The sequence below is a fragment of the Schistocerca americana genome, chromosome 7, assembly GCF_021461395.2.
Source record: "Schistocerca americana isolate TAMUIC-IGC-003095 chromosome 7, iqSchAmer2.1, whole genome shotgun sequence".
Taxonomy (NCBI): Eukaryota; Metazoa; Arthropoda; class Insecta; order Orthoptera; family Acrididae; genus Schistocerca; species Schistocerca americana.
Window position 1 is genome coordinate 637694643 of NC_060125.1, and position 288358 is coordinate 637983000.

Here is a 288358-nt window from a genome sequence, read left to right on the forward strand (position 1 = left end):
TGGGAGTGAGGGATGCAGTAAAGAACGATTAGTGGATCGGAAATGTGATTGTCGTATCCCAAAAGAAAATCCTTTCGTTTCCATAGAAACGTTACTCGATTTAGAAGGAAATGTCTTAGAACACATAGTACTCGTATTTCATAGCGACGCAATTTCCGTGTGAATTCGTCAATGTGTGGGAGTGAGTGATTCAGTAAAGAACGATTAGTGGATCGGAAGTGTGATTGTCGTATCCCAAAAGAAAATCCTGTCGTTTCCATAGAAACGTTACTCGATTTAGAAGGAAATGTCTTAGAACACAGAGTACTCGTATTTCATAGCGACGGAATTTCCGTGTGAATTCGTCAATGTTTGGGAGTGAGGGATGCAATAAAGAACGATTAGTGGATCGGAAATGAGATTGTCGTATCCCAAAAGAAAATCCTGTCGTTTCCATAGAAACGTTACTCGATTTAGAAGGAAATGTCTTAGAACACAGAGTACTCGTATTTCATAGCGACGGAATTTCCGTGTGAATTCGTCAATGTTTGGGAGTGAGGGATGCAGTAAAGAACGATTAGTGGATCGGAAATGAGATTGTCGTATCCCAAAAGAAAATCCTTTCGTTTCCATAGAAACGTTACTCGATTTAGAAGGGAATGTCTTAGGACACATAGTCCTCGTATTTCATAGCGACGCAATTTCCGTGAGAATTCGTCAATGTTTGGGAGTGAGGGATGCAGTAAAGAACGATTAGTGGATCGGAAATGTGATTGTCGTATCCCAAAAGAAAATCCTGTCGTTTCCATAGAAACGTTACTCGATTTAGAAGGAAATGTCTTAGAACATAGTACTCGTATTTCATAGCGACGCAATTTCCGTGTGAATTCGTCAACGTTTGGGAGTGAGGGATGCAGTAAAGAAGGATTAATGGATCGGAAATGAGATTGTCGTATCCCAAAAGAAAATCCTGTCGTTTCCATAGAAACGTTACTCGATTTAGAAGGAAATGTCTTAGAACACATAGTACTCGTATTTCATAGCGACCCAATTTCCGTGTGAATTCGTCAATGTTTGGGAGTGAGGGATGCAGTAAAGAAGGATTAGTGGATCGGAAATGAGATTGTAGTATCCCAAAAGAAAATCCTGTCGTTTCCATAGAAACGTTACACGATTTAGAAGGAAATGTCTTAGAACACATAGTACTCGTATTTCATAGCGACGGAATTTCCGTGTGAATTCGTCAATGTTTGGGAGTGAGGGATGCAGTAAAGAAGGATTAGTGGATCGGAAATGAGATTGTCGTAACACAAAAGAAAATCCTGTCGTTTCCATAGAAACGTTACTCGATTTAGAAGGAAATGTCTTAGAACACATAGTACTCGTACTTCATAGCGACAAAATTTCCGTGTGATTTCGTCAATGTTTGGGAGTGAGGGATGCAGTAAAGAAGGATTAGTGGATCGGAAATGTGATTGTCGTATTCCAAAAGAAAATCCTGTCGTTTCCATAGAAACGTTACACGATTTAGAAGGAGAAGTCATAGAACCCATAGTACTCGTACTTCATAGCGACAAAATTTCCGTGTGATTTCGTCAATGTTTGGGAGTGAGGGATGCAGTAAAGAAGGATTAGTGGATCGGAAATGTGATTGTCGTATTCCAAAAGAAAATCCTGTCGTTTCCATAGAAACGTTACACTATTTAGAAGGAGTAGTCATAGAACCCATAGTACTCGTATTTCATAGCGACGCAATTTCCGTGTGAATTCGTCAATGTTTGGGAGTGAGGGATGCAGTAAAGAAGGATTAGTGGATCGGAAATGAGATTGTCGTAACACAAAAGAAAATCCTGTCGTTTCCATAGAAACGTTACTCGATTTAGAAGGAAATGTCTTAGAACACATAGTACTCGTACTTCATAGCGACAAAATTTCCGTGTGATTTCGTCAATGTTTGGGAGTGAGGGATGCAGTAAAAGGGGATTGGTGGATCGGAAATGAGATTGTCGTATCCCAAAAGAAAATCCTGTCGTTTCCATAGAAACGTTACTCGATTTAAAAGGAAATGTCTTAGAACACATAGTACTCGTACTTCATAGCGACAAAATTTCCGTGTGATTTCGTCAATGTTTGGGAGTGAGGGATGCAGTAAAGAAGGATTAGTGGATCGGAAATGAGATTGTCGTAACACAAAAGAAAATCCTGTCGTTTCCATAGAAACGTTACTCGATTTAGAAGGAAATGTCTTAGAACACATAGTACTCGTACTTCATAGCGACAAAATTTCCGTGTGATTTCGTCAATGTTTGGGAGTGAGGGATGCAGTAAAGAAGGATTAGTGGATCGGAAATGTGATTGTCGTATTCCAAAAGAAAATCCTGTCGTTTCCATAGAAACGTTACACGATTTAGAAGGAGAAGTCATAGAACCCATAGTACTCGTACTTCATAGCGACAAAATTTCCGTGTGATTTCGTCAATGTTTGGGAGTGAGGGATGCAGTAAAGAAGGATTAGTGGATCGGAAATGTGATTGTCGTATTCCAAAAGAAAATCCTGTCGTTTCCGTAGAAACGTTGCACTATTTAGAAGGAGTAGTCATAGAACCCATAGTACTCGTATTTCATAGCGACGCAATTTCCGTGCGAATTCGTCAATGTTTGGGAGTGAGGGATGCAGTAAAGAAGGATTAGTGGATCGGAAATGAGATTGTCGTATTCCAAAAGAAAATCCTGTCGTTTCCATAGAAACGTTACACGATTTAGAAGGAGAAGTCATAGAACCCATAGTACTCGTACTTCATAGCGACAAAATTTCCGTGTGATTTCGTCAATGTTTGGGAGTGAGGGATGCAGTAAAGAAGGATTAGTGGATCGGAAATGAGATTGTCGTATTCCAAAAGAAAATCCTGTCGTTTCCATAGAAACGTTACACGATTTAGAAGGAGAAGTCATAGAACCCATAGTACTCGTACTTCATAGCGACAAAATTTCCGTGTGATTTCGTCAATGTTTGGGAGTGAGGGATGCAGTAAAGAAGGATTAGTGGACCGGAAATGTGATTGTCGTATTCCAAAAGAAAATCCTGTCGTTTCCATAGAAACGTTACACTATTTAGAAGGAGTAGTCATAGAACCCATAGTACTCGTATTTCATAGCGACGCAATTTCCGTGTGAATTCGTCAATGTTTGGGAGTGAGGGATGCAGTAAAGAAGGATTAGTGGATCGGAAATGAGATTGTCGTATTCCAAAAGAAAATCCTGTCGTTTCCATAGAAACGTTACACGATTTAGAAGGAGAAGTCATAGAACCCATAGTACTCGTACTTCATAGCGACAAAATTTCCGTGTGATTTCGTCAATGTTTGGGAGTGAGGGATGCAGTAAAGTAGGATTAGTGGATCGGAAATGTGATTGTCGTATTCCAAAAGAAAATCCTGTCGTTTCCGTAGAAACGTTACACTATTTAGAAGGAGTAGTCATAGAACCCATAGTACTCGTATTTCATAGCGACGCAATTTCCGTGTGAATTCGTCAATGTTTGGGAGTGAGGGATGCAGTAAAGAAGGATTAGTGGATCGGAAATGAGATTGTCGTAACACAAAAGAAAATCCTGTCGTTTCCATAGAAACGTTACTCGATTTAGAAGGAAATGTCTTAGAACACATAGTACTCGTACTTCATAGCGACAAAATTTCCGTGTGATTTCGTCAATGTTTGGGAGTGAGGGATGCAGTAAAGAAGGATTGGTGGATCGGAAATGAGATTGTCGTATCCCAAAAGAAAATCCTGTCGTTTCCATAGAAACCTTACTCGATTTAGAAGGAAATGTCTTAGAACACATAGTACTCGTACTTCATAGCGACAAAATTTCCGTGTGATTTCGTCAATGTTTGGGAGTGAGGGATGCAGTAAAGAAGGATTAGTGGATCGGAAATGAGATTGTCGTAACACAAAAGAAAATCCTGTCGTTTGCATAGAAACGTTACTCGATTTAGAAGGAAATGTCTTAGAACACATAGTACTCGTACTTCGTAGCGACAAAATTTCTGTGTGATTTCGTCAATGTTTGGGAGTGAGGGATGCAGTAAAGAAGGATTAGTGGATCGGAAATGTGATTGTCGTATTCCAAAAGAAAATCCTGTCGTTTCCATAGAAACGTTACACGATTTAGAAGGAGAAGTCATAGAACCCATAGTACTCGTACTTCATAGCGACAAAATTTCCGTGTGATTTCGTCAATGTTTGGGAGTGAGGGATGCAGTAAAGAAGGATTAGTGGATCGGAAATGTGATTGTCGTATTCCAAAAGAAAATCCTGTCGTTTCCGTAGAAACGTTACACTATTTAGAAGGAGTAGTCATAGAAACCATAGTACTCGTATTTCATAGCGACGCAATTTCCGTGTGAATTCGTCAATGTTTGGGAGTGAGGGATGCAGTAAAGAAGGATTAGTGGATCGGAAATGAGATTGTCGTAACACAAAAGAAAATCCTGTCGTTTCCATAGAAACGTTACACGATTTAGAAGGAATTGTCTTAGAACACATAGTACTCGTACTTCATCGCGACTGAATTTCCCTGTGATTTCGTCAATGTTTGGGAGTGAGGGATGCAGTAAAGAAGGATTAGTGGATGGGAAATGTGATTGTCGTATTCCAAAAGAAAATCCTGTCGTTTCCGTAGAAACGTTACACTATTTAGAAGGAGTAGTCATAGAAACCATAGTACTCGAATTTCATAGCGACGCAATTTCCGTGTGAATTCGTCAATGTTTGGGAGTGAGGGATGCAGTAAAGAAGGATTAGTGGATCGGAAATGAGATTGTCGTAACACAAAAGAAAATCCTGTCGTTTCCATAGAAACGTTACTCGATTTAGAAGGAAATGTCTTAGAACACATAGTACTCGTACTTCATAGCGACAAAATTTCCGTGTGATTTCGTCAATGTTTGGGAGTGAGGGATGCAGTAAAGAAGGATTGGTGGATCGGAAATGAGATTGTCGTATCCCAAAAGAAAATCCTGTCGTTTCCATAGAAACGTTACTCGATTTAGAAGGAAATGTCTTAGAACACATAGTACTCGTACTTCATAGCGACAAAATTTCTGTGTGATTTCGTCAATGTTTGGGAGTGAGGGATGCAGTAAAGAAGGATTAGTGGATCGGAAATGAGATTGTCGTAACACAAAAGAAAATCCTGTCGTTTCCATAGAAACGTTACACGATTTAGAAGGAATTGTCTTAGAACACATAGTACTCGTACTTCATCGCGACTGAATTTCCCTGTGATTTCGTCAATGTTTGGGAGTGAGGGATGCAGTAAAGAAGGATTAGTGGATCGGAAATGTGATTGTCGTATTCCAAAAGAAAATCCTGTCGTTTCCGTAGAAACGTTACACTATTTAGAAGGAGTAGTCATAGAAACCATAGTACTCGTATTTCATAGCGACGCAATTTCCGTGTGAATTCGTCAATGTTTGGGAGTGAGGGATGCAGTAAAGAAGGATTAGTGGATCGGAAATGAGATTGTCGTAACACAAAAGAAAATCCTGTCGTTTCCATAGAAACGTTACACGATTTAGAAGGAATTGTCTTAGAACACATAGTACTCGTACTTCATCGCGACTGAATTTCCCTGTGATTTCGTCAATGTTTGGGAGTGAGGGATGCAGTAAAGTAGGATTAGTGGATCGGAAATGTGATTGTCGTATTCCAAAAGAAAATCCTGTCGTTTCCGTAGAAACGTTACACTATTTAGAAGGAGTAGTCATAGAACCCATAGTACTCGTATTTCATAGCGACGCAATTTCCGTGTGAATTCGTCAATGTTTGGGAGTGAGGGATGCAGTAAAGAAGGATTAGTGGATCGGAAATGAGATTGTCGTAACACAAAAGAAAATCCTGTCGTTTCCATAGAAACGTTACTCGATTTAGAAGGAAATGTCTTAGAACACATAGTACTCGTACTTCATAGCGACAAAATTTCCGTGTGATTTCGTCAATGTTTGGGAGTGAGGGATGCAGTAAAGAAGGATTGGTGGATCGGAAATGAGATTGTCGTATCCCAAAAGAAAATCCTGTCGTTTCCATAGAAACCTTACTCGATTTAGAAGGAAATGTCTTAGAACACATAGTACTCGTACTTCATAGCGACAAAATTTCCGTGTGATTTCGTCAATGTTTGGGAGTGAGGGATGCAGTAAAGAAGGATTAGTGGATCGGAAATGAGATTGTCGTAACACAAAAGAAAATCCTGTCGTTTCCATAGAAACGTTACTCGATTTAGAAGGAAATGTCTTAGAACACATAGTACTCGTACTTCATAGCGACAAAATTTCTGTGTGATTTCGTCAATGTTTGGGAGTGAGGGATGCAGTAAAGAAGGATTAGTGGATCGGAAATGTGATTGTCGTATTCCAAAAGAAAATCCTGTCGTTTCCATAGAAACGTTACACGATTTAGAAGGAGAAGTCATAGAACCCATAGTACTCGTACTTCATAGCGACAAAATTTCCGTGTGATTTCGTCAATGTTTGGGAGTGAGGGATGCAGTAAAGAAGGATTAGTGGATCGGAAATGTGATTGTCGTATTCCAAAAGAAAATCCTGTCGTTTCCGTAGAAACGTTACACTATTTAGAAGGAGTAGTCATAGAACCCATAGTACTCGAATTTCATAGCGACGCAATTTCCGTGTGAATTCGTCAATGTTTGGGAGTGAGGGATGCAGTAAAGAAGGATTAGTGGATCGGAAATGAGATTGTCGTAACACAAAAGAAAATCCTGTCGTTTCCATAGAAACGTTACACGATTTAGAAGGAATTGTCTTAGAACACATAGTACTCGTACTTCATCGCGACTGAATTTCCCTGTGATTTCGTCAATGTTTGGGAGTGAGGGATGCAGTAAAGAAGGATTAGTGGATCGGAAATGTGATTGTCGTATTCCAAAAGAAAATCCTGTCGTTTCCGTTGAAACGTTACACTATTTAGAAGGAGTAGTCATAGAAACCATAGTACTCGTATTTCATAGCGACGCAATTTCCGTGTGAATTCGTCAATGTTTGGGAGTGAGGGATGCAGTAAAAAAGGAATAGTGGATCGGAAATGAGATTGTCGTAACACAAAAGAAAATCCTGTCGTTTCCATAGAAACGTTACACGATTTAGAAGGAATTGTCTTAGAACACATAGTACTCGTACTTCATCGCGACTGAATTTCCCTGTGATTTCGTCAATGTTTGGGAGTGAGGGATGCAGTAAAGAAGGATTAGTGGATCGGAAATGTGATTGTCGTATTCCAAAAGAAAATCCTGTCGTTTCCGTAGAAACGTTACACTATTTAGAAGGAGTAGTCATAGAAACCATAGTACTCGTATTTCATAGCGACGCAATTTCCGTGTGAATTCGTCAATGTTTGGGAGTGAGGGATGCAGTAAAGAAGGATTAGTGGATCGGAAATGAGATTGTCGTATTCCAAAAGAAAATCCTGTCGTTTCCATAGAAACGTTACTTGATTTAGAAGGAATTGTCTTAGAACACATAGTACTCGTACTTCATCGCGACTGAATTTCCCTGTGATTTCGTCAATGTTTGGGAGTGAGGGATGCAGTAAAGAAGGATTAGTGGATCGGAAATGTGATTGTCGTATTAAAAAAAAAAATCCTGTCGTTTCCGTAGAAACGTTACACTATTTAGAAGGAGTAGTCATAGAACCCATAGTACTCGTATATCATAGCGACGCAATTTCCGTGTGAATTCGTCAATGTTTGGGAGTGAGGGATGCAGTAAAGAAGGATTAGTGGATCGGAAATGAGATTGTCGTATTCCAAAAGAAAATCCTGTCGTTTCCATAGAAACGTTACTTGATTTAGAAGGAATTGTCTTAGAACACATAGTACTCGTACTTCATCGCGACTGAATTTCCCTGTGATTTCGTCAATGTTTGGGAGTGAGGGATGCAGTAAAGAAGGATTAGTGGATCGGAAATGTGATTGTCGTATTAAAAAAAAAAATCCTGTCGTTTCCGTAGAAACGTTACACTATTTAGAAGGAGTAGTCATAGAAACCATAGTACTCGTATTTCATAGCGACGCAATTTCCGTGTGAATTCGTCAATGTTTGGGAGTGAGGGATGCAGTAAAGAAGGATTAGTGGATCGGAAATGAGATTGTCGTATTCCAAAAGAAAATCCTGTCGTTTCCATAGAAACGTTACTTGATTTAGAAGGAATTGTCTTAGAACACATAGTACTCGTACTTCATCGCGACTGAATTTCCCTGTGATTTCGTCAATGTTTGGGAGTGAGGGATGCAGTAAAGAAGGATTAGTGGATCGGAAATGTGATTGTCGTATTCCAAAAGAAAATCCTGTCGTTTCCGTAGAAACGTTACACTATTTAGAAGGAGTAGTCATAGAAACCATAGTACTCGTATATCATAGCGACGCAATTTCCGTGTGAATTCGTCAATGTTTGGGAGTGAGGGATGCAGTAAAGAAGGATTAGTGGATCGGAAATGAGATTTTCGTATTCCAAAAGAAAATCCTGTCGTTTCCATAGAAACGTTACACGATTTAGGAGGAATTGTCTTAGAACACATAGTACTCGTACTTCATCGCGACTGAATTTCCCTGTGATTTCGTCAATGTTTGGGAGTGAGGGATGCAGTAAAGAAGGATTAGTGGATCGGAAATGTGATTGTCGTATTAAAAAAAAAAATCCTGTCGTTTCCGTAGAAACGTTACACTATTTAGAAGGAATTGTCTTAGAACACATAGTACTCGTACTTCATAGCGACAAAATTTCCGTGTGATTTCGTCAATGTTTGGGAGTGAGTGATGCAGTAAAGAAGGATTAGTGGATCGGAAATGAGATTGTCGTAACACAAAAGAAAATCCTGTCGTTTCCATAGAAACGTTACACGATTTAGAAGGAATTGTCTTAGAACACATAGTACTCGTACTTCATCGCGACTGAATTTCCGTGTGATTTCGTCAATGTTTGGGAGTGAGGGATGCAGTAAAGAAGGATTAGTGGATCGGAAATGAGATTGTCGTATTCCAAAAGAAAATCCTGTCGTTTCCATAGAAACGTTACACTATTTAGAAGGAGTAGTCATAGAACCCATAGTACTCGTATTTCATAGCGACGCAATTTCCGTGTGAATTCGTCAATGTTTGGGAGTGAGGGATGCAGTAAAGAAGGATTAGTGGATCGGAAATGAGATTGACGTAACACAAAAGAAAATCCTGTCGTTTCCATAGAAACGTTACTCGATTTAGAAGGAAATGTCTTAGAACACATAGTACTCGTATTGCATAGCGACGGATTTTCCGTGTGAATACTAAAATGTTTGGGAGTGAGTGATGCAGTAAAGAAGGATTAGTGGATCGGAAATGTGATTGTCGTATCCCAAAAAAAAATTCCTGTCGTTTCCATAGAAACGTTGTTCGATTTAGAAGGAAATGTCTTAGAACACATAGTACTCGTATTTCATAGCGACGCAATTTCCGTGTGAATTCGTCAATGTTTGGGAGTGAGGGATGCAGTAAAGAACGATTAGTGGATCGGAAATGTGACTGTCGTATCCCAAAAGAAAATCCTGTCGTTTCCATAGAAACGTTACTCGATTTAGAAGGAAATGTCTTAGAACACATAGTACTCGTATTTCAAAGCGACGCAATTTCCGTGTGAATTCGTCAATGTTTTGGAGTGAGGGATGCAGTAAAGAAGGATTAATGGATCGGAAATGTGATTGTCGTATCCCAAAAGAAAATCCTGTCGTTTCCATAGAGACGTTACTCGATTTAGAAGGAAATGTCTTATAACACATAGTACTCGTATTTCATAGCGACGCAATTTCCGTGTGAATTCGTCAATGTTTGGGAGTGAGGGATGCAGTAAAGAAGGATTAGTGGATCGGAAATGTGATTGTCGCATCCCAAAAGAAAATCCTGTCGTTTCCATAGAAACGTTACTCGATTTAGAAGGAAATGTATTAGAACACATAGTACTCGTATTTCATAGCGACGCAATTTCCGTGTGAATTCGTCAATGTTTGGGAGTGAGGGATGCAGTAAAGAACGATTAGTGGATCGGAAATGTGAATGTCGTATCCCAAAAGAAAATCCTGTCGTTTCCGTAGAAACGTTACTGGAATTAGAAGAAAATTCTTATAACACATAGTACTCGTATATCATAGCGACGGAATTTCCGTGTGAATTCGACAATGTGTGGGAGTGAGGGATGCAGTAAAGAAGGATTAGTGGATCGGAAATGAGATTGTCGTATCCCAAAAGAAAATCCTGTCGTTTCCATAGAAACGTTACTCGATTTAGAAGGAAATGTCTTAGAAGACATAGTACTCGTATTTCATAGCGACGGAATTTCCGTGTGAATTCGTCAATGTTTGGGAGTGAGGGATGCAGTAAAGAAGGATTAGTGGATCGGAAATGAGATTGTCGCAACACAAAAGAAAATCCTGTCGTTTCCATAGAAACGTTACTCGATTTAGAAGGAAATGTCTTAGAACACATAGTACTCGTATTTCATAGCGACGCAATTTCCGTGTGAATTCGTCAATGTGTGGGAGTGAGGGATGCAGTAAAGAAGGATTAGTGGATCAGAAATGAGATTGTCGTATCCCAAAAGAAAATCCTGTCGTTTTCATAGAAACGTTACTCGATTTAGATGGAAATGTCTTAGAACACATAGTACTCGTATTTCATAGCGACGGAATTTCCGTGTGAATTCGTCAATGTTTGGGAGTGAGAGATGCAGTAAAGAAGGATTAGTGGATCGGAAATGTGATTGTCGTATCCCAAAAGAAAATCCTGTCGTTTCCATAGAAACGTTGCTCGATTTAGAAGGAAATGTCTTAGAACACATAGTACTCGTATTTCATAGCGACGCAATTTCCGTGTGAATTCGTCAATGCGTGGGAGTAAGGGATGCAGTAAAGAAGGATTAGTGGATCGGAAATGTGATTGTCGTATCCCAAAAGAAAATCCTGTCGTTTCCATAGAAACGTTACTCGATTTAGAAGGAGAAGTCATAGAACCCATAGTACCAGTATTTGATGGCGACGCAATTTCCGTGTCAATGTTTGGGAGTGAGGGATGCAGTAAAGAAGGATTAGTGGATCGGAAATGTGATTGTCGTATGCCAAAAGAAAATCCTTTCGTTTCCATAGTAACGTTACACGATTTAGAAGGAGAAGTCATAGAACCCATAGTACTCGTATTTCATAGCGACGCAATTTCCGTGTGAATTCGTCAATGTTTGGGAGTGAGGGATGCAGTAAAGAAGGATTGGTGGATCGGAACTGAGATTGTCGTATCCCAAAAGAAAATCCTGTCGTTTCCATAGAAACGTAACTCGATTTAGAAGGAAATGTCTTAGAACACAAAGTACTCGTATATCATAGCGAAGCAATTTCCGTGTGAGTTCGTCAATGTGTGGGAGTGAGGGATGCAGTAAAGAAGGATTAGTGGATCGGAAATGTGATTGTCGTATCCCAAAAGAAAATCCTGTCGTTTCCATAGAAACGTTACTCGATTTACAAGGAAATGTCTTAGAACAGATATTACTCGTATTTCATAGCGACGCAATTTCCGTGTGAATTCTTCAATGTGTGGGAGTGAGGGATGCAGTAAAGAAGGATTAGTGGATCGGAAATGAGATTGTCGTATCCCAAAAGAAAATACTGTCGTTTCCATAGAAACGTTACTCGATTTAGAAGGAAATGTCTTAGAAAACATAATACTCGTATTTTGTAGCGACTGAATTTCCGTGTGAATTCTTCAATGTGTGGGAGTGAGGGATGCTGTAAAGAAGGATTAGTGGATCGGAAATGAGATTGTCGTATCCCAAAAGAAAATACTGTCGTTTCCATAGAAACGTTACTCGATTTACAAGGAAATGTCTTAGAACACATAATACTCATATTTTGTAGCGACGGAATTTCCGTGTGAATTCTTCAATGTGTGGGAGTGAGGGATGCAGTAAAGAAGGATTAGTGGATCGGAAATGAGATTGTCGTATCCCAAAAGAAAATACTGTCGTTTCCATAGAAACGTTACTCGATTTAGAAGGAAATGTCTTAGAGCACATAATACTCGTATTTTGTAGCGACGGAATTTCCGTGTGAATTCTTCAATGTGTGGGAGTGAGGGATGCAGTAAAGAAGGATTAGTGGATCGGAAATGTGATTGTCGTATCCCAAAAGAAAATCCTGTCGTTTCCATAGAAACGTTACTCGATTTACAAGGAAATGTCTTAGAACACAAAGTACTCGTATTTCATAGCGAAGCAATTTCCGTGTGTGTTCGTCAATGTGTGGGAGTGAGGGATGCAGTAAAGAAGGATTAGTGGATCGGAAATGTGATTGTCGTATCCCAAAAGAAAATCCTGTCGTTTCCATGGAAACGTTACTCGATTTACAAGGAAATCTCTTAGAACAGATATTACTCGTATTTCATAGCGACGCAATTTCCGTGTGAATTCTTCAATGTGTGGGAGTGAGGGATGCAGTAAAGAAGGATTGGTGGATCGGAAATGAGATTGTCGTATCCCAAAAGAAAATCCTGTCGTTTCCATAGAAACGTAACTCGATTTAGAAGGAAATGTCTTAGAACACAAAGTACTCGTATTTCATAGCGAAGCAATTTCCGTGTGAATTCTTCAATGTGTGGGAGTGAGGGATGCAGTAAAGAAGGATTAGTGGATCGGAAATGAGAGTGTCGTATCCCAAAAGAAAATACTGTCGTTTCCATAGAAACGTTACTCGATTTACAAGGAAATGTCTTAGAAAACATAATACTCGTATTTTGTAGCGACGGAATTTCCGTGTGAATTCTTCAATGTGTGGGAGAGAGGGATGCAGTAAAGAAGGATTAGTGGATCGGAAATGTGATTGTCGTTTCCCAAAAGAAAATCCTGTCGTTTCCATAGAAACGTTACTCGATTTACAAGGAAATGTCTTAGAACAGATATTACTCGTATTTCATAGCGACGCAATTTCCGTGTGAATTCTTCAATGTGTGGGAGTGAGGGATGCAGGAAAGAAGGATTAGTGGATCGGAAATGAGATTGTCGTATCCCAAAAGAAAATACTGTCGTTTCCATAGAAACGTTACTCGATTTAGAAGGAAATGTCTTAGAGCACATAATACTCGTACTTCGTAGCGACGGAATTTCCGTGTGAATTCGTCAATGTGTGGGAGTGAGGGATGCAGTAAAGAAGGATTAGTGGATCGGAAATGTGATTGTCGTATCCCAAAAGAAAATCCTGTCGTTTCCATAGAAACGTTACTCGATTTACAAAGAAATGTCTTAGAACACATAGTACTCGTATTTCATAGCGACGCAATTTCCGTGTGAATTCTTCAATGTGTGGGAGTGAGGGATGCTGTAAAGAAGGATTAGTGGATCGGAAATGAGATTGTCGTATCCCAAAAGAAAATCCTGTCGTTTCCATAGAAACGTTACTCGATTTAGAAGGAAATGTCTTAGAACACTTAGTACTCGAATTTCATAGCGACGCAATTTCCGTGTGAATTCGTCAATGTTTGGGAGTGAGGGATGCAGTAAAGAAGGATTAGTGGATCGGAAATGAGATTGTCGTATCCCAAAAGAAAATCCTGTCGTTTCCATAGAAACGTTACTCGATTTACAAGGAAATGTCTTAGAACAGATATTACTCGTATTTCATAGCGACGCAATTTCCGTGTGAATTCTTCAATGTGTGGGAGTGAGGGATGCAGTAAAGAAGGATTAGTGGATCGGAAATGAGATTGTCGTATCCCAAAAGAAAATACTATCGTTTCCATAGAAACGTTACTCGATTTAGAAGGAAATGTCTTAGAGCACATAATACTCGTACTTCGTAGCGACGGAATTTCCGTGTGAGTTCGTCAATGTGTGGGAGTGAGGGATGCAGTAAAGAACGATTAGTGGATCGGAAATGTGATTGTCGTATCCCAAAAGAAAATCCTGTCGTTTCCATAGAAACGTTACTCGATTTACAAAGAAATGTCTTAGAACACATAGTACTCGTATTTCATAGCGACGCAATTTCCGTGTGAATTCTTCAATGTGTGGGAGTGAGGGATGCTGTAAAGAAGGATTAGTGGATCGGAAATGAGATTGTCGTATCCCAAAAGAAAATCCTGTCGTTTCCATAGAAACGTTACTCGATTTAGAAGGAAATGTCTTAGAACACATAATACTCGTATTTTGTAGCGACGGAATTTCCGTGTGAATTCGTCAATGTGTGGGAGTGAGGGATGCAGTAAAGAAAGATTAGTGGATCGGAAAAGTGATTGTCGTATCCCAAAGGAAAATCCTGTCGTTTCCATAGAAACGTTACTCGATTTAGAAGAAAATGTCTTAGAACACATAGTACTCGAATTTCATAGCGACGCAATTTCCGTGTGAATTCGTCAATGTTTGGGAGTGAGGGATGCAGTAAAGAAGGATTAGTGGATCGGAAATGAGATTGTCGTATCCCAAAGGAAAATCCTGTCGTTTCCATAGAAACGTTACTCGATTTTCAAGGAAATGTCTTAAAACAGATATTACTCGTATTTCATAGCGACGCAATTTCCGTGTGAATTCTTCAATGTGTGGGAGTGAGGGATGCAGTAAAGGAGGATTAGTGGATCGGAAATGAGATTGTCGTATCCCAAAAGAAAATACTGTCGTTTCCATAGAAACGTTACTCGATTTACAAAGAAATGTCTTAGAACACATAGTACTCGTATTTCATAGCGACGCAATTTCCGTGTGAATTCTTTATGTGTGGGAGTGAGGGATGCTGTAAAGAAGGATTAGTGGATCGGAAATGAGATTGTCGTATCCCAAAAGAAAATCCTGTCGTTTCCATAGAAACGTTACTCGATTTAGATGGAAATGTCTTAGAACACATAGTACTCGAATTTCATAGCGACGCAATTTCCGTGTGAATTCGTCAATGTTTGGGAGTGAGGGATGCAGTAAAGAAGGATTAGTGGATCGGAAATGAGATTGTCGTATCCCAAAAGAAAATCCTGTCGTTTCCATAGAAACGTTTCTCGATTTACAAGGAAATGTCTTAGAACAGATATTACTCGTATTTCATAGCGACGCAATTTCCGTGTGAATTCTTCAATGTGTGGGAGTGAGGGATGCAGTAAAGAAGGATTAGTGGATCGGAAATGAGATTGTCGTATGCCAAAAGAAAATCCTTTCGTTTCCATAGTAACGTTACACGATTTAGAAGGAGAAGTCATAGAACCCATAGTACTCGTATTTCATAGCGACGCAATTTCCGTGTGAATTCGTCAATGTTTGGGAGTGAGGGATGCAGTAAAGAAGGATTGGTGGATCGGAACTGAGATTGTCGTATCCCAAAAGAAAATCCTGTCGTTTCCATAGAAACGTAACTCGATTTAGAAGGAAATGTCTTAGAACACAAAGTACTCGTATATCATAGCGAAGCAATTTCCGTGTGAGTTCGTCAATGTGTGGGAGTGAGGGATGCAGTAAAGAAGGATTAGTGGATCGGAAACGCGATTGTCGTATCCCAAAAGAAAATCCTGTCGTTTCCATAGAAACGTTACTCGATTTATAAGGAAATGTCTTAGAACAGATATTACTCGTATTTCATAGCGACGCAATTTCCGTGTGAATTCTTCAATGTGTGGGGGTGAGGGATGCAGTAAAGAAGGATTAGTGGATCGGAAATGAGATTGTCGTATCCCAAAAGAAAATACTGTCGTTTCCATAGAAACGTTACTCGATTTAGAAGGAAATGTGTTAGAAAACATAATACTCGTATTTTGTAGCGACAGAATTTCCGTGTGAATTCTTCAATGTGTGGGAGTGAGGGATGCTGTAAAGAAGGATTAGTGGATCGGAAATGAGATTGTCGTATCCCAAAAGAAAATACTGTCGTTTCCATAGAAACGTTACTCGATTTACAAGGAAATGTCTTAGAACACATAATACTCGTATTTTGTAGCGACGGAATTTCCGTGTGAATTCTTCAATGTGTGGGAGTGAGGGATGCAGTAAAGAAGGATTAGTGGATCGGAAATGAGATTGTCGTATCCCAAAAGAAAATACTGTCGTTTCCATAGAAACGTTACTCGATTTAGAAGGAAATGTCTTAGAGCACATAATACTCGTATTTTGTAGCGACGGAATTTCCGTGTGAATTCTTCAATGTGTGGGAGTGAGGGATGCAGTAAAGAAGGATTAGTGGATCGGAAATGTGATTGTCGTATCCCAAAAGAAAATCCTGTCGTTTCCATAGAAACGTTACTCGATTTACAAGGAAATGTCTTAGAACACAAAGTACTCGTATTTCATAGCGAAGCAATTTCCGTGTGAGTTCGTCAATGTGTGGGAGTGAGGGATGCAGTAAAGAAGGATTAGTGGATCGGAAATGTGATTGTCGTATCCCAAAAGAAAATCCTGTCGTTTCCATAGAAACGTTACTCGATTTACAAGGAAATGTCTTAGAACAGATATTACTCGTATTTCACAGCGACGCAATTTCCGTGTGAATTCTTCAATGTGTGGGAGTGAGGGATGCAGTAAAGAAGGATTGGTGGATCGGAAATGAGATTGTCGTATCCCAAAAGAAAATCCTGTCGTTTCCATAGAAACGTAACTCGATTTAGAAGGAAATGTCTTAGAACACAAAGTACTCGTATTTCATAGCGAAGCAATTTCCGTGTGAGTTCGTCAATGTGTGGGAGTGAGGGATGCAGTAAAGAAGGATTAGTGGATCGGAAATGTGATTGTCGTATCCCAAAAGAAAATCCTGTCGTTTCCATAGAAACGTTACTCGATTTACAAGGAAATGTCTTAGAACAGATATTACTCGTATTTCATAGCGACGCAATTTCCGTGTGAATTCTTCAATGTGTGGGAGTGAGGGATGCAGTAAAGAAGGATTAGTGGATCGGAAATGAGATTGTCGTATCCCAAAAGAAAATACTGTCGTTTCCATAGAAACGTTACTCGATTTACAAGGAAATGTCTTAGAAAACATAATACTCGTATTTTGTAGCGACGGAATTTCCGTGTGAATTCTTCAATGTGTGGGAGTGAGGGATGCAGTAAAGAAGGATTAGTGGATCGGAAATGTGATTGTCGTATCCCAAAAGAAAATCCTGTCGTTTCCATAGAAACGTTACTCGATTTACAAGGAAATGTCTTAGAACAGATATTACTCGTATTTCATAGCGACGCAATTTCCGTGTGAATTCTTCAATGTGTGGGAGTGAGGGATGCAGTAAAGAAGGATTAGTGGATCGGAAATGAGATTGTCGTATCCCAAAAGAAAATACTGTCGTTTCCATAGAAACGTTACTCGATTTAGAAGGAAATGTCTTAGAGCACATAATACTCGTACTTCGTAGCGGCGGAATTTCCGTGTGAATTCGTCAATGTGTGGGAGTGAGGGATGCATTAAAGAAGGATTAGTGGATCGGAAATGAGATTGTCGTATCCCAAAAGAAAATCCTGTCGTTTCCATAGAAACGTTACTCGATTTACAAGGAAATGTCTTAGAACAGATATTACTCGTATTTCATAGCGACGCAATTTCCGTGTGAATTCTTCAATGTGTGGGAGTGAGGGATGCAGTAAAGAAGGATTAGTGGATCGGAAATGAGATTGTCGTATCCCAAAAGAAAATACTGTCGTTTCCATAGAAACGTTACTCGATTTAGAAGGAAATGTCTTAGAGCACATAATACTCGTACTTCGTAGCGACGGAATTTCCGTGTGAGTTCGTCAATGTGTGGGAGTGAGGGATGCAGTAAAGAAGGATTAGTGGATCGGAAATGTGATTGCCGTATCCCAAAAGAAAATCCTGTCGTTTCCATAGAAACGTTACTCGATTTACAAAGAAATGTCTTAGAACACATAGTACTCGTATTTCATAGCGACGCAATTTCCGTGTGAATTCTTCAATGTGTGGGAGTGAGGGATGCTGTAAAGAAGGATTAGTGGATCGGAAATGAGATTGTCGTATCCCAAAAGAAAATCCTGTCGTTTCCATAGAAACGTTACTCGATTTAGAAGGAAATGTCTTAGAACACATAATACTCGTATTTTGTAGCGACGGAATTTCCGTGTGAATTCGTCAATGTGTGGGAGTGAGGGATGCAGTAAAGAAAGATTAGTGGATCGGAAAAGTGATTGTCGTATCCCAAAGGAAAATCCTGTCGTTTCCATAGAAACGTTACTCGATTTAGAAGAAAATGTCTTAGAACACATAGTACTCGAATTTCATAGCGACGCAATTTCCGTGTGAATTCGTCAATGTTTGGGAGTGAGGGATGCAGTAAAGAAGGATTAGTGGATCGGAAATGAGATTGTCGTATCCCAAAAGAAAATCCTGTCGTTTCCATAGAAACGTTACTCGATTTTCAAGGAAATGTCTTAAAACAGATATTACTCGTATTTCATAGCGACGCAATTTCCGTGTGAATTCTTCAATGTGTGGGAGTGAGGGATGCAGTAAAGGAGGATTAGTGGATCGGAAATGAGATTGTCGTATCCCAAAAGAAAATACTGTTGTTTCCATAGAAACGTTACTCGATTTAGAAGGAAATGTCTTAGAACACATAATACACGTATTTCGTAGCGACGGAATTTCCGTGTGAATTCGTCAATGTGTGGGAGTGAGGGATGCAGTAAAGAAGGATTAGTGGATCGGAAATGAGATTGTCGTATCCCAAAAGAAAATCCTGTCGTTTCCATAGAAACGTTACTCGATTTAGAAGGAAATGTCTTAGAATACATAGTACTCGTATTTCATACCGACGCAATTTCCGTGTGAATGCGTCAATGTGTGGGAGTGAGGGATGCAGTAAAGAAGGATTAGTGGATCGGAAATGTGATTGTCGTATCCCAAAAGAAAATCCTGTCGTTTCAATAGAAACGTTACTCGATTTAGAAGGAAATGTCTTAGAACACATAGTACTCGTATTTCATAGCGACGCAATTACCGTGTGAATTCGGCAATGTGTGGGAGTGAGGGATGCAGTAAAGAAGGATTAGTGGATCGGAAATGAGATTGTCGTATCCCAAGAGAAAATCCTGTCGTTTCCATAGAAACGTTACTCGATTTAGAAGGAAATGTCTTACAACACATAGTACTCGTATTTCATACCGACACAATTTCCGTGTGAATTCGTCAATGTGTGGGAGTGAGGGATGCAGTAAAGAAGGATTAGTGGATCGGAAATGTGATTGTCGTATCCCAAAAGAAAATCCTGTCGTTTATATAGAAACGTTACTCGATTTAGAAGGAAATGTCTTAGAACACATAGTACTCGTATTTCATAGCGACGCAATTTCCGTGTGAATTCTTCAATGTGTGGGAGTGAGGGATGCTGTAAAGAAGGATTAGGGGATCGGAAATGAGATTGTCGTATCCCAAAAGAAAATCCTGTCGTTTCCATAGAAACGTTACTCGATTTAGAAGGAAATGTCTTAGAGCACATAATACTCGTACTTCGTAGCGACGGAATTTCCGTATGAATTCGTCAATGTGTGGGAGTGAGGGATGCAGTAAAGAAGGATTAGTGGATCGGAAATGTGATTGTCGTATCCCAAAAGAAAATCCTGTCGTTTCCATAGAAACGTTACTCGATTTACAAGGAAATGTCTTAGAACACATAGTACTCGTATTTCATAGCGACGCAATTTCCGTGTGAATTCTTCAATGTGTGGGAGTGAGGGATGCTGTAAAGAAGGATTAGGGGATCGGAAATGAGATTGTCGTATCCCAAAAGAAAATCCTGTCGTTTCCATAGAAACGTTACTCGATTTAGAAGGAAATGTCTTACAACACATAGTACTCGTATTTCATACCGACACAATTTCCGTGTGAATTCGTCAATGTGTGGGAGTGAGGGATGCAGTAAAGAAGGATTAGTGGATCGGAAATGTGATTGTCGTATCCCAAAAGAAAATCCTGTCGTTTATATAGAAACGTTACTCGATTTAGAAGGAAATGTCTTAGAACACATAGTACTCGTATTTCATAGCGACGCAATTTCCGTGTGAATTCTTCAATGTGTGGGAGTGAGGGATGCAGTAAAGGAGGATTAGTGGATCGGAAATGAGATTGTCGTATCCCAAAAGAAAATACTGTCGTTTCCATAGAAACGTTACTCGATTTAGAAGGAAATGTCTTAGAGCACATAATACTCGTACTTCGTAGCGACGGAATTTCCGTATGAATTCGTCAATGTGTGGGAGTGAGGGATGCAGTAAAGAAGGATTAGTGGATCGGAAATGTGATTGTCGTATCCCAAAAGAAAATCCTGTCGTTTCCATAGAAACGTTACTCGATTTACAAGGAAATGTCTTAGAACACATAGTACTCGTATTTCATAGCGACGCAATTTCCGTGTGAATTCTTCAATGTGTGGGAGTGAGGGATGCTGTAAAGAAGGATTAGGGGATCGGAAATGAGATTGTCGTATCCCAAAAGAAAATCCTGTCGTTTCCATAGAAACGTTACTCGATTTAGAAGGAAATGTCTAAGAGCACATAATACTCGTACTTCGTAGCGACGGAATTTCCGTGTGAATTCGTCAATGTGTGGGAGTGAGGGATGCAGTAAAGAAGGATTAGTGGATCGGAAATGTGATTGTCGTATCCCAAAAGAAAATCCTGTCGTTTCCATAGAAACGTTACTCGATTTACAAGGAAATGTCTTAGAACACATAGTACTCGTATTTCATAGCGACGCAATTTCCGTGTGAATTCTTCAATGTGTGGGAGTGAGGGATGCTGTAAAGAAGGATTAGTGGATCGGAAATGAGATTGTCGTATCCCAAAAGAAAATCCTGTCATTTCCATAGAAACGTTACTCGATTTAGAAAAAAATGTCTTAGAACACATAATACTCGTATTTTGTAGCGACGGAATTTCCGTGTGAATTCGTCAATGTGTGGGAGTGAGGGATGCAGTAAAGAAAGATTAGTGGATCGGAAATGTGATTGTCGTATCCCAAAGGAAAATCCTGTCGTTTCCATAGAAACGTTACTCGATTTAGAAGGAAATGTCTTAGAACACATAGTACTCGAATTTCATAGCGACGCAATTTCGTGTGAATTCGTCAATGTTTGGGAGTGAGGGATGCAGTAAAGAAGGATTAGTGGATCGGAAATGAGATTGTCGTATCCCAAAAGAAAATCCTGTCGTTTCCATAGAAACGTTACTCGATTTAGAAGGAAATGTCTTAGAACACATAGTACTCGTATTTCATAGCGAAGCATTTTCCGTGTGAATTCGTCAATGTGTGGGAGAGAGGGATGCAGTAAAGAAGGATTAGTGGATCGGAAATGTGATTGTCGTATCCCAAAAGAAAATCCCGTCGTTTCCATAGAAACGTTACTCGATTTCCAAGGAAATGTCTTAGAACAGATATTACTCGTATTTCATAGCGAAGCAATTTCCGTGTGGATTCTTCAATGTGTGGGAGTGAGGGATGCAGTAAAGATGGATTAGTGATTCGGAAATGAGATTGTCGTATCCCAAAAGAAAATACTGTCGTTTCCATAGAAACGTTACTCGATTTTGAAGGAAATGTCTTAGAACACGTAATACTCGTATTTCGTAGCGACGGAATTTCCGTGTGAATTCGTCAATGTGTGGGAGTGAGGGATGCAGTAAAGAAGGATTAGTGGATCGGAAATGAGATTGTCGTATCCCAAAAGAAAATCCTGCCGTTTCCATAGAAACGTTACTCGATTTAGAAGGAAATGTCTTAGAACACAAAGTACTTGTATTTCATAGCGAAGCAATTTCCGTGTGAATTCGTCAATGTTTGGGAGTGAGGGATGCAGTAAAGAAGGATTAGTGGATCGGAAATGTGATTGTCGTACCCCAAAAGAAAATCCTGTCGTTTCCATAGAAACGTTACTCGATTTAGAAGGAAATGTCTTAGAACACATAGTACTCGTATTTCATAGCGACGCAATTTCCGTGTGAATTCGTCAATGTGTGGGAGTGAGGGATGCAGTAAAGAAGGATTAGTGGATCGGAAATGTGATTGTCGTATCCCAAAAGAAAATCCTGTCGTTTCCATAGAAAAGTTACTCGATTTGCAAGGAAATGTCTTAGAACACATAGTACTCGTATTTCATAGCGACGCAATTTCCGTGTGAATTCTTCAATGTGTGGGAGTGAGGGATGTTGTAAAGAAGGATTAGTGGATCGGAAATGAGATTGTCGTATCCCAAAAGAAAATCCTGTCGTTTCCATAGAAACGTTACTCGATTTAGAAGGAAATGTCTTAGAACACATAGTACTCGAATTTCATAGCGACGCAATTTCCGTGTGAATTCGTCAATGTTTGGGAGTGGGGGATGCAGTAAAGAAGGTTTAGTGGATCGGAAATGAGATTGTCGTATCCCAAAAGAAAATCCTGTCGTTTCCATAGAAACGTTACTCGATTTAGAAGGAAATGTCTTAGAACACATAGTACTCGTATTTCATAGCGAAGCATTTTCCGTGTGAATTCGTCAATGTGTGGGAGAGAGGGATGCAGTAAAGAAGGATTAGTGGATCGGAAATGTGATTGTCGTATCCCAAAAGAAAATCCTGTCGTTTCCATAGAAACGTTACTCGATTTTCAAGGAAATGTCTTAGAACAGATATTACTCGTATTTCATAGCGACGCAATTTCCGTGTGAATTCTTCAATGTGTGGGAGTGAGGGATGCAGTAAAGAAGGATTAGTTGATCGGAAATGTGATTGTCGTATCCCAAAAGAAAATCCTGTCGTTTCAATAGAAACATTACTCGATTTAGAAGGAAATGTCTTAGAACACATATTACTCGTATTTCATAGCGACGCAATAACCGTGTGAATTCGGCAATGTGTGGGAGTGAGGGATGCTGTAAAGAAGGATTAGTGGATCGGAAATGAGATTGTCGTATCCCAAAAGAAAATCCTATCGTTTCCATAGAAACGTTACTCGATTTAGAAGGAAATGTCTTAGAATACATAGTACTCGTATTTCATACCGACGCAATTTCCGTGTGAATGCGTCAATGTGTGGGAGTGAGGGATGCAGTAAAGAAGGATTAGTGGATCGGAAATGTGATTGTCGTATCCCAAAAGAAAATCCTGTCGTTTCAATAGAAACGTTACTCGATTTAGAAGGAAATGTCTTAGAACACATAGTACTCGTATTTCATAGCGACGCAATTACCGTGTGAATTCGGCAATGTGTGGGAGTGAGGGATGCAGTAAAGAAGGATTAGTGGATCGGAAATGAGATTGTCGTATCCCAAAAGAAAATCCTGTCGTTTCCATAGAAACGTTACTCGATTTAGAAGGAAATGTCTTACAACACATAGTACTCGTATTTCATACCGACACAATTTCCGTGTGAATTCGTCAATGTGTGGGAGTGAGGGATGCAGTAAAGAAGGATTAGTGGATCGGAAATGTGATTGTCGTATCCAAAAAGAAAATCCTGTCGTTTGTATAGAAACGTTACTCGATTTAGAAGGAAATGTCTTAGAGCACATAATACTCGTACTTCGTAGCGACGGAATTTCCGTATGAATTCGTCAATGTGTGGGAGTGAGGGATGCAGTAAAGAAGGATTAGTGGATCGGAAATGTGATTGTCGTATCCCAAAAGAAAATCCTGTCGTTTCCATAGAAACGTTACTCGATTTACAAGGAAATGTCTTAGAACACATAGTACTCGTATTTCATAGCGACGCAATTTCCGTGTGAATTCTTCAATGTGTGGGAGTGAGGGATGCTGTAAAGAAGGATTAGGGGATCGGAAATGAGATTGTCGTATCCCAAAAGAAAATCCTGTCGTTTCCATAGAAACGTTACTCGATTTAGAAGGAAATGTCTTAGAATACATAGTACTCGTATTTCATACCGACGCAATTTCCGTGTGAATGCGTCAATGTGTGGGAGTGAGGGATGCAGTAAAGAAGGATTAGTGGATCGGAAATGTGATTGTCGTATCCCAAAAGAAAATCCTGTCGTTTCAATAGAAACGTTACTCGATTTAGAAGGAGATGTCTTAGAACACATAGTACTCGTATTTCATAGCGACGCAATTACCGTGTGAATTCGGCAATGTGTGGGAGTGAGGGATGCAGTAAAGAAGGATTAGTGGATCGGAAATGAGATTGCCGTATCCCAAAAGAAAATCCTGTCGTTTCCATAGAAACGTTACTCGATTTAGAAGGAAATGTCTTACAACACATAGTACTCGTATTTCATACCGACACAATTTCCGTGTGAATTCGTCAATGTGTGGGAGTGAGGGATGCAGTAAAGAAGGATTAGTGGATCGGAAATGAGATTGTCGTATCCCAAAAGAAAATCCTGTCGTTTCCATAGAAACGTTACTCGATTTAGAAGGAAATGTCTTACAACACATAGTACTCGTATTTCATACCGACACAATTTCCGTGTGAATTCGTCAATGTGTGGGAGTGAGGGATGCAGTAAAGAAGGATTAGTGGATCGGAAATGTGATTGTCGTATCCCAAAAGAAAATCCTGTCGTTTCCATAGAAACGTTACTCGATTTAGAAGGAAATGTCTTAGAACACGTAATACTCGTATTTCGTAGCGACGGAATTTCCGTGTGAATTCGTCAATGTGTGGGAGTGAGGGATGCAGTAAAGAAGGATTAGTGGATCGGAAATGAGATTGTCGTATCCCAAAAGAAAATCCTGCCGTTTCCATAGAAACGTTACTCGATTTAGAAGGAAATGTCTTAGAACACAAAGTATTTGTATTTCATAGCGAAGCAATTTCCGTGTGAATTCGACAATGTTTGGGAGTGAGGGATGCAGTAAAGAAGGATTAGTGGATCGGAAATGTGATTGTCGTATCCCAAAAGAAAATCCTGTCGTTTCCATAGAAACGTTACTCGATTTACAAGGAAATGTCTTAGAACACATAGTACTCGTATTTCATAGCGACGCAATTTCCGTGTGAATTCTTCAATGTGTGGGAGTGAGGGATGCTGTAAAGAAGGATTAGGGGATCGGAAATGAGATTGTCGTATCCCAAAAGAAAATCCTGTCGTTTCCATAGAAACGTTACTCGATTTAGAAGGAAATGTCTTAGAGCACATAATACTCGTACTTCGTAGCGACGGAATTTCCGTGTGAATTCGTCAATGTGTGGGAGTGAGGGATGCAGTAAAGAAGGATTAGTGGATCGGAAATGTGATTGTCGTATCCCAAAAGAAAATTCTGTCGTTTCCATAGAAACGTTACTCGATTTACAAGGAAATGTCTTAGAACACATAGTACTCGTATTTCATAGCGACGCAATTTCCGTGTGAATTCTTCAATGTGTGGGAGTGAGGGATGCTGTAAAGAAGGATTAGTGGATCGGAAATGAGATTGTCGTATCCCAAAGGAAAATCCTGTCATTTCCATAGAAACGTTACTCGATTTAGAAGGAAATGTCTTAGAACACATAATACTCGTATTTTGTAGCGACGGAATTTCCGTGTGAATTCGTCAATGTGTGGGAGTGAGGGATGCAGTAAAGAAAGATTAGTGGATCGGAAATGTGATTGTCGTATCCCAAAGGAAAATCCTGTCGTTTCCATAGAAACGTTACTCGATTTAGAAGGAAATGTCTTAGAACACATAGTACTCGAATTTCATAGCGACGCAATTTCGTGTGAATTCGTCAATGTTTGGGAGTGAGGGATGCAGTAAAGAAGGATTAGTGGATCGGAAATGAGATTGTCGTATCCCAAAAGAAAATCCTGTCGTTTCCATAGAAACGATACTCGATTTAGAAGGAAATGTCTTAGAACACATAGTACTCGTATTTCATAGCGGAGCATTTTCCGTGTGAATTCGTCAATGTGTGGGAGAGAGGGATGCAGTAAAGAAGGATTAGTGGATCGGAAATGTGATTGTCGTATCCCAAAAGAAAATCCCGTCGTTTAAATAGAAACGTTACTCGATTTCCAAGGAAATGTCTTAGAACAGATATTACTCGTATTTCATAGCGACGCAATTTCCGTGTGGATTCTTCAATGTGTGGGAGTGAGGGATGCAGTAAAGATGGATTAGTGATTCGGAAATGAGATTGTCGTATCCCAAATGAAAATACTGTCGTTTCCATAGAAACGTTACTCGATTTAGAAGGAAATGTCTTAGAACACGTAATACTCGTATTTCGTAGCGACGGAATTTCCGTGTGAATTCGTCAATGTGTGGGAGTGAGGGATGCAGTAAAGAAGGATTAGTGGATCGGAAATGAGATTGTCGTATCCCAAAAGAAAATCCTGCCGTTTCCATAGAAACGTTCCTCGATTTAGAAGGAAATGTCTTAGAACACAAAGTATTTGTATTTCATAGCGAAGCAATTTCCGTGTGAATTCGTCAATGTTTGGGAGTGAGGGATGCAGTAAAGAAGGATTAGTGGATCGGAAATGTGATTGTCGTACCCCAAAAGAAAATCCTGTCGTTTCCATAGAAACGTTACTCGATTTAGAAGGAAATGTCTTAGAACACATAGTACTCGTATTTCATAGCGACGCAATTTCCGTGTGAATTCGTCAATGTGTGGGAGTGAGGGATGCAGTAAAGAAGGATTAGTGGATCGGAAATGTGATTGTCGTATCCCAAAAGAAAATCCTGTCGTTTCCATAGAAACGTTACTCGATTTGCAAGGAAATGTCTTAGAACACATAGTACTCGTATTTCATAGCGACGCAATTTCCGTGTGAATTCTTCAATGTGTGGGAGTGAGGGATGCTGTAAAGAAGGATTAGTGGATCGGAAATGAGATTGTCGTATCCCAAAAGAAAATCCTGTCGTTTCCATAGAAACGTTACTCGATTTAGAAGGAAATGTCTTAGAACACATAGTACTCGAATTTCATAGCGACGCAATTTCCGTGTGAATTCGTCAATGTTTGGGAGTGGGGGATGCAGTAAAGAAGGATTAGTGGATCGGAAATGAGATTGTCGTATCCCAAAAGAAAATCCTGTCGTTTCCACAGAAACGTTACTCGATTTAGAAGGAAATGTCTTAGAACACATAGTAATCGTATTTCATAGCGACGGAATTTCCGTGTGAATTCGTCAATGTGTGGGAGTGAGGGATGCAGTAAAGAACGATTAGTGGATCGGAAATGTGATTGTCGTATCCCAAAAGAAAATCCTGTCGTTTCCATAGAAACGTTACTCGATTTACAAGGAAATGTCTTAGAACACATAGTACTCGTATTTCATAGCGACGCAATTTCCGTGTGAATTCTTCAATGTGTGGGAGTGAGATATGCAGTAAAGAAGGATTAGTGGATCGGTAATGAGATTGTCGTATCCCAAAAGAAAATCCTGTCGTTTCCATAGAAGCGTTACTCGATTTAGTAGGAAATGTCTTAGAACACATAATACTCGTATTTCGTAGCGACGGAATTTCAGTGTGAATTCGTCAATGTGTGGGAGTGAGGGATGCAGTAAAGAAGGATTAGTGGATCAGAAAAGTGATTGTCGTATCCCAAAAGAAAATCCTGTCGTTTCCATAGAAACGTTACTCGATTTAGAAGGAAATGTCTTAGAACACATAGTACTCGTATTTCATAGAGACGCAATTTCCGTGTGAATTCGTCAATGTGTGGGAGTGAGGGATGCAGTAAAGAAGGATTAGTGGATCGGAAATGAGATTGTCGTATCCCAAAAGAAAATCCTGTCGTTTCCATAGAAGCGTTACTCGATTTAGTATGAAATGTCTTAGAACACATAATACTCGTATTTCGTAGGGACGGAATTTCAGTGTGAATTCGTCAATGTGTGGGAGTGAGGGATGCAGTAAAGAAGGATTAGTGGATCAGAAAAGTGATTGTCGTATCCCAAAAGAAAATCCTGTCGTTTCCATAGAAACGTTACTCGATTTAGAAGGAAATGTCTTAGAACACATAGTACTCGTATTTCATAGCGACGCAATTTCCGTGTGAATTCGTCAATGTGTGGGAGTGATGGATGCAGTAAAGAAGGATTAGTGGATCGGAAATGAGATTGTCGTATCCCAAAAGAAAATACTGTCGTTTCCATAGAAACGTTACTCGATTTAGAAGGAAATGTCTTAGAACACATAATACTCGTATTTCATAGCGACGCAATTTCCGTGTGAATTCGTCAATGTGTGGGAGTGAGGGATGCAGTAAAGAAGGATTAGTGGATTGGAAATGTGATTGTCGTATCCCAAAAGAAAATCCTGTCGTTTCCATAGAAACGTTACTCGATTTAGAAGGAAATGTCTTAGAACACATAATACTCGTATTTCGTAGCGACGGAATTTCCGTGTGAATTCGTCAATGTGTGGGAGTGAGGGATGCAGTAAAGAAGGATTAGTGGATCGGAAATGTGATTTTCGTATCCCAAAAGAAAAACCTGTCGTTTCCATAGAAACGTTACTCGATTTAGACGGAAATGTCTTAGAGCACATAATACTCGTACTTCGTAGCGACGCAATATCCGTATGAATTCGTCAATGTGTGGCAGTGAGGGATGTAGTAAAGAAGGATTAGTGGATCGGAAATGAGATTGTCGTATCCCAAAAGGAAATCCTGTCGTTTCCATAGAAACGTTACTCGATTTAGAAGGAAATGTCTTAGAACACATAGTACTCGTATTTCATAGCGAAGCTATTTCCGTGTGAATTCGTCAATGTGTGGGAGTGAGGGATGCAGTAAAGAAGGATTAGTGGATCGGAAATGTGATAGTCGTATCCCAAAAGAAAATCCTGTCGTTTCCATAGAAACGTTACTCGATTTAGAGGGAAATGTCATAGAACACATAGTACTCGTGTTTCATAGCGAAGCAATTTCCGTGTGAATTCGTCAATGTTTGGGAGTGAGGGATGCAGTAACGAAGGATTAGTGGATCGGAAATGAGATTGTCGGATCCCAAAAGAAAATCCTGTCGTTTCCATAGAAACGTTACTCGATTTAGAAGGAAATGTCTTAGAACACATAGTACTCGTATTTCATAGCGACGCAATTTCCGTGTGAATTCGTCAATGTGTAGGAGTGAGGGATGCAGTAAAGAAGGATTAGTGGATCGGAAATGTGATTGTAGTAACCCAAAAGAAAATCCTGTCGTTTCCATACAAACGTTACTCGATTTAGAAGGAAATGTCTTAGAACACATAGTACTCGTATATCATACCGACGCAATTTCCGTGTGAATTCGTCAATGTGTGTTAGTGAGGGATGCAGTAAAGAAGGATTAGTGGATCGGAAATGTGATTGTCGTATCCCAAAAGAAAATCCTGTCGTTTCAATAGAAACGTTACTCGATTTAGAAGGAAATGTCTTGAAACACATAGTACTCGTATTTCATAGCGACGCAATAACCGTGTGTTTTCGTCAATGTGTGGGAGTGAGGGATGCAGTAAAGAAGGATTAGTGGATCGGAAATGAGATTGTCGTATCCCAAAAGAAAATCCTGCCGTTTCCATAGAAACGTTACTCGATTTAGAAGGAAATGTCTTAGAACACAAAGTACTTGTATTTCATAGCGAAGCAATTTCCGTGTGAATTCGTCAATGTTTGGGAGTGAGGGATGCAGTAAAGAAGGATTAGTGGATCGGAAATGTGATTGTCGTACCCCAAAAGAAAATCCTGTCGTTTCCATAGAAACGTTACTCGATTTAGAAGGAAATGTCTTAGAACACATAGTACTCGTATTTCATAGCGACGCAATTTCCGTGTGAATTCGTCAATGTGTGGGAGTGAGGGATGCAGTAAAGAAGGATTAGTGGATCGGAAATGTGATTGTCGTATCCCAAAAGAAAATCCTGTCGTTTCCATAGAAACGTTACTTGATTTGCAAGGAAATGTCTTAGAACACATAGTACTCGTATTTCATAGCGACGCAATTTCCGTGTGAATTCTTCAATGTGTGGGAGTGAGGGATGCTGTAAAGAAGGATTAGTGGATCGGAAATGAGATTGTCGTATCCCAAAAGAAAATCCTGTCGTTTCCATAGAAACGTTACTCGATTTAGAAGGAAATGTCTTAGAACACATAGTACTCGAATTTCATAGCGACGCAATTTCCGTGTGAATTCGTCAATGTTTGGGAGTGGGGGATGCAGTAAAGAAGGATTAGTGGATCGGAAATGAGATTGTCGTATCCCAAAAGAAAATCCTGTCGTTTCCATAGAAACGTTACTCGATTTAGAAGGAAATGTCTTAGAGCACATAATACTCGTACTTCGTAGCGACGGAATTTCCGTGTGAATTCGTCAATGTGTGGGAGTGAGGGATGCAGTAAAGAAGGATTAGTGGATCGGAAATGTGATTGTCGTATCCCAAAAGAAAATCCTGTCGTTTCCATAGAAACGTTACTCGATTTGCAAGGAAATGTCTTAGAACACATAGTACTCGTATTTCATAGCGACGCAATTTCCGTGTGAATTCTTCAATGTGTGGGAGTGAGGGATGCTGTAAAGAAGGATTAGTGGATCGGAAATGAGATTGTCGTATCCCAAAAGAAAATCCTGTCGTTTCCATAGAAACGTTACTCGATTTAGAAGGAAATGTCTTAGAACACATAGTACTCGAATTTCATAGCGACGCAATTTCCGTGTGAATTCGTCAATGTTTGGGAGTGGGGGATGCAGTAAAGAAGGATTAGTGGATCGGAAATGAGATTGTCGTATCCCAAAAGAAAATCCTGTCGTTTCCATAGAAACGTTACTCGATTTAGAAGGAAATGTCTTAGAGCACATAATACTCGTACTTCGTAGCGACGGAATTTCCGTGTGAATTCGTCAATGTGTGGGAGTGAGGGATGCAGTAAAGAAGGATTAGTGGATCGGAAATGTGATTGTCGTATCCCAAAAGAAAATCCTGTCGTTTCCATAGAAACGTTACTCGATTTGCAAGGAAATGTCTTAGAACACATAGTACTCGTATTTCATAGCGACGCAATTTCCGTGTGAATTCGTCAATGTGTGGGAGTGAGGGATGCAGTAAAGAAGGATTAGTGGATCGGAATTGTGATTGTCGTATCCCAAAAGAAAATCCTGTCGTGTCCATAGAAACGTTACTCGATTTGCAAGGAAATGTCTTAGAACACATAGTACTCGTATTTCATAGCGACGCAATAACCGTGTGTTTTCGTCAATGTGTGGGAGTGAGGGATGCTGTAAAGAAGGATTAGTGGATCGGAAATGAGATTGTCGTATCCCAAAAGAAAATCCTGTCGTTTCCATAGAAACGTTACTCGATTTAGAAGGAAATGTCTTAGAACACATAGTACTCGAATTTCATAGCGACGCAATTTCCGTGTGAATTCGTCAATGTTTGGGAGTGGGGGATGCAGTAAAGAAGGATTAGTGGATCGGAAATGAGATTGTCGTATCCCAAAAGAAAATCCTGTCGTTTCCATAGAAACGTTACTCGATTTAGAAGGAAATGTCTTAGAACACATAGTACTCGAATTTCATAGCGACGCAATTTCCGTGTGAATTCGTCAATGTTTGGGAGTGGGGGATGCAGTAAAGAAGGATTAGTGGATCGGAAATGAGATTGTCGTATCCCAAAAGAAAATCCTGTCGTTTCCATAGAAACGTTACTCGATTTAGAAGGAAATGTCTTAGAGCACATAATACTCGTACTTCGTAGCGACGGAATTTCCGTGTGAATTCGTCAATGTGTGGGAGTGAGGGATGCAGTAAAGAAGGATTAGTGGATCGGAAATGTGATTGTCGTATCCCAAAAGAAAATCCTGTCGTTTCCATAGAAACGTTACTCGATTTGCAAGGAAATGTCTTAGAACACATAGTACTCGTATTTCATAGCGACGCAATTTCCGTGTGAATTCTTCAATGTGTGGGAGTGAGGGATGCTGTAAAGAAGGATTAGTGGATCGGAAATGAGATTGTCGTATCCCAAAAGAAAATCCTGTCGTTTCCATAGAAACGTTACTCGATTTAGAAGGAAATGTCTTAGAACACATAGTACTCGAATTTCATAGCGACGCAATTTCCGTGTGAATTCGTCAATGTTTGGGAGTGGGGGATGCAGTAAAGAAAGATTAGTGGATCGGAAATGAGATTGTCGTATCCCAAAAGAAAATCCTGTCGTTTCCATAGAAACGTTACTCGATTTAGAAGGAAATGTCTTAGAGCACATAATACTCGTACTTCGTAGCGACGGAATTTCCGTGTGAATTCGTCAATGTGTGGGAGTGAGGGATGCAGTAAAGAAGGATTAGTGGATCGGAAATGTGATTGTCGTATCCCAAAAGAAAATCCTGTCGTTTCCATAGAAACGTTACTCGATTTGCAAGGAAATGTCTTAGAACACATAGTACTCGTATTTCATAGCGACGCAATTTCCGTGTGAATTCGTCAATGTGTGGGAGTGAGGGATGCAGTAAAGAAGGATTAGTGGATCGGAAATGTGATTGTCGTATCCCAAAAGAAAATCCTGTCGTTTCCATAGAAACGTTACTCGATTTGCAAGGAAATGTCTTAGAACTCATAGTACTCGTATTTCATAGCGACGCAATAACCGTGTGTTTTCGTCAATGTGTGGGAGTGAGGGATGCTGTAAAGAAGGATTAGTGGATCGGAAATGAGATTGTCGTATCCCAAAAGAAAATCCTGTCGTTTCCATAGAAACGTTACTCGATTTAGAAGGAAATGTCTTAGAACACATAGTACTCGAATTTCATAGCGACGCAATTTCCGTGTGAATTCGTCAATGTTTGGGAGTGGGGGATGCAGTAAAGAAGGATTAGTGGATCGGAAATGAGATTGTCGTATCCCAAAAGAAAATCCTGTCATTTCCATAGAAACGTTACTCGATTTAGAAGGAAATGTCTTAGAACACATAATACTCGTATTTTGTAGCGACGGAATTTCCGTGTGAATTCGTCAATGTGTGGGAGTGAGGGATGCAGTAAAGAAAGATTAGTGGATCGGAAATGTGATTGTCGTATCCCAAAGGAAATTCCTGTCGTTTCCATAGAAACGTTACTCGATTTAGAAGGAAATGTCTTAGAACACATAGTACTCGAATTTCATAGCGACGCAATTTCGTGTGAATTCGTCAATGTTTGGGAGTGAGGGATGCAGTAAAGAAGGATTAGTAGATCGGAAATGAGATTGTCGTATCCCAAAAGAAAGTCCTGTCGTTTCCATAGAAACGATACTCGATTTAGAAGGAAATGTCTTAGAACACATAGTACTCGTATTTCATAGCGAAGCATTTTCCGTGTGAATTCGTCAATGTGTGGGAGAGAGGGATGCAGTAAAGAAGGATTAGTGGATCGGAAATGTGATTGTCGTATCCCAAAAGAAAATCCCGTCGTTTCCATAGAAACGTTACTCGATTTCCAAGGAAATGTCTTAGAACAGATATTACTCGTATTTCATAGCGACGCAATTTCCGTGTGGATTCTTCAATGTGTGGGAGTGAGGGATGCAGTAAAGATGGATTAGTGATTCGGAAATGAGATTGTCGTATCCCAAAAGAAAATACTGTCGTTTCCATAGAAACGTTACTCGATTTAGAAGGAAATGTCTTAGAACACGTAATACTCGTATTTCGTAGCGACGGAATTTCCGTGTGAATTCGTCAATGTGTGGGAGTGAGGGATGCAGTAAAGAAGGATTAGTGGATCGGAAATGAGATTGTCGTATCCCAAAAGAAAATCCTGCCGTTTCCATAGAAACGTTACTCGATTTAGAAGGAAATGTCTTAGAACACAAAGTACTTGTATTTCATAGCGAAGCAATTTCCGTGTGAATTCGTCAATGTTTGGGAGTGAGGGATGCAGTAAAGAAGGATTAGTGGATCGGAAATGTGATTGTCGTACCCCAAAAGAAAATCCTGTCGTTTCCATAGAAACGTTACTCGATTTAGAAGGAAATGTCTTAGAACACATAGTACTCGTATTTCATAGCGACGCAATTTCCGTGTGAATTCGTCAATGTGTGGGAGTGAGGGATGCAGTAAAGAAGGATTAGTGGATCGGAAATGTGATTGTCGTATCCCAAAAGAAAATCCTGTCGTTTCCATAGAAACGTTACTCGATTTGCAAGGAAATGTCTTAGAACACATAGTACTCGTATTTCATAGCGACGCAATTTCCGTGTGAATTCTTCAATGTGTGGGAGTGAGGGATGCTGTAAAGAAGGATTAGTGGATCGGAAATGAGATTGTCGTATCCCAAAAGAAAATCCTGTCGTTTCCATAGAAACGTTACTCGATTTAGAAGGAAATGTCTTAGAACACATAGTACTCGAATTTCATAGCGACGCAATTTCCGTGTGAATTCGTCAATGTTTGGGAGTGGGGGATGCAGTAAAGAAGGATTAGTGGATCGGAAATGAGATTGTCGTATCCCAAAAGAAAATCCTGTCGTTTCCATAGAAACGTTACTCGATTTAGAAGGAAATGTCTTAGAACACATAGTACTCGTATTTCATAGCGAAGCATTTTCCGTGTGAATTCGTCAATGTGTGGGAGAGAGGGATGCAGTAAAGAAGGATTAGTGGATCGGAAATGTGATTGTCGTATCCCAAAAGAAAATCCTGTCGTTTCCATAGAAACGTTACTCGATTTTCAAGGAAATGTCTTAGAACAGATATTACTCGTATTTCATAGCGACGCAATTTCCGTGTGAATTCTTCAATGTGTGGGAGTGAGGGATGCAGTAAAGAAGGATTAGTGGATCGGAAATGTGATTGTCGTATCCCAAAAGAAAATCCTGTCGTTTCAATAGAAACGTTACTCGATTTAGAAGGAAATGTCTTAGAACACATAGTACTCGTATTTCATAGCGACGCAATAACCGTGTGAATTCGGCAATGTGTGGGAGTGAGGGATGCTGTAAAGAAGGATTAGTGGATCGGAAATGAGATTGTCGTATCCCAAAAGAAAATCCTATCGTTTCCATAGAAACGTTACTCGATTTAGAAGGAAATGTCTTAGAACACATAGTACTCGTATTTCATACCGACACAATTTCCGTGTGAATTCGTCAATGTGTGGGAGTGAGGGATGCAGTAAAGAAGGATTAGTGGATCGGAAATGTGATTGTCGTATCCCAAAAGAAAATCCTGTCGTTTCCATAGAAACGTTACTCGATTTAGAAGGAAATGTCTTAGAACACATAGTAATCGTATTTCATAGCGACGGAATTTCCGTGTGAATTCGTCAATGTGTGGGAGTGAGGGATGCAGTAAAGAAGGATTAGTGGATCGGAAATGTGATTGTCGTATCCCAAAAGAAAATCCTGTCGTTTCCATAGAAACGTTACTCGATTTACAAGGAAATGTCTTAGAACACATAGTACTCGTATTTCATAGCGACGCAATTTCCGTGTGAATTCTTCAATGTGTGGGAGTGAGATATGCAGTAAAGAAGGATTAGTGGATCGGTAATGAGATTGTCGTATCCCAAAAGAAAATCCTGTCGTTTCCATAGAAGCGTTACTCGATTTAGTAGGAAATGTCTTAGAACACATAATACTCGTATTTCGTAGCGACGGAATTTCAGTGTGAATTCGTCAATGTGTGGGAGTGAGGGATGCAGTAAAGAAGGATTAGTGGATCAGAAAAGTGATTGTCGTATCCCAAAAGAAAATCCTGTCGTTTCCATAGAAACGTTACTCGATTTAGAAGGAAATGTCTTAGAACACATAGTACTCGTATTTCATAGAGACGCAATTTCCGTGTGAATTCGTCAATGTGTGGGAGTGAGGGATGCAGTAAAGAAGGATTAGTGGATCGGAAATGAGATTGTCGTATCCCAAAAGAAAATCCTGTCGTTTCCATAGAAGCGTTACTCGATTTAGTATGAAATGTCTTAGAACACATAATACTCGTATTTCGTAGGGACGGAATTTCAGTGTGAATTCGTCAATGTGTGGGAGTGAGGGATGCAGTAAAGAAGGATTAGTGGATCAGAAAAGTGATTGTCGTATCCCAAAAGAAAATCCTGTCGTTTCCATAGAAACGTTACTCGATTTAGAAGGAAATGTCTTAGAACACATAGTACTCGTATTTCATAGAGACGCAATTTCCGTGTGAATTCGTCAATGTGTGGGAGTGAGGGATGCAGTAAAGAAGGATTAGTGGATCGGAAATGTGATTGTCGTATCCCAAAAGAAAATCCTGTCGTTTCAATAGAAACGTTACTCGATTTAGAAGGAAATGTCTTGAAACACATAGTACTCGTATTTCATAGCGACGCAATAACCATGTGTTTTCGTCAATGTGTGGGAGTGAGGGATGCAGTAAAGAAGGATTAGTGGATCGGAAATGAGATTGTCGTATCCCAAAAGAAAATCCTGCCGTTTCCATAGAAACGTTACTCGATTTAGAAGGAAATGTCTTAGAACACAAAGTACTTGTATTTCATAGCGAAGCAATTTCCGTGTGAATTCGTCAATGTTTGGGAGTGAGGGATGCAGTAAAGAAGGATTAGTGGATCGGAAATGTGATTGTCGTACCCCAGAAGAAAATCCTGTCGTTTCCATAGAAACGTTACTCGATTTAGAAGGAAATGTCTTAGAACACATAGTACTCGTATTTCATAGCGACGCAATTTCCGTGTGAATTCGTCAATGTGTGGGAGTGAGGGATGCAGTAAAGAAGGATTAGTGGATCGGAAATGTGATTGTCGTATCCCAAAAGAAAATCCTGTCGTTTCCATAGAAACGTTACTCGATTTGCAAGGAAATGTCTTAGAACACATAGTACTCGTATTTCATAGCGACGCAATTTCCGTATGAATTCGTCAATGTGTGGGAGTGAGGGATGCAGTAAAGAAGGATTAGTGGATCGGAAATGAGATTGTCGTATCCCAAAAGAAAATCCTGTCGTTTCCATAGAAACGTTACTCGATTTAGAAGGAAATGTCTTAGAACACATAGTACTCGAATTTCATAGCGACGCAATTTCCGTGTGAATTCGTCAATGTTTGGGAGTGGGGGATGCAGTAAAGAAGGATTAGTGGATCGGAAATGAGATTGTCGTATCCCAAAAGAAAATCCTGTCGTTTCCATAGAAACGTTACTCGATTTAGAAGGAAATGTCTTAGAGCACATAATACTCGTACTTCGTAGCGACGGAATTTCCGTGTGAATTCGTCAATGTGTGGGAGTGAGGGATGCAGTAAAGAAGGATTAGTGGATCGGAAATGTGATTGTCGTATCCCAAAAGAAAATCCTGTCGTTTCCATAGAAACGTTACTCGATTTACAAGGAAATGTCTTAGAACACATAGTACTCGTATTTCATAGCGACGCAATTTCCGTGTGAATTCTTCAATGTGTGGGAGTGAGGGATGCTGTAAAGAAGGATTAGTGGATCGGAAATGAGATTGTCGTATCCCAAAAGAAAATCCTGTCATTTCCATAGAAACGTTACTCGATTTAGAAGGAAATGTCTTAGAACACATAATACTCGTATTTTGTAGCGACGGAATTTCCGTGTGAATTCGTCAATGTGTGGGAGTGAGGGATGCAGTAAAGAAAGATTAGTGGATCGGAAATGTGATTGTCGTATCCCAAAGGAAAATCCTGTCGTTTCCATAGAAACGTTACTCGATTTAGAAGGAAATGTCTTAGAACACATAGTACTCGAATTTCATAGCGACGCAATTTCGTGTGAATTCGTCAATGTTTGGGAGTGAGGGATGCAGTAAAGAAGGATTAGTGGATCGGAAATGAGATTGTCGTATCCCAAAAGAAAATCCTGTCGTTTCCATAGAAACGATACTCGATTTAGAAGGAAATGTCTTAGAACACATAGTACTCGTATTTCATAGCGGAGCATTTTCCGTGTGAATTCGTCAATGTGTGGGAGAGAGGGATGCAGTAAAGAAGGATTAGTGGATCGGAAATGTGATTGTCGTATCCCAAAAGAAAATCCCGTCGTTTCCATAGAAACGTTACTCGATTTCCAAGGAAATGTCTTAGAACAGATATTACTCGTATTTCATAGCGACGCAATTTCCGTGTGGATTCTTCAATGTGTGGGAGTGAGGGATGCAGTAAAGATGGATTAGTGATTCGGAAATGAGATTGTCGTATCCCAAAAGAAAATACTGTCGTTTCCATAGAAACGTTACTCGATTTAGAAGGAAATGTCTTAGAACACGTAATACTCGTATTTCGTAGCGACGGAATTTCCGTGTGAATTCGTCAATGTGTGGGAGTGAGGGATGCAGTAAAGAAGGATTAGTGGATCGGAAATGAGATTGTCGTATCCCAAAAGAAAATCCTGCCGTTTCCATAGAAACGTTACTCGATTTAGAAGGAAATGTCTTAGAACACAAAGTACTTGTATTTCATAGCGAAGCAATTTCCGTGTGAATTCGTCAATGTTTGGGAGTGAGGGATGCAGTAAAGAAGGATTAGTGGATCGGAAATGTGATTGTCGTACCCCAAAAGAAAATCCTGTCGTTTCCATAGAAACGTTACTCGATTTAGAAGGAAATGTCTTAGAACACATAGTACTCGTATTTCATAGCGACGCAATTTCCGTGTGAATTCGTCAATGTGTGGGAGTGAGGGATGCAGTAAAGAAGGATTAGTGGATCGGAAATGTGATTGTCGTATCCCAAAAGAAAATCCTGTCGTTTCCATAGAAACGTTACTCGATTTGCAAGGAAATGTCTTAGAACACATAGTACTCGTATTTCATAGCGACGCAATTTCCGTGTGAATTCTTCAATGTGTGGGAGTGAGGGATGCTGTAAAGAAGGATTAGGGGATCGGAAATGAGATTGTCGTATCCCAAAAGAAAATCCTGTCGTTTCCATAGAAACGTTACTCGATTTAGAAGGAAATGTCTTAGAACACATAGTACTCGAATTTCATAGCGACGCAATTTCCGGGTGAATTCGTCAATGTTTGGGAGTGGGGGATGCAGTAAAGAAGGATTAGTGGATCGGAAATGAGATTGTCGTATCCCAAAAGAAAATCCTGTCGTTTCCATAGAAACGTTACTCGATTTAGAAGGAAATGTCTTAGAACACATAGTACTCGTATTTCATAGCGACGCAATTTCCGTGTGAATTCGTCAATGTGTGGGAGAGAGGGATGCAGTAAAGAAGGATTAGTGGATCGGAAATGTGATTGTCGTATCCCAAAAGAAAATCCTGTCGTTTCCATAGAAACGTTACTCGATTTTCAAGGAAATGTCTTAGAACAGATATTACTCGTATTTCATAGCGACGCAATTTCCGTGTGAATTCTTCAATGTGTGGGAGTGAGGGATGCAGTAAAGAAGGATAAGTGGATCGGAAATGTGATTGTCGTATCCCAAAAGAAAATCCTGTCGTTTCAATAGAAACGTTACTCGATTTAGAAGGAAATGTCTTAGAACACATAGTACTCGTATTTCATAGCGACGCAATAACCGTGTGAATTCGGCAATGTGTGGGAGTGAGGGATGCTGTAAAGAAGGATTAGTGGATCGGAAATGAGATTGTCGTATCCCAAAAGAAAATCCTATCGTTTCCATAGAAACGTTACTCGATTTAGAAGGAAATGTCTTAGAACACATAGTACTCGTATTTCATACCGACACAATTTCCGTGTGAATTCGTCAATGTGTGGGAGTGAGGGATGCAGTAAAGAAGGATTAGTGGATCGGAAATGTGATTGTCGTATCCCAAAAGAAAATCCTGTCGTTTCCATAGAAACGTTACTCGATTTAGAAGGAAATGTCTTAGAACACATAGTAATCGTATTTCATAGCGACGGAATTTCCGTGTGAATTCGTCAATGTGTGGGAGTGAGGGATGCAGTAAAGAAGGATTAGTGGATCGGAAATGTGATTGTCGTATCCCAAAAGAAAATCCTGTCGTTTCCATAGAAACGTTACTCGATTTACAAGGAAATGTCTTAGAACACATAGTACTCGTATTTCATAGCGACGCAATTTCCGTGTGAATTCTTCAATGTGTGGGAGTGAGATATGCAGTAAAGAAGGATTAGTGGATCGGTAATGAGATTGTTGTATCCCAAAAGAAAATCCTGTCGTTTCCATAGAAGCGTTACTCGATTTAGTAGGAAATGTCTTAGAACACATAATACTCGTATTTCGTAGCGACGGAATTTCAGTGTGAATTCGTCAATGTGTGGGAGTGAGGGATGCAGTAAAGAAGGATTAGTGGATCAGAAAAGTGATTGTCGTATCCCAAAAGAAAATCCTGTCGTTTCCATAGAAACGTTACTCGATTTAGAAGGAAATGTCTTAGAACACATAGTACTCGTATTTCATAGAGACGCAATTTCCGTGTGAATTCGTCAATGTGTGGGAGTGAGGGATGCAGTAAAGAAGGATTAGTGGATCGGAAATGAGATTGTCGTATCCCAAAAGAAAATCCTGTCGTTTCCATAGAAGCGTTACTCGATTTAGTATGAAATGTCTTAGAACACATAATACTCGTATTTCGTAGGGACGGAATTTCAGTGTGAATTCGTCAATGTGTGGGAGTGAGGGATGCAGTAAAGAAGGATTAGTGGATCAGAAAAGTGATTGTCGTATCCCAAAAGAAAATCCTGTCGTTTCCATAGAAACGTTACTCGATTTAGAAGGAAATGTCTTAGAACACATAGTACTCGTATTTCATAGCGACGCAATTTCCGTGTGAATTCGTCAATGTGTAAGAGTGATGGATGCAGTAAAGAAGGATTAGTGGATCGGAAATGAGATTGTCGTATCCCAAAAGAAAATACTGTCGTTTCCATAGAAACGTTACTCGATTTAGAAGGAAATGTCTTAGAACACATAATACTCGTATTTCATAGCGACGCAATTTCCGTGTGAATTCGTCAATGTGTGGGAGTGAGGGATGCAGTAAAGAAGGATTAGTGGATTGGAAATGTGATTGTCGTATCCCAAAAGAAAATCCTGTCGTTTCCATAGAAACGTTACTCGATTTAGAAGGAAATGTCTTAGAACACATAATACTCGTATTTCGTAGCGACGGAATTTCCGTGTGAATTCGTCAATGTGTGGGAGTGAGGGATGCAGTAAAGAAGGATTAGTGGATCGGAAATGTGATTTTCGTATCCCAAAAGAAAAACCTGTCGTTTCCATAGAAACGTTACTCGATTTAGAAGGAAATGTCTTAGAGCACATAATACTCGTACTTCGTAGCGACGCAATATCCGTATGAATTCGTCAATGTGTGGCAGTGAGGGATGTAGTAAAGAAGGATTAGTGGATCGGAAATGAGATTGTCGTATCCCAAAAGAAAATCCTGTCGTTTCCATAGAAACGTTACTCGATTTAGAAGGAAATGTCTTAGAACACATAGTACTCGTATTTCATAGCGAAGCTATTTCCGTGTGAATTCGTCAATGTGTGGGAGTGAGGGATGCAGTAAAGAAGGATTAGTGGATCGGAAATGTGATAGTCGTATCCCAAAAGAAAATCCTGTCGTTTCCATAGAAACGTTACTCGATTTAGAGGGAAATGTCATAGAACACATAGTACTCGTGTTTCATAGCGAAGCAATTTCCGTGTGAATTCGTCAATGTTTGGGAGTGAGGGATGCAGTAACGAAGGATTAGTGGATCGGAAATGAGATTGTCGGATCCCAAAAGAAAATCCTGTCGTTTCCATAGAAACGTTACTCGATTTAGAAGGAAATGTCTTAGAACACATAGTACTCGTATTTCATAGCGACGCAATTTCCGTGTGAATTCGTCAATGTGTAGGAGTGAGGGATGCAGTAAAGAAGGATTAGTGGATCGGAAATGTGATTGTAGTAACCCAAAAGAAAATCCTGTCGTTTCCATACAAACGTTACTCGATTTAGAAGGAAATGTCTTAGAACACATAGTACTCGTATTTCATACCGACGCAATTTCCGTGTGAATTCGTCAATGTGTGTTAGTGAGGGATGCAGTAAAGAAGGATTAGTGGATCGGAAATGTGATTGTCGTATCCCAAAAGAAAATCCTGTCGTTTCAATAGAAACGTTACTCGATTTAGAAGGAAATGTCTTGAAACACATAGTACTCGTATTTCATAGCGACGCAATAACCGTGTGTTTTCGTCAACGTGTGGGAGTGAGGGATGCAGTAAAGAAGGATTAGTGGATCGGAAATGAGATTGTCGTATCCCAAAAGAAAATCCTGTCGTTTCCATAGAAACATTACTCGATTTACAAGGAAATGTCTTAGAACACATAGTACTCGTATTTCATAGCGACGCAATATCCGTGTGAATTCTTCAATGTGTGGGAGTGGGGGATGCAGTAAAGAAGGATTAGTGGATCGGTAATGAGATTGTCGTATCCCAAAAGAAAATCCTGTCGTTTCCATTGAAGCGTTACTCGATTTAGAAGGAAATGTCTTAGAACACATAATGCTCGTATTTCGTAGCGACGGAATTTCCGTGTGAATTCGTCAATGTGTGGGAGTGAGGGATGCAGTAAGGAAGGATTGGTGGATCAGAAAAGTGATTGTCGTATCCCAAAAGAAAATCCTGTCGTTTCCATAGACACGTTACTCGATTTAGAAGGAAATGTCTTAGAACACATAATACTCGTATTTCGTAGCGACGGAATTTCCGTGTGAATTCGTCAATGTGTGGGAGTGAGGGATGCAGTAAAGAAGGATTAGTGGATCGGAAACGTGATTTTCGTATCCCAAAAGAAAATCCTGTAGTTTCCATAGAAACGTTACTCGATTTAGAAGGAAATGTCTTAGAACACATAGTACTCGTATTTCATAGCGACGCAATAACCGTGTGTTTTCGTCAATGTGTGGGAGTGAGGGATGCAGTAAAGAAGGATTAGTGGATCGGAAATGTGATAGTCGTATCCCAAAAGAAAATCCTGTCGTTTCCATAGAAACGTTGCTCGATTTAGAAGGAAATGTCTTAGAACACATAGTACTCGTATTTCATAGCGAAGCAATTTCCGTGTGAATTCGTCAATGTGTGGGAGTGAGGGATGCAGTAAAGAAGGATTAGTGGATCGGAAATGTGATAGTCGTATCCCAAAAGAAAATCCTGTCGTTTCCATAGAAACGTTACTCGATTTAGAAGGAAATGTCTTAGAACACATAGTACTCGTATTTAATAGCGACGCAATTTCAGTGTGAAGTCGTCAAGTTTGGGAGTGAGAGATGCAGTAAAGAAGGATTAGTGGATCGGAAATGAGATTGTCGTATCCCAAAAGAAAATCCTGTCGTTTCCATAGAAACGTTACTCGATTTAGAAGGAAATGTCTTAGAACACATAGTACTCGTATTTCAAAGCGACGGAATTTCCGTGTGAATTCGTCAATGTGTGGGAGTGAGGGATGCAGTAAAGAAGGATTAGTGGATCGGAAATGAGATTGTCGTATCCCAAAGGAAAATCCTGTCGTTTCCATAGAAACGTTACTCGATTTAGAAGGAAATGTCTTAGAACACATAGTACTCGTATTTCATAGCGAAGCAATTTCCGTGTGAATTCGTCAATGTGTGGGAGTGAGGGATGCAGTAAAGAAGGATTAGTGGATCGAAAATGTGATAGTCGTATCCCAAAAGAAAATCCTGTCGTTTCCATAGAAACGTTACTCGATTTAGAAGGAAATGTCTTAGAACACATAGTACTCGTATTTCATAGCGAAGCAATTTCCGTGTGAATTCGTCAATGTGTGGGAGTGAGGGATGCAGTAAAGAAGGATTAGTGGATCGGTAATGTGATAGTCGTATCCCAAAAGAAAATCCTGTCGTATCCATAGAAACGTTACTCGATTTAGAAGGAAATGTCTTAGAACACATAGTACTCGTATTTCATAGCGACGCAATTTCAGTGTGAAGTCGTCAAGTTTGGGAGTGAGAGATGCAGTAAAGAAGGATTAGTGGATCGGAAATGAGATTGTCGTATCCCAAAAGAAAATCCTGTCGTTTCCATAGAAACGTTACTCAATTTACAAGGAAATGTCTTAGAACACATAGTACTCGTATTTCATAGCGACGCTATATCCGTGTGAATTCTTCAATGTGTGGGAGTGGGGGATGCAGTAAAGAAGGATTAGTGGATCGGTAATGAGATTGTCGTATCCCAAAAGAAAATCCTGTCGTTTCCATAGAAGCGTTACTCGATTTAGAAGGAAATGTCTTAGAACACATAATACTCGTACTTCGTAGCGACGGAATTTCCGTGTGAATTCGTCAATGTGTGGGAGTGAGGGATGCAGTAAAGAAGGATTGGTGGATCAGAAAAGTGATTGTCGTATCCCAAAAGAAAATCCTGTCGTTTCCATAAACACGTCACTCGATTTAGAAGGAAATGTCTTAGAACACATAATACTCGTATTTCGTAGCGACCGAATTTCCGTGTGAATTCGTCAATGTGTGGGAGTGAGGGATGCAGTAAAGAAGGATTAGTGGATCGGAAATGTGATTTTCGTATCCCAAAAGAAAATCCTGTAGTTTCCATAGAAACGTTACTCGATTTAGAAGGCAATGTCTTAGAACACATAGTACTCGTATTTCATAGCGACGCAATTCCCGTGTGAATTCGTCAATGTGTGGCAGTGAGGGATGCAGTAAAGAAGGATTAGTGGATCGGAAATAAGACTGTCGTATCCCAAAAGAAAATCCTGTCGTTTCCATAGAAACGTTACTCGATTTAGAAGGAAATGTCTTAGAACACATAGTACTCGTATTTCATAGCGAAGCAATTTCCGTGTGAATTCGTCAATGTGTGGGAGTGAGGGATGCAGTAAAGAAGGATTAGTGGATCGGAAATGTGATAGTCGTATCCCAAAAGAAAATCCTGTCGTTTCCATAGAAACGTTACTCGATTTAGAAGGAAATGTCTTAGAACACATAGTACTCGTATTTCATAGCGAAGCAATTTCCGTGTGAATTCGTCAATGAGTGGGAGTGAGGGATGCAGTAAAGAAGGATTAGTGGATCGGAAATGTGATAGTCGTATCCCAAAAGAAAATCCTGTCGTTTCCATAAACACGTCACTCGATTTAGAAGGAAATGTCTTAGAACACATAATACTCGTACTTCGTAGCGACGGAATTTCCGTGTGAATTCGTCAATGTGTGGGAGTGAGGGATGCAGTAAAGAAGGATTGGTGGATCAGAAAAGTGATTGTCGTATCCCAAAAGAAAATCCTGTCGTTTCCATAAACACGTCACTCGATTTAGAAGGAAATGTCTTAGAACACATAATACTCGTATTTCGTAGCGACCGAATTTCCGTGTGAATTCGTCAATGTGTGGGAGTGAGGGATGCAGCAAAGAAGGATTAGTGGATCGGAAATGTGATTTTCGTATCCCAAAAGAAAATCCTGTAGTTTCCATAGAAACGTTACTCGATTTAGAAGGCAATGTCTTAGAACACATAGTACTCGTATTTCATAGCGACGCAATTCCCGTGTGAATTCGTCAATGTGTGGCAGTGAGGGATGCAGTAAAGAAGGATTAGTGGATCGGAAATAAGACTGTCGTATCCCAAAAGAAAATCCTGTCGTTTCCATAGAAACGTTACTCGATTTAGAAGGAAATGTCTTAGAACACATAGTACTCGTATTTCATAGCGAAGCAATTTCCGTGTGAATTCGTCAATGTGTGGGAGTGAGGGATGCAGTAAAGAAGGATTAGTGGATCGGAAATGTGATAGTCGTATCCCAAAAGAAAATCCTGTCGTTTCCATAGAAACGTTACTCGATTTAGAAGGAAATGTCTTAGAACACATAGTACTCGTATTTCATAGCGAAGCAATTTCCGTGTGAATTCGTCAATGAGTGGGAGTGAGGGATGCAGTAAAGAAGGATTAGTGGATCGGAAATGTGATAGTCGTATCCCAAAAGAAAATCCTGTCGTTTCCATAGAAACGTTACTCGATTTAGAAGGAAATGTCTTAGAACACATAGTACTCGTATTTCATAGCGACGCAATTACAGTGTGAAGTCGTCAAGTTTGGGAGTGAGAGATGCAGTAAAGAAGGATTAGTGGATCGGAAATGAGATTGTCGTATCCCAAAAGAAAATCCTGTCGATTCCATAGAAACGTTACTCGATTTAGAAGGAAATGTCTTAGAACACACAGTACTCGTATTTCATAGCGACGCAATTTCCGTGTGAATTCGTCAATGTGTGGGTGTGAGGGATGCAGTAAAGAAGGATTAGTGGATCGGAATTGCGATTGTCGTATCCCAAAAGAAATTCCTGTCGTTTCCATAGAAACGTTACTCGATTTAGAAGGAAATGTCTTAGAACACATAGTACTCGTATTTCATAGCGACGCAATTTCCGTGTGAATTCGTCAATGTTAGGGAGTGAGGGATGCAATAAAGAAGGATTAGTGGATCGGAAATGAGATTGTCGTATCCCGAGAGATAATCCTATCGTTTCCATAGAAACGTTACTCGATTTAGAAGGAAATGTCATAGAACTTATAGTACTCGTATTTCATAGCGACGCAATTTACGTGTGAATTCGTGAACGTGTGGGAGTGAGGGATGCAGTAAAGAAGGATTAGTGGATCGGAAATGAGATTGTCGTATCCCAAAAGAAAATCCTGTCGTTTCCATAGAAACGTTACTCGATTTAGATGGAAATGTCTTATAACACATAGTACTCGTATATCATAGCGACGGAATTTCAGTGAGAATTCGTCAATGTGTGGTAGTGAGGGATGCAGTAAAGAAGGATTAGTGGATCGGAAATGTGATTGTCGTATCCCAAAAGAAAATCCTGTCGTTTCCATAGAAACGGTACTCGATTTAGAAGGAAATGTCTTAGAACACATAGTACTCGTATTTCATAGCGACGCAATTTCCGTGTGAATTCGTCAATGTGTGGGAGTGAGGGATGCAGTAAACAAGGATTAGTGGATCGGAAATGTGATTGTCGTATCCCAAAAGAAAATCATGTCGTTTACATAGAAACGTTACTCGATTTAGAAGAAAATGTCTTACAACACATAGTACTCGTATTTCATAGCGACGCAATTTCCGTGTGAATTCGTCAATGTGTGGGAGTGAGGGATGCAGTAAAGAAGGATTAGTGGATCGGAAATGTGATTGTCGTATCCCAAAAGAAAATCCTGTCGTTTCCATAGAAACGTTACTCGATTTAGAAGGAAATGTCTTAGAACACATAGTACTCGTATTTCATAGCGACGGAATTTCCGTGTGAATTCGTCAATGTGTGGGAGTGAGGGATGCAGTAAAGAAGGATTAGTGGATCGGAAATGTGATTGTCGTATCCCAGAAGAAAATCCTGTCGTTTCCATAGAAACGTTACTCGATTTAGAAGGAAATGTCTTAGAACATATAGTACTCGTATTTCATAGAGACGGAATTTCCGTGTGAATTCGCAGTGTGTGGGAGTGAGGGATGCAGTAAAGAAGGATTAGTGGATCGGAAATGAGATTGTCGTATCCCAAAAGAAAGTCCTGTCGTTTCCATAGAAACGTTACTCGATTTAGAAGGAAATGTCTTAGAACACATAGTACTCGTATTTCATAGCGACGCAATTTCCGTGTGAATTCGTCAATGTGTAGGAGTGAGGGATGCAGTAAAGAAGGATTAGTGGATCGGAAATGTGATCGTCGTAACCCAAAAGAAAATCCTGTCGTTTCCATACAAACGTTACTCGATTTAGAAGGAAATGTCTTAGAACACATAGTACTCGTATTTCATACCGACGCAATTTCCGTGTGAATTCGTCAATGTGTGGGAGTGAGGGATGCAGTAAAGAAGGATTAGTGGATCGGAAATGTGATTGTCGTATCCCAAAAGAAAATCCTGTCGTTTCAATAGAAACGTTACTCGATTTAGAAGGAAATGTCTTAGAACACATAGTACTCGTATTTCATAGCGACGCAATAACCGTGTGAATTCGTCAATGTGTGGGAGTGAGGGATGCAGTAAAGAAGGATTAGTGGATCGGAAATGAGATTGTCGTATCCCAAAAGAAAATCCTGTCGTTTCCATAGAAACGTTACTCGATTTAGAAGGAAATGTCTTAGAACACGTAGTACTCGTATTTCATAGCGAAGCAATTTCCGTGTGAATTCGTCAATGTGTGGGAGTGAGGGATGCAGTAAAGAAGGATTAGTGGATCGAAAATGTGATAGTCGTATCCCAAAAGAAAATCCTGTCGTTTCCATAGAAACGTTAATCGATTTAGAAGGAAATGTCTTAGAACACATAGTACTCGTATTTCACAGCGAAGCAATTTCCGTGTGAATTCGTCAAAGTGTGTTAGTGGGGATGCAGTAAAGATGGATTAGTGGATCGGAAATGTGAGAGACGTATCCCAAAAGAAAATCCTGTCGTTTCCATAGAAACGTTACTCGATTTAGAAGGAAATGTCTTAGAACACATAGTACTCGTATTTCATAGCGACGCAATTTCCGTGTGAATTCGTCAATGTGTAGGAGTGAGGGATGCAGTAAAGAAGGATTAGTGGATCGGAAATGTGATTGTCGTTACCCAAAAGAAAATCCTGTCGTTTCCATAGAAACGTTACTCGATTTAGAAGGAAATGTCTTAGAACACATAGTACTCGTATTTCATAGCGACGCAATTTCCGTGTGAATTCGTCAATGTTTGGGAGTGAGGGATGAAGTAAAGAAGGATTAGTGGATCGGAAATGAGATTGTCGTATCCCAAAAGAAAATCCTGTCGTTTCCATAGAAACCTTACTCGATTTAGAAGGAAATGTCTTAGAACACATAGTACTCGTATTTCATAGCGACGCAATTTCCGTGTGAATTCGTCAATGTGTGGGAGTGAGGGATGCAGTAAAGAAGGATTAGTGTATCGGAAATGTGATTGTCGTATCCCAAATGAAAATCCTGTCGTTTCCATAGAAACGTTACTCGATTTACAAGGAAATGTCTTAGAACACATAGTACTCGTATTTCATAGCGACGCAATTTCCGTGTGAATTCGTCAATGTGTGGGAGTGAGGGATGCAGTAAAGAACGATTAGTGGATCGGAAATGTGATTGTCGTATCCCAAATGAAAATCCTGTCGTTTCCATAGAAACGTTACTCGATTTACAAGGAAATGTCTTAGAACACATAGTACTCGTATTTCATAGCGACGCAATTTCCGTGTGAATTCTTCAATGTGTGGGAGTGAGGGATGCAGTAAAGAAGGATTAGTGGATCGGTAACGAGATTGTCGTATCCCAAAAGAAAATCCTGTCGTTTCCATAGAAGCGTTACTCGATTTAGAAGGAAATGTCTTAGAACACATAATACTCGTATTTCGTAGCGACGGAATTTCCGTGTGAATTCGTCAATGTGTGGGAGTGAGGGATGCAGTAAAGAAGGATTGGTGGATCAGAAAAGTGATTGTCGTACCCCAAATGAAAATCCTGTCGTTTCCATAGAAACGTTACTCGATTTAGAAGGAAATGTCTTAGAACACATAATACTCGTATTTCGTAGCGACGGAATTTCCGTGTGAATTCGTCAATGTGTGGGAGTGAGGGATGCAGTAAAGAAGGATTAGTGGATCGGAAATGTGTTTGTCGTATCCCAAAAGAAAATCCTGTCGTTTCCATAGAAACGTTACTCGATTTAGAAGGAAATATCTTAGAACACATAGTACTCGTATTTCATAGCGACGGAATTTCCGTGTGAATTCGTCAATGTGTGGGTGTGAGGGATGCAGTAAAGAAGGATTAGTGGATCGGAAATGTGATTGTCGTATCCCAAAAGAAAATCCTGTCGTTTCCATAGAAACGTTACTCGATTTAGAAGGAAATGTCTTAGAACATAAAGTACTCGAATTTCATAGAGACGGAATTTCCGTGTGAATTCGTCAGTGTGTGGGAGTGAGGGATGCAGTAAAGAAGGATTAGTGGATCGGAAATGAGATTGTCGTATCCCAAAAGAAAGTCCTGTCGTTTCCATAGAAACGTTACTCGATTTAGAAGGAAATGTCTTAGAACACATAGTACTCGTATTTCATAGCGACGCAATTTCCGTGTGAATTCGTCAATGTGTAGGAGTGAGGGATGCAGTCAAGAAGGATTAGTGGATCGGAAATGTGATTATAGTAACCCAAAAGAAAATCCTGTCGTTTCCATAGAAACGTTACTCGATTTAGAAGGAAATGTCTTAGAACACATAGTACTCGTATTTCATACCGACGCAATTTCCGTGTGAATTCGTCAATGTGTGGGAGTGAGGGATGCAGTAAAGAAGGATTAGTGGATCGGAAATGTGATTGTCGTATCCCAAAAGAAAATCCTGTCGTTTCAATAGAAACGTTACTCGATTTTGAAGGTAATGTCTTAGAACACATAGTACTCGTATTTCATAGCGACGCAATAACCGTGTGAATTCGTCAATGTGTGGGAGTGAGGGATGCAGTAAAGAAGGATTAGTGGATCGGAAATGAGATTGTCGTATCCCAAAAGAAAATCCTGTCGTTTCCATAGAAACGTTACTCGATTTAGAAGGAAATGTCTTAGAACACATAGTACTCGTATTTCATAGCGACGCAATTTCCGTGTGAATTCGTCAATGTTTGGGAGTGAGGGATGCAGTAAAGAGGGATTAGTGGATCGGAAATGTGATTTTCGTATCCCAAAAGAAAATCCTGTCGTTTCCATAGAAACGTTACTAGATTTAGAAGGAAATGTCTTAGAACACATAGTACTCGTATTTCATAGCGACGCAATTTCCGTGTGAATTCGTCAATGTGTGGCAGTGAGGGATACAGTAAAGAAGGATTAGTGGATCGGAAATGTGATTGTCGTATCCCAAAAGAAAATCCTGTCGTTTCCATAGAAAAGTTACTCGATTTAGAAGGAAATGTCTTAGAACACATAGTACTCGTATTTCATAGCGAAGCAATTTCCGTGTGAATTCGTCAATGTGTGGGAGTGAGGGATGCAGTAAAGAAGGATTAGTGGATCGGAAATGTGATAGTCGTATCCCAAAAGAAAATCCTGTCGTTTCCATAGAAACGTTAATCGATTTAGAAGGAAATGTCATAGAACACATAGTTCTCGTATTTCATAGCGAAGCAATTTCCGTGTGAATTCGTCAATGTGTGGGAGTGAGGGATGCAGTAAAGAAGGATTAGTGGATCGGAAATGTGAGAGACGTATCCCAAAAGAAAATCCTGTCGTTTCCATAGAAACGTTACTCGATTTAGAAGGAAATGTCTTAGAACACATAGTACTCGTATTTCATAGCGACGCAATTTCCGTGTGAATTCGTCAATGTGTAGGAGTGAGGGATGCAGTAAAGAAGGATTAGTGGATCGGAAATGTGATTGTCGTTACCCAAAAGAAAATCCTGTCGTTTCCATAGAAACGTTACTCGATTTAGAAGGAAATGTCTTAGAACACATAGTACTCGTATTTCATAGCGACGCAATTTCCGTGTGAATTCGTCAATGTTTGGGAGTGAGGGATGAAGTAAAGAAGGATTAGTGGATCGGAAATGAGATTGTCGTATCCCAAAAGAAAATCCTGTCGTTTCCATAGAAACGTTACTCGATTTAGAAGGAAATGTCTTAGAACACATAGTACTCGTATTTCATAGCGACGCAATTTCCGTGTGAATTCGTCAATGTGTGGGAGTGAGGGATGCAGTAAAGAAGGATTAGTGTATCGGAAATGTGATTGTCGTATCCCAAATGAAAATCCTGTCGTTTTCATAGAAACGTTACTCGATATACAAGGAAATGTCTTAGAACACATAGTACTCGTATTTCATAGCGACGCAATTTCCGTGTGAATTCTTCAATGTGTGGGAGTGAGGGATGCAGTAAAGAAGGATTAGTGGATCGGTAATGAGATTGTCGTATCCCAAAAGAAAATCCTGTCGTTTCCATAGAAGCGTTACTCGATTTAGAAGGAAATGTCTTAGAACACATAATACTCGTATTTCGTAACGACGGAATTTCCGTGCGAATTCGTCAATGTGTGGGAGTGAGGGATGCAGTAAAGAAGGATTAGTGGATCGGAAATGTGATTGTCGTATCCCAAAAGAAAATCCTGTCGTTTCCATAGAAACGTTACTCGATTTAGAAGGAAATGTCTTAGAACATATAGTACTCGTATTTCATAGACACGGAATTTCCGTGTGAATTCGTCAGTGTGTGGGAGTGAGGGATGCAGTAAAGAAGGATTAGTGGATCGGAAATGAGATTGTCGTATCCCAAAAGAAAGTCCTGTCGTTTCCATAGAATCGTTACTCGATTTAGAAGGAAATGTCTTAGAACACATAGTACTCGTATTTCATAGCGACGCAATTTCCGTGTGAATTCGTCAATGTGTAGGAGTGAGGGATGCAGTAAAGAAGGATTAGTGGATCGGAAATGTGATTGTCGTAACCGAAAAGAAAATCCTGTCGTTTCCATACAAACGTTACTCGATTTAGAAGGAAATGTCTTAGAACACATAGTACTCGTATTTCATACCGACGCAATTTCCGTGTGAATTCGTCAATGTGTGGGAGTGAGGGATGCAGTAAAGAAGGATTAGTGGATCGGAAATGTGATGGTCGTATCCCAAAAGAAAATCCTGTCGTTTCAATAGAAACGTTACTCGATTTAGAAGGAAATGTCTTAGAACACATAGTACTCGTATTTCATAGCGACGCAATAACCGTGTGAATTCGTCAATGTGTGGGAGTGAGGGATGCAGTAAAGAAGGATTAGTGGATCGGAAATGAGATTGTCGTATCCCAAAAGAAAATCCTGTCGTTTCCATAGAAACGTTACTCGATTTAGAAGGAAATGTCTTAGAACACATAGTACTCGTATTTCATAGCGACGCAATTTCCGTGTGAATTCGTCAATGTTTGGGAGTGAGGGATGAAGTAAAGAAGGATTAGTGGATGGGAAATGAGATTGTCGTATCCCAAAAGAAAATCCTGTCGTTTCCATAGAAACGTTACTCGATTTAGAAGGAAATGTCTTAGAACACATAGTACTCGTATTTCATAGCGACGCAATTTCCGTGTGAATTCGTCAATGTGTGGGAGTGAGGGATGCAGTAAAGTAGGATTAGTGTATCGGAAATGTGATTGTCGTATCCCAAATGAAAATCCTGTCGTTTCCATTGAAACGTTACTCGATTTACAAGGAAATGTCTTAGAACACATAGTACTCGTATTTCATAGCGACGCAATTTCCGTGTGAATTCTTCAATGTGTGGGAGTGAGGGATGCAGTAAAGAAGGATTAGTGGATCGGTAATGAGATTGTCGTATCCCAAAAGAAAATCCTGTCGTTTCCATAGAAGCGTTACTCGATTTAGAAGGAAATGTCTTAGAACACATAATACTCGTATTTCGTAGCGACGGAATTTCCGTGTGAATTCGTCAATGTGTGGCAGTGAGGGATACAGCAAAGAAGGATTAGTGGATCGGAAATGAGATTGTCGTATCCCAAAAGAAAATCCTGTCGTTTCCATAGAAGCGTTACTCGATTTAGAAGGAAATGTCTTAGAACACATAATACTCGTATTTCGTAGCGACGGAATTTCCGTGTGAATTCGTCAATGTGTGGGAGTGAGGGATGCAGTAAAGAAGGATTGGTGGATCAGAAAAGTGATTGTCGTATCCCAAATGAAAATCCGGTCGTTTCCATAGAAACGTTACTCGATTTAGAAGGAAATGTCTTAGAACACATAGTACTCGTATTTCATAGCGACGCAATTTCCGTGTGAATTCGTCAATGTGTGGCAGTGAGGGATACAGCAAAGAAGGATTAGTGGATCGGAAATGAGATTGTCGTATCCCAAAAGAAAATCCTGTCGTTTCCATAGAAACGTTACTCGATTTAGAAGGAAATGTCTTAGAACACATAGTACTCGTATTTCATAGCGAAGCAATTTCCGTGTGAATTCGTCAATGTGTGGGAGTGAGGGATGCAGTAAAGAAGGATTAGTGGATCGGAAATGTGATAGTCGTATCCCAAAAGAAAATCCTGTCGTTTCCATAGAAACGTTAATCGATTTAGAAGGAAATGTCTTAGAACACATAGTACTCGTATTTCATAGCGAAGCAATTTCCGTGTGAATTCGTCAATGTGTGTGAGTGAGGGATGCAGTAAAGATGGATTAGTGGATCGGAAATGTGAGAGACGTATCCCAAAAGAAAATCCTGTCGTTTCCATAGAAACGTTACTCGATTTAGAAGGAAATGTCTTAGAACACATAGTACTCGAATTTCATAGCGACGCAATTTCCGTGTGAATTCGTCAATGTGTAGGAGTGAGGGATGCAGTAAAGAAGGATTAGTGGATCGGAAATGTGATTGTCGTTACCCAAAAGAAAATCCTGTCGTTTCCATAGAAACGTTACTCGATTTAGAAGGAAATGTCTTAGAACACATAGTACTCGTATTTCATAGCGACGCAATTTCCGTGTGAATTCGTCGATGTTTGGGAGTGAGGGATGAAGTAAAGAAGGATAAGTGGATCGGAAATGAGATTGTCGTATCCCAAAAGAAAATCCTGTCGTTTCCATAGAAACGTTACTCGATTTAGAAGGAAATGTCTTAGAACACATAGTACTCGTATTTCGTAGCGACGCAATTTCCGTGTGAATTCGTCAATGTGTGGGAGTGAGGGATGCAGTAAAGAAGGATTAGTGTATCGGAAATGTGATTGTCGTATCCCAAATGAAAATCCTGTCGTTTCCATAGAAACGTTACTCGATTTACAAGGAAATGTCTTAGAACACATAGTACTCGTATTTCATAGCGACGCAATTTCCGTGTGAATTCTTCAATGTGTGGGAGTGAGGGATGCAGTAAAGAAGGATTAGTGGATCGGTAATGAGATTGTCGTATCCCAAAAGAAAATCCTGTCGTTTCCATAGAAGCGTTACTCGATTTAGAAGGAAATGTCTTAGAACACATAATACTCGTATTTCGTAGCGACGGAATTTCCGTGTGAATTCGTCAATGTGTGGGAGTGAGGGATGCAGTAAAGAAGGATTGGTGGATCAGAAAAGTGATTGTCGTATCCCAAAAGAAAATCCTGTCGTTTCCATAGAAACGTTACTCGATTTAGAACGAAATGTCTTAGAACACATAATACTCGTATTTCGTAGCGACGGAATTTTCGTGTGAATTCGTCAATGTGTGGGAGTGAGGGATGCAGTAAAGAGGGATTAGTGGATCGGAAATGTGATTTTCGTATCCCAAAAGAAAATCCTGTCGTTTCCATAGAAACGTTACTTGATTTAGAAGGAAATGTCTTAGAACACATAGTACTCGTATTTCATAGCGACGCAATTTCCGTGTGAATTCGTCAATGTGTGGCAGTGAGGGATACAGTAAAGAAGGATTAGTGGATCGGAAATGAGATTGTCGTATCCCAAAAGAAAATCCTGTCGTTTCCATAGAAACGTTACTCGATTTAGAAGGAAATGTCTTAGAACACATAGTACTCGTATTTCATAGCGAAGCAATTTCCGTGTGAATTCGTCAATGTGTGGGAGTGAGGGATGCAGTAAAGAAGGATTAGTGGATCGGAAATGTGATAGTCGTATCCCAAAAGAAAATCCTGTCGTTTCCATAGAAACGTTAATCGATTTAGAAGGAAATGTCTTAGAACACATAGTACTCGTATTTCATAGCGAAGCCATTTCCGTGTGAATTCGTCAATGTGTGGGAGTGAGGGATGCAGTAAAGAAGGATTAGTGGATCGGAAATGTGAGAGTCGTATCCCAAAAGAAAATCCTGTCGTTTCCATAGAAACGTTACTCGATTTAGAAGGAAATGTCTTAGAACACATAGTACTCGTATTTCATAGCGACGCAATTTCCGTGTGAATTCGTCAATGTGTAGGAGTGAGGGATGCAGTAAAGAAGGATTAGTGGATCGGAAATGTGATTGTCGTTACCCAAAAGAAAATCCTGTCGTTTCCATAGAAACGTTACTCGATTTAGAAGGAAATGTCTTAGAACACATAGTACTCGTATTTCATAGCGACGCAATTTCAGTGTGAAGTCGTCAATGTTTGGGAGTGAGAGATGCAGTAAAGAAGGATTAGTGGAACGGAAATGAGATTGTCGTATCCCAAAAGAAAATCCTGTCGTTTCCATAGAGACGTTACTCGATTTAGAAGGAAATGTCTTAGAACACATAGTACTCGTATTTCAAACCGACGGAATTTCCGTGTGAATTCGTCAATGTGTGGGAGTGAGGGATGCAGTAAAGAAGGATTAGTGGATCGGAAATGTGATTGTCGTATCCCAAAAGAAAATCCTGTCGTTTCCATAGAAACGTTACTCGATTTAGAAGGAAATGTCTTAGAACACATAGTACTCGTACTTCATAGCGACGGAATTTCCGTGTGAATTCGTCAATGTGTGGGAGTGAGGGATGCAGTAAAGAAGGATTAGTGGATCGGAAATGAGATTGTCATATCCCAAAAGAAAATCCTGTCGCTTCCATAGAAACGTTACTCGATTTAGAAGGAAATGTCTTAGAACACATAGTACTCGTATTTATAGCGATGCAATTTCCGTGTGAAATCGTCAATGTGTGGGAGTGAGGAATGCAATAGAGAAGGATTAGTGGATCGAAAATGTGATTGTCGTATCCCAAAAGAAAATCCTGTCGTTTCCATAGAAACGTTACTCGATTTAGAAGGAAATGTCTTAGAACACATAGTACTCGTATTTCATAGCGACGGAATTTCCGTGTGAATTCGTCAATGTTTGGGAGTGAGGGATGCAGTAAAGAAGGATTAGTGGATTGGAAATGAGATTGTCGTATCGCAAAAGAAAATCCTGTCGTTTCCATAGAAACGTTACTCGATTTAGAAGGAAATGTCTTAGAACACATAGTACTCGTAATTCATAGCGACGCAATTTCCGTGTGAATTCGTCAATGCGTGGGAGTGAGGGATGCAGTACAGAAGGATTAGTGGATCGGAGATGTGATTGTCGTATCCCAAAAGAAAATCCTGTCGTTTCCATAGAAACGTTACTCGATTTAGAAGGAAATGTCTCAGAACACATAGTACTCGTATTCCATAGCGACGCAATATCCGTGTGAATTCGTCAATGTTTGGGAGTGAGGGTTGCAGTAAAGAAGGATTAGTGGATCGGAAATGAGATTGTCGTATCCCAAAAGAAAATCCTGTCGTTTCCATAGAAACGTTACTCGATTTAGAAGGAAATGTCTTAGAACACATAGTACTCGTATTTCATAGCGACGCAATTTCCGTGTGAATTCGTCAATGTGTGGGTGTGAGGGATGCAGTAAAGAAGGATTAGTGGATCGGAATTGCGACTGTCGTATCCCGAAAGAAATTCCTGTCGTTTCCATAGAAACGTTACTCGATTTAGAAGGAAATGTCTTAGAACACATAGTACTCGTATTTCATAGCGACGGAATTTCCGTGTGAATTCGTCAATGTTAGGGAGTGAGGGATGCAATAAAGAAGGATTAGTGGATCGGAAATGAGATTGTCGTATCCCGAAAGATAATCCTAACGTTTCCATAGAAACGTTACTCGATTTAGAAGGAAATGTCTTAGAACACATAGTACTCGTATTTCGTAGCGACGGAATTTCCGTGTGAATTCGTCAATGTGTGGGAGTGAGGGATGCAGTAAAGAAGGATTGGTGGATCAGAAAAGTGATTGTCGTATCCCAAATGAAAATCCGGTCGTTTCCATAGAAACGTTACTCGATTTAGAAGGAAATGTCTTAGAACACATAGTACTCGTATTTCATAGCGACGCAATTTCCGTGTGAATACGTCAATGTGTGGCAGTGAGGGATACAGTAAAGAAGGATTAGTGGATCGGAAATGAGATTGTCGTATCCCAAAAGAAAATCCTGTCGTTTCCATAGAAACGTTACTCGATTTAGAAGGAAATGTCTTAGAACACATAGTACTCGTATTTCATAGCGAAGCAATTTCCGTGTGAATTCGTCAATGTGTGGGAGTGAGGGATGCAGTAAAGAAGGATTAGTGGATCGGAAATGTGATAGTCATATCCCAAAAGAAAATCCTGTCGTTTCCATAGAAACGTTACTCGATTTAGAAGGAAATGTCTTAGAACACATAGTACTCGTATTTCATAGCGAAGCAATTTCCGTGTGAATTCGTCAATGTGTGTGAGTGAGGGATGCAGTAAAGATGGATTAGTGGATCGGAAATGTGAGAGACGTATCCCAAAAGAAAATCCTGTCGTTTCCATAGAAACGTTACTCGATTTAGAAGGAAATGTCTTAGAACACATAGTACTCGAATTTCATAGCGACGCAATTTCCGTGTGAATTCGTCAATGTGTAGGAGTGAGGGATGCAGTAAAGAAGGATTAGTGGATCGGAAATGTGATTGTCGTTACCCAAAAGAAAATCCTGTCGTTTCCATAGAAACGTTACTCGATTTAGAAGGAAATGTCTTAGAACACATAGTACTCGTATTTCATAGCGACGCAATTTCCGTGTGAATTCGTCAATGTTTGGGAGTGAGGGATGAAGTAAAGAAGGATAAGTGGATCGGAAATGAGATTGTCGTATCCCAAAAGAAAATCCTGTCGTTTCCATAGAAACGTTACTCGATTTAGAAGGAAATGTCTTAGAACACATAGTACTCGTATTTCATAGCGACGCAATTTCCGTGTGAATTCGTCAATGTGTGGGAGTGAGGGATGCAGTAAAGAAGGATTAGTGTATCAGAAATGTGATTGTCGTATCCCAAATGAAAATCCTGTCGTTTCCATAGAAACGTTACTCGATTTACAAGGAAATGTCTTAGAACACATAGTACTCGTATTTCATAGCGACGCAATTTCCGGGTGAATTCTTCAATGTGTGGGAGTGAGGGATGCAGTAAAGAAGGATTAGTGGATCGGTAATGAGATTGTCGTATCCCAAAAGAAAATCCTGTCGTTTCCATAGAAGCGTTACTCGATTTAGAAGGAAATGTCTTAGAACACATAATACTCGTATTTCGTAGCGACGGAATTTCCGTGTGAATTCGTCAATGTGTGGGAGTGAGGGATGCAGTAAAGAAGGATTGGTGGATCAGAAAAGTGATTGTCGTATCCCAAAAGAAAATCCTGTCGTTTCCGTAGAAACGTTACTCAATTTAGAACGAAATGTCTTAGAACACATAATACTCGTATTTCGTAGCGACGGAATTTCCGTGTGAATTCGTCAATGTGTGGGAGTGAGGGATGCAGTAAAGAGGGATTAGTGGATCGGAAATGTGATTTTCGTATCCCAAAAGAAAATCCTGTCGTTTCCATAGAAACGTTACTCGATTTAGAAGGAAATGTCTTAGAACACATAGTACTCGTATTTCATAGCGACGCAATTTCCGTGTGAATTCGTCAATGTGTGGCAGTGAGGGATACAGTAAAGAAGGATTAGTGGATCGGAAATGAGATTGTCGTATCCCAAAAGAAAATCCTGTCGTTTCCATAGAAACGTTACTCGATTTAGAAGGAAATGTCTTAGAACACATAGTACTCGTATTTCATAGCGAAGCAATTTCCGTGTGAATTCGTCAATGTGTGGGAGTGGGGGATGCAGTAAAGAAGGATTAGTGGATCGGAAATGTGATAGTCGTATCCCAAAAGAAAATCCTGTCGTTTCCATAGAAACGTTAATCGATTTAGAAGGAAATGTCTTAGAACACATAGTACTCGTATTTCATAGCGAAGCAATTTCCGTGTGAATTCGTCAATGTGTGGGAGTGAGGGATGCAGTAAAGAAGGATTAGTGGATCGGAAATGTGAGAGTCGTATCACAAAAGAAAATCCTGTCGTTTCCATAGAAACGTTACTCGATTTAGAAGGAAATGTCTTAGAACACATAGTACTCGTATTTCATAGCGACGCAATTTCCGTGTGAATTCGTCAATGTGTAAGAGTGAGGGATGCAGTAAAGAAGGATTAGTGGATCGGAAATGTGATTGTCGTTACCCAAAAGAAAATCCTGTCGTTTCCATAGAAACGTTACTCGATTTAGAAGGAAATGTCTTAGAACACATAGTACTCGTATTTCATAGCGACGCAATTTCAGTGTGAAGTCGTCAATGTTTGGGAGTGAGAGATGCAGTAAACAAGGATTAGTGGATCGGAAATGAGATTGTCGTATCCCAAAAGAAAATCCTGTCGTTTCCATAGAGACGTTACTCGATTTAGAAGGAAATGTCTTAGAACACATAGTACTCGTATTTCAAACTGACGGAATTTCCGTGTGAATTCGTCAATGTGTGGGAGTGAGGGATGCAGTAAAGAAGGATTAGTGGATCGGAAATGTGATTGTCGTATCCCAAAAGAAAATCCTGTCGTTTCCATAGAAACGTTACTCGATTTAGAAGGAAATGTCTTAGAACACATAGTACTCGTACTTCATAGCGACGGAATTTCCGTGTGAATTCGTCAATGTGTGGGAGTGAGGGATGCAGTAAAGAAGGATTAGTGGATCGGAAATGAGATTGTCATATCCCAAAAGAAAATCCTGTCGCTTCCATAGAAACGTTACTCGATTTAGAAGGAAATGTCTTAGAACACATAGTACTCGTATTTCATAGCGACGCAATTTCCGTGTGAATTCGTCAATGTGTGGGTGTGAGGGATGCAGTAAAGAAGGATTAGTGGATCGGAATTGCGATTGTCGTATCCCAAAAGAAATTCCTGTCGTTTCCATAGAAACGTTACTCGATTTAGAAGGAAATGTCTTAGAACACATAGTACTCGTATTTCATAGCGACGGAATTTCCGTGTGAATTCGTCAATGTTAGGGAGTGAGGGATGCAATAAAGAAGGATTAGTGGATCGGAAAAGAGATTGTCGTATCCCGAAAGATAATCCTAACGTTTCCATAGAAACGTTACTCGATTTAGAAGGAAATGTCATAGAACACATAGTACTCGTATTTCATAGCGACGCAATTTACGTGTGAATTCGTGAATGTGTGGGAGTGAGGGATGCAGTAAAGAAGGATTAGTGGATCGGAAATGAGATTGTCGTATCCCAAAAGAAAATCCTGTCGTTTCCATAGAAACGTTACTCGATTTAGATGGAAATGTCTTAGAACACATAGTACTCGTATATCATAGCGACGGAATTTCCGTGAGAATTCGTCAATGTGTGGGAGTGAGGGATGCAGTAAACAAGGATTAGTGGATCGGAAATGTGATTGTCGTATCCCAAAAGAAAATCCTGTCGTTTCCATAGAAACGTTACTCGATTTAGAAGGAAATGTCTTAGAACACATAGTACTCGTATTTCATAGCGACGCAATTTCCGTGTGAATTCGTCAATGTGTGGGAGTGAGGGATGCAGTAAACAAGGATTAGTGGATCGGAAATGTGATAGTCGTATCCCAAAAGAAAATCATGTCGTTTCCATAGAAACGTTACTCGATTTAGAAGAAAATGTCTTACAACACATAGTACTCGTATTTCATAGCGACGCAATTTCCGTGTGAATTCGTCAATGCGTGGGAGTGAGGGATGCAGTAAAGAAAGATTAGTGGATCGGAAATGTGATTGTCGTATCCCAAAAGAAAATCCTGTCGTTTCCATAGAAACGTTACTCGATTTAGAAGGAAATGTCTTAGAACACATAGTACTCGTATTTCATAGCGACGCAATTTCCGTGTGAATTCGTCAATGTGTAGGAGTGAGGGATGCAGTAAAGAAGGATTAGTGGATCGGAAATGTGATTGTCGTAACCGAAAAGAAAATCCTGTCGTTTCCATACAAACGTTACTCGATTTAGAAGGAAATGTCTTAGAACACATAGTACTCGTATTTCATACCGACGCAATTTCCGTGTGAATTCGTCAATGTGTGGGAGTGAGGGATGCAGTAAAGAAGGATTAGTGGATCGGAAATGTGATTGTCGTATCCCAAAAGAAAATCCTGTCGTTTCAATAGAAACGTTACTCGATTTAGAAGGAAATGTCTTAGAACACATAGTACTCGTATTTCATGGCGACGCAATAACCGTGTGAATTCGTCAATGTGTGGGAGTGAGGGATGCAGTAAAGAAGGATTAGTGGATCGGAAATGAGATTGTCGTATCCCAAAAGAAAATCCTGTCGTTTCCATAGAAACGTTACTCGATTTAGAAGGAAATGTCTTAGAACACATAGTACTCGTATTTCATAGCGACGGAATTTCCGTGTGAATTCGTCAATGTGTGGGAGTGAGGGATGCAGTAAACAAGGATTAGTGGATCGGAAATGTGAGAGTCGTATCCCAAAAGAAAATCCTGTCGTTTCAATAGAAACGTTACTCGATTTAGAAGGAAATGTCTTAGAACACATAGTACTCGTATTTCATGGCGACGCAATAACCGTGTGAATTCGTCAATGTGTGGGAGTGAGGGATGCAGTAAAGAAGGATTAGTGGATCGGAAATGAGATTGTCGTATCCCAAAAGAAAATCCTGTCGTTTCAATAGAAACGTTACTCGATTTAGAAGGAAATGTCTTAGAACACATAGTACTCGTATTTCATACCGACGCAATTTCCGTGTGAATTCGTCAATGTGTGGGAGTGAGGGATGCAGTAAAGAAGGATTAGTGGATCGGAAATGTGATTGTCGTATCCCAAAAGAAAATCCTGTCGTTTCAATAGAAACGTTACTCGATTTAGAAGGAAATGTCTTAGAACACATAGTACTCGTATTTCATGGCGACGCAATAACCGTGTGAATTCGTCAATGTGTGGGAGTGAGGGATGCAGTAAAGAAGGATTAGTGGATCGGAAATGAGATATTCGTATCCCAAAAGAAAATCCTGTCGTTTCCATAGAAACGTTACTCGATTTAGAAGGAAATGTCTTAGAACACATAGTACTCGTACTTCATAGCGACGGAATTTCCGTGTGAATTCGTCAATGTGTGGGAGTGAGGGATGCAGTAAAGAAGGATTAGTGGATCGGAAATGAGATTGTCGTATCCCAAAAGAAAATCCTGTCGTTTCCATAGAAACGTTACTCGATTTAGAAGGAAATGTCTTAGAACACATAGTACTCGTATTTCATAGCGAAGCAATTTCCGTGTGAATTCGTCAATGTGTGGGAGTGAGGGATGCAGTAAAGAAGGATTAGTGGATCGGAAATGTGATAGTCGTATCCCAAAAGAAAATCCTGTCGTTTCCATAGAAACGTTAACCGATTTAGAAGGAAATGTCTTAGAACACATAGTACTCGTATTTCATAGCGAAGCAATTTCCGTGTGAATTCGTCAATGTGTGGGAGTGAGGGATGCAGTAAAGAAGGATTAGTGGATCGGAAATGTGAGAGTCGTATCCCAAAAGAAAATCCTGTCGTTTCCATAGAAACGTTACTCGATTTAGAAGGAAATGTCTTAGAACACATAGTACTCGTATTTCATAGCGACGCAATTTCCGTGTGAATTCGTCAATGTGTAGGAGTGAGGGATGCAGTAAAGAAGGATTAGTGGATCGGAAAGGTGATTGTCGTTACCCAAAAGAAAATCCTGTCGTTTCCATAGAAACGTTACTCGATTTAGAAGGAAATGTCTTAGAACACATAGTACTCGTATTTCATAGCGACGCAATTTCAGTGTGAAGTCGTCAATGTTTGGGAGTGAGAGATGCAGTAAAGAAGGATTAGTGGATCGGAAATGAGATTGTCGTATCCCAAAAGAAAATCCTGTCGTTTCCATAGAAACGTTACTCGATTTAGAAGGAAATGTCTTAGAACACATAGTACTCGTATTTCATAGCGACGCAATTTCCGTGTGAATTCGTCAATGTGTGGGAGTGAGGGATGCAGTAAACAAGGATTAGTGGATCGGAAATGTGATAGTCGTATCCCAAAAGAAAATCATGTCGTTTCCATAGAAACGTTACTCGATTTAGAAGAAAATGTCTTACAACACATAGTACTCGTATTTCATAGCGACGCGATTTCCGTGTGAATTCGTCAATGCGTGGGAGTGAGGGATGCAGTAAAGAAGGATTAGTGGATCGGAAATGTGATTGTCGTATCCCAAAAGAAAATCCTGTCGTTTCAATAGAAACGTTACTCGATTTAGAAGGAAATGTCTTAGAACACATAGTACTCGTATTTCATAGCGACGCAATTTCCGTGTGAATTCGTCAATGTGTGGGAGTGAGGGATGCAGTAAAGAAGGATTAGTGGATAGGAAATGTGATTGTCGTATCCCAAAAGAAAATCCTGTCGTTTCAATAGAAACGTTACTCGATTTAGAAGGAAATGTCTTAGAACACATAGTACTCGTATTTCATGGCGACGCAATAACCGTGTGAATTCGTCAATGTGTGGGTGTGAGGGATGCAGTAAAGAAGGATTAGTGGATCGGAAATGAGATTGTCGTATCCCAAAAGAAAATCCTGTCGTTTCCATAGAAACGTTACTCGATTTAGAAGAAAATGTCTTACAACACATAGTACTCGTATTTCATAGCGACGCAATTTCCGTGTGAATTCGTCAATGCGTGGGAGTGAGGGATGCAGTAAAGAAGGATTAGTGGATCGGAAATGTGATTGTCGTATCCCAAAAGAAAATCCTGTCGTTTCAATAGAAACGTTACTCGATTTAGAAGGAAATGTCTTAGAACACATAGTACTCGTATTTCATGGCGACGCAATAACCGTGTGAATTCGTCAATGTGTGGGAGTGAGGGATGCAGTAAAGAAGGATTAGTGGATCGGAAATGAGATTGTCGTATCCCAAAAGAAAATCCTGTCGTTTCAATAGAAACGTTACTCGATTTAGAAGGAAATGTCTTAGAACACATAGTACTCGTATTTCATACCGACGCAATTTCCGTGTGAATTCGTCAATGTGTAGGAGTGAGGGATGCAGTAAAGAAGGATTAGTGGATCGGAAAGGTGATTGTCGTTACCCAAAAGAAAATCCTGTCGTTTCAATAGAAACGTTACTCGATTTAGAAGGAAATGTCTTAGAACACATAGTACTCGTACTTCATAGCGACGGAATTTCCGTGTGAATTCGTCAATGTGTGGGAGTGAGGGATGCAGTAAAGAAGGATTAGTGGATCGGAAATGAGATTGTCGTATCCCAAAAGAAAATCCTGTCGTTTCCATAGAAACGTTACTCGATTTAGAAGGAAATGTCTTAGAACACATAGTACTCGTATTTCATAGCGAAGCAATTTCCGTGTGAATTCGTCAATGTGTGGGAGTGAGGGATGCAGTAAAGAAGGATTAGTGGATCGGAAATGTGATAGTCGTATCCCAAAAGAAAATCCTGTCGTTTCCATAGAAACGTTAATCGATTTAGAAGGAAATGTCTTAGAACACATAGTACTCGTATTTCATAGCGAAGCAATTTCCGTGTGAATTCGTCAATGTGTGGGAGTGAGGGATGCAGTAAAGAAGGATTAGTGGATCGGAAATGTGAGAGTCGTATCCCAAAAGAAAATCCTGTCGTTTCCATAGAAACGTTACTCGATTTAGAAGGAAATGTCTTAGAACACATAGTACTCGTATTTCATAGCGACGCAATTTCCGTGTGAATTCGTCAATGTGTAGGAGTGAGGGATGCAGTAAAGAAGGATTAGTGGATCGGAAAGGTGATTGTCGTTACCCAAAAGAAAATCCTGTCGTTTCCATAGAAACGTTACTCGATTTAGAAGGAAATGTCTTAGAACACATAGTACTCGTATTTCATAGCGACGCAATTTCAGTGTGAAGTCGTCAATGTTTGGGAGTGAGAGATGCAGTAAAGAAGGATTAGTGGATCGGAAATGAGATTGTCGTATCCCAAAAGAAAATCCTGTCGTTTCCATAGAAACGTTACTCGATTTAGAAGGAAATGTCTTAGAACACATAGTACTCGTATTTCATAGCGACGCAATTTCCGTGTGAATTCGTCAATGTGTGGGAGTGAGGGATGCAGTAAACAAGGATTAGTGGATCGGAAATGTGATAGTCGTATCCCAAAAGAAAATCATGTCGTTTCCATAGAAACGTTACTCGATTTAGAAGAAAATGTCTTACAACACATAGTACTCGTATTTCATAGCGACGCGATTTCCGTGTGAATTCGTCAATGCGTGGGAGTGAGGGATGCAGTAAAGAAGGATTAGTGGATCGGAAATGTGATTGTCGTATCCCAAAAGAAAATCCTGTCGTTTCCATAGAAACGTTACTCGATTTAGAAGGAAATGTCTTAGAACACATAGTACTCGTATTTCATACCGACGCAATTTCCGTGTGAATTCGTCAATGTATGGGAGTGAGGGATGCAGTAAAGAAGGATTAGTGGATCGGAAATGTGATTGTAGTATCTCAAAAGAAAATCCTGTCGTTTCAATAGAAACGTTACTCGATTTAGAAGGAAATGTCTTAGAACACATAGTACTCCTATTTCATGGCGACGCAATAGCCGTGTGAATTCGTCAATGTGTGGGAGTGAGGGATGCAGTAAAGAAGGATTAGTGGATCGGAAATGAGATTGTCGTATCCCAAAAGAAAATCCTGTCGTTTCCATAGAAACGTTACTCGATTTAGAAGGAAATGTCTTAGAACACATAGTACTCGTATTTCATAGCGAAGCAATTTCCGTGTGAATTCGTCAATGTGTGGGAGTGAGGGATGCAGTAAAGAAGGATTAGTGGATCGGAAATGTGAGAGTCGTATCCCAAAAGAAAATCCTGTCGTTTCCATAGAAACGTTACTCGATTTAGAAGGAAATGTCTTAGAACACATAGTACTCGTATTTCATAGCGACGCAATTTCCGTGTGAATTCGTCAATGTGTAGGAGTGAGGGATGCAGTAAAGAAGGATTAGTGGATCGGAAAGGTGATTGTCGTTACCCAAAAGAAAATCCTGTCGTTTCCATAGAAACGTTACTCGATTTAGAAGGAAATGTCTTAGAACACATAGTACTCGTATTTCATAGCGACGCAATTTCAGTGTGAAGTCGTCAATGTTTGGGAGTGAGAGATGCAGTAAAGAAGGATTAGTGGATCGGAAATGAGATTGTCGTATCCCAAAAGAAAATCCTGTCGTTTCCATAGAAACGTTACTCGATTTAGAAGGAAATGTCTTAGAACACATAGTACTCGTACTTCATAGCGACGGAATTTCCGTGTGAATTCGTCAATGTGTGGGAGTGAGGGATGCAGTAAAGAAGGATTAGTGGATCGGATATGTGAGAGTCGTATCCCAAAAGAAAATCATGTCGTTTCAATAGAAACGTTACTCGATTTAGAAGGAAATGTCTTAGAACACATAGTACTCGTATTTCATGGCGACGCAATAGCCGTGTGAATTCGTCAATGTGTGGGAGTGAGGGATGCAGTAAAGAAGGATTAGTGGATCGGAAATGAGATTGTCGTATCCCAAAAGAAAATCCTGTCGTTTCCATAGAAACGTTACTCGATTTAGAAGGAAATGTCTTAGAACACATAGTACTCGTATTTCATAGCGAAGCAATTTCCGTGTGAATTCGTCAATGTGTGGGAGTGAGGGATGCAGTAAAGAAGGATTAGTGGATCGGAAATGTGATAGTCGTATCCCAAAAGAAAATCCTGTCGTTTCCATAGAAACGTTAATCGATTTAGAAGGAAATGTCTTAGAACACATAGTACTCGTATTTCATGGCGACGCAATAACCGTGTGAATTCGTCAATGTTTGGGAGTGAGAGATGCAGTAAAGAAGGATTAGTGGATCGGAAATGAGATTGTCGTATCCCAAAAGAAAATCCTGTCGTTTCCATAGAAACGTTACTCGATTTAGAAGGAAATGTCTTAGAACACATAGTACTCGTACTTCATAGCGACGGAATTTCCGTGTGAATTCGTCAATGTGTGGGAGTGAGGGATGCAGTAAAGAAGGATTAGTGGATCGGAAATGTGAGAGTCGTATCCCAAAAGAAAATCCTGTCGTTTCCATAGAAACGTTACTCGATTTAGAAGGAAATGTCTTAGAACACATAGTACTCGTATTTCATAGCGACGCAATTTCCGTGTGAATTCGTCAATGTGTAGGAGTGAGGGATGCAGTAAAGAAGGATTAGTGGATCGGAAATGTGAGAGTCGTATCCCAAAAGAAAATCCTGTCGTTTCCATAGAAACGTTACTCGATTTAGAAGGAAATGTCTTAGAACACATAGTACTCGTACTTCATAGCGACGCAATTTCCGTGTGAATTCGTCAATGTGTGGGAGTGAGGGATGCAGTAAAGAAGGATTAGTGGATCGGAAATGAGATTGTCGTATCCCAAAAGAAAATCCTGTCGTTTCCATAGAAACGTTACTCGATTTAGAAGGAAATGTCTTAGAACACATAGTACTCGTATTTCATAGCGAAGCAATTTCCGTGTGAATTCGTCAATGTGTGGGAGTGAGGGATGCAGTAAAGAAGGATTAGTGGATCGGAAATGTGAGAGTCGTATCCCAAAAGAAAATCCTGTCGTTTCCATAGAAACGTTACTCGATTTAGAAGGAAATGTCTTAGAACACATAGTACTCGTATTTCATAGCGACGCAATTTCCGTGTGAATTCGTCAATGTGTAGGAGTGAGGGATGCAGTAAAGAAGGATTAGTGGATCGGAAAGGTGATTGTCGTTACCCAAAAGAAAATCCTGTCGTTTCCATAGAAACGTTACTCGATTTAGAAGGAAATGTCTTAGAACACATAGTACTCGTATTTCATAGCGACGCAATTTCAGTGTGAAGTCGTCAATGTTTGGGAGTGAGAGATGCAGTAAAGAAGGATTAGTGGATCGGAAATGAGATTGTCGTATCCCAAAAGAAAATCCTGTCGTTTCAATAGAAACGTTACTCGATTTAGAAGGAAATGTCTTAGAACACATAGTACTCGTATTTCATGGCGACGCAATAGCCGTGTGAATTCGTCAATGTGTGGGAGTGAGGGATGCAGTAAAGAAGGATTAGTGGATCGGAAATGAGATTGTCGTATCCCAAAAGAAAATCCTGTCGTTTCCATAGAAACGTTACTCGATTTAGAAGGAAATGTCTTAGAACACATAGTACTCGTATTTCATAGCGAAGCAATTTCCGTGTGAATTCGTCAATGTGTGGGAGTGAGGGATGCAGTAAAGAAGGATTAGTGGATCGGAAATGTGATAGTCGTATCCCAAAAGAAAATCCTGTCGTTTCCATAGAAACGTTAATCGATTTAGAAGGAAATGTCTTAGAACACATAGTACTCGTATTTCATGGCGACGCAATAACCGTGTGAATTCGTCAATGTTTGGGAGTGAGAGATGCAGTAAAGAAGGATTAGTGGATCGGAAATGAGATTGTCGTATCCCAAAAGAAAATCCTGTCGTTTCCATAGAAACGTTACTCGATTTAGAAGGAAATGTCTTAGAACACATAGTACTCGTACTTCATAGCGACGGAATTTCCGTGTGAATTCGTCAATGTGTGGGAGTGAGGGATGCAGTAAAGAAGGATTAGTGGATCGGAAATGTGAGAGTCGTATCCCAAAAGAAAATCCTGTCGTTTCCATAGAAACGTTACTCGATTTAGAAGGAAATGTCTTAGAACACATAGTACTCGTATTTCATAGCGACGCAATTTCCGTGTGAATTCGTCAATGTGTAGGAGTGAGGGATGCAGTAAAGAAGGATTAGTGGATCGGAAATGTGAGAGTCGTATCCCAAAAGAAAATCCTGTCGTTTCCATAGAAACGTTACTCGATTTAGAAGGAAATGTCTTAGAACACATAGTACTCGTACTTCATAGCGACGCAATTTCCGTGTGAATTCGTCAATGTGTGGGAGTGAGGGATGCAGTAAAGAAGGATTAGTGGATCGGAAATGAGATTGTCGTATCCCAAAAGAAAATCCTGTCGTTTCCATAGAAACGTTACTCGATTTAGAAGGAAATGTCTTAGAACACATAGTACTCGTATTTCATAGCGAAGCAATTTCCGTGTGAATTCGTCAATGTGTGGGAGTGAGGGATGCAGTAAAGAAGGATTAGTGGATCGGAAATGTGAGAGTCGTATCCCAAAAGAAAATCCTGTCGTTTCCATAGAAACGTTACTCGATTTAGAAGGAAATGTCTTAGAACACATAGTACTCGTATTTCATAGCGACGCAATTTCCGTGTGAATTCGTCAATGTGTAGGAGTGAGGGATGCAGTAAAGAAGGATTAGTGGATCGGAAAGGTGATTGTCGTTACCCAAAAGAAAATCCTGTCGTTTCCATAGAAACGTTACTCGATTTAGAAGGAAATGTCTTAGAACACATAGTACTCGTATTTCATAGCGACGCAATTTCAGTGTGAAGTCGTCAATGTTTGGGAGTGAGAGATGCAGTAAAGAAGGATTAGTGGATCGGAAATGAGATTGTCGTATCCCAAAAGAAAATCCTGTCGTTTCCATAGAAACGTTACTCGATTTAGAAGGAAATGTCTTAGAACACATAGTACTCGTACTTCATAGCGACGGAATTTCCGTGTGAATTCGTCAATGTGTGGGAGTGAGGGATGCAGTAAAGAAGGATTAGTGGATCGGATATGTGAGAGTCGTATCCCAAAAGAAAATCATGTCGTTTCAATAGAAACGTTACTCGATTTAGAAGGAAATGTCTTAGAACACATAGTACTCGTATTTCATGGCGACGCAATAGCCGTGTGAATTCGTCAATGTGTGGGAGTGAGGGATGCAGTAAAGAAGGATTAGTGGATCGGAAATGAGATTGTCGTATCCCAAAAGAAAATCCTGTCGTTTCCATAGAAACGTTACTCGATTTAGAAGGAAATGTCTTAGAACACATAGTACTCGTATTTCATAGCGAAGCAATTTCCGTGTGAATTCGTCAATGTGTGGGAGTGAGGGATGCAGTAAAGAAGGATTAGTGGATCGGAAATGTGATAGTCGTATCCCAAAAGAAAATCCTGTCGTTTCCATAGAAACGTTAATCGATTTAGAAGGAAATGTCTTAGAACACATAGTACTCGTATTTCATGGCGACGCAATAACCGTGTGAATTCGTCAATGTTTGGGAGTGAGAGATGCAGTAAAGAAGGATTAGTGGATCGGAAATGAGATTGTCGTATCCCAAAAGAAAATCCTGTCGTTTCCATAGAAACGTTACTCGATTTAGAAGGAAATGTCTTAGAACACATAGTACTCGTATTTAATACCGACGCAATAACCGTGTGAATTCGTCAATGTTTGGGAGTGAGAGATGCAGTAAAGAAGGATTAGTGGATCGGAAATGAGATTGTCGTATCCCAAAAGAAAATCCTGTCGTTTCCATAGAAACGTTACTCGATTTAGAAGGAAATGTCTTAGAACACATAGTACTCGTATTTCATAGCGAAGCAATTTCCGTGTGAATTCGTCAATGTGTGGGAGTGAGGGATGCAGTAAAGAAGGATTAGTGGATCGGAAATGTGATAGTCGTATCCCAAAAGAAAATCCTGTCGTTTCCATAGAAACGTTAATCGATTTAGAAGGAAATGTCTTAGAACACATAGTACTCGTACTTCATAGCGAAGCAATTTCCGTGTGAATTCGTCAATGTGTGGGAGTGAGGGATGCAGTAAAGAAGGATTAGTGGATCGGAAATGTGATAGTCGTATCCCAAAAGAAAATCCTGTCGTTTCCATAGAAACGTTAATCGATTTAGAAGGAAATGTCTTAGAACACATAGTACTCGTATTTCATGGCGACGCAATAACCGTGTGAATTCGTCAATGTTTGGGAGTGAGAGATGCAGTAAAGAAGGATTAGTAGATCGGAAATGAGATTGTCGTATCCCAAAAGAAAATCCTGTCGTTTCCATAGAAACGTTACTCGATTTAGAAGGAAATGTCTTAGAACACATAGTACTCGTACTTCATAGCGACGGAATTTCCGTGTGAATTCGTCAATGTGTGGGAGTGAGGGATGCAGTAAAGAAGGATTAGTGGATCGGAAATGAGATTGTCGTATCCCAAAAGAAAATCCTGTCGTTTCCATAGAAACGTTACTCGATTTAGAAGGAAATGTCTTAGAACACATAGTACTCGTATTTCATAGCGAAGCAATTTCCGTGTGAATTCGTCAATGTGTGGGAGTGAGGGATGCAGTAAAGAAGGATTAGTGGATCGGAAATGTGAGAGTCGTATCCCAAAAGAAAATCCTGTCGTTTCAATAGAAACGTTACTCGATTTAGAAGGAAATGTCTTAGAACACATAGTACTCGTATTTCATGGCGACGCAATAACCGTGTGAATTCGTCAATGTTTGGGAGTGAGAGATGCAGTAAAGAAGGATTAGTGGATCGGAAATGAGATTGTCGTATCCCAAAAGAAAATCCTGTCGTTTCCATAGAAACGTTACTCGATTTAGAAGGAAATGTCTTAGAACACATAGTACTCGTACTTCATAGCGACGGAATTTCCGTGTGAATTCGTCAATGTGTGGGAGTGAGGGATGCAGTAAAGAAGGATTAGTGGATCGGAAATGAGATTGTCGTATCCCAAAAGAAAATCCTGTCGTTTCCATAGAAACGTTACTCGATTTAGAAGGAAATGTCTTAGAACACATAGTACTCGTACTTCATAGCGACGGAATTTCCGTGTGAATTCGTCAATGTGTGGGAGTGAGGGATGCAGTAAAGAAGGATTAGTGGATCGGAAATGAGATTGTCGTATCCCAAAAGAAAATCCTGTCGTTTCCATAGAAACGTTACTCGATTTAGAAGGAAATGTCTTAGAACACATAGTACTCGTATTTCATGGCGACGCAATAACCGTGTGAATTCGTCAATGTTTGGGAGTGAGAGATGCAGTAAAGAAGGATTAGTGGATCGGAAATGAGATTGTCGTATCCCAAAAGAAAATCCTGTCGTTTCCATAGAAACGTTACTCGATTTAGAAGGAAATGTCTTAGAACACATAGTACTCGTATTTCATAGCGAAGCAATTTCCGTGTGAATTCGTCAATGTGTGGGAGTGAGGGATGCAGTAAAGAAGGATTAGTGGATCGGAAATGTGATAGTCGTATCCCAAAAGAAAATCCTGTCGTTCCCATAGAAACGTTAATCGATTTAGAAGGAAATGTCTTAGAACACATAGTACTCGTATTTCATGGCGACGCAATAACCGTGTGAATTCGTCAATGTTTGGGAGTGAGAGATGCAGTAAAGAAGGATTAGTGGATCGGAAATGAGATTGTCGTATCCCAAAAGAAAATCCTGTCGTTTCCATAGAAACGTTACTCGATTTAGAAGGAAATGTCTTAGAACACATAGTACTCGTACTTCATAGCGACGGAATTTCCGTGTGAATTCGTCAATGTGTGGGAGTGAGGGATGCAGTAAAGAAGGATTAGTGGATCGGAAATGAGATTGTCGTATCCCAAAAGAAAATCCTGTCGTTTCCATAGAAACGTTACTCGATTTAGAAGGAAATGTCTTAGAACACATAGTACTCGTATTTCATAGCGAAGCAATTTCCGTGTGAATTCGTCAATGTGTGGGAGTGAGGGATGCAGTAAAGAAGGATTAGTGGATCGGAAATGTGAGAGTCGTATCCCAAAAGAAAATCCTGTCGTTTCAATAGAAACGTTACTCGATTTAGAAGGAAATGTCTTAGAACACATAGTACTCGTATTTCATGGCGACGCAATAACCGTGTGAATTCGTCAATGTTTGGGAGTGAGAGATGCAGTAAAGAAGGATTAGTGGATCGGAAATGAGATTGTCGTATCCCAAAAGAAAATCCTGTCGTTTCCATAGAAACGTTACTCGATTTAGAAGGAAATGTCTTAGAACACATAGTACTCGTACTTCATAGCGACGGAATTTCCGTGTGAATTCGTCAATGTGTGGGAGTGAGGGATGCAGTAAAGAAGGATTAGTGGATCGGAAATGAGATTGTCGTATCCCAAAAGAAAATCCTGTCGTTTCCATAGAAACGTTACTCGATTTAGAAGGAAATGTCTTAGAACACATAGTACTCGTACTTCATAGCGACGGAATTTCCGTGTGAATTCGTCAATGTGTGGGAGTGAGGGATGCAGTAAAGAAGGATTAGTGGATCGGAAATGAGATTGTCGTATCCCAAAAGAAAATCCTGTCGTTTCCATAGAAACGTTACTCGATTTAGAAGGAAATGTCTTAGAACACATAGTACTCGTATTTCATAGCGAAGCAATTTCCGTGTGAATTCGTCAATGTGTGGGAGTGAGGGATGCAGTAAAGAAGGATTAGTGGATCGGAAATGTGATAGTCGTATCCCAAAAGAAAATCCTGTCGTTTCCATAGAAACGTTAATCGATTTAGAAGGAAATGTCTTAGAACACATAGTACTCGTATTTCATAGCGAAGCAATTTCCGTGTGAATTCGTCAATGTGTGGGAGTGAGGGATGCAGTAAAGAAGGATTAGTGGATCGGAAATGTGAGAGTCGTATCCCAAAAGAAAATCCTGTCGTTTCCATAGAAACGTTACTCGATTTAGAAGGAAATGTCTTAGAACACATAGTACTCGTATTTCATAGCGACGCAATTTCCGTGTGAATTCGTCAATGTGTAGGAGTGAGGGATGCAGTAAAGAAGGATTAGTGGATCGGAAAGGTGATTGTCGTTACCCAAAAGAAAATCCTGTCGTTTCCATAGAAACGTTACTCGATTTAGAAGGAAATGTCTTAGAACACATAGTACTCGTATTTCATAGCGACGCAATTTCAGTGTGAAGTCGTCAATGTTTGGGAGTGAGAGATGCAGTAAAGAAGGATTAGTGGATCGGAAATGAGATTGTCGTATCCCAAAAGAAAATCCTGTCGTTTCCATAGAAACGTTACTCGATTTAGAAGGAAATGTCTTAGAACACATAGTACTCGTATTTCATAGCGACGCAATTTCCGTGTGAAATCGTCAATGTGTGGGAGTGAGGAATGCAATAAAGAAGGATTAGTGGATCGGAAATGTGATTGTCGTATCCCAAAAGAAAATCCTGTCGTTTCCATAGAAACGTTACTCGATTTAGAAGGAAATGTCTTAGAACACATAGTACTCGTATTTCATAGCGAAGCAATTTCCGTGTGAATTCGTCAATGTGTGGGAGTGAGGGATGCAGTAAAGAAGGATTAGTGGATCGGAAATGTGATAGTCGTATCCCAAAAGAAAATCCTGTCGTTTCCATAGAAACGTTACTCGATTTAGAAGGAAATGTCTTAGAACACATAGTACTCGTATTTCATACCGAAGCAATTTCCGTGTGAATTCGTCAATGTGTGGGAGTGAGGGATGCAGTAAAGAAGGATTAGTGGATCGGAAATGTGATAGTCGTATCCCAAAAGAAAATCCTGTCGTTTCCATAGAAACGTTACTCGATTTAGAAGGAAATGTCTTAGAACACATAGTACTCGTATTTCATAGCGACGCAATTTCAGTGTGAAGTCGTCAATGTTTGGGAGTGAGAGATGCAGTAAAGAAGGATTAGTGGATCGGAAATGAGATTGTCGTATCCCAAAAGAAAATCCTGTCGTTTCCATAGAAACGTTACTCGATTTAGAAGGAAATGTCTTAGAACACATAGTACTCGTATTTCATAGCGACGCAATTTCCGTGTGAAATCGTCAATGTGTGGGAGTGAGGAATGCAATAAAGAAGGATTAGTGGATCGGAAATGTGATTGTCGTATCCCAAAAGAAAATCCTGTCGTTTCCATAGAAACGTTACTCGATTTAGAAGGAAATGTCTTAGAACACATAGTACTCGTATTTCATAGCGAAGCAATTTCCGTGTGAATTCGTCAATGTGTGGGAGTGAGGGATGCAGTAAAGAAGGATTAGTGGATCGGAAGTGTGATAGTCGTTTCCCAAAAGAAAATCCTGTCGTTTCCATAGAAACGTTACTCGATTTAGAAGGAAATGTCTTAGAACACATAGTACTCGTATTTCATACCGAAGCAATTTCGGTGTGAATTCGTCAATGTGTGGGAGTGAGGGATGCAGTAAAGAAGGATTAGTGGATCGGAAATGTGATAGTCGTATCCCAAAAGAAAATCCTGTCGTTTCCATAGAAACGTTACTCGATTTAGAAGGAAATGTCTTAGAACACATAGTACTCGTATTTCATAGCGACGCAATTTCCGTGTGAATTCGTCAATGTGTAGGAGTGAGGGATGCAGTAAAGAAGGATTAGTGGATCGGAAAGGTGATTGTCGTTACCCAAAAGAAAATCCTGTCGTTTCCATAGAAACGTTACTCGATTTAGAAGGAAATGTCTTAGAACACATAGTACTCGTATTTCATAGCGACGCAATTTCAGTGTGAAGTCGTCAATGTTTGGGAGTGAGAGATGCAGTAAAGAAGGATTAGTGGATCGGAAATGAGATTGTCGTATCCCAAAAGAAAATCCTGTCGTTTCCATAGAAACGTTACTCGATTTAGAAGGAAATGTCTTAGAACACATAGTACTCGTACTTCATAGCGACGGAATTTCCGTGTGAATTCGTCAATGTGTGGGAGTGAGGGATGCAGTAAAGAAGGATTAGTGGATCGGAAATGAGATTGTCATATCCCAAAAGAAAATCCTGTCGCTTCCATAGAAACGTTACTCGATTTAGAAGGAAATGTCTTAGAACACATAGTACTCGTATTTCATAGCGAAGCAATTTCCGTGTGAATTCGTCAATGTGTGGGAGTGAGGAATGCAATAAAGAAGGATTAGTTTATCGGAAATGTGATTGTCGTATCCCAAAAGAAAATCCTGTCGTTTCCATAGAAACGTTACTCGATTTAGAAGGAAATGTCTTAGAACACATAGTACTCGTATTTCATAGCGACGCAATTTCCGTGTGAATTCGTCAATGTTTGGGAGTGAGGGATGCAGTAAAGAAGGATTAGTGGATTGGAAATGAGATTGTCGTATCCCAAAAGAAAATCCTGTCGTTTCCATAGAAACGTTACTCGATTTAGAAGGAAATGTCTTAGAACACATAGTACTCGTAATTCATAGCGACGCAATTTCCGTGTGAATTCGTCAATGCGTGGGAGTGAGGGATGCAGTAAAGAAGGATTAGTGGATCGGAAATGTGATTGTCGTATCCCAAAAGAAAATCCTGTCGTTTCCATAGAAACGTTACTCGATTTAGAAGGAAATGTCTCAGAACACATAGTAATCGTATTCCATAGCGACGCAATATCCGTGTGAATTCGTCAATGTTTGGGAGTGAGGGTTGCAGTAAAGAAGGATTAGTGGATCGGAAATGAGATTGTCGTATCCCAAAAGAAAATCCTGTCGTTTCCATAGAAACGTTACTCGATTTAGAAGGAAATGTCTTAGAACACATAGTACTCGTATTTCATAGCGACGCAATTTCCGTGTGAATTCGTCAATGTGTGGGTGTGAGGGATGCAGTAAAGAAGGATTAGTGGATCGGAATTGCGATTGTCGTATCCCAAAAGAAATTCCTGTCGTTTCCATAGAAACGTTACTCGATTTAGAAGGAAATGTCTTAGAACACATAGTACTCGTATTTCATAGCGACGGAATTTCCGTGTGAATTCGTCAATGTTAGGGAGTGAGGGATGCAATAAAGAAGGATTAGTGGATCGGAAATGAGATTGTCGTATCCCGAAAGATAATCCTAACGTTTCCATAGAAACGTTACTCGATTTAGAAGGAAATGTCATAGAACACATAGTACTCGTATTTCATAGCGACGCAATTTACGTGTGAATTCGTGAATGTGTGGGAGTGAGGGATGCAGTAAAGAAGGATTAGTGGATCGGAAATGAGATTGTCGTATCCCAAAAGAAAATCCTGTCGTTTCCATAGAAACGTTACTCGATTTAGATGGAAATGTCTTAGAACACATAGTACTCGTATATCATAGCGACGGAATTTCCGTGAGAATTCGTCAATGTGTGGTAGTGAGGGATGCAGTAAACAAGGATTAGTGGATCGGAAATGTGATTGTCGTATCCCAAAAGAAAATCCTGTCGTTTCCATAGAAACGTTACTCGACTTAGAAGGAAATGTCTTAGAACACATAGTACTCGTATTTCATAGCGACGCAATTTCCGTGTGAATTCGTCAATGTGTGGGATTGAGGGATGCAGTAAAGAAGGATTAGTGGATCGGAAATGTGATTGTCGTTACTCGATTTAGAAGGAAATGTCTTAGAACACATAGTACTCGTATTTCATAGCGACGCAATTTCAGTGTGAAGTCGTCAATGTTTGGGAGTGAGAGATGCAATAAAGAAGGATTAGTGGATCGGAAATGAGATTGTCGTATCCCAAAAGAAAATCCTGTCGTTTCCATAGAAACGTTACTCGATTTAGAAGGAAATGTCTTAGAACACATAGTACTCGTATTTCATAGCGAAGCAATTTCCGTGTGAATTCGTCAATGTGTGGGAGTGAGGAATGCAATAAAGAAGGATTAGTGGATCGGAAATGAGATTGTCATATCCCAAAAGAAAATCCTGTCGCTTCCATAGAAACGTTACTCGATTTAGAAGGAAATGTCTTAGAACACATAGTACTCGTATTTCATAGCGAAGCAATTTCCGTGTGAATTCGTCAATGTTTGGGAGTGAGGGATGCAGTAAAGAAGGATTAGTGGATCGGAAATGAGATTGTCGTATCCCAAAAGAAAATCCTGTCGTTTCCATAGAAACGTTACTCGATTTAGAAGGAAATGTCTTAGAACACATAGTACTCGTACTTCATAGCGACGGAATTTCCGTGTGAATTCGTCAATGTGTGGGAGTGAGGGATGCAGTAAAGAAGGATTAGTGGATCGGAAATGAGATTGTCATATCCCAAAAGAAAATCCTGTCGCTTCCATAGAAACGTTACTCGATTTAGAAGGAAATGTCTTAGAACACATAGTACTCGTATTTCATAGCGAAGCAATTTCCGTGTGAATTCGTCAATGTGTGGGAGTGAGGAATGCAATAAAGAAGGATTAGTGGATCGGAAATGTGATTGTCGTATCCCAAAAGAAAATCCTGTCGTTTCCATAGAAACGTTACTCGATTTAGAAGGAAATGTCTTAGAACACATAGTACTCGTATTTCATAGCGAAGCAATTTCCGTGTGAATTCGTCAATGTGTGGGAGTGAGGAATGCAATAAAGAAGGATTAGTGGATCGGAAATGTGATTGTCGTATCCCAAAAGAAAATCCTGTCGTTTCCATAGAAACGTTACTCGATTTAGAAGGAAATGTCTTAGAACACATAGTACTCGTACTTCATAGCGACGGAATTTCCGTGTGAATTCGTCAATGTGTGGGAGTGAGGGATGCAGTAAAGAAGGATTAGTGGATCGGAAATGAGATTGTCATATCCCAAAAGAAAATCCTGTCGCTTCCATAGAAACGTTACTCGATTTAGAAGGAAATGTCTTAGAACACATAGTACTCGTATTTCATAGCGAAGCAATTTCCGTGTGAATTCGTCAATGTGTGGGAGTGAGGAATGCAATAAAGAAGGATTAGTGGATCGGAAATGTGATTGTCGTATCCCAAAAGAAAATCCTGTCGTTTCCATAGAAACGTTACTCGATTTAGAAGGAAATGTCTTAGAACACATAGTACTCGTATTTCATAGCGACGGAATTTCCGTGTGAATTCGTCAATGTGTGGGAGTGAGGGATGCAGTAAAGAAGGATTAGTGGATCGGAAATGAGATTGTCATATCCCAAAAGAAAATCCTGTCGCTTCCATAGAAACGTTACTCGATTTAGAAGGAAATGTCTTAGAACACATAGTACTCGTATTTCATAGCGACGGAATTTCCGTGTGAATTCGTCAATGTGTGGGAGTGAGGGATGCAGTAAAGAAGGATTAGTGGATCGGAAATGAGATTGTCATATCGCAAAAGAAAATCCTGTCGCTTCCATAGAAACGTTACTCGATTTAGAAGGAAATGTCTTAGAACACATAGTACTCGTATTTCATAGCGAAGCAATTTCCGTGTGAATTCGTCAATGTTTGGGAGTGAGGGATGCAGTAAAGAAGGATTAGTGGATCGGAAATGAGATTGTCGTATCCCAAAAGAAAATCCTGTCGTTTCCATAGAAACGTTACTCGATTTAGAAGGAAATGTCTTAGAACACATAGTACTCGTACTTCATAGCGACGGAATTTCCGTGTGAATTCGTCAATGTGTGGGAGTGAGGGATACAGTAAAGAAGGATTAGTGGATCGGAAATGAGATTGTCATATCCCAAAAGAAAATCCTGTCGCTTCCATAGAAACGTTACTCGATTTAGAAGGAAATGTCTTAGAACACATAGTACTCGTATTTCATAGCGAAGCAATTTCCGTGTGAATTCGTCAATGTGTGGGAGTGAGGAATGCAATAAAGAAGGATTAGTGGATCGGAAATGTGATTGTTGTATCCCAAAAGAAAATCCTGTCGTTTCCATAGAAACGTTACTCGATTTAGAAGGAAATGTCTTAGAACACATAGTACTCGTATTTCATAGCGAAGCAATTTCCGTGTGAATTCGTCAATGTTTGGGAGTGAGGGATGCAGTAAAGAAGGATTAGTGGATCGGAAATGAGATTGTCGTATCCCAAAAGAAAATCCTGTCGTTTCCATAGAAACGTTACTCGATTTAGAAGGAAATGTCTTAGAACACATAGTACTCGTAATTCATAGCGACGCAATTTCCGTGTGAATTCGTCAAAGCGTGGGAGTGAGGGATGCAGTAAAGAAGGATTAGTGGATCGGAAATGTGATTGTCGTATCCCAAAAGAAAATCCTGTCGCTTCCATAGAAACGTTACTCGATTTAGAAGGAAATGTCTTAGAACACATAGTACTCGTATTTCATAGCGAAGCAATTTCCGTGTGAATTCGTCAATGCGTGGGAGTGAGGGATGCAGTAAAGAAGGATTAGTGGATCGGAAATGTGATTGTCGTATCCCAAAAGAAAATCCTGTCGTTTCCATAGAAACGTTACTCGATTTAGAAGGAAATGTCTTAGAACACATAGTACTCGTATTTCATAGCGAAGCAATTTCCGTGTGAATTCGTCAATGTTTGGGAGTGAGGGATGCAGTAAAGAAGGATTAGTGGATCGGAAATGAGATTGTCGTATCCCAAAAGAAAATCCTGTCGCTTCCATAGAAACGTTACTCGATTTAGAAGGAAATGTCTTAGAACACATAGTACTCGTATTTCATAGCGAAGCAATTTCCGTGTGAATTCGTCAATGTGTGGGAGTGAGGAATGCAATAAAGAAGGATTAGTGGATCGGAAATGTGATTGTCGTATCCCAAAAGAAAATCCTGTCGTTTCCATAGAAACGTTACTCGATTTAGAAGGAAATGTCTTAGAACACATAGTACTCGTATGTCATAGCGAAGCAATTTCCGTGTGAATTCGTCAATGTTTGGGAGTGAGGGATGCAGTAAAGAAGGATTAGTGGATCGGAAATGAGATTGTCGTATCCCAAAAGAAAATCCTGTCGTTTCCATAGAAACGTTACTCGATTTAGAAGGAAATGTCTTAGAACACATAGTACTCGTATTTCATAGCGAAGCAATTTCCGTGTGAATTCGTCAATGTTTGGGAGTGAGGGATGCAGTAAAGAAGGATTAGTGGATCGGAAATGAGATTGTCGTATCCCAAAAGAAAATCCTGTCGTTTCCATAGAAACGTTACTCGATTTAGAAGGAAATGTCTTAGAACACATAGTACTCGTATTTCATAGCGAAGCAATTTCCGTGTGAATTCGTCAATGTTTGGGAGTGAGGGATGCAGTAAAGAAGGATTAGTGGATCGGAAATGAGATTGTCGTATCCCAAAAGAAAATCCTGTCGCTTCCATAGAAGCGTTACTCGATTTAGAAGGAAATGTCTTAGAACACATAGTACTCGTATTTCATAGCGAAGCAATTTCCGTGTGAATTCGTCAATGTGTGGGAGTGAGGGATGCAGTAAAGAAGGATTAGTGGATCGGAAATGAGATTGTCATATCCCAAAAGAAAATCCTGTCGCTTCCATAGAAACGTTACTCGATTTAGAAGGAAATGTCTTAGAACACATAGTACTCGTATTTCATAGCGAAGCAATTTCCGTGTGAATTCGTCAATGTGTGGGAGTGAGGAATGCAATAAAGAAGGATTAGTGGATCGGAAATGTGATTGTCGTATCCCAAAAGAAAATCCTGTCGTTTCCATAGAAAAGTTACTCGATTTAGAAGGAAATGTCTTAGAACACATAGTACTCGTATTTCATAGCGACGCAATTTCCGTGTGAATTCGTCAATGTTTGGGAGTGAGGGATGCAGTAAAGAAGGATTAGTGGATTGGAAATGAGATTGTCGTATCCCAAAAGAAAATCCTGTCGTTTCCATAGAAACGTTACTCGATTTAGAAGGAAATGTCTTAGAACACATAGTACTCGTAATTCATAGCGACGCAATTTCCGTGTGAATTCGTCAATGCGTGGGAGTGAGGGATGCAGTAAAGAAGGATTAGTGGATCGGAAATGTGATTGTCGTATCCCAAAAGAAAATCCTGTCGTTTCCATAGAAACGTTACTCGATTTAGAAGGAAATGTCTCAGAACACATAGTAATCGTATTCCATAGCGACGCAATATCCGTGTGAATTCGTCAATGTTTGGGAGTGAGGGTTGCAGTAAAGAAGGATTAGTGGATCGGAAATGAGATTGTCGTATCCCAAAAGAAAATCCTGTCGTTTCCATAGAAACGTTACTCGATTTAGAAGGAAATGTCTTAGAACACATAGTACTCGTATTTCATAGCGACGCAATTTCCGTGTGAATTCGTCAATGTGTGGGTGTGAGGGATGCAGTAAAGAAGGATTAGTGGATCGGAATTGCGATTGTCGTATCCCAAAAGAAATTCCTGTCGTTTCCATAGAAACGTTACTCGATTTAGAAGGAAATGTCTTAGAACACATAGTACTCGTATTTCATAGCGACGGAATTTCCGTGTGAATTCGTCAATGTTAGGGAGTGAGGGATGCAATAAAGAAGGATTAGTGGATCGGAAATGAGATTGTCGTATCCCGAAAGATAATCCTAACGTTTCCATAGAAACGTTACTCGATTTAGAAGGAAATGTCATAGAACACATAGTACTCGTATTTCATAGCGACGCAATTTACGTGTGAATTCGTGAATGTGTGGGAGTGAGGGATGCAGTAAAGAAGGATTAGTGGATCGGAAATGAGATTGTCGTATCCCAAAAGAAAATCCTGTCGTTTCCATAGAAACGTTACTCGATTTAGATGGAAATGTCTTAGAACACATAGTACTCGTATATCATAGCGACGGAATTTCCGTGAGAATTCGTCAATGTGTGGTAGTGAGGGATGCAGTAAACAAGGATTAGTGGATCGGAAATGTGATTGTCGTATCCCAAAAGAAAATCCTGTCGTTTCCATAGAAACGTTACTCGACTTAGAAGGAAATGTCTTAGAACACATAGTACTCGTATTTCATAGCGACGCAATTTCCGTGTGAATTCGTCAATGTGTGGGAGTGAGGGATGCAGTAAACAAGGATTAGTGGATCGGAAATGTGATAGTCGTATCCCAAAAGAAAATCATGTCGTTTCCATAGAAACGTTACTCGATTTAGAAGGAAATGTCTTAGAACACATAGTACTCATATTTCATAGCGACGCATTTTCCGTGTGAATTCGTCAATGTGTGGGAGTGAGGGATGCAGTAAAGAAGGATTAGTGGATCGGAAATGTCATTGTCGTATCCCAAAAGAAAATCCTGTCGTTTCCATAGAAACGTTACTCGATTTAGAACGAAATGTCTTAGAACACATAGTACTCGTATTTCATAGCGACGGAATTTCCGTGTGAATTCGTCAATGTGTGGGAGTGAGGGATGCAGTAAAGAAGCATTAGTGGATCGGAAATGTGATTGTCGTATCCCAAAAGAAAATCCTGTCATTTCCATAGAAACGTTACTCGATTTAGAAGGAAATGTCTTAGAACATATAGTACTCGTATTTCATAGAGACGGAATTTCCGTGTGAATTCGTCAGTGTGTGGGAGTGAGGGATGCAGTAAAGAAGGATTAGTGGATCGGAAATAAGATTGTAGTATCCCAAAAGAAAGTCCTTTCGTTTCCATAGAAACGTTACCCGATTTAGAAGGAAATGTCTTAGAACACATAGTACTCGTATTGCATAGCGACGCAATTTCCGTGTGAATTCGTCAATGTGTAGGAGTGAGGGATGCAGTAAAGAAGGATTAGTGGATCGGAAATGTGATTGTCGTAACCCAAAAGAAAATCCTGTCGTTTCCATACAAACGTTACTCGATTTAGAAGGAAATGTCTTAGAACAAATAGTACTCGTATTTCATACCGACGCAATTTCCGTGTGAATTCGTCAATGTGTGGGAGTGAGGTATGCAGTAAAGAAGGATTAGTGGATCGGAAATGTGATTGTCGTATCCCAAAAGAAAATCCTGTCGTTTCAATAGAAACGTTACTCGATTTAGAAGGAAATGTCTTAGAACACATAGTACTCGTATTTCATAGCGACGCAATAACCGTGTGAATTCGTCAATGTGTGGGAGTGAGGGATGCAGTAAAGAAGGATTAGTGGATCGGAAATGAGATTGTCGTATCCCAAAAGAAAATCCTGTCGTTTCCATAGAAACGTTACTCGATTTAGAAGGAAATGTCTTAGAACACATAGTACTCGTATTTCATAGCGACGCAATTCCCGTGTGAATTCGTCAATGTTTGGGAGTGAGGGATGAAGTAAAGAAGGATTAGTGGATCGGAAATGAGATTGTCGTATCCCAAAAGAAAATCCTGTCGTTTCCATAGAAACGTTACTCGATTTAGAAGGAAATGTCTTAGAACACATAGTACTCGTATTTCATAGCGACGCAATTTCCGTGTGAATTCGTCAATGTGTGGGAGTGAGGGATGCAGTAAAGAAGGATTAGTGGATCGGAAATGTGATTGTCGTATCCCAAATGTAAATCCTGTCGTTTCCATAGAAACGTTACTCGATTTACAAGGAAATGTCTTAGAACACATAGTACTCGTATTTCATAGCGACGCAATTTCCGTGTGAATTCTTCAATGTGTGGGAGTGAGGGATGCAGTAAAGAAGGATTAGTGGATCGGTATTGAGATTGTCGTATCCCAAATGAAAATCCTGTCGTTTCCATAGAAGCGTTACTCGATTTAGAAGGAAATGTCTTAGAACACATAATACTCGTATTTCGTAGCGACGGAATTTCCGTGTGAATTCGTCAATGTGTGGGAGTGAGGGATGCAGTAAAGAAGGATTGGTGGATCAGAAAAGTGATTGTCGTATCCCAAAAGAAAATCCTGTCGTTTCTATAGAAACGTTACTCGGTTTAGAAGGAAATGTCTTAGAACACATAATACTCGTATTTCGTAGCGACGGAATTTCCGTGTGAATTCGTCAATGTGTGGGAGTGAGGGATGCAGTAAAGAGGGATTAGTGGATCGGAAATGTGATTTTCGTATCCCAAAAGAAAATCCTGTCGTTTCCATAGAAACGTTACTCGATTTAGAAGGAAATGTCTTAGAACACATAGTACTCGTATTTCATAGCGACGCAATTTCCGTGTGAATTCGTCAATGTGTGGGAGTGAGGGATGCAGTAAAGAAGGATTAGTGGATCGGAAATGTGATTGTCGTATCCCAAAAGAAAATCCTGTCGTTTCCATAGAAACGTTACTCGATTTAGAAGGAAATGTCTTAGAACACATAGTACTCGTATTTCAAAGCGACGGAATTTCCGTGTGAATTCGTCAATGTGTGGGAGTGAGGGATGCAGTAAAGAAGGATTAGTGGATCGGAAATGTGATTGTCGTATCCCAAAAGAAAATCCTGTCGTTTCCATAGAAACGTTACTCGATTTAGAAGGAAATGTCTTAGAACACATAGTACTCGTACTTCATAGCGACGGAATTTCCGTGTGAATTCGTCAATGTGTGGGAGTGAGGGATGCAGTAAAGAAGGATTAGTGGATCGGAAATGAGATTGTCATATCCCAAAAGAAGATCCTGTCGTTTCCATAGAAACATTACTCGATTTAGAAGGAAATGTCTTAGAACACATAGTACTCGTATTTCATAGCGACGCAATTTCCGTGTGAATTCGTCAATGTGTGGGAGTGAGGGATGCAGTAAAGAAGGATTAGTGGATCGGAAATGTGATTGTCGTATTCCAAAAGAAAATCCTGTCGTTTCCATAGAAACATTACTCGATTTAGAAGGAAATGTCTCAGAACACATAGTACTCGTATTTCATAGCGAAGCAATTTCCGTGTGAAATCGTCAATGCGTGGGAGTGAGGGATGCAGTAAAGAAGGATTAGTGGATCGGAAATGTGATTGTCGTATCCCAAAAGAAAATCCTGTCGTTTCCATAGAAACGTTACTCGATTTAGAAGGAAATGTCTTAGAACACATAGTACTCGTATTTCATAGCGACGCAATTTCCGTGTGAATTCGTCAATGTTTGGGAGTGAGGGATGCAGTAAAGTAGGATTAGTGGATTGGAAATGAGATTGTCGTATCCCAAAAGAAAATCCTGTCGTTTCCACAGAAACGTTACTCGATTTAGAAGGAAATGTCTTAGAACACATAGTACTCGTAATTCATAGCGACGCAATTTCCGTGTGAATTCGTCAATGCGTGGGAGTGAGGGATACAGTAAAGAAGGATTAGTGGATCGGAAATGTGATTGTCGTATCCCAAAAGAAAATCCTGTCGTTTCCATAGAAACGTTACTCGATTTAGATGGAAATGTCTTAGAACACATAGTACTCGTATTCCATAGCGACGCAATATCCGTGTGAATTCGTCAATGTTTGGGAGTGAGGGTTGCAGTAAAGAAGGATTAGTGGATCGGAAATGAGATTGTCGTATCCCAAAAGAAAATCCTGTCGTTTCCATAGAAACGTTACTCGATTTAGAAGAAAATGTCTTAGAACACATAGTACTCGTATTTCATAGCGACGCAATTTCCGTGTGAATTCGCCAATGTGTGGGTGTGAGGGATGCAGTAAAGAAGGATTAGTGGATCGGAATTGCGATTCTCGTATCCCAAAAGAAATTCCTGTCGTTTCCATAGAAACGTTACTCGATTTAGAAGGAAATGTCTTAGAACACATAGTACTCGTATTTCATAGCGACGCAATTTCCGTGTGAATTCGTCAATGTTAGGGAGTGAGGGATGCAATAAAGAAGGATTAGTGGATCGGAAATGAGATTGTCGTATCCCGAAAGATAATCCTATCGTTTCCATAGAAACGTTACTCGATTTAGAAGGAAATGTCATAGAACACATAGTACTCGTATTTCATAGCGACGCAATTTACGTGTGAATTCGTCAATGTGTGGGAGTGAGGGATGCAGTAAAGAAGGATTAGTGGATCGGAAATGTGATTGTCGTTACCCAAAAGAAAATCCTGTCGTTTCCATAGAAACGTTACTCGATTTAGAAGGAAATGTCTTAGAACACATAGTACTCGTATTTCATGGCGACGCAATTTCAGTGTGAAGTCGTCAATGTTTGGGAGTGAGAGATGCAGTAAAGAAGGATTAGTGGATCGGAAATGAGATTGTCGTATCCCAAAAGAAAATCCTGTCGTTTCCATAGAAACGTTACTCGATTTAGAAGGAAATGTCTTAGAACACATAGTACTCGTATTTCAAAGCGACGGAATATCCGTGTGAATTCGTCAATGTGTGGGAGTGAGGGATGCAGTAAAGAAGGATTAGTGGATCGGAAATGTGATTGTCGTATCCCAAAAGAAAATCCTGTCGTTTCCATAGAAACGTTACTCGATTTAGAAGGAAATGTCTTAGAACACATAGTACTCGTACTTCATAGCGACGGAATTTCCGTGTGAATTCGTCAATGTGTGGGAGTGAGGGATGCAGTAAAGAAGGATTAGTGGATCGGAAATGAGATTGTCATATCCCAAAAGAAAATCCTGTCGTTTCCATAGAAACGTAACTCGATTTAGAAGGAAATGTCTTAGAACACATAGTACTCATATTTCATAGCGACGCAATTTCCGTGTGAATTCGTCAATGTGTGGGAGTGAGGGATGCAGTAAAGAAGGATTAGTGGATCGGAAATGTGATTGTCGTATTCCAAAAGAAAATCCTGTCGTTTCCATAGAAACGTTACTCGATTTAGAAGGAAATGTCTTAGAACACATAGTACTCGTATTTCATAGCGAAGCAATTTCCGTGTGAAATCGTCAATGTGTGGGAGTGAGGGATGCAGTAAAGAAGGATTAGTGGATCGGAAATGTGATTGTCGTATCCCAAAAGAAAATCCTGTCGTTTCCATAGAAACGTTACTCGATTTAGAAGGAAATGTCTTAGAACACATAGTACTCGTATTTCATAGCGACGCAATTTCCGTGTGAATTCGTCTATGTGTGGCAGTGAGGGATGCAGTAAAGAAGGATTAGTGGATCGGAAATGAGATTGTCGTATCCCAAAAGAAAATCCTGTCGTTTCCATAGAAACGTTACTCGATTTAGAAGGAAATGTCTTAGAACACATAGTACTCGTATTTCATAGCGAAGCAATTTCCGTGTGAATTCGTCAATGTGTGGGAGTGAGGGATGCAGTAAAGAAGGATTAGTGGATCGCAAATGTGATAGTCGTATCCCAAAAGAAAATCCTGTCGTTTCCATAGAAACGTTACTCGATTTAGAAGGAAATGTCTTAGAACACATAGTACTCGTATTTCATAGCGAAGCAATTTCCCTGTGAATTCGTCAATGTTTGGGAGTGAGGGATGCAGTGAAGAAGGATTAGTGGATCGGAAATGAGATTGTCGGATCCCAAAAGAAAATCCTGTCGTTTCCATAGAAACGTTACTCGATTTAGAAGGAAATGTCTTAGAACACATAGTACTCGTATTTCATAGCGACGCAATTTCCGTGTGAATTCGTCAATGTGTAGGAGTGAGGGATGCAGTAAAGAAGGATTAGTGGATCGGAAATGTGATTGTCGTATCCCAAAAGAAAATCCTGTCGTTTCCATAGAAACGTTACTCGATTTAGAAGGAAATGTCTTAGAACACATAGTACTCGTATTTCATAGCGACGCTATTTCAGTGTGAAGTCGTCAATGTTTGGGAGTGAGAGATGCAGTAAAGAAGGATTAGTGGATCGGAAATGAGATTGTCGTATCCCAAAAGAAAATCCTGTCGTTTCCATAGAAACGTTACTCGATTTAGAAGGAAATGTCTTAGAACACATAGTACTCGTATTTCAAAGCGACGGAATTTCCGTGTGAATTCGTCAATGTGTGGGAGTGAGGGATGCAGTAAAGAAGGATTAGTGGATCGGAAATGTTATTGTCGTATCCCTAAAGAAAATCCTGTCGTTTCCATAGAAACGTTACTCGATTTAGAAGGAAATGTCATAGAACACATAGTACTCGTACTTCCTAGCGACGCAATTTCCGTGTGAATTCGTCAATGTGTGGGAGTCAGGGATGCAGTAAAGAAGGATTAGTGGATCGGAAATGAGATTGTCGTATCCCAAAAGAAAATCCTGTCGTTTCCATAGAAACGTTACTCGATTTAGAAAGAAATGTCTTAGGACACATAGTACTCGTATTTCATAGCGACGCAATTTCCGTGTGAATTCGTCAATGTTTGGGAGTGAGGGATGCAGTAAAGAAGGATTAGTGGATCGGAAATGTGATTGTCGTATCCCAAAAGAAAATCCTGTCGTTTCCATAGAAACGTTACTCGATTTAGAAGGAAATGTCTTAGAACACATAGTACTCGTATTTCATAGCGAAGCAATTTCCGTGTGAAATCGTCAATGTGTGGGAGTGAGGGATGCAGCAAAGAAGGATTAGTGGATCGGAAATGTGATTGTCATATCCCAAAAGAAAATCCTGTCGTTTCCATAGAAACGTTACTCGATTTAGAAGGAAATGTCTTAGAACACATAGTACTCGTATGTCATAGCGACGCAATTTCCTTGTGAATTCGTCAATGTTTGGGAGTGAGGGATGCAGTAAAGAAGGATTAGTGGATTGGAAATGAGATTGTCGTATCCCAAAAGAAAATCCTGTCGTTTCCATAGAAACGTTACTCGATTTAGAAGGAAATGTCTTAGAACACATAGTACTCGTATTTCATAGCGACGCAATTTCCGTGTGAATTCGTCAATGCGTGGGAGTGAGGGATGCAGTAAAGAAGGATTAGTGGATCGGAAATGTGATTGTCGTATCCCAAAAGAAAATCCTGTCGTTTCCATAGAAACGTTACTCGATTTAGAAGGAAATGTCTTAGAACACATAGTACTCGTATTTCATAGCGACTCAATGTCCGTGTGAATTCGTCAATGTTTGGGAGTGGGGGATGCAGTAAAGAAGGATTAGTGGATCGGAAATGAGATTGTCGTATCCCAAAAGAAAATCCTGTCGTCTCCATAGAAACGTTACTCGATTTAGAAGGAAATGTCTTAGAACACATAGTACTCGTATTTCATAGCGAAGCAATTTCCGTGTGAATTCGTCAATGTGTGGGAGTGAGGGATGCAGTAAAGAAGGATTAGTGGATCGGAAATGTGATTGTCGTATCCCAAAAGAAAATCCTGTCGTTTCCATAGAAACGTTAGTCGATTTACAAGGAAATGTCTTAGAACACATAGTACTCGTATTTCATAGCGACGCATTTTCCATGTGAATTCGTCAATGTGTGGGAGTGAGGGATGCAGTAAAGAAGGATTAGTGGATCGGAAATGTCATTGTCGTATCCCAAAAGAAAATCCTGTCGTTTCCATAGAAACGTTACTCGATTTAGAAGGAAATGTCTTAGAACACATAGTACTCGTATTTCATAGCGACGCAATTTCCGTGTGAATTCGTTAATGTGTGGGAGTGAGGGATACAGTAAAAAAGGATTAGTGGATCGGAAATGTGATTGTCGTATCCCAAAAGAAAATCCTGTCGTTTCCATAGAAACGTTACTCGATTTACAAGGAAATGTCTTAGAACACATAGTACTCGTATTTCATAGCGACGCAATTTCCATGTGAATTCTTCAATGTGTGGGAGTGAGGGATGCAGTAAAGAAGGATTAGTGGATTGGAAATGAGATTGTCGTATCCCAAAAGAAAATCCTGTCGTTTCCATAGAAACGTTACTCGATTTAGAAGGAAATGTCTTAGAACACATAATACTCGTATTTCGTAGCGACGGAATTTCCGTGTGAATTCGTCAATGTGTGGGAGTGAGGGATGCAGTAAAGAAGGATTAGTGGATCGGAAATGTGATTGTCGTATGCCAAAAGAAAATCCTGTCGTTTCCATAGAAACGTTACTCGATTTAGAAGGAAATGTCTTAGAACACATAGTACTCGTATTTCATAGCGACGCAATTTCCGTGTGAATTCGTCAATGTGTGGCAGTGAGGGATGCAGTAAAGAAGGATTAGTGGATCGCAAATGAGATTGTCGTATCCCAAAAGAAAATCCTGTCGTTTCCATAGAAACGTTACTCGATTTAGAAGGAAATGTCTTAGAACACGTAGTACTCTTATTTCATAGCGAAGCAATTTCCGTGTGAATTCGTCAATGTGTGGGAGTGAGGGATGCAGTAAAGAAGGATTAGTGGATCGCAAATGTGATAGTCGTATCCCAAAAGAAAATCCTGTCGTTTCCATAGAAACGTTACTCGATTTAGAAGGAAATGTCTTAGAACACATAGTACTCGTATTTCATAGCGAAGCAATTTCCGTGTGAATTCGTCAATGTTTGGGAGTGAGGGATGCAGTAAAGAAGGATTAGTGGATCGGAAATGAGATTGTCGGATCCCAAAAGAAAATCCTGTCGTTTCCATAGAAACGTTACTCGATTTAGAAGGAAATGTCTTAGAACACATAGTACTCGTATTTCATAGCGACGCAATTTCCGTGTGAATTCGTCAATGTGTAGGAGTGAGGGATGCAGTAAAGAAGGATTAGTGGATCGGAAATGTGATTGTCGTATCCCAAAAGAAAATCCTGTCGTTTCCATAGAAACGTTACTCGATTTAGAAGGAAATGTCTTAGAACACATAGTACTCGTATTTCATAGCGACGCAATTTCAGTGTGAAGTCGTCAGTGTTTGGGAGTGAGAGATGCAGTAAAGAAGGATTAGGGGATCGGAAATGAGATTGTCGTATCCCAAAAGAAAATCCTGTCGTTTCCTTAGAAACGTTACTCTATTTAGAAGGAAATGTCTTAGAACACATAGTACTCGTATTTCAAAGCGACGGAATTTCCGTGTGAATTCGTCAATGTGTGGGAGTGAGGGATGCAGTAAAGTAGGATTAGTGGATCGGAAATGTGATTGTCGTATCCCAAAAGAAAATCCTGTCGTTTCCATAGAAACGTTACTCGATTTAGAAGGAAATGTCATAGAACACATAGTACTCGTACTTCATAGCGACGCAATTTCCGTGTGAATTCGTCAATGTGTGGGAGTCAGGGATGCAGTAAAGAAGGATTAGTGGATCGGAAATGAGATTGTCGTATCCCAAAAGAAAATCCTGTCGTTTCCATAGAAACGTTACTCGATTTAGAAAGAAATGTCTTAGAACACATAGTACTCGTATTTCATAGCGACGCAATTTCCGTGTGAATTCGTCAATGTGTGGGAGTGAGGGATGCAGTAAAGAAGGATTAGTGGATCGGAAATGTGATTGTCGTATCCCAAAAGAAAATCCTGTCGTTTCCATAGAAACGTTACTCGATTTAGAAGGAAATGTCTTAGAACACATAGTACTCGTATTTCATAGCGAAGCAATTTCCGTGTGAAATCGTCAATGTGTGGGAGTGAGGGATGCAGCAAAGAAGGATTAGTGGATCGGAAATGTGATTGTCGTATCCCAAAAGAAAATCCTGTCATTTCCATAGAAACGTTACTCGATTTAGAAGGAAATGTCTTAGAACACATAGTACTCGTATGTCATAGCGACGCAATTTCCTTGTGAATTCGTCAATGTTTGGGAGTGAGGGATGCAGTAAAGAAGGATTAGTGGATTGGAAATGAGATTGTCGTATCCCAAAAGAAAATCCTGTCGTTTCCATAGAAACGTTACTCGATTTAGAAGGAAATGTCTTAGAACACATAGTAATCGTATTTCATAGCGACGCAATTTCCGTGTGAATTCGTCAATGCGTGGGAGTGAGGGATGCAGTAAAGAAGGATTAGTGGATCTTAAATGTGATTGTCGTATCCCAAAAGAAAATCCTGTCGTTTCCATAGAAACGTTACTCGATTTAGAAGGAAATGTCTTAGAACACATAGTACTCGTATTTCATAGCGACTCAATGTCCGTGTGAATTCGTCAATGTTTGGGAGTGGGGGATGCAGTAAAGAAGGATTAGTGGATCGGAAATGAGATCGTCGTATCCCAAAAGAAAATCCTGTCGTTTCCATAGAAACGTTACTCGATTTAGAAGGAAATGTCTTAGAACACATAGTACTCGTATTTCATAGCGAAGCAATTTCCGTGTGAATTCGTCAATGTATGGGAGTGAGGGATGCAGTAAAGAAGGATTAGTGGATCGGAAATGTGATTGTCGTATCCCAAAAGAAAATCCTGTCGTTTCCATAGAAATGTTACTCGATTTACAAGGAAATGTCTTAGAACACATAGTACTCGTATTTCATAGCGACGCAATTTCCGTGTGAATTCTTCAATGTGTGGGAGTGAGGGATGCAGTAAAGAAGGATTAGTGGATTGGAAATGAGATTGTCGTATCCCAAAAGAAAATCCTGTCGTTTCCATAGAAACGTTACTCGATTTAGAAGGAAATGTCTTAGAACACATAATACTCGTATTTCGTAGCGACGGAATTTCCGTGTGAATTCGTCAATGTGTGGGAGGGAGGGATGCAGTAAAGAAGGATTAGTGGATCGCAAATGTGATTTTCGTATCCCAAAAGAAAATCCTGTCGTTTCCATAGAAACGTTACTCGATTTAGAAGGAAATGTCTTATAACACATAGTACTCGTATTTCATAGCGACGCAATTTCCGTGTGAATTCGTCAATGTGTGGCAGTGAGGGATGCAGTAAAGAAGGATTAGTGGATCGGAAATGAGATTGTCGTATCCCAAAAGAAAATCCTGTCGTTTCCATAGAAACGTTACTCGATTTAGAAGGAAATGTCTTAGAACACATGGTACTCGTATTTCATAGCGAAGCAATTTCCGTGTGAATACGTCAATGTGTGGGAGTGAGGGATACAGTAAAGAAGGATTAGTGGATCGGAAATGAGATAGTCGTATCCCAAAAGAAAATCCTGTCGTTTCCATAGAAACGTTACTCGATTTAGAAGGAAATGTCTTAGAACACATAGTACTCGTATTTCATAGCGAAGCAATTTCCGTGTGATTTCGTCAATGTTTGGGAGTGAGGGATGCCGTAAAGAAGGATTAGTGGATCGGAAATGAGATTGTCGGATCAAAAAAGAAAATCCTGGCGTTTCCATAGAAACGTTACTCGATTTAGAAGGAAATGTCTTAGAACACATAGTACTCGTATTTCATAGCGACGCAATTTCCGTGTGAATTCGTCAATGTGTAGGAGTGAGGGATGCAGTAAAGAAGGATTAGTGGATCGGAAATGTGATTGTCGTATCCCAAAAGAAAATCCTGTCGTTTCCATAGAAACGTTACTCGATTTAGAAGGAAATGTCTTAGAACACATAGTACTCGTATTTCATAGCGACGCAATTTCAGTGTGAAGTCGTCAATGTTTGGGAGTGAGAGATGCAGTAAAGAAGGATTAGTGGATCAGAAATGAGATTGTCGTATCCCAAAAGAAAATCCTGTCGTCTCCATAGAAACGTTACTCGTTTTAGAAGGAAATGTCTTAGAACACATAGTACTCGTATTTCATAGCGACGGAATTTCCGTGTGAATTCGTCAATGTGTGGGAGTGAGGGATGCAGTAAAAAAGGATTAGTGGATCGGAAATGTGATTGTCGTATCCCAAAAGAAAATCCTGTCGTTTCCATAGAAACGTTACTCGATTTAGAAGGAAATGTCTTAGAACACATAGTACTCGTATTTCAAAGCGACGGAATTTCCGTGTGAATTCGTCAATGTGTGGGAGTGAGGGATGCAGTAAAAAAGGATTAGTGGATCGGAAATGTGATTGTCGTATCCCAAAAGAAAATCCTGTCGTTTCCATAGAAACGTTACTCGATTTAGAAGGAAATGTCTTAGAACACATAGTACTCGTACTTCATAGCGACGCAATTTCCGTGTGAATTCGTCAATGTGTGGGAGTCAGGGATGCAGTAAAGAAGGATTAGTGGATCGGAAATGAGATTGTCGTATCCCAAAAGAAAATCCTGTCGTTTCCATAGAAACGTTACTCGATTTAGAAGGAAAAGTCTTAGAACACGTAGTACTCGTATTTCATAGCGACGCAATTTCCGTGTGAATTCGTCAATGTGTGGGAGTGAGGGATGCAGTAAAGAAGGATTAGTGGATCGAAAATGTGATTGTCGTATCCCAAAAGTAAATCCTGTCGTTTCCATAGAAACGTTACTCGATTTAGAAGGAAATGTCTTAGAACACATAGTACTCGTATTTCATAGCGAAGCAATTTCCGTGTGAAATCGTCAATGTGTAGGAGTGAGGGATGCAGTAAAGAAGGATTAGTGGATCGGAAATGTGATTGTCGTATCCCAAAAGAAAATCCTGTCGTTTCCATAGAAACGTTACTCGATTTAGAAGGAAATGTCTTAGAACACATAGTACTCGTATTTCATAGCGACGCAATTTCCGTGTGAATTCGTCAATGTTTGGGAGTGAGGGATTCAGTAAAGAAGGATTAGCGGATTGGAAATGAGATTGTCGTATCCCAAAAGAAAATCCTGTCGTTTCCATAGAAACGTTAATCGATTTAGAAGGAAATGTCTTAGAACACATAGTACTCGTATTTCATAGCGACGCAATTTCCGTGTGAATTCGTCAATGCGTGGGAGTGAGGGATGCAGTAAAATAGGATTAGTGGATCGGAAATGTGATTGTCGTATCCCAAAAGAAAATCCTGTCGTTTCCATAGAAACGTTACTCGATTTAGAAGGAAATGTCTTAGAACACATAGTACTCGTATTTCATAGCGACGCAATTTCCGTGTGAATTCGTCAATGTTTGGGAGTGAGGGATGCAGTAAAGAAGGATTAGTGGATCGGAAATGAGATTGTCGAATCCCAAACGAAAATCCTGTCGTTTCCATAGAAACGTTACTCGATTTAGAAGAAATGTCTTAGAACACATAGTACTCGTATTTCATAGCGACGGAATTTCCGTGTGAATTCGTCAATGTGTGGGTGTGAGGGATGCAGTAAAGAAGGATTAGTGGATCGGAAATGCGATTGTCGTATCCCAAAAGAAATTCCTGTCGTTTCCATAGAAACGTTACTCGATTTAGAAGGAAATGTCTTAGAACACATAGAACTCGTATTTCATAGCGACGCAATTTCCGTCTGAATTCGTCAATGTTAGGGAGTGAGGGATGCAATAAAGAAGGATTAGTGGATCGGAAATGTGATTGTCGTATCCCCAAAGAAAATCCTGTCGTTTCCATAGAAACGTTACTCGATTTAGAAGGAAATGTCTTAGAACACATAGTACTCGTATTTCATAGCGACGCAATTTCCGTGTGAATTCGTCAATGTGTGGGAGTGAGGGATGCAGTAAAGAAGGATTAGTGGATCGGAAAATGTGATTGTCGTATCCCAAAAGAAAATCCTGTCGTTTCCATAGAAACGTTACTCGATTTAGAGGGAAATGTCTTAGAACACATAGAACTCGTATTTCATAGCGACGCAATTTCCGTCTGAATTCGTCAATGTTAGGGAGTGAGGGATGCAGTAAAGAAGGATTAGTGGATCGGAAATGTGATTGTCGTATCCCAAAAGAAAATCCTGTCGTTTCCATAGAAACGTTACTCGATTTAGAAGGAAATGTCTTAGAACACATAGTACTCGTATTTCATAGCGACGCAATTTCCGTGTGAATTCGTCAATGTGTGGGAGTGAGGGATGCAGTAAAGAAGGATTAGTGGATCGGAAAATGTGATTGTCGTATCCCAAAAGAAAATCCTGTCGTTTCCATAGAAACGTTACTCGATTTAGAAGGAAATGTCTTAGAACACATAGTACTCGTATTTCATAGCGACGCAATTTCCGTGTGAATTCGTCAATGTTTGGGAGTGAGGGAAGCAGTAAAGAAGGATTTTGTGGATCGGAAATGTGATTGTCGTATCCCAAAAGAAAATCCTGTCGCTTCCATAGAAACGTTACTCTGATTTAAAACGAAATGTCTTAGAACACATAGCACTCGTATTTCATAGGGACGCAATTTTAATGTGAATTCGTCAATATGTGGTAGTGAGGGATGCAGTAAAGAAGGATTAGTGGATCGGAAATGAGATTGTCGTATCCCAAAGGAAAATCCTGTCGTTTCCATAGATACGTTACTCGATTTAGAAGGAAATGTCTTAGAACACATAGTACTCGTATTTCATAGCGACGGAATTTCCGTGTGAATTCGGCAATGTTTGGGAGTGAAGGATGCAGTAAAGAAGGATTAGTGGATCGGAAATGTGATTGTCGTATCCCAAAATAAAATCCTGTCGTTTCCATAGAAGCGTTACTCGATTTAGAAGGAAATGTCTTAGAACACATAGTACACGTATTTCATGGCGACGCAATTTCCGTGTGAGTTCGTCAATGTGTGGGCGTGAGGGATGCAGTAAAGAAGGATTAGTGGATCGGAAATGTGATTGTCGTATCCCAAAAGAAAATCCTGTCGTTTCCATAGAAACGTTACTCGATTTAAAAGGAAATGTCTTAGAACACATAGTACTCGTATTTCATAGCGACGGAATTTCCGTGTGAATTCGTCAATGTTTGGGAGTGAGGGATGCAGTAAAGAAGGATTAGTGGATCGGAAATGTGATTGTCATATCCCAAAATAAAATCCTGTCGTTTCTATAGAAACGTTACTCGATTTAGAAGGAAATGTCTTAGAACACATAGTACTCGTTTTTCATAGCGACGCAATTTCCGTGTGAATTCGTCAATGTGTGTTAGTGAGGGATGCAGTAAAGAAGGATTAGTGGATCGGAAATGAGATTATCGTATCCCAAAAGAGAATCCTGTCGTTTCCATAGAAACGTTACTCGATTTAGTAGGAAATGTCTTAGAACACATAGTACTCGTATTTCATAGCGACGGAATTTCCGTGTGAATTCGTCAATGTTTGGGAGTGAGGGATGCAGTAAAGAAGGATTAGTGGATCGGAAATGTGATTGTCGTATCCCAAAAGAAAACTCTGTCGTTTCCATAGAAACGTTACTCGATTTAGAAATAAATGTCTTAGAACACATAGTACTCGTATTTCATAGCGACGGAATTTCCGTGTGAATTCGTCAATGTTTGGGAGTGAGGGATGCAGTAAAGAAGGATTAGTGGACCTAAAATGTGATTGTCGTATCCCAAAAGAAAATCCTGTCGTTTCCATAGAAACGTTACTCGATTTAGAAGGAAATGTCTTAGAACACATAGTACTCGTATTTCATAGTGACGCAATATCCGTGTGAGTTCGTCAATGTGTGGGAGTGATGGATGCAGTAAGGAAGGATTAGTTGATCGGAAATGAGATTGTCGTATCCCAAAAGAAAATCCTGTCGTATCCATAGAAACGTTACTCGATTTAGAAGGAAATGTCTTAGAACACATAGTACTCGTATTTCATAGCGACGCAATTTCCGTGTGAATTCGTCAATGTGTGTTAGTGAGGGATGCAGTAAAGAAGGATTAGTGGATCGGAAATGAGATTATCGTATCCCAAAAGAGAATCCTGTCGTTTCCATAGAAACGTTACTCGATTTAGTAGGAAATGTCTTAGAACACATAGTACTCGTATTTCATAGCGACGGAATTTCCGTGTGAATTCGTCAATGTTTGGGAGTGAGGGATGCAGTAAAGAAGGATTAGTGGATCGGAAATGTGATTGTCGTATCCCAAAAGAAAACTCTGTCGTTTCCATAGAAACGTTACTCGATTTAGAAATAAATGTCTTAGAACACATAGTACTCGTATTTCATAGCGACGGAATTTCCGTGTGAATTCGTCAATGTTTGGGAGTGAGGGATGCAGTAAAGAAGGATTAGTGGACCTAAAATGTGATTGTCGTATCCCAAAAGAAAATCCTGTCTTTTCCATAGAAACGTTACTCGATTTAGAAGGAAATGTCTTAGAACACATAGTACTCGTATTTCATAGCGACGGAATTTCCGTGTGAATTCGTCAATGTGTGGCAGTGAGGGATGCAGTAAAGAAGGATTAGTGGATCGGAAATGAGATTGTCGTATCCCAAAAGAAAATCCTGTCGTTTCCATAGAAACGTTACTCGATTTAGAAGGAAATGTCTTAGAACACGTAGTACTCGTATTTCATAGCGAAGCAATATCCGTGTGAATTCGTCAATGTGTGGGAGTGAGGGATGCAGTAAAGAAGGATTAGTGGATCGCAAATGTGATAGTCGTATCCCAAAAGAAAATCCTGTCGTTTCCATAGAAACGTTACTCGATTTAGAAGGAAATGTCTTAGAACACATAGTACTCGTATTTCATAGCGAAGCAATTTCCGTGTGAATTCGTCAATGTTTGGGAGTGAGGGATGCAGTAAAGAAGGATTAGTGGATCGGAAATGAGATTGTCGGATCCCAAAAGAAAATCCTGTCGTTTCCACAGAAACGTTACTCGATTTAGAAGGAAATGTCTTAGAACACATAGTACTCGTATTTCATAGCGACGCAATTTCCGTGTGAATTCGTCAATGTGTAGGAGTGAGGGATGCAGTAAAGAAGGATTAGTGGATCGGAAATGTGATTGTCGTATCCCAAAAGAAAATCCTGTCGTTTCCATAGAAACGTTACTCGATTTAGAAGGAAATGTCTTAGAACACATAGTACTCGTATTTCATAGCGACGCAATTTCAGTGTGAAGTCGTCAGTGTTTGGGAGTGAGAGATGCAGTAAAGAAGGATTAGGGGATCGGAAATGAGATTGTCGTATCCCAAAAGAAAATCCTGTCGTTTCCATAGAAACGTTACTCTATTTAGAAGGAAATGTCTTAGAACACATAGTACTCGTATTTCAAAGCGACGGAATTTCCGTGTGAATTCGTCAATGTGTGGGAGTGAGGGATGCAGTAAAGTAGGATTAGTGGATCGGAAATGTGATTGTCGTATCCCAAAAGAAAATCCTGTCGTTTCCATAGAAACGTTACTCGATTTAGAAAGAAATGTCTTAGAACACATAGTACTCGTATTTCATAGCGACGCAATTTCCGTGTGAATTCGTCAATGTGTGGGAGTGAGGGATGCAGTAAAGAAGGATTAGTGGATCGGAAATGTGATTGTCGTATCCCAAAAGAAAATCCTGTCGTTTCCATAGAAACGTTACTCGATTTAGAAGGAAATGTCTTAGAACACATAGTACTCGTATTTCATAGCGAAGCAATTTCCGTGTGAAATCGTCAATGTGTGGGAGTGAGGGATGCAGCAAAGAAGGATTAGTGGATCGGAAATGTGATTGTCGTATCCCAAAAGAAAATCCTGTCGTTTCCATAGAAACGTTACTCGATTTAGAAGGAAATGTCTTAGAACACATAGTACTCGTATGTCATAGCGACGCAATTTCCTTGTGAATTCGTCAATGTTTGGGAGTGAGGGATGCAGTAAAGAAGGATTAGTGGATTGGAAATGAGATTGTCGTATCCCAAAAGAAAATCCTGTCGTTTCCATAGAAACGTTACTCAATTTAGAAGGAAATGTCTTAGAACACATAGTACTCGTATTTCATAGCGACGCAAATTCCGTGTGAATTCGTCAATGCGTGGGAGTGAGGGATGCAGTAAAGAAGGATTAGTGGATCGGAAATGTGATTGTCGTATCCCAAAAGAAAATCCTGTCGTTTCCATAGAAACGTTACTCGATTTAGAAGGAAATGTCTTAGAACACATAGTACTCGTATTTCATAGCGACTCAATGTCCGTGTGAATTCGTCAATGTTTGGGAGTGGGGGATGCAGTAAAGAAGGATTAGTGGATCGGAAATGAGATCGTCGTATCCCAAAAGAAAATCCTGTCGTTTCCATAGAAACGTTACTCGATTTAGAAGGAAATGTCTTAGAACACATAGTACTCGTATTTCATAGCGAAGCAATTTCCGTGTGAATTCGTCAATGTGTGGGAGTGAGGGATGCAGTAAAGAAGGATTAGTGGATCGGAAATGTGATTGTCGTATCCCAAAAGAAAATCCTGTCGTTTCCATAGAAATGTTACTCGATTTACAAGGAAATGTCTTAGAACACATAGTACTCGTATTTCATAGCGACGCAATTTCCGTGTGAATTCTTCAATGTGTGGGAGTGAGGGATGCAGTAAAGAAGGATTAGTGGATTGGAAATGAGATTGTCGTATCCCAAAAGAAAATCCTGTCGTTTCCATAGAAACGTTACTCGATGTAGAAGGAAATGTGTTAGAACACATAATACTCGTATTTCGTAGCGACGGAATTTCCGTGTGAATTCGTCAATGTGTGGGAGGGAGGGATGCAGTAAAGAAGGATTAGTGGATCGCAAATGTGATTTTCGTATCCCAAAAGAAAATCCTGTCGTTTCCATAGAAACGTTACTCGATTTAGAAGGAAATGTCTTATAACACATAGTACTCGTATTTCATAGCGACGCAATTTCCGTGTGAATTCGTCAATGTGTGGCAGTGAGGGATGCAGTAAAGAAGGATTAGTGGATCGGAAATGAGATTGTCGTATCCCAAAAGAAAATCCTGTCGTTTCCATAGAAACGTTACTCGATTTAGAAGGAAATGTCTTAGAACACATGGTACTCGTATTTCATAGCGAAGCAATTTCCGTGTGAATTCGTCAATGTGTGGGAGTGAGGGATACAGTAAAGAGGGATTAGTGGATCGGAAATGAGATAGTCGTATCCCAAAAGAAAATCCTGTCGTTTCCATAGAAACGTTACTCGATTTAGAAGGAAATGTCTTAGAACACATAGTACTCGTATTTCATAGCGAAGCAATTTCCGTGTGAATTCGTCAATGTTTGGGAGTGAGGGATGCAGTAAAGAAGGATTAGTGGATCGGAAATGAGATTGTCGGATCCCAAAAGAAAATCCTGGCGTTTCCATAGAAACGTTACTCGATTTAGAAGGAAATGTCTTAGAACACATAGTACTCGTATTTCATAGCGACGCAATTTCCGTGTGAATTCGTCAATGTGTAGGAGTGAGGGATGCAGTAAAGAAGGATTAGTGGATCGGAAATGTGATTGTCGTATCCCAAAAGAAAATCCTGTCGTTTCCATAGAAACGTTACTCGATTTAGAAGGAAATGTCTTAGAACACATAGTACTCGTATTTCATAGCGACGCAATTTCCGTGTGAAGTCGTCAATGTTTGGGAGTGAGAGATGCAGTAAAGAAGGATTAGTGGATCAGAAATGAGATTGTCGTATCCCAAAAGAAAATCCTGTCGTTTCCATAGAAACGTTACTCGTTTTAGAAGGAAATGTCTTAGAACACATAGTACTCGTATTTCAAAGCGACGGAATTTCCGCGTGAATTCGTCAATGTGTGGGAGTGAGGGATGCAGTAAAAAAGGATTAGTGGATCGGAAATGTGATTGTCGTATCCCAAAAGAAAATCCTGTCGTTTCCATAGAAACGTTACTCGATTTAGAAGGAAATGTCTTAGAACACATAGTACTCGTACTTCATAGCGACGCAATTTCCGTGTAAATTCGTCAATGTGTGGGAGTCAGGGATGCAGTAAAGAAGGATTAGTGGATCGGAAATGAGATTGTCGTATCCCAAAAGAAAATCCTGTCGTTTCCATAGAAACGTTACTCGATTTAGAAGGAAATGTCTTAGAACACATAGTACTCGTATTTCATAGCGACGCAATTTCCGTGTGAATTCGTCAATGTGTAGGAGTGAGGGATGCAGTAAAGAAGGATTAGTGGATCGGAAATGTGATTGTCGTATCCCAAAAGAAAATCCTGTCGTTTCCATAGAAACGTTACTCGATTTAGAAGGAAATGTCTTAGAACACATAGTACTCGTATTTCATAGCGACGCAATTTCAGTGTGAAGTCGTCAATGTTTGGGAGTGAGAGATGCAGTAAAGAAGGATTAGTGGATCAGAAATGAGATTGTCGTATCCCAAAAGAAAATCCTGTCGTTTCCATAGAAACGTTACTCGTTTTAGAAGGAAATGTCTTAGAACACATAGTACTCCTATTTCAAAGCGACGGAATTTCCGTGTGAATTCGTCAATGTGTGGGAGTGAGGGATGCAGTAAAGAAGGATTAGTGGATCGGAAATGAGATTGTCGTATCCCAAAAGAAAATCCTGTCGTTTCCATAGAAACGTTACTCGATTTAGAAGGAAATGTCTTAGAACACATAGTACTCGTATTTCATAGCGACGCAATTTCCGTGTGAATTCGTCAATGTGTGGGAGTCAGAGATGCAGTAAAGAAGGATTAGTGGATCGGAAATGAGATTGTCGGATCCCAAAAGAAAATCCTGGCGTTTCCATAGAAACGTTACTCGATTTAGAAGGAAATGTCTTAGAACACATAGTACTCGTATTTAATAGCGACGCAATTTCCGTGTGAATTCGTCAATGTGTGGGAGTGAGGGATGCAGTAAAGATGGTTTAGTGGATCGAAAATGTGATTGTCGTATCCCAAAAGAAAATCCTGTCGTTTCCATAGAAACGTTACTCGTTTTAGAAGGAAATGTCTTAGAACACATAGTACTCGTATTTCAAAGCGACGGAATTTCCGTGTGAATACGTCAATGTGTGGGAGTGAGGGATGCAGTAAAGAAGGATTAGTGGATCAGAAATGAGATTGTCGTATCCCAAAAGAAAATCCTGTCGTTTCCATAGAAACGTTACTCGTTTTAGAAGGAAATGTCTTAGAACACATAGTACTCGTATTTCAAAGCGACGGAATTTCCGTGTGAATTCGTCAATGTGTGGGAGTGAGGGATGCAGTAAAGAAGGATTAGTGGATCGGAAATGTGATTGTCGTATCCCAAAAGAAAATCCTGTCGTTTCCATAGAAACGTTACTCGTTTTAGAGGGAAATGTCTTAGAACACATAGTACTCGTATTTCAAAGCGACGGAATTTCCGTGTGAATTCGTCAATGTGTGGGAGTGAGGGATGCAGTAAAGAAGGATTAGTGGATCAGAAATGAGATTGTCGTATCCCAAAAGAAAATCCTGTCGTTTCCATAGAAACGTTACTCGTTTTAGAAGGAAATGTCTTAGAACACATAGTACTCGTACTTCATAGCGACGCAATTTCCGTGTGAATTCGTCAATGTGTGGGAGTCAGGGATGCAGTAAAGAAGGATTAGTGGATCGGAAATGAGATTGTCGGATCCCAAAAGAAAATCCTGGCGTTTCCATAGAAACGTTACTCGATTTAGAAGGAAATGTCTTAGAACACATAGTACTCGTATTTCATAGCGACGCAATTTCCCTGAGAATTCGTCAATGTGTAGGAGTGAGAGATGCAGTAAAGAAGGATTAGTGGATCGGAAATGTGATTGTCGTATCCCAAAAGAAAATCCTGTCGTTTCCATAGAAACGTTACTCGTTTTAGAAGGAAATGTCTTAGAACACATAGTACTCGTATTTCATAGCGACGCAATTTCCGTGTGAATTCGTCAATGTGTGGGATTGAGGGATGCAGTAAAGAAAGATTAGTGGATCGAAAATGTGATTGTCGTATCCCAAAAGAAAATCCTGTCGTTTCCATAGAAACGTTACTCGATTTAGAAGGAAATGTCTTAGAACACATAGTACTCGTATTTCATAGCGACGCAATTTCCGTGTGAAATCGTCAATGTGTGGGAGTCAGGGATGCAGTAAAGAAGGATTAGTGGATCGGAAATGAGATTGTCGTATCCCAAAAGAAAATCCTGTCGTTTCCATAGAAACGTTACTCGATTTAGAAGGAAATGTCTTAGAACACATAGTACTCGTACTTCATAGCGACGCAATTTCAGTGTGAAGTCGTCAATGTTTGGGAGTGAGAGATGCAGTAAAGAAGGATTAGTGGATCAGAAATGAGATTGTCGTATCCCAAAAGAAAATCCTGTCGTTTCCATAGAAACGTTACTCGTTTTAGAAGGAAATGTCTTAGAACACATAGTACTCGTACTTCATAGCGACGCAATTTCCGTGTGAATTCGTCAATGTGTGGGAGTCAGGGATGCAGTAAAGAAGGATTAGTGGATCGGAAATGAGATTGTCGTATCCCAAAAGAAAATCCTGTCGTTTCCATAGAAACGTTACTCGATTTAGAAGGAAATGTCTTAGAACACATAGTACTCGTATTTCATAGCGACGCAATTTCCGTGTGAATTCGTCAATGTGTGGGAGTGAGGGATGCAGTAAAGAAGGATTAGTGGATCGAAAATGTGATTGTCGTATCCCAAAAGAAAATCCTGTCGTTTCCATAGAAACGTTACTCGATTTAGAAGGAAATGTCTTAGAACACATAGTACTCGTATTTCATAGCGAAGCAATTTCCGTGTGAAATCGTCAATGTGTGGGAGTGAGGGATGCAGTAAAGAAGGATTAGTGGATCGGAAATGTGATTGTCGTATCCCAAAAGAAAATCCTGTCGTTTCCATAGAAACGTTACTCGATTTAGAAGGAAATGTCTTAGAACACATAGTACTCGTACTTCATAGCGACGCAATTTCCGTGTGAATTCGTCAATGTGTGGGAGTCAGGGATGCAGTAAAGAAGGATTAGTGGATCGGAAATGTGATTGTCGTATCCCAAAAGAAAATCCTGTCGTTTCCATAGAAACGTTACTCGATTTAGAAGGAAATGTCTTAGAACACATAGTACTCGTACTTCATAGCGACGCAATTTCAGTGTGAAGTCGTCAATGTTTGGGAGTGAGAGATGCAGTAAAGAAGGATTAGTGGATCAGAAATGAGATTGTCGTATCCCAAAAGAAAATCCTGTCGTTTCCATAGAAACGTTACTCGTTTTAGAAGGAAATGTCTTAGAACACATAGTACTCGTACTTCATAGCGACGCAATTTCCGTGTGAATTCGTCAATGTGTGGGAGTCAGGGATGCAGTAAAGAAGGATTAGTGGATCGGAAATGAGATTGTCGTATCCCAAAAGAAAATCCTGTCGTTTCCATAGAAACGTTACTCGATTTAGAAGGAAATGTCTTAGAACACATAGTACTCGTATTTCATAGCGACGTAATTTCCGTGTGAAATCGTCAATGTGTGGGAGTCTGGGATGCAGTAAAGAAGGATTAGTGGATCGGAAATGAGATTGTCGTATCCCAAAAGAAAATCCTGTCGTTTCCATAGAAACGTTACTCGATTTAGAAGGAAATGTCTTAGAACACATAGTACTCGTACTTCATAGCGACGCAATTTCAGTGTGAAGTCGTCAATGTTTGGGAGTGAGAGATGCAGTAAAGAAGGATTAGTGGATCAGAAATGAGATTGTCGTATCCCAAAACAAAATCCTGTCGTTTCCATAGAAACGTTACTCGATTTAGAAGGAAATGTCTTAGAACACATAGTACTCGTATTTCATAGCGACGCAATTTCCGCGTGAATTCGTCAATGTTTGGGAGTGAGGGACGCAGTAAAGAACGATTAGTGGATCGGAAATGTGATTGTCGTATCCCAAAAGAAAATCCTGTCGTTTCCATAGAAACGTTACTCGATTTAGAAGGAAATGTCTTAGAACACATCGTACTCGTATTTCATAGCGACGCAATTTCCGTGTGAATTCGTCAATGTGTGGGAGTCAGGGATGCAGTAAAGAAGGATTAGTGGATCGGAAATGAGATTGTCGTATCCCAAAAGAAAATCCTGTCGTTTCCATAGAAACTTTACTCGTTTTAGAAGGAAATGTCTTAGAACACATAGTACTCGTACTTCATAGCGACGCAATTTCCGTGTGAATTCGTCAATGTGTGGGAGTCAGGGATGCAGTAAAGAAGGATTAGTGGATCGGAAATGAGATTGTCGTATCCCAAAAGAAAATCCTGTCGTTTCCATAGAAACGTTACTCGTTTTAGAAGGAAATGTCTTAGAACACATAGTACTCGTACTTCATAGCGACGCAATTTCCGTGTGAATTCGTCAATGTGTGGGAGTCAGGGATGCAGTAAAGAAGGATTAGTGGATCGGAAATGAGATTGTCGTATCCCAAAAGAAAATCCTGTCGTTTCCATAGAAACGTTACTCGATTTAGAAGGAAATGTCTTAGAACACATAGTACTCGTATTTCATAGCGACGCAATTTCCGTGTGAATTCGTCAATGTGTGGGAGTCAGGGATGCAGTGAAGAAGGATTAGTGGATCGGAAATGAGATTGTCGTATCCCAAAAGAAAATCCTGTCGTTTCCATAGAAACGTTACTCGATTTAGAAGGAAATGTCTTAGAACACATAGTACTCGTACTTCATAGCGACGCAATTTCCGTGTGAATTCGTCAATGTGTGGGAGTCAGGGATGCAGTAAAGAAGGATTAGTGGATCGGAAATGAGATTGTCGTATCCCAAAAGAAAATCCTGTCGTTTCCATAGAAACTTTACTCGTTTTAGAAGGAAATGTCTTAGAACACATAGTACTCGTATTTCATAGGGACGCAATTTCCGTGTGAATTCGTCAATGTGTTGGAGTCAGGGATGCAGTAAAGAAGGATTAGTGGATCGGAAATGTGATTGTCGTATCCCAAAAGAAAATCCTGTCGTTTCCTTAGAAACGTTACTCGATTTAGAAGGAAATGTCTTAGAACACATAGTACTCGTACTTCATAGCGACGCAATTTCCGTGTGAATTCGTCAATGTGTGGGAGTCAGGGATGCAGTAAAGAAGGATTAGTGGATCGGAAATGTGATTGTCGTATCCCAAAAGAAAATCCTGTCGTTTCCATAGAAACGTTACTCGATTTAGAAGGAAATGTCTTAGAACACATAGTACTCGTATTTCATAGCGACGCAATTTCCGTGTGAAATCGTCAATGTGTGGGAGTCAGGGATGCAGTAAAGAAGGATTAGTGGATCGGAAATGAGATTGTCGTATCCCAAAAGAAAATCCTGTCGTTTCCATAGAAACGTTACTCGTTTTAGAAGGAAATGTCTTAGAACACATAGTACTCGTACTTCATAGCGACGCAATTTCCGTGTGAATTCGTCAATGTGTGGGAGTCAGGGATGCAGTAAAGAAGGATTAGTGGATCGGAAATGTGATTGTCGTATCCCAAAAGAAAATCCTGTCGTTTCCATAGAAACGTTACTCGATTTAGAAGGAAATGTCTTAGAACACATCGTACTCGTATTTCATAGCGACGCAATTTCCGTGTGAATTCGTCAATGTGTGGGAGTCAGGGATGCAGTAAAGAAGGATTAGTGGATCGGAAATGAGATTGTCGTATCCCAAAAGAAAATCCTGTCGTTTCCATAGAAACTTTACTCGTTTTAGAAGGAAATGTCTTAGAACACATAGTACTCGTACTTCATAGCGACGCAATTTCCGTGTGAATTCGTCAATGTGTGGGAGTCAGGGATGCAGTAAAGAAGGATTAGTGGATCGGAAATGAGATTGTCGTATCCCAAAAGAAAATCCTGTCGTTTCCATAGAAACGTTACTCGTTTTAGAAGGAAATGTCTTAGAACACATAGTACTCGTACTTCATAGCGACGCAATTTCCGTGTGAATTCGTCAATGTGTGGGAGTCAGGGATGCAGTAAAGAAGGATTAGTGGATCGGAAATGTGATTGTCGTATCCCAAAAGAAAATCCTGTCGTTTCCATAGAAACGTTACTCGATTTAGAAGGAAATGTCTTAGAACACATCGTACTCGTATTTCATAGCGACGCAATTTCCGTGTGAATTCGTCAATGTGTGGGAGTCAGGGATGCAGTAAAGAAGGATTAGTGGATCGGAAATGAGATTGTCGTATCCCAAAAGAAAATCCTGTCGTTTCCATAGAAACTTTACTCGTTTTAGAAGGAAATGTCTTAGAACACATAGTACTCGTACTTCATAGCGACGCAATTTCCGTGTGAATTCGTCAATGTGTGGGAGTCAGGGATGCAGTAAAGAAGGATTAGTGGATCGGAAATGAGATTGTCGTATCCCAAAAGAAAATCCTGTCGTTTCCATAGAAACGTTACTCGTTTTAGAAGGAAATGTCTTAGAACACATAGTACTCGTACTTCATAGCGACGCAATTTCCGTGTGAATTCGTCAATGTGTGGGAGTCAGGGATGCAGTAAAGAAGGATTAGTGGATCGGAAATGAGATTGTCGTATCCCAAAAGAAAATCCTGTCGTTTCCATAGAAACGTTACTCGTTTTAGAAGGAAATGTCTTAGAACACATAGTACTCGTACTTCATAGCGACGCAATTTCCGTGTGAATTCGTCAATGTGTGGGAGTCAGGGATGCAGTAAAGAAGGATTAGTGGATCGGAAATGAGATTGTCGTATCCCAAAAGAAAATCCTGTCGTTTCCATAGAAACGTTACTCGTTTTAGAAGGAAATGTCTTAGAACACATAGTACTCGTACTTCATAGCGACGCAATTTCCGTGTGAATTCGTCAATGTGTGGGAGTCAGGGATGCAGTAAAGAAGGATTAGTGGATCGGAAATGTGATTGTCGTATCCCAAAAGAAAATCCTGTCGTTTCCATAGAAACGTTACTCGATTTAGAAGGAAATGTCTTAGAACACATCGTACTCGTATTTCATAGCGACGCAATTTCCGTGTGAATTCGTCAATGTGTGGGAGTCAGGGATGCAGTAAAGAAGGATTAGTGGATCGGAAATGAGATTGTCGTATCCCAAAAGAAAATCCTGTCGTTTCCATAGAAACTTTACTCGTTTTAGAAGGAAATGTCTTAGAACACATAGTACTCGTACTTCATAGCGACGCAATTTCCGTGTGAATTCGTCAATGTGTGGGAGTCAGGGATGCAGTAAAGAAGGATTAGTGGATCGGAAATGAGATTGTCGTATCCCAAAAGAAAATCCTGTCGTTTCCATAGAAACGTTACTCGTTTTAGAAGGAAATGTCTTAGAACACATAGTACTCGTACTTCATAGCGACGCAATTTCCGTGTGAATTCGTCAATGTGTGGGAGTCAGGGATGCAGTAAAGAAGGATTAGTGGATCGGAAATGTGATTGTCGTATCCCAAAAGAAAATCCTGTCGTTTCCATAGAAACGTTACTCGATTTAGAAGGAAATGTCTTAGAACACATCGTACTCGTATTTCATAGCGACGCAATTTCCGTGTGAATTCGTCAATGTGTGGGAGTCAGGGATGCAGTAAAGAAGGATTAGTGGATCGGAAATGAGATTGTCGTATCCCAAAAGAAAATCCTGTCGTTTCCATAGAAACTTTACTCGTTTTAGAAGGAAATGTCTTAGAACACATAGTACTCGTACTTCATAGCGACGCAATTTCCGTGTGAATTCGTCAATGTGTGGGAGTCAGGGATGCAGTAAAGAAGGATTAGTGGATCGGAAATGAGATTGTCGTATCCCAAAAGAAAATCCTGTCGTTTCCATAGAAACGTTACTCGTTTTAGAAGGAAATGTCTTAGAACACATAGTACTCGTACTTCATAGCGACGCAATTTCCGTGTGAATTCGTCAATGTGTGGGAGTCAGGGATGCAGTAAAGAAGGATTAGTGGATCGGAAATGAGATTGTCGTATCCCAAAAGAAAATCCTGTCGTTTCCATAGAAACGTTACTCGATTTAGAAGGAAATGTCTTAGAACACATAGTACTCGTATTTCATAGCGACGCAATTTCCGTGTGAATTCGTCAATGTGTGGGAGTCAGGGATGCAGTAAAGAAGGATTAGTGGATCGGAAATGAGATTGTCGTATCCCAAAAGAAAATCCTGTCGTTTCCATAGAAACGTTACTCGATTTAGAAGGAAATGTCTTAGAACACATAGTACTCGTACTTCATAGCGACGCAATTTCCGTGTGAATTCGTCAATGTGTGGGAGTCAGGGATGCAGTAAAGAAGGATTAGTGGATCGGAAATGAGATTGTCGTATCCCAAAAGAAAATCCTGTCGTTTCCATAGAAACTTTACTCGTTTTAGAAGGAAATGTCTTAGAACACATAGTACTCGTATTTCATAGGGACGCAATTTCCGTGTGAATTCGTCAATGTGTTGGAGTCAGGGATGCAGTAAAGAAGGATTAGTGGATCGGAAATGTGATTGTCGTATGACAAAAGAAAATCCTGTCGTTTCCTTAGAAACGTTACTCGATTTAGAAGGAAATGTCTTAGAACACATAGTACTCGTACTTCATAGCGACGCAATTTCCGTGTGAATTCGTCATTGTGTTGGAGTCAGGGATGCAGTAAAGAAGGATTAGTGGATCGGAAATGTGATTGTCGTATCCCAAAAGAAAATCCTGTCGTTTCCTTAGAAACGTTACTCGATTTAGAAGGAAATGTCTTAGAACACATAGTACTCGTACTTCATAGCGACGCAATTTCCGTGTGAATTCGTCAATGTGTGGGAGTCAGGGATGCAGTAAAGAAGGATTAGTGGATCGGAAATGAGATTGTCGTATCCCAAAAGAAAATCCTGTCGTTTCCATAGAAACGTTACTCGATTTAGAAGGAAATGTCTTAGAACACATAGTACTCGTATTTAATAGCGACGCAATTTCCGTGTGAATTCGTCAATGTGTGGGAGTCAGGGATGCAGTAAAGAAGGATTAGTGGATCGGAAATGTGATTGTCGTATCCCAAAAGAAAATCCTGTCGTTTCCATAGAAACGTTACTCGATTTAGAAGGAAATGTCTTAGAACACATAGTACTCGTATTTCATAGCGACGCAATTTCCGTGTGAAATCGTCAATGTGTGGGAGTCAGGGATGCAGTAAAGAAGGATTAGTGGATCAGAAATGAGATTGTCGTATCCCAAAAGAAAATCCTGTCGTTTCCATAGAAACGTTACTCGATTTAGAAGGAAATGTCTTAGAACACATAGTACTCGTATTTAATAGCGACGCAATTTCCGTGTGAATTCGTCAATGTGTGGGAGTCAGGGATGCAGTAAAGAAGGATTAGTGGATCGGAAATGAGATTGTCGTATCCCAAAAGAAAATCCTGTCGTTTCCATAGAAACGTTACTCGATTTAGAAGGAAATGTCTTAGAACACATAGTACTCGTATTTAATAGCGACGCAATTTCCGTGTGAATTCGTCAATGTGTGGGAGTCAGGGATGCAGTAAAGAAGGATTAGTGGATCGGAAATGTGATTGTCGTATCCCAAAAGAAAATCCTGTCGTTTCCATAGAAACGTTACTCGATTTAGAAGGAAATGTCTTAGAACACATAGTACTCGTATTTCATAGCGACGCAATTTCCGTGTGAAATCGTCAATGTGTGGGAGTCAGGGATGCAGTAAAGAAGGATTAGTGGATCAGAAATGAGATTGTCGTATCCCAAAAGAAAATCCTGTCGTTTCCATAGAAACGTTACTCGATTTAGAAGGAAATGTCTTAGAACACATAGTACTCGTATTTCATAGCGACGCAATTTCCGTGTGAATTCGTCAATGTGTGGGAGTCAGGGATGCAGTAAAGAAGGATTAGTGGATCGGAAATGTGATTGTCGTATCCCAAAAGAAAATCCTGTCGTTTCCATAGAAACGTTACTCGATTTAGAAGGAAATGTCTTAGAACACATAGTACTCGTACTTCATAGCGACGCAATTTCCGTGTGAATTCGTCAATGTGTGGGAGTCAGGGATGCAGTAAAGAAGGATTAGTGGATCGGAAATGAGATTGTCGTATCCCAAAAGAAAATCCTGTCGTTTCCATAGAAACGTTACTCGATTTAGAAGGAAATGTCTTAGAACACATAGTACTCGTACTTCATAGCGACGCAATTTCCGTGTGAAATCGTCAATGTGTGGGAGTCAGGGATGCAGTAAAGAAGGATTAGTGGATCGGAAATGAGATTGTCGTATCCCAAAAGAAAATCCTGTCGTTTCCATAGAAACGTTACTCGTTTTAGAAGGAAATGTCTTAGAACACATAGTACTCGTACTTCATAGCGACGCAATTTCCGTGTGAATTCGTCAATGTGTGGGAGTCAGGGATGCAATAAAGAAGGATTAGTGGATCGGAAATGAGATTGGCGTATCCCAAAAGAAAATCCTGTCGTTTCCATAGAAACGTTACTCGTTTTAGAAGGAAATGTCTTAGAACACATAGTACTCGTACTTCATAGCGACGCAATTTCCGTGTGAATTCGTCAATGTGTGGGAGTCAGGGATGCAGTAAAGAAGGATTAGTGGATCGGAAATGAGATTGTCGTATCCCAAAAGAAAATCCTGTCGTTTCCATAGAAACGTTACTCGATTTAGAAGGAAATGTCTTAGAACACATAGTACTCGTACTTCATAGCGACGCAATTTCCGTGTGAATTCGTCAATGTGTGGGAGTCAGGGATGCAATAAAGAAGGATTAGTGGATCGGAAATGAGATTGGCGTATCCCAAAAGAAAATCCTGTCGTTTCCATAGAAACGTTACTCGTTTTAGAAGGAAATGTCTTAGAACACATAGTACTCGTACTTCATAGCGACGCAATTTCCGTGTGAATTCGTCAATGTGTGGGAGTCAGGGATGCAGTAAAGAAGGATTAGTGGATCGGAAATGTGATTGTCGTATCCCAAAAGAAAATCCTGTCGTTTCCATAGAAACGTTACTCGATTTAGAAGGAAATGTCTTAGAACACATAGTACTCGTATTTCATAGCGACGCAATTTCCGTGTGAAATCGTCAATGTGTGGGAGTCAGGGATGCAGTAAAGAAGGATTAGTGGATCGGAAATGAGATTGTCGTATCCCAAAAGAAAATCCTGTCGTTTCCATAGAAACGTTACTCGTTTTAGAAGGAAATGTCTTAGAACACATAGTACTCGTACTTCATAGCGACGCAATTTCCGTGTGAATTCGTCAATGTGTGGGAGTCAGGGATGCAGTAAAGAAGGATTAGTGGATCGGAAATGTGATTGTCGTATCCCAAAAGAAAATCCTGTCGTTTCCTTAGAAACGTTACTCGATTTAGAAGGAAATGTCTTAGAACACATCGTACTCGTATTTCATAGCGACGCAATTTCCGTGTGAATTCGTCAATGTGTGGGAGTCAGGGATGCAGTAAAGATGGATTAGTGGATCGGAAATGAGATTGTCGTATCCCAAAAGAAAATCCTGTCGTTTCCATAGAAACGTTACTCGTTTTAGAAGGAAATGTCTTAGAACACATAGTACTCGTACTTCATAGCGACGCAATTTCCGTGTGAATTCGTCAATGTGTGGGAGTCAGGGATGCAGTAAAGAAGGATTAGTGGATCGGAAATGTGATTGTCGTATCCCAAAAGAAAATCCTGTCGTTTCCTTAGAAACGTTACTCGTTTTAGAAGGAAATGTCTTAGAACACATAGTACTCGTACTTCATAGCGACGCAATTTCCGTGTGAATTCGTCAATGTGTGGGAGTCAGGGATGCAGTAAAGAAGGATTAGTGGATCGGAAATGTGATTGTCGTATCCCAAAAGAAAATCCTGTCGTTTCCTTAGAAACGTTACTCGATTTAGAAGGAAATGTCTTAGAACACATAGTACTCGTACTTCATAGCGACGCAATTTCCGTGTGAATTCGTCAATGTGTGGGAGTCAGGGATGCAGTAAAGAAGGATTAGTGGATCGGAAATGAGATTGTCGTATCCCAAAAGAAAATCCTGTCGTTTCCATAGAAACGTTACTCGATTTAGAAGGAAATGTCTTAGAACACATAGTACTCGTATTTCATAGCGACGCAATTTCCGTGTGAAATCGTCAATGTGTGGGAGTCAGGGATGCAGTAAAGAAGGATTAGTGGATCGGAAATGAGATTGTCGTATCCCAAAAGAAAATCCTGTCGTTTCCATAGAAACGTTACTCGTTTTAGAAGGAAATGTCTTAGAACACATAGTACTCGTACTTCATAGCGACGCAATTTCCGTGTGAATTCGTCAATGTGTGGGAGTCAGGGATGCAGTAAAGAAGGATTAGTGGATCGGAAATGTGATTGTCGTATCCCAAAAGAAAATCCTGTCGTTTCCTTAGAAACGTTACTCGTTTTAGAAGGAAATGTCTTAGAACACATAGTACTCGTACTTCATAGCGACGCAATTTCCGTGTGAATTCGTCAATGTGTGGGAGTCAGGGATGCAGTAAAGAAGGATTAGTGGATCGGAAATGAGATTGTCGTATCCCAAAAGAAAATCCTGTCGTTTCCATAGAAACTTTACTCGTTTTAGAAGGAAATGTCTTAGAACACATAGTACTCGTACTTCATAGCGACGCAATTTCCGTGTGAATTCGTCAATGTGTGGGAGTCAGGGATGCAGTAAAGAAGGATTAGTGGATCGGAAATGAGATTGTCGTATCCCAAAAGAAAATCCTGTCGTTTCCATAGAAACGTTACTCGTTTTAGAAGGAAATGTCTTAGAACACATAGTACTCGTACTTCATAGCGACGCAATTTCCGTGTGAATTCGTCAATGTGTGGGAGTCAGGGATGCAGTAAAGAAGGATTAGTGGATCGGAAATGTGATTGTCGTATCCCAAAAGAAAATCCTGTCGTTTCCATAGAAACGTTACTCGATTTAGAAGGAAATGTCTTAGAACACATAGTACTCGTATTTCATAGCGACGCAATTTCCGTGTGAAATCGTCAATGTGTGGGAGTCAGGGATGCAGTAAAGAAGGATTAGTGGATCGGAAATGAGATTGTCGTATCCCAAAAGAAAATCCTGTCGTTTCCATAGAAACGCTACTCGTTTTAGAAGGAAATGTCTTAGAACACATAGTACTCGTACTTCATAGCGACGCAATTTCCGTGTGAATTCGTCAATGTGTGGGAGTCAGGGATGCAGTAAAGAAGGATTAGTGGATCGGAAATGTGATTGTCGTATCCCAAAAGAAAATCCTGTCGTTTCCTTAGAAACGTTACTCGTTTTAGAAGGAAATGTCTTAGAACACATAGTACTCGTATTTCATAGCGACGCAATTTCCGTGTGAATTCGTCAATGTGTGGGAGTCAGGGATGCAGTAAAGAAGGATTAGTGGATCGGAAATGAGATTGTCGTATCCCAAAAGAAAATCCTGTCGTTTCCTTAGAAACGTTACTCGTTTTAGAAGGAAATGTCTTAGAACACATAGTACTCGTACTTCATAGCGACGCAATTTCCGTGTGAATTCGTCAATGTGTGGGAGTCAGGGATGCAGTAAAGAAGGATTAGTGGATCGGAAATGAGATTGTCGTATCCCAAAAGAAAATCCTGTCGTTTCCATAGAAACGTTACTCGTTTTAGAAGGAAATGTCTTAGAACACATAGTACTCGTACTTCATAGCGACGCAATTTCCGTGTGAATTCGTCAATGTGTGGGAGTCAGGGATGCAGTAAAGAAGGATTAGTGGATCGGAAATGAGATTGTCGTATCCCAAAAGAAAATCCTGTCGTTTCCATAGAAACGTTACTCGTTTTAGAAGGAAATGTCTTAGAACACATAGTACTCGTATTTCATAGCGACGCAATTTCCGTGTGAATTCGTCAATGTGTGGGAGTCAGGGATGCAGTAAAGAAGGATTAGTGGATCGGAAATGAGATTGTCGTATCCAAAAGAAAATCCTGTCGTTTCCATAGAAACGTTACTCGTTTTAGAAGGAAATGTCTTAGAACACATAGTACTCGTACTTCATAGCGACGCAATTTCCGTGTGAATTCGTCAATGTGTTGGAGTCAGGGATGCAGTAAAGAAGGATTAGTGGATCGGAAATGTGATTGTCGTATCCCAAAAGAAAATCCTGTCGTTTCCTTAGAAACGTTACTCGATTTAGAAGGAAATGTCTTAGAACACATAGTACTCGTACTTCATAGCGACGCAATTTCCGTGTGAATTCGTCAATGTGTGGGAGTCAGGGATGCAGTAAAGAAGGATTAGTGGATCGGAAATGAGATTGTCGTATCCCAAAAGAAAATCCTGTCGTTTCCATAGAAACGTTACTCGATTTAGAAGGAAATGTCTTAGAACACATAGTACTCGTATTTAACAGCGACGCAATTTCCGTGTGAATTCGTCAATGTGTGGGAGTCAGGGATGCAGTAAAGAAGGATTAGTGGATCGGAAATGTGATTGTCGTATCCCAAAAGAAAATCCTGTCGTTTTCATAGAAACGTTACTCGATTTAGAAGGAAATGTCTTAGAACACATAGTACTCGTATTTCATAGCGACGCAATTTCCGTGTGAAATCGTCAATGTGTGGGAGTCAGGGATGCAGTAAAGAAGGATTAGTGGATCAGAAATGAGATTGTCGTATCCCAAAAGAAAATCCTGTCGTTTCCATAGAAACGTTACTCGATTTAGAAGGAAATGTCTTAGAACACATAGTACTCGTATTTCATAGCGACGCAGTTTCCGTGTGAATTCGTCAATGTGTGGGAGTCAGGGATGCAGTAAAGAAGGATTAGTGGATCGGAAATGTGATTGTCGTATCCCAAAAGAAAATCCTGTCGTTTCCATAGAAACGTTACTCGATTTAGAAGGAAATGTCTTAGAACACATAGTACTCGTATTTCATAGCGACGCAATTTCCGTGTGAAATCGTCAATGTGTGGGAGTCAGGGATGCAGTAAAGAAGGATTAGTGGATCGGAAATGAGATTGTCGTATCCCAAAAGAAAATCCTGTCGTTTCCATAGAAACGTTACTCGTTTTAGAAGGAAATGTCTTAGAACACATAGTACTCGTACTTCATAGCGACGCAATTTCCGTGTGAATTCGTCAATGTGTGGGAGTCAGGGATGCAGTAAAGAAGGATTAGTGGATCGGAAATGTGATTGTCGTATCCCAAAAGAAAATCCTGTCGTTTCCTTAGAAACGTTACTCGATTTAGAAGGAAATGTCTTAGAACACATAGTACTCGTACTTCATAGCGACGCAATTTCCGTGTGAATTCGTCAATGTGTGGGAGTCAGGGATGCAGTAAAGAAGGATTAGTGGATCGGAAATGAGATTGTCGTATCCCAAAAGAAAATCCTGTCGTTTCCATAGAAACGTTACTCGATTTAGAAGGAAATGTCTTAGAACACATAGTACTCGTACTTCATAGCGACGCAATTTCCGTGTGAAATCGTCAATGTGTGGGAGTCAGGGATGCAGTAAAGAAGGATTAGTGGATCGGAAATGAGATTGTCGTATCCCAAAAGAAAATCCTGTCGTTTCCATAGAAACGTTACTCGTTTTAGAAGGAAATGTCTTAGAACACATAGTACTCGTACTTCATAGCGACGCAATTTCCGTGTGAATTCGTCAATGTGTTGGAGTCAGGGATGCAGTAAAGAAGGATTAGTGGATCGGAAATGTGATTGTCGTATCCCAAAAGAAAATCCTGTCGTTTCCTTAGAAACGTTACTCGATTTAGAAGGAAATGTCTTAGAACACATAGTACTCGTACTTCATAGCGACGCAATTTCCGTGTGAATTCGTCAATGTGTGGGAGTCAGGGATGCAGTAAAGAAGGATTAGTGGATCGGAAATGAGATTGTCGTATCCCAAAAGAAAATCCTGTCGTTTCCATAGAAACGTTACTCGATTTAGAAGGAAATGTCTTAGAACACATAGTACTCGTATTTAATAGCGACGCAATTTCCGTGTGAATTCGTCAATGTGTGGGAGTCAGGGATGCAGTAAAGAAGGATTAGTGGATCGGAAATGTGATTGTCGTATCCCAAAAGAAAATCCTGTCGTTTCCATAGAAACGTTACTCGATTTAGAAGGAAATGTCTTAGAACACATAGTACTCGTATTTCATAGCGACGCAATTTCCGTGTGAAATCGTCAATGTGTGGGAGTCAGGGATGCAGTAAAGAAGGATTAGTGGATCAGAAATGAGATTGTCGTATCCCAAAAGAAAATCCTGTCGCTTCCATAGAAACGTTACTCGATTTAGAAGGAAATGTCTTAGAACACATAGTACTCGTATTTCATAGCGACGCAATTTCCGTGTGAATTCGTCAATGTGTGGGAGTCAGGGATGCAGTAAAGAAGGATTAGTGGATCGGAAATGTGATTGTCGTATCCCAAAAGAAAATCCTGTCGTTTCCATAGAAACGTTACTCGATTTAGAAGGAAATGTCTTAGAACACATAGTACTCGTATTTCATAGCGACGCAATTTCCGTGTGAAATCGTCAATGTGTGGGAGTCAGGGATGCAGTAAAGAAGGATTAGTGGATCGGAAATGAGATTGTCGTATCCCAAAAGAAAATCCTGTCGTTTCCATAGAAACGTTACTCGTTTTAGAAGGAAATGTCTTAGAACACATAGTACTCGTACTTCATAGCGACGCAATTTCCGTGTGAATTCGTCAATGTGTGGGAGTCAGGGATGCAGTAAAGAAGGATTAGTGGATCGGAAATGTGATTGTCGTATCCCAAAAGAAAATCCTGTCGTTTCCTTAGAAACGTTACTCGATTTAGAAGGAAATGTCTTAGAACACATAGTACTCGTACTTCATAGCGACGCAATTTCCGTGTGAATTCGTCAATGTGTGGGAGTCAGGGATGCAGTAAAGAAGGATTAGTGGATCGGAAATGAGATTGTCGTATCCCAAAAGAAAATCCTGTCGTTTCCATAGAAACGTTACTCGATTTAGAAGGAAATGTCTTAGAACACATAGTACTCGTACTTCATAGCGACGCAATTTCCGTGTGAAATCGTCAATGTGTGGGAGTCAGGGATGCAGTAAAGAAGGATTAGTGGATCGGAAATGAGATTGTCGTATCCCAAAAGAAAATCCTGTCGTTTCCATAGAAACGTTACTCGTTTTAGAAGGAAATGTCTTAGAACACATAGTACTCGTACTTCATAGCGACGCAATTTCCGTGTGAAATCGTCAATGTGTGGGAGTCAGGGATGCAGTAAAGAAGGATTAGTGGATCGGAAATGTGATTGTCGTATCCCAAAAGAAAATCCTGTCGTTTCCATAGAAACGTTACTCGATTTAGAAGGAAATGTCTTAGAACACATAGTACTCGTACTTCATAGCGACGCAATTTCCGTGTGAATTCGTCAATGTGTGGGAGTCAGGGATGCAGTAAAGAAGGATTAGTGGATCGGAAATGAGATTGTCGTATCCCAAAAGAAAATCCTGTCGTTTCCATAGAAACGTTACTCGTTTTAGAAGGAAATGTCTTAGAACACATAGTACTCGTACTTCATAGCGACGCAATTTCCGTGTGAATTCGTCAATGTGTGGGAGTGAGGGATGCAGTAAAGAAGGATTAGTGGATCGGAAATGAGATTGTCGTATCCCAAAAGAAAATCCTGTCGTTTCCATAGAAACGTTACTCGATTTAGAAGGAAATGTCTTAGAACACATAGTACTCGTATTTCATAGCGACGCAATTTCCGCGTGAATTCGTCAATGTTTGGGAGTGAGGGATTCAGTAAAGAAGGATTAGCGGATTGGAAATGAGATTGTCGTATCCCAAAAGAAAATCCTGTCGTTTCCATAGAAACGTTAATCGATTTAGAAGGAAATGTCTTAGAACACATAGTACTCGTACTTCATAGCGACGCAATTTCCGTGTGAATTCGTCAATGTGTGGGAGTGAGGGATGCAGTAAAGAAGGATTAGTGGATCGGAAATGAGATTGTCGTATCCCAAAAGAAAATCCTGTCGTTTCCATAGAAACGTTACTCGATTTAGAAGGAAATGTCTTAGAACACATAGTACTCGTATTTCATAGCGACGCAATTTCCGCGTGAATTCGTCAATGTTTGGGAGTGAGGGATTCAGTAAAGAAGGATTAGCGGATTGGAAATGAGATTGTCGTATCCCAAAAGAAAATCCTGTCGTTTCCATAGAAACGTTAATCGATTTAGAAGGAAATGTCTTAGAACACATAGTACTCGTACTTCATAGCGACGCAATTTCCGTGTGAATTCGTCAATGTGTGGGAGTCAGGGATGCAGTAAAGAAGGATTAGTGGATCGGAAATGAGATTGTCGTATCCCAAAAGAAAATCCTGTCGTTTCCATAGAAACGTTACTCGATTTAGAAGGAAATGTCTTAGAACACATAGTACTCGTATTTCATAGCGACGCAATTTCCGTGTGAATTCGTCAATGTGTGGGAGTGAGGGATGCAGTAAAGAAGGATTAGTGGATCGAAAATGTGATTGTCGTATCCCAAAAGAAAATCCTGTCGTTTCCATAGAAACGTTACTCGATTTAGAAGGAAATGTCTTAGAACACATAGTACTCGTATTTCATAGCGAAGCAATTTCCGTGTGAAATCGTCAATGTGTGGGAGTGAGGGATGCAGTAAAGAAGGATTAGTGGATCGGAAATGTGATTGTCGTATCCCAAAAGAAAATCCTGTCGTTTCCATAGAAACGTTACTCGATTTAGAAGGAAATGTCTTAGAACACATAGTACTCGTATTTCATAGCGACGCAATTTCCGCGTGAATTCGTCAATGTTTGGGAGTGAGGGATTCAGTAAAGAAGGATTAGCGGATTGGAAATGAGATTGTCGTATCCCAAAAGAAAATCCTGTCGTTTCCATAGAAACGTTAATCGATTTAGAAGGAAATGTCTTAGAACACATAGTACTCGTATTTCATAGCGACGCAATTTCCGTGTGAATTCGTCAATGCGTGGGAGTGAGGGATGCAGTAAAGAAGGATTAGTGGATCGGAAATGTGATTGTCGTATCCCAAAAGAAAATCCTGTCGTTTCCATAGAAACGTTACTCGATTTAGAAGGAAATGTCTTAGAACACATAGTACTCGTATTTCATAGCGACGCAATTTCCGTGTGAATTCGTCAATGTTTGGGAGTGAGGGATGCAGTAAAGAAGGATTAGTGGATCGGAAATGAGATTGTCGTATCCCAAACGAAAATCCTGTCGTTTCCATAGAAACGTTACTCGATTTAGAAGGAAATGTCTTAGAACACATAGTACTCGTATTTCATAGCGACGGAATTTCCGTGTGAATTCGTCAATGTGTGGGTGTGAGGGATGCAGTAAAGAAGGATTAGTGGATCGGAAATGCGATTGTCGTATCCCAAAAGAAATTCCTGTCGTTTCCATAGAAACGTTACTCGATTTAGAAGGAAATGTCTTAGAACACATAGAACTCGTATTTCATAGCGGCGCAATTTCCGTCTGAATTGGTCAATGTTAGGGAGTGAGGGATGCAATAAAGAAGGATTAGTGGATCGGAAATGTGATTGTCGTATCCCAAAAGAAAATCCTGTCGTTTCCATAGAAACGTTACTCGATTTAGAAGGAAATGTCTTAGAACACATAGTACTCGTATTTCATAGCGACGCAATTTCCGTGTGAATTCGTCAATGTGTGGGAGTGAGGGATGCAGTAAAGAAGGATTAGTGGATCGGAAAATGTGATTGTCGTATCCCAAAAGAAAATCCTGTCGTTTCCATAGAAACGTTACTCGATTTAGAAGGAAATGTCTTAGAACACATAGAACTCGTATTTCATAGCGACGCAATTTCCGTCTGAATTCGTCAATGTTAGGGAGTGAGGGATGCAGTAAAGAAGGATTAGTGGATCGGAAATGTGATTGTCGTATCCCAAAAGAAAATCCTGTCGTTTCCATAGAAACGTTACTCGATTTAGAAGGAAATGTCTTAGAACACATAGTACTCGTATTTCATAGCGACGCAATTTCCGTGTGAATTCGTCAATGTGTGGGAGTGAGGGATGCAGTAAAGAAGGATTAGTGGATCGGAAAATGTGGTTGTCGTATCCCAAAAGAAAATCCTGTCGTTTCCATAGAAACGTTACTCGATTAAAAGGAAATGTCTTAGAACACATAGTACTCGTATTTCATAGCGACGCAATTTCCGTGTGAATTCGTCAATGTTTGGGAGTGAGGGATGCAGTAAAGAAGGATTTTGTGGATCGGAAATGTGATTGTCGTATCCCAAAAGAAAATCCTGTCGCTTCCATAGAAACGTTACTCGATTTAAAACGAAATGTCTTAGAACACATAGCACTCGTATTTCATAGGGACGCAATTTTAATGTGAATTCGTCAATATGTGGTAGTGAGGGATGCAGTAAAGAAGGATTAGTGGATCGGAAATGGGATTGTCGTATCCCAAAGGAAAATCCTGTCGTTTCCATAGATATGTTACTCGATTTAGAAGGAAATGTCTTAGAACACATAGTACTCGTATTTCATAGCGAAGCAATTTCCGTGTGAAATCGTCAATGTGTGGGAGTGAGGGATGCAGCAAAGAAGGATTAGTGGATCGGAAATGTGATTGTCGTATCCCAAAAGAAAATCCTGTGGTTTCCATAGAAACGTTACTCGATTTAGAAGGAAATGTCTTAGAACACATAGTACTCGTATGTCATAGCGACGCAATTTCCTTGTGAATTCGTCAATGTTTGGGAGTGAGGGATGCAGTAAAGAAGGATTAGTGGATTGGAAATGAGATTGTCGTATCCCAAAAGAAAATCCTGTCGTTTCCATAGAAACGTTACTCGATTTAGAAGGAAATGTCTTAGAACACATAGTACTCGTATTTCATAGCGACGCAATTTCCATGTGAATTCGTCAATGCGTGGGAGTGAGGGATGCAGTAAAGAAGGATTAGTGGATCGGAAATGTGATTGTCGTATCCCAAAAGAAAATCCTGTCGTTTCCATAGAAACGTTACTCGATTTAGAAGGAAATGTCTTAGAACACATAGTACTCGTATTTCATAGCGACTCAATGTCCGTGTGAATTCGTCAATGTTTGGGAGTGGGGGATGCAGTAAAGAAGGATTAGTGGATCGGAAATGAGATCGTCGTATCCCAAAAGAAAATCCTGTCGTTTCCATAGAAACATTACTCGATTTAGAAGGAAATGTCTTAGAACACATAGTACTCGTATTTCATAGCGAAGCAATTTCCGTGTGAATTCGTCAATGTGTGGGAGTGAGGGATGCAGTAAAGAAGGATTAGTGGATCGGAAATGTGATTGTCGTATCCCAAAAGAAAATCCTGTCGTTTCCATAGAAATGTTACTCGATTTACAAGGAAATGTCTTAGAACACATAGTACTCGTATTTCATAGCGACGCAATTTCCGTGTGAATTCTTCAATGTGTGGGAGTGAGGGATGCAGTAAAGAAGGATTAGTGGATTGGAAATGAGATTGTCGTATCCCAAAAGAAAATCCTGTCGTTTCCATAGAAACGTTACTCGATTTAGAAGGAAATGTCTTAGAACACATAATACTCGTATTTCGTAGCGATGGAATTTCCGTGTGAATTCGTCAATGTGTGGGAGGGAGGGATGCAGTAAAGAAGGATTAGTGGATCGCAAATGTGATTTTCGTATCCCAAAAGAAAATCCTGTCGTTTCCATAGAAACGTTACTCGATTTAGAAGGAAATGTCTTATAACACATAGTACTCGTATATCATAGCGACGCAATTTCCGTGTGAATTCGTCAATGTGTGGCAGTGAGGGATGCAGTAAAGAAGGATTAGTGGATCGGAAATGAGATTGTCGTATCCCAAAAGAAAATCCTGTCGTTTCCATAGAAACGTTACTCGATTTAGAAGGAAATGTCTTAGAACACATGGTACTCGTATTTCATAGCGAAGCAATTTCCGTGTGAATTCGTCAATGTGTGGGAGTGAGGGATACAGTAAAGAAGGATTAGTGGATCGGAAATGAGATAGTCGTATCCCAAAAGAAAATCCTGTCGTTTCCATAGAAACGTTACTCGATTTAGAAGGAAATGTCTTAGAACACATAGTACTCGTATTTCATAGCGAAGCAATTTCCGTGTGAATTCGTCAATGTTTGGGAGTGAGGGATGCAGTAAAGAAGGATTAGTGGATCGGAAATGAGATTGTCGGATCCCAAAAGAAAATCCTGGCGTTTCCATAGAAACGTTATTCGATTTAGAAGGAAATGTCTTAGAACACATAGTACTCGTATTTCATAGCGACGCAATTTCCGTGTGAATTCGTCAATGTGTAGGAGTGAGGGATGCAGTAAAGAAGGATTAGTGGATCGGAAATGTGATTGTCGTATCCCAAAAGAAAATCCTGTCGTTTCCATAGAAACGTTACTCGATTTAGAAGGAAATGTCTTAGAACACATAGTACTCGTATTTCATAGCGACGCAATTTCAGTGTGAAGTCGTCAATGTTTGGGAGTGAGAGATGCAGTAAAGAAGGATTAGTGGATCAGAAATGAGATTGTCGTATCCCAAAAGAAAATCCTGTCGTTTCCATAGAAACGTTACTCGTTTTAGAAGGAAATGTCTTAGAACACATAGTACTCGTATTTCAAAGCGACGGAATTTCCGTGTGAATTCGTCAATGTGTGGGAGTGAGGGATGCAGTAAAAAAGGATTAGTGGATCGGAAATGTGATTGTCGTATCCCAAAAGAAAATCCTGTCGTTTCCATAGAAACGTTGTTCGATTTAGAAGGAAATGTCTTAGAACACATAGTACTCGTACTTCATAGCGACGCAATTTCCGTGTGAATTCGTCAATGTGTGGGAGTCAGGGATGCAGTAAAGAAGGATTAGTGGATCGGAAATGAGATTGTCGTATCCCAAAAGAAAATCCTGTCGTTTCCATAGAAACGTTACTCGATTTAGAAGGAAATGTCTTAGAACACATAGTACTCGAATTTCATAGCGACGCAATTTCCGTGTGAATTCGTCAATGTGTGGGAGTGAGGGATGCAGGAAAGAAGGATTAGTGGATCGAAAATGTGATTGTCGTATCCCAAAAGAAAATCCTGTCGTTTCCATAGAAACGTTACTCGATTTAGAAGGAAATGTCTTAGAACACATAGTACTCGTATTTCATAGCGAAGCAATTTCCGTGTGAAATCGTCAATGTGTGGGAGTGAGGGATGCAGTAAAGAAGGATTAGTGGATCGGAAATGCGATTGTCGTATCCCAAAAGAAAATCCTGTCGTTTCCATAGAAACGTTACTCGATTTAGAAGGAAATGTCTTAGAACACATAGTACTCGTATTTCATAGCGACGCAATTTCCGCGTGAATTCGTCAATGTTTGGGAGTGAGGGATTCAGTAAAGAAGGATTAGCGGATTGGAAATGAGATTGTCGTATCCCAAAAGAAAATCCTGTCGTTTCCATAGAAACGTTAATCGATTTAGAAGGAAATGTCTTAGAACACATAGTACTCGTATTTCATAGCGACGCAATTTCCGTGTGAATTCGTCAATGCGTGGGAGTGAGGGATGCAGTAAAGAAGGATTAGTGGATCGGAAATGTGATTGTCGTATCCCAAAAGAAAATCCTGTCGTTTCCATAGAAACGTTACTCGATTTAGAAGGAAATGTCTTAGAACACATAGTACTCGTATTTCATAGCGACGCAATTTCCGTGTGAATTCGTCAATGTTTGGGAGTGAGGGATGCAGTAAAGAAGGATTAGTGGATCGGAAATGAGATTGTCGTATCCCAAACGAAAATCCTGTCGTTTCCATAGAAACGTTACTCGATTTAGAAGGAAATGTCTTAGAACACATAGTACTCGTATTTCATAGCGACGCAATTTCCGTGTGAATTCGTCAATGTGTGGGAGTGAGGGATGCAGTAAAGAAGGATTAGTGGATCGGAAAATGTGATTGTCGTATCCCAAAAGAAAATCCTGTCGTTTCCATAGAAACGTTACTCGATTTAGAAGGAAATGTCTTAGAACACATAGAACTCGTATTTCATAGCGACGCAATTTCCGTCTGAATTCGTCAATGTTAGGGAGTGAGGGATGCAGTAAAGAAGGATTAGTGGATCGGAAATGTGATTGTCGTATCCCAAAAGAAAATCCTGTCGTTTCCATAGAAACGTTACTCGATTTAGAAGGAAATGTCTTAGAACACATAGTACTCGTATTTCATAGCGACGCAATTTCCGTGTGAATTCGTCAATGTGTGGGAGTGAGGGATGCAGTAAAGAAGGATTAGTGGATCGGAAAATGTGATTGTCGTATCCCAAAAGAAAATCCTGTCGTTTCCATAGAAACGTTACTCGATTTAGAAGGAAATGTCTTAGCACACATAGTACTCGTATTTCATAGCGACGCAATTTCCGTGTGAATTCGTCAATGTTTGGGAGTGAGGGATGCAGTAAAGAAGGATTTTGTGGATCGGAAATGTGATTGTCGTATCCCAAAAGAAAATCCTGTCGCTTCCATAGAAACGTTACTCGATTTAAAACGAAATGTCTTAGAACACATAGCACTCGTATTTCATAGGGACGCAATTTTAATGTGAATTCGTCAATATGTGGTAGTGAGGGATGCAGTAAAGAAGGATTAGTGGATCGGAAATGGGATTGTCGTATCCCAAAGGAAAATCCTGTCGTTTCCATAGATACGTTACTCGATTTAGAAGGAAATGTCTTAGAACACATAGTACTCGTATTTCATAGCGACGGAATTTCCGTGTGAATTCGTCAATGTTTGGGAGTGAGGGATGCAGTAAAGAAGGATTAGTGGATCGGAAATGTGATTGTCGTATCCCAAAATAAAATCCTGTCGTTTCCATAGAAGCGTTACTCGATTTAGAAGGAAATGTCTTAGAACACATAGTACACGTGTTTCATGGCGACGCAATTTCCGTGTGAGTTCGTCAATGTGTGGGCGTGAGGGATGCAGTAAAGAAGGATTAGTGGATCAGAAATGAGATTGTCGTATCCCAAAAGAAAATCCTGTCGTTTCCATAGAAACGTTACTCGATTTAAAAGGAAATGCCTTAGAACACATAGTACTCGTATTTCATAGCGACGGAATTTCCGTGTGAATTCGTCAATGTTTGGGAGTGAGGGATGCAGTAAAGAAGGATTAGTGGATCGGAAATGTGATTGTCGTATCCGAAAAGAAAATCCTGTCGTTTCTATAGAAACGTTACTCGATTTAGAAGGAAATGTCTTAGAACACATAGTACTCGTATTTCATAGCGACGCAATTTCCGTGTGAATTCGTCTATGTGTGTTAGTGAGGGATGCAGTAAAGAAGGATTAGTGGATCGGAAATGGGATTATCGTATCCCAAAAGAGAATCCTGTCGTTTCCATAGAAACGTTACTCGATTTAGTAGGAAATGTCTTAGAACACATAGTACTCGTATTTCATAGCGACGGAATTTCCGTGTGAATTCGTCAATGTTTGGGAGTGAGGGATGCAGTAAAGAAGGATTAGTGGATCGGAAATGTGATTGTCGTATCCCAAAAGAAAACTCAGTCGTTTCCATAGAAACGTTACTCGATTTAGAAATAAATGTCTTAGAACACATAGTACTCGTATTTCATAGCGACGGAATTTCCGTGTGAATTCGTCAATGTTTGGGAGTGAGGGATGCAGTAAAGAAGGATTAGTGGACCTAAAATGTGATTGTCGTATCCCAAAAGAAAATCCTGTCGTTTCCATAGAAACGTTACTCGATTTAGAAGGAAATGTCTTAGAACACATAGTACTCGTATTTCATAGTGACGCAATATCCGTGTGAGTTCGTCAATGTGTGGGAGTGATGGATGCAGTAAGGAAGGATTAGTTGATCGGAAATGAGATTGTCGTATCCCAAAAGAAAATCCTGTCGTTTCCATAGAAACGTTACTCGATTTAGTAGGAAATGTCTTAGAACACATAGTACTCGTATTTCATAGCGACGGAATTTCCGTGTGAATTCGTCAATGTTTGGGAGTGAGGGATGCAGTAAAGAAGGATTAGTGGATCGGAAATGTGATTGTCGTATCCCAAAAGAAAATCCTGTCTTTTCCATAGAAACGTTACTCGATTTAGAAGGAAATGTCTTGGAACACATAGTACTCGTATTTCATAGCGACGGAATTTCCGTGTGAATTCGTCAATGTTTGGGAGTGAGGGATGCAGTAAAGAAGGATTAGTGGATCGGAAATGTGATTGTCGTATCCCAAAAGAAAATCCTGTCGTTTCCATAGAAACGTTACTCGATTTAGAAGGAAGTGTCTTAGAACACATAGTACACGTATTTCATAGCGACGCAATTTCCGTGTGAGTTCGTCAATGTGTGGGCGTGGGGGATGCAGTAAAGAAGGATTAGTGGATCGGAAATGAGATTGTCGTATCCCAAAAGAAAATCATGTCGTTTCCATAGAAACGTTACTCGATTTAGAAGGAAATGTCTTAGAACACATAGTACTCGTATTTCATAGCGACGGAATTTCCGTGTGAATTCGTCAATGTTTGGGAGTGAGGGATGCAGTAAAGAAGGATTAGTGGATCGGAAATGTGATTGTCGTATCCCAAAAGAAAATCCTGTCGTTTCCATAGAAACGTTACTCGATTTAGAAGGAAATGTCTTTGAACACATAGTACTCGTATTTCATAGCGACGCAATTACCGTGTGAATTCGTCAATGTTTGGGAGTGAGGGATGCAGTAAAGAACGATTAGTGGTTCGGAAATGAGATTGTCGTATCCCAAAAGAGAATCCTGTCGTTTCAATAGAAACGTTACTCGATTTAGAAGGAAATGTCTTAGAACACATAGTACTCGTATTTCATAGCGACGGAATTTCCGTGTGAATTCGTCAATGTTTGGGAGCGAGGGATGCAGTAAAGAAGGATTAGTGGATCGGAAATGTGATTGTCGTATCCCAAAAGAAAATTCTGTCGTTTCCATAGAAACGTTACTCGATTTAGAAATAAATGTCTTAGAACACATAGTACTCGTATTTCATAGCGACGGAATTTCCGTGTGAATTCGTCAATGTTTGGGAGTGAGGGATGCAGTAAAGAAGGATTAGTGGATCGGAAAAGTGATTGTCGTATCAGAAAAGAAAATCCTGTCGTTTCCATAGAAACGTTACTCGATTTAGAAGGAAACGTCTTAGAACACATAGTACTCGTATTTCATAGTGACGCAATTTCCGTGTGAGTTCGTCAATGTGTGGGAGTGGAAGATGCAGTAAAGAAGGATTAGTGGATCGGAAATGTGATTGTCGTATCCCTTAAAGAAAATCCTGTCGTTTCCATAGAAACGTTACTCGATTTAGAAATAAATGTCTTAGAACACATAGTACTCGTATTTCATAGCGACGGAATTTCCGTGTGAATTCGTCAATGTGTGGGAGTGAGGGATGCAGTAAAGAAGGATTGTGGCTCGGAAATGAGATTGTCGTATCCCAAAAGAAAATCCTGTCGTTTCCATAGAAACGTTACTCGATTTAGAAGGAAATGTCTCAGAACACATAGTACTCGTATTTCATAGCGACGGGATTTCCGTGTGATATCGTCAATGTTTGGGAGTGAGGGATGCAGTAAAGAAGGATTAGTGGATCGGAAATGTGATTGCCGTATCCCAAAAGAAAATCCTGTCGTTTCCATAGAAACGTTACTCGATTTAGAAGGAAATGTCTTAGAACACATAGTACTCGTTTTTCATAGCGACGCAATTTCCGTGTGAATTCGTCAATGTTTAGGAGTGAGGGATGCAGTAGAGAAGGATTAGTGGATCGGAAATGTGATTGTCGTATCCCAAAAGAAAATCCTGTCGTTTCCATAGAAACGTTACTCGATTTAGAAGGAAATGTCTTAGAACACATAGCACTCGTATTTCATAGCGACGGAAGTTCCGTGTGAATTCGTCAATGTTTGGGAGTGAGGGATGCAGTAAAGAAGGATTAGTGGATCGGAAATGTGATTGTCGTATCCCAAATGAAAATCCTGTCGTTTCCATAGAAACGTTACTCGATTTAGAAGGAAATGTCTTAGAACACATAGTACTCGTATTTCATAGCGACGCAATTTCCGTGTGAATTCGTCAATGTGTGGGAGTCAGGGATGCAGTAAAGAAGGATTAGTGGATCGGAAATGTGATTGTCGTATCCCAAAAGAAAATCCTGCCGTTTCCATAGAAACGTTACTCGATTTAGAAGGAAATGTCTTAGATCACGTAGTACTCGTATTTCATAGCGACGCAATTTCCGTGTGAATTCGTCAATGTTTGGGAGTGAGGGATGCAGTAAAAAAGGATTAGTGGATCGGAAATGTGATTGACGTATCCCAAAAGAAAATCCTGTCGTTTCCATAGAAACGTTACTCGATTTAGAAGGAAATGTCTTAGAACACATAGTACTCCTACTTCATAGCGACGGAATTTCCGTGTGAATTCGTCAATGTTAGGGAGTGAGGGATGCAGTAAAGAAGGATTAGTGGGTCGGAAATGTGATTGTCGTATCCCAAAAGAAAATTCTGTCGTTTCCATAGAAACGTTACCCGATTTAGAAATAAATGTCTTAGAACACATAGTACTCGTAATTCATAGCGACGGAATTTCCGTGTGAATTCGTCAATGTTTGGGAGTGAGGGATGCAGTAAAGAAGGATTAGTGGATCGGAAATGTGATTGTCGTATCCTAAAAGAAAATCCTGTCGTTTCCATAGAAACGTTACTCAATTTAGAAGGAAATGTCTTAGAACACATAGTACTCGTATTTCATAGCGACGCAATTTCCGTGTGAGTTCGTCAATGTGTGGGAGTGGGGGATGCAGTAAAGAAGGATTAGTGGATCGGAAATTTGATTGTCGTATCCCAAAAGAAAATCCTGTCGTTTCCATAGAAACGTTACTCGATTTAGAAGGAAATGTCTTAGAACACATAGTACTCGTATTTCATAGCGACGGAATTTCCGTGTGAATTCGTCAATGTTTGGGAGTGAGGGATGCAGTAAAGAAGGATTAGTGGATCGGAAATGTGATTGTCGTATCCCAAAAGAAAATCCTGTCGTTTCCATAGAAACGTTACTCGATTTAGAAGGAAATGTCTTAGAACACATAGTACTCGTATTTCATAGCGACGGAATTTCCGTGTGAATTCGTCAATGTTTGGAAGTGAGGGATGCAGTAAAGAAGGATTAGTGGATCGGAAATGTGATTGTCGTATCCCAAAAGAAAATCCTGTCGTTTCCATAGAAACGTTACTCGATTTAGAAGGAAATGTCTTAGAACACATAGTACTCGTATTTCATAGCGACGGAATTTCCGTGTGAATTCGTCAATGTTTGGGAGTGAGGGACGCAGTAAAGAAGGATTAGTGGATCGGAAATGTGATTGTCGTATCCCAAAAGAAAATCCTGTCGTTTCCATAGAAACGTTACTCGATTTAGAAGGAAATGTCTTAGAACACATAGTACTCGTATTTCATAGCGACGCAGTTTCCGTGTGTGTTCGTCAATGTGTGGGAGTGGGGGATGCAGTAAAGAAGGATTAGTGGATCGGAAATGTGATTGTCGTATCCCAAAAGAAAATCCTGTCGTTTCCATAGAAACGTTACTCGATTTAGAAGGAAATGTCTTAGAACACATAGTACTCGTATTTCATAGCGACGGAATTTCCGTGTGAATTCGTCAATGTTTGGGAGTGAGGGATGCAGTAAAGAAGGATTAGTGGATCGGAAATGTGATTGTCGTATCCCAAAAGAAAATCCTGTCATTTCCATAGAAACGTTACTCGATTTAGAAGGAAATGTGTTAGAACACATAGTACTCGTATTTCATAGCGACGGAATTTCCGTGTGAATTCGTCAATGTTTGGGAGTGAGGGATGCAGTAAAGAAGGATTAGTTGATCGGAAATGTGATTGTCGTATCCCAAAAGAAAATCCAGTCGTTTCCATAGAAACGTTACTCGATTTAGAAGGAAATGTCTTAGAACACACAGTACTCGTATTTCATAGCGACGGAATTTCCGTGTGAATCCGTCAATGTTTGGGAGTGAGGGATGCAGTAAAGAAGGATTAGTGGATCGGAAATGTGACTGTCGTATCCCAAAAGAAAATCCTGTCGTTTCCATAGAAACGTTACTCGATTTAGAAGGAAATGTCTTAGAACACATAGTACTCGTATTTCATAGCGACGCAATTTCCGTGTGAATTCGTCAATGTTTGGGAGTGAGGGATGCAGTAAAGAAGGATTAGTGGATCGGAAATGTGATTGTCGTATCCCAAAAGAAAATCCTGTCGTTTCCATAGAAACGTTACTCTATTTAGAAGGAAATGTCTTAGAACACATAGTACTCGTATTTCATAGGGACGCAATTTCCATGTGAATTCGTCAATGTGTGGGAGTGAGGGATGCAGTAAAGAAGGATTAGTGGATCGGAAATGAGATTGTCGTATCCCAAAGGAAACTCCTGTCGTTTCCATAGAAACGTTACTCGATTTAGAAGGAAATGTCTTAGAACACATAGTACTCGTATTTCATAGCGATGCAATTTCCGTGTGAATTCGTCAATGTGTGTAAGTGGGGGATGCAGTAAAGAAGGATTAGTGGATCGGAAATGTGATTGTCGTATCCCAAAAGAAAATCCTGTCGTTTCCATAGAAACGTTACTCGATTTAGAAGGAAATATCTTAGAACACATAGTACTCGTATTTCATAGCGACGGAATTTCCGTGTGAATTCGTCAATGTGTGGGAGTGAGGGATGCAGTAAAGAAGGATTAGTGGATCGGAAATATGATTGTCGTATCCCAAAAGAAAATCCTGTCGTTTCCATAGAAACGTTACTCGATTTAGAAGGAAATGTCTAAGAACACATAGTACTCGTATTTCATAGCGACGCAATTTCCGTGTGAGTTCGTCAATGTGTGGGCGAGAGGGATGCAGTAAAGAAGGATTAGTGGATCGGAAATGAGATTGTCGTATCCCAGAAGAAAATCCTGTCGTTTCCATAGAAACGTTACTCGATTTAGAAGGAAATGTCTTAGAACACATAGTACTCGTATTTCATAGCGACGGAATTTCCGTGTGAATTCGTCAATGTTTGGGAGTGAGGGATGCAGTAAAGAAGGATTAGTGGATCGGAAATTTGATTGTCGTATCCCAATAGAAAATCCTGTCGTTTCCATAGAAACGTTACTCGATTTAGAAGGAAATGTCTTAGAACACATAGTACTCGTATTTCATAGCGACGCAATTTCCGTGTGAATTCGTCAATGTTTGGGAGTGAGGGATGCAGTAAAGAACGATTAGTGGATCGGAAATGTGATTGTCGTATCCCAAAATAAAATCCTGTCGCTTCCATAGAAACGTTACTCGACTTAGAAGGAAATGTCTTAGAACACATAGTACTCGTATTTCATAGCGACGTAATTTCCGTGTGAATTCGTCAATGTTTGGGAGTGAGGTATGCAGTAAAGAAGGATTAGTGGATCGGAAATCAGATTGTCGTATCCCAAAAGAGAATCCTGTCGTTTCCATAGAAACGTTACTCGATTTAGAAGGAAATGTCTTAGAACACATAGTACTCATATTTCATAGCGACGGAATTTCCGTGTGAATTCTAAAATTTTTGGGAGTGAGGGCTGCAGTAAAGAAGGATTAGTGGATCGGAAATGTGATTGTCGTACCCCTAAAGAAAATCCTGTCGTTTCCATAGAAACGTTACTCGATTTAGAAGGAAATGTCTTAGAACACATAGTTCTCGTATTTCATAGCGACGCAATTTCCGTGTGAATTCGTTAATGTGTGGGAGTGAGGGATGCAGTAAAGTAGGATTAGTGGATCGGAAATGAGATTGTCGTACCCCTAAAGAAAATCCTGTCGTTTCCATAGAAACGTTACTCGATTTAGAAGGAAATGTCTTAGAACACATAGTACTCGTATTTCATAGCGACGGAATTTCCGTGTGAATTCGTCAATGTTTGGGAGTGAGGGATGCAGTAAAGAAGGATTAGTGGATCGGAAATGTGATTGCTGTATCCCAAAAGAAAATCCGGTCGTTTCCATAGAAACGTTACTCGATTTAGAAGGAAATGTCTTAGAACACATAGTACTCGTATTTCATAGCGACGTAATTTCCGTGTGAATTCGTCAATGTTTGGGAGTGAGGGATGCAGTAAAGAAGGATTAGTGGATCGGAAATGTGATTGTCGTATCCCAAAAGAAAATCCTGTCGTTTCCATAGAAACGTTACTCGATTTAGAAGGAAATGTCTTAGAACACATAGGACTCGTATTTCATATCGACGGAAGTTCCGTGTGAATTCGTCAATGTTTGGGAGTGAGGGATGCAGTAAAGAAGGATTAGTGGATCGGAAATGTGATTGTCGTATCCCAAAAGAAAATCCTGTCGTTTCCATAGAAACGTTACTCGATTTAGAAGGAAATGTCTTAGAACACATAGTACTCGTATTTCATAGCGACGGAATTTCCGTGTGAATTCGTCAATGTTTGGGAGTGAGGGATGCAGTAAAGAAGGATTAGTGGATAGGAAATGTGATTGTCGTATCCCAAAAGAAAATCCTGTCGTTTCCATAGAAACGTCACTCGATTTAGAAGGAAATGTCTTAGAACACATAGTACTCGTACTTCATAGCGACGGAATTTCCGCGTGAATTCGTCAATGTTTGGGAGTGAGGGATGCAGTAAAGAAGGATTAGTGGATCGGAAATGTGATTGTTGTATCCCAAAAGAAAATCCAGCCGTTTCCATAGAAACGTTACTCGATTTAGCAGGAAATGACTTAGAACACATAGTACTCGTATTTCATAGCGATGGAATTTCCGTGTGAATTCGTCAATGTGTGGGAGTGAGGGATGCAGTAAAGAAGGATTAGTGGATCGGAAATGAGATTGTCGTATCCCAAAAGAAAGTCCTGTCGTTTCCGTAGAAACGTTACTCGATTTAGAAGGAAATGTCTTAGAACACATTGTACTCGTTTTTCATAGCGACGGAATTTCCGTGTGAATTCTAAAATGTTTGGGAGTGAGGGATGCAGTAAAGAAGGATTAGTGGATCGGAAAGGTGATTGTCGTATCCCAAAAAAAATCCTGTCGTTTCCATAGAAACGTTACTCGATTTAGAAATAAATGTCTTAGAACACATAGTACTCGTATTTCATAGCGACGCAATTTCCGTGTGAATTCGTCAATGTTTGGGAGTGAGGGATGCAGTAAAGAACGATTAGTGGACCGGAAATGTGATTGTCGTATCCCAAAAGAAAATCCTGTCGTTTCCATAGAAACGTTACTCGATTTAGAAGGAAATGTCTTAGAACACATAGTACTCGTATTTCATAGCGACGTAATTTCCGTGTGAATTCGTCAATGTTTGGGAGTGAGGGATGCAGTAAAGAAGGATTAGTGGATCGGAAATGAGATTGTCGTATCCCAAAAGAGAATCCTGTCGTTTCCATAGAAACGTTACTCGATTTAGAAGGAAATGTCTTAGAACACATAGTACTCGTATTTCATAGCGACGGAATTTCCGTGTGAATTCTAAAATGTTTGGGAGTTAGGGATGCAGTAAAGAAGGATTAGTGGATCGGAAGTATGATTGTCGTATCCCAAAGAAAAAATCCTGTCGCTTCCATAGAAACGTTACTCGATTTAGAAGGAAATGTCTTAGAACACATAGTACTCGTATTTCATAGCGACGCAATTTCCGTGTGAATTCGTCAATGTGTGGGAGTGAGGGATGCAGTAAAGAAGGATTAGTGGATCTGAAATGAGATTGTCGTATCCCAAAAGAAAATGTTGTCGTTTCCATAGAAACGTTACTCGATTTAGAAGGAAATGTCTTAGAACACATAGTACTCGTATTTCATAGCGACGCAATTTCCGTGTGAATTCGTTAATGTGTGGGAGTGAGGGATGCAGTAAAGAAGGATTAGTGGATCGGAAATGAGATTGTCATATCCCAAAAGAAAATCCTGTCGTTTCCATAGAAACGTTACTCGATTTGGAAGGAAATGTCTTAGAACACATAGTACTTGTATTTCATAGCGACGGAAGTTCCGTGTGAATTCGTCAATGTTTGGGAGTGACGGATGCAGTAAAGAAGGATTAGTGGATCGCAAATGTGAGTGTCGTATCCCAAAAGAAAATCCTGTCGTTTCCATAGAAACGTTACTCGATTTAGAAGGAAATGTCTTAGAACACATAGTACTCGTATTTCATAGCGACGGAATTTCCATGTGAATTCGTAAATGTATGGGAGTGAGGGATGCAGTAAAGAAGGATTAGTGGATCGGAAATGTGATTGCCGTATCCCAAAAGAAAATTCTGTCGTTTCCATAGAAACGTTACTCGATTTAGAAGGAAATGTCTTAGAACACATAGTACTCGTATTTCATAGCGACGCAATTTCCGTGTGAATTCGTCAATGTGTGGGAGTGAGGGATGCAGTAAAGAAGGATTAGTGGATCGGAAATGTGATTGTCGTATCCCAAAAGAAAATCCTGTCGTTTCCATAGAAACGTTACTCGATTTAGAAGGAAATGTCTTAGAACACATAGTACTCGTATTTCATAGCGACGGAATTTCCGTGTGAATTCGTCAATGTTTGGGATTGAGGGATGCAGTAAAGAAGGATTAGTGGATCGGAAATGTGATTGTCGTATCCCAAAAGAAAATCCTGTCGTTTCCATAGAAACGTTACTCGATTTAAAAGGAAATGTCTTAGAACACATAGTACTCGTATTTCATAGCGACGGAATTTCCGTGTGAGTTCGTCAATGTGTGGGAGTGTGGGATGCAGTAAAGAAGGATTAGTGGATCGGAAATGAGATTGTCGTATCCTAAAAGAAAATCCTGTCGTTTCCATAGAAACGTTACTCGATTTAGAAGGAAATGTCTTAGAACACATAGTACTCGTATTTCATAGCGACGCAATTTCCGTGTGAATTCGTGAATGTGTGGGAGTGAGGGATGCAGTAAAGAAGGATTAGTAGATCGGAAATGTGATTGTTGTATCCCAAAAGAAAATCCTGTCGTTTCCATAGAAACGTTACTCGATTTAGAAATAAATGTCTTAGAACACATAGTACTCGTATTTCATAGCGACGTAATTTCCGTGTGAATTCGTCAATGTTTGGGAGTGAGGGATGCAGTAAAGAAGGATTAGTGGATCGGAAATGTGATTGTCGTATCCCAAAAGAAAATCCTGTCGTTTCCATAGAAACGTTACTCGATTTAGCAGGAAATGTCTTAGAACACATAGTACTCGTATTTCATAGCGACGGAATTTCCGTGTGAATTCGTCAATGTTTGGGAGTGAGGGATGCAGTAAAGAAGGATTAGTGGATCGGAAATGTGATTGTCGTATCCCAAAGGAAAATCCTGTCGTATCCATAGAAACGTTACTCGATTTAGAAGGAAATGTCTTAGAACACATAGTACTCGTATTTCATAGCGACGCAATTTCCGTGTGAATTCGTCAATGTTTGGGAGTGAGGGATGCAGTGAAGAAGGATTAGTGGATCGGAAATGTGATTGTCGTATCCCAAAAGAAAATCCTGTCGTTTCCATAGAAACGTTACTCGATTTAGAAGGAAATGTCTTAGAACACATAGTACTCGTATTTCATAGCGACGCAATTTCCGTGTGAATTCGTGAATGTGTGGGAGTGAGGGATGCAGTAAAGAAGGATTAGTGGATCGGAAATGTGATTGTCGTATCCCAAAAGAAAATCCTGTCGTTTCCATAGAAACGTTACTCGATTTAGAAATAAATGTCTTAGAACACATAGTACTCGTATTTCATAGCGACGTAATTTCCGTGTGAATTCGTCAATGTTTGGGAGTGAGGGATGCAGTAAAGAAGGATTAGTGGATCGGAAATGTGATTGTCGTATCCCAAAAGAAAAGCCTGTCGTTTCCATAGAAACGTTACTCGATTTAGCAGGAAATGTCTTAGAACACATAGTACTCGTATTTCATAGCGACGGAATTTCCGTGTGAATTCGTCAATGTTTGGGAGTGAGGGATGCAGTAAAGAAGGATTAGTGGATCGGAAATGTGATTGTCGTATCCCAAAGGAAAATCCTGTCGTATCCATAGAAACGTTCCTCGATTTAGAAGGAAATGTCTTAGAACACATGGTACTCGTATTTCATAGCGACGCAATTTCCGTGTGAATTCGTCAATGTTTGGGAGTGAGGGATGCAGTGAAGAAGGATTAGTGGATCGGAAATGTGATTGTCGTATCCCAAAAGAAAATCCTGCCGTTTCCATAGAAACGTTACTCGATTTAAAAGGAAATGTCTTAGAAAACATAGTACTCGTATTTCATAGCGACGCAATTTCCGTGTGAGTTCGTCAATGTGTGGGAGTGGGGGATGCAGTAAAGAAGGATTAGTGGATCGGAAATGAGATTGTCGTATCCCAAAAGAAAATCCTGTCGTTTCCATAGAAACGTTACTCGATTTAGAAGGAAATGTCTTAGAACACATAGTACTCGTATTTCATAGCGACGCAATTTCCGAGTGAATTCGTCAATGTTTGGGAGTGAGGGATGCAGTAAAGAAGGATTAGTGGATCGGAAATGTGATTGTCGTATCCCAAAAGAGAATCCTGTCGTTTCCATAGAAACGTTACTCGATTTAGAAATAAATGTCTTAGAACACATAGTACTCGTATTTCATAGCGACGGAATTTCCGTGTGAATTCGTCAATGTTTGGGAGTGAGGGATGCAGTAAAGAAGGATTAGTGGATCGGAAATGTGATTGTCGTATCCCAAAAGAAAATCCTGTCGTTTCCATAGAAACGTTACTCGATTTAGCAGGAAATGTCTTAGAACACATAGTACTCGTATTTCATAGCGACGGAATTTCCGTGTGAATTCGTCAATGTTTGGGAGTGAAGGATGCAGTAAAGAAGGATTAGTGGATCGGAAATGTGATTGTCGTATCCCAAAGGAAAATCCTGTCGTTTCCATAGAAACGTTACTCGATTTAGAAGGAAATGTCTTAGAACACATAGTACTCGTATTTCATAGGGACGCAATTTCCATGTGAATTCGTCAATGTGTGGGAGTGAGGGATGCAGTAAAGAAGGATTAGTGGATCGGAAATATGATTGTCGTATCCCAAAGGAAAATCCTGTCGTTTCCATAGAAACGTTACTCGATTTAGAAGGAAATGTCTTAGAACACATAGTACTCGTATTTCATAGCGACGCAATTTCCGTGTGAATTCGTCAATGTGTGGGAGTGAGGGATGCAGTAAAGAAGGATTAGTGGATCGGAAATGTGATTGTCGTATCCCAAAAGAAAATCCTGTCGTTTCCATAGAAACGTTACTCGATTTAGAAGGAAATGTCTTAGATCACATAGTACTCGTATTTCATAGCGACGCAATTTCCGTGTGAATTCGTCAATGTGTGGGAGTGAGGGATGCAGTAAAGAAGGATTAGTGGATCGGAAATGAGATTGTCGTATCCCAAAAGAAAAACCTGTCGTTTCCATTGAAACGTTACTCGATTTAGAAGGAAATGTCTTAGAACACATAGTACTCGTATTTCATAGCGACGGAAGTTCCGTGTCAATTCGTCAATGTTTGGGAGTGAGGAATGCAGTAAAGAAGGATTAGTGGATCGGAATTGTGATTGTCGTATCTCAAAAGAAAATCCTATCGTTTCCATAGAAACGTTACTCGATTTAGAAGGAAATGTCTTAGAACACATAGTACTCGTATTTCATAGCGACGGGATTTCCGTGTGAATTCGTCAATGTTTGGGAGTGAGGGATGCAGTAAAGAAGGATTAGTGGATCGGAAATGTTATTGTCGTATCCCAAAAGAAAATCCTGTCGTTTCCATTGAAACGTTACTCGATTTAGAAGGAAATGTCTTAGAACACATAGTACTCGTATTTCATAGCGACGCAACTTCCGTGTGAATTCGTCAATGTGTGGGAGTGAGGGATGCAGTAAAGAGGGATTAGTGAATCGGAAATGATATTGTCGTATCCCAAAAGAAAATCCTGTCGCTTCCATAGAAACGTTACTCGATTTAGAAGGAAATGTCTTAGAACACATAGTTCTCGTATTTCATAGCGACGCAATTTCCGTGTGAATTCGTCAATGTGTGGGAGTGAGGGATGCAGTAAAGAAGGATTAGTGGATCGGAAATGCAATTGTCGTATCCCAAAAGAAATTCCTGTCGTTTCCATAGAAACGTTACTCGATTTAGAAGGAAATGTCTTAGAACACATAGTACTCGTATTTCATAGCGACGCAATTTCCGTGTGAATTCGTCAATGTTAGGGAGTGAGGGATGCAATAAAGAAGGATTAGTGGATCGGAAATGAGATTGTCGTATCCCAAAAGAAAATCCTGTCGTTTCCATACAAACGTTACTCGATTTAGAAGGAAATGTCTTAGAACACATAGTACTCGTATTTCATAGCAATGCAATTTACGTGTGAATTCGTGAATGTGTGGGAGTGAGGGATGCAGTAAAGAAGGATTAGTGGATCGGAAATGAGATTGTCGTATCCCAAAAGAAAATCCTGTCGTTTCCATAGAAAAGTTCTTCGATTTAGAAGGAAATGTCTTAGAAAACATAGTACTCGTATATCATAGCGACGGAATTTCCGTGTGAATTCGTCAATGTGTGGTAGTGAGGGATGCAGTAAACAAGGATTAGTGGATCGGAAATGTGATTGTCGTATCCCAAAAGAAAATCCTGTCGTTTCCATAGAAACGTTACTCGATTTAGAAGGAAATGTCTTAGAACACATAGTACTCGTATTTCATAGCGACGGAATTTCCGTGTGAATTCGTCAATGTTTGGGAGTGAGGGATGCAGTAAAGAAGGATTAGTGGATCGGAAATGTGATTGTCGTATCCCAAAAGAAAATCCTGTCGTTTCCATAGAAACGTTACTCGATTTAGAAGGAAATGTCTTAGAACACATAGTACTCGTATTTCATAGCGACGCAATTTCCGTGTGAATTCGTCAATGTGTGGGAGTGAGGGATGCAGTAAAGAAGGATTAGTGGATCGGAAATGAGATTGTCGTATCCCAAAAGAAAATCCTGTCGTTTCCATAGAAACGTTACTCGATTTAGATGGAAATGTCTTAGAACACATAGTACTCGTATTTCATAGCGACGCAATTTCCGTGTGAATTCGTCAAAGTGTGGGAGTGAGGGATACAGTAAAGAAGGATTAGTGGATCGGAAATGAGATTGCCATATCCCAAAAGAAAATCCTGTCGTTTCCATAGAAACATTACTCGATTTAGAAGGAACTGTCTTAGAACACATAGTAGTTATATTTCATAGCGACGGAAGTTCCGTGTGAATTCGTCAATGTTTGGGAGTGAGGGATGCAGTAAAGAAGGATTAGTGGATCGGAAATGAGATTGTCGTATCCCAAAAGAAAATCCTGTCGTTTCCATAGAAACGTTACTCGATTTAGAAGGAAATGTCTTAGAACACATAGCACTCGTATTTCATAGCGACGCAATTTCCGTGTGAATTCGTCAATGTTTGGGAGTGAGGGATGCAGTAAAGAAGGATTAGTGGATCGGAAATGTGATTGTCGTATCCCAAAAGAAAATCCTGTCGTTTCCATAGAAACGTTACTCGATTTAGAAATAAATGTCTTAGAACACATAGTACTCGTATTTCATAGCGACGGAATTTCCGTGTGAATTCGTCAATGTTTGCGAGTGAGGGATGCAGTAAAGAAGGATTAGTGGATCGGAAATGTGATTGTCGTATCCCAAAAGAAAATCCTGTCGTTTCCATAGAAACGTTACTCGATTTAGTAGGAAATGTCTTAGAACACATAGTACTCGTATTTCATAGCGACGGAATTTCCGTGTGAATTCGTCAATGTTTGGGAGTGAGGGATGCAGTAAAGAAGGATTAGTGGATCGGAAATGTGATTGTCGTATCCCAAAGGAAAATCCTGTCGTTTCCATAGAAACGTTACTCGATTTAGAAGGAAATGTCTTAGAACACATAGTACTCGTATTTCATAGCGACGCAATTTCCGTGTGAATTCTTCAATGTGTGGGAGTGAGGGATGCAGTAAAGAAGGATTAGTGGATCGGAAATGAGATTGTCGTATCCCAAAAGAAAATCCTGTCGTTTCCATAGAAACGTTACTCGATTTAGAAGGAAATGTCTTATAACACATAGTACTCGTATTTCATAGCGACGGAATTTCCGTGTGAATTCTAAAATGTTTGGGAGTGAGGGATGCAGTAAAGAAGGAATAGTGGATCGGAAATGTGATTGTCGTATCCCAAAAAAAATCCTGTCGTTTCCATAGAAACGTTACTCGATTTAGAAGGAAATGTCTTAGAACACATAGTACTCGTATTTCATAGCGACGCAATTTCCGTGTGAATTCGTCAATGTTTGGGAGTGAGGGATGCAGTAAAGAAGGATTAGTGGATCGGAAATGTGATTGTCGTATCCCAAAGGAAAATCCTGTCGTTTCCATAGAAACGTTACTCGATTTAGAAGGAAATGTCTTAGAACACATAGTACTCGTATTTCATAGCGACGCAATTTCCGTGTGAATTCGTCAATGTGTGGGAGTGAGGGATGCAGTAAAGAAGGATTAGTGGATCGGAAATGAGATTGTCGTATCCCAAAAGAAAATCCTGTCGTTTCCATAGAAACGTTACTCGATTTAGAAGGAAATGTCTTAGAACACATAGTACTCGTATTTCATAGCGACGGAAGTTCCTTGTGATTTCGTCAATGTTTGGGAGTGAGGGATGCAGTAAAGAAGGATTAGTGGATCGGAAATGTGATTGTCGTATCCCAAAAGAAAATTCTGTCGTTTCCATAGAAACGTTACTCGATTTAGAAGGAAATGTCTTAGAACACATAATACTCGTATTTCATAGCGACGGAATTTCCGTGTGAATTCGTCAATGTTTGGGATTGAGGGATGCAGTAAAGAAGGATTAGTGGATCGGAAATGTGATTGTCGTATCCCAAAAGAAAATCCTGTCGTTTATATAGAAACGTTACTCGATTTAAAAGGAAATGTCTTAGAACACATAGTACTCGTATTTCATAGCGACGCAATTTCCGTGTGAGTTCGTCAATGTGTGGGAGTGGGGGATGCAGTAAAGAAGGATTAGTGGATCGGAAATGAGATTGTCGTATCCCAAAAGAAAATCCTGTCGTTTCCATAGAAACGTTACTCGATTTAGAAGGAAATGTCTTAGAACACATAGTACTCGTATTTCATAGCGACGCAATTTCCGTGTGAATTCGTCAATGTTTGGGAGTGAGGGATGCAGTAAAGAAGGATTAATGGATCGGAAATGTGATTGTCGTATCCCAAAAGAAAATCCTGTCGTTTCCATAGAAACGTTACTCGATTTAGAAATAAATGTCTTAGAACACATAGTACTCGTATTTCATAGCGACGTAATTTCCGTGTGAATTCGTCAATGTTTGGGAGTGAGGGATGCAGTAAAGAAGGATTAGTGGATCGGAAATGTGATTGTCGTATCCCAAAAGAAAATCCTGTCGTTTCCATAGTAACGTTACTCGATTTAGCAGGAAATGTCTGAGAACACATAGTACTCGTATTTCATAGCGACGGAATTTCCGTGTGAATTCGTCAATGTTTGGGAGTGAGGGATGCAGTAAAGAAGGATTAGTGGATCGGAAATGTGATTGTCGTATCCCAAAAGAAAATCCTGTCGTATCCATAGAAACGTTACTCGATTTAGAAGGAAATGTCTTAGAACACATAGTACTCGTATTTCATAGCGACGGAAGATCCGTGTGAATTCGTCAATGTTTGGGAGTGAGGGATACAGTAAAGAAGGATTAGTGGATCGGAAATGTGATTGTTGTATCCCAAAAGAAAATCCTGTCGTTTCCATAGAAACGTTACTCGATTTAGAAGGAAATGTGTTAGAGCACATAGTACTTGTATTTCATAGCGACGGAAGTTCCGTGTGAATTCGTCAATGTTTGGGAGTGAGGGATGCAGTAAAGAAGGATTAGTGGATCGGAAATGTGATTGTCGTATCCCAAAAGAAAATCCTGTCGTTTCCATAGAAACGTTACTCGATTTAGAAGGAAATGTCTTAGAACACATAGTACTCGTATTTCATAGCGACGGAATTTCCGTGTGAATTCGTCAATGTTTGGGAGTGAGGGATGCAGTAAAGAAGGATTAGTGGATCGGAAATGTGATTGTCGTATCCCAAAAGAAAATCCTGTCGTTTCCATAGAAACGTTACTCGATTTAGAAGGAAATGTCTTAGAACACATAGTACTCGTATTTCATAGCGACGGAATTTCCGTGTGAATTCGTCAATGTTTGGGAGTGAGGGATGCAGTAAAGAAGGATTAGTGGATCGGAAATGTGATTGTCGTATCCCAAAAGAATATCCTGTCGTTTCCATAGAAACGTTACTCGATTTAGCAGGAAATGTCTTAGAACACATAGTACTCGTATTTCATAGCGACGGAATTTCCGTGTGAATTCGTCAATGTTTGGGAGTGAGGGATGCAGTAAAGAAGGATTAGTGGATCGGAAATGAGATTGTCGTATCCCAAAAGAAAATCCTGTCGTTTCCATAGAAACGTTACTCGATTTAGAAGGAAATGTCTTAGAACACATAGTACTCGTATTTCATAGCGACGCAATTTTCGTGTGAATTCGTCAATGTGTGGGAGTGAGGGATGCAGTAAAGAAGGATTAGTGGATCGGAAATGTGATTGTCGTATCCCAAAAGAAAATCCTGTCGTTTCCATAGAAACGTTACTCGATTTAGTAGGAAATGTCTTAGAACACATAGTACTCGTATTTCATAGCGACGCAACTTCCGTGTGAATTCGTCAATGTGTGGGAGTGAGGGATGCAGTAAAGAAGGATTAGTGAATCGGAAATGAGATTGTCGTATCCCAAAAGAAAATCCTGTCGCTTCCATAGAAACGTTACTCGATTTAGAAGGAAATGTCTTAGAACACATAGTTCTCGTATTTCATAGCGACGCAATTTCCTTGTGAATTCGTCAATGTGTGGGAGTGAGGGATGCAGTAAAGAAAGATTAGTGGATCGGAAATGCGATTGTCGTATCCCAAAAGAAATTCCTGTCTTTTCCATAGAAACGTTACTCGATTTAGAAGGAAATGTCTTAGAACACATAGTACTCGTATTTCATAGCGACGCAATTTCCGTGTGAATTCGTCAATGTTAGGGAGTGAGGGATGCAATAAAGAAGGATTAGTGGATCGGAAATGAGATTGTCGTATCCCAAAAGAAAATCCTGTCGTTTCCATACAAACGTTATTCGATTTAGAAGGAAATGTCTTAGAACACATAGTACTCGTATTTCATAGCAATGCAATTTACGTGTGAATTCGTGAATGTGTGGGAGTGAGGGATGCAGTAAAGAAGGATGAGTGGATCGGAAATGAGATTGTCGTATCCCAAAAGAAAATCCTGTCGTTTCCATAGAAAAGTTACTCGATTTAGAAGGAAATGTCTTAGAAAACATATAACTCGTATATCATAGCGACGGAATTTCCGTGTGAATTCGTCAATGTGTGGTAGTGAGGGATGCAGTAAACAAGGATTACTGGATCGGAAATGTGATTGTCGTATCCCAAAAGAAAATCCTGTCGTTTCCATAGAAACGTTACTCGATTTAGATGGAAATGTCTTAGAACACATAGTACTCGTATTTCATAGCGACGCAATTTCCGTCTGAATGCGTCAATGTGTGGGAGTGAGGGATGCAGTAAACAAGGATTAGTGGATCGGAAATGAGATTGTCGTATCCCAAAAGAAAATCCTGTCGTTTCCATAGAAACGTTACTCGATTTAGAAGGAAATGTCTTAGAACACATAGTACTCGTATTTCATAGCGACGGAATTTCCGTGTGAATTCGTCAATGTTTGGGAGTGAGGGATGCAGTAAAGAAGGATTAGTGGATCGGAAATGTGATTGTCGTAACCCAAAAGAAAATCCTGTCGTTTCCATAGAAACGTTACTCGATTTAGAAGGAAATGTCTTACAACACATAGTACTCGTATTTCATAGCGACGCAATTTCCGTGTGACTTCGTCAATGTGTGGGAGTGAGGGATGCAGTAAAGAAGGATTAGTGGATCGGAAATGAGATTGCCGTATCCCAAAAGAAAATCCTGTCGTTTCCATAGAAACATTACTCGATTTAGAAGGAACTGTCTTAGAACACATAGTACTTGTATTTCATAGCGACGGAAGTTCCGTGTGAATTCGTCAATGTTTGGGAGTGAGGGATGCAGTAAAGAAGGATTAGTGGGTCGGAAATGTGATTGTCGTATCCCAAAAGAAAATCCTGTCGTTTCCATAGAAACGTTACTCGATTTAGAAGGAAATGTCTTAGAACACATAGTACTCGTATTTCATAGCGACGGAATTTCCGTGTGAATTCGTCAATGTTTGGGAGTGAGGGATGGAGTAAAGAAGGATTAGTGGATCGGAAATGTGACTGTCGTATCCCAAAAGAAAATCCTGTCGTTTCCATAGAAACGTTACTCGATTTAGAAGGAAATGTCTTAGAACACATAGTACTCGTATTTCAAAGCGACGCAATTTCCGTGTGAATTCGTCAATGTGTGGGAGTGAGGGATGCAGTAAAGAAGGATTAGTGGATCGGAAATGTGATTGTCGTATCGCAAAAGAAAATCCTGTCGTTTCCGTAGAAACGTTACTCGATTTAGAAGGAAATGTCTTAGAACACATAGTACTCGTATTTCATAGCGACGGAATTTCCGTGTGAATTCGTCAATGTTTGGGAGTGAGGGATGCAGTAAAGGAGGATTAGTGGATCGGAAATGTGATTGTCGTATCCCAAAAGAAAATCCTGTCGTTTCCATAGAAACGTTACTCGATTTAAAAGGAAATGTCTTAGAACACATAGTACTCGTATTTCATAGCGACGCAATTTCCGTGTGAGTTCGTCAATGTGTGGGAGTGGGGGATGCAGTAAAGAAGGATTAGTGGATCGGAAATGAGATTGTCGTATCCCAAAAGAAAATCCTGTCGTTTCCATAGAAACGTTACTCGATTTAGAAGGAAATGTCTTAGAACACATAGTACTCGTATTTCATAGCGACGCAATTTCCGTGTGAATTCGTCAATGTGTGGGAGTGAGGGATGCAGTAAAGAAGGATTAGTGGATCGGAAATGTGATTGTCGTATCCCAAAAGAAAATCCTGTCGTTTCCATAGAAACGTTACTCGATTTAGTAGGAAATGTCTTAGAACACATAGTACTCGTATTTCATAGCGACGCAACTTCCGTGTGAATTCGTCAATGTGTGGGAGTTAGGGATGCAGTAAAGAAGGATTAGTGAATCGGAAATGAGATTGTCGTATCCCAAAAGAAAATCCTGTCGCTTCCATAGAAACGTTACTCGATTTAGAAGGAAATGTCTTAGAACACATAGTACTCGTATTTCATAGCGACGCAATTTCCGTGTGAATTCGTCAATGTTAGGGAGTGAGGGATGCAATAAAGAAGGATTAGTGGATCGGAAATGAGATTGTCGTATCCCAAAAGAAAATCCTGTCGTTTCCATAGAAAAGTTACTCGATTTAGAAGGAAATGTCTTAGAAAACATATAACTCGTATATCATAGCGACGGAATTTCCGTGTGAATTCGTCAATGTGTGGTAGTGAGGGATGCAGTAAACAAGGATTAGTGGATCGGAAATGTGATTGTCGTATCCCAAAAGAAAATCCTGTCGTTTCCATAGAAACGTTACTCGATTTAGATGGAAATGTCTTAGAACACATAGTACTCGTATTTCATAGCGACGCAATTTCCGTCTGAATGCGTCAATGTGTGGGAGTGAGGGATGCAGTAAACAAGGATTAGTGGATCGGAAATGAGATTGTCGTATCCCAAAAGAAAATCCTGTCGTTTCCATAGAAACGTTACTCGATTTAGAAGGAAATGTCTTAGAACACATAGTACTCGTATTTCATAGCGACGGAATTTCCGTGTGAATTCGTCAATGTTTGGGAGTGAGGGATGCAGTAAAGAAGGATTAGTGGATCGGAAATGTGATTGTCGTAACCCAAAAGAAAATCCTGTCGTTTCCATAGAAACGTTACTCGATTTAGAAGGAAATGTCTTAGAACACATAGTACTCGTATTTCATAGCGACGCAATTTCCGTGTGACTTCGTCAATGTGTGGGAGTGAGGGATGCAGTAAAGAAGGATTAGTGGATCGGAAATGAGATTGCCGTATCCCAAAAGAAAATCCTGTCGTTTCCATAGAAACATTACTCGATTTAGAAGGAACTGTCTTAGAACACATAGTACTTGTATTTCATAGCGACGGAAGTTCCGTGTGAATTCGTCAATGTTTGGGAGTGAGGGATGCAGTAAAGAAGGATTAGTGGATCGGAAATGTGATTGTCGTATCCCAAAAGAAAATCCTGTCGTTTCCATAGAAACGTTACTCGATTTAGAAGGAAATGTCTTAGAACACATAGTACTCGTATTTCATAGCGACGCAATTTCCGTGTGAATTCGTCAATGTTTGGGAGTGAGGGATGGAGTAAAGAAGGATTAGTGGATCGGAAATGTGACTGTCGTATCCCAAAAGAAAATCCTGTCGTTTCCATAGAAACGTTACTCGATTTAGAAGGAAATGTCTTAGAACACATAGTACTCGTATTTCATAGCGACGCAATTTCCGTGTGAATTCGTCAATGTGTGGGAGTGAGGGATGCAGTAAAGAAGGATTAGTGGATCGGAAATGTGATTGTCGTATCCCAAAAGAAAATCCTGTCGTTTCCGTAGAAACGTTACTCGATTTAGAAGGAAATGTCTTAGAACACATAGTACTCGTATTTCATAGCGACGGAATTTCCGTGTGAATTCGTCAATGTTTGGGAGTGAGGGATGCAGTAAAGGAGGATTAGTGGATCGGAAATGTGATTGTCGTATCCCAAAAGAAAATCCTGTCGTTTCCATAGAAACGTTACTCGATTTAAAAGGAAATGTCTTAGAACACATAGTACTCGTATTTCATAGCGACGCAATTTCCGTGTGAGTTCGTCAATGTGTGGGAGTGGGGAATGCAGTAAAGAAGGATTAGTGGATCGGAAATGAGATTGTCGTATCCCAAAAGAAAATCCTGTCGTTTCCATAGAAACGTTACTCGATTTAGAAGGAAATGTCTTAGAACACATAGTACTCGTATTTCATAGCGACGCAATTTCCGTGTGAATTCGTCAATGTTTGGGAGTGAGGGATGCAGTAAAGAAGGATTAGCTGATCGGAAATGTGATTGTCGTATCCCAAAAGAAAATCCTGTCGTTTCCATAGAAACGTTACTCGATTTAGAAATAAATGTCTTAGAACACATAGTACTCGTATTTCATAGCGACGGAATTTCCGTGTGAATTCGTCAATGTTTGGGAGTGAGGGATGCAGTAAAGAAGGATTAGTGGATCGGAAATGTGATTGTCGTATCCCAAAAGAAAATCCTGTCGTTTCCATAGAAACGTTACTCGATTTAGCAGGAAATGTCTTAGAACACATAGTACTCGTATTTCATAGCGACGGAATTTCCGTGTGAATTCGTCAATGTTTGGGAGTGAGGGATGCAGTAAAGAAGGATTAGTGGATCGGAAATGTGATTGTCGTATCCCAAAGGAAAATCCTGTCGTTTCCATAGAAACGTTACTCGATTTAGAAGGAAATGTCTTAGAACACATAGTACTCGTATTTCATAGCGACGCAATTTCCGTGTGAATTCGTCAATGTGTGGGAGTGAGGGATGCAGTAAAGAAGGATTAGTGGATCGGAAATGAGATTGTCGTATCCCAAAAGAAAATCCTGTCGTTTCCATAGAAACGGTACTCGATTTAGAAGGAAATGTCTTATAACACATAGTACTCGTGTTTCATAGCGACGGAATTTCCGTGTGAATTCTAAAATGTTTGGGAGTGAGGGATGCAGTAAAGAAGGATTAGTGGATCGGAAATGTGATTGTCGTATCCCAAAAAAAATCCTGTCGTTTCCATAGAAACGTTACTCGATTTAGAAGGAAATGTCTTAGAACAGATAGTACTCGTATTTCATAGCGACGCAATTTCCGTGTGAATTCGTCAATGTTTGGGAGTGAGGGATGCAGTAAAGAAGGATTAGTGGATCGGAAATGTGATTGTCGTATCCCAAAGGAAAATCCTGTCGTTTCCATAGAAACGTTACTCGATTTAGAAGGAAATGTCTTAGAACACATAGTACTCGTATTTCATAGCGACGCTATTTCCGTGTGAATTCGTCAATGTGTGGGAGTGAGGGATGCAGTAAAGAAGGATTAGTGGATCGGAAATGACATTGTCGTATCCCAAAAGAAAATCCTGTCGTTTCCATAGAAACGTTACTCGATTTAGAAGGAAATGTCTTAGAACACGTAGTACTCGTATTTCATAGCGACGGAAGTTCCGTGTGAATTCGTCAATGTTTGGGAGTGAGGGATGCAGTAAAGAAGGATTAGTGGATCGGAAATGTGATTGTCGTATGTCAAAAGAAAATCCTGTCGTTTCCATAGAAACGTTACTCGATTTAGAAGGAAATGTCTTAGAACACATAGTACTCGTATTTCATAGCGACGCAATTTCCGTGTGAATTCGTCAATGTGTGGGAGTGAGGGATGCAGTAAAGAAGGATTAGTGGATCGGAAATGTGATTGTCGTATCCCAAAAGAAAATCCTGTCGTTTCCATAGAAACGTTACTCGATTTAGTAGGAAATGTCTTAGAACACATAGTACTCGTATTTCATAGCGACGCAACTTCCGTGTGAATTCGTCAATGTGTGGGAGTGAGGGATGCAGTAAACAAGGATTAGTGGATCGGAAATGTGATTGTCGTATCCCAAAAGAAAATCCTGTCGTTTCCATAGAAACGTTACTCGATTTAGATGGAAATGTCTTAGAACACATAGTACTCGTATTTCATAGCGACGCAATTTCCGTCTGAATGCGTCAATGTGTGGGAGTGAGGGATGCAGTAAACAAGGATTAGTGGATCGGAAATGAGATTGTCGTATCCCAAAAGAAAATCCTGTCGTTTCCATAGAAACGTTACTCGATTTAGAAGGAAATGTCTTAGAACACATAGTACTCGTATTTCATAGCGACGGAATTTCCGTGTGAATTCGTCAATGTTTGGGAGTGAGGGATGCAGTAAAGAAGGATTAGTGGATCGGAAATGTGATTGTCGTAACCCAAAAGAAAATCCTGTCGTTTCCATAGAAACGTTACTCGATTTAGAAGGAAATGTCTTAGAACACATAGTACTCGTATTTCATAGCGACGCAATTTCCGTGTGACTTCGTCAATGTGTGGGAGTGAGGGATGCAGTAAAGAAGGATTAGTGGATCGGAAATGAGATTGCCGTATCCCAAAAGAAAATCCTGTCGTTTCCATAGAAACATTACTCGATTTAGAAGGAACTGTCTTAGAACACATAGTACTTGTATTTCATAGCGACGGAAGTTCCGTGTGAATTCGTCAATGTTTGGGAGTGAGGGATGCAGTAAAGAAGGATTAGTGGATCGGAAATGTGATTGACGTATCCCAAAAGAAAATCCTGTCGTTTCCATAGAAACGTTACTCGATTTAGAAGGAAATGTCTTAGAACACATAGTACTCGTATTTCATAGCGACGCAATTTCCGTGTGAATTCGTCAATGTTTGGGAGTGAGGGATGGAGTAAAGAAGGATTAGTGGATCGGAAATGTGACTGTCGTATCCCAAAAGAAAATCCTGTCGTTTCCATAGAAACGTTACTCGATTTAGAAGGAAATGTCTTAGAACACATAGTACTCGTATTTCATAGCGACGCAATTTCCGTGTGAATTCGTCAATGTGTGGGAGTGAGGGATGCAGTAAAGAAGGATTAGTGGATCGGAAATGTGATTGTCGTATCCCAAAAGAAAATCCTGTCGTTTCCGTAGAAACGTTACTCGATTTAGAAGGAAATGTCTTAGAACACATAGTACTCGTATTTCATAGCGACGGAATTTCCGTGTGAATTCGTCAATGTTTGGGAGTGAGGGATGCAGTAAAGGAGGATTAGTGGATCGGAAATGTGATTGTCGTATCCCAAAAGAAAATCCTGTCGTTTCCATAGAAACGTTACTCGATTTAAAAGGAAATGTCTTAGAACACATAGTACTCGTATTTCATAGCGACGCAATTTCCGTGTGAGTTCGTCAATGTGTGGGAGTGGGGGATGCAGTAAAGAAGGATTAGTGGATCGGAAATGAGATTGTCGTATCCCAAAAGAAAATCCTGTCGTTTCCATAGAAACGTTACTCGATTTAGAAGGAAATGTCTTAGAACACATAGTACTCGTATTTCATAGCGACGCAATTTCCGTGTGAATTCGTCAATGTTTGGGAGTGAGGGATGCAGTAAAGAAGGATTAGTGGATCGGAAATGTGATTGTCGTATCCCAAAAGAAAATCCTGTCGTTTCCATAGAAACGATACTCGATTTAGAAATAAATGTCTTAGAACACATAGTACTCGTATTTCATAGCGACGGAATTTCCGTGTGAATTCGTCAATGTTTGGGAGTGAGGGATGCAGTAAAGAAGGATTAGTGGATCGGAAATGTGATTGTCGTATCCCAAAAGAAAATCCTGTCGTTTCCATAGAAACGTTACTCGATTTAGCAGGAAATGTCTTAGAACACATAGTACTCGTATTTCATAGCGACGGAATTTCCGTGTGAATTCGTCAATGTTTGGGAGTGAGGGATGCAGTAAAGAAGGATTAGTGGATCGGAAATGTGATTGTCGTATCCCAAAGGAAAAACCTGTCGTTTCCATAGAAACGTTACTCGATTTAGAAGGAAATGTCTTAGAACACATAGTACTCGTATTTCATAGCGACGCAATTTCCGTGTGAATTCGTCAATGTGTGGGAGTGAGGGATGCAGTAAAGAAGGATTAGTGGATCGGAAATGAGATTGTCGTATTCCAAAAGAAAATCCTGTCGTTTCCATAGAAACGGTACTCGATTTAGAAGGAAATGTCTTATAGCACATAGTACTCGTGTTTCATAGCGACGGAATTTCCGTGTGAATTCTAAAATGTTTGGGAGTGAGGGATGCAGTAAAGAAGGATTAGTGGATCGGAAATGTGATTGTCGTATCCCAAAAAAAATCCTGTCGTTTCCATAGAAACGTTACTCGATTTAGAAGGAAATGTCTTAGAACAGATAGTACTCGTATTTCATAGCGACGCAATTTCCGTGTGAATTCGTCAATGTTTGGGAGTGAGGGATGCAGTAAAAAAGGATTAGTGGATCGGAAATGTGATTGTCGTATCCCAAAGGAAAATCCTGTCGTTTCCATAGAAACGTTACTCGATTTAGAAGGAAATGTCTTAGAACACATAGTACTCGTATTTCACAGCGACGCCACTTCCGTGTGAATTCGCCAATGTGTGGGAGTGAGGGATGCAGTAAAGAAGGATTAGTGAATCGGAAATGAGATTGTCGTATCCCAAAAGAAAATCCTGTCGCTTCCATAGAAACGATACTCGATTTAGAAGGAAATGTCTTAGAACACATAGTTCTCGTATTTCATAGCGACGCAATTTCCGTGTGAATTCGTCAATGTGTGGGAGTGAGGGATGCAGTAAAGAAGGATTAGTGGATCGGAAATGCGATTGTCGTATCCCAAAAGAAATTCCTGTCGTTTCCATAGAAACGTTACTCGATTTAGAAGGAAATGTCTTAGAACACATAGTATTCGTATTTCATAGCGACGCAATTTCCGTGTGAATTCGTCAATGTTAGGGAGTGAGGGATGCAATAAAGAAGGATTAGTGGATCGGAAATGAGATTGTCGCATCCCAAAAGATAATCCTGTCGTTTCCATAGAAACGTTACTCGATTTAGAAGGAAATGTCTTAGAACACATAGTACTCGTATTTCATAGCAACGCAATTTACGTGTGAATTCGTGAATGTGTGGGAGTGAGGGATGCAGTAAAGAAGGTTTAGTGGATCGGAAATGAGATTGTCGTATCCCAAAAGAAAATCCTGTCGTTTCCATAGAAAAGTTACTCGATTTAGAAGGAAATGTCTTAGAAAACATAGTACTCGTATATCATAGCGACGGAATTTCCGTGTGAATTCGTCAATGTGTGGTAGTGAGGGATGCAGTAAACAAGGATTAGTGGATCGGAAATGTGATTGTCGTATCCCAAAAGAAAATCCTGTCGTTTCCATAGAAACGTTACTCGATTTAGAAGGAAATGTCTTAGAACACATAGTACTCGTATTTCATAGCGACGCAATTTCCGTGTGAATTCGTCAATGTGTGGGAGTGAGGGATGCAGTAAACAAGGATTAGTGGATCGGAAATGAGATTGTCGTATCCCAAAAGAAAATCCTGTCGTTTCCATAGAAACGTTACTCGATTAGAAGAAAATGTCTTAGAACACATAGTAGTCGTACTTCATAGCGACGCAATTTCCGTGTGAATTCGTCAATGTGTGGGAGTGAGGGATGCAGTAAAGAAGGATTAGTGGATCGGAAATGTGATTGTCGTATCCCAAAAGAAAATCCTGTCGTTTCCATAGAAACGTTACTCGATTTAGAAGGAAATGTCATAGAACATATAGTACTCGTATTTCATAGAGACGGAATTTCCGTATGAATTCGTCAATGTTTGGGAGTGAGGGATGCAGTAAAGAAGGATTAGTGGATCGGAAATGAGATTGTCGTATCCCAAAAGAAAATCCTGTCGTTTCCATAGAAACGTTACTCGATTTAGAAGGAAATGTCTTAGAACACATAGTACTCGTATTTCATAGCGACGCAATTTCCGTGTGAATTCGTCAATGTGTGGGAGTGAGGGGTGCAGTAAAGAAGGATTAGTGGATCGGAAATGAGATTGACGTATCCCAAAAGAAAATCTAGTCGTTTCCATAGAAACGTTACTCGATTTAGAAGGAAATGTCTTAGAACACATAGTACTCGTATTTCATAGCGACGGAATTTCCGTGTGAATTCGTCAATGTTTGGGAGTGAGGGATGCAGTAAAGAAGGATTAGTGGATCGGAAATGAGATTGTCGTATCCCAAAAGAAAATCCTGTCGTTTCCATAGAAACGTTACTCGATTTAGAAGAAAATGTCTTAGAACACATGGTACTCGTATTTCAAAGCGACGCAACTTCCGTGTGAATTCGTCAATGTGTGGGAGTGAGGGATGCAGTAAAGGAGGATTAGTGAATCGGAAATGAGATTGTCGTATCCCAAAAGAAAATCCTGTCGCTTCCATAGAAACGTTACTCGATTTAGAAGGAAATGTCTTAGAACACATAGTTCTCGTATTTTATAGCGACGCAATTTCCGTGTGAATTCGTCAATGTGTGGTAGTGAGGGATGCAGTAAAGAAGGATTAGTGGATCGGAAATGAGATTGTCGTATCCCAAAAGAAAATCCTGGCGTTTCCATAGAAACGTTACTCGATTTAGAAGGAAATGTCTTAGAACACATAGTACTCGTATTTCATAGCGACGGAATTTCCGTGTGAATTCGTCAAAGTTTGGGAGTGAGGGATGCAGTATAGAAGGATTAGTGGATCGGAAATGTGATTGCCGTATCCCAAAAGAAAATCCTGTCGTTTCCATAGAAACGTTACTCGATTTAGAAGGAAATGTCTTAGAACACATAGTACTCGTATTTCATAGCGACGCAATTTCCGTGTGATTTCGTCAATGTTTGGGAGTGAGGGATGCAGTAAAGAAGGATTAGTGGATCGGAAATGATATTGTCGCATCCCAAAAGAAAATCCTGTCGTTTCCATAGAAACGTTACTCGATTTAGAAGGAAATGTCTTAGAACACATAGTAATCGTATTTCATAGCGACGGAATTTCCGTGTGAATTCGTCAATGTGTGGGAGTGAGGGATGCAGTAAAGAAGGATTAGTGGATCGGAAATGCGATTGTCGTATCCCAAAAGAAATTCCTGTCGTTTCCATAGAAACGTTACTCGATTTAGAAGGAAATCTCTTAGAACACATAGTACTCGTATTTCATAGCGACGCAATTTACGTGTGAATTCGTCAATGTTAGGGAGTGAGGGATGCAATAAAGAAGGATTAGTGGATCGGAAATGAGATTGTCGAATCCCAAAAGATAATCCTGTCGTTCCATAAAAACGTTACACGATTTAGAAGGAAATGTCTTAGAACACATAGTACTCGTATTTCATAGCGACGCAATTTCCGTGTGAATTCGTCAATGTTAGGGAGTGAGGGATGCAATAAAGAAGGATTAGTGGATCGGAAATGAGATTGTCGTATCCCAAAAGATAATCCTGTCGTTTCCATAGAAACGTTACTCGATTTAGAAGGAAATGTTTAGAACACATAGTACTCGTATTTCATAGCAACGCAATTTACGTGTGAATTCGTGAATGTGTGGGAGTGAGGGATGCAGTAAAGAAGGATTAGTGGATCGGAAATGAGATTGTCGTATCCCAAAAGAAAATCCTGTCGTTTCCATAGAAAAGTTACGCGATTTAGAAGGAAATGTCTTAGAAAACATAGTACTCGTATATCATAGCGACGGAATTTCCGTGTGAATTCGTCAATGTGTGGTAGTGAGGGATGCAGTAAACAAGGATTAGTGGGTCGGAAATGTGATTGTCGTATCCCAAAAGAAAATCCTGTCGTTTCCATAGAAACGTTACTCGATTTAGAGGGAAATGTCTTTAGAAGACATAGTACTCGTATTTCATAGCGACGCAATTTCCGTGTGAATTCGTCAATGTGTGGGAGTGAGGGATGCAGTAAACAAGGATTAGTGGATCGGAAATGAGATTGTCGTATCCCAAAAGAAAATCCTGTCGTTTCCATAGAAACGTTACTCGATTTAGAAGAAAATGTCTTAGAACACATAGTACTCGTATTTCATAGCGACGCAATTTCCGTGTGAATTCGTCAATGTGTGGGAGTGAGGGATGCAGTAAAGAAGGATTAGTGGATCGGAAATGTGATTGTCGTATCCCAAAAGAAAATCCTGTCGTTTCCATAGAAACGTTACTCGATTTAGAAGGAAATGTCATAGAACATATAGTACTCGTATTTCATAGAGACGGAATTTCCGTATGAATTCGTCAATTTTTGGGAGTGAGGGATGCAGTAAAGAAGGATTAGTGGATCGGAAATGAGATTGTCGTATCCCAAAAGAAAATCCTGTCGTTTCCATAGAAACGTTACTCGATTTAGAAATAAATGTCTTAGAACACATAGTACTCGTATTTCATAGCGACGCAATTTCCGTGTGAATTCGTCAATGTGTGGGAGTGAGGGATGCAGTAAACAAGGATTAGTGGATCGCAAATGAGATTGTCGTATCCCAAAAGAAAATCCTGTCGTTTCCATAGAAACGTTACTCGATTTAGAAGAAAATGTCTTAGAACACATAGTACTCGTATTTCATAGCGACGCAATTTCCGTGTGAATTCGTCAATGTGTGGGAGTGAGGGATGCAGTAAAGAAGGATTAGTGGATCGGAAATGAGATTGTCGTATCCCAAAAGAAAATCCTGTCGTTTCCATAGAAACGTTACTCGATTTGGAAGGAAATGTCTTAGAACACATAGTACTCGTATTTCATAGCGACGGAATTTCCGTGTGAATTCGTCAATGTTTGGGAGTGAGGGATGCAGTGAAGAAGGATTAGTGGATCGGAAATGTGATTGTCGTATCCCAAAAGAAAATCCTGTCGTTTCCATAGAAACGTTACTCGATTTAAAAGGAAATGTCTTAGAAAACATAGTACTCGTATTTCATAGCGACGCAATTTCCGTGTGAGTTCGTCAATGTGTGGGAGTGGGGGATGCAGTAAAGAAGGATTAGTGGATCGGAAATGAGATTGTCGTATCCCAAAAGAAAATCCTGTCGTTTCCATAGAAACGTTACTCGATTTAGAAGGAAATGTCTTAGAACACATAGTACTCGTATTTCATAGCGACGCAATTTCCGAGTGAATTCGTCAATGTTTGGGAGTGAGGGATGCAGTAAAGAAGGATTAGTGGATCGGAAATGTGAATGTCGTATCCCAAAAGAAAATCCTGTCGTTTCCATAGAAACGTTACTCGATTTAGAAATAAATGTCTTAGAACACATAGTACTCGTATTTCATAGCGACGGAATTTCCGTGTGAATTCGTCAATGTTTGGGAGTGAGGGATGCAGTAAAGAAGGATTAGTGGATCGGAAATGTGATTGTCGTATCCCAAAAGAAAATCCTGTCGTTTCCATAGAAACGTTACTCGATTTAGCAGGAAATGTCTTAGAACACATAGTACTCGTAGTTCATAGCGACGGAATTTCCGTGTGAATTCGTCAATGTTTGGGAGTGAGGGATGCTATAAAGAAGGATTAGTGGATCGGAAATGTGATTGTCGTATCCCAAAGGAAAATCCTGTCGTTTCCATAGAAACGTTACTCGATTTAGAAGAAAATGTCTTAGAACACATAGTACTCGTATTTCATAGCGACGCAATTTCCGTGTGAATTCGTCAATGTGTGGGAGTGAGGGATGCAGTAAAGAAGGATTAGTGGATCGGAAATGTGATTGTCGTATCCCAAAGGAAAATCCTGTCGTTTCCATAGAAACGTTGCTCGATTTAGAAGGAAATGTCTTAGAACACATAGTACTCGTATTTCATAGCGACGCAATTTCCGTCTGAATGCGTCAATGTGTGGGAGTGAGGGATGCAGTAAAGAAGGATTAGTGGATCGGAAATGAGATTGTCGTATCCCAAAAGAAAATCCTGTCGTTTCCATAGAAACGTTACTCGATTTAGAAGGAAATGTCTTAGAACACATAGTACTCGTATTTCATAGCGACGGAATTTCCGTGTGAATTCGTCAATGTTTGGGAGTGAGGGATGCAGTGAAGAAGGATTAGTGGATCGGAAATGTGATTGTCGTATCCCAAAAGAAAATCCTGTCGTTTCCATAGAAACGTTACTCGATTTAAAAGGAAATGTCTTAGAAAACATAGTACTCGTATTTCATAGCGACGCAATTTCCGTGTGAGTTCGTCAATGTGTGGGAGTGGGGGATGCAGTAATGAAGGATTAGTGGATCGGAAATGAGATTGTCGTATCCCAAAAGAAAATCCTGTCGTTTCCATAGAAACGTTACTCGATTTAGAAGGAAATGTCTTAGAACACATAGTACTCGTATTTCATAGCGACGCAATTTCCGAGTGAATTCGTCAATGTTTGGGAGTGAGGGATGCAGTAAAGAAGGATTAGTGGATCGGAAATGTGATTGTCGTATCCCAAAAGAAAATCCTGTCGTTTCCATAGAAACGTTACTCGATTTAGAAATAAATGTCTTAGAACACATAGTACTCGTATTTCATAGCGACGGAATTTCCGTGTGAATTCGTCAATGTTTGGGAGTGAGGGATGCAGTAAAGAAGGATTAGTGGATCGGAAATGTGATTGTCGTATCCCAAAAGAAAATCCTGTCGTTTCCATAGAAACGTTACTCGATTTAGCAGGAAATGTCTTAGAACACATAGTACTCGTAGTTCATAGCGACGGAATTTCCGTGTGAATTCGTCAATGTTTGGGAGTGAGGGATGCAATAAAGAAGGATTAGTGGATCGGAAATGTGATTGTCGTATCCCAAAGGAAAATCCTGTCGTTTCCATAGAAACGTTACTCGATTTAGAAGAAAATGTCTTAGAACACATAGTACTCGTATTTCATAGCGACGCAATTTCCGTGTGAATTCGTCAATGTGTGGGAGTGAGGGATGCAGTAAAGAAGGATTAGTGGATCGGAAATGTGATTGTCGTATCCCAAAGGAAAATCCTGTCGTTTCCATAGAAACGTTGCTCGATTTAGAAGGAAATGTCTTAGAACACATAGTACTCGTATTTCATAGCGACGCAATTTCCATGTGAATTCGTCAATGTGTGGGAGTGAGGGATGCAGTAAAGAAGGATTAGTGGATCGGAAATGAGATTGTCGTATCCCAAAAGAAAATCCTGTCGTTTCCATAGAAACGTTACTCGATTTAGAAGGAAATGTCTTAGAACACATAGTACTCGTATTTCATAGCGACGCAATTTCCGTGTGAATTCGTCAATGTGTGAGAGTGAGGGATGCAGTAATGAAGGATTAGTGGATCGGAAATGAGATTGTCGTATCCCAAAAGAAAATCCTGTCGTTTCCATAGAAACGTTACTCGATTTAGAAGGAAATGTCTTAGAACACATAGTACTCGTATTTCATAGCGACGGAAGTTCCGTGTGAATTCGTCAATGTTTGGGAGTGAGGAATGCAGTAAAGAAGGATTAGTGGATCGGAAATGTGATTGTCGTATCTCAAAAGAAAATCCTGTCGTTTCCATAGAAACGTTACTCGATTTAGATGGAAATGTCTTAGAACACATAGTACTCGTATTTCGTAGCGACGGAATTTCCGTGTGAATTCGTCAATGTTTGGGAGTGAGGGATGCAGTAAAGAAGGATTAGTGGATCGGAAATGTGATTGTCGTATCCCAAAAGAAAATCCTGTCGTTTCCATAGAAACGTTACTCGATTTAGAAGGAAATGTCTTAGAACACATAGTACTCGTATTTCATAGCGACGCAACTTCCGTGTGAATTCTTCAATGTGTGGGAGTGAGGGATGCAGTAAAGAAGGATTAGTGAATCGGAAATGAGATTGTCGTATCCCAAAAGAAAATCCTGTCGCTTCCATAGAAACGTTACTCGATTTAGAAGGAAATGTCTTAGAACACATAGTTCTCGTATTTCATAGCGACGCAATTTCCGTGTGAATTCGTCAATGTGTGGGAGTGAGGGATGCAGTAAAGAAGGATTAGTGGATCGGAAATGCGATTGTCGTATCCCAAAAGAAATTCCTGTCGTTTCCATAGAAACGTTACTCGATTTAGAAGGAAATGTCTTAGAACACATAGTACTCGTATTTCATAGCGACGCAATTTCCGTGTGAATTCGTCAATGTTAGGGAGTGAGGGATGCAATAAAGAAGGATTAGTGGATCGGAAATGTGATTGTCGTATCCCAAAAGAAAATCCTGTCGTTTCCATACAAACGTTACTCGATTTAGAAGGAAATGTCTTAGAAAACATAGTACTCGTATATCATAGCGACGGAATTTCCGTGTGAATTCGTCAATGTGTGGCAGTGAGGGATGCAGTAAACAAGGATTAGTGGATCGGAAATGTGATTGTCGTATCCCAAAAGAAAATCCTGTCGTTTCCATAGAAACGTTACTCGATTTAGAAGGAAATGTCTTAGAACACATAGTACTCGTATTTCATAGCGACGCAACTTCCGTGTGAATTCTTCAATGTGTGGGAGTGAGGGATGCAGTAAAGAAGGATTAGTGAATCGGAAATGAGATTGTCGTATCCCAAAAGAAAATCCTGTCGCTTCCATAGAAACGTTACTCGATTTAGAAGGAAATGTCTTAGAACACATAGTTCTCGTATTTCATAGCGACGCAATTTCCGTGTGAATTCGTCAATGTGTGGGAGTGAGGGATGCAGTAAAGAAGGATTAGTGGATCGGAAATGTGATTGTCGTATCCCAAAGGAAAATCCTGTCGTTTCCATAGAAACGTTGCTCGATTTAGAAGGAAATGTCTTAGAACACATAGTACTCGTAATTCACAGCGACGCAATTTCCATGTGAATTCGTCAATGTGTGGGAGTGAGGGATGCAGTAAAGAAGGATTAGTGGATCGGAAATGAGATTGTCGTATCCCAAAAGAAAATCCTGTCGTTTCCATAGAAACGTTACTCGATTTAGAAGGAAATGTCTTAGAACACATAGTACTCGTATTTCATAGCAACGCAATTTCCGTGTGAATTCGTCAATGTGTGGGAGTGAGGGATGCAGTAAAGAAGGATTAGTGGATCGGAAATGAGATTGTCGTATCCCAAAAGAAAATCCTGTCGTTTCCATAGAAACGTTACTCGATTTAGAAGGAAATGTCTTAGAACACATAGTACTCGTATTTCATAGCGACGGAAGTCCCGTGTGAATTCGTCAATGTTTGGGAGTGAGGAATGCAGTAAAGAAGGATTAGTGGATCGGAAATGTGATTGTCGTATCTCAAAAGAAAATCCTGTCGTTTCCATAGAAACGTTACTCGATTTAGATGGAAATGTCTTAGAACACATAGTACTCGTATTTCATAGCGACGGAATTTCCGTGTGAATTCGTCAATGTTTGGGAGTGAGGGATGCAGTAAAGAAGGATTAGTGGATCGGAAATGTGATTGTCGTATCCCAAAAGAAAATCCTGTCGTTTCCATAGAAACGTTACTCGATTTAGAAGGAAATGTCTTAGAACACATAGTACTCGTATTTCATAGCGACGCAATTTCCGTGTGAATTCGTCAATGTTAGGGAGTGAGGGATGCAATAAAGAAGGATTAGTGGATCGGAAATGAGATTGTCGTATCCCAAAAGAAAATCCTGTCGTTTCCATACAAACGTTACTCGATTTAGAAGGAAATGTCTTAGAAAACATAGTACTCGTATATCATAGCGACGGAATTTCCGTGTGAATTCGTCAATGTGTGGCAGTGAGGGATGCAGTAAACAAGGATTAGTGGATCGGAAATGTGATTGTCGTATCCCAAAAGAAAATCCTGTCGTTTCCATAGAAACGTTACTCGATTTAGAAGGAAATGTCTTAGAACACATAGTACTCGTATTTCATAGCGACGCAACTTCCGTGTGAATTCTTCAATGTGTGGGAGTGAGGGATGCAGTAAAGAAGGATTAGTGAATCGGAAATGAGATTGTCGTATCCCAAAAGAAAATCCTGTCGCTTCCATAGAAACGTTACTCGATTTAGAAGGAAATGTCTTAGAACACATAGTTCTCGTATTTCATAGCGACGCAATTTCCGTGTGAATTCGTCAATGTGTGGGAGTGAGGGATGCAGTAAAGAAGGATTAGTGGATCGGAAATGCGATTGTCGTATCCCAAAAGAAATTCCTGTCGTTTCCATAGAAACGTTACTCGATTTAGAAGGAAATGTCTTAGAACACATAGTACTCGTATTTCATAGCGACGCAATTTCCGTGTGAATTCGTCAATGTTAGGGAGTGAGGGATGCAATAAAGAAGGATTAGTGGATCGGAAATGAGATTGTCGTATCCCAAAAGAAAATCCTGTCGTTTCCATACAAACGTTACTCGATTTAGAAGGAAATGTCTTAGAAAACATAGTACTCGTATATCATAGCGACGGAATTTCCGTGTGAATTCGTCAATGTGTGGCAGTGAGGGATGCAGTAAACAAGGATTAGTGGATCGGAAATGTGATTGTCGTATCCCAAAAGAAAATCCTGTCGTTTCCATAGAAACGTTACTCGATTTAGAAGGAAATGTCTTAGAACACATAGTACTCGTATTTCATAGCGACGCAATTTCCGTCTGAATTCGTCAATGTGTGGGAGTGAGGGATGCAGTAAACAAGGATTAGTGGATCGGAAATGAGATTGTCGTATCCCAAAAGAAAATCCTGTCGTTTCCATAGAAACGTTACTCGATTTAGAAGGAAATGTCTTAGAACACATAGTACTCGTATTTCATAGCGACGGAATTTCCGTGTGAATTCGTCAATGTTTGGGAGTGAGGGATTCAGTAAAGAAGGATTAGTGGATCGGAAATGTGATTGTCGTATCCCAAAAGAAAATCCTGTCGTTTCCATAGAAACGTTACTCGATTTAGAAGGAAATGTCTTAGAACACATAGTACTCGTATTTCATAGCGACGCAATTTCCGTGTGAATTCGTCAATGTGTGGGAGTGAGGGATGCAGTAAAGAAGGATTAGTGGATCGGAAATGAGATTGTCGTATCCCAAAAGAAAATCCTGTCGTTTCCATAGGAACGTTACTCGATTTAGAAGGAAATGTCTTAGAACACATAGTACTCGTATTTCATAGCGACGCAATTTCCGTGTGAATTCGTCAATGTGTGGGAGTGAGGGATGCAGTAAAGAAGGATTAGTGGATCGGAAATGAGATTGCCGTATCCCAAAAGAAAATCCTGTCGTTTCCATAGAAACATTACTCGATTTAGAAGGAACTGTCTTAGAACACATAGTACTTGTATTTCATAGCGACGGAACTTCCGTGTGAATTCGTCAATGTTTGGGAGTGAGGGATGCAGTAAAGAAGGATTAGTGGATCGGAAATGTGATTGTCGTATCCCAAAAGAAAATCCTGTCGTTTCCATAGAAACGTTACTCGATTTAGAAGGAAATGTATTAGAACACATAGTACTCGTATTTCATAGCGACGGAATTTCCGTGTGAATTCGTCAATGTTTGGGAGTGAGGGATGGAGTAAAGAAGGATTAGTGGATCGGAAATGTGACTGTCGTATCCCAAAAGAAAATCCTGTCGTTTCCATAGAAACGTTACTCGATTTAGAAGGAAATGTCTTAGAACACATAGTACTCGTATTTCATAGCGACGCAATTTCCGTGTGAATTCGTCAATGTGTGGGAGTGAGGGATGCAGTAAAGAAGGATTAGTAGATCGGAAATGTGATTGTCGTATCCCAAAAGAAAATCCTGTCGTTTCCGTAGAAACGTTACTCGATTTAGAAGGAAATGTCTTAGAACACATAGTACTCGTATTTCATAGCGACGCAATTTCCGTGTGAATTCGTCAATGTTTGGGAGTGAGGGATGCAGTAAAGGAGGATTAGTGGATCGGAAATGTGATTGTCGTATCCCAAAAGAAAATCCTGTCGTTTCCATAGAAACGTTACTCGATTTAAAAGGAAATGTCTTAGAACACATAGTACTCGTATTTCATAGCGACGCAATTTCCATGTGAGTTCGTCAATGTGTGGGAGTGGGGGATGCAGTAAAGAAGGATTAGTGGATCGGAAATGAGATTGTCGTATCCCAAAAGAAAATCCTGTCGTTTCCATAGAAACGTTACTCGATTTAGAAGGAAATGTCTTAGAACACATAGTACTCGTATTTCATAGCGACGCAATTTCCGTGTGAATTCGTCAATGTTTGGGAGTGAGGGATGCAGTAAAGAAGGATTAGTGGATCGGAAATGTGATTGTCGTATCCCAAAAGAAAATCCTGTCGTTTCCATAGAAACGTTACTCGATTTAGAAATAAATGTCTTAGAACACATAGTACTCGTATTTCATAGCGACGGAATTTCCGTGTGAATTCGTCAGTGTTTGGGAGTGAGGGATGCAGTAAAGAAGGATTAGTGGATCGGAAATGTGATTGTCGTATCCCAAAAGAAAATCCTGTCGTTTCCATAGAAACGTTACTCGATTTAGCAGGAAATGTCTTAGAACACATAGTACTCGTATTTCATAGCGACGGAATTTCCGTGTGAATTCGTCAATGTTTGGGAGTGAGGGATGCAGTAAAGAAGGATTAGTGGATCGGAAATGTGATTGTCGTATCCCAAAGGAAAATCCTGTCGTTTCCATAGAAACGTTACTCGATTTAGAAGGAAATGTCTTAGAACACATAGTACTCGTATTTCATAGCGACGCAATTTCCGTGTGAATTCGTCAATGTGTGGGAGTGAGGGATGCAGTAAAGAAGGATTAGTGGATCGGAAATGAGATTGTCGTATCCCAAAAGAAAATCCTGTCGTTTCTATAGAAACGTTACTCGATTTAGAAGGAAATGTCTTATAACACATAGTACTCGTGTTTCATAGCGACGGAATTTCCGTGTGAATTCTAAAATGTTTGGGAGTGAGGGATGCAGTAAAGAAGGATTAGTGGATCGGAAATGTGATTGTCGTATCCCAAAAAAAATCCTGTCGATTCCATAGAAACGTTACTCGATTTAGAAGGAAATGTCTTAGAACACATAGTACTCGTATTTCATAGCGACGCAATTTCCGTGTGAATTCGTCAATGTTTGGGAGTGAGGGATGCAGTAAAGAAGGATTAGTGGATCGGAAATGTGATTGTCGAATCCCAAAGGAAAATCCTGTCGTTTCCATAGAAACGTTACTCGATTTAGAAGGAAATGTCTTAGAACACATAGTACTCGTATTTCATAGCGACGCAATTTCCGTGTGAATTCGTCAATGTGTGGGAGTGAGGGATGCAGTAAAGAAGGATTAGTGGATCGGAAATGACATTGTCGTATCCCAAAAGAAAATCCTGTCGTTTCCATAGAAACGTTACTCGATTTAGAAGGAAATGTCTAAGAACACGTAGTACTCGTATTTCATAGCGACGGAAGTTCCGTGTGAATTCGTCAATGTTTGGGAGTGAGGGATGCAGTAAAGAAGGATTAGTGGATCGGAAATGTGATTGTCGTATGTCAAAAGAAAATCCTGTCGTTTCCATAGAAACGTTACTCGATTTAGAAGGAAATGTCTTAGAACACATAGTACTCGTATTTCATAGCGACGGAATTTCTGTGTGAATTCGTCAATGTTTGGGAGTGAGGGATGCAGTAAAGAAGGATTAGTGGATCGGAGATGTGATTGTCGTATCCCAAAAGAAAATCCTGTCGTTTCCATAGAAACGTTACTCGCTTTAGAAGGAAATGTCTTAGAACACATAGTACTCGTATTTCACAGCGACGCCACTTCCGTGTGAATTCGTCAATGTGTGGGAGTGAGGGATGCAGTAAAGAAGGATTAGTGAATCGGAAATGAGATTGTCGTATCCCAAAAGAAAATCCTGTCGCTTCCATAGAAACGATACTCGATTTAGAAGGAAATGTTTTAGAACACATAGTTCTCGTATTTCATAGCGACGCAATTTCCGTGTGAATTCGTCAATGTGTGGGAGTGAGGGATGCAGTAAAGAAGGATTAGTGGATCGGAAATGCGATTGTCGTATCCCAAAAGAAATTCCTGTCGTTTCCATAGAAACGTTACTCGATTTAGAAGGAAATGTCTTAGAACACATAGTACTCGTATTTCATAGCGACGCAATTTCCGTGTGAATTCGTCAATGTTAGGGAGTGAGGGATGCAATAAAGAAGGATTAGTGTATCGGAAATGAGATTGTCGTATCCCAAAAGATAATCCTGTCGTTTCCATAGAAACGTTACTCGATTTAGAAGGAAATGTCTTAGAACACATAGTACTCGTATTTCATAGCAACGCAATTTACGTGTGAATTCGTGAATGTGTGGGAGTGAGGGATGCAGTAAAGAAGGATTAGTGGATCGGAAATGAGATTGTCGTATCCCAAAAGAAAATCCTGTCGTTTCCATAGAAAAGTTACTCGATTTAGAAGGAAATGTCTTAGAAAACATAGTACTCGTATATCATAGCGACGGATTTTCCGTGTGAATTCGTCAATGTGTGGTACTGAGGGATGCAGTAAACAAGGATTAGTGGATCGGAAATGTGATTGTCGTATCCCAAAAGAAAATCCTGTCGTTTCCATAGAAACGTTACTCGATTTAGAAGGAAATGTCTTAGAACACATAGTACTCGTATTTCATAGCGACGCAATTTCCGTGTGAATTCGTCAATGTGTGGGAGTGAGGGATGCAGTAAACAAGGATTAGTGGATCGGAAATGAGATTGTCGTATCCCAAAAGAAAATCCTGTCGTTTCCATAGAAACGTTACTCGATTAGAAGAAAATGTCTTAGAACACATAGTACTCGTACTTCATAGCGACGCAATTTCCGTGTGAATTCGTCAATGTGTGGTACTGAGGGATGCAGTAAACAAGGATTAGTGGATCGGAAATGCGATTGTCGTATCCCAAAAGAAATTCCTGTCGTTTCCATAGAAACGTTACTCGATTTAGAAGGAAATGTCTTAGAACACATAGTACTCGTATTTCATAGCGACGCAATTTCCGTGTGAATTCGTCAATGTGTGGGAGTGAGGGATGCAGTAAACAAGGATTAGTGGATCGGAAATGTGATTGTCGTATCCCAAAAGAAAATCCTGTCGTTTCCATAGAAACGTTACTCGATTTAGAAGGAAATGTCTTAGAACACATAGTACTCGTATTTCATAGCGACGCAATTTCCGTGTGAATTCGTCAATGTGTGGGAGTGAGGGATGCAGTAAACAAGGATTAGTGGATCGGAAATGAGATTGTCGTATCCCAAAAGAAAATCCTGTCGTTTCCATAGAAAAGTTACTCGATTTAGAAGGAAATGTCTTAGAACACATAGTACTCGTATTTCATAGCGACGCAATTTCCGTGTGAATTCGTCAATGTGTGGGAGTGAGGGATGCAGTAAAGAAGGATTAGTGGATCGGAAATGTGATTGTCGTATCCCAAAAGAAAATCCTGTCGTTTCCATAGAAACGTTACTCGATTTAGGAGGAAATGTCATAGAACATATAGTACTCGTATTTCATAGAGACGGAATTTCCGTATGAATTCGTCAATGTTTGGGAGTGAGGGATGCAGTAAAGAAGGATTAGTGGATCGGAAATGAGATTGTCGTATCCCAAAAGAAAATCCTGTCGTTTCCATAGAAACGTTACTCGATTTAGAAGGAATTGTCTTAGAACACATAGTACTCGTATTTCATAGCGACGCAATTTCCGTGTGAATTCGTCAATGTTTGGGAGTGAGGGATGCAGTAAAGAAGGATTAGTGGATCGGAAATGTGATTGTCGTATCCCAAAAGAAAATCCTGTCGTTTCCATAGAAACGTTACTCGATTTAGAAATAAATGTCTTAGAACACATAGTACTCGTATTTCATAGCGACGGAATTTCCGTGTGAATTCGTCAATGTTTGGGAGTGAGGGATGCAGTAAAGAAGGATTAGTGGATCGGAAATGTGATTGTCGTATCCCAAAAGAAAATCCTGTCGTTTCCATAGAAACGTTACTCGATTTAGCAGGAAATGTCTTAGAACACATAGTACTCGTATTTCATAGCGACGGAATTTCCGTGTGAATTCGTCAATGTTTGGGAGTGAGGGATGCAGTAAAGAAGGATTAGTGGATCGGAAATGTGATTGTCGTATCCCAAAGGAAAATCCTGTCGTTTCCATAGAAACGTTACTCGATTTAGAAGGAAATGTCTTAGAACACATAGTACTCGTATTTCATAGCGACGGAATTTCCGTGTGAATTCGTCAATGTGTGGGAGTGAGGGATGCAGTAAAGAAGGATTAGTGGATCGGAAATGAGATTGTCGTATCCCAAAAGAAAATCCTGTCGTTTCCATAGAAACGTTACTCGATTTAGAAGGAAATGTCTTATAACACATAGTACTCGTGTTTCATAGCGACGGAATTTCCGTGTGAATTCTAAAATGTTTGGGAGTGAGGGATGCAGTAAAGAAGGATTAGTGGATCGGAAATGTGATTGTCGTATCCCAAAAAAAATCCTGTCGATTCCATAGAAACGTTACTCGATTTAGAAGGAAATGTCTTAGAACACATAGTACTCGTATTTCATAGCGACGCAATTTCCGTGTGAATTCGTCAATGTTTGGGAGTGAGGGATGCAGTAAAGAAGGATTAGTGGATCGGAAATGTCATTGTCGTATCCCAAAAGAAAATCCTGTCGTTTCCATAGAAACGTTACTCGATTTAGAAGGAAATGTCTTAGAACACGTAGTACTCGTATTTCATAGCGACGGAAGTTCCGTGTGAATTCGTCAATGTGTGGGAGTGAGGGATGCAGTAAAGAAGGATTAGTGGATCGGAAATGTGATAGTCGTATGTCAAAAGAAAATCCTGTCGTTTCCATAGAAACGTTACTCGATTTAGAAGGAAATGTCTTAGAACACATAGTACTCGTATTTCATAGCGACGGAATTTCCGTGTGAATTCGTCAATGTTTGGGAGTGAGGGATGCAGTAAAGAAGGATTAGTGGATCGGAGATGTGATTGTCGTATCCCAAAAGAAAATCCTGTCGTTTCCATAGAAACGTTACTCGATTTAGAAGGAAATGTCTTAGAACACATAGTACTCGTATTTCACAGCGACGCCACTTCCGTGTGAATTCGTCAATGTGTGGGAGTGAGGGATGCAGTAAAGAAGGGTTAGTGAATCGGAAATGAGATTGTCGTATCCCAAAAGAAAATCCTGTCGCTTCCATAGAAACGATACTCGATTTAGAAGGAAATGTCTTAGAACACATAGTTCTCGTATTTCATAGCGACGCAATTTCCGTGTGAATTCGTCAATGTGTGGGAGTGAGGGATGCAGTAAAGAAGGATTGGTGGATCGGAAATGCGATTGTCGTATCCCAAAAGAAATTCCTGTCGTTTCCATAGAAACGTTACTCGATTTAGAAGGAAATGTCTTAGAACACATAGTACTCGTATTTCATAGCGACGCAATTTCAGTGTGAATTCGTCAATGTTAGGGAGTGAGGGATGCAATAAAGAAGGATTAGTGGATCGGAAATGAGATTGTCGTATCCCAAAAGATAATCCTGTCGTTTCCATAGAAACGTTACTCGATTTAGAAGGAAATGTCTTAGAACACATAGTACTCGTATTTCATAGCAACGCAATTTACGTGTGAATTCGTGAATGTGTGGGAGTGAGGGATGCAGTAAAGAAGGATTAGTGGATCGGAAATGAGATTGTCGTATCCCAAAAGAAAATCCTGTCGTTTCCATAGAAAAGTTACTCGATTTAGAAGGAAATGTCTTAGAAAACATAGTACTCGTATATCATAGCGACGGAATTTCCGTGTGAATTCGTCAATGTGTGGTAGTGAGGGATGCAGTAAACAAGGATTAGTGGATCGGAAATGTGATTGTCGTATCCCAAAAGAAAATCCTGTCGTTTCCATAGAAACGTTACTCGATTTAGAAGGAAATGTCTTAGAACACATAGTACTCGTATTTCATAGCGACGCAATTTCCGTGTGAATTCGTCAATGTGTGGGAGTGAGGGATGCAGTAAACAAGGATTAGTGGATCGGAAATGAGATTGTCGTATCCCAAAAGAAAATCCTGTCGTTTCCATAGAAACGTTACTCGATTAGAAGAAAATGTCTTAGAACACATAGTACTCGTACTTCATAGCGACTCAATTTCCGTGTGAATTCGTCAATGTGTGGGAGTGAGGGATGCAGTAAAGAAGGATTAGTGGATCGGAAATGTGATTGTCGTATCCCAAAAGAAAATCCTGTCGTTTCCATAGAAACGTTACTCGATTTAGAAGGAAATGTCATAGAACATATAGTACTCGTATTTCATAGAGACGGAATTTCCGTATGAATTCGTCAATGTTTGGGAGTGAGGGATGCAGTAAAGAAGGATTAGTGGATCGGAAATGAGATTGTCGTATCCCAAAAGAAAATCCTGTCGTTTCCATAGAAACGTTACTCGATTTAGAAGGAAATGTCTTAGAACACATAGTACTCGTATTTCATAGCGACGCAATTTCCGTGTGAATTCGTCAATGTGTGGGAGTGAGGGATGCAGTAAAGAAGGATTAGTGGATCGGAAATGAGATTGACGTATCCCAAAAGAAAATCCTGTCGTTTCCATAGAAACGTTACTCGATTTAGAAGGAAATGTCTTAGAACACATAGTACTCGTATTTCATAGCGACGGAATATCCGTGTGAATTCGTCAATGTTTGGGAGTGAGGGATGCAGTAAAGATGGATTAGTGGATCGGAAATGTGATTGTCGTATCCCAAAAGAAAATCCTGTCGTTTCCATAGAAACGTTACTCGATTTAGAAGGAAATGTCTTAGAACACATAGTACTCGTATTTCGTAGCGACGGAATTTCCGTGTGAATTCGTCAATGTTTGGGAGTGAGGGATGCAGTAAAGAAGGATTAGTGGATCGGAAATGAGATTGTCGTATCCCAAAAGAAAATCCTGTCGTTTCCATAGAAACGTTACTCGATTTAGAAGGAAGTGTCTTAGAACACATAGTACTCGTATTTCAAAGCGACGCAACTTCCGTGTGAATTCGTCAATGTGTGGGAGTGAGGGATGCAGTAAAGAAGGATTAGTGAATCGGAAATGAGATTGTCGTATCCCAAAAGAAAATCCTGTCGCTTCCATAGAAACATTACTCGATTTAGAAGGAAATGTCTTAGAACACATAGTTCTCGTATTTCATAGCGACGCAACTTCCGTGTGAATTCGTCAATGTGTGGGAGTGAGGGATGCAGTAAAGAAGGATTAGTGAATCGGAAATGAGATTGTCGTATCCCAAAAGAAAATCCTGTCGCTTCCATAGAAACGTTACTCGATTTAGAAGGAAATGTTTTATAACACATAGTTCTCGTATTTCATAGCGACGCAATTTCCGTGTGAATTCGTCAATGTGTGGGAGTGAGGGATGCAATAAAGAAGGATTAGTGGATCGGAAATAAGATTGTCGTATCCCAAAAGAAAATCCTGTCGTTTCCATAGAAACGTTACTCGATTTAGAAGGAAATGTCTTAGAACACATAGTATTCGTATTTCATAGCAACGCAATTTACGTGTGAATTCGTGAATGTGTGGGAGTGAGGGATGCAGTAAAGAAGGATTAGTGGATCGGAAATGAGATTGTCGTATCCCAAAAGAAAATCCTGTCGTTTCCATTGAAATGTTACTCGATTTAGAAGGAAATGTCTTAGAAAACATAGTACTCGTATATCATAGCGACGGAATTTCCGTGTGAATTCGTCAATGTGTGGTAGTGAGGGATGCAGTAAACAAGGATTTGTGGATCGGAAATGAGATTGTCGTATCCCAAAAGAAAATCCTGTCGTTTCCATAGAAACGTTACTCGATTTAGAAGGAAATGTCTTAGAACACATAGTTCTCGTATTTCATAGCGACGCAACTTCCGTGTGAATTCGTCAATGTGTGGGAGTGAGGGATGCAGTAAAGAAGGATTAGTGAATCGGAAATGAGATTGTCGTATCCCAAAAGAAAATCCTGTCGCTTCCATAGAAACGTTACTCGATTTAGAAGGAAATGTTTTATAACACATAGTTCTCGTATTTCATAGCGACGCAATTTCCGTGTGAATTCGTCAATGTGTGGGAGTGAGGGATGCAATAAAGAAGGATTAGTGGATCGGAAATAAGATTGTCGTATCCCAAAAGAAAATCCTGTCGTTTCCATAGAAACGTTACTCGATTTAGAAGGAAATGTCTTAGAACACATAGTATTCGTATTTCATAGCAACGCAATTTACGTGTGAATTCGTGAATGTGTGGGAGTGAGGGATGCAGTAAAGAAGGATTAGTGGATCGGAAATGAGATTGTCGTATCCCAAAAGAAAATCCTGTCGTTTCCATTGAAAAGTTACTCGATTTAGAAGGAAATGTCTTAGAAAACATAGTACTCGTATATCATAGCGACGGAATTTCCGTGTGAATTCGTCAATGTGTGGTAGTGAGGGATGCAGTAAACAAGGATTTGTGGATCGGAAATGAGATTGTCGTATCCCAAAAGAAAATCCTGTCGTTTCCATAGAAACGTTACTCGATTTAGAAGGAAATGTCTTAGAACACATAGTTCTCGTATTTCATAGCGACGCAATTTCCGTGTGAATTCGTCAATGTGTGGGAGTGAGGGATGCAGTAAACAAGGGTTAGTGGATCGGAAATGAGATTGTCGTATCCCAAAAGAAAATCCTGTCGTTTCCATAGAAACGTTACTCGATTTAGAAGGAAATGTCTTAGAACACATAGTACTCGTATTTCATAGCGACGCAATTTCCGTGTGAATTCGTCAATGTTAGGGAGTGAGGGATGCAATAAAGAAGGATTAGTGGATCGGAAATGAGATTGTCGTATCCCAAAAGATAATCCTGTCGTTCCATAAAAACGTTACACGATTTAGAAGGAAATGTCTTAGAACACATAGTACTCGTATTTCATAGCGACGCAATTTCCGTGTGAATTCGTCAATGTTAGGGAGTGAGGGATGCAATAAAGAAGGATTAGTGGATCGGAAATGAGATTGTCGTATCCCAAAAGATAATCCTGTCGTTTCCATAGAAACGTTACTCGATTTAGAAGGAAATGTCTTAGAACACATAGTACTCGTATTTCATAGCAACGCAATTTACGTGTGAATTCGTGAATGTGTGGGAGTGAGGGATGCAGTAAAGAAGGATTAGTGGATCGGAAATGAGATTGTCGTATCCCAAAAGAAAATCCTGTCGTTTCCATAGAAAAGTTACGCGATTTAGAAGGAAATGTCTTAGAAAACATAGTACTCGTATATCATAGCGACGGAATTTCCGTGTGAATTCGTCAATGTGTGGTAGTGAGGGATGCAGTAAACAAGGATTAGTGGGTCGGAAATGTGATTGTCGTATCTTAAAAGAAAATCCTGTCGTTTCCATAGAAACGTTACTCGATTTAGAAGGAAATGTCTTTAGAAGACATAGTACTCGTATTTCATGGCGACGCAATTTCCGTGTGAATTTGTCAGTGTGGGAGTGAGGGATGCAGTAAACAAGGATTAGTGGATCGGAAATGAGATTGTCGTATCCCAAAAGAAAATCCTGTCGTTTCCATAGAAACGTTACTCGATTTAGAAGAAAATGTCTTAGAACACATAGTACTCGTATTTCATAGCGACGCAATTTCCGTGTGAATTCGTCAATGTGTGGGAGTGAGGGATGCAGTAAAGAAGGATTAGTGGATCGGAAATGTGATTGTCGTATCCCAAAAGAAAATCCTGTCGTTTCCATAGAAACGTTACTCGATGTAGAAGGAAATGTCTTAGAACATATAGTACTCGTATTTCATAGAGACGGAATTTCCGTGTGAATTCGTCAATGTTTGGGAGTGAGGGATGCAGTAAAGAAGGATTAGTGGATCGGAAATGAGATTGTCGTATCCCAAAAGAATATCCTGTCGTTTCCATAGAAACGTTACTCGATTTAGAAGGAAATGTCTTAGAACACATAGTACTCGTATTTCATAGCGACGCAACTTCCGTGTGAATTCGTCAATGTGTGGGAGTGAGGGATGCAGTAAAGAAGGATTAGTGAATCGGAAATGAGATTGTCGTATCCCAAAAGAAAATCCTGTCGCTTCCATAGAAACGTTACTCGATTTAGAAGGAAATGTTTTATAACACATAGTTCTCGTATTTCATAGCGACGCAATTTCCGTGTGAATTCGTCAATGTGTGGGAGTGAGGGATGCAATAAAGAAGGATTAGTGGATCGGAAATGAGATTGTCGTATCCCAAAAGAAAATCCTGTCGTTTCCATAGAAACGTTACTCGATTTAGAAGGAAATGTCTTAGAACACATAGTATTCGTATTTCATAGCAACGCAATTTACGAGTGAATTCGTGAATGTGTGGGAGTGAGGGATGCAGTAAAGAAGGATTAGTGGATCGGAAATGAGATTGTCGTATCCCAAAAGAAAATCCTGTCGTTTCCATTGAAAAGTTACTCGATTTAGAAGGAAATGTCTTAGAAAACATAGTACTCGTATATCATAGCGACGGAATTTCCGTGTGAATTCGTCAATGTGTGGTAGTGAGGGATGCAGTAAACAAGGATTAGTGGATCGGAAATGAGATTGTCGTATCCCAAAAGAAAATCCTGTCGTTTCCATAGAAACGTTACTCGATTTAGAAGGAAATGTCTTAGAACACATAGTTCTCGTATTTCATAGCGACGCAATTTCCGTGTGAATTCGTCAATGTGTGATAGTGAGGGATGCAGTAAACAAGGGTTAGTGGATCGGAAATGAGATTGTCGTATCCCAAAAGAAAATCCTGTCGTTTCCATAGAAACGTTACTCGATTTAGAAGGAAATGTCTTAGAACACATAGTACTCGTATTTCATAGCGACGCAATTTCCGTGTGAATTCGTCAATGTTAGGGAGTGAGGGATGCAATAAAGAAGGATTAGTGGATCGGAAATGAGATTGTCGTATCCCAAAAGATAATCCTGTCGTTCCATAAAAACGTTACACGATTTAGAAGAAAATGTCTTAGAACACATAGTACTCGTATTTCATAGCGACGCAATTTCCGTGTGAATTCGTCAATGTTAGGGAGTGAGGGATGCAATAAAGAAGGATTAGTGGATCGGAAATGAGATTGTCGTATCCCAAAAGATAATCCTGTCGTTTCCATAGAAACGTTACTCGATTTAGAAGGAAATGTCTTAGAACACATAGTACTCGTATTTCATAGCAACGCAATTTACGTGTGAATTCGTGAATGTGTGGGAGTGAGGGATGCAGTAAAGAAGGATTAGTGGATCGGAAATGAGATTGTCGTATCCCAAAAGAAAATCCTGTCGTTTCCATAGAAAAGTTACGCGATTTAGAAGGAAATGTCTTAGAAAACATAGTACTCGTATATCATAGCGACGGAATTTCCGTGTGAATTCGTCAATGTGTGGTAGTGAGGGATGCAGTAAACAAGGATTAGTGGGTCGGAAATGTGATTGTCGTATCCCAAAAGAAAATCCTGTCGTTTCCATAGAAACGTTACTCGATTTAGAAGGAAATGTCTTTAGAAGACATAGTACTCGTATTTCATAGCGACGCAATTTCCGTGTGAATTTGTCAGTGTGGGAGTGAGGGATGCAGTAAACAAGGATTAGTGGATCGGAAATGAGATTGTCGTATCCCAAAAGAAAATCCTGTCGTTTCCATAGAAACGTTACTCGATTTAGAAGAAAATGTCTTAGAACACATAGTACTCGTATTTCATAGCGACGCAATTTCCGTGTGAATTCGTCAATGTGTGGGAGTGAGGGATGCAGTAAAGAAGGATTAGTGGATCGGAAATGTGATTGTCGTATCCCAAAAGAAAATCCTGTCGTTTCCATTGAAAAGTTACTCGATTTAGAAGGAAATGTCTTAGAAAACATAGTACTCGTATATCATAGCGACGGAATTTCCGTGTGAATTCGTCAATGTGTGGTAGTGAGGGATGCAGTAAACAAGGATTAGTGGATCGGAAATGAGATTGTCGTATCCCAAAAGAAAATCCTGTCGTTTCCATAGAAACGTTACTCGATTTAGAAGGAAATGTCTTAGAACACATAGTATTCGTATTTCATAGCAACGCAATTTACGTGTGAATTCGTGAATGTGTGGGAGTGAGGGATGCAGTAAAGAAGGATTAGTGGATCGGAAATGAGATTGTCGTATCCCAAAAGAAAATCCTGTCGTTTCCATTGAAAAGTTACTCGATTTAGAAGGAAATGTCTTAGAAAACATAGTACTCGTATATCATAGCGACGGAATTTCCGTGTGAATTCGTCAATGTGTGGTAGTGAGGGATGCAGTAAACAAGGATTAGTGGATCGGAAATGAGATTGTCGTATCCCAAAAGAAAATCCTGTCGTTTCCATAGAAACGTTACTCGATTTAGAAGGAAATGTCTTAGAACACATAGTTCTCGTATTTCATAGCGACGCAATTTCCGTGTGAATTCGTCAATGTGTGGGAGTGAGGGATGCAGTGAACAAGGGTTAGTGGATCGGAAATGAGATTGTCGTATCCCAAAAGAAAATCCTGTCGTTTCCATAGAAACGTTACTCGATTTAGAAGGAAATGTCTTAGAACACATCGTACTCGTATTTCATAGCGACGCAATTTCCGTGTGAATTCGTCAATGTTAGGGAGTGAGGGATGCAATAAAGAAGGATTAGTGGATCGGAAATGAGATTGTCGTATCCCAAAAGATAATCCTGTCGTTCCATAAAAACGTTACACGATTTAGAAGGAAATGTCTTAGAACACATAGTACTCGTATTTCATAGCGACGCAATTTCCGTGTGAATTCGTCAATGTTAGGGAGTGAGGGATGCAATAAAGAAGGATTAGTGGATCGGAAATGAGATTGTCGTATCCCAAAAGATAATCCTGTCGTTTCCATAGAAACGTTACTCGATTTAGAAGGAAATGTCTTAGAACACATAGTACTCGTATTTCATAGCAACGCAATTTACGTGTGAATTCGTGAATGTGTGGGAGTGAGGGATGCAGTAAAGAAGGATTAGTGGATCGGAAATGAGATTGTCGTATCCCAAAAGAAAATCCTGTCGTTTCCATAGAAAAGTTACGCGATTTAGAAGGAAATGTCTTAGAAAACATAGTACTCGTATATCATAGCGACGGAATTTCCGTGTGAATTCGTCAATGTGTGGTAGTGAGGGATGCAGTAAACAAGGATTAGTGGGTCGGAAATGTGATTGTCGTATCCCAAAAGAAAATCCTGTCGTTTCCATAGAAACGTTACTCGATTTAGAAGGAAATGTCTTTAGAAGACATAGTACTCGTATTTCATAGCGACGCAATTTCCGTGTGAATTTGTCAGTGTGGGAGTGAGGGATGCAGTAAACAAGGATTAGTGGATCGGAAATGAGATTGTCGTATCCCAAAAGAAAATCCTGTCGTTTCCATAGAAACGTTACTCGATTTAGAAGAAAATGTCTTAGAACACATAGTACTCGTATTTCATAGCGACGCAATTTCCGTGTGAATTCGTCAATGTGTGGGAGTGAGGGATGCAGTAAAGTAGGATTAGTGGATCGGAAATGTGATTGTCGTATCCCAAAAGAAAATCCTGTCGTTTCTATAGAAACGTTACTCGATGTAGAAGGAAATGTCTTAGAACATATAGTACTCGTATTTCATAGAGACGGAATTTCCGTGTGAATTCGTCAATGTTTGGGAGTGAGGGATGCAGTAAAGAAGGATTAGTGGATCGGAAATGAGATTGTCGTATCCCAAAAGAATATCCTGTCGTTTCCATAGAAACGTTACTCGATTTAGAAGGAAATGTCTTAAAACACATAGTACTCGTATTTCATAGCGACGGAATTTCCGTGTGAATTCGTCAATGTTTGGGAGTGAGGGATGCAGTAAACAAGGATTAGTGGATCGGAAATGTGATTGTCGTATCCCAAAAGAAAATCCTGTCGTTTCCATAGAAACGTTACTCGATTTAGAAGGAAATGTCTTAGAACACATAGTTCTCGTATTTCATAGCGACGCAATTTCCGTGTGAATTCGTCAATGTGTGGGAGTGAGGGATGCAGTAAACAAGGGTTAGTGGATCGGAAATGAGATTGTCGTATCCCAAAAGAAAATCCTGTCGTTTCCATAGAAACGTTACTCGATTTAGAAGAAAATGTCTTAGAACACATAGTACTCGTATTTCATAGCGACGCAATTTCCGTGTGAATTCGTCAATGTGTGGGAGTGAGGGATGCAGTAAAGAAGGATTAGTGGATCGGAAATGTGATTGTCGTATCCCAAAAGAAAATCCTGTCGTTTCCATAGAAACGTTACTCGATTTAGAAGGAAATGTCTTAGAACATATAGTACTCGTATTTCATAGAGACGGAATTTCCGTGTGAATTCGTCAATGTTTGGGAGTGAGGGATGCAGTAAAGAAGGATTAGTGGATCGGAAATGAGATTGTCGTATCCCAAAAGAAAATCCTGTCGTTTCCATAGAAACGTTACTCGATTTAGAAGGAAATGACTTAGAACACATAGTACTCGTATTTCATAGCGACGCAATTTCCGTGTGAATTCGTCAAAGTGTGAGAGTGAGGGATGCAGTAAGGAAGGATTAGTGGATCGGAAATGAGATTGACGTATCCCAAAAGAAAATCCTGTCGTTTCCATAGAAACGTTACTCGATTTAGAAAGAAATGTCTTAGAACACATAGTACTCGTATTTCATAGCGACGGAAGTTCCGTGTGAATTCGTCAATGTTTGGGAGTGAGGGATGCAGTAAAGAAGGATTAGTGGATCGGAAATGTGATTGTCGTATCCCAAAAGAAAATCCTGTCGTTTCCATAGAAACGTTACTCGATTTAGAAGGAAATGTCTTAGAACACATAGTACTCGTACTTCATAGCGACGCAATTTCCGTGTGAATTCGTCAATGTTTGGGAGTGAGGGATGCAGTAAAGAAGGATTAGTGGATCGGAAATGAGATTGTCGTATCCCAAAAGAAAATCCTGTCGTTTCCACAGAAACGTTACTCGATTTAGAAGGAAATGTCTTAGAACACATAGTACTCGTATTTCATAGCGACGCAACTTCCGTGTGAATTCGTCAATGTGTGGGAGTGAGGGATGCAGTAAAGAAGGATTAGTGAATCGGAAATGAGATTGTCGTATCCCAAAAGAAAATCCTGTCGCTTCCATAGAAACGTTACTCGATTTAGAAGGAAATGTCTCAGAACACATAGTTCTCGTATTTCATAGCGACGCAATTTCCGTGTGAATTCGTCAATGTGTGGGAGTGAGGGATGCAGTAAAGAAGGATTAGTGGATCGGAAATGAGATTGCCGTATCCCAAAAGAAAATCCTGTCGTTTCCATAGAAACGTTACTCGATTTAGAAGGAAATGTCTTAGAACACATAGTACTCGTATTTCATAGCAACGCAATTTACGTGTGAATTCGTGAATGTGTGGGAGTGAGGGATGCAGTAAAGAAGGATTAGTGGATCGGAAATGAGATTGTCGTATCCCAAAAGAAAATCCTGTCGTTTCCATAGAAAAGTTACGCGATTTAGAAGGAAATGTCTTAGAAAACATAGTACTCGTATATCATAGCGACGGAATTTCCGTGTGAATTCGACAATGTGTGGTAGTGAGGGATGCAGTAAACAAGGATTAGTGGGTCGGAAATGTGATTGTCGTATCCCAAAAGAAAATCCTGTCGTTTCCATAGAAACGTTACTCGATTTAGAAGGAAATGTCTTTAGAAGACATAGTACTCGTATTTCATAGCGACGCAATTTCCGTGTGAATTTGTCAGTGTGGGAGTGAGGGATGCAGTAAACAAGGATTAGTGGATCGGAAATGAGATTGTCGTATCCCAAAAGAAAATCCTGTCGTTTCCATAGAAACGTTACTCGATTTAGAAGAAAATGTCTTAGAACACATAGTACTCGTATTTCATAGCGACGCAATTTCCGTGTGAATTCGTCAATGTGTGGGAGTGAGGGATGCAGTAAAGTAGGATTAGTGGATCGGAAATGTGATTGTCGTATCCCAAAAGAAAATCCTGTCGTTTCTATAGAAACGTTACTCGATGTAGAAGGAAATGTCTTAGAACATATAGTACTCGTATTTCATAGACACGGAATTTCCGTGTGAATTCGTCAATGTTTGGGAGTGAGGGATGCAGTAAAGAAGGATTAGTGGATCGGAAATGAGATTGTCGTATCCCAAAAGAATATCCTGTCGTTTCCATAGAAACGTTACTCGATTTAGAAGGAAATGTCTTAGAACACATAGTACTCGTATTTCATAGCGACGCAATTTCCGTGTGAATTCGTCAATGTGTGGGAGTGAGGGATGCAGTAAAGTAGGATTAGTGGATCGGAAATGTGATTGTCGTATCCCAAAAGAAAATCCTGTCGTTTCTATAGAAACGTTACTCGATGTAGAAGGAAATGTCTTAGAACATATAGTACTCGTATTTCCTAGAGACGGAATTTCCGTGTGAATTCGTCAATGTTTGGGAGTGAGGGATGCAGTAAAGAAGGATTAGTGGATCGGAAATGAGATTGTCGTATCCCAAAAGAATATCCTGTCGTTTCCATAGAAACGTTACTCGATTTAGAAGGAAATGTCTTAGAACACATAGTACTCGTATTTCATAGCGACGGAATTTCCGTGTGAATTCGTCAATGTTTGGGAGTGAGGGATGCAGTAAACAAGGATTAGTGGATCGGAAATGTGATTGTCGTATCCCAAAAGAAAATCCTGTCGTTTCCATAGAAACGTTACTCGATTTAGAAGGAAATGTCTTAGAACACATAGTTCTCGTATTTCATAGCGACGCAATTTCCGTGTGAATTCGTCAATGTGTGGGAGTGAGGGATGCAGTAAACAAGGGTTAGTGGATCGGAAATGAGATTGTCGTATCCCAAAAGAAAATCCTGTCGTTTCCATAGAAACGTTACTCGATTTAGAAGAAAATGTCTTAGAACACATAGTACTCGTATTTCATAGCGACGCAATTTCCGTGTGAATTCGTCAATGTGTGGGAGTGAGGGATGCAGTAAAGAAGGATTAGTGGATCGGAAATGTGATTGTCGTATCCCAAAAGAAAATCCTGTCGTTTCCATAGAAACGTTACTCGATTTAGAAGGAAATGTCTTAGAACATATAGTACTCGTATTTCATAGAGACGGAATTTCCGTGTGAATTCGTCAATGTTTGGGAGTGAGGGATGCAGTAAAGAAGGATTAGTGGATCGGAAATGAGATTGTCGTATCCCAAAAGAAAATCCTGTCGTTTCCATAGAAACGTTACTCGATTTAGAAGGAAATGACTTAGAACACATAGTACTCGTATTTCATAGCGACGCAATTTCCGTGTGAATTCGTCAATGTGTGAGAGTGAGGGATGCAGTAAAGAAGGATTAGTGGATCGGAAATGAGATTGACGTATCCCAAAAGAAAATCCTGTCGTTTCCATAGAAACGTTACTCGATTTAGAAAGAAATGTCTTAGAACACATAGTACTCGTATTTCATAGCGACGGAAGTTCCGTGTGAATTCGTCAATGTTTGGGAGTGAGGGATGCAGTAAAGAAGGATTAGTGGATCGGAAATGTGATTGTCGTATCCCAAAAGAAAATCCTGTCGTTTCCATAGAAACGTTACTCGATTTAGAAGGAAATGTCTTAGAACACATAGTACTCGTATTTCATAGCGACGCAATTTCCGTGTGAATTCGTCAATGTTTGGGAGTGAGGGATGCAGTAAAGAAGGATTAGTGGATCGGAAATGAGATTGTCGTATCCCAAAAGAAAATCCTGTCGTTTCCACAGAAACGTTACTCGATTTAGAAGGAAATGTCTTAGAACACATAGTACTCGTATTTCATAGCGACGCAACTTCCGTGTGAATTCGTCAATGTGTGGGAGTGAGGGATGCAGTAAAGAAGGATTAGTGAATCGGAAATGAGATTGTCGTATCCCAAAAGAAAATCCTGTCGCTTCCATAGAAACGTTACTCGATTTAGAAGGAAATGTCTTAGAACACATAGTTCTCGTATTTCATAGCGACGCAATTTCCGTGTGAATTCGTCAATGTGTGGGAGTGAGGGATGCAGTAAAGAAGGATTAGTGGACCGGAAATGAGATTGCCGTATCCCAAAAGAAAATCCTGTCGTTTCCATAGAAACGTTACTCGATTTAGAAGGAAATGTCTTAGAACACATAGTACTCGTATTTCATAGCAACGCAATTTACGTGTGAATTCGTGAATGTGTGGGAGTGAGGGATGCAGTAAAGAAGGATTAGTGGATCGGAAATGAGATTGTCGTATCCCAAAAGAAAATCCTGTCGTTTCCATAGAAAAGTTACGCGATTTAGAAGGAAATGTCTTAGAAAACATAGTACTCGTATATCATAGCGACGGAATTTCCGTGTGAATTCGTCAATGTGTGGTAGTGAGGGATGCAGTAAACAAGGATTAGTGGGTCGGAAATGTGATTGTCGTATCCCAAAAGAAAATCCTGTCGTTTCCATAGAAACGTTACTCGATTTAGAAGGAAATGTCTTTAGAAGACATAGTACTCGTATTTCATAGCGACGCAATTTCCGTGTGAATTTGTCAGTGTGGGAGTGAGGGATGCAGTAAACAAGGATTAGTGGATCGGAAATGAGATTGTCGTATCCCAAAAAAAAAATCCTGTCGTTTCCATAGAAACGTTACTCGATTTAGAAGAAAATGTCTTAGAACACATAGTACTCGTATTTCATAGCGACGCAATTTCCGTGTGATTTCGTCAATGTGTGGGAGTGAGGGATGCAGTAAAGTAGGATTAGTGGATCGGAAATGTGATTGTCGTATCCCAAAAGAAAATCCTGTCGTTTCTATAGAAACGTTACTCGATGTAGAAGGAAATGTCTTAGAACATATAGTACTCGTATTTCATAGAGACGGAATTTCCGTGTGAATTCGTCAATGTTTGGGAGTGTGGGATGCAGTAAAGATGGATTAGTGGATCGGAAATGAGATTGTCGTATCCCAAAAGAAAATCCTGTCGTTTCCATAGAAACGTTACTCGATTTAGAAGGAAATGTCTTAGAACACATAGTAATCGTATTTCATAGCGACGGAATTTCCGTGTGAATTCGTTAATGTGTGGGAGTGAGGGATGCAGTAAAGAAGGATTAGTGGATCGGAAATGCGATTGTCGTATCCCAAAAGAAATTCCTGTCGTTTCCATAGAAACGTTACTCGATTTAGAAGGAAATGTCTTAGAACACATATTACTCGTATTTCATAGCGACGCAATTTCCGTGTGAATTCGTCAATGTTAGGGAGTGAGGGATGCAATAAAGAAGGATTAGTGGATCGGAAATGAGATTGTCGTATCACAAAAGATAATCCTGTCGTTTCCATAAAAACGTTACTCGATTTAGAAGGAAATGTCTTAGAACACATAGTACTCGTATTTCATAGCGACGCAATTTCCGTGTGAATTCGTCAATGTTAGGGAGTGAGGGATGCAATAAAGAAGGATTAGTGGATCGGAAATGAGATTGTCGTATCCCAAAAGATAATCCTGTCGTTTCCATAGAAACGTTACTCGATTTAGAAGGAAATGTCTTAGAAAACATAGTACTCGTATTTCATAGCAACGCAATTTACGTGTGAATTCGTGAATGTGTGGGAGTGAGGGATGCAGTAAAGACGGATTAGTGGATCGGAAATGTGATTGTAGTATCCCAAAAGAAAATCCTGTCGTTTCCAAAGAAAAGTTACGCGATTTAGAAGGAAATGTCTTAGAAAACATAGTACTCGTAAATCATAGCGACGGAATTTCCGTGTGAATTCGTCAATGTGTGGTAGTGAGGGATGCAGTAAACAAGGATTAGTGGATCGGAAATGTGATTGTCGTATCCCAAAAGAAAATCCTGTCGTTTCCATAGAAACGTTACTCGATTTAGAAGGAAATGTCTTAGAACACATAGTACTCGTATTTCATAGCGACGCAATTTCCGTGTGAATTCGTCAATGGGTGGGAGTGAGGGATGCAGTAAACAAGGATTAGTGGATCGGAAATGAGATTGTCGTATCCCAAAAGAAAATCCTGTCGTTTCCATAGAAACGTTACTCGATTTAGAAGAAAATGTCTTAGAACACACAGTACTCGTATTTCTAGCGACGCAATTTCCGTGTGAATTCGTCAATTTGTGGGAGTGATAGATGCAGTAAAGAAGGATTAGTGGATCGGAAATGAGATTGTCGTATCCTAAAAGAAAATCCTGTCGTTTCCATAGAAACGTTACTCGATTTAGAAGGAAATGTCTTAGAACACATAGTACTCGTATTTCATAGCGACGCAATTTCCGTGTGAATTCGTCAATGTGTGGGAGTGAGGGATGCAGTAAAGAAGGATTAGTGGATCGGAAATGAGATTGACGTATCCCAAAAGAAAATCCTGTCGTTTCCATAGAAACGTTACTCGATTTAGAAGGAAATGTCTTAGAACACATAGTACTCGTATTTCATAGCGACGGAAGTTCCGTGTGAATTCGTCAATGTTTGGGGGTGAAGGATGCAGTAAAGAAGGATTAGTGGATCGGAAATGTGATTGTCGTATCCCAAAAGAAAATCCTGTCGTTTCCATAGAAACGTTACTCGATTTAGAAGGAAATGTCTTAGAACACATAGTACTCGTATTTCATAGCGACGGAATTTCCGTGTGAATTCGTCAATGTTTGGGAGTGAGGGATGCAGTAAAGAAGGATTAGTGGATCGGAAATGTGATTGTCGTATCCCAAAAGAAAATCCTGTCGTTTCCATAGAAACGTTACTCGATTTGGAAGGAAATGTCTTAGAATACATAGTACTCGTATTTCATAGCAACGCAACTTACGTGTGAATTCGTCAATGTGTGGGAGTGAGGGATGCAGTAAAGAAGGATTAATGAATCGGAAATGAGATTGTCGTATCTCAAAAGAAAATCCTGTCGCTTCCATAGAAACGTTACTCAATTTAGAAGGAAATGTTTTATAACACATAGTTCTCGTATTTCATAGCGACGCAATTTCCGTGTGAATTCGTCAATGTGTGGCAGTGAGGGATGCAATAAAGAAGGATTAGTGGATCGGAAATGAGATTGTCGTATCCCAAAAGAAAATCCTGTCGTTTCCACAGAAACGTTACTCGATTTAGAAGGACATGTCTTAGAACACATAGTACTCGTATTTCATAGCGACGCAATTTCCATGTGAATTCGTCAATGTGTGGGAGTGAGTGATGCAGTAAAGAAGGATTAGTGGATCGGAAATGTGATTGTCGTATCCCAAAAGAAAATCCTGTCGTTTCCATAGAAACGTTACTCGATGTAGAAGGAAATGTCTTAGAACATATAGTACTCGTATTTCATAGAGACGGAAGTTCCGTGTGAATTCGTCAATGTTTGGGAGTGAGGGATGCAGTAAAGAAGGATTAGTGGATCGGAAATGAGATTGTCGTATCCCAAAAGAAAATCCTGTCGTTTCCATAGAAACGTTACTCGATTTAGAAGAAAATGTCTTAGAACACATAGTACTCGTATTTCATAGCGACGCAATTTCCGTGTGAATTCGTCAATGTGTGGGTGTGAGGGATGCAGTAAAGAAGGATTAGTGGATCGGAAATGTGATTGTCGTATCCCAAAAGAAAATCCTGTCGTTTCCATAGAAACGTTACTCGATTTAGATGGAAATGTCTTAGAACATATAGTACTCGTATTTCATAGAGACGGAATTTCCGTGTGAATTCGTCAATGTTTTTGAGTGAGGGATGCAGTAAAGAATGATTAGTGGATCGGAAATGAGATTGTCGTATCCCAAAAGAAAATCCTGTCGTTTCCATGGACACGTTACTCGATTTAGAAGGTAATGTCTTAGAACACATAGTACTCGTATTTCATAGCGACGCAATTTCCGTGTGAATTCGTCAATGTGTGGGAGTGAGGGATGCAGTAAAGAAGGATTAGTGGATCAGAAATGTGATTGTCGTATCCCAAAAGAAAATCCTGTCGTTTCCATAGAAACGTTACTCGATTTAGAAGGAAATGTCTTAGAACACATAGTACTCGTATTTCATAGCGACAGATTACCGTGTGAATTCGTCAATGTTTGGGAGTGAGGGATGCAGTAAAGAAGGATTAGTGGATCAGAAATGTGATTGTCGTATCCCAAAAGAAAATCCTGTTGTTTCCATAGAAACGTTACTCGATTTAGAAGGAAATGTCTTAGAACACATAGTACTCGTATTTCATAGCGACGCAATTTCCGTGTGAATTCGTCAATGTTTGGGAGTGAGGGATGCAGTAAAGAACGATTAGTGGATCGGAAATGTGATTGTCGTATCCCAAAAGAAAATCCTGTCGTTTCCATAGAAACGTTACTCGATTTAGAAGGAAATGTCTTAGAACACATAATACTCGTATTTCATAGCGACGTAATTTCCGTGTGAATTCGTCAATGTTTGGGAGTGAGGGATGCAGTAAAGAAGGATTAGTGGATCGGAAATGAGATTGTCGTATCCCAAAAGAGAATCCTGTCGTTTCCATAGAAACGTTACTCGATTTAGAAGGAAATGTCTTAGAACACATAGTACTCGTATTGCATAGCGACGGAATTTCCGTGTGAATACTAAAATGTTTGGGAGTGAGGGATGCAGTAAAGAAGGATTAGTGGATCGGAAATGTGATTGTCGTATCCCAAAAAAAAATCCTGTCGTTTCCATAGAAACGTTACTCGATTTAGAAGGAAATGTCTTAGAACACATAGTTCTCGTATTTCATAGCTACGCAATTTCCGTGTGAATTCGTCAATGTGTGGGAGTTTGGGATGTAGTAAAGAAGGATTAGTGGATCGGAAATGAGATTGTCGTATCCCAAAAGAAAATCCTGTCGTTTCCATAGAAACGTTACTCGATTTAGAAGAAAATGTCTTAGAACACATAGTACTCGTATTTCATAGCGACGGAATTTCCGTGTGAATTCGTCAATGTTTGGGAGTGAGGGATGCAGTAAAGAAGGATTAGTGGATCGGAAATGTGATTGCCGTATCCCAAAAGAAAATGCTGTCGTTTCCATAGAAACGTTACTCGATTTAGAAGAAAATGTCTTAGAACACATAGTACTCGTATTTCATAGCGACGCAATTTCCGTGTGAATTCGTCAATGTTTGGGAGTGAGGGATGCAGTAAAGAAGGATTAGTGGATCGGAAATGTGATTGTCGTATCCCAAAAGAAAATCCTGTCGTTTCCATAGAAACGTTACTCGATTTAGAAGGAAATGTCTTAGAACACATAGTACTCGTATTTCATAGCGACGGAATTTCCGTGTGAATTCGTCAATGTGTGGGAGTGAGGGATGCAGTAAAGAAGGATTAGCGGATCGGAAATGCGATTGTCGTATCCCAAAAGAAATTCCTGTCGTTTCCATAGAAACGTTACTCGATTTAGAAGGAAATGTCTTAGAACACATAGTACTCGTATTTCATAGCGACGCAATTTCCGTGTGAATTCGTCAATGTTAGGGAGTGAGGGATGCAATAAAGAAGGATTAGTGGATCGGAAATGAGATTGTCGTATCCCAAAAGATAATCCTGTCGTTTCCATAGAAACGTTACTCGATTTAGAAGGAAATGTCTTAGAACACATAGTACTCGTATTTCATAGCGACGCAATTTACGTGTGAATTCGTGAATGTGTGGGAGTAAGGGATGCAGTAAAGAAGGATTAGTGGATCGGAAATGAGATTGTCGTATCCCAAAAGAAAATCCTGTCGTTTCCATAGAAAAGTTACTCGATTTAGAAGAAAATGTCTTAGAACACATAGTACTCGTATAACATAGCGACGGAATTTCCGTGTGAATTCGTCAATGTGTGGTAGTGAGGGATGCAGTAAACAAGGATTAGTGGATCGGAAATGTGATTGTCGTATCCCAAAAGAAAATCCTGTCCTTTCCATAGAAACGTTACTCGATTTAGAAGGAAATGTCTTAGAACACATAGTCCTCGTATTTCATAGCGACGCAGTTTCCGTGTGAATTCGTCAATGTGTGGGAGTGAGGGATGCAGTAAACAAGGATTAGTGGATCGGAAATGTGATTGTCGTATCCCAAAAGAAAATCCTGTCGTTTCCATAGAAACGTTACTCGATTTAGAAGAAAATGTCTTAGAACACATAGTACTCGTATTTCATAGAGAAGGAATTTCCGTGTGAATTCGTCAATGTTTGGGAGTGAGGGATGCAGTAAAGAAGGATTAGTGGATCGGAAATGAGATTGTCGTATCCCAAAAGAAAATCCTGTCGTTTCCATAGAAACGTTACTCGATTTAGAAGGTAATGTCTTAGAACACATAGTACTCGTATTTCATAGCGACGCAATTTCCGTGTGAATTCGTCAATGTGTGGGAGTGAGGGATGCTGTAAAGAAGGATTAGTGGATCGGAAATGTGATTGTCGTATCCCAAAAGAAAATCCTGTCGTTTCCATAGAAACGTTACTCGATTTAGAAGGAAATGTCTTAGAACATTTAGTACTCGTATTTCATAGAGAAGGAATTTCCGTGTGAATTCGTCAATGTTTGGGAGTGAGGGATGCAGTAAAGAAGGATTAGTGGATCGGAAATGAGATTGTCGTATCCCAAAAGAAAATCCTGTCGTTTCCATAGAAACGTTACTCGATTTAGAAGGTAATGTCTTAGAACACATAGTACTCGTATTTCATAGCGACGCAATTTCCGTGTGAATTCGTCAATGTGTGGGAGTGAGGGATGCTGTAAAGAAGGATTAGTGGATCGGAAATGTGATTGTCGTATCCCAAAAGAAAATCCTGTCGTTTCCATAGAAACGTTACTCGATTTAGAAGGAAATGTCTTAGAATACATAGTACTCGTATTTCATAGCGACGGAATTTCCGTGTGAATTCGTCAATGTTTGGGAGTGAGGGATGCAGTAAAGAAAGATTAGTGGATCGGAAATGTGATTGTCGTATCCCAAAAGAAAATCCTGTCGTTTCCATAGAAACGTTACTCGATTTACAAGGAAATGTCTTAGAACACATAATACTCGTATTTCATAGCGACGCAACTTCCGTGTGAATTCGTCAATGTGTGGCAGTGAGGGATGCAGTAAAGAAGGATTGGTGAATCGGAAATGAGATTGTCGTATCCCAAAAGAAAATCCTGTCGCTTCCATAGAAACGTTACTCGATTTAGAAGGAAATGTCTTAGAACACATAGTACTCGTATTGCATAGCGACGGAATTTCCGTGTGAATACTAAAATGTTTGGGAGTGAGGGATGCAGTAAAGAAGGATTAGTGGATCGGAAATGTGATTGTCGTATCCCAAAAAAAAATCCTGTCGTTTCCATAGAAACGTTACTCGATTTAGAAGGAAATGTCTTAGAACACATAATACTCGTATTTCATAGCGACGTAATTTCCGTGTGAATTCGTCAATGTTTGGGAGTGAGGGATGCAGTAAAGAAGGATTAGTGGATCGGAAATGAGATTGTCGTATCCCAAAAGAGAATCCTGTCGTTTCCATAGAAACGTTACTCGATTTAGAAGGAAATGTCTTAGAACACATAGTACTCGTATTGCATAGCGACGGAATTTCCGTGTGAATACTAAAATGTTTGGGAGTGAGGGATGCAGTAAAGAAGGATTAGTGGATCGGAAATGTGATTGTCGTATCCCAAAAAAAAATCCTGTCGTTTCCATAGAAACGTTACTCGATTTAGAAGGAAATGTCTTAGAACACATAGTTCTCGTATTTCATAGCTACGCAATTTCCGTGTGAATTCGTCAATGTGTGGGAGTTTGGGATGCAGTAAAGAAGGATTAGTGGATCGGAAATGAGATTGTCGTATCCCAAAAGAAAATCCTGTCGTTTCCATAGAAACGTTACTCGATTTAGAAGAAAATGTCTTAGAACACATAGTACTCGTATTTCATAGCGACGGAATTTCCGTGTGAATTCGTCAATGTTTGGGAGTGAGGGATGCAGTAAAGAAGGATTAGTGGATCGGAAATGTGATTGCCGTATCCCAAAAGAAAATGCTGTCGTTTCCATAGAAACGTTACTCGATTTAGAAGAAAATGTCTTAGAACACATAGTACTCGTATTTCATAGCGACGCAATTTCCGTGTGAATTCGTCAATGTTTGGGAGTGAGGGATGCAGTAAAGAAGGATTAGTGGATCGAAAATGTGATTGTCGTATCCCAAAAGAAAATCCTGTCGTTTCCATAGAAACGTTACTCGATTTAGAAGGAAATGTCTTAGAACACATAGTACTCGTATTTCATAGCGACGGAATTTCCGTGTGAATTCGTCAATGTGTGGGAGTGAGGGATGCAGTAAAGAAGGATTAGCGGATCGGAAATGCGATTGTCGTATCCCAAAAGAAATTCCTGTCGTTTCCATAGAAACGTTAATCGATTTAGAAGGAAATGTCTTAGAACACATAGTACTCGTATTTCATAGCGACGCAATTTCCGTGTGAATTCGTCAATGTTAGGGAGTGAGGGATGCAATAAAGAAGGATTAGTGGATCGGAAATGAGATTGTCGTATCCCAAAAGATAATCCTGTCGTTTCCATAGAAACGTTACTCGATTTAGAAGGAAATGTCTTAGAACACATAGTACTCGTATTTCATAGCGACGCAATTTACGTGTGAATTCGTGAATGTGTGGGAGTAAGGGATGCAGTAAAGAAGGATTAGTGGATCGGAAATGAGATTGTCGTATCCCAAAAGAAAATCCTGTCGTTTCCATAGAAAAGTTACTCGATTTAGAAGAAAATGTCTTAGAACACATAGTACTCGTATAACATAGCGACGGAATTTCCGTGTGAATTCGTCAATGTGTGGTAGTGAGGGATGTAGTAAACAAGGATTAGTGGATCGGAAATGAGATTTTCGTATCCCAAAAGAAAATCCTGTCGTTTCCATAGAAACGTTACTCGATTTAGAAGGTAATGTCTTAGAACACATAGTACTCGTATTTCATAGCGACGCAATATCCGTGTGAATTCGTCAATGTGTGGGAGTGAGGGATGCAGTAAAGAAGGATTAGTGGATCGGAAATGTGATTGTCGTATCCCAAAAGAAAATCCTGTCGTTTCCATAGAAACGTTACTCGATTTAGAAGGAAATGTCTTAGAATACATAGTACTCGTATTTCATAGCGACGGAATTTCCGTGTGAATTCGTCAATGTTTGGGAGTGAGGGATGCAGTAAAGAAGGATTAGTGGATCGGAAATGTGATTGTCGTATCCCAAAAGAAAATCCTGCCGTTTCCATAGAAACGTTACTCGATTTACAACGAAATGTCTTAGAACACATAATACTCGTATTTCATAGCGACGCAACTTCCGTGTGAATTCGTCAATGTGTGGCAGTGAGGGATGCAGTAAAGAAGGATTGGTGAATCGGAAATGAGATTGTCGTATCCCAAAAGAAAATCCTGTCGCTTCCATAGAAACGTTACTCGATTTAGAAGGAAATGTCTTAGAACACATAGTACTCGTATTGCATAGCGACGGAATTTCCGTGTGAATACTAAAATGTTTGGGAGTGAGGGATGCAGTAAAGAAGGATTAGTGGATCGGAAATGTGATTGTCGTATCCCAAAAAAAAATCCTGTCGTTTCCATAGAAACGTTACTCGATTTAGAAGGAAATGTCTTAGAACACATAATACTCGTATTTCATAGCGACGTAATTTCCGTGTGAATTCGTCAATGTTTGGGAGTGAGGGATGCAGTAAAGAAGGATTAGTGGATCGGAAATGAGATTGTCGTATCCCAAAAGAGAATCCTGTCGTTTCCATAGAAACGTTACTCGATTTAGAAGGAAATGTCTTAGAACACATAGTACTCGTATTGCATAGCGACGGAATTTCCGTGTGAATACTAAAATGTTTGGGAGTGAGGGATGCAGTAAAGAAGGATTAGTGGATCGGAAATGTGATTGTCGTATCCCAAAAAAAAATCCTGTCGTTCCCATAGAAACGTTACTCGATTTAGAAGGAAATGTCTTAGAACACATAGTTCTCGTATTTCATAGCTTCGCAATTTCCGTGTGAATTCGTCAATGTGTGGGAGTTTGGGATGCAGTAAAGAGGGATTAGTGGATCGGAAATGAGATTGTCGTATCCCAAAAGAAAATCCTGTCGTTTCCATAGAAACGTTACTCGATTTAGAAGAAAATGTCTTAGAACACATAGTACTCGTATTTCATAGCGACGGAATTTCCGTGTGAATTCGTCAATGTTTGGGAGTGAGGGATGCAGTAAAGAAGGATTAGTGGATCGGAAATGTGATTGCCGTATCCCAAAAGAAAATGCTGTCGTTTCCATAGAAACGTTACTCGATTTAGAAGAAAATGTCTTAGAACACATAGTACTCGTATTTCATAGCGACGCAATTTCCGTGTGAATTCGTCAATGTTTGGGAGTGAGGGATGCAGTAAAGAAGGATTAGTGGATCGGAAATGTGATTGTCGTATCCCAAAAGAAAATCCTGTCGTTTCCATAGAAACGTTACTCGATTTAGAAGGAAATGTCTTAGAACACATAGTACTCGTATTTCATAGCGACGGAATTTCCGTGTGAATTCGTCAATGTGTGGGAGTGAGGGATGCAGTAAAGAAGGATTAGCGGATCGGAAATGCGATTGTCGTATCCCAAAAGAAATTCCTGTCGTTTCCATAGAAACGTTACTCGATTTAGAAGGAAATGTCTTAGAACACATAGTACTCGTATTTCATAGCGACGCAATTTCCGTGTGAATTCGTCAATGTTAGGGAGTGAGGGATGCAATAAAGAAGGATTAGTGGATCGGAAATGAGATTGTCGTATCCCAAAAGACAATCCTGTCGTTTCCATAGAAACGTTACTCGATTTAGAAGGAAATGTCTTAGAACACATAGTACTCGTATTTCATAGCGACGCAATTTACGTGTGAATTCGTGAATGTGTGGGAGTGAGGGATGCAGTAAAGAACGATTAGTGGATCGGAAATGAGATTGTCGTATCCCAAAAGAAAATCCTGTCGTTTCCATAGAAAAGTTACTCGATTTAGAAGAAAACGTCTTAGAACACATAGTACTCGTATAACATAGCGACGGAATTTCCGTGTGAATTCGTCAATGTGTGGTAGTGAGGGATGCAGTAAACAAGGATTAGTGGATCGGAAATGTGATTGTCGTATCCCAAAAGAAAATCCTGTCCTTTCCATAGAAACGTTACTCGATTTAGAAGGAAATGTCTTAGAACACATAGTCCTCGTATTTCATAGCGACGCAGTTTCCGTGTGAATTCGTCAATGTGTGGGAGTGAGGGATGCAGTAAACAAGGATTAGTGGATCGGAAATGTGATTGTCGTATCCCAAAAGAAAATCCTGTCGTTTCCATAGAAACGTTACTCGATTTAGAAGAAAATGTCTTAGAACACATAGTACTCGTATTTCATAGCGACGCAATTTCCGTGTGAATTCGTCAATGTGTGGGAGTGAGGGATGCAGTAAAGAAGGATTAGTGGATCGGAAATGTGATTGTCGTATCCCAAAAGAAAATCCTGTCGTTTCCATAGAAACGTTACTCGATTTAGAAGGAAATGTCTTAGAACATTTAGTACTCGTATTTCATAGAGAAGGAATTTCCGTGTGAATTCGTCAATGTTTGGGAGTGAGGGATGCAGTAAAGAAGGATTAGTGGATCGGAAATGAGATTGTCGTATCCCAAAAGAAAATCCTGTCGTTTCCATAGAAACGTTACTCGATTTAGAAGGTAATGTCTTAGAACACATAGTACTCGTATTTCATAGCGACGCAATTTCCGTGTGAATTCGTCAATGTGTGGGAGTGAGGGATGCAGTAAAGAAGGATTAGTGGATCGGAAATGTGATTGTCGTATCCCAAAAGAAAATCCTGTCGTTTCCATAGAAACGTTACTCGATTTAGAAGGAAATGTCTTAGAATCCATAGTAGTCGTATTTCATAGCGACGGAATTTCCGTGTGAATTCGTCAATGTTTGGGAGTGAGGGATGCAGTAAAGAAGGATTAGTGGATCGGAAATGTGATTGTCGTATCCCAAAAGAAAATCCTGTCGTTTCCATAGAAACGTTACTCGATTTACAAGGAAATGTCTTAGAACACATAATACTCGTATTTCATAGCGACGCAACTTCCGTGTGAATTCGTCAATGTGTGGCAGTGAGGGATGCAGTAAAGAAGGATTGGTGAATCGGAAATGAGATTGTCGTATCCCAAAAGAAAATCCTGTCGCCTCCATAGAAACGTTACTCGATTTAGAAGGAAATGTCTTAGAACACATAGTTCTCGTATTTCATAGCGACGCAATTTCCGTGTGAATTCGTCAATGTGTGGGAGTGAGGGATGCAGTGAAGAAGGATTAGTGGATCGGAAATGAGATTGTCGTATCCCAAAAGAAAATCCTGTCGTTTCCATAGAAACGTTACTCGATTTAGAAGGAAATGTCTTAGAACACATAGTACTCGTATTTCATAGCGACGGAATTTCCGTGTGAATTCGTCAATGTTTGGGAGTGAGGGATGCAGTAAAGAAGGATTAGTGGATCGGAAATGTGATTGTCGTATCCCAAAAGAAAATCCTGTCGTTTCCATAGAAACGTTACTCGATTTACATGGAAATGTCTTAGAACACATAGTACTAGTATTTCATAGCGACGCAACTTCCGTGTGAATTCGTCAATGTGTGGGAGTGAGGGATGCAGTAAAGAAGGATTAGTGAATCGGAAATGAGATTGTCGTATCCCAAAAGAAAATCCTGTCGCTTCCATAGAAACGTTACTCGATTTAGAAGGAAATGTCTTAGAACACATAGTTCTCGTATTTCATAGCGACGCAATTTCCGTGTGAATTCGTCAATGTGTGGGAGTGAGGGATGCAGTAAAGAAGGATTAGTGGATCGGAAATGAGGTTGTCGTATCCCAAAAGATAATCCTGTCGTTTCCATAGAAACGTTACTCGATTTAGAAGGAAATGTCTTAGAACACATAGTACTCGTATTTCATAGCGACGCAATTTACGTGTGAATTCGTGAGTGTGTGGGAGTGAGGGATGCAGTAAAGAAGGATTAGTGGATCGGAAATGAGATTGTCGTATCCCAAAAGAAAATCCAGTCGTTTCCATAGAAAAGTTACTCGATTTAGAATTAAATGTCTTAGAACACATAGTACTCGTATATCATAGCGACGGAATTTCCTTGTGAATTCGTCAATGTGTGGTAGTGAGGGATGCAGTAAACAAGGATTAGTGGATCGGAAATGTGATTGCCGTATCCCAAAAGAAAATCCTGTCGTTTCCATAGAAACGTTACTCGATTTAGAAGGAAATGTCTTAGAACACATAGTACTCGTATTTCATAGCGACGCAATTTCCGTGTGAATTCGTCAATGTGTGGGAGTGAGGGATGCAGTAAACGAGGATTAGTGGATCGGAAATGTGATTGTCGTATCCCAAAAGAAAATCCTGTCGTTTCCATAGAAACGTTACTCGATTTAGAAGAAAATGTCTTAGAACACATAGTACTCGTATTTCATAGGGACGCAATTTCCGTGTGAATTCGTCAATGTGTGGGAGTGATTGATGCAGTAAAGAAGGATTAGTGGATCGGAAATGTGATTGTCGTATCCCAAAAGAAAATCCTGTCGTTTCCATAGAAACGTTACTCGATTTAGAAGGAAATGTCTTAGAACACATAGTACTCGTATTTCATAGCGACGGAATTTCCGTGTGAATTCGTCAATGTTTGGGAGTGAGGGATGCAGTAAAGAAGGATTAGTGGATCGGAAATGTGATTGTCGTATCCCAAAAGAAAATCCTGTCGTTTCCATAGAAACGTTACTCGATTTACAAGGAAATGTCTTAGAACACATAGTACTAGTATTTCATAGCGACGCAACTTCCGTGTGAATTCGTCAATGTGTGGGAGTGAGGGATGCAGTAAAGAAGGATTAATGAATCGGAAATGAGATTGTCGCATCCCAAAAGAAAATCCTGTCGCTTCCATAGAAACGTTACTCGATTTAGAAGGAAATGTCTTAGAACACATAGTTCTCGTATTTCATAGCGACGCAATTTCCGTGTGAATTCGTCAATGTGTGGGAGTGAGGGATGCAGTAAAGAAGGATTAGTGGATCGGAAATGAGATTGTCGTATCCCAAAAGATAATCCTATCGTTTCCATAGAAACGTTACTCGATTTAGAAGGAAATGTCTTAGAACACATAGTACTCGTATTTCATAGCGACGCAATTTACTTGTGAATTCGTGAGTGTGTGGGAGTGAGGGATGCAGTAAAGAAGGATTAGTGGATCGGAAATGAGATTGTCGTATCCCAAAAGAAAATCCAGTCGTTTCCATAGAAAAGTTACTCGATTTAGAATTAAATGTCTTAGAACACATAGTACTCGTATATCATAGCGACGGAATTTCCTTGTGAATTCGTCAATGTGTGGTAGTGAGGGATGCAGTACACAAGGATTAGTGGATCGGAAATGTGATTGTCGTATCCCAAAAGAAAATCCTGTCGTTTCCATAGAAACGTTACTCGATTTAGAAGGAAATGTCTTAGAACACATAGTACTCGTATTTCATAGCGACGCAATTTCCGTGTGAATTCGTCAATGTGTGGGAGTGAGGGATGCAGTAAACGAGGATTAGTGGATCGGAAATGTGATTGTCGTATCCCAAAAGAAAATCCTGTCGTTTCCATAGAAACGTTACTCGATTTAGATGAAAATGTCTTAGAACACATAGTACTCGTATTTCATAGGGACGCAATTTCCGTGTGAATTCGTCAATGTGTGGGAGTGATTGATGCAGTAAAGAAGGATTAGTGGATCGGAAATGTGATTGTCGTATCCCAAAAGAAAATCCTGTCGTTTCCATAGGAACGTTACTCGATTTAGAAGGAAATGTCTTAGAACATATAGTACTCGTATTTAATAGAGACGGAATTTCCGTGTGAATTCGTCAATGTTTGGGAGTGAGGGATGCAGTAAAGAAGGATTAGCGGATCGGAAATGAGATTGTCCTATCCCAAAAGAAAATCCTGTCGTTTCCATAGAAACGTTACTCGATTTAGAAGGTAATGTCTTAGAGCACATAGTACTCGTATTTCATAGCGATGCAATTTCCGTGTGAATTCTTTAATGTGTGGGAGTGAGGGATGCAGTAAAGAAGGATTAGTGGATCAGAAATGTGATTGTCGTATCCCAAAAGAAAATCCTGTCGTTTCCATAGAAACGTTACTCGATTTAGAAGGAAATGTCTTAGAACACATAGTACTCGTATTTCATAGCGACGGAATTTCCGTGTGAATTCGTCAATGTTTGGGAGTGAGGGATGCAGTAAAGAACGATTAGTGGATGGGAAATGTGATTGTCGTATCCCAAAAGAAAATCCTGTCGTTTCCATAGAAACGTTACTCGATTTAGAAGGAAATGTCTTAGAACACATAATACTCGTATTTCATAGCGACGCAATTTCCGTGTGAATTCGTCAATGTTTTGGAGTGAGGGATGCAGTAAACGAGGATTAGTGGATCGGAAATGAGATTGTCGTGTCCCAAAAGAGAATCCTGTCGTTTCCATAGAAACGTTTCTCGATTTAGAAGGAAATGTCTTAGAACACATAGTACTCGTATTGCATAGTGACGGAATTTCCGTGTGAATACTAAAGTGTTTGGGAGTGAGGGATGCAGTAAAGAAGGATTAGTGGATCGGAAATGTGATTGTCGTATCCCAAAAAAAAATCCTTTCGTTTCCATAGAAACGTTACTCGATTTAGAAGGAAATGTCTTAGAACACATAGTTCTCGTATTTCATAGCTACGCAATTTCCGTGTGAATTCGTCAATGTGTGGGAGTGAGGGATGCAGTAAAGAAGGATTAGTGGATCGGAAATGAGATTGTCGTATCCCAAAGGAAAATCCTGTCGTTTCCATAGAAACGTTACTCGATTTAGAAGGAAATGTCTTAGAACACATAGTACTCGTATTTCATAGCGACGGAATTTCCGTGTGAATTCGTCAATGTTTGGGAGTGAGGGATGCAGTAAAGAAGGATTAGTGGATCGGAAATGTGATTGCCGTATCCCAAAAGAAAATCCTGTCGTTTCCATAGAAACGTTACTCGATTTAGAAGGAAATGTCTTAGAACACATAGTACTCGTATTTCATAGCGACGCAATTTCCGTGTGAATTCGTCAATGTTTGGGAGTGAGGGATGCAGTAAAGAAGGATTAGTGGATCGGAAATGTGATTGTCGTATCCCAAAAGAAAATCCTGTCGTTTCCATAGAAACGTTACTCGATTTAGAAGGAAATGTATTAGAACACATAGTACTCGTATTTCATAGCGACGGAATTTCCGTGTGAATTCGTCAATGTGTGGGAGTGAGGGATGCAGTAAAGAAGGATTAGTGGATCGGAAATGCGATTGTCGTATCCCAAAAGAAATTCCTGTCGTTTCCATAGAAACGCTACTCGATTTAGAAGGAAATGTCTTAGAACACATAGTACTCGTATTTCATAGCGCCGCAATTTCCGTGTGAATTCGTCAATGTGTGGGAGTGAGGGATGCAGTAAAGAAGGTCTAGTGGATCGGAAATGAGATTGTCGTATCCCAAAAGAAAATCCTGTCGTTTCCATAGAAACGTTACTCGATTTAGAAGGAAATGTCTTAGAACACATAGTACTCGTATTTCATAGCGACGGAATTTCCGTGTGAATTTGTCAATGTTTGGGAGTGAGGGATGCAGTAAAGAAGGATTAGTGGATCGGAAATGTGATTGCCGTATCCCAAAAGAAAATCCTGTCGTTTCCATAGAAACGTTACTCGATTTAGAAGGAAATGTCTTAGAACACATTGTATTCGTATTTCATAGCGACGCAATTTCCGTGTGAATTCGTCAATGTTTGGGAGTGAGGGATGCAGTAAAGAAGGATTAGTGGATCGGAAATGAGATTGTCGTATCCCAAAAGAAAATCCTGTCGTTTCCATAGAAACGTTACTCGATTTAGAAGGAAATGTCTTAGAACACATAGTACTCGTATTTCATAGCGACGGAAATTCCGTGTGAATTCGTCAATGTGTGGGAGTGAGGGATGCAGTAAAGAAGGATTAGTGGATCGGAAATGCGATTGTCGTATCCCAAAAGAAATTCCTGTCGTTTCCATAGAAACGTTACTCGATTTAGAAGGAAATGTCTTAGAACACATAGTACTCGTATTTCATAGCGACGCAATTTCCGTGTGAATTCGTCAATGTGTGGGAGTGAGGGATGCAGTAAAGAAGGATTAGTGAATCGTAAATGTGATTGTCGTGTCCCAAAAGAAAATCCTGTCGTTTCCATAGAAACGTTACTCGATTTAGAAGGAAATGTCTTAGAACATATAGTACTCGTATTTCACATAGAGACGGAATTTCCGTGTGAATTCGTCAATGTTTGGGAGTGAGGGATGCAGTAAAGAAGGATTAGTGGATCGGAAATGAGATTGTCGTATCCCAAAAATAAATCCTGTCGTTTCCATAGAAACGTTACTCGATTTAGAAGGTAATGTGTTAGAACACATAGTACTCGTATTTCATAGCAAAGCAATTTCCGTGTGAATTCGTCAATGTGTGTGAGTGAGGGATGCAGTAAAGAAGGATTAGTGGATCAGAAATGTGATTGTCGTATCCCAAAAGAAAATCCTGTCGTTTCCATAGAAACGTTACTCGATTTAGAAGGAAATGTCTTAGAACACATAGTACTCGTATTTCATAGCGACGGAATATCCGTGTGAATTCGTCAATGTTTGGGAGTGAGGGATGCAGTAAAGAAGGATAAGTGGATCGGAAATGGGATTGTCGTATCACAAAAGAAAATCCTGTCGTTTGCATAGAAACGTTACTCGATTTAGAAGGAAATGTCTTAGAACACATAGTACTCGTATTTCATAGCGACGCAATTTCCGTGTGAATTCGTCAATGTTTGGGAGTGAGGGATGCAGTAAAGAAGGATTAGTGGATCGGAAATGAGATTGTCGTATCCCAAAAGAGAATCCTGTCGTTTCCATAGAAACGTTACTCGATTTAGAAGGAAATGTCTTAGAACACATAGTACTCGTATTGCATTGCGTCGGAATTTCCGTGTGAATACTAAAATGTTTGGGATCGAGTGATGCAGCAAAGAAGGATTAGTGGATCGGAAATGTGATTGTCGTATCCCCAAAAAAAATCCTGTCGTTTCCATAGAAACGTTACTCGATTTAGAAGGAAATGTCTTAGAACACATAGTACTCGTATTTCATAGCGACGCAATTTCCGTGTGAATTCGTCAATGTTTGGGAGTGAGGGATGCAGTAAAGAAGGATTAGTGGATGGGAAATGGGATTGTCGTATCCCAAAAGAAAATCCTGTCGTTTGCATAGAAACGTTACTCGATTTAGAAGGAAATGTCTTAGAACACATAGTACTCGTATTTCACAGCGACGCAATTTCCGTGTGAATTCGTCAATGTTTGGGAGTGAGGGATGCAGTAAAGAACGATTAGTGGATCGGAAATGTGATTGTCGTATCCCAAAAGAAAATCCTGTCGTTTCCATAGAAACGTTACTCGATTTAGAAGGAAATGTTTTAGAACACATTATACTCGTATTTCATAGCGACGTAATTTCCGTGTGAATTCGTCAATGTTTGGGAGTGAGGGATGCAGTAAAGAAGGATTAGTGGATCGGAAATGAGATTGTCGTATCCCAAAAAAAAATCCTGTCGTTTCCATAGAAACGTTACTCGATTTAGAAGGAAATGTCTTAGAACACATAGTACTCGTATTTCATAGCGACGCAATTTCCGTGTGAATTCTTTAATGTGTGGGAGTGAGGGATGCAGTAAAGAAGGATTAGTGGATCGGAAATGAGATTGTCGTATCCCAAAAGATAATCCTGTCGATTCCATAGAAACGTTACTCGATTTAGAGGGAAATGTCTTAGAACACATAGTTCTCGTATTTCATAGCGACGCAATTTCCGTGTGAATTCGTCAATGTGTGGGAGTGAGGGATGCAGTAAAGAAGGATTAGTGGATCGGAAATGAGATTGTCGTATCCCAAAGGAAAATTCTGTCGTTTCCATAGAAACGTTACTCGATTTAGAAGGAAATGTCTTAGAACACATAGTACTCGTATTTCATAGCGACGGAAGTTCCGTGTGAATTCGTCAATGTTTGGGAGTGAGGGATGCAGTAAAGAAGGATTAGTGGATCGGAAATGTGATTGTCGTATCCCAAAAGAAAATCCTGTCGTTTCCATAGAAACGTTACTTGATTTAGAAGGAAATGCCTTAGAACACATAGTACTCGTATTTCATAGCGACGCAATTTCCGTGTGAATTCTTCAATGTGTGGGAGTGAGGGATGCAGTAAAGAAGGATTAGTGGATCGGAAATGAGATTGTCGTATCCCAAAAGATAATCCTGTCGATTCCATAGAAACGTTACTCGATTTAGAGGGAAATGTCTTAGAACACATAGTTCTCGTATTTCATAGCGACGTAATTTCCGTGTGAATTCGTCAATGTGTGGGAGTGAGGGATGCAGTAAAGAAGGATTAGTGGATCGGAAATGAGATTGTCGTATCCCAAAAGAAAATTCTGTCGTTTCCATAGAAACGTTACTCGATTTAGAAGGAAATGTCTTAGAACACATAGTACTCGTATTTCATAGCGACGGAAGTTCCGTGTGAATTCGTCAATGTTTGGGAGTGAGGGATGCAGTAAAGATGGATTAGTGGATCGGAAATGTGATAGTCGTATCCCAAAAGAAAATCCTGTCGTTTCCATAGAAACGTTACTCGATTTAGAAGGAAATGTCTTAGAACACATAGTACTCGTATTTCATAGCGACGGAAGTTCCGTGTGAATTCGTCAAGGTTTGGGAGTGAGGGATACAGTAAAGAAGGATTAGTGGATCGGAAATGTGATTGTCGTATCCGAAAAGAAAATCCTGTCGTTTCCATAGAAAAGTTACTCGATTTAGAAGGAAATGTCTTAGAACACATAGTACTCGTATTTCATAGCGACGCAACTTCCGTGTGTATTCGTCAATGTGTGGGAGTGAGGGATGCAGTAAAGAAGGATTAGTGAATCGGAAATGAGATTGTCGTATCCCAAAAGAAAATCCTGTCGCTTCCATAGAAACGTTACTCGATTTAGAAGGAAATGTCTTAGAACACATAGTTCTCGTATTTCATAGCGCCGCAATTTCCGTGTGAATTCGTCAATGTGTGGGAGTGAGGGATGCAGTAAAGAAGGTCTAGTGGATCGGAAATGAGATTGTCGTATCCCAAAAGAAAATCCTGTCGTTTCCATAGAAACGTTACTCGATTTAGAAGGAAATGTCTTAGAACACATAGTACTCGTATTTCATAGCGACGGAATTTCCGTGTGAATTTGTCAATGTTTGGGAGTGAGGGATGCAGTAAAGAAGGATTAGTGGATCGGAAATGTGATTGCCGTATCCCAAAAGAAAATCCTGTCGTTTCCATAGAAACGTTACTCGATTTAGAAGGAAATGTCTTAGAACACATTGTATTCGTATTTCATAGCGACGCAATTTCCGTGTGAATTCGTCAATGTTTGGGAGTGAGGGATGCAGTAAAGAAGGATTAGTGGATCGGAAATGAGATTGTCGTATCCCAAAAGAAAATCCTGTCGTTTCCATAGAAACGTTACTCGATTTAGAAGGAAATGTCTTAGAACACATAGTACTCGTATTTCATAGCGACGGAAATTCCGTGTGAATTCGTCAATGTGTGGGAGTGAGGGATGCAGTAAAGAAGGATTAGTGGATCGGAAATGCGATTGTCGTATCCCAAAAGAAATTCCTGTCGTTTCCATAGAAACGTTACTCGATTTAGAAGGAAATGTCTTAGAACACATAGTACTCGTATTTCATAGCGACGCAATTTCCGTGTGAATTCGTCAATGTTAGGGAGTGAGGGATGCAATAAAGAAGGATTAGTGGATCGGAAATGAGATTGTCGTATCCCAAAAGATAATCCTGTCGTTTCCATAGAAACGTTACTCGATTTAGAAGGAAATGTCTTAGAACACATAGTACTCGTATTTCATAGCGACGCAATTTCCGTGTGAATTCGTCAATGTGTGGGAGTGAGGGTTGCAGTAAAGAAGAATTAGTGGATCAGAAATGTGATTGTCGTATCCCAAAAGAAAATCCTGTCGTTTCCATAGAAACGCTACTCGATTTAGAAGGAAATGTCTTTGAACACATAGTACTCGTATTTCATAGCGACGGAATTTCCGTGTGAATTCGTCAATGTTTGGGAGTGAGGGATGCAGTAAAGAAGGATTAGTGGATCGGAAATGTGATTGTCGTATCCCAAAAGAAAATCCTGTCGTTTCCATATAAACGTTACCCGATTTAGAAGGAAATGTCTTAGAACACATAGTACTCGTATTACATAGCGACGCAATTTCCGTGTGAATTCGTCAATGTTTGGGAGTGAGGGATGCAGTAAAGAACGATTAGTGGATCGGAAATGTGATTGTCGTATCCCAAAAGAAAGTCCTGTCGTTTCCATAGAAACGTTACTCGATTTAGAAGGAAATGTCTTAGAACACATAGTACTCGTATTTCATAGCGACGTAATTTCCGTGTGAATTCGTCAATGTTTGGGAGTGAGGGATGCAGTAAAGATAGATTAGTGGATCGGAAATGAGATTGTCCTATCCCAAAAGAGAATCCTGTCGTTTCCATAGAAACGTTACTCGATTTAGAAGGGAATGTCTTAGAACCCATAGTACTCGTATTTCATAGCGACGCAATTTCCGTGTGAATACTAGAATGTTTGGGAATGAGGGATGCAGTAAAGAAGGATTAGTGGATCGGAAATGTGATTGTCGTATCCCAAAAAAAATCCTGTCGTTTCCATAGAAACGTTACTCGATTTAGAAGGAAATGTCTTAGAACACATAGTACTCGTATTTCATAGCGACGCAATTTCCGTGTGAATTCGTCAATGTGTTGGAGTGAGGGATGCAGTAAAGAAGGATTAGTGGATCGGAAATGAGATTGTCGTATCCCAAAAGAAAATCCTGTCGTTTCCATAGAAACGTTACTCGATTTAGAAAGAAATGTCTTAGAACACATAGTACTCGTATTTCATAGCGACGGAATTTCCGTGTGAATTCGTCAATGTTTGGGAGTGAGGGATGCAGTAAAGAAGGATTAGTGGATCGGAAATGTGATTGTCGTATCCCAAAAGAAAATCCTGTCGTTTCCATAGAAACGTTACTCGATTTAGAAGGAAATGTCTTAGAACACATAGTACTCGTATTTCATAGCGACGCAATTTCCGTGTGAATTCGTCAATGTTTGGGAGTGAGGGATGCAGTAAAGAAGGATTAGTGGATCGGAAATGTGATTGTCGTATCCCAAAAGAAAATCCTGTCGTTTCCATAGAAACGTTACTCGATTTAGAAGGAAATGTCTTAGAACACATAGTACTCGTATTTCATAGCGACGGAAGTTCCGTATGAATTCGTCAATGTTTGGGAGTGAGGGATGCAGTAAAGAAGGATTAGTGGATCGGAAATGTGATTGTCGTATCCCAAAAGAAAATCCTGTCGTTTCCATATAAACGATACCCGATTTAGAAGGAAATGTCTTAGAACACATAGTACTCGTATTACATAGCGACGCAATTTCCGTGTGAATTCGTCAATGTTTGGGAGTGAGGGATGCAGTAAAGAACGATTAGTGGATCGGAAATGTGATTGTCGTATCCCAAAAGAAAGTCCTGTCGTTTCCATAGAAACGTTACTCGATTTAGAAGGAAATGTCTTAGAACACATAGTACTCGTATTTCATAGCGACGTAATTTCCGTGTGAATTCGTCAATGTTTGGGAGTGAGGGATGCAGTAAAGATAGATTAGTGGATCGGAAATGAGATTGTCCTATCCCAAAAGAGAATCCTGTCGTTTCCATAGAAACGTTACTCGATTTAGAAGGGAATGTCTTAGAACCCATAGTACTCGTATTTCATAGCGATGCAATTTCCGTGTGAATACTAGAATGTTTGGGAATGAGGGATGCAGTAAAGAAGGATTAGTGGATCGGAAATGTGATTGTCGTATCCCAAAAAAAATCCTGTCGTTTCCATAGAAACGTTACTCGATTTAGAAGGAAATGTCTTAGAACACATAGTACTCGTATTTCATAGCGACGCAATTTCCGTGTGAATTCGTCAATGTGTTGGAGTGAGGGATGCAGTAAAGAAGGATTAGTGGATCGGAAATGAGATTGTCGTATCCCAAAAGAAAATCCTGTCGTTTCCATAGAAACGTTACTCGATTTAGAAAGAAATGTCTTAGAACACATAGTACTCGTATTTCATAGCGACGGAATTTCCGTGTGAATTCGTCAATGTTTGGGAGTGAGGGATGCAGTAAAGAAGGATTAGTGGATCGGAAATGTGATTGTCGTATCCCAAAAGAAAATCCTGTCGTTTCCATAGAAACGTTACTCGATTTAGAAGGAAATGTCTTAGAACACATAGTACTCGTATTTCATAGCGACGCAATTTCCGTGTGAATTCGTCAATGTTTGGGAGTGAGGGATGCAGTAAAGAAGGATTAGTGGATCGGAAATGTGATTGTCGTATCCCAAAAGAAAATCCTGTCGTTTCCATAGAAACGTTACTCGATTTAGAAGGAAATGTCTTAGAACACATAGTACTCGTATTTCATAGCGACGGAAGTTCCGTATGAATTCGTCAATGTTTGGGAGTGAGGGATGCAGTAAAGAAGGATTAGTGGATCGGAAATGTGATTGTCGTATCCCAAAAGAAAATCCTGTCGTTTCCATAGAAACGTTACTCGTTTTAGAAGGAAATGTCGTAGAACACATAGTACTCGTATTTCATAGCGACGGAATTTCCGTGTGAATTCGTCAATGTTTGGGAGTGAGGGATGGAGTAAAGAAGGATTAGTGGATCGGAAATGTGAATGTCGTATCCCAAAAGCAAATCCTGTCGTTTCCATAGAAACGTTACTCGATTTAAAAGGAAATGTCTTAGAACACATAGTACTCGTATTTCATAGCGACGCAATTTCCGTGTGAATTCGTCAATGTGTGGGAGTGAGGGATGCAGTAAAGAAGGATTAGTGGATCGGAAATGTGATTGTCGTATCCCAAAAGAAAATCCTGTCGTTTCCATAGAAACGTTACTCGATTTAGAAGGAAATGTCTTAGAACACATAGTACTCGTATTTCATAGCGACGGAATTTCCGTGTGAATTCGTCAATGTTTGGGAGTGAGGGATGCAGTAAAGAAGGATTAGTGGATCGGAAATGTGATTGTCGTTTCCCAAAAGAAAATCCTGTCGTTTCCATAGAAACGTTACTCGATTTAGAAGGAAATGTCTTAGAACACATAGTACTCGTATTTCTTAGCGCCGGAATTTCCGTGTGAATTCGTCAATGTTTGGGAGTGAGGGATGCAGTAAAGAAGGATTAGTGGATCGGAAATGTGATTGTCGTATCCCAAAAGAAAATCCTGTCGTTTCCATAGAAACGTTACTCGATTTAGAAGGAAATGTCTTAGAACACATAGTACTCGTATTTCATAGCGACGGAATTTCCGTGTGAATTTGTCAATGTTTGGGAGTGAGGGATGCAGTAAAGAAGGATTAGTGGATCGGAAATGTGATTGCCGTATCCCAAAAGAAAATCCTGTCGTTTCCATAGAAACGTTACTCGATTTAGAAGGAAATGTCTTAGAACACATAGTATTCGTATTTCATAGCGACGCAATTTCCGTGTGAATTCGTCAATGTTTGGGAGTGAGGGATGCAGTAAAGAAGGATTAGTGGATCGGAAATGAGATTGTCGTATCCCAAAAGAAAATCCTTTCGTTTCCATTGAAACGTTACTCGATTTAGAAGGAAATGTCTTAGTACACATAGTACTCGTATTTCATAGCGACGGAATTTCCGTGTGAATTCGTCAATGTGTGGGAGTGAGGGATGCAGTAAAGAAGGATTAGTGGATCGGAAATGCGATTGTCGTATCCCAAAAGAAATTCCTGTCGTTTCCATAGAAACGTTACTCGATTTAGAAGGAAATGTCTTAGAACACATAGAACTCGTATTTCACAGCGACGCAATTTCCGTGTGAATTCGTCAATGTTAGGGAGTGAGGGATGCAATAAAGAAGGATTAGTGGATCGGAAATGAGATTGTCGTATCCCAAAAGATAATCCTGTCGTTTCCATAGAAACGTTACTCGATTTAGAAGGAAATGTCTTAGAACACATAGCACTCGTATTTCATAGCGACGCAATTTCCGTGTGAATTCGTCAATGTGTGGGAGTGAGGGTTGCAGTAAAGAAGGATTAGTGGATCAGAAATGTGATTGTCGTATCCCAAAAGAAAATCCTGTCGTTTCCATAGAAACGTTACTCGATTTAGAAGGAAATGTCTTAGAACACATAGTACTCGTATTTAATAGCGACGGAATTTCCGTGTGAATTCGTCAATGTTTGGGAGTGAGGGATGCAGTAAAGAACGATTAGTGGATCGGAAATGTGATTGTCGTATCCCAAAAGAAAATCCTGTCGTTTCCATATAAACGTTACCCGATTTAGAAGGAAATGTCTTAGAACACATAGTACTCGTATTACATAGCGATGCAATTTCCGTGTGAATTCGTCAATGTTTGGGAGTGAGGGATGCAGTAAAGAACGATTAGTGGATCGGAAATGTGATTGTCGTATCCCAAAAGAAAGTCCTGTCGTTTCCATAGAAACGTTACTCGATTTAGAAGGAAATGTCTTAGAACACATAGTACTCGTATTTCATAGCGACGTAATTTCCGTGTGAATTCGTCAATGTTTGGGAGTGAGGGATGCAGTAAAGATAGATTAGTGGATCGGAAATGAGATTTTCCTATCCCAAAAGAGAATCCTGTCGTTTCCATAGAAACGTTACTCGATTTAGAAGGGAATGTCTTAGAACCCATAGTACTCGTATTTCATAGCGACGCAATTTCCGTGTGAATACTAGAATGTTTGGGAATGAGGGATGCAGTAAAGAAGGATTAGTGGATCGGAAATGTGATTGTCGTATCCCAAAAAAAATCCTGTCGTTTTCATAGAAACGTTACTCGATTTAGAAGGAAATGTCTTAGAACACATAGTACTCGTATTTCATAGCGACGCAATTTCCGTGTGAATTCGTCAATGTGTTGGAGTGAGGGATGCAGTAAAGAAGGATTAGTGGATCGGAAATGAGATTGTCGTATCCCAAAAGAAAATCCTGTCGTTTCCATAGAAACGTTACTCGATTTAGAAGGAAATGTCTTAGAACACATAGTACTCGTATTTCATAGCGACGGAATTTCCGTGTGAATTCGTCAATGTTTGGGAGTGAGGGATGCAGTAAAGAAGGATTAGTGGATCGGAAATGTGATTGTCGTATCCCAAAAGAAAATCCTGTCGTTTCCATAGAAACGTTACTCGATTTAGAAGGAAATGTCTTAGAACACATAGTACTCGTATTTCATAGCGACGCAATTTCCGTGTGAATTTGTCAATGTTTGGGAGTGAGGGATGCAGTAAAGAAGGATTAGTGGATCGGAAATGTGATTGTCGTATCCCAAAAGAAAATCCTGTCGTTTCCATAGAAACGTTACTCGATTTAGAAGGAAATGTCTTAGAACACATAGTACTCGTATTTCATAGCGACGGAAGTTCCGTGTGAATTCGTCAATGTTTGGGAGTGAGGGATGCAGTAAAGAAGGATTAGTGGATCGGAAATGTGATTGTCGTATCCCAAAAGAAAATCCTGTCGTTTCCATAGAAACGTTACTCGTTTTAGAAGGAAATGTCTTAGAACACATAGTACTCGTATTTCATAGCGACGGAATTTCCGTGTGAATTCGTCAATGTTTGGGAGTGAGGGATGGAGTAAAGAAGGATTAGTGGATCGGAAATGTGAATGTCGTATCCCAAAAGCAAATCCTGTCGTTTCCATAGAAACGTTACTCGATTTAAAAGGAAATGTCTTAGAACACATAGTACTCGTATTTCATAGCGACGCAATTTCCGTGTGAATTCGTCAATGTGTGGGAGTGAGGGATGCAGTAAAGAAGGATTAGTGGATCGGAAATGTGATTGTCGTATCCCAAAAGAAAATCCTGTCGTTTCCATAGAAACGTTACTCGATTTAGAAGGAAATGTTTTAGAACACATAGTACTCGTATTTCATAGCGACGGAATTTCCGTGTGAATTCGTCAATGTTTGGGAGTGAGGGATGCAGTAAAGAAGGATTAGTGGATCGGAAATGTGATTGTCGTTTCCCAAAAGAAAATCCTGTCGTTTCCATAGAAACGTTAGTCGATTTAGAAGGAAATGTCTTAGAACACATAGTACTCGTATTTCATAGCGCCGGAATTTCCGTGTGAATTCGTCAATGTTTGGGAGTGAGGGATGCAGTAAAGAAGGATTAGTGGATCGGAAATGTGATTGTCGTATCCCAAAAGAAAATCCTGTCGTTTCCATAGAAACGTTACTCGATTTAGAAGGAAATGTCTTAGAACACATAGTACTCGTATTTCATAGCGACGTAATTTCCATGTGAATTCGTCAATGCTGGGGAGTGAGGGATGCAGTAAAGAAGGATTAGTGGATCGGAAATGAGATTGTCGTATCCCAAAAGAGAATCCTGTCGTTTCCATAGAAACGTTACTCGATTTAGAAGGAAATGTCTTAGAACACATAGTACTCGTATTTCATAGCGACGGAATTTCCGTGTGAATTCTAAAATTTTTGGGAGTGAGGGATGCAGTAAAGAGGGATTAGTGGATCGGAAATGTGGTTGTCGTATCCCAAAAAAAAATCATGTCGTTTCCATAGAAACGTTACTCGATTTAGAAGGAAATGTCTTAGAACACATAGTTCTCGTATTTCATAGCGACGCAATTTCCGTGTGAATTCGTCAATGTGTGGGAGTGAGGGATGCAGTAAAGAAGGATTAGTGGATCGGAAATGAGATTGTCGTATCCCAAAAGAAAATCCTGTCGTTTCCATAGAAACGTTACTCGATTTAGAAGGAAATGTATTAGAACACATAGTACTCGTATTTCATAGCGACGGAATTTCCGTGTGAATTCGTCAATGTTTGGGAGTGAGGGATGCAGTTAAGAAGGATTAGTGGATCGGAAATGAGATTGTCGTATCCCAAAAGAGAATCCTGTCGTTTCCATAGAAACGTTACTCGATTTAGAAGGAAATGTCTTAGAACACATAGTACTCGTATTTCATAGCGACGGAATTTCCGTGTGAATTCTAAAATGTTTGGGAGTGAGGGATGCTGTAAAGAAGGATTAGTGGATCGGAAATGTGATTGTCGTATCCCAAAAAAAAATCCTGTCGTTTCCATAGAAACGTTACTCGATTTAGAAGGAATGTCTTAGAACACATAGTTCTCGTATTTCATAGCGACGCAATTTCCGTGTGAATTCGTCAATGTGTGGGAGTGAGGGATGCAGTAAAGAAGGATTAGTGGATCGGAAATGAGATTGCCGTATCCCAAAGGAAAATCCTGTCGTTTCCATAGAAACGTTACTCGATTTAGAAGGAAATGTCTTAGAACACATAGTACTCGTATTTCATAGCGACGGAATTTCCGTGTGAATTCGTCAATGTTTGGGAGTGAGGGATGCAGTAAAGAAGGATTAGTGGATCGGAAATGTGATTGCCGTATCCCAAAAGAAAATCCTGTCGTTTCAATAGAAACGTTACTCGATTTAGAAGGAAATGTCTTAGAACACATAGTACTCATATTTCATAGCGACGCAATTTCCGTGTGAAATCGTCAATGTTTGGGAGTGAGGGATGCAGTAAAGAAGGATTAGTGGATCGGAAATGTGATTGTCGTATCCCAAAAGAAAATCCTGTCGCTTCCACAGAAACGTTACTCGATTTAGAAGGAAATGTCTTAGAACACATAGTACTCGTATTTCATAGCGAAGGAAGTTCCGTGTGAATTCGTCAATGTTTGGGAGTGAGGGATGCAGTAAAGAAGGATTAGTGGATCGGAAATGAGATTGTCGTATCCCAAAAGATAATCCTGTCGATTCCATAGAAACGTTACTCGATTTAGAGGGAAATGTCTTAGAACACATAGTTCTCGTATTTCATAGCGACGTAATTTCCGTGTGAATTCGTCAATGTGTGGGAGTGAGGGATGCAGTAAAGAAGGATTAGTGGATCGGAAATGAGATTGTCGTATCCCAAACGAAAATTCTGTCGTTTCCATAGAAACGTTACTCGATTTAGAAGGAAATGTCTTAGAACACATAGTACTCGTATTTCATAGCGACGGAAGTTCCGTGTGAATTCGTCAATGTTTGGGAGTGAGGGATGCAGTAAAGAAGGATTAGTGGATCGGAAATGTGATTGTCGTATCCCAAAAGAAAATCCTGTCGTTTCCATAGAAACGCTACTCGATTTAGAAGGAAATGTCTTAGAACACATAGTACTCGTATTTCATAGCGACGGAAGTTCCGTGTGAATTCGTCAATGTTTGGGAGTGAGGGATACAGTAAAGAAGGATTAGTGGATCGGAAATGTGATTGTCGTATCCCAAAAGAAAATCCTGTCGTTTCCATAGAAAAGTTACTCGATTTAGAAGGAAATGTCTTAGAACACATAGTACTCGTATTTCATAGCGACGCAACTTCCGTGTGAATTCGTCAATGTGTGGGAGTGAGGGATGCAGTAAAGAAGGATTAGTGAATCGGAAATGAGATTGTCGTATCCCAAAAGAAAATCCTGTCGCTTCCATAGAAACGTTACTCGATTTAGAAGGAAATGTCTTAGAACACATAGTTCTCGTATTTCATAGCGACGCAATTTCCGTGTAAATTCGTCAATGTGTGGGAGTGAGGGATGCAGTAAAGAAGGTCTAGTGGATCGGAAATGAGATTGTTGTATCCCAAAAGAAAATCCTGTCGTTTCCATAGAAACGTTACTCGATTTAGAAGGAAATGTCTTAGAACACATAGTACTCGTATTTCATAGCGACGCAATTTCCGTGTGAATTCGTCAATGTTTGGGAGTGAGGGATGCAGTAAAGAAGGATTAGTGGATCGGAAATGAGATTGTCGTATCCCAAGAGAAAATCCTGTCGTTTCCATAGAAACGTTACTCGATTTAGAAGGAAATGTCTTTGAACACATAGTACTCGTATTTCATAGCGACGGAATTTCCGTGTGAATTCGTCAATGTGTGGGAGTGAGGGATGCAGTAAAGAAGGATTAGTGGATCGGAAATGCGATTGTCGTATCCCAAAAGAAATTCCTGTCGTTTCCATAGAAACGTTACTCGATTTAGAAGGAAATGTCTTAGAACACATAGTACTCGTATTTCATAGCGACGCAATTTCCGTGTGAATTCGTCAATGTTAGGGAGTGAGGGATGCAATAAAGAAGGATTAGTGGATCGGAAATGAGATTGTCGTATCCCAAAAGATAATCCTGTCGTTTCCATAGAAACGTTACTCGATTTAGAAGGAAATGTTTTAGAACACATAGCACTCGTATTTCATAGCGACGCAATTTCCGTGTGAATTCGTCAATGTGTGGGAGTGAGGGTTGCAGTAAAGAAGGATTAGTGGATCAGAAATGTGATTGTCGTATCCCAAAAGAAAATCCTGTCGTTTCCATAGAAACGTTACTCGATTTAGAAGGAAATGTCTTAGAACACATAGTACTCGTATTTCATAGCGACGGAATTTCCGTGTGAATTCGTCAATGTTTGGGAGTGAGGGATGCAGTAAAGAAGGACTAGTGGATCGGAAATGTGATTGTCGTATCCCAAAAGAAAATCCTGTCGTTTCCATATAAACGTTACCCGATTTAGAAGGAAATGTCTTAGAACACATTGTACTCGTATTACATAGCGACGCAATTTCCGTGTGAATTCGTCAATGTTTGGGAGTGAGGGATGCAGTAAAGAACGATTAGTGGATCGGAAATGTGATTGTCGTATCCCAAAAGAAAGTCCTGTCGTTTCCATAGAAACGTTACTCGATTTAGAAGGAAATGTCTTAGAACACATAGTACTCGTATTTCATAGCGACGTAATTTCCGTGTGAATTCTAAAATTTTTGGGAGTGAGGGATGCAGTAAAGAGGGATTAGTGGATCGGAAATGTGGTTGTCGTATCCCAAAAAAAAATCATGTCGTTTCCATAGAAACGTTACTCGATTTAGAAGGAAATGTCTTAGAACACATAGTTCTCGTATTTCATAGCGACGCAATTTCCGTGTGAATTCGTCAATGTGTGGGAGTGAGGGATGCAGTAAAGAAGGATTAGTGGATCGGAAATGAGATTGTCGTATCCCAAAAGAAAATCCTGTCGTTTCCATAGAAACGTTACTCGATTTAGAAGGAAATGTATTAGAACACATAGTACTCGTATTTCATAGCGACGGAATTTCCGTGTGAATTCGTCAATGTTTGGGAGTGAGGGATGCAGTTAAGAAGGATTAGTGGATCGGAAATGAGATTGTCGTATCCCAAAAGAGAATCCTGTCGTTTCCATAGAAACGTTACTCGATTTAGAAGGAAATGTCTTAGAACACATAGTACTCGTATTTCATAGCGACGGAATTTCCGTGTGAATTCTAAAATGTTTGGGAGTGAGGGATGCTGTAAAGAAGGATTAGTGGATCGGAAATGTGATTGTCGTATCCCAAAAAAAAATCCTGTCGTTTCCATAGAAACGTTACTCGATTTAGAAGGAATGTCTTAGAACACATAGTTCTCGTATTTCATAGCGACGCAAATTCCGTGTGAATTCGTCAATGTGTGGGAGTGAGGGATGCAGTAAAGAAGGATTAGTGGATCGGAAATGAGATTGTCGTATCCCAAAGGAAAATCCTGTCGTTTCCATAGAAACGTTACTCGATTTAGAAGGAAATGTCTTAGAACACATAGTACTCGTATTTCATAGCGACGGAATTTCCGTGCGAATTCGTCAATGTTTGGGAGTGAGGGATGCAGTAAAGAAGGATTAGTGGATCGGAAATGTGATTGCCGTATCCCAAAAGAAAATCCTGTCGTTTCAATAGAAACGTTACTCGATTTAGAAGGAAATGTCTTAGAACACATAGTACTCATATTTCATAGCGACGCAATTTCCGTGTGAAATCGTCAATGTTTGGGAGTGAGGGATGCAGTAAAGAAGGATTAGTGGATCGGAAATGTGATTGTCGTATCCCAAAAGAAAATCCTGTCGCTTCCATAGAAACGTTACTCGATTTAGAAGGAAATGTCTTAGAACACATAGTACTCGTATTTCATAGCGAAGGAAGTTCCGTGTGAATTCGTCAATGTTTGGGAGTGAGGGATGCAGTAAAGAAGGATTAGTGGATCGGAAATGAGATTGTCGTATCCCAAAAGATAATCCTGTCGATTCCATAGAAACGTTACTCGATTTAGAGGGAAATGTCTTAGAACACATAGTTCTCGTATTTCATAGCGACGTAATTTCCGTGTGAATTCGTCAATGTGTGGGAGTGAGGGATGCAGTAAAGAAGGATTAGTGGATCGGAAATGAGATTGTCGTATCCCAAACGAAAATTCTGTCGTTTCCATAGAAACGTTACTCGATTTAGAAGGAAATGTCTTAGAACACATAGTACTCGTATTTCATAGCGACGGAAGTTCCGTGTGAATTCGTCAATGTTTGGGAGTGAGGGATGCAGTAAAGAAGGATTAGTGGATCGGAAATGTGATTGTCGTATCCCAAAAGAAAATCCTGTCGTTTCCATAGAAACGCTACTCGATTTAGAAGGAAATGTCTTAGAACACATAGTACTCGTATTTCATAGCGACGGAAGTTCCGTGTGAATTCGTCAATGTTTGGGAGTGAGGGATACAGTAAAGAAGGATTAGTGGATCGGAAATGTGATTGTCGTATCCCAAAAGAAAATCCTGTCGTTTCCATAGAAAAGTTACTCGATGTAGAAGGAAATGTCTTAGAACACATAGTACTCGTATTTCATAGCGACGCAACTTCCGTGTGAATTCGTCAATGTGTGGGAGTGAGGGATGCAGTAAAGAAGGATTAGTGAATCGGAAATGAGATTGTCGTATCCCAAAAGAAAATCCTGTCGCTTCCATAGAAACGTTACTCGATTTAGAAGGAAATGTCTTAGAACACATAGTTCTCGTATTTCATAGCGACGCAATTTCCGTGTAAATTCGTCAATGTGTGGGAGTGAGGGATGCAGTAAAGAAGGTCTAGTGGATCGGAAATGAGATTGTTGTATCCCAAAAGAAAATCCTGTCGTTTCCATAGAAACGTTACTCGATTTAGAAGGAAATGTCTTAGAACACATAGTACTCGTATTTCATAGCGACGCAATTTCCGTGTGAATTCGTCAATGTTTGGGAGTGAGGGATGCAGTAAAGAAGGATTAGTGGATCGGAAATGAGATTGTCGTATCCCAAGAGAAAATCCTGTCGTTTCCATAGAAACGTTACTCGATTTAGAAGGAAATGTCTTTGAACACATAGTACTCGTATTTCATAGCGACGGAATTTCCGTGTGAATTCGTCAATGTGTGGGAGTGAGGGATGCAGTAAAGAAGGATTAGTGGATCGGTCATGCGAGTGTCGTATCCCAAAAGAAATTCCTGTCGTTTCCATAGAAACGTTACTCGATTTAGAAGGAAATGTCTTAGAACACATAGTACTCGTATTTCATAGCGACGCAATTTCCGTGTGAATTCGTCAATGTTAGGGAGTGAGGGATGCAATAAAGAAGGATTAGTGGATCGGAAATGAGATTGTCGTATCCCAAAAGATAATCCTGTCGTTTCCATAGAAACGTTACTCGATTTAGAAGAAAATGTCTTAGAACACATAGCACTCGTATTTCATAGCGACGCAATTTCCGTGTGAATTCGTCAATGTGTGGGAGTGAGGGTTGCAGTAAAGAAGGATTAGTGGATCAGAAATGTGATTGTCGTATCCCAAAAGAAAATCCTGTCGTTTCCATAGAAACGTTACTCGATTTAGAAGGAAATGTCTTAGAACACATAGTACTCGTATTTCATAGCGACGGAATTTCCGTGTGAATTCGTCAATGTTTGGGAGTGAGGGATGCAGTAAAGAAGGATTAGTGGATCGGAAATGTGATTGTCGTATCCCAAAAGAAAATCCTGTCGTTTCCATATAAACGTTACCCGATTTAGAAGGAAATGTCTTAGAACACATTGTACTCGTATTACATAGCGACGCAATTTCCGTGTGAATTCGTCAATGTTTGGGAGTGAGGGATGCAGTAAAGAACGATTAGTGGATCGGAAATGTGATTGTCGTATCCCAAAAGAAAGTCCTGTCGTTTCCATAGAAACGTTACTCGATTTAGAAGGAAATGTCTTAGAACACATAGTACTCGTATTTCATAGCGACGTAATTTCCGTGTGAATTCGTCAATGTTTGGGAGTGAGGGATGCAGTAAAGATAGATTAGTGGATCGGAAATGAGATTGTCCTATCCCAAAAGAGAATCCTGTCGTTTCCATAGAAACGTTACTCGATTTAGAAGGGAATGTCTTAGAACCCATAGTACTCGTATTTCATAGCGACGCAATTTCCGTGTGAATACTAGAATGTTTGGGAATGAGGGATGCAGTAAAGAAGGATTAGTGGATCGGAAATGTGATTGTCGTATCCCAAAAAAAATCCTGTCGTTTCCATAGAAACGTTACTCGATTTAGAAGGAAATGTCTTAGAACACATAGTACTCGTATTTCATAGCGACGCAATTTCCGTGTGAATTCGTCAATGTATTGGAGTGAGGGATGCAGTAAAGAAGGATTAGTGGATCGGAAATGAGATTGTCGTATCCCAAAAGAAAATCCTGTCGTTTCCATAGAAACGTTACTCGATTTAGAAGGAAATGTCTTAGAACACATAGTACTCGTATTTCATAGCGACGGAATTTCCGTGTGAATTCGTCAATGTTTGGGAGTGAGGAATGCAGTAAAGAAGGATTAGTGGATCGGAAATGTGATTGTCGTATCCCAAAAGAAAATCCTGTCGTTTCCATAGAAACGTTACTCGATTTAGAAGGAAATGTCTTAGAACACATAGTACTCGTATTTCATAGCGACGAAATTTCCGTGTGAATTCGTCAATGTTTGGGAGTGAGGGATGCAGTAAAGAAGGATTAGTGGATCGGAAATGTGATTGTCGTATCCCAAAAGAAAATCCTGTCGTTTCCATAGAAACGTTACTCGATTTAGAAGGAAATGTCTTACAACACATAGTACTCGTATTTCATAGCGACGGAAGTTCCGTGTGAATTCGTCAATGTTTGGGAGTGAGGGATGCAGTAAAGAAAGATTAGTGGATCGGAAATGTGAATGTCGTATCCCAAAAGCAAATCCTGTCGTTTCCATAGAAACGTTACTCGATTTAAAAGGAAATGTCTTAGAACACATAGTACTCGTATTTCATAGCGACGCAATTTCCGTGTGAATTCGTCAATGTGTGGGAGTGAGGGATGCAGTAAAGAAGGATTAGTGGATCGGAAATGTGATTGTCGTATCCCAAAAGAGAATCCTGTCGTTTCCATAGAAACGTTACTCGATTTAGAAGGAAATGTCTTAGAACACATAGTACTCGTATTTCATAGCGACGGAATTTCCGTGTGAATTCTAAAATGTTTCGGAGTGAGGGATGCTGTAAAGAAGGATTAGTGGATCGGAAATGTGATTGTCGTATCCCAAAAAAAAATCCTGTCGTTTCCATAGAAACGTTACTCGATTTAGAAGGAATGTCTTAGAACACATAGTTCTCGTATCTCATAGCGACGCAATTTCCGTGTGAATTCGTCAATGTGTGGGAGTGAGGGATGCAGTAAAGAAGGATTAGTGGATCGGAAATGAGATTGTCGTATCCCAAAGGAAAATCCTGTCGTTTCCATAGAAACGTTACTCGATTTAGAAGGAAATGTGTTAGAACACATAGTACTCGTATTTCATAGCGACGGAATTTCCGTGTGAATTCGTCAATGTTTGGGAGTGAGGGATGCAGTAAAGAAGGATTAGTGGATCGGAAATGTGATTGCCGTATCCCAAAAGAAAATCCTGTCGTTTCCATAGAAACGTTACTCGATTTAGAAGGAAATGTCTTAGAACACATAGTACTCGTATTTCATAGCGACGCATTTCCGTGTGAAATCGTCAATGTTTGGGAGTGAGGGATGCAGTAAAGAAGGATTAGTGGATCGGAAATGTGATTGTCGTATCCCAAAAGAAAATCCTGTCGCTTCCATAGAAACGTTACTCGATTTAGAAGGAAATGTCTTAGAACACATAGTACTCGTATTTCATAGCGAAGGAAGTTCCGTGTGAATTCGTCAATGTTTGGGAGTGAGGGATGCAGTAAAGAAGGATTAGTGGATCGGAAATGTGATTGTCGTATCCCAAAAGCAAATCCTGTCGTTTCCATAGAAACGTGACTCGATTTAGAAGGAAATGTCTTAGAACACATAGTACTCGTATTTCATAGCGACGGAATTTCCGTGTGAATTCGTCAATGTTTGGGTGTGAGGGATGCAGTAAAGAAGGATTAGTGGATCGGAAATGTGATTGTCGTATCCCAAAAGAAAATCCTGTCGTTTCCATAGAAACGTTACTCGATTTAGAAGGAAATGTCTTAGAACACATAGTACTCGCATTTCATAGCGACGGAATTTCCGTGTGAATCCGTCAATGTTTGGGAGTGAGGGATGCAGTAAAGAAGGATTAGTGGATCGGAAATGAGATTGTCGTATCCCAAAAGAGAATCCTGTCGTTTCCATAGAAACGTTACTCGATTTAGAAGGAAATGTCTTAGAACACATAGTACTCGTATTGCATAGCGACGGATTTTCCGTGTGAATACTAAAATGTTTGGGAGTGAGTGATGCAGTAAAGAAGGATTAGTGGATCGGAAATGTGATTGTCGTATCCCAAAAAAAAATTCCTGTCGTTTCCATAGAAACGTTACTCGATTTAGAAGGAAATGTCTTAGAACACATAGTACTCGTATTTCATAGCGACGCAATTTCCGTGTGAATTCTTCAATGTGTGGGAGTGAGGGATGCAGTAAAGAAGGAATAGTGGATCGGAAATGAGATTGTCGTATCCCAAAAGATAATCCTGTCGATTCCATAGAAACGTTACTCGATTTAGAGGGAAATGTCTTAGAACACATAGTTCTCGTATTTCATAGCGACGCAATTTCCGTGTGAATTCGTCAATGTGTGGGAGTGAGGGATGCAGTAAAGAAGGATTAGTGGATCGGAAATGAGATTGTCGTATCCCAAAAGAAAATTCTGTCGTTTCCATAGAAACGTTACTCGATTTAGAAGGAAATGTCTTAGAACACATAGTACTCGTATTTCATAGCGACGGAAGTTCCGTGTGAATTCGTCAATGTGTGGGAGTGAGGGATGCAGTAAAGAAGGACTAGTGGATCGGAAATGAGATTGTCGTATCCCAAAAGAAAATCCTGTCGTCTCCATAGAAACGTTACTCGATTTAGAAGGAAATGTCTTAGAACACATAGTACTGGTATTTCATAGCGACGGAATTTCCGTGTGAATTCGTCATTGTTTGGGAGTGAGGGATGCAGTAAAGAAGGATTAGTGGATCGGAAATGTGATTGCCGTATCCCAAAAGAAAATCCTGTTGTTTCCATAGAAACGTTACTCGATTTAGAAGGAAATGTCTTAGAACACATAGTATTCGTATTTCATAGCGACGCAATTTCCGTGTGAATTCGTCAATGTTTGGGAGTGAGGGATGCAGTAAAGAAGGATTAGTGGATCGGAAATGAGATTGTCGTATCCCAAAAGAAAATCCTGTCGTTTCCATAGAAACGTTACTCGATTTAGAAGGAAATGTCTTAGAACACATAGTAATCGTATTTCATAGCGACGGAATTTCCGTGTGAATTCGTCAATGTGTGGGAGTGAGGGATGCAGTAAAGAAGGATTAGTGGATCGGAAATGCGATTGTCGTATCCCAAAAGAAATTCCTGTCGTTTCCATAGAAACGTTACTCGATTTAGAAGGAAATGTCTTAGAACACATAGTACTCGTATTTCATAGCGACGCAATTTCCGTGTGAATTCGTCAATGTTAGGGAGTGAGGGATGCAATAAAGAAGGCTTAGTGGATCGGAAATGAGATTGTCGTATCTCAAAAGATAATCCTGTCGTTTCCATAGAATCGTTACTCGATTTAGAAGGAAATGTCTTAGAACACATAGTACTCGTATTTCATAGCGACGCAATTTACGTGTGAATTCGTGAGTGTGTGGGAGTGATTGATGCAGTAAAGAAGGATTAGTGGATCGGAAATGTGATTGTCGTATCCCAAAAGAAAATCCTGTCGTTTCCATAGAAACGTTACTCGATTTAGAAGGAAATGTCTTAGAACACATAGTACTCGCATTTCATAGCGACGGAATTTCCGTGTGAATCCGTCAATGTTTGGGAGTGAGGGATGCAGTAAAGAAGGATTAGTGGATCGGAAATGCGATTGTCGTATCCCAAAAGAAATTCCTGTCGTTTCCATAGAAACGTTACTCGATTTAGAAGGAAATGTCTTAGAACACATAGTACTCGTATTTCATAGCGACGCAATTTCCGTGTGAATTCGTCAATGTTAGGGAGTGAGGGATGCAGTAAAGAAGAATTAGTGGATCGGAAATGTGATTGTCGTACCCCCAAAAGAAAATCCTGTCGTTTCCATAGAAACGTTACTCGATTTAGAAAGAAATGTCTTAGAACACATAGTACTCGTATTTCATAGCGACGCAATTTCCGTGTGAATTCGTCAAGGTGTGGGAGTGATTGATGCAGTAAAGAAGGATTAGTGGATCGGAAATGTGATTGTCGTATCCCAAAAGAAAATCCTGTCGTTTCCATAGAAACGTTACTCGATTTAGAAGGAAATGTCTTAGAACACATAGTACTCGCATTTCATAGCGACGGAATTTCCGTGTGAATCCGTCAATGTTTGGGAGTGAGGGATGCAGTAAAGAAGGATTAGTGGATCGGAAATGAGATTGTCGTATCCCAAAAGAGAATCCTGTCGTTTCCATAGAAACGTTACTCGATTTAGAAGGAAATGTCTTAGAACACATAGTACTCGTATTGCATAGCGACGGATTTTCCGTGTGAATACTAAAATGTTTGGGAGTGAGTGATGCAGTAAAGAAGGATTAGTGGATCGGAAATGTGATTGTCGTATCCCAAAAAAAAATTCCTGTCGTTTTTCATAGAAACGTTACTCGATTTAGAAGGAAATGTCTTAGAACACATAGTACTCGTATTTCATAGCGACGCAATTTCCGTGTGAATTCTTCAATGTGTGGGAGTGAGGGATGCAGTAAAGAAGGATTAGTGGATCGGAAATGAGATTGTCGTATCCCAAAAGATAATCCTGTCGATTCCATAGAAACGTTACTCGATTTAGAGGGAAATGTCTTAGAACACATAGTTCTCGTATTTCATAGCGACGCAATTTCCGTGTGAATTCGTCAATGTGTGGGAGTGAGGGATGCAGTAAAGAAGGATTAGTGGATCGGAAATGAGATTGTCGCATCCCAAAAGAAAATTCTGTCGTTTCCATAGAAACGTTACTCGATTTAGAAGGAAATGTCTTAGAACACATAGTACTCGTATTTCATAGCGACGGAATTTCCGTGTGAATCCGTCAATGTGTGGTAGTGAGGGATGCAGTAAACAGGGATTAGTGGATCGGAAATGTGATTGTCGTATCCCAAAAGAAAATCCTGTCGTTTCCATAGAAACGTTACTCGATTTAGAAGGAAATGTCTTAGAACACATAGTACTCGTATTTCATAGCGACGGAATTTCCGTGTGAATTCGTCAATGTGTGGGAGTGAGGGATGCAGTAAACAAGGATTAGTGGATCGGAAATGTGATTGTCGTATCCCAAAAGAAAATCCTGTCGTTTCCATAGAAACGTTACTCGATTTAGAAGAAAATGTCTTAGAACACATAGTACTCGTATTTCATAGCGACGCAATTTCCGTGTGAATTCGTCAATGTGTGGGAGTGAGGGATGCAGTAAAGAAGGATTAGTGGATCGGAAATGTGATTGTCGTATCCCAAAAGAAAATCCTGTCGTTTCCATAGAAACGTTACTCGATTTAGAAGGAAATGTCTTAGAACATATAGTACTCGTATTTCATAGAGACGGAATTTCCGTGTGAATTCGTCAATGTTTGGGAGTGAGGGATGCAGTAAAGAAGGATTAGTGGATCGGAAATGAGATTGTCGTATCCCAAAAGAGAATCCTGTCGTTTCCATAGAAACGTTACTCGATTTAGAAGGAAATGTCTTAGAACACATAGTACTGGTATTGCATAGCGACGGATTTTCCGTGTGAATACTAAAATGTTTGGGAGTGAGTGATGCAGTAAAGAAGGATTAGTGGATCGGAAATGTGATTGTCGTATCCCAAAAAAAAATTCCTGTCGTTTCCATAGAAACGTTACTCGATTTAGAAGGAAATGTCTTAGAACACATAGTACTCGTATTTCATAGCGACGCAATTTCCGTGTGAAATCTTCAATGTGTGGGAGTGAGGGATGCAGTAAAGAAGGATTAGTGGATCGGAAATGAGATTGTCGTATCCCAAAAGATAATCCTGTCGATTCCATAGAAACGTTACTCGATTTAGAGGGAAATGTCTTAGAACACATAGTTCTCGTATTTCATAGCGACGCAATTTCCGTGTGAATTCGTCAATGTGTGGGAGTGAGGGATGCAGTAAAGAAGGATTAGTGGATCGGAAATGAGATTGTCGTATCCCAAAAGAAAATTCTGTCGTTTCCATAGAAACGTTACTCGATTTAGAAGGAAATGTCTTAGAACACATAGTACTCGTATTTCATAGTGACGGAAGTTCCGTGTGAATTCGTCAATGTGTGGGAGTGAGGGATGCAGTAAAGAAGGACTAGTGGATCGGAAATGAGATTGTCGTATCCCAAAAGAAAATCCTGTCGTCTCCATAGAAACGTTACTCGATTTAGAAGGAAATGTCTTAGAACACATAGTACTCGTATTTCATAGCGACGGAATTTCCGTGTGAATTCGTCAATGTTTGGGAGTGAGGGATGCAGTAAAGAAGGATTAGTGGATCGGAAATGTGATTGCCGTATCCCAAAAGAAAATCCTGTCGTTTCCATAGAAACGTTACTCGATTTAGAAGGAAATGTCTTAGAACACATAGTATTCGTATTTCATAGCGACGCAATTTCCGTGTGAATTCGTCAATGTTTGGGAGTGAGGGATGCAGTAAAGAAGGATTAGTGGATCGGAAATGAGATTGTCGTATCCCAAAAGAAAATCCTGTCGTTTCCATAGAAACGTTACTCGATTTAGAAGGATATGTCTTAGAACACATAGTAATCGTATTTCATAGCGACGGAATTTCCGTGTGAATTCGTCAATGTGTGGGAGTGAGGGATGCAGTAAAGAAGGATTAGTGGATCGGAAATGCGATTGTCGTATCCCAAAAGAAATTCCTGTCGTTTCCATAGAAACGTTACTCGATTTAGAAGGAAATGTCTTAGAACACATAGTACTCGTATTTCATAGCGACGCAATTTCCGTGTGAATTCGTCAATGTTAGGGAGTGTGGGATGCAGTAAAGAAGGATTAGTGGATCGGAAATGAGATTGTCGTATCTCAAAAGATAATCCTGTCGTTTCCATAGAAACGTTACTCGATTTAGAAGGAAATGTCTTAGAACACATAGTACTCGTATTTCATAGCGACGCAATTTACGTGTGAATTCGTGAGTGTGTGGGAGTGAGGGATGCAGTAAAGAAGGATTAGTGGATCGGAAATGAGATTGTCGTATCCCAAAAGAAAATCCTGTCGTTTCCATAGAAAAGTTACTCGATTTAGAAGGAAATGTCTTAGAACACATAGTACTCGTATATCATAGCGACGGAATTTCCGTGTGAATTCGTCAATGTGTGGTAGTGAGGGATGCAGTAAACAGGGATTAGTGGATCGGAAATGTGATTGTCGTATCCCAAAAGAAAATCCTGTCGTTTCCATAGAAACGTTACTCGATTTAGAAGGAAATGTCTTAGAACACATAGTACTCGTATTTCATAGCGACGCAATTTCCGTGTGAATTCGTCAATGTGTGGGAGTGAGGGATGCAGTAAACAAGGATTAGTGGATCGGAAATGTGATTGTCGTATCCCAAAAGAAAATCCTGTCGTTTCCATAGAAACGTTACTCGATTTAGAAGAAAATGTCTTAGAACACATAGTACTCGTATTTCATAGCGACGCAATTTCCGTGTGAATTCGTCAATGTGTGGGAGTGAGGGATGCAGTAAAGAAGGATTAGTGGATCGGAAATGTGATTGTCGTATCCCAACAGAAAATCCTGTCGTTTCCATAGAAACGTTACTCGATTTAGAAGGAAATGTCTTAGAACATATAGTACTCCTATTTCATAGAGACGGAATTTCCGTGTGAATTCGTCAATGTTTGGGAGTGAGGGATGCAGTAAAGAAGGATTAGTGGATCGGAAATGAGATTGTCGTATCCCAAAAGAAAATCCTGTCGTTTCCATAGAAACGTTACTCGATTTAGAAGGTAATGTCTTAGAACACATAGTACTCGTATTTCATAGCGACGCAATTTCCGTGTGAATTCGTCAATGTGTGGGAGTGAGGGATGCAGTAAAGAAGGATTAGTGGATCAGAAATGTGATTGTCGTATCCCAAAAGAAAATCCTGTCGTTTCCATAGAAACGTTACTCGATTTAGAAGGAAATGTCTTAGAACACATAGTACTCGTATTTCATAGCGACGGAATTTCCGTGTGAATTCGTCAATGTTTGGGAGTGAGGGATGCAGTAAAGAAGGATTAGTGGATCGGAAATGTGATTGTCGTATCCCAAAAGAAAATCCTGTCGTTTCCATATAAACGTTACCCGATTTAGAAGGAAATGTCTTAGAACACATAGTACTCGTATTTCATAGCGACGCAGTTTCCGTGTCAATTCGTCAATGTGTGGGAGTGAGGGATGCAGTAAAGAAGGACTAGTGGATCGGAAATGAGATTGTCGTATCCCAAAAGAAAATCCTGTCGTTTCCATAGAAACGTTACTCGATTTAGAAGGAAATGTCTTAGAACACATAGTACTCGTATTTCATAGCGACGGAATTTCCGTGTGAATTCGTCAATGTTTGGGAGTGAGGGATGCAGTAAAGAAGGATTAGTGGATCGGAAATGTGATTGCCGTATCCCAAAAGAAAATCCTGTCGTTTCCATAGAAACGTTACTCGATTTAGAAGGAAATGTCTTAGAACACATAGTATTCGTATTTCATAGCGACGCAATTTCCGTGTGAATTCGTCAATGTTTGGGAGTGAGGGATGCAGTAAAGAAGGATTAGTGGATCGGAAATGAGATTGTCGTATCCCAAAAGAAAATCCTGTCGTTTCCATAGAAACGTTACTCGATTTAGAAGGAAATGTCTTAGAACACATAGTACTCGTATTTCATAGCGACGGAATTTCCGTGTGAATTCGTCAATGTTTGGGAGTGAGGGATGCAGTAAAGAAGGATTAGTGGATCGGAAATGTGATTGTCGTATCCCAAAAGAAAATCCTGTCGTTTCCATATAAAAGTTACCCGATTTAGAAGGAAATGTCTTAGAACACATAGTACTCGTATTTCATAGCGACGCAATTTCCGTGTGAATTCGTCAATGTGTGGGAGTGAGGGATGCAGTAAAGAAGGACTAGTGGATCGGAAATGAGATTGTCGTATCCCAAAAGAAAATCCTGTCGTTTCCATAGAAACGTTACTCGATTTAGAAGGAAATGTCTTAGAACACTTAGTACTCGTATTTCATAGCGACGGAATTTCCGTGTGAATTCGTCAATGTTTGGGAGTGAGGGATGCAGTAAAGAAGGATTAGTGGATCGGAAATGTGATTGCCGTATCCCAAAAGAAAATCCTGTCGTTTCCATAGAAACGTTACTCGATTTAGAAGGAAATGTCTTAGAACACATAGTATTCGTATTTCATAGCGACGCAATTTCCGTGTGAATTCGTCAATGTTTGGGAGTGAGGGATGCAGTAAAGAAGGATTAGTGGATCGGAAATGAGATTGTCGTATCCCAAAAGAAAATCCTGTCGTTTCCATAGAAACGTTACTCGATTTAGAAGGAAATGTCTTAGAACACATAGTATTCGTATTTCATAGCGACGCAATTTCCGTGTGAATTCGTGAGTGTGTGGGAGTGAGGGATGCAGTAAAGAAGGATTAGTGGATCGGAAATGAGATTGTCGTATCCCAAAAGAAAATCCTGTCGTTTCCATAGAAAAGTTACTCGATTTAGAAGGAAATGTCTTAGAACACATTGTACTCGTATATCATAGCGACGGAATTTCCGTGTGAATTCGTCAATGTGTGGTAGTGAGGGATGCAGTAAACAAGGATTAGTGGATCGGAAATGTGATTGTCGTATCCCAAAAGAAAATCCTGTCGTTTCCATAGAAACGTTACTCGATTTAGAAGGAAATGTCTTAGAACACATAGTATTCGTATTTCATAGCGACGCAATTTCCGTGTGAATTCGTCAATGTGTGGGAGTGAGGGATGCAGTAAAGTAGGATTAGTGGATCGGAAATGTGATTGTCGTATCCCAAAAGCAAAACCTGTCGTTTCCATAGAAACGTTACTCGATTTAGAAGGAAATATCTTAGAACATATAGTACTCGTATTTCATAGAGACGGAATTTCCGCGTGAATTCGTCAATGTTTGGGAGTGAGGGATGCAGTAAAGAAGGATTAGTGGATCGGAAATGAGATTGTCGTATCCCAAAAGAAAATCCTGTCGTTTCCATAGAAACGTTACTCGATTTAGAAGGTAATGTCTTAGAACACATAGTACTCGTATTTCATAGCGACGCAATTTCCGTGTGAATTCGTCAATGTGTGGGAGTGAGGGATGCAGTAAAAAAGGATTAGTGGATCAGAAATGTGATTGTCGTATCCCAAAAGAAAATCCTGTCGTTTCCATAGAAACGTTACTCGATTTGGAAGGAAATGTCTTAGAACACATAGTACTCGTATTTCATAGCGACGGAATTTCCGTGTGAATTCGCCAATGTTTGGGAGTGAGGGATGCAGTAAAGGATTAGTGGATCGGAAATGTGATTGTCGTATCCCAAAAGAAAATCCTGTCGTTTCCATATAAACGTTACCCGATTTAGAAGGAAATGTCTTAGAACACATAGTACTCGTATTTCATAGCGACGCAATTTCCGTGTGAATTCGTCAATGTTTGGGAGTGAGGGATGCAGTAAAGAACGTGTAGTGGATCGGAAATGTGATTGTCGTACCCACAAAGAAAATCCTGTCGTTTCCATAGTAACGTTACTCGATTTAGAAGGAAATGTCTTAGAACACATAGTACTCGTATTTCATAGCTACGTAATTTCCGTGTGAATTCGTCAATGTTTGGGAGTGAGGGATGCAGTAAAGATAGATTAGTGGATCGGAAATGAGATTGTCGTATACCAAAAGAGAATCCTGTCGTTTCCATAGAAACGTTACTCGATTTAGAAGGAAATGTCTTAGAACACATAGTACTCGTATTTCATAGCGACGGAATTTCCGTGTGAATTCGTCAATATTTGGGAGTGAGGGATGCAGTAAAGAAGGATTAGTGGATCGGAAATGTGATTGTCGTATCCCAAAAGAAAATCCTGTCGTTTCCATAGAAACGTTACTCGATTTAGAAGGAAATGTCTTAGAACACATAGTACTCGCATTTCATAGCGACGGAATTTCCGTGTGAATCCGTCAATGTTTGGGAGTGAGGGATGCAGTAAAGAAGGATTAGTGGATCGGAAATGAGATTGTCGTATCCCAAAAGAGGATCCTGTCGTTTCCATAGAAACGTTACTCGATTTAGAAGGAAATGTCTTAGAACACATAGTACTCGTATTGCATAGCGACGGATTTTCCGTGTGAATACTAAAATGTTTGGGAGTGAGTGATGCAGTAAAGAAGGATTAGTGGATCGGAAATGTGATTGTCGTATCCCAAAAAAAAATTCCTGTCGTTTCCATAGAAACGTTACTCGATTTAGAAGGAAATGTCTTAGAACACATAGTACTCGTATTTCATAGCGACGCAATTTCCGTGTGAATTCTTCAATGTGTGGGAGTGAGGGATGCAGTAAAGAAGGATTAGTGGATCGGAAATGAGATTGTCGTATCCCAAAAGATAATCCTGTCGATTCCATAGAAACGTTACTCGATTTAGAGGGAAATGTCTTAGCACACATAGTTCTCGTATTTCACAGCGACGCAATTTCCGTGTGAATTCGTCAATGTGTGGGAGTGAGGGATGCAGTAAAGAAGGATTAGTGGATCGGAAATGAGATTGTCGTATCCCAAAAGAAAATTCTGTCGTTTCCATAGAAACGTTACTCGATTTAGAAGGAAATGTCTTAGAACACATAGTACTCGTATTTCATAGCGACGGAAGTTCCGTGTGAATTCGTCAATGTGTGGGAGTGAGGGATGCAGTAAAGAAGGACTAGTGGATCGGAAATGAGATTGTCGTATCCCAAAAGAAAATCCTGTCGTCTCCATAGAAACGTTACTCGATTTAGAAGGAAATGTCTTAGAACACATAGTACTCGTATTTCATAGCGACGGAATTTCCGTGTGAATTCGTCAATGTTTGGGAGTGAGGGATGCAGTAAAGAAGGATTAGTGGATCGGAAATGTGATTGCCGTATCCCAAAAGAAAATCCTGTCGTTTCCATAGAAACGTTACTCGATTTAGAAGGAAATGTCTTAGAACACATAGTATTCGTATTTCATAGCGACGCAATTTCCGTGTGAATTCGTCAATGTTTGGGAGTGAGGGATGCAGTAAAGAAGGATTAGTGGATCGGAAATGAGATTGTCGTATCCCAAAAGAAAGTCCTGTCGTTTCCATAGAAACGTTACTCGATTTAGAAGGAAATGTCTTAGAACACATAGTAATCGTATTTCATAGCGACGGAATTTCCGTGTGAATTCGTCAATGTGTGGGAGTGAGGGATGCAGTAAAGAAGGATTAGTGGATCGGAAATGCGATTGTCGTATCCCAAAAGAAATTCCTGTCGTTTCCATAGAAACGTTACTCGATTTAGAAGGAAATGTCTTAGAACACATAGCACTCGTATTTCATAGCGACGCAATTTCCGTGTGAATTCGTCAATGTTAGGGAGTGAGGGATGCAATAAAGAAGGATTAGTGGATCGGAAATGAGATTGTCGTATCTCAAAAGATAATCCTGTCGTTTCCATAGAAACGTTACTCGATTTAGAAGGAAATGTCTTAGAACACATAGTACTCGTATTTCATAGCGACGCAATTTACGTGTGAATTCGTGAGTGTGTGGGAGTGAGGGATGCAGTAAAGAAGGATTAGTGGATCGGAAATGAGATTGTCGTATCCCAAAAGAAAATCCTGTCGTTTCCATAGAAAAGTTACTCGATTCAGAAGGAAATGTCTTAGAACACATAGTACTCGTATATCATAGCGACGGAATTTCCGTGTGAATTCGTCAATGTGTGGTAGTGAGGGATGCAGTAAACAGGGATTAGTGGATCGGAAATGTGATTGTCGTATCCCAAAAGAAAAACCTGTCGCTTCCATAGAAACGTTACTCGATTTAGAAGGAAATGTCTTAGAACACATAGTACTCGTATTTCATAGCGACGCAATTTCCGTGTGAATTCGTCAATGTGTGGGAGTGAGGGATGCAGTAAACAAGGATTAGTGGATCGGAAATGTGATTGTCGTATCCCAAAAGAAAATCCTGTCGTTTCCATAGAAACGTTACTCGATTTAGAAGAAAATGTCTTAGAACACATAGTACTCGTATTTCATAGCGACGCAATTTCCGTGTGAATTCGTCAATGTGTGGGAGTGAGGGATGCAGTAAAGAAGGATTAGTGGATCGGAAATGTGATTGTCGTATCCCAAAAGAAAATCCCGTCGTTTCCATAGAAACGTTACTCGATTTAGAAGGAAATGTCTTAGAACATATAGTACTCGTATTTCATAGAGACGGAATTTCCGTGTGAATTCGTCAATGTTTGGGAGTGAGGGATGCAGTAAAGAAGGATTAGTGGATCGGAAATGAGATTGTCGTATCCCAAAAGAAAATCCTGTCGTTTCCATAGAAACGTTACTCGATTTAGAAGGTAATGTCTTAGAACACATAGTACTCGTATTTCATAGCGACGCAATTTCCGTGTGAATTCGTCAATGTGTGGGAGTGAGGGATGCAGTAAAGAAGGATTAGTGGATCAGAAATGTGATTGTCGTATCCCTAAAGAAAATCCTGTCGTTTCCATAGAAACGTTACTCGATTTAGAAGGAAATGTCTTAGAACACATAGTACTCGTATTTCATAGCGACGGAATTTCCGTGTGAATTCGTCAATGTTTGGGAGTGAGGGATGCAGTAAAGAAGGATTAGTGGATCGGAAATGTGATTGTCGTATCCCAAAAGAAAATCCTGTCGTTTCCATATAAACGTTACCCGATTTAGAAGGAAATGTCTTAGAACACATAGTACTCGTATTTCACAGCGACGCAATTTCCGTGTGAATTCGTCAATGTGTGGGAGTGAGGGATGCAGTAAAGAAGGACTAGTGGATCGGAAATGAGATTGTCGTATAACAAAAGAAAATCCTGTCGTTTCCATAGAAACGTTACTCGATTTAGAAGGAAATGTCTTAGAACACATAGTACTCGTATTTCATAGCGACGGAATTTCCGTGTGAATTCGTCAATGTTTGGGAGTGAGGGATGCAGTAAAGAAGGATTAGTGGATCGGAAATGTGATTGCCGTATCCCAAAAGAAAATCCTGTCGTTTCCATAGAAACGTTACTCGATTTAGAAGGAAATGTCTTAGAACACATAGTATTCGTATTTCATAGCGACGCAATTTCCGTGTGAATTCGTCAATGTTTGGGAGTGAGGGATGCAGTAAAGAAGGATTAGTGGATCGGAAATGAGATTGTCGTATCCCAAAAGAAAATCCTGTCGTTTCCATAGAAACGTTACTCGATTTAGAAGGAAATGTCTTAGAACACATAGTACTCGTATTTCATAGCGACGGAATTTCCGTGTGAATTCGTCAATGTGTGGGAGTAGGGGATGCAGTAAAGAAGGATTAGTGGATCGGAAATGCGATTGTCGTATCCCAAAAGAAATTCCTGTCGTTTCCATAGAAACGTTACTCGATTTAGAAGGAAATGTCTTAGAACACATAGTACTCGTATTTCATAGCGACGCAATTTCCGTGTGAATTCGTCAATGTTAGGGAGTGAGGGATGCAATAAAGAAGGATTAGCGGATCGGAAATGAGATTGTCGTATCCCAAAAGATAATCCTGTCGTTTCCATAGAAACGTTACTCGATTTAGAAGGAAATGTCTTAGAACACATAGTACTCGTATTTCATAGCGACGCAATTTACGTGTGAATTCGTGAGTGTGTGGGAGTGAGGGATGCAGTAAAGAAGGATTAGTGGATCGGAAATGAGATTGTCGTATCCCAAAAGAAAATCCTGTCGTTTCCATAGAAAAGTTACTCGATTTAGAAGGAAATGTCTTAGAACACATAGTACTCGTATATCATAGCGACGGAATTTCCGCGTGAATTCGTCAATGTGTGGTAGTGAGGGATGCAGTAAACAAGGATTAGTGGATCGGAAATGTGATTGTCGTATCCCAAAAGAAAATCCTGTCGTTTCCATAGAAACGTTACTCGATTTAGAAGGAAATGTCTTAGAACACATAGTACTCGTATTTCATAGCGACGCAATTTCCGTGTGAATTCTTCAATGTGTGGGAGTGAGGGATGCAGTAAACAAGGATTAGTGGATCGGAAATGTGATTGTCGTATCCCAAAAGAAAATCCTGCCGTTTGCATAGAAACGTTACTCGATTTAGAAGAAAATGTCTTAGAACACATAGTACTCGTATTTCATAGCGACGCAATTTCCGTGTGAATTCGTCAATGTGTGGGAGTAAGGGATGCAGTAAAGTAGGATTAGTGGATCGGAAATGTGATTGTCGTATCCCAAAAGCAAAACCTGTCGTTTCCATAGAAACGTTACTCGATTTAGAAGGAAATATCTTAGAACATATAGTACTCGTATTTCATAGAGACGGAATTTCCGTGTGAATTCGTCAATGTTTGGGAGTGAGGGATGCAGTAAAGAAGGATTAGTGGATCGGAAATGAGATTGTCGTATCCCAAAAGAAAATCCTGTCGTTTCCATAGAAACGTTACTCGATTTAGAAGGTAATGTCTTAGAACACATAGTACTCGTATTTCATAGCGACGCAATTTCCGTGTGAATTCGTCAATGTGTGGGAGTGAGGGATGCAGTAAAGAAGGATTAGTGGATCAGAAATGTGATTGTCGTATCCCAAAAGAAAATCCTGTCGTTTCCATAGAAACGTTACTCGATTTAGAAGGAAATGTCTTAGAACACATAGTACTCGTATTTCATAGCGACGGAATTTCCGTGTGAATTCGTCAATGTTTGGGAGTGAGGGATGCAGTAAAGGATTAGTGGATCGGAAATGTGATTGTCGTATCCCAAAAGAAAATCCTGTCGTTTCCATATAAACGTTACCCGATTTAGAAGGAAATGTCTTAGAACACATAGTACTCGTATTTCATAGCGACGCAATTTCCGTGTGAATTCGTCAATGTTTGGGAGTGAGGGATGCAGTAAAGAACGTGTAGTGGATCGGAAATGTGATTGTCGTACGCCAAAAGAAAATCCTGTCGTTTCCATAGAAACGTTACTCGATTTAGAAGGAAATGTCTTAGAACACATAGTACTCGTATTTCATAGCGACGTAATTTCCGTGTGAATTCGTCAATGTTTGGGAGTGAGGGATGCAGTAAAGATAGATTAGTGGATCGGAAATGAGATTGTCGTATCCCAAAAGAGAATCCTGTCGTTTCCATAGAAACGTTACTCGATTTAGAAGGGAATGTCTTAGAACCCATAGTACTCGTATTTCATAGCGACGCAATTTCCGTATGAATACTAGAATGTTTGGGAGTGAGGGATGCAGCGAAGAAGGATTAGTGGATCGGAAATGTGATTGTCGTATCCCAAAAAAAAATCCTGTCGTTTCCATAGAAACGTTACTCGATTTAGAAGGAAATGTCTTAGAACACATAGTACTCGTATTTCATAGCGACGCAATTTCCGTGTGAATTCGTCAATGTGTTGGAGTGAGGGATGCTGTAAAGAAGGATTAGTGGATCGGAAATGAGATTGTCGTATCCCAAAAGAAAATCCTGTCGTTTCCATAGAAACGTTACTCGATTTAGAAGGAAATGTCTTAGAACACATAGTTCTCGTATTTCATAGCGACGCAATTTCCGTGTGAATTCGTCAATGTGTGGGAGTGAGGGATGCAGTAAAGAAGGATTAGTGGATCGGAAATGAGATTGTCGTATCCCAAAAGAAAATCCTGTCGTTTCCATAGAAACGTTACTCGATTTAGAAGGAAATGTCTTAGAACACATAGTACTCGTATTTCATAGCGACGGAATTTCCGTGTGAATTCGTCAGTGTTTGGGAGTGAGGGATGCAGTAAAGAAGGATTAGTGGATCGGAAATGTGATTGTCGTATCCCAAAGGAAAATCCTGTCGTTTCCATAGAAACGTTACTCGATTTAGAAGGAAATGTCTTAGAACACATAGTACTCGTATTTCATAGCGACGCAATTTCCGTGTGAATTCGTCAATGTTTGGGAGTGAGGGATGCAGTAAAGAAGGATTAGTGGATCGGAAATGTGAATGTCGTATCCCAAAAGAAAATCCTGTCGTTTCCATAGAAACGTTACTCGATTTAGAAGGAAATGTCTTAGAACACATAGTACTCGTATTTCATAGCGACGGAAGTTCCGTGTGAATTCGTCAATATTTGGGAGTGAGGGATGCAGTAAAGAACGATTAGTGGATCGGATATGTGATTGTCGTATCCCAAAAGAAAATCCTGTCGTTTCCATAGAAACGTTACTCGATTTAGAAGGAAATGACTTAGAACACATAGTACTCGTATTTCATAGCGACGCAATTTCCGTGTGAATTCGTCAATGTTAGGGAGTGAGGGATGCAATAAAGAAGGATTAGCGGATCGGAAATGAGATTGTCGTATCCCAAAAGATAATCCTGTCGTTTCCATAGAAACGTTACTCGATTTAGAAGGAAATGTCTTAGAACACATAGTACTCGTATATCATAGCGACGGAATTTCCGCGTGAATTCGTCAATGTGTGGTAGTGAGGGATGCAGTAAACAAGGATTAGTGGATCGGAAATGTGATTGTCGTATCCCAAAAGAAAATCCTGTCGTTTCCATAGAAACGTTACTCGATTTAGAAGGAAATGTCTTAGAACACATAGTACTCGTATTTCATAGCGACGCAATTTCCGTGTGAATTCTTCAATGTGTGGGAGTGAGGGATGCAGTAAACAAGGATTAGTGGATCGGAAATGTGATTGTCGTATCCCAAAAGAAAATCCTGCCGTTTGCATAGAAACGTTACTCGATTTAGAAGAAAATGTCTTAGAACACATAGTACTCGTATTTCATAGCGACGCAATTTCCGTGTGAATTCGTCAATGTGTGGGAGTAAGGGATGCAGTAAAGTAGGATTAGTGGATCGGAAATGTGATTGTCGTATCCCAAAAGCAAAACCTGTCGTTTCCATAGAAACGTTACTCGATTTAGAAGGAAATATCTTAGAACATATAGTACTCGTATTTCATAGAGACGGAATTTCCGTGTGAATTCGTCAATGTTTGGGAGTGAGGGATGCAGTAAAGAAGGATTAGTGGATCGGAAATGAGATTGTCGTATCCCAAAAGAAAATCCTGTCGTTTCCATAGAAACGTTACTCGATTTAGAAGGTAATGTCTTAGAACACATAGTACTCGTATTTCATAGCGACGCAATTTCCGTGTGAATTCGTCAATGTGTGGGAGTGAGGGATGCAGTAAAGAAGGATTAGTGGATCAGAAATGTGATTGTCGTATCCCAAAAGAAAATCCTGTCGTTTCCATAGAAACGTTACTCGATTTAGAAGGAAATGTCTTAGAACACATAGTACTCGTATTTCATAGCGACGGAATTTCCGTGTGAATTCGTCAATGTTTGGGAGTGAGGGATGCAGTAAAGGATTAGTGGATCGGAAATGTGATTGTCGTATCCCAAAAGAAAATCCTGTCGTTTCCATATAAACGTTACCCGATTTAGAAGGAAATGTCTTAGAACACATAGTACTCGTATTTCATAGCGACGCAATTTCCGTGTGAATTCGTGAGTGTGTGGGAGTGAGGGATGCAGTAAAGAAGGATTAGTGGATCGGAAATGAGATTGTCGTATCCCAAAAGAAAATCCTGTCGTTTCCATAGAAAAGTTACTCGATTTAGAAGGAAATGTCTTAGAACACATAGTACTCGTATATCATAGCGACGGAATTTCCGCGTGAATTCGTCAATGTGTGGTAGTGAGGGATGCAGTAAACAAGGATTAGTGGATCGGAAATGTGATTGTCGTATCCCAAAAGAAAATCCTGTCGTTTCCATAGAAACGTTACTCGATTTAGAAGGAAATGTCTTAGAACACATAGTACTCGTATTTCATAGCGACGCAATTTCCGTGTGAATTCGTCAATGTTAGGGAGTGAGGGATGCAGTAAAGAAGGATTAGTGGATCGGAAATGAGATTGTCGTATCCCAAAAGAAAATCCTGTCGTTTCCATAGAAAAGTTACTCGATTTAGAAGGAAATGTCTTAGAACACATAGTACTCGTATATCATAGCGACGGAATTTCCGCGTGAATTCGTCAATGTGTGGTAGTGAGGGATGCAGTAAACAAGGATTAGTGGATCGGAAATGTGATTGTCGTATCCCAAAAGAAAATCCTGTCGTTTCCATAGAAACGTTACTCGATTTAGAAGGAAATGTCTTAGAACACATAGTACTCGTATTTCATAGCGACGCAATTTCCGTGTGAATTCTTCAATGTGTGGGAGTGAGGGATGCAGTAAACAAGGATTAGTGGATCGGAAATGTGATTGTCGTATCCCAAAAGAAAATCCTGCCGTTTGCATAGAAACGTTACTCGATTTAGAAGAAAATGTCTTAGAACACATAGTACTCGTATTTCATAGCGACGCAATTTCCGTGTGAATTCGTCAATGTGTGGGAGTAAGGGATGCAGTAAAGTAGGATTAGTGGATCGGAAATGTGATTGTCGTATCCCAAAAGCAAAACCTGTCGTTTCCATAGAAACGTTACTCGATTTAGAAGGAAATATCTTAGAACATATAGTACTCGTATTTCATAGAGACGGAATTTCCGTGTGAATTCGTCAATGTTTGGGAGTGAGGGATGCAGTAAAGAAGGATTAGTGGATCGGAAATGAGATTGTCGTATCCCAAAAGAAAATCCTGTCGTTTCCATAGAAACGTTACTCGATTTAGAAGGTAATGTCTTAGAACACATAGTACTCGTATTTCATAGCGACGCAATTTCCGTGTGAATTCGTCAATGTGTGGGAGTGAGGGATGCAGTAAAGAAGGATTAGTGGATCAGAAATGTGATTGTCGTATCCCAAAAGAAAATCCTGTCGTTTCCATAGAAACGTTACTCGATTTAGAAGGAAATGTCTTAGAACACATAGTACTCGTATTTCATAGCGACGGAATTTCCGTGTGAATTCGTCAATGTTTGGGAGTGAGGGATGCAGTAAAGGATTAGTGGATCGGAAATGTGATTGTCGTATCCCAAAAGAAAATCCTGTCGTTTCCATATAAACGTTACCCGATTTAGAAGGAAATGTCTTAGAACACATAGTACTCGTATTTCATAGCGACGCAATTTCCGTGTGAATTCGTCAATGTTTGGGAGTGAGGGATGCAGTAAAGAACGTGTAGTGGATCGGAAATGTGATTGTCGTACGCCAAAAGAAAATCCTGTCGTTTCCATAGAAACGTTACTCGATTTAGAAGGAAATGTCTTAGAACACATAGTACTCGTATTTCATAGCGACGTAATTTCCGTGTGAATTCGTCAATGTTTGGGAGTGAGGGATGCAGTAAAGATAGATTAGTGGATCGGAAATGAGATTGTCGTATCCCAAAAGAGAATCCTGTCGTTTCCATAGAAACGTTACTCGATTTAGAAGGGAATGTCTTAGAACCCATAGTACTCGTATTTCATAGCGACGCAATTTCCGTATGAATACTAGAATGTTTGGGAGTGAGGGATGCAGCGAAGAAGGATTAGTGGATCGGAAATGTGATTGTCGTATCCCAAAAAAAAATCCTGTCGTTTCCATAGAAACGTTACTCGATTTAGAAGGAAATGTCTTAGAACACATAGTACTCGTATTTCATAGCGACGCAATTTCCGTGTGAATTCGTCAATGTGTTGGAGTGAGGGATGCTGTAAAGAAGGATTAGTGGATCGGAAATGAGATTGTCGTATCCCAAAAGAAAATCCTGTCGTTTCCATAGAAACGTTACTCGATTTAGAAGGAAATGTCTTAGAACACATAGTTCTCGTATTTCATAGCGACGCAATTTCCGTGTGAATTCGTCAATGTGTGGGAGTGAGGGATGCAGTAAAGAAGGATTAGTGGATCGGAAATGAGATTGTCGTATCCCAAAAGAAAATCCTGTCGTTTCCATAGAAACGTTACTCGATTTAGAAGGAAATGTCTTAGAACACATAGTACTCGTATTTCATAGCGACGGAATTTCCGTGTGAATTCGTCAGTGTTTGGGAGTGAGGGATGCAGTAAAGAAGGATTAGTGGATCGGAAATGTGATTGTCGTATCCCAAAGGAAAATCCTGTCGTTTCCATAGAAACGTTACTCGATTTAGAAGGAAATGTCTTAGAACACATAGTACTCGTATTTCATAGCGACGCAATTTCCGTGTGAATTCGTCAATGTTTGGGAGTGAGGGATGCAGTAAAGAAGGATTAGTGGATCGGAAATGTGAATGTCGTATCCCAAAAGAAAATCCTGTCGTTTCCATAGAAACGTTACTCGATTTAGAAGGAAATGTCTTAGAACACATAGTACTCGTATTTCATAGCGACGGAAGTTCCGTGTGAATTCGTCAATATTTGGGAGTGAGGGATGCAGTAAAGAACGATTAGTGGATCGGATATGTGATTGTCGTATCCCAAAAGAAAATCCTGTCGTTTCCATAGAAACGTTACTCGATTTAGAAGGAAATGTCTTAGAACACATAGTACTCGTATTTCATAGCGACGGAATTTCCGTGTGAATTCGTCAATGTTTGGGAGTGAGGGATGGAGTAAAGAAGGATTAGTGGATCGGAAATGTGAATGTCGTATCCCAAAAGCAAATCCTGTCGTTTTCATAGAAACGTTACTCGATTTAAAAGGAAATATCTTAGAACACATAGTACTCGTATTTCATAGCGACGCAATTTCCGTGTGAATTCGTCAATGTGTGGGAGTGAGGGATGCAGTAAAGGAGGATTAGTGGATCGGAAATGTGATTGTCGTATCCCAAAAGAAAATCCTGTCGTTTCCATAGAAACGTTACTCGATTTAGAAGGAAATGTCTTAGAACACATAGTACTCGTATTTCATAGCTACGGAATTTCCGTGTGAATTCGTCAATGTTTGGGAGTGAGGGATGCAGTAAAGATGGATTAGTGGATCGGAAATGTGATTGTCGTTTCCCAAAAGAAAATCCTGTCGTTTCCATAGATACGTTACACGATTTAGAAGGAAATGTCTTAGAACACATAGTACTCGTATTTCATAGCGACGGAATTTCCGTGTGAATTCGTCAGTGTTTGGGAGTGAGGGATGCAGTAAAGAAGGATTAGTGGATCGGAAATGAGATTGTCGTATCCCAAAAGAAAATCCTGTCGTTTCCATAGAAACGTTACTCGATTTAGAAGGTAATGTCTTAGAACACATAGTACTCGTATTTCATAGCGACGCAATTTCCGTGTGAATTCGTCAATGTGTGGGAGTGAGGGATGCAGTAAAGAAGGATTAGTGGATCAGAAATGTGATTGTCGTATCCCAAAAGAAAATCCTGTCGTTTCCATAGAAACGTTACTCGATTTAGAAGGAAATGTCTTAGAACACATAGTACTCGTATTTCATAGCGACGTAATTTCCGTGTGAATTCGTCAATGTTTGGGAGTGAGGGATGCAGTAAAGGATTAGTGGATCGGAAATGTGATTGTCGTATCCCAAAAGAAAATCCTGTCGTTTCCATATAAACGTTACCCGATTTAGAAGGAAATGTCTTAGAACACATAGTACTCGTATTTCATAGCGACGCAATTTCCGTGTGAATTCGTCAATGTTTGGGAGTGAGGGATGCAGTAAAGAACGTGTAGTGGATCGGAAATGTGATTGTCGTACGCCAAAAGAAAATCCTGTCGTTTCCATAGAAACGTTACTCGATTTAGAAGGAAATGTCTTAGAACACATAGTACTCGTATTTCATAGCGACGTAATTTCCGTGTGAATTCGTCAATGTTTGGGAGTGAGGGATGCAGTAAAGATAGATTAGTGGATCGGAAATGAGATTGTCGTATCCCAAAAGAGAATCCTGTCGTTTCCATAGAAACGTTACTCGATTTAGAAGGGAATGTCTTAGAACCCATAGTACTCGTATTTCATAGCGACGCAATTTCCGTATGAATACTAGAATGTTTGGGAGTGAGGGATGCAGCGAAGAAGGATTAGTGGATCGGAAATGTGATTGTCGTATCCCAAAAAAAAATCCTGTCGTTTCCATAGAAACGTTACTCGATTTAGAAGGAAATGTCTTAGAACACATAGTACTCGTATTTCATAGCGACGCAATTTCCGTGTGAATTCGTCAATGTGTTGGAGTGAGGGATGCTGTAAAGAAGGATTAGTGGATCGGAAATGAGATTGTCGTATCCCAAAAGAAAATCCTGTCGTTTCCATAGAAACGTTACTCGATTTAGAAGGAAATGTCTTAGAACACATAGTTCTCGTATTTCATAGCGACGCAATTTCCGTGTGAATTCGTCAATGTGTGGGAGTGAGGGATGCAGTAAAGAAGGATTAGTGGATCGGAAATGAGATTGTCGTATCCCAAAAGAAAATCCTGTCGTTTCCATAGAAACGTTACTCGATTTAGAAGGAAATGTCTTAGAACACATAGTACTCGTATTTCATAGCGACGGAATTTCCGTGTGAATTCGTCAGTGTTTGGGAGTGAGGGATGCAGTAAAGAAGGATTAGTGGATCGGAAATGTGATTGTCGTATCCCAAAGGAAAATCCTGTCGTTTCCATAGAAACGTTACTCGATTTAGAAGGAAATGTCTTAGAACACATAGTACTCGTATTTCATAGCGACGCAATTTCCGTGTGAATTCGTCAATGTTTGGGAGTGAGGGATGCAGTAAAGAAGGATTAGTGGATCGGAAATGTGAATGTCGTATCCCAAAAGAAAATCCTGTCGTTTCCATAGAAACGTTACTCGATTTAGAAGGAAATGTCTTAGAACACATAGTACTCGTATTTCATAGCGACGGAAGTTCCGTGTGAATTCGTCAATATTTGGGAGTGAGGGATGCAGTAAAGAACGATTAGTGGATCGGATATGTGATTGTCGTATCCCAAAAGAAAATCCTGTCGTTTCCATAGAAACGTTACTCGATTTAGAAGGAAATGTCTTAGAACACATAGTACTCGTATTTCATAGCGACGCAATTTCCGTGTGAATTCGTCAATGTTAGGGAGTGAGGGATGCAATAAAGAAGGATTAGCGGATCGGAAATGAGATTGTCGTATCCCAAAAGATAATCCTGTCGTTTCCATAGAAACGTTACTCGATTTAGAAGGAAATGTCTTAGAACACATAGTACTCGTATATCATAGCGACGGAATTTCCGCGTGAATTCGTCAATGTGTGGTAGTGAGGGATGCAGTAAACAAGGATTAGTGGATCGGAAATGTGATTGTCGTATCCCAAAAGAAAATCCTGTCGTTTCCATAGAAACGTTACTCGATTTAGAAGGAAATGTCTTAGAACACATAGTACTCGTATTTCATAGCGACGCAATTTCCGTGTGAATTCTTCAATGTGTGGGAGTGAGGGATGCAGTAAACAAGGATTAGTGGATCGGAAATGTGATTGTCGTATCCCAAAAGAAAATCCTGCCGTTTGCATAGAAACGTTACTCGATTTAGAAGAAAATGTCTTAGAACACATAGTACTCGTATTTCATAGCGACGCAATTTCCGTGTGAATTCGTCAATGTGTGGGAGTAAGGGATGCAGTAAAGTAGGATTAGTGGATCGGAAATGTGATTGTCGTATCCCAAAAGCAAAACCTGTCGTTTCCATAGAAACGTTACTCGATTTAGAAGGAAATATCTTAGAACATATAGTACTCGTATTTCATAGAGACGGAATTTCCGTGTGAATTCGTCAATGTTTGGGAGTGAGGGATGCAGTAAAGAAGGATTAGTGGATCGGAAATGAGATTGTCGTATCCCAAAAGAAAATCCTGTCGTTTCCATAGAAACGTTACTCGATTTAGAAGGTAATGTCTTAGAACACATAGTACTCGTATTTCATAGCGACGCAATTTCCGTGTGAATTCGTCAATGTGTGGGAGTGAGGGATGCAGTAAAGAAGGATTAGTGGATCAGAAATGTGATTGTCGTATCCCAAAAGAAAATCCTGTCGTTTCCATAGAAACGTTACTCGATTTAGAAGGAAATGTCTTAGAACACATAGTACTCGTATTTCATAGCGACGGAATTTCCGTGTGAATTCGTCAATGTTTGGGAGTGAGGGATGCAGTAAAGGATTAGTGGATCGGAAATGTGATTGTCGTATCCCAAAAGAAAATCCTGTCGTTTCCATATAAACGTTACCCGATTTAGAAGGAAATGTCTTAGAACACATAGTACTCGTATTTCATAGCGACGCAATTTCCGTGTGAATTCGTGAGTGTGTGGGAGTGAGGGATGCAGTAAAGAAGGATTAGTGGATCGGAAATGAGATTGTCGTATCCCAAAAGAAAATCCTGTCGTTTCCATAGAAAAGTTACTCGATTTAGAAGGAAATGTCTTAGAACACATAGTACTCGTATATCATAGCGACGGAATTTCCGCGTGAATTCGTCAATGTGTGGTAGTGAGGGATGCAGTAAACAAGGATTAGTGGATCGGAAATGTGATTGTCGTATCCCAAAAGAAAATCCTGTCGTTTCCATAGAAACGTTACTCGATTTAGAAGGAAATGTCTTAGAACACATAGTACTCGTATTTCATAGCGACGCAATTTCCGTGTGAATTCGTCAATGTTAGGGAGTGAGGGATGCAGTAAAGAAGGATTAGTGGATCGGAAATGAGATTGTCGTATCCCAAAAGAAAATCCTGTCGTTTCCATAGAAAAGTTACTCGATTTAGAAGGAAATGTCTTAGAACACATAGTACTCGTATATCATAGCGACGGAATTTCCGCGTGAATTCGTCAATGTGTGGTAGTGAGGGATGCAGTAAACAAGGATTAGTGGATCGGAAATGTGATTGTCGTATCCCAAAAGAAAATCCTGTCGTTTCCATAGAAACGTTACTCGATTTAGAAGGAAATGTCTTAGAACACATAGTACTCGTATTTCATAGCGACGCAATTTCCGTGTGAATTCTTCAATGTGTGGGAGTGAGGGATGCAGTAAACAAGGATTAGTGGATCGGAAATGTGATTGTCGTATCCCAAAAGAAAATCCTGCCGTTTGCATAGAAACGTTACTCGATTTAGAAGAAAATGTCTTAGAACACATAGTACTCGTATTTCATAGCGACGCAATTTCCGTGTGAATTCGTCAATGTGTGGGAGTAAGGGATGCAGTAAAGTAGGATTAGTGGATCGGAAATGTGATTGTCGTATCCCAAAAGCAAAACCTGTCGTTTCCATAGAAACGTTACTCGATTTAGAAGGAAATATCTTAGAACATATAGTACTCGTATTTCATAGAGACGGAATTTCCGTGTGAATTCGTCAATGTTTGGGAGTGAGGGATGCAGTAAAGAAGGATTAGTGGATCGGAAATGAGATTGTCGTATCCCAAAAGAAAATCCTGTCGTTTCCATAGAAACGTTACTCGATTTAGAAGGTAATGTCTTAGAACACATAGTACTCGTATTTCATAGCGACGCAATTTCCGTGTGAATTCGTCAATGTGTGGGAGTGAGGGATGCAGTAAAGAAGGATTAGTGGATCAGAAATGTGATTGTCGTATCCCAAAAGAAAATCCTGTCGTTTCCATAGAAACGTTACTCGATTTAGAAGGAAATGTCTTAGAACACATAGTACTCGTATTTCATAGCGACGGAATTTCCGTGTGAATTCGTCAATGTTTGGGAGTGAGGGATGCAGTAAAGGATTAGTGGATCGGAAATGTGATTGTCGTATCCCAAAAGAAAATCCTGTCGTTTCCATATAAACGTTACCCGATTTAGAAGGAAATGTCTTAGAACACATAGTACTCGTATTTCATAGCGACGCAATTTCCGTGTGAATTCGTCAATGTTTGGGAGTGAGGGATGCAGTAAAGAACGTGTAGTGGATCGGAAATGTGATTGTCGTACGCCAAAAGAAAATCCTGTCGTTTCCATAGAAACGTTACTCGATTTAGAAGGAAATGTCTTAGAACACATAGTACTCGTATTTCATAGCGACGTAATTTCCGTGTGAATTCGTCAATGTTTGGGAGTGAGGGATGCAGTAAAGATAGATTAGTGGATCGGAAATGAGATTGTCGTATCCCAAAAGAGAATCCTGTCGTTTCCATAGAAACGTTACTCGATTTAGAAGGGAATGTCTTAGAACCCATAGTACTCGTATTTCATAGCGACGCAATTTCCGTATGAATACTAGAATGTTTGGGAGTGAGGGATGCAGCGAAGAAGGATTAGTGGATCGGAAATGTGATTGTCGTATCCCAAAAAAAAATCCTGTCGTTTCCATAGAAACGTTACTCGATTTAGAAGGAAATGTCTTAGAACACATAGTACTCGTATTTCATAGCGACGCAATTTCCGTGTGAATTCGTCAATGTGTTGGAGTGAGGGATGCTGTAAAGAAGGATTAGTGGATCGGAAATGAGATTGTCGTATCCCAAAAGAAAATCCTGTCGTTTCCATAGAAACGTTACTCGATTTAGAAGGAAATGTCTTAGAACACATAGTTCTCGTATTTCATAGCGACGCAATTTCCGTGTGAATTCGTCAATGTGTGGGAGTGAGGGATGCAGTAAAGAAGGATTAGTGGATCGGAAATGAGATTGTCGTATCCCAAAAGAAAATCCTGTCGTTTCCATAGAAACGTTACTCGATTTAGAAGGAAATGTCTTAGAACACATAGTACTCGTATTTCATAGCGACGGAATTTCCGTGTGAATTCGTCAGTGTTTGGGAGTGAGGGATGCAGTAAAGAAGGATTAGTGGATCGGAAATGTGATTGTCGTATCCCAAAGGAAAATCCTGTCGTTTCCATAGAAACGTTACTCGATTTAGAAGGAAATGTCTTAGAACACATAGTACTCGTATTTCATAGCGACGCAATTTCCGTGTGAATTCGTCAATGTTTGGGAGTGAGGGATGCAGTAAAGAAGGATTAGTGGATCGGAAATGTGAATGTCGTATCCCAAAAGAAAATCCTGTCGTTTCCATAGAAACGTTACTCGATTTAGAAGGAAATGTCTTAGAACACATAGTACTCGTATTTCATAGCGACGGAAGTTCCGTGTGAATTCGTCAATATTTGGGAGTGAGGGATGCAGTAAAGAACGATTAGTGGATCGGATATGTGATTGTCGTATCCCAAAAGAAAATCCTGTCGTTTCCATAGAAACGTTACTCGATTTAGAAGGAAATGTCTTAGAACACATAGTACTCGTATTTCATAGCGACGGAATTTCCGTGTGAATTCGTCAATGTTTGGGAGTGAGGGATGGAGTAAAGAAGGATTAGTGGATCGGAAATGTGAATGTCGTATCCCAAAAGCAAATCCTGTCGTTTTCATAGAAACGTTACTCGATTTAAAAGGAAATATCTTAGAACACATAGTACTCGTATTTCATAGCGACGCAATTTCCGTGTGAATTCGTCAATGTGTGGGAGTGAGGGATGCAGTAAAGGAGGATTAGTGGATCGGAAATGTGATTGTCGTATCCCAAAAGAAAATCCTGTCGTTTCCATAGAAACGTTACTCGATTTAGAAGGAAATGTCTTAGAACACATAGTACTCGTATTTCATAGCTACGGAATTTCCGTGTGAATTCGTCAATGTTTGGGAGTGAGGGATGCAGTAAAGATGGATTAGTGGATCGGAAATGTGATTGTCGTTTCCCAAAAGAAAATCCTGTCGTTTCCATAGATACGTTACACGATTTAGAAGGAAATGTCTTAGAACACATAGTACTCGTATTTCATAGCGCCGGAATTTCCGTGTGAATTCGTCAATGTTTGGGAGTGAGGGATGCAGTAAAGAAGGATTAGTGGATCGGAAATGTGATTGTCGTATCCCAAAAGAAAATCCTGTCGTTTCCATAAAAACGTTACTCGATTTAGAAGGAAATGTCTTAGAACACATAGTACTCGTATTTCATAGCGACGTAATTTCCGTGTGAATTCGTCAATGCTGGGGAGTGAGGGATGCAGTAAAGAAGGATTAGTGGATCGGAAATGAGATTGTCGTATCCCAAAAGAGAATCCTGTCGTTTCCATAGAAACGTTACTCGATTTAGAAGGAAATGTCTTAGAACACATAGTACTCGTATTTCATAGCGACGGAATTTCCGTGTGAATTCTAAAATTTTTTTGAGTGAGGGATGCAGTAAAGAAGGATTAGTGGATCAGAAATGTGATTGTCGTATCCCAAAAAAAAAAATCATGTCGTTTCCATAGAAACGTTACTCGATTTAGAAGGAAATGTCTTAGAACACATAGTTCTCGTATTTGATAGCGACGCAATTTCCGTGTGAATTCGTCAATGTGTGGGAGTGAGGGATGCAGTAAAGAAGGATTAGTGGATCGGAAATGAGATTGTCGTATCCCAAAAGAAAATCCTGTCGTTTCCATAGAAACGTTACTCGATTTAGAAGGAAATGTATTAGAACACATAGTACTCGTATTTCATAGCGACGGAATTTCCGTGTGAATTCGTCAATGTTTGGGAGTGAGGGATGCAGTTAAGAAGGATTAGTGGATCGGAAATGTGATTGCCGTATCCCAAAAGAAAATCCTGTCGTTTCCATAGAAACGTTACTCGATTTAGAAGGAAATGTCTTAGAACACATAGTACTCGTATTTCATTGCGACGTAATTTCCGTGTGAATTCGTCAATGTTTGGGAGTGAGGGATGCAGTAAAGAAGGATTAGTGGATCGGAAATGAGATTGTCGTATCCCAAAAGAGAATCCTGTCGTTTCCATAGAAACGTTACTCGATTTAGAAGGAAATGTCTTAGAACACATAGTACTCGTATTTCATAGCGACGGAATTTCCGTGTGAATTCTAAAATGTTTGGGAGTGAGGGATGCTGTAAAGAAGGATTAGTGGATCGGAAATGTGATTGTCGTATCCCAAAAAAAAATCCTGTCGTTTCCATAGAAACGTTACTCGATTTAGAAGGAAATGTCTTAGAACACATAGTTCTCGTATTTCATAGCGAAGCAATTTCCGTGTGAATTCGTCAATGTGTGGGAGTGAGGGATGCAGTAAAGAAGGATTAGTGGATCGGAAATGAGATTGTCGTATCCCAAAGGAAAATCCTGTCGTTTCCATAGAAACGTTACTCGATTTAGAAGGAAATTTCTTAGAACACATAGTACTCGTATTTCATAGCGACGGAATTTCCGTGTGAATTCGTCAATGTTTGGGAGTGAGGGATGCAGTAAAGAAGGATTAGTGGATCGGAAATGTGATTGCCGTATCCCAAAAGGAAATCCTGTCGTTTCCATAGAAACGTTACTCGATTTAGAAGGAAATGTCTTAGAACACATAGTACTCGTATTTCATAGCGACGCAATTTCCGTGTGAAATCGTCAATGTTTGGGAGTGAGGGATGCAGTAAAGAAGGATTAGTGGATCGGAAATGTGATTGTCGTATCCCAAAAGAAAATCCTGTCGGTTCCATAGTAACGTTACTCGATTTAGAAGGAAATGTCTTAGAACACATAGTACTCGTATTTCATAGCGACGGAAGTTCTGTGTGAATTCGTCAATGTTTGGGAGTGAGGGATGCAGGAAAGAAGGATTAGTGGATCGGAAATGTGATTGTCGTATCCCAAAAGAAAATCCTGTCGTTTCCATAGAAACGTTACTCGATTTAGAAGGAAATGTCTTAGAACACATAGTACTCGTATTTCATAGCGACGGAATTTCCGGGTGAATTCGTCAATGTTTGGGAGTGAGGGATGCAGTAAAGAAGGATTAGTGGATCGGAAATGTGATTGTCGTATCCCAAAAGAAAATCCTGTCGTTTCCAAAGAAACGTTACTCGATTTAGAAGGAAATGTCTTAGAACACATAGTACTCGCATTTCATAGCGACGGAATTTCCGTGTGAATCCGTCAATGTTTGGGAGTGAGGGATGCAGTAAAGAAGGATTAGTGGATCGGAAATGTGATTGTCGTATCCCAAAAGAAAATCCTGTCGTTTCCATAGAAACGTTACTCGATTTAGAAATAAATGTCTTAGAACACATAGTACTTGTATTTCATAGCGACGGAATTTCCGTATGAATTCGTCAATGTTTGGGAGTGAGGGATGCAGTAAGGAAGGATTAGTGGATCGGAAATGTGATTGTCGTATCCCAAAAGAAAATCCTGTCGTTTCCATAGAAACGTTACTCGATTTAGCAGGAAATGTCTTAGAACAAATAGTACTCGTATTTCATAGCGACGGAATTTCCGTGTGAATTCGTCAATGTTTGGGAGTGAGGGATGCAGTAAAGAAGGATTAGTGGATCGGAAATGTGATTGTCGTATCCCAAAGGAAAACCCTGTCGTTTCCATAGAAACGTTACTCGATTTAGAAGGAAATGTCTTAGAACACATAGTACTCGTATTTCATAACGACGCAATTTCCGTGTGAATTCGTCAATGTGTGGGAGTGAGGGATGCAGTAAAGAAGGATTAGTGGATCGGAAATGAGATTGTCGTATCCCAAAAGAAAATCCTGTCGTTTATATAGAAACGTTACTCGATTTAGAAGGAAAAGTCTTAGAACACATAGTACTCGTATTCCATAGCGACGGAATTTCCGTGTGAATTCGTCAATGTTTGGGAGTGAGGGATGCAGTAAAGAAGGATTAGTGGATCGGAAATGTGATTGTCGTATCCCAAAAAAAATCCTGTCGTTTCCATAGAAACGTTACTCGATTTAGAAGGAAATGTCTTAGAACACATAGTACTCGTATTTCATAGCGACGCAATTTCCGTGTGTATTCGTCAATGTGTGGGAGTGAGGGATGCAGTAAAGAAGGATTAGTGGATCGGAAATGAGATATTGTCGTATCCCAAAAGAAAACCGTGTCGTTTCCATAGAAACGTTATTCGATTTAGAAGGAAATGTCTGAGAACACATAGTACTCGTATTTCATAGCGACGGAATTTCCGTGTGAATTCGTCAATGTTTGGGAGTGAGGGATGCAGTAAAGAAGGATTAGTGGATCGGAAATGTGATTGTCGTATCCCAAAAGAAAATCCTGTCGTTTCCATAGAAACGTTACTCGATTTAGAAGGAAATGTCTTAGAACACATAGTATTCGTATTTCATAGCGACGGAATTTCCGTGTGAATTCGTCAATGTTTGGGAGTGAGGGATGCAGTAAAGAAGGATTAGTGGATCGGAAATGTGATTGCCGTATCCCAAAAGAAAATCCTGTCGTTTCCATAGAAGCGTTACTCGATTTAGAAGGAAATGTCTTAGAACACATAGTACTCGTATTTCATAGCGACGCAATTTCCGTGTGAATACGTCAATGTGTGGGAGTGAGGGATGCAGTAAAGAAGGATTAGGGGACCGGAAATGAGATGGTCGTATCCCAAAAGAAAATCCTGTCGTTTCCATAGAAACGTTACTCGATATAGATGGAAATGTCTTAGAACACATAGTACTCGTATTTCATAGCGACGCAATTTCCGTGTGAATTCGTCAATGTGTGGGAGTGCGGGATGCAGTAAAGAAGGATTAGTGGATCGGAAATGAGATTGTCGTATCCCAAAAGAAAATCCTGTCGTTTCCATAGAAACGTTACTCGATTTAGAAGCAAACGTCTTAGAACACATAGTACTCGTATTTCATAGCGACGCAATTTCCGTGTGAATTCGTCAATGTGTGGGAGTGAGGGATGCAGTAAAGAAGGATTAGTGGATTGGAAATGAGATTGTCGTATCCCAAAAGTAAATCCTGTCGTTTCCATAGAAACGTTACTCGATTTAGAAGGAAATGTCTTAGAACACATAGTACTCGTATATCATAGCGACGGAATTTCCGGGTGAATTCGTCAATGTTTGGGAGTGAGGGATGCTGTAAAGAAGGATTAGTGGATCGGAAAAGTGATTGTCGTATCCCAAAAGAAAATCCTGTCGTTTCCATACAAACGTTACTCGATTTAGAAGGAAATGTCTTAGAGCACATTGTACTCGAATTTCATAGCGACGCAATTTCCGTGTGAATTCGTCAATGTTTGGGAGTGAGTGATGCAGTAAAGAAAGATTAGTGGATCGGAAATGAGATTGTCGTATCCCAAAAGAAAATCCTGTCGTTTCCATAGAAACGTTACTCGATTTAGAAGGAAATGTCTTAGAACACATACTACTCGTATTTCATAGCGACGCAATTTTCGTGTGAATTCGTCAATGTTTGGGAGTGAGTGATGCAGTAAAGAAAGATTAGTGGATCGGAAATGAGATTGTCGTATCCCAAAAGAAAATCCTGTCGTTTCCATAGAAACGTTACTCGATTTAGAAGGAAATGTCTTAGAGCACATTGTACTCGAATTTCATAGCGACGCAATTTCCGTGTGAATTCGTCAATGTTTGGGAGTGAGTGATGCAGTAAAGAAAGATTAGTGGATCGGAAATGAGATTGTCGTATCCCAAAAGAAAATCCTGTCGTTTCCATAGAAACGTTACTCGATTTAGAAGGCAATGTCTTAGAACACATAGTACTCGTATTTCATAGCGATGCAAATTCCGTGTGAATTCGTCAATGAGTTGGAGTGAGGGATGCAGTAAAGAAGGATTAGTGGATCGGAAATGAGTTTGTCGTATCCCAAAAGAAAATCCTGTCGTTTCCATAGAAACGTTACTCGATTTAGAAGGAGAAGTCATAGAACCCATAGTACTCGTATTTCATAGCGACGCAATTTCCGTGTGAATTCGTCAATGAGTTGGTGTGAGGGATGCAGTAAAGAAGGATTAGTGGATCGGAAATGTGATTGTCGTACCCCAAACGAAAATCATGTCGTTTATATAGAAACGTTACACGATTTAGAAGGAAATGTCTTAGAACACATAGTACTCGTATTTCATAGCGACGGAATTTCCGTGTGAATTCGTCAATGTTTGGGAGTGAGGGATGCAGTAAAGGACGATTAGTGGATCGGAAATTTGATTGTGGTATCCCAAAAGAAAATCCTGTCGTTTCCATAGAAACGTTACTCGATTTAGCAGGAAATGTCTTAGAACAAATAGTACTCGTATTTCATAGCGACGGAATTTCCGTGTGAATTCGTCAATGTTTGGGAGTGAGGGATGCAGTAAAGAAGGATTAGTGGATCGGAAATGTGATTGTCGTATCCCAAAGGAAAACCCTGTCGTTTCCATAGAAACGTTACTCGATTTAGAAGGAAATGTCTTAGAACACATAGTACTCGTATTTCATAGCGACGCAATTTCCGTGTGAATTCGTCAATGTTTGGGAGTGAGGGATGCAGTAAAGAAGGATTAGTGGATCGGAAATGAGATTGTCGTATCCCAAAAGAAAATCCTGTCGTTTATATAGAAACGTTACTCGATTTAGAAGGAAATGTCTTAGAACACATAGTACTCGTATTCCATAGCGACGGAATTTCCGTGTGAATTCGTCAATGTTTGGGAGTGAGGGATGCAGTAAAGAAGGATTAGTGGATCGGAAATGTGATTGTCGTATCCCAAAAAAAATCCTGTCGTTTCCATAGAAACGTTACTCGATTTAGAAGGAAATGTCTTAGAACACATAGTACTCGTATTTCATAGCGACGCAATTTCCGTGTGTATTCGTCAATGTGTGGGAGTGAGGGATGCAGTAAAGAAGGATTAGTGGATCGGAAATGAGATATTGTCGTATCCCAAAAGAAAACCGTGTCGTTTCCATAGAAACGTTATTCGATTTAGAAGGAAATGTCTGAGAACACATAGTACTCGTATTTCATAGCGACGGAATTTCCGTGTGAATTCGTCAATGTTTGGGAGTGAGGGATGCAGTAAAGAAGGATTAGTGGATCGGAAATGTGATTGTCGTATCCCAAAAGAAAATCCTGTCGTTTCCATAGAAACGTTACTCGATTTAGAAGGAAATGTCTTAGAACACATAGTACTCGTATTTCATAGCGACGGAATTTCCGTGTGAATTCGTCAATGTTTGGGAGTGAGGGATGCAGTAAAGAAGGATTAGTGGATCGGAAATGTGATTGCCGTATCCCAAAAGAAAATCCTGTCGTTTCCATAGAAGCGTTACTCGATTTAGAAGGAAATGTCTTAGAACACATAGTACTCGTATTTCATAGCGACGCAATTTCCATGTGAATTCGTCAATGTTTGGGAGTGAGGGATGCAGTAAAGAAGGATTAGCGGATCGGAAATGTGATTGCCGTATCCCAAAAGAAAATCCTGTCGTTTCCATAGAAACGTTACTCGATTTAGAAGGAAATGTCTTAGAACACATAGTACTCGTATTTCATAGCGACGCAATTTCCGTGTGAATACGTCAATGTGTGGGAGTGAGGGATGCAGTAAAGAAGGATTAGGGGACCGGAATTGAGATGGTCGTATCCCAAAAGAAAATCCTGTCGTTTCCATAGAAACGTTACTCGATATAGATGGAAATGTCTTAGAACACATAGTACTCGTATTTCATAGCGACGCAATTTCCGTGTGAATTCGTCAATGTGTGGGAGTGCGGGATGCAGTAAAGAAGGATTAGTGGATCGGAAATGAGATTGTCGTATCCCAAAAGAAAATCCTGTCGTTTCCATAGAAACGTTACTCGATTTAGAAGCAAACGTCTTAGAACACATAGTACTCGTATTTCATAGCGACGCAATTTCCGTGTGAATTCGTCAATGTGTGGGAGTGAGGGATGCAGTAAAGAAGGATTAGTGGATTGGAAATGAGATTGTCGTATCCCAAAAGTAAATCCTGTCGTTTCCATAGAAACGTTACTCGATTTAGAAGGAAATGTCTTAGAACACATAGTACTCGTATATCATAGCGACGGAATTTCCGGGTGAATTCGTCAATGTTTGGGAGTGAGGGATGCTGTAAAGAAGGATTAGTGGATCGGAAAAGTGATTGTCGTATCCCAAAAGAAAATCCTGTCGTTTCCATACAAACGTTACTCGATTTAGAAGGAAATGTCTTAGAGCACATTGTACTCGAATTTCATAGCGACGCAATTTCCGTGTGAATTCGTCAATGTTTGGGAGTGAGTGATGCAGTAAAGAAAGATTAGTGGATCGGAAATGAGATTGTCGTATCCCAAAAGAAAATCCTGTCGTTTCCATAGAAACGTTACTCGATTTAGAAGGAAATGTCTTAGAACACATACTACTCGTATTTCATAGCGACGCAATTTTCGTGTGAATTCGTCAATATTTGGGAGTGAGGGATGCAGTAAAGAACGATTAGTGGATCGGAAATGTGATTGTCGCATCCCAAAAGAAAATCCTGTCGTTTCCATAGAAACGTTACTCGATTTAGAAGGAAATGTCTTAGAACACATAGTACTCGTATTTCATAGCGACGGAATTTCCGGGTGAATTCGTCAATGTTTGGGAGTGAGGGATGCTGTAAAGAAGGATTAGTGGATCGGAAAAGTGATTGTCGTATCCCAAAAGAAAATCCTGTCGTTTCCATAGAAACGTTACTCGATTTAGAAGGAAATGTCTTAGAGCACATTGTACTCGAATTTCATAGCGACGCAATTTCCGTGTGAATTCGTCAATGTTTGGGAGTGAGTGATGCAGTAAAGAAAGATTAGTGGATCGGAAATGAGATTGTCGTATCCCAAAAGAAAATCCTGTCGTTTCCATAGAAACGTTACTCGATTTAGAAGGCAATGTCTTAGAACACATAGTACTCGTATTTCATAGCGATGCAAATTCCGTGTGAATTCGTCAATGAGTTGGAGTGAGGGATGCAGTAAAGAAGGATTAGTGGATCGGAAATGAGTTTGTCGTATCCCAAAAGAAAATCCTGTCGTTTCCATAGAAACGTTACTCGATTTAGAAGGAGAAGTCATAGAACCCATAGTACTCGTATTTCATAGCGACGCAATTTCCGTGTGAATTCGTCAATGAGTTGGTGTGAGGGATGCAGTAAAGAAGGATTAGTGGATCGGAAATGTGATTGTCGTACCCCAAACGAAAATCATGTCGTTTATATAGAAACGTTACACGATTTAGAAGGAAATGTCTTAGAACACATAGTACTCGTATTTCATAGCGACGGAATTTCCGTGTGAATTCGTCAATGTTTGGGAGTGAGGGATGCAGTAAAGGACGATTAGTGGATCGGAAATTTGATTGTGGTATCCCAAAAGAAAATCCTGTCGTTTCCATAGAAACGTTACTCGATTTAGAAGGAAATGTCTTAGAACACATAGTACTCGCATTTCATAGCGACGCAACTTCCGTGTGAATTCGTCAATGTTTGGGAGTGAGGGATGCAGTAAAGAAGGATTAGTGGATCGGAAATGTGATTGTCGTATCCCAAAAGAAAATCTTGTCGTTTCCATAGAAACGTTACTCGATTTAGAATGAAATGTCTTAGAACACATAGTACTCGTATTTCACAGCGACGCAACTTCCGTGTGAATTCGTCAATGTTTGGGAGTGAGGTATGCAGTAAAGAAGGATTAGTGGATCGGAAATGTGATTGTCGTATCCCAAAAGAAAATCCTGTCGTTTCCATAGAAACGTTACTCGATTTAGAAGGAAATGTCTTAGAACACATAGTACTCGTATTTCATAGCGACGGAATTTCCGTGTGAATTCGTCAATGTTTGGGAGTGAGGGATGCAGTAAAGAAGGATTAGTGGATCGGAAATGTGATTGTCGCATCCCAAAAGAAAATCCTGTCGTTTCCATAGAAACGTTACTCGATATAGATGGAAATGTCTTAGAACACATAGTACTCGTATTTCATGGCGACGCAATTTCCGTGTGAATTCGTCAATGTGTGGGAGTGAGGGATGCAGTAAATAAGGATTAGTGGATCGGAAATGAGATTGTCGTATCCCAAAAGAAAATCCTGTCGTTTCCATAGAAACGTTACTCGATTTAGAAGGAAACGTCTTAGAACACATAGTACTCGTATTTCATAGCGACGCAATTTCCGTGTGAATTCGTCAATGTGTGGGAGTGAGGGATGCAGTAAAGAAGGATTAGTGGATCGGAAATGAGATTGTCGTATCCCAAAAGAAAATCCTGTCGTTTCCTTAGAAACGTTACTCGATTTAGAAGGAAATGTCTTAGAACACATAGTACTCGTATTTCATAGCGACGGAATTTCCGGGTGAATTCGTCAATGTTTGGGAGTGAGGGATGCAGTAAAGAAGGATTAGTGGATCGGAAAAGTGATTGTCGTATCCCCAAAGAAAATCCTGTCGTTTCCATAGAAACGTTACTCGATTTAGAAGGAAATGTCTTAGAGCACATTGTACTCGTATTTCATAGCGACGCAATTTCCGTGTGAATTCGTCAATGTTTGGGAGTGAGGGATGCAGGAAAGAAAGATTAGTGGATCGGAAATGAGATTGTCGTATCCCAAAAGAAAATCCTGTCGTTTCCATAGAAACGTTACTCGATTTAGAAGGAAATGTCTTAGAACACATAGTACTCGTATTTCATAGCGAATCAATTTCCGTGTGACTTCGTCAATGTTTGGGAGTGAGGGATGCAGTAAAGAACGATTAGTGGATCGGAAATGTGATTGTCACATCCCAAAAGAAAATCCTGTCGTTTCCATAGAAACGTTACTCGATTTAGAAGGAAATGTCTTAGAACACATAGTACTCGTATTTCATAGCGACGCAACCTCCGTGTGAATTCGTCAATGAGTTGGAGTGAGGGACGCAGTAAAGAAGGATTAGTGGATCGGAAATGAGATTGTCGTATCCCAAAAGAAAATCCTGTCGTTTCCATAGAAATGTTACTCGATTTAGAAGGAGAAGTCATAGAACCCATAGTACTCGTATTTCATAGCGACGCAATTTCCGTGCTAATTCGTCAATGAGTTGGTGTGAGGGATGCAGTAAAGAAGGATTAGTGGATCGGAAATGAGATTGTCGTATCACAAAAGAAAATCCTGTCGTTTCCATAGAAACGTTACTCGATTTAGAAGGAAATGTCTTAGAACACATAGTACTCGTATTTCATAGCGACGCAATTTCCGTGTGAATTCGTCAATGTGTGGGAGTGAGGGGTGCAGTAAAGAACGATTAGTGGATCGTAAATGAGATTGTCGTACCCCAAACGAAAATCCTGTCGTTTATATAGAAACGTTACATGATTTAGAAGGAAATGTCTTAGAACACATAGTACTCGTATATCATAGCGACGGAATTTCCGTGTGAATTCGTCAATGTTTGGGAGTGAGGGATGCAGTAAAGGACGATTAGTGGATCGGAAATGAGATTGTCGTATCCCAAAAGATAATCCTGTCGTTTCCATAGAAACGTTACTCGATTTAGAAGGAAATGTCTTAGAACACATAGTACTCGCATTTCATAGCGACGCAACTTCCGTGTGAATTCGTCAATGTTTGGGAGTGAGGTATGCAGTAAAGAAGGATTAGTGGATCGGAAATGTGATTGTCGTATCCCAAAAGAAAATCCTGTCGTTTCCATAGAAACGTTACTCGATTTAGAAGGAAATGTCTTAGAACACATAGTACTCGTATTTCATAGCGACGGAATTTCCGTGTGAATTCGTCAATGTTTGGGAGTGAGGGATGCAGTAAAGAAGGATTAGTGGATCGGAAATGTGATTGTCGCATCCCAAAAGAAAATCCTGTCGTTTCCATAGAAACGTTACTCGATATAGATGGAAATGTCTTAGAACACATAGTACTCGTATTTCATAGCGACGCAATTTCCGTGTGAATTCGTCAATGTGTGGGAGTGCGGGATGCAGTAAATAAGGATTAGTGGATCGGAAATGAGATTGTCGTATCCCAAAAGAAAATCCTGTCGTTTCCATAGAAACGTTACTCGATTTAGAAGGAAACGTCTTAGAACACATAGTACTCGTATTTCATAGCGACGCAATTTCCGTGTGAATTCGTCAATGTGGGGGAGTGAGGGATGCAGTAAAGAAGGATTAGTGGATCGGAAATGAGATTGTCGTATCCCAAAAGAAAATCCTGTCGTTTCCATAGAAACGTTACTCGATTTAGAAGGAAATGTCTTAGAACACATAGTACTCGTATTTCATAGCGACGGAATTTCCGGGTGAATTCGTCAATGTTTGGGAGTGAGGGATGCAGTAAAGAAGGATTAGTGGATCGGAAAAGTGATTGTCGTATCCCAAAAGAAAATCCTGTCGTTTCCATAGAAACGTTACTCGATTTAGAAGGAAATGTCTTAGAGCACATTGTACTCGTATTTCATAGCGACGCAATTTCCGTGTGAATTCGTCAATGTTTGGGAGTGAGGGATGCAGTAAAGAAAGATTAGTGGATCGGAAATGAGATTGTCTTATCCCAAAAGAAAATCCTGTCGTTTCCATAGAAACGTTACTCGATTTAGAAGGAAATGACTTAGAACACATAGTACTCGTATTTCATAGCGACGCAATTTCCGTGTGACTTCGTCAATGTTTGGGAGTGAGGGATGCAGTAAAGAACGATTAGTGGATCGGAAATGTGATTGTCGCATCCCAAAAGAAAATCCTGTCGTTTCCATAGAAACGTTACTCGATTTAGAAGGAAATGTCTTAGAACACATAGTACTCGTATTTCATAGCGACGCAACTTCCGTGTGAATTCGTCAATGAGTTGGAGTGAGGGACGCAGTAAAGAAGGATTAGTGGATCGGAAATGAGATTGTCGTATCCCAAAAGAAAATCCTGTCGTTTCCATAGAAACGTTACTCGATTTAGAAGGAGAAGTCATAGAACCCATAGTACTCGTATTTCATAGCGACGCAATTTCCGTGCTAATTCGTCAATGAGTTGGTGTGAGGGATGCAGTAAAGAAGGATTAGTGGATCGGAAATGAGATTGTCGTATCACAAAAGAAAATCCTGTCGTTTCCATAGAAACGTTACTCGATTTAGAAGGAAATGTCTTAGAACACATAGTACTCGTATTTCATAGCGACGCAATTTCCGTGTGAATTCGTCAATGTGTGGGAGTGAGGGGTGCAGTAAAGAACGATTAGTGGATCGTAAATGAGATTGTCGTACCCCAAACGAAAATCCTGTCGTTTATATAGAAACGTTTCATGATTTAGAAGGAAATGTCTTAGAACACATAGTACTCGTATTTCATAGCGACGGAATTTCCGTGTGAATTCGTCAATGTTTGGGAGTGAGGGATGCAGTAAAGGACGATTAGTGGATCGGAAATGAGATTGTCGTATCCCAAAAGAAAATCCTGTCGTTTCCATAGAAACGTTACTCGATTTAGAAGGAAATGTCTTAGAACACATAGTAATCGCATTTCATAGCGACGCAACTTCCGTGTGAATTCGTCAATGTTTGGGAGTGAGGGATGCAGTAAAGAAGGATTAGTGGATCGGAAATGTAATTGTCGTATCCCAAAAGAAAATCCTGTCGTTTCCATAGAAACGTTACTCGATTTAGAAGGAAATGTCTTGGAACACATAGTACTCGTATTTCACAGCGACGCAACTTCCGTGTGAATTCGTCAATGTTTGGGAGTGAGGTATGCAGTAAAGAAGGATTAGTGGATCGGAAATGTGATTGTCGTATCCCAAAAGAAAATCATGTCGTTTCCATAGAAACGTTACTCGATTTAGAAGGAAATGTCTTAGAACACATAGTACTCGTATTTTATAGCGACGGAATTTCCGTGTGAATTCGTCAATGTTTGGGAGTGAGGGATGCAGTAAAGAAGGATTAGTGGATCGGAAATGTGATTGTCGCATCCCAAAAGAAAATCCTGTCGTTTCCATAGAAACGTTACTCGATTTAGAAGGAAATGTCTTAGAACACATAGTACTCGTATTTCATAGTGACGGAATTTCCGTGTGAATTCGTCAATGTGTGGGAGTGAGGGATGCAGTAGAGAAGGATTAGTGGATCGGAAATGAGTTTGTCGTATCCCAAAAGAAAATCCTGTCGTTTCCACAGAAACGTTACTCGATTTAGAAGGAAATGTCTTAGAACACATAGTACTCGCATTTCATAGCGACGCAACTTCCGTGTGAATTCGTCAATGTTTCTGAGTGAGGGATGCAGTAAAGAACGATTAGTGCATCGGAAATGAGATTGTCGTATCCCAAAAGAAAATCCTGTCGTTTCCATAGAAACGTTACTCGATTTAGAAGGAAATGTCTTAGAACACATAGTACTCGCATTTCATAGCGACGCAATTTCCGTGTGAATTCGTCAATGTTTGGGAGTGAGGGATGCAGTAAAGAAGGATTAGTGGATCGGAAATGTGATTGTCGTATCCCAAAAGAAAATCATGTCGTTTCCATAGAAACGTTACTCGATTTAGAAGGAAATGTCTTAGAACACATAGTACTCGTATTTCATAGCGACGCAATTTCCGTGTGAATTCGTCAATGTTTGGGTGTGAGGGATGCAGTAAAGAACGATTAGTGGATCGGAAATGTGATTGTCGCATCCCAAAAGAAAATCCTGTCGTTTCCATAGAAACGTTACTCGATTTAGAAGGAAATGTCTTAGAGCACATAGTACTCGTATTTCATAGCGACGCAAATTCCGTGTGAATTCGTCAATGTTTGGGAGTGAGGGATGCAGTAAAGAAAGATTAGTGGATCGGAAATGTGATTGTCGTATCCCAAAAGAAAATCCTGTCGTTTCCATAGAAACGTTACTCGATTTAGAAGGAAATGTCTCAGAACACATAGTACTCGTATTTCATAGCGACGCAATTTCCGTGTGAATTCGTCAATGCTTGGGAGTGAGGGATGCAGTAAAGAACGATTAGTGGATCGGAAATGTGATTGTCGTATCCCAAAAGAAAATCCTGTCGTTTCCATAGAAACGTTACTCGATTTAGAACGAAATGTCTTAGAACACATAGTACTCGTATTTCATAGCGACGCAATTTCCGTGTGAATTCGTCAATGTTTGGGAGTGAGGGATGCAGTAAAGAACGATTAGTGGATCGGAAATGTGATTGTCGTATCCCAAAAGAAAATCCTGTCGTTTCCATAGAAACGTTACTCGATTTAGAAGGATATGTCTTAGAACACATAGTACTCGTATTTCATTGCAACGCAATTTCCGTGTGAATTCGTCAATGTTTGGGAGTGAGGGATGCAGTAAAGAAAGATTAGTGGATCCGAAATGAGTTTTTCGAATCCCAAAAGAAAATCCTGTCGTTTCCATAGAAACGTTACTCGATTTTGAAGGAAATGTCTTAGAACACATAGTACTCGTATTTCATAGCGACGCAATTTCCGTGTGAATTCGTCAATGTTTGGGAGTGAGGGATGCAGTAAAGAACGATTAGTGGATCGGAAATGTGATTGTCGCATCACAAAAGAAAATCCTGTCGTTTCCATAGAAACGTTACTCGATTTAGAAGGAAATGTCTTAGAACACATAGTACTCGTATTTCATAGCGACGCAATTTCCGTGTGAATTCGTCAATGTTTGGGAGTGAGGGATGCAGTAAAGAACGATTAGTGGATCGGAAATGTGATTGTCGTATCCCAAAAGAAAATCCTGTCGTTTCCATAGAAACGTTACTCGATTTAGAACGAAATGTCTTAGAACACATAGTACTCGTATTTCATAGCGACGCAATTTCCGTGTGAATTCGTCAATGTTTGGGAGTGAGGGATGCAGTAAAGAACGATTAGTGGATCGGAAATGTGATTGCCGCATCCCAAAAGAAAATCCTGTCGTTTCCATAGAAACGTTACTCGATTTAGAAGGAAATGTCTTAGAACACATAGTACCCGTATTTCATTGCGACGCAATTTCCGTGTGAATTCGTCAATGTTTGGGAGTGAGGGATGCAGTAAAGAAGGATTAGTGGATCGGAAATGAGTTTGTCGTATCCCAAAAAAAATCCTGTCGTTTCCATAGAAACATTACTCGATTTAGAAGGAAATGTCTTAGAACACATAGTACTCGTATTTCATAGCGACACAAATTCCGTGTGAATTTGTCAATGTTTGGGAGTGAGGGATGCAGTAAAGAAAGATTAGTGGATCGGAAATGTGATTGTCGTATCCCAAAAGAAAATCCTGTCGTTTCCATAGAAACGTTACTCGATTTAGAAGGAAATGTCTTAGAACACATAGTACTCGTATTTAATAGCGACGCAATTTCCGTGTGAATTCGTCAATGTTTGGGAGTGAGGGATGCAGTAAAGAACGATTAGTTGATCGGAAATGTGATTGTCGTATCCCAAAAGAAAATCCTGTCGTTTCCATAGAAACGTTACTCGATTTAGAAGGAAATGTCTTAGAACAATACAGTTCTCGTATTTCATTGCGACGCAATTTCCGTGTGAATTCGTCAATGTTTGGGAGTGAGGGATGCAGTAAAGAACGATTAGTGGATCGGAAATGTGATTGTCGTATCCCAAAAGAAAATCCTGTCGTTTCCATAGAAACGTTACTCGATTTAGAAGGAAATGTCTTAGAACACATAGTACTCGTATTTCACAGCGACGCAATTTCCGTGTGAATTCGTCAATGTTTGGGAGTGAGGGATGCAGTAAAGAACGATTAGTGGATCGGAAATGAGATTGTCGTATCCCAAAAGAAAATCCAGTCGTTTCCATAGAAACGTTACTCGATTTAGAAGGAAATGTCTTAGAACACATAGTACTCGTATTTCATAGCGACGGAATTTCCGTGTGAATTCGTCAATGTTTTGGAGTGAGGGATGCAGTAAAGAACGATTAGTGGATCGGAAATGTGATTGTCGTATCCCAAAAGAAAATCCTGTCGTTTCCATAGAAACGTTACTCGATTCAGAAGGAAATGTCTTAGAGCACATAGTACTCGTATTTCATAGCGACGCAATTTCCGTGTGAATTCGTCAATGTTTGGGAGTGAGGGATGCAGTAAAGAACGATTAGTGGATCGGAAATGTGATTGTCGTATCCCAAAAGAAAATCCTGTCGTTTCCATAGAAACGTTACTCGATTTAGAAGGAAATGTCTTAGAACACATAGTACTCGCATTTCATAGCGACGCAATTTCCGTGTGAATTCGTCAATGTTTGGGAGTGAGGGATGCAGTAAAGAAGGATTAGTGGATCGGAAATGTGATTGTCGTATCCCAAAAGAAAATCATGTCGTTTCCATAGAAACGTTACTCGACTTAGAAGGAAATGTCTTAGAACACATAGTACTCGTATTTCATAGCGACGCAATTTCCGTGTGAATTCGTCAATGTTTGGGTGTGAGGGATGCAGCAAAGAACGATTAGTGGATCGGAAATGTGATTGTCGCATCCCAAAAGAAAATCCTGTCGTTTCCATAGAAACGTTACTCGATTTAGAAGGAAATGTCTTAGAGCACATAGTACTCGTATTTCATAGCGGCGCAAATTCCGTGTGAATTCGTCAATGTTTGGGAGTGAGGGATGCAGTAAAGAAAGATTAGTGGATCGGATATGTGATTGTCGTATCCCAAAAGAAAAACCTGTCGTTTCCATAGAAACGTTACTCGATTTAGAAGGAAATGTCTCAGAACACATAGTACTCGTATTTCATAGCGACGCAATTTCCGTGTGAATTCGTCAATGCTTGGGAGTGAGGGATGCAGTAAAGAACGATTAGTGGATCGGAAATGTGATTGTCGTATCCCAAAAGAAAATCCTGTCGTTTCCATAGAAACGTTACTCGATTTAGAACGAAATGTCTTAGAACACATAGTACTCGTATTTCATAGCGACGCAATTTCCGTGTGAATTCGTCAATGTTTGGGAGTGAGGGATGCAGTAAAGAACGATTAGTGGATCGGAAATGTGATTGTCGTATCCCAAAAGAAAATCCTGTCGTTTCCATAGAAACGTTACTCGATTTAGAAGGAAATGTCTTAGAACACATAGTACTCGTATTTCATTGCAACGCAATTTCCGTGTGAATTCGTCAATGTTTGGGAGTGAGGGATGCAGTAAAGAAAGATTAGTGGATCCGAAATGAGTTTTTCGAATCCCAAAAGAAAATCCTGGTGTTTCCATAGAAACGTTACTCAATTTTGAAGGAAATGTCTTAGAACACATAGTACTCGTATTTCATAGCGACGCAATTTCCGTGTGAATTCGTCAATGTTTGGGAGTGAGGGATGCAGTAAAGAACGATTAGTGGATCGGAAATGTGATTGTCGCATCACAAAAGAAAATCCTGTCGTTTCCATAGAAACGTTACTCGATTTAGAAGGAAATGTCTTAGAACACATAGTACTCGTATTTCATAGCGACGCAATTTCCGTGTGAATTCGTCAATGTTTGGGAGTGAGGGATGCAGTAAAGAACGATTAGTGGATCGGAAATGTGATTGTCGTATCCCAAAAGAAAATCCTGTCGTTTCCATAGAAACGTTACTCGATTTAGAACGAAATGTCTTAGAACACATAGTACTCGTATTTCATAGCGACGCAATTTCCGTGTGAATTCGTCAATGTTTGGGAGTGAGGGATGCAGTAAAGAACGATTAGTGGATCGGAAATGTGATTGCCGCATCCCAAAAGAAAATCCTGTCGTTTCCATAGAAACGTTACTCGATTTAGAAGGAAATGTCTTAGAACACATAGTACCCGTATTTCATTGCGACGCAATTTCCGTGTGAATTCGTCAATGTTTGGGAGTGAGGGATGCAGTAAAGAAGGATTAGTGGATCGGAAATGAGTTTGTCGTATCCCAAAAAAAATCCTGTCGTTTCCATAGAAACATTACTCGATTTAGAAGGAAATGTCTTAGAACACATAGTACTCGTATTTCATAGCGACACAAATTCCGTGTGAATTTGTCAATGTTTGGGAGTGAGGGATGCAGTAAAGAAAGATTAGTGGATCGGAAATGTGATTGTCGTATCCCAAAAGAAAATCCTGTCGTTTCCATAGAAACGTTACTCGATTTAGAAGGAAATGTCTTAGAACACATAGTACTCGTATTTAATAGCGACGCAATTTCCGTGTGAATTCGTCAATGTTTGGGAGTGAGGGATGCAGTAAAGAACGATTAGTTGATCGGAAATGTGATTGTCGTATCCCAAAAGAAAATCCTGTCGTTTCCATAGAAACGTTACTCGATTTAGAAGGAAATGTCTTAGAACAATACAGTTCTCGTATTTCATTGCGACGCAATTTCCGTGTGAATTCGTCAATGTTTGGGAGTGAGGGATGCAGTAAAGAACGATTAGTGGATCGGAAATGTGATTGTCGTATCCCAAAAGAAAATCCTGTCGTTTCCATAGAAACGTTACTCGATTTAGAAGGAAATGTCTTAGAACACATAGTACTCGTATTTCACAGCGACGCAATTTCCGTGTGAATTCGTCAATGTTTGGGAGTGAGGGATGCAGTAAAGAACGATTACCGGATCGGAAATGAGATTGTCGTATCCCAAAAGAAAATCCAGTCGTTTCCATAGAAACGTTACTCGATTTAGAAGGAAATGTCTTAGAACACATAGTACTCGTATTTCATAGCGACGGAATTTCCGTGTGAATTCGTCAATGTTTGGGAGTGAGGGATGCAGTAAAGAACGATTAGTGGATCGGAAATGTGATTGTCGTATCCCAAAAGAAAATCCTGTCGTTTCCATAGAAACGTTACTCGATTCAGAAGGAAATGTCTTAGAGCACATAGTACTCGTATTTCATAGCGACGCAATTTCCGTGTGAATTCGTCAATGTTTGGGAGTGAGGGATGCAGTAAAGAACGATTAGTGGATCGGAAATGTGATTGTCGTATCCCAAAAGAAAATCCTGTCGTTCCCATAGAAACGTTACTCGATTTAGACGGAAATGTCTTAGAACACATAGTACTCGCATTTCATAGCGACGCAAATTCCGTGTGAATTCGTCAATGTTTTTGAGTGAGTGATGCAGTAAAGAACGATTAGTGGATCGGAAATGAGATTGTCGTATCCCAAAAGAAAATCCTGTCGTTTCCATAGAAACGTTACTCGATTTAGAAGGAAATGTCTTAGAACACATAGTACTCGTATTTCATAGCGACGCAATTTCCGTGTGAATTCGTCAATGTTTGGGAGTGAGGGATGCAGTAAAGAACGATTAGTGGATCGGAAATGTGATTGTCGTATCCCAAAAGAAAATCCTGTCGTTTCCATAGAAACGTTACTCGATTTAGAACGAAATGTCTTAGAACACATAGTACTCGTATTTCATAGCGACGCAATTTCCGTGTGAATTCGTCAATGTTTGGGAGTGAGGGATGCAGTAAAAAACGATTAGTGGATCGGAAATGTGATTGCCGCATCCCAAAAGAAAATCCTGTCGTTTCCATAGAAACGTTACTCGATTTAGAAGGAAATGTCTTAGAACACATAGTACCCGTATTTCATTGCGACGCAATTTCCGTGTGAATTCGTCAATGTTTGGGAGTGAGGGATGCAGTAAAGAACGATTAGTGGATCGGAAATGTGATTGCCGCATCCCAAAAGAAAATCCTGTCGTTTCCATAGAAACGTTACTCGATTTAGAAGGAAATGTCTTAGAACACATAGTACCCGTATTTCATTGCGACGCAATTTCCGTGTGAATTCGTCAATGTTTGGGAGTGAGGGATGCAGTAAAGAAGGATTAGTGGATCGGAAATGAGTTTGTCGTATCCCAAAAAAAATCCTGTCGTTTCCATAGAAACATTACTCGATTTAAGAGGAAATGTCTTAGAACACATAGTACTCGTATTTCATAGCGACACAAATTCCGTGTGAATTTGTCAATGTTTGGGAGTGAGGGATGCAGTAAAGAAAGATTAGTGGATCGGAAATGTGATTGTCGTATCCCAAAAGAAAATCCTGTCGTTTCCATAGAAACGTTACTCGATTTAGAAGGAAATGTCTTAGAACACATAGTACTCGTATTTCACAGCGACGCAATTTCCGTGTGAATTCGTCAATGTTTGGGAGTGAGGGATGCAGTAAAGAACGATTACCGGATCGGAAATGAGATTGTCGTATCCCAAAAGAAAATCCAGTCGTTTCCATAGAAACGTTACTCGATTTAGAAGGAAATGTCTTAGAACACATAGTACTCGTATTTCATAGCGACGGAATTTCCGTGTGAATTCGTCAATGTTTGGGAGTGAGGGATGCAGTAAAGAACGATTAGTGGATCGGAAATGTGATTGTCGTATCCCAAAAGAAAATCCTGTCGTTTCCATAGAAACGTTACTCGATTCAGAAGGAAATGTCTTAGAGCACATAGTACTCGTATTTCATAGCGACGCAATTTCCGTGTGAATTCGTCAATGTTTGGGAGTGAGGGATGCAGTAAAGAACGATTAGTGGATCGGAAATGTGATTGTCGTATCCCAAAAGAAAATCCTGTCGTTCCCATAGAAACGTTACTCGATTTAGACGGAAATGTCTTAGAACACATAGTACTCGCATTTCATAGCGACGCAAATTCCGTGTGAATTCGTCAATGTTTTTGAGTGAGTGATGCAGTAAAGAACGATTAGTGGATCGGAAATGAGATTGTCGTATCCCAAAAGAAAATCCTGTCGTTTCCATAGAAACGTTACTCGATTTAGAAGGAAATGTCTTAGAACACATAGTACTCGTATTTCATAGCGACGCAATTTCCGTGTGAATTCGTCAATGTTTGGGAGTGAGGGATGCAGTAAAGAACGATTAGTGGATCGGAAATGTGATTGTCGTATCCCAAAAGAAAATCCTGTCGTTTCCATAGAAACGTTACTCGATTTAGAACGAAATGTCTTAGAACACATAGTACTCGTATTTCATAGCGACGCAATTTCCGTGTGAATTCGTCAATGTTTGGGAGTGAGGGATGCAGTAAAAAACGATTAGTGGATCGGAAATGTGATTGCCGCATCCCAAAAGAAAATCCTGTCGTTTCCATAGAAACGTTACTCGATTTAGAAGGAAATGTCTTAGAACACATAGTACCCGTATTTCATTGCGACGCAATTTCCGTGTGAATTCGTCAATGTTTGGGAGTGAGGGATGCAGTAAAGAACGATTAGTGGATCGGAAATGAGATTGTCGTATCCCAAAAGAAAATCCAGTCGTTTCCATAGAAACGTTACTCGATTTAGAAGGAAATGTCTTAGAACACATAGTACTCGTATTTCATAGCGACGGAATTTCCGTGTGAATTCGTCAATGTTTGGGAGTGAGGGATGCAGTAAAGAAGGATTAGTGGATCGGAAATGTGATTGTCGTATCCCAAAAGAAATTCCTGTCGTTTCCATAGAAACGTTACTCGATTTAGAAGAAAATGTCTTAGAACACATAGTACTCGTATTTTATAGCGACGCAATTTCCGTGTGAATCCGTCAATGTTTGGGAGTGAGGGATGCAGTAAAGAACGATTAGTTGATCGGAAATGTGATTGTCGTATCCCAAAAGAAAATCCTGTCGTTTCCATAGAAACGTTACTCGATTTAGAAGGAAATGTCTTAGAACACATAGTACTCGTATTTCATAGCGACGCAATTTCCGTGTGAATTCGTCAATGTTTGGGAGTGAGGGATGCAGTAAAGAAGGATTAGTGGATCGGAAATGTGATTGTCGTATCCCAAAAGAAAATCCTGTCGTTTCCATAGAAACGTTACTCGATTTAGAAGGAAATGTCTTAGAACAATACAGTTCTCGTATTTCATTGCGACGCAATTTCCGTGTGAATTCGTCAATGTTTGGGAGTGAGGGATGCAGTAAAGAACGATTAGTGGATCGGAAATGTGATTGTCGTATCCCAAAAGAAAATCCTGTCGTTTCCATAGAAACGTTACTCGATTTAGAAGGAAATGTCTTAGAACACATAGTACTCGTATTTCATAGCGACGGAATTTCCGTGTGAATTCGTCAATGTTTGGGAGTGAGGGATGCAGTAAAGAAGGATTAGTGGATCGGAAATGTGATTGTCGTATCCCAAAAGAAATTCCTGTCGTTTCCATAGAAACGTTACTCGATTTAGAAGGAAATGTCTTAGAACACATAGTACTCGTATTTCATAGCGACGGAATTTCCGTGTGAATTCGTCAATGTTTGGGAGTGAGGGATGCAGTAAAGAAGGATTAGTGGATCGGAAATGTGATTGTCGTATCCCAAAAGAAATTCCTGTCGTTTCCATAGAAACGTTACTCGATTTAGAAGGAAATGTCTTAGAACACATAGTACTCGTATTTCATAGCGTCGCAAATTCCGTGTGAATTTGTCAATGTTTGGGAGTGAGGGATGCAGTAAAGAAAGATTAGTGGATCGGAATTGTGATTGTCGTATCCCAAAAGAAAATCCTGTCGTTTCCATAGAAACGTTACTCGATTTAGAAGGAAATGTCTTAGAACACATAGTACTCGTATTTCATAGCGACGCAATTTCCGTGTGAATTCGTCAATGTTTGGGAGTGAGGGATGCAGTAAAGAACGATTAGTGGATCGGAAATGTGATTGTCGTATCCCAAAAGAAAATCCTGTCGTTTCCATAGAAACGTTACTCGATTTAGAAGGAAATGTCTTAGAACACATAGTACTCGTATTTCATAGCGACGGAATTTCCGTGTGAATTCGTCAATGTTTGGGAGTGAGGGATGCAGTAAAGAACGATTAGTTGATCGGAAATGTGATTGTCGTATCCCAAAAGAAAATCCTGTCGTTTCCATAGAAACGTTACTCGATTTAGAAGGAAATGTCTTAGAACACATAGTACTCGTATTTCATAGCGACGGAATTTCCGTGTGAATTCGTCAATGTTTGGGAGTGAGGGATGCAGTAAAGAAGGATTAGTGGATCGGAAATGTGATTGTCGTATCCCAAAAGAAATTCCTGTCGCTTCCATAGAAACGTTACTCGATTTAGAAGGAAATGTCTTAGAACACATAGTACTCGTATTTCATAGCGTCGCAAATTCCGTGTGAATTTGTCAATGTTTGGGAGTGAGGGATGCAGTAAAGAAAGATTAGTGGATCGGAATTGTGATTGTCGTATCCCAAAAGAAAATCCTGTCGTTTCCATAGAAACGTTACTCGATTTAGAAGGAAATGTCTTAGAACACATAGTACTCGTATTTCATAGCGACGCAATTTCCGTGTGAATTCGTCAATGTTTGGGAGTGAGGGATGCAGTAAAGAACGATTAGTTGATCGGAAATGTGATTGTCGTATCCCAAAAGAAAATCCTGTCGTTTCCATAGAAACGTTACTCGATTTAGAAGGAAATGTCTTAGAACAATACAGTTCTCGTATTTCATTGCGACGCAATTTCCGTGTGAATTCGTCAATGTTTGGGAGTGAGGGATGCAGTAAAGAACGATTAGTGGATCGGAAATGTGATTGTCGTATCCCAAAAGAAAATCCTGTCGTTTCCATAGAAACGTTACTCGATTTAGAAGGAAATGTCTTAGAACACATAGTACTCGTATTTCACAGCGACGCAATTTCCGTGTGAATTCGTCAATGTTTGGGAGTGAGGGATGCAGTAAAGAACGATTAGTGGATCGGAAATGAGATTGTCGTATCCCAAAAGAAAATCCAGTCGTTTCCATAGAAACGTTACTCGATTTAGAAGGAAATGTCTTAGAACACATAGTACTCGTATTTCATAGCGACGGAATTTCCGTGTGAATTCGTCAATGTTTGGGAGTGAGGGATGCAGTAAAGAAGGATTAGTGGATCGGAAATGTGATTGTCGTATCCCAAAAGAAATTCCTGTCGTTTCCATAGAAACGTTACTCGATTTAGAAGAAAATGTCTTAGAACACATAGTACTCGTATTTTATAGCGACGCAATTTCCGTGTGAATCCGTCAATGTTTGGGAGTGAGGGATGCAGTAAAGAACGATTAGTGGATCGGAAATAAGATTGTCGTACCCCAAAAGAAAATCCTGTCGTTTCCATAGAAACGTTACTCGATTTAGAAGGAAATGTCTTAGAACACATAGTACTCGTATTTCATTGCGACGCGATTTCCGTGTGAATTCGTCAATGTTTGGGAGTGAGGGATGCAGTAAAGAACGATTAGTGGATCGGAAATGTGATTGCCGCATCCCAAAAGAAAATCCTGTCGTTTCCATAGAAACGTTACACGATTTAGAAGGAAATGTCTTAGAACACATAGTACCCGTATTTCATTGCGACGCAATTTCCGTGTGAATTCGTCAATGTTTGGGAGTGAGGGATGCAGTAAAGAAGGATTAGTGGATCGGAAATGAGTTTGTCGTATCCCAAAAAAAATCCTGTCGTTTCCATAGAAACATTACCCGATTTAGAAGGAATTGTCTTAGAACACATAGTACTCGCATTTCATAGCGACGCAACTTCCGTGTGAATTCGTCAATGTTTGGGAGTGAGGGATGCAGTAAAGAAGGATTAGTGGATCGGAAATGTAATTGTCGTATCCCAAAAGAAAATCCTGTCGTTTCCATAGAAACGTTACTCGATTTAGAAGGAAATGTCTTAGAACACATAGTACTCGTATTTCACAGCGACGCAACTTCCGTGTGAATTCGTCAATGTTTGGGAGTGAGGGATGCAGTAAAGAACGATTAGTGGATCGGAAATGTGATTGTCGTATCCCAAAAGAAAATCCTGTCGTTTCCATAGAAACGTTACTCGATTTAGAACGAAATGTCTTAGAACACATAGTACTCGTATTTCATAGCGACGCAATTTCCGTGTGAATTCGTCAATGTTTGGGAGTGAGGGATGCAGTAAAGAACGATTAGTGGATCGGAAATGTGATTGCCGCATCCCAAAAGAAAATCCTGTCGTTTCCATAGAAACGTTACTCGATTTAGAAGGAAATGTCTTAGAACACATAGTACCCGTATTTCATTGCGACGCAATTTCCGTGTGAATTCGTCAATGTTTGGGAGTGAGGGATGCAGTAAAGAAGGATTAGTGGATCGGAAATGAGTTTGTCGTATCCCAAAAAAAATCCTGTCGTTTCCATAGAAACATTACTCGATTTAGAAGGAAATGTCTTAGAACACATAGTACTCGTATTTCATAGCGACGCAAATTCCGTGTGAATTCGTCAATGTTTGGGAGTGAGGGATGCAGTAAAGAAAGATTAGTGGATCGGAAATGTGATTGTCGTATCCCAAAAGAAAATCCTGTCGTTTCCATAGAAACGTTACTCGATTTAGAAGGAAATGTCTTAGAACACATAGTACTCGTATTTCATAGCGACGCAATTTCCGTGTGAATTCGTCAATGTTTGGGAGTGAGGGATGCAGTAAAGAACGATTAGTTGATCGGAAATGTGATTGTCGTATCCCAAAAGAAAATCCTGTCGTTTCCATAGAAACGTTACTCGATTTAGAAGGAAATGTCTTAGAACAATATAGTTCTCGTATTTCATTGCGACGCAATTTCCGTGTGAATTCGTCAATGTTTGGGAGTGAGGGATGCAGTAAAGAACGATTAGTGGATCGGAAATGTGATTGTCGTATCCCAAAAGAAAATCCTGTCGTTTCCATAGAAACGTTACTCGATTTAGAAGGAAATGTCTTAGAACACATAGTACTCGTATTTCACAGCGACGCAATTTCCGTGTGAATTCGTCAATGTTTGGGAGTGAGGGATGCAGTAAAGAACGATTTGTGGATCGGAAATGAGATTGTCGTATCCCAAAAGAAAATCCAGTCGTTTCCATAGAAACGTTACTTGATTTAGAAGGAAATGTCTTAGAACACATAGTACTCGTATTTCATGGCGACGGAATTTCCGTGTGAATTCGTCAATGTTTGGGAGTGAGGGATGCAGTAAAGAAGGATTAGTGGATCGGAAATGTGATTGTCGTATCCCAAAAGAAATTCCTGTCGTTTCCATAGAAACGTTACTCGATTTAGAAGGAAATGTCTTAGAACACATAGTACTCGTATTTTATAGCGACGCAACTTCCGTGTGAATTCGTCAATGTTTGGGAGTGAGGGATGCAGTAAAGAACGATTAGTGCATCAGGAATGAGATTGTCGTATCCCAAAAGAAAATCCTGTCGTTTCCATAGAAACGTTACTCGATTTAGAACGAAATGTCTTAGAACACATAGTACTCGCATTTCATAGCGACGCAATTTCCGTGTGAATTCGTCAATGTTTGGGAGTGAGGGATGCAGTAAAGAAGGATTAGTGGATCGGAAATGTGATTGTCGTATCCCAAAAGAAAATCATGTCGTTTCCATAGAAACGTTACTCGATTTAGAAGGAAATGTCTTAGAACACATAGTACTCGTATTTCATAGCGACGCAATTTCCGTGTGAATTCGTCAATGTTTGGGTGTGAGGGATGCAGTAAAGAACGATTAGTGGATCGGAAATGTGATTGTCGCATCCCAAAAGAAAATCCTGTCGTTTCCATAGAAACGTTACTCGATTTAGAAGGAAATGTCTTAGAGCACATAGTACTCGTATTTCATAGCGACGCAAATTCCGTGTGAATTCGTCAATGTTTGGGAGTGAGGGATGCAGTAAAGAAGGATTAGTGGATCGGAAATGTGATTGTCGTATCCCAAAAGAAAATCCTGTCGTTTCCATAGAAACGTTACTCGATTTAGAAGGAAATGTCTCAGAACACATAGTACTCGTATTTCATAGCGACGCAATTTCCGTGTGAATTCGTCAATGCTTGGGAGTGAGGGATGCAGTAAAGAACGATTAGTGGATCGGAAATGTGGTTGTCGTATCCCAAAAGAAAATCCTGTCGTTTCCATAGAAACGTCACTCGATTTAGAACGAAATGTCTTAGAACACATAGTACTCGTATTTCATAGCGACGCAATTTCCGTGTGAATTCGTCAATGTTTGGGAGTGAGGGATGCAGTAAAGAACGATTAGTGGATCGGAAATGTGATTGTCGTATCCCAAAAGAAAATCCTGTCGTTTCCATAGAAACGTTACTCGATTTAGAAGGAAATGTCTTAGAACACATAGTACTCGTATTTCATTGCAACGCAATTTCCGTGTGAATTCGTCAATGTTTGGGAGTGAGGGATGCAGTAAAGAAAGATTAGTGGATCCGAAATGAGTTTTTCGAATCCCAAAAGAAAATCCTGTCGTTTCCATAGAAACGTTACTCGATTTTGAAGGAAATGTCTTAGAACACATAGTACTCATATTTCATAGCGACGCAATTTCCGTGTGAATTCGTCAATGTTTGGGAGTGAGGGATGCAGTAAAGAACGATTAGTGGATCGGAAATGTGATTGTCGCATCACAAAAGAAAATCCTGTCGTTTCCATAGAAACGTTACTCGATTTAGAAGGAAATGTCTTAGAACACATAGTACTCGTATTTCATAGCGACGCAATTTCCGTGTGAATTCGTCAATGTTTGGGAGTGAGGGATGCAGTAAAGAACGATTAGTGGATCGGAAATGTGATTGTCGTATCCCAAAAGAAAATCCTGTCGTTTCCATAGAAACGTTACTCGATTTAGAACGAAATGTCTTAGAACACATAGTACTCGTATTTCATAGCGACGCAATTTCCGTGTGAATTCGTCAATGTTTGGGAGTGAGGGATGCAGTAAAGAACGATTAGTGGATCGGAAATGTGATTGCCGCATCCCAAATGAAAATCCTGTCGTTTCCATAGAAACGTTACTCGATTTAGAAGGAAATGTCTTAGAACACATAGTACCCGTATTTCATTGCGACGCAATTTCCGTGTGAATTCGTCAATGTTTGGGAGTGAGGGATGCAGTAAAGAAGGATTAGTGGATCGGAAATGAGTTTGTCGTATCCCAAAAAAAATCCTGTCGTGTCCATAGAAACATTACTCGATTTAGAAGGAAATGTCTTAGAACACATAGTACTCGTATTTCATAGCGACGCAAATTCCGTGTGAATTCGTCAATGTTTGGGAGTGAGGGATGCAGTAAAGAAAGATTAGTGGATCGGAAATGTGATTGTCGTATCCCAAAAGAAAATCCTGTCGTTTCCATAGAAACGTTACTCGATTTAGAAGGAAATGTCTTAGAACACATAGTACTCGTATTTGATAGCGACGCAATTTCCGTGTGAATTCGTCAATGTTTGGGAGTGAGGGATGCAGTAAAGAACGATTAGTGGATCGGAAATGTGATTGTCGTATCCCAAAAGAAAATCCTGTCGTTTCCATAGAAACGTTACTCGATTTAGAAGGAAATGTCTTAGAACACATAGTACTCGTATTTCACAGCGACGCAATTTCCGTGTGAATTCGTCAATGTTTGGGAGTGAGGGATGCAGTAAAGAACGATTAGTGGATCGGAAATGAGATTGTCGTATCCCAAAAGAAAATCCAGTCGTTTCCATAGAAACGTTACTCGATTTAGAAGGAAATGTCTCAGAACACATAGTACTCGTATTTCATAGCGACGGAATTTCCGTGTGAATTCGTCAATGTTTGGGAGTGAGGGATGCAGTAAAGAAGGATTAGTGGATCGGAAATGTGATTGTCGTATCCCAAAAGAAATTCCTGTCGTTTCCATAGAAACGTTACTCGATTTAGAAGGAAATGTCTTAGAACACATAGTACTCGTATTTTATAGCGACGCAATTTCCGTGTGAATTCGTCAATGTTTGGGAGTGAGGGATGCAGTAAAGAACGATTAGTGGATCGGAAATGTGATTGTCGTACCCCAAAAGAAAATCCTGTCGTTTCCATAGAAACGTTACTCGATTTAGAAGGAAATGTCTTAGAACACATAGTACTCGTATTTCATTGCGACGCGATTTCCGTGTGAATTCGTCAATGTTTGGGAGTGAGGGATGCAGTAAAGAACGATTAGTGGATCGGAAATGTGATTGCCGCATCCCAAAAGAAAATCTTGTCGTTTCCATAGAAACGTTACTCGATTTAGAAGGAAATGTCTTAGAACACATAGTACCCGTATTTCATTGCGACGCAATTTCCGTGTGAATTCGTCAATGTTTGGGAGTGAGGGATGCAGTAAAGAACGATTTGTGGATCGGAAATGAGATTGTCGTATCCCAAAAGAAAATCCAGTCGTTTCCATAGAAACGTTACTTGATTTAGAAGGAAATGTCTTAGAACACATAGTACTCGTATTTCATGGCGACGGAATTTCCGTGTGAATTCGTCAATGTTTGGGAGTGAGGGATGCAGTAAAGAAGGATTAGTGGATCGGAAATGTGATTGTCGTATCCCAAAAGAAATTCCTGTCGTTTCCATAGAAACGTTACTCGATTTAGAAGGAAATGTCTTAGAACACATAGTACTCGTATTTTATAGCGACGCAACTTCCGTGTGAATTCGTCAATGTTTGGGAGTGAGGGATGCAGTAAAGAACGATTAGTGCATCGGAAATGAGATTGTCGTATCCCAAAAGAAAATCCTGTCGTTTCCATAGAAACGTTACTCGATTTAGAACGAAATGTCTTAGAACACATAGTACTCGCATTTCATAGCGACGCAATTTCCGTGTGAATTCGTCAATGTTTGGGAGTGAGGGATGCAGTAAAGAAGGATTAGTGGATCGGAAATGTGATTGTCGTATCCCAAAAGAAAATCATGTCGTTTCCATAGAAACGTTACTCGATTTAGAAGGAAATGTCTTAGAACACATAGTACTCGTATTTCATAGCGACGCAATTTCCGTGTGAATTCGTCAATGTTTGGGTGTGAGGGATGCAGTAAAGAACGATTAGTGGATCGGAAATGTGATTGTCGCATCCCAAAAGAAAATCCTGTCGTTTCCATAGAAACGTTACTCGATTTAGAAGGAAATGTCTTAGAGCACATAGTACTCGTATTTCATAGCGACGCAAATTCCGTGTGAATTCGTCAATGTTTGGGAGTGAGGGATGCAGTAAAGAAAGATTAGTGGATCGGAAATGTGATTGTCGTATCCCAAAAGAAAATCCTGTCGTTTCCATAGAAACGTTACTCGATTTAGAAGGAAATGTCTCAGAACACATAGTACTCGTATTTCATAGCGACGCAATTTCCGTGTGAATTCGTCAATGCTTGGGAGTGAGGGATGCAGTAAAGAACGATTAGTGGATCGGAAATGTGGTTGTCGTATCCCAAAAGAAAATCCTGTCGTTTCCATAGAAACGTTACTCGATTTAGAACGAAATGTCTTAGAACACATAGTACTCGTATTTCATAGCGACGCAATTTCCGTGTGAATTCGTCAATGTTTGGGAGTGAGGGATGCAGTAAAGAACGATTAGTGGATCGGAAATGTGATTGTCGTATCCCAAAAGAAAATCCTGTCGTTTCCATAGAAACGTTACTCGATTTAGAAGGAAATGTCTTAGAACACATAGTACTCGTATTTCATTGCAACGCAATTTCCGTGTGAATTCGTCAATGTTTGGGAGTGAGGGATGCAGTAAAGAAAGATTAGTGGATCCGAAATGAGTTTTTCGAATCCCAAAAGAAAATCCTGTCGTTTCCATAGAAACGTTACTCGATTTAGAACGAAATGTCTTAGAACACATAGTACTCGTATGTCATAGCGACGCAATTTCCGTGTGAATTCGTCAATGTTTGGGAGTGAGGGATGCAGTAAAGAACGATTAGTGGATCGGAAATGTGATTGTCGCATCACAAAAGAAAATCCTGTCGTTTCCATAGAAACGTTACTCGATTTAGAAGGAAATGTCTTAGAACACATAGTACTCGTATTTCATAGCGACGCAATTTCCGTGTGAATTCGTCAATGTTTGGGAGTGAGGGATGCAGTAAAGAACGATTAGTGGATCGGAAATGTGATTGTCGTATCCCAAAAGAAAATCCTGTCGTTTCCATAGAAACGTTACTCGATTTAGAACGAAATGTCTTAGAACACATAGTACTCGTATTTCATAGCGACGCAATTTCCGTGTGAATTCGTCAATGTTTGGGAGTGAGGGATGCAGTAAAGAACGATTAGTGGATCGGAAATGTGATTGCCGCATCCCAAATGAAAATCCTGTCGTTTCCATAGAAACGTTACTCGATTTAGAAGGAAATGTCTTAGAACACATAGTACCCGTATTTCATTGCGACGCAATTTCCGTGTGAATTCGTCAATGTTTGGGAGTGAGGGATGCAGTAAAGAAGGATTAGTGGATCGGAAATGAGTTTGTCGTATCCCAAAAAAAATCCTGTCGTGTCCATAGAAACATTACTCGATTTAGAAGGAAATGTCTTAGAACACATAGTACTCGTATTTCATAGCGACGCAAATTCCGTGTGAATTCGTCAATGTTTGGGAGTGAGGGATGCAGTAAAGAAAGGTTAGTGGATCGGAAATGTGATTGTCGTATCCCAAAAGAAAATCCTGTCGTTTCCATAGAAACGTTACTCGATTTAGAAGGAAATGTCTTAGAACACATAGTACTCGTATTTCATAGCGACGCAATTTCCGTGTGAATTCGTCAATGTTTGGGAGTGAGGGATGCAGTAAAGAACGATTAGTGGATCGGAAATGTGATTGTCGTATCCCAAAAGAAAATCCTGTCGTTTCCATAGAAACGTTACTCGATTGAGAAGGAAATGTCTTAGAACACATAGTACTCGTATTTCACAGCGACGCAATTTCCGTGTGAATTCGTCAATGTTTGGGAGTGAGGGATGCAGTAAAGAACGATTAGTGGATCGGAAATGAGATTGTCGTATCCCAAAAGAAAATCCAGTCGTTTCCATAGAAACGTTACTCGATTTAGAAGGAAATGTCTCAGAACACATAGTACTCGTATTTCATAGCGACGGAATTTCCGTGTGAATTCGTCAATGTTTGGGAGTGAGGGATGCAGTAAAGAAGGATTAGTGGATCGGAAATGTGATTGTCGTATCCCAAAAGAAATTCCTGTCGTTTCCATAGAAACGTTACTCGATTTAGAAGGAAATGTCTTAGAACACATAGTACTCGTATTTTATAGCGACGCAATTTCCGTGTGAATTCGTCAATGTTTGGGAGTGAGGGATGCAGTAAAGAACGATTAGTGGATCGGAAATGTGATTGTCGTACCCCAAAAGAAAATCCTGTCGTTTCCATAGAAACGTTACTCGATTTAGAAGGAAATGTCTTAGAACACATAGTACTCGTATTTCATTGCGACGCGATTTCCGTGTGAATTCGTCAATGTTTGGGAGTGAGGGATGCAGTAAAGAACGATTAGTGGATCGGAAATGTGATTGCCGCATCCCAAAAGAAAATCTTGTCGTTTCCATAGAAACGTTACTCGATTTAGAAGGAAATGTCTTAGAACACATAGTACCCGTATTTCATTGCGACGCAATTTCCGTGTGAATTCGTCAATGTTTGGGAGTGAGGGATGCAGTAAAGAAGGATTAGTGGATCGGAAATGAGTTTGTCGTATCCCAAAAAAAATCCTGTCGTTTCCATAGAAACATTACCCGATTTAGAAGGAAATGTCTTAGAACACATAGTACTCGTATTTCATAGCGACGCAAATTCCGTGTGAATTCGTCAATGTTTGGGAGTGAGGGATGCAGTAAAGAAAGATTAGTGGATCGGAAATGTGATTGTCGTATCCCAAAAGAAAATCCTGTCGTTTCCATAGAAACGTTACTCGATTTAGAAGGAAATGTCTTAGAGCACATAGTACTCGTATTTCATAGCGACGCAATTTCCGTGTGAATTCGTCAATGTTTGGGAGTGAGGGATGCAGTAAAGAACGATTAGTTGATCGGAAATGTGATTGTCGTATCCCAAAAGAAAATCCTGTCGTTTCCATAGAAACGTTACTCGATTTAGAAGGAAATGTCTTAGAACAATATAGTTCTCGTATTTCATTGCGACGCAATTTCCGTGTGAATTCGTCAATGTTTGGGAGTGAGGGATGCAGTAAAGAACGATTAGTGGATCGGAAATGTGATTGTCGTATCCCAAAAGAAAATCCTGTCGTTTCCATAGAAACGTTACTCGATTTAGAAGGAAATGTCTTAGAACACATTGTACTCGTATTTCATAGCGACGCAATTTCCGTGTGAATTCGTCAATGTTTGGGAGTGAGGGATGGAGTAAAGAACGATTAGTGGATCGGAAATGAGATTGTCGTATCCCAAAAGAAAATCCTGTCGTTTCCATAGAAACGTTACTCGATTTAGAAGGAATTGTCTTAGAACACATAGTACTCGTATTTCATAGCGACGGAATTTCCGGGTGAATTCGTCAATGTTTGGGAGTGAGGGATGCAGTAAAGAAGGATTAGTGGATCGGAAATGTAATTGTCGTATCCCAAAAGAAATTCCTGTCGTTTCCATAGAAACGTTACTCGATTTAGAAGGAAATGTCTTAGAACACATAGTACTCGTATTTTATAGCGACGCAATTTCCGTGTGAATTCGTCAATGTTTGGGAGTGAGGGATGCAGTAAAGAACGATTAGTGGATCGGAAATGTGATTGTCGTATCCCAAAAGAAAATCCTGTCGTTTCCATAGAAACGTTACTCGATTTAGAAGGAAATGTCTTAGAACACATAGTACTCGTATTTCATTGCGACGCGATTTCCGTGTGAATTCGTCAATGTTTGGGAGTGAGGGATGCAGTAAAGAACGATTAGTGGATCGGAAATGTGATTGTCGTATCCCAAAAGAAGATCTTGTCGTTTCCATAGAAATGTTACTCGATTTAGAAGGAAATGTCTTAGAACACATAGTACTCGTATTTCATAGCGACGCAACTTCCGTGTGAATTCGTCAATGAGTTGGAGTGAGGGACGCAGTAAAGAAGGATTAGTGGATCGGAAATGAGATTGCCGTATCCCAAAAGAAAATCCTGTCGTTTCCATAGAAACGTTACTCGATTTAGAAGGAGAAGTCATAGAACCCATAGTACTCGTATTTCATAGCGACGCAATTTCCGTGCTAATTCGTCAATGAGTTGGTGTGAGGGATGCAGTAAAGAAGGATTAGTGGATCGGAAATGAGATTGTCGTATCACAAAAGAAAATCCTGTCGTTTCCATAGAAACGTTACTCGATTTAGAAGGAAATGTCTTAGAACACATAGTACTCGTATTTCATAGCGACGCAATTTCCGTGTGAATTCGTCAATGTGTGGGAGTGAGGGGTGCAGTAAAGAACGATTAGTGGATCGTAAATGAGATTGTCGTACCCCAAACGAAAATCCTGTCGTTTATATAGAAACGTTACATGATTTAGAAGGAAATGTCTTAGAACACATAGTACTCGTATTTCATAGCGACGGAATTTCCGTGTGAATTCGTCAATGTTTGGGAGTGAGGGATGCAGTAAAGGACGATTAGTGGATCGGAAATGAGATTGTCGAATCCCAAAAGAAAATCCTGTCGTTTCCATAGAGACGTTACTCGATTTAGAAGGAAATGTCTTAGAACACATAGTTCTCGCATTTCATAGCGACGCAACTTCCGTGTGAATTCGTCAATGTTTGGGAGTGAGGGATGCAGTAAAGAAGGATTAGTGGATCGGAAATGTAATTGTCGTATCCCAAAAGAAAATCCTGTCGTTTCCATAGAAACGTTACTCGATTTAGAAGGAAATGTCTTAGAACACATAGTACTCGTATTTCACAGCGACGCAACTTCCGTGTGAATTCGTCAATGTTTGGGAGTGAGGTATGCAGTAAAGAAGGATTAGTGGATCGGAAATGTGATTGTCGTATCCCAAAAGAAAATCCTGTCGTTTCCATAGAAACGTTACTCGATTTAGAAGGAAATGTCTTAGAACACATAGTACTCGTATTTTATAGCGACGGAATTTCCGTGTGAATTCGTCAATTTTTGGGAGTGAGGGATGCAGTAAAGAAGGATTAGTGGATCGGAAATGTGATTGTCGCATCCCAAAAGAAAATCCTGTCGTTTCCATAGAAACGTTACTTGATTTAGAAGGAAATGTCTTAGAACACATAGTACTCGTATTTCATAGTGACGGAATTTCCGTGTGAATTCGTCAATGTGTGGGAGTGAGGGATGCAGTAAAGAAGGATTAGTGGATCGGAAATGAGTTTGTCGTATCCGAAAAGAAAATCCTGTCGTTTCCACAGAAACGTTACTCATTTTAGAAGGAAATGTCTTAGAACACATAGTACTCGCATTTCATAGCGACGCAACTTCCGTGTGAATTCGTCAATGTTTGGGAGTGAGGGATGCAGTGAAGAACGATTAGTGGATCGGAAATGAGATTGTCGTATCCCAAAAGAAAATCCTGTCGTTTCCATAAAAACGTTACTCGATTTAGAAGGAAATGTCTTAGAACACATAGTACTCGCATTTCATAGCGACGCAATTTCCGTGTGAATTCGTCAATGTTTAGGAGTGAGGGATGCAGTAAAGAAGGATTAGTGGATCGGAAATGTGATTGTCGTATCCCAAAAGAAAATCATGTCGTTTCCATAGAAACGTTACTCGATTTAGAAGGAAATGTCTTAGAACACATAGTACTCGTATTTCATAGCGACGCAATTTCCGTGTGAATTCGTCAATGTTTGGGAGTGAGAGATGCAGTAAAGAAGGATTAGTGGATCGGAAATGTGATTGTCGCATCCCAAAAGAAAATCCTGTCGTTTCCATAGAAACGTTACTCGATTTAGAAGGAAATGTCTTAGAGCACATAGTACTCGTATTTCATAGCGACGCAAATTCCGTGTGAATTCGTCAATGTTTGGGTGTGAGGGATGCAGAAAAGAAAGATTAGTGGATCGGAAATGTGATTGTCGTATCCCAAAAGAAAATCCTGTCGTTTCCATAGAAACGTTACTCGATTTAGAAGGAAATGTCTTAGAACACATAGTACTCGTATTTCATAGCGACGCAATTTCCGTGTGAATTCGTCAATGTTTGGGAGTGAGGGATGCAGTAAAGAACGATTAGTGGATCGGAAATGTGATTGTCGTATCCCAAAAGAAAATCCTGTCGTTTCCATAGAAACGTTACTCGATTTAGAACGAAATGTCTTAGAACACATAGTACTCGTATTTCATAGCGACGCAATTTCCGTGTGAATTCGTCAATGTTTGGGAGTGAGGGATGCAGTAAAGAACGATTAGTGGATCGGAAAAGTGATTGTCGTATCCCAAAAGAAAATCCTGTCGTTTCCATAGAAACGTTACTCGATTTAGAAGGAAATGTCTTAGAACACATAGTACTCGTATTTCATTGCAAAGCAATTTCCGTGTGAATTCGTCAATGTTTGGGAGTGAGGGATGCAGTAAAGAAAGATTAGTGGATCGGAAATGAGTTTGTCGAATCCCAAAAGAAAATCCTGTCGTTTCCATAGAAACGTTACTCGATTTAGAAGGAAATGTCTTAGAACACATAGTACTCGTATTTCATAGCGACGCAATTTCCGTGTGAATTCGTCAATGTTTGGGAGTGAGGGATGCAGTAAAGAACGATTAGTGGATCGGAAATGTGATTGTCGCATCACAAAAGAAAATCCTGTCGTTTCCATAGAAACGTTACTCGATTTAGAAGGAAATGTCTTAGAACACATAGTACTCGTATTTCATAGCGACGCAATTTCCGTGTGAATTCGTCAATGTTTGGGAGTGAGGGATGCAGTAAAGAACGATTAGTGGATCGGAAATGTGATTGTCGTATCCCAAAAGAAAATCCTGTCGTTTCCATAGAAACGTTACTCGATTTAGAACGAAATGTCTTAGAACACATAGTACTCGTATTTCATAGCGACGCAATTTCCGTGTGAATTCGTCAATGTTTGGGAGTGAGGGATGCAGTAAAGAACGATTAGTGGATCGGAAATGTGATTGCCGCATCCCAAAAGAAAATCCTGTCGTTTCCATAGAAACGTTACTCGATTTAGAAGGAAATGTCTTAGAACACATAGTACCCATATTTCGTTGCGACGCAATTTCCGTGTGAATTCGTCAATGTTTGTTAGTGAGGGATGCAGTGAAGAAGGATTAGTGGATCGGAAATGAGTTTGTCGTATCCCAAAAAAAATCCTGTCGTTTCCATAGAAACATTACTCGATTTAGAAGGAAATGTCATAGAACACATAGTACTCGTATTTCATAGCGACGTAAATTCCGTGTGAATTCGTCAATGTTTGGGAGTGAGGGATGCAGTAAAGAAAGATTAGTGGATCGGAAATGTGATTGTCGTATCCCAAAAGAAAATCCTGTCGTTTCCATAGAAACGTTACTCGATTTAGAAGGAAATGTCTTAGAACACATAGTACTCGTATTTCATAGCGACGCAATTTCCGTGTGAATTCGTCAATGTTTGGGAGTGAGGGATGCAGTAAAGAACGATTAGTTGATCGGAAATGTGATTGTCGTATCCCAAAAGAAAATCCTGTCGTTTCCATAGAAACGTTACTCGATTTAGAAGGAAATGTCTTAGAACAATATAGTACTCGTATTTCATTGGGACGCAATTTCCGTGTGAATTCGTCAATGTTTGGGAGTGAGGGATGCAGTAAAGAACGATTAGTGGATCGGAAATGTGATTGTCGTATCCCAAAAGAAAATCCTGTCGTTTCCATAGAAACGTTACTCGATTTAGAAGGAAATGTCTTAGAACACATAGTACTCGTATTTCATAGCGACGCAATTTCCGTGTGAATTCGTCAATGTTTGGGAGTGAGGAATGCAGTAAAGAACGATTAGTGGATCGGAAATGAGATTGTCGTATCCCAAAAGAAAATCCTGTCGTTTCCATAGAAACGTTACTCGATTTAGAAGGAAATGTCTTAGAACACATAGTACTCGTATTTCATAGCGACGGAATTTCCGTGTGAATTCGTCAATGTTTGGGAGTGAGGGATGCAGTAAAGAAGGATTAGTGGATCGGAAATGTGATTGTCGTATCCCAAAAGAAATTCCAGTCGTTTCCATAGAAACGTTACTCGATTTAGAAGGAAATGTCTTAGAACACATAGTACTCGTATTTTATAGCGACGCAATATCCGTGTGAATTCGTCAATGTTTGGGAGTGAGGGATGCAGTAAAGAACGATTAGTGGATCGGAAATGTGATTGTCGTATCCCAAAAGAAAATCCTGTCGTTTCCATAGAAACGTTACTCGATTTAGAAGGAAATGTCTTAGAACACATAGTACTCGTATTTCATTGCGACGCGATTTCCGTGTGAAATCGTCAATGTTTGGGAGTGAGGGATGCAGTAACGAACGATTAGTGGATCGGAAATGTGATTGTCGTATCCCAAAAGAAGATCTTGTCGTTTCCATAGAAACGTTACTCGATTTAGAAGGAAATGTCTTAGAACACATAGTACTCGTATTTCATAGCGACGCAATTTCCGTGTGAATTCGTCAATGTTTGGGAGTGAGGGATGCAGTAAAGAACGATTAGTGGATCGGAAGTGAGATTGTCGTATCCCAAAAGAAAATCCTGTCGTTTCCATAGAAACGTTACTCGATTTAGAAGGAAATGTCTTAGAACACATAGTACTCGGACTTCATAGCGACGGAATTTCCGTGTGAATTCGTCAATGTTTGGGAGTGAGGGATGGAGTAAAGAAGGATTTGTGGATCGGAAATGTGATTGTCGTATCCCAAAAGCAAATCCTGTCGTTTCCATAGAAACGTTACTCGATTTAAAAGGAAATGTCTTAGAACACATAGTACTCGTATGTCATAGCGACGCAATTTCCGTGTGAATTCGTCAATGTGTGGGAGTGAGGGATGCAGTAAAGAAGGATTAGTGGATCGGAAATGTGATTGTCGTATCCCAAAAGAAAATCCTGTCGTTTCCATAGAAATGTTACTCGATTTAGAAGGAAATGTTTAGAACACATAGTACTCGTATTTCATAGCGACGCAATTTCCGTGTGAATTCGTCAATGTTTGGGAGTGAGGGATGCAGTAAAGAACGATTAGTCGATCGGAAATGTGATTGTCGTATCCCAAAAGAAAATCCTGTCGTTTCCATAGAAAAGTTACTCGATTTAGAAGGAAATGTCTTAGAGCACATAGTACTCGTATTTCATAACGACGCAATTTCCGTGTGAATTCGTCAATGTTTGGGAGTGAAGGATGCAGTAAAGAACGATTAGTGGATCGGAAATGTGATTGTCGTATCCCAAAAGAAAATCCTGTCGTTTCCATACAAACGTTACTCGATTTAGAAGGAAATGTCTTAGAACACATAGTACTCGCATTTCATAGCGACGCAACTTCCGTCTGAATTCGTCAATGTTTGGGAGTGAGTGATGCAGTAAAGAACGATTAGTGGATCGGAAATGAGATTGTCGTATCCCAAAAGAAAATCCTGTCGTTTCCATAGAAACGTTACTCGATTTAGAAGGAAATGTCTTAGAACACATAGTACTCGCATTTCATAGCGACGCAACTTCCGTGTGAATTCGTCAATGTTTGGGAGTGAGAGATGCAGTAAAGAACGATTAGTGGATCGGAAATGAGATTGTCGTATCCCAATAGAAAATCCTGTCGTTTCCATAGAAACGTTACTCGATTTAGAAGGAAATGTCTTAGAACACATAGTACTCGTATGTCATAGCGACGCAATTTCCGTGTGAATTCGTCAATGTGTGGGAGTGAGGGATGCAGTAAAGAAGGATTAGTGGATCGGAAATGTGATTGTCGTATCCCAAAAGAAAATCCTGTCGTTTCCATAGAAACGTTACTCGATTTAGAAGGAAATGTCTTAGAACACATAGTACTCGTATGTCATAGCGACGCAACTTCCGTGTGAATTCGTCAATGTTTGGGAGTGAGGGATGGAGTAAAGAAGGATTAGTGGATCGGAAATGAGATTGTTGTATCCCAAAAGAAAATCCTGTCGTTTCCATAGAAACGTTACTCGATTTAGAAGGAAATGTCTTAGAACACATAGTACTCGTATGTCATAGCGACGCAACTTCCGTGTGAATTCGTCAAAGTTTGGGAGTGAGGGATGGAGTAAAGAAGGATTAGTGGATCGGAAACGAGATTGTCATATCCCAAAAGAAAATCCTGTCGTTTCCATAGAAACGTTACTCGATTTAGAAGGAAATGTCTTAGAACACATAGTACTCGCATTTCATAGCGACGCAACTTCCGTGTGAATTCGTCAATGTTTGGGAGTGAGAGATGCAGTAAAGAACGATTAGTGGATCGGAAATGAGATTGTCGTATCCCAAAAGAAAATCCTGTCGTTTCCATAGAAACGTTACTCGATTTAGAAGGAAATGTCTTAGAACACATAGTACTCGTATGTCATAGCGACGCAACTTCCGTGTGAATTCGTCAAAGTTTGGGATTGAGGGATGGAGTAAAGAAGGATTAGTGGATCGGAAACGAGATTGTCGTATCCCAAAAGAAAATCCTGTCGTTTCCATAGAAACGTTACTCGATTTAGAAGGAAATGTCTTAGAACACATAGTACTCGTATGTCATAGCGACGCAATTTCCGTGTGAATTCGTCAATGTGTGGGAGTGAGGGATGCAGTAAAGAACGATTAGTGGATCGGAAATGTGATTGTCGTATCCCAAAAGAAAATCCTGTCGTTTCCATAGAAACGTTACTCGATTTAGAACGAAATGTCTTAGAACACATAGTACTCGTATTTCATAGCGACGCAATTTCCGTGTGAATTCGTCAATGTTTGGGAGTGAGGGATGCAGTAAAGAACGATTAGTGGATCGGAAATGTGATTGTCGTATCCCAAAAGAAATCCTGTCGTTTCCATAGAAACGTTACTCGATTTAGAAGGAAATGTCTTAGAACACATAGTACTCGTATTTCATTGCAACGCAATTTCCGTG